Source organism: Polyodon spathula, chromosome 20 (genome assembly GCF_017654505.1).
Source record: "Polyodon spathula isolate WHYD16114869_AA chromosome 20, ASM1765450v1, whole genome shotgun sequence".
Classification (NCBI taxonomy): domain Eukaryota; kingdom Metazoa; phylum Chordata; class Actinopteri; order Acipenseriformes; family Polyodontidae; genus Polyodon; species Polyodon spathula.
In genome coordinates, this window is record NC_054553.1 from 23323979 (window position 1) to 23612336 (window position 288358).

Sequence of the window (288358 nt, forward strand, 5' to 3'; positions counted from 1 at the left end):
GAAGTCTTCAAGTTAGTGAGCATTTATTTTTGTTTGTTTCTATATTTAACCACAATGCAAAAACATAAGCATTCATCTCCCACTTTAGCTGTAAATTCAAAATTAGAGCTGTAACATGAAAAAGTAGATCCCTGTGACCTATATGCACTGCACGTATAACTGGATAATGGCTTCACTAGACATATGTAAAAGTGTGACGTACTGAGAGACAGACAGACTGTCGGATACTAAGCTTGGGTTAAAGCATGGCATTAGCAAGTGTAATCACTGTGAGGTTGCAAAACAGTTGCAGTAACGGTGAAAAAAAGACAAGGCAGGAAATCCGAAATGGAAGGTGTAATGTTTTAACTTTTATCAAAAAAAAAAAAAAAAAAAAAGGAACAAGGATAAATGTAGAAAAATAAACAGAGCTCTTCAAAAGTCCAAAAAAAAGTTAATTAATAGTCAGCCCAAATACAGGTTTGCTCTTGGCTTTAGCCTCTCCAAACATCAAAACGGTTATAGAGTGCCTCACTGCTGCTGCTGCTTCAGGCTATCAAACCACAATAACCAAACCTCCCCACTACTGCCTAGGTGAAACATTTAATTTGCATACTTCACATAAAATCAAATAAAGTACATTAGACTGACCATTAGACTTCTTTGTATTCTGTTTACTAATATTATTTCTAATATAGATATTTTCCTATATCACTTAAATTAGCATTCACCCCCCCTTAAATCTGAGTAGTGAGCTGACTCTCGCTAGCTACAATACATAGTCACTGGAGGCAGCCCAAACAAAACAAACCATGGCTGAATTCAAAAGGGAAGTTATTTTCTTTTTACTTTGTATTTTGTGTTTTAAAACAACACCCTCCTGCAATATTCTTCCAACAAAAGGGGGCACCCTTTCATTAAAAGAATATGAGCATTTCTCCTGGTTTACAACACCAATACCCCCTCCTACTGGTAAGTACAGTGATTTACATACTTTTGCCATACATAACGTATGGTTTACATGTACAAATACTAATTAAAAGTAGAAGCAGTTACAGTTAAAATGTTCTAGTCCTTGTAACACTGTTCAGTCCTTCTTAAACAGTGAAACGGCAATGTTAGCTCTCATGGTTTTTAGTGAGGGTTGGAATTAAAACCTCCCTCACAATCACAATAGGACAAGCAGTTCTGTAGATAAATTGCATACAGTACAGAAAGACTATGAGATGGACAGATTAACAGTCTCCCTGTACTTGATATTTTGATACACACACAGTTGTTGTAACGGATGCACTAAGCTAATTCTATGTCATTACTTACCATTGCTGACTGCTGTGAACGTATCAATTATATGTTGAAGCATGCTTGGTTAATGAGGAAAGATCTTTAGCACTAAGTGCATCTCTGCTATGAAAATCACATTCATTTTAACGGCTGTATTTTTCCTGTATAGATTTACTTTGTGTACATTTTCAGTTTCAATCATCATAGTCTGGTGGCTTTTTCAAAGTTTAAAGCACCCATTTAGCTTCAATAAAGGTGTGAAACATGTCTAATCTCTAAATACAGCTGGTAATCCTAAATGTAACTGTTAACCTGTCCACCTGCAACATTCTGCCCCTAGTGGATAAACTAAATGTATCGGTAAGAAATGCATTGCAGAACTGATGTGGCATTTCTTACATCCACTAGGAGGCAGAGTGTTGCAAAAGAGATGCAGTAGAATAGAAAAACATCTAAATTCTAGAGGACCCGTTTTCCTCCTTGTGATACTGGAGTCATTCTCAAATGTATGTTAAGAATAAACTGTTTGAACAACCGCTCAATTCCTTGTGTACCTTAATGGGTTAACAGAAAAATGTGAAACCTACAAAAGATTTGTTTTGTTAGCTCTGTGTACTTTATAGACTTTTATGTTGTTATAGCGTATTCCATTGAGTCACTGTGTGAATGGATTCTAGAATTGTGCCTGAGACATCCGGAGGGCGTTTCAAATAAACAAATAAGAAGCGCTTATGCCCAAAAGCACCAGACACACCTTGCTGTGAATAATTACGGCTTTAGAAATTTAAAATCATTGCTGGAGTCCATGGACACGTTCGAGGTGAATGGTAGTGTTGTTAAAGCAAAGACTGGAGGTGCAATGGCAGACAGTTTCTGTGGGGCAGAAGAATCTGTCTCCAAATGCACAGCTCGCAAGGCTGTTTCTCGGACAAAATTAAAATCATTCCCAGGTAAGAAATCACCACAGAAAACTGGTACTAAAAATAATATGAATTTTCATTTGTAGTTTAATTTCTTTACTTTGAAAACTGAGTTAAAGTAGTGCTAATCTTTTTTTTTTTTTGGTGCAAATATTCAAACAAACACTGTTTAAAATGTATATGAAACAGGATTTATAAATGCAAAAGACATCATGCAAAGAAAACCAATGTGGACCTTTGTGTGTAGACCTTTTTAAGTACTTGAGTTTCCTTCATCAGGTGACCAGTTGTCCCGACTTTGAGAGGAACTGACTGTCGTGTTCCTGTGTTTTCCCGATGGCATTGAATTATCCAAAATACGGAATTGTTACAAAAAAATATTCCATCGGAAGCTGACGTTATCAGAATACGGCTTTGCCTGTGTGAAGGATCTGCTTCTGTTGTTGGGGGACAGGGTCTGTGTGGAGCACCAGGGAGAGAAGAGCATTGTCAAGTCTTTAAGATCGACAGCAACACCTCCACGACCTGCGGCCAAGGGTCCTGCGGTAAAGGAATTGGCAGAAACTAAGTGACCAGAGGCCTTCTTCAGTGGAACAGTTTAAAGGTATTTCATTTTGTTTATTTAATTTATTTTTTTATTTTTTTTACAGTCACCTTCTCTTTTTATAACTTTTACTCTCAATCTACACAGACAAAAACAGGAACAAAGAAAAGGTTCACACAAAACAAAGCAATACAGGCTGGGCATTTGCCTTCACTATAAAGTTTACAATTCAAAAACATGCTTTTCTTAATGCTTTTATACATGTGGCAATTTTCCAATTAGCACTACATTGCTTAATAGGAGAATGACCAAACCTGTGATTATTGGCAGGGACAGCATTAGCCCCATCCCTGCCAACCATACATTCCCACACACACTATTTACACAAGCAGGGCCTTTGCCCTGCCACAAAGACGAACTCTGACACATTTACATGAACAGAAAAAGTGAGGATGCAAGTTGTCAGCGTTTCCGATTTGCTCAATACCCTGATGGAGGATGCCTTGCTTTTGTGGTTTAAATATGCCCCTTGATCAGAATGGGACATGCAGCTTTCAAGTTGCATATGTACTTTTAAAAAGTTCACTTACAACCCTATTTTCAGTAAAAAGCACAGTATGTTTAAATGTATAGTACTTTTCATTGTGCTGTAAATTAAATTTGAATTCAGGGTTACTGTCACTTCAATAAAAACTGACAGTATGCATTTGGACTTAGACTCCTAATAAGAAGAATTACTGATCAGACAAATTTGTTTGTCCAGTCCCTTGAAATTTGTGTTAATGAGAGTTGTCTGTATGAGTAGTAGCTGTATGAATCACTCAGATTTATTGCAAAGATCATGAAAAGGTAAAGGGGCAGTGGCAAGAAATCAAATTTGAAGCTCCTTACTGTTTTAATATAAATGCACTTGGAATGCATTTTAAATAATAATAATAAAGGAAATACAAACTACATATGAAAACTGGTATGAATAATTTGTTTCCCAGTTTCTTGCAGCTCACGTGCTTCTAAGCAAATTAGTTTTAACCTGTGATCCCATCAGTGATAAAGATCTCTTCATGACATTCCCACTGCAATTTGTCCCTGGGGATACTTTGTTTTTGTTCACAAAAACTTGGACATATATTTCCTCTTTATTTTCTAATGAGTAATCTAATTTATATAGGATACCCCGCAGCAATATATACAGTGATTTCTGTAGACACATTTCTATAGATGACTACACAGTTTATATAGAGAATACCATCATTTCAGAAGGATTTTGCAGTAAGGCATAGCAATCTAGCTTAAATAATAGAAGCAAAAGGCCATGTGTAATTTCAAAATGACATTTGTTTAATTTAAATACAATGATTGATTCTGCATTTCTTAAATGCAGTTATTTTAGTTGAAATGCAGCACACCATGTTCCCTTTAATACAGTGCAAATGTAATTGGTTGCTCTTGTGAGACAAGGACACGTGGGTCTGTTATGTAAAGTCTGCAGTGTAGCTAAGGGTGCTGAGTCACATGACCACTAATGAAAGCAGACAGAATCGAAACAGACCCAAAGCTTCTGGTGTGGGGAAAGTGAAACTTGCAGCAGTTTTTGTTTTCAGATGTCATTTCTGTTTGAGAGCAGTTTCTGTTTTGTTTAATTCCTTTTTCACCAAATGAAACTGATTTTTAAGAAATGTAATGCATATTCTATTGAACTGTATTCAACATTCTGTCAGTACAATTTGCTGTAATCAGGTAAAGCATGTAATTAAAGGACTACAAGCTTATAAATTGTTGAACAAATCTCAACTTAATGTAGAATGCTATTTGATATGCTGCACGCAAATTCTTGGTTAAGAAAGAACCATACTTCATGTAGATGATAGTTTATGTAGGAACTGATTTCAGCTTTGCCTTCATGATTTGCTGAGGTCGGTGATTATGGAAGAGACATATAATTAAGCTACTCGTAAAGTATGGATGCTTGATTATATGGCCGTTTACAGTTTTGTAAATGAAAAGACAGAGTAACCACAGAACAAATGAAGACCCTAATGAATGTGTAACTAATAATCAGGTACCAGCAATTGGGCATATTCTAAATGAGTCGCAGAACTGTCTAAGGGTAGTTCCAGCACAAATGGCTCATGCTGGGGAGGTCAATCAAAACTGTTTAACACCAGCCAAAACTTTCACTTTCATTTCTGCAGTATGAGTTGTTATTGGCTCCAAGCACCTTATTTTTGCAAAAAGGGGAGGGGCATCAATTTAGTAAGGAGTGAAATGGTACAAAAGAGAATGCTAACACAATTTAGCATCAACAGACTGCAACTCTTAGACTATCAACAGACTTATCTCTTCTTAGAGTTCAAAGCAATGTCTTGCATTCATTAGAAAAAGCTGTCCTGTGTATCAGGTAAGAGACATCTTTATTAGTTTAACTTGTGTAAGTGTGATGTTAAGATGATGAGGTTTATTTGAGTAATATAGCTAACTTGTATTAAAGAGATTATGACATCTTGAAAGAAGCAGTTGTAAGAAGTAAATGCAAAACTGTTTTAAATTGTTTTATGGTATTTTTCTAAAATTAGTATTTTTTTTAACAATCTGTTTCTGGGGTCAAAGCCAGAATTATAACAGTTACTTAGAATACAGAGAAGTGAAGACTATGTCATTTAAAAATTTAACTTAAAATGCTAAATGCGTGCTGGTAATAAAACACTGTTATATGAAGTTAGTGTATGTAAAAAGTAATGGTCTAATCATGAAGGTATGTTTTGTATTGTGGATATAGTACAAGGAAGGCTCTACGTTTCAATTACTTCATTATAAAAACGAGAAGCTTTGTTTTTGGTGCTTCACTGCAAACACTAGAACCAGGAAGTATGCTGTCATTAACATGATGGCAGAGGGAGTGGTATTGATAGAGGCAGTTTCACTGTGGCTTTTGGACCTTGTTGTTTAGGATAGCAAACAGTAAAATGTATTGAGCAAACTAACTGGGACCAGGAGACGTCATAAAGTATGCGTTATTGTATAATGTACTACAGTACACTATTTACTTACAATTTAATTTAGTTCTGGGAGTAATATTGAATATGTAAAGTAGTCAGAGAAACATTTTCTTAACTTATGAGATAAATGATATCCTTCAATAAATAGCACACATTACTACTTCAAGTGTTTCTCTCCCTTGTTTCAAAAGTATTTCTATGGTGTACTGGGTTTATTCTACTTTGAAGAGATGTATTTACTTTATTATGGTACTAATTATACTTCAGCTTATTCAGAATGAATTCAGTTGGTTGGAATTTTGAAAGAATATTTAAACTGGAGAAATGTTCACCTCAGAACTAAAATAGTTTTAATAGACCCCTGTACCTTTTTAAATATGTAACTTACTGCATTGTACTGTAAATACCAAAGAAAACTGGTTGACATTTTTTCCAATGGCAACAGATTAGCATTGTCCACAATCTAACATGTTATCCAATTGGCAGTTGGATAAATTATTCAGATAATCAAGAGATTACTGTGTTTTACAAGAAATGGACGCCTTTTGATTTTTAATTGATATTCTGATTTACAGCTGAGCATCTTGTTAATAGGCATTATTTTGAGTTCTGTAACTGGCGACAGACCATAATATAATTTAATATAATGTGCCTGCTGCTTTATTTTGCAGTTGTTTATCAGGTTTTTAATAAATACATATTTAGTTCTGCAATTAATTGTCCTGTCAGTAGACTGTGGGTACATAATGTTCCTTGATTATTGTGTCATTCGAGGGTGGGGTCCAGTTATTCTTTGAGTTTTGTTATTCCTGCTGAAAGCTGGTGAATAATTTTCCGTTCAGTTTTCTTGTATCTAGTAGGAGCACACACAGAAACAACAGTGTGCCTCCAATTCCAGAACCTTCTTGTTATGAAATTGTCAGTGTAATCTAGGAACATAATTTATGTTTTTTGTATGCAGATGTTTCATGCTCTGGATGTATTGACTGTGTAAACGATTAACTGGTGATGCCATTGCTCCCCCTTGTAAACAAGGCCTGTTGCTGAGCTCCACAGTGTAGTTCTTTTGATGTAGTGATGAAGGCTGTAGTTTTTGTTAGAAGTAAAAATGCAAAAGTGACCTTTTTTTTTTGCTTGTACACATGATGTTTATACAGTTGTTTTATTAACGTTCTCTATCAAAGCTCTTCTCTTTGTATAACATTTCATCCAGAACTATAAAGCACCTACTGAATTTATGAAGTTTATTTTAGTATTTCCTAGTTTTCTGCAAAGAAAGGGTGTGCATGTAACAGACCCACAGCCGTTTGATACCATTTCTTGTTTTCTAGTTAAGAAAATGGAGGCGGTTCACCGGGATGTCCTTGATCTCCTAAAACTAAACCCAGACGGCATTCACCTAAAGAAACTCGCAATGACCTACAATCAGAGATACAAAAGAAACCTGACAGTCTCCACTTTGGGGTTCCCTTCTTTAACTGCCTTTATAGAGTCAATGAAGGATGAACTGCACTTAGAAGGGGAACTTATCCTCCTCGGTGCAGACCACAGGCCTGAGAATGGGGGTCACACCAGTGCTGCAGCTGGAGTCAAACCCGAGCCTCCGATGGCAGCTGCTGTTGTGACAAAACAGCCAAGCCCTCAGCCAGCTGACACAACTGGGGCAAGAGGTAATTACAAGCAACATGTCACTCAGACACAGGGAATACTCCTAGCAAATTCAGAATGTCGGTTTCTTATGATATGCTGTTCTGTACAGACTGTGGACACAGTTGTCTAATTTTTCATAATTCTGCTCGCTGTAATTTTCCCTTTACATAAGCAGGGCTTACTGACAGATTTGTTATAGTTGTCTGTGGTTAGAGGCACAAGGTGATAACGCCCAAGTTGTAGCATATTGTACAGACCCAGCATATTGTACAAGTCTCTGAGCAAGGTGAAATTCTCTGAAAAATGTACTGTTTCTGGGGGTAGGGAGGGGATGGGACTTACCTATGAGTTTTCAAGACTATAAATATAGTTTGGGCCAAAATTTGCCCATGCTCTTGACCTGTGTGTCTCGCCTGTTAGATACACGACCACATGGTGTGCTGGGTGAGTCATGCAATCAAGAGAGCGCATGTGGCTCTTCTCTAGAGATTGGAGGTTGGACAGATTAGGGAGTATCAATTAGACCTGTTTCACCTCCCTGTGTTATAGGGACCCTACAGATAAGGTCAAATCAGTCTGCTGTAGGGCTAGCATTTGTCCTCCAGGGGCCGGTAACTTATTGACATCCTCTGTAGAGCGCTTGAGTGTAATGACACAGTTGGCTTGGTTGTGGGATCAGAGGACACCCACTGACCTTCGTTTCTCCTGAGCGGTCATGGAGATTACTGTGATGAGGGAGCATGGCTGCACATCCTAAATCGGAGTGAAATACAGTAGAACCTAAGAGATCAGATCCTCTAAGATGTGATATCCTCTACTAACTGAAGGACCGCAAGCATGTGTCATTTATACATGCTGGTACCAACTGAACGGTACAGATGGAAACTGATCAACACGCATCTTATCAGTAAATTCAGCTCTTGGCAGGACAAAATAGATGCAGTTGGATATAAAACCCAAGCACTAGAAAAGACGAGAGGGGTATTGCTGCAGACCTGGAGGCAGTCAAAAAGACAGTGTTTTTGGGAATGCAGTTTCACCTTTTAGATGGTAGCTGTCAGTAAGTTAATGTAAATAAAACAAGAAAGCAAGTGATTAATATATTTACGGTACCATCAAAAAGCTGAAACAAGATCTGTGTTTGAGTTAACATGCACTGGTGCAAAAAAAATAAAATGAATGCTGTCGGATTTCATTTTATAAATTGCTAAATACTATATTGCCGTGCTTTTATTTTTAATACTGCTTTTATTAATTTTCTTTGTATAGTATGCACGCATTACTGTACTGTATAACAACTCCCTCTGAGATGGGAGATTTTCACATATTCGGTGGCCCCTTGGAACAATTTAATTGGATACATCAGGTTCTACTGTGCAGGGATAATAATCAGATATGCTACTATTTTACTCTGAACAACAATACAAACCTCCTGAGGAAGCTCAGGCTTGAATTTTTGGGTGTTAGATGATGATGATGATGATGATGATGATGATAATATTGTAAATTAATGAAGAATTGACACAAAGCTTTCTTTTTATTCATCCAGCACCTCAACGTAAGACGCCAGCTGCCCCCAGTTCCAGCATATTGTCTTCTATAGTCTCTTTGAGTCCTAGTCCTCCTACAAAGAAAATGACTGAAGAACAGCTACTCCAGAATGTGACAGAGCTGATCAAAATAGACCCGTCTGCTTCTGTGTCTTTGTCTCAGCTTCAGAACGCTTACTATTTGCATTACAAGACTCCATTGCCTCTACAACTGTACATCTCTCTTTACAATGCAGTCACCTTCCAACAAATAAAAGAGGTGACTCCTGGTGTTCAAGCACAGCCAGCTGTGAATAGCCCTGCAGGTAAGATGGAACCAACAAATATTTTGTTCTTGTTTGTAACCTTGAATACTCAACAGTACTTAAAGTAAAGCTATATAAATGAATGCACCTCAAGTAATTTTTTTCATGCTTTTTGGGCTAGCACATTCACATTTCTTCTTAGCTAAGCCATATTTTCAAAGCCTAAGTGCTGTAGTTTCCAATGGCATTTCATTTGTCTTTTTACCCCCCTTACCATTGTATGGTGTTTTGCAGTCATTCCGAGTGGGTCTGGGTTCTGTTGCTCCACTGAGTTCTTGTCATGTTTCTCAACTTCACCAATGATGTTCAGTTAGTGGATCATCTGCTTTAGAAATAGTTTACCATTCACATAGCCTCATTGCAGTGTTAACACACAATTTGATAACAATATCCCCTATGGCTATACAACAATTACATTCCAATATAAGAACCAAGAGGCTGCTATTATAATGATAGGTCCTTCTTCAAAACACCATACAGTGCATTACCTGTTATCATTTAAAACAGATTATATTTTAAGTCTACAAATTGAGTCCATTAAATAAATATCTAAGCCTATGCAAATCGTTGGCCAGTCCAACAGATTTCGTCGACCACAATTGGAAATTGCACTTGTAGCTCACAAGAATATCATGCAAGTCTTTGTTAACCCTATGTGTTGTGTTTTATAATTATCTTGCAGTTTGCTGTACGATTGCACTGTGTACAAACATAGGGACCTGCCGTGAATGGTTGTTCCAATACACCATCAACGTGTAATGTGTAAAATGTCCAGTAGGTGGGCTCAGAACTTAAAATTGACTCCTAAAGTTCACATTTTTCTTGTTACAAGTAGGCTGCTTTGCCTGGTACACATAAGAATGCCTGGCACTGGACTGGCCCTTGTCACAGGAATGCAGCTCAAACACGTCTGAACAATATTCTTGTGCCTCATCCATCAGGCACATTGCCATCTATATTAATTTCTAATCAGCCCTGAGGAGTAGCTGAGTCATTGCTCACATTATAGTATAACTCAGTAAGACTGTATAATGTGCTTTGCACTTTGTAGTCTGCATACATAAAGTATATCTGGGCACATACTGTACACTGTTGGCACTGTTTTATGTCAATATTATTAAATTCATGTTTAAACTTGGTATTCTTTAGAACAGAATCTTTCCATATGTGTCTGTGGAAGGGGTGTGGGTAATTCACTGACTAGGAGACAGACAGGTGTACTTGAAAACACCACACAGGTGCCCAGTTTTATTTTAGATCGGTTCTTATTTTTCTCCGGCAGAGGGCACTGTTGACCGTGGGCTGCCTATCAACGATGATAGACAGCACCACGGAAATACCACAGCTGGTACACAAACAGCAAATGCACTCGCAGGTGCTCAAAGAAATAATAATGAAAACAGAAGGCGAAAAGAACAAGGGAAAACAAAACAGTAACAAAACTACAAATAAAAGGTGCTGCACTCGGCAGCGTTATCCCGGTCGCCGCTACCCGCACGACCTGGATCACCGTCCTACTCTATCGGCTATCTAGCCTGCTCTTTCACAATACGCCGGGGTCTGCCCAAGGATTCCCCGCTCTCTCTCTCTGTGAATCTTTATTTCTCTCCCGGCTGATTCCCGGTCCCGAATCAAAGCTTCCGCACTCTTAGCGCGTCTAAGTGGGCAGACCTGAGGAAACAACAGAGCGTTATTTTATAGGACCAACAATCACCCAAGACCCGCCTCTCAGCCATTCAGAGAGGGGGAAAGTCCACACACCCACTTTCCCACCTCCCCGTGTCACTGCCATGACTCACAGGCGGTTGTTGGGCGACTGCCGCCCTCTTCCTGCAGCCCGTGAACACGCCAGCAGAGTCAGCACAGATCTCTCCCTGTTACAGTGTCACATTTATATTTTTTAGTACCTCTTGTCTTGCTGGCAATGTGCACTTGACAGTGTTGTCGCTTACTAATATAAATTCCCTTTGGCTGATCTAGCCTGCATCATAGATGTCAACAACATGCTGCTAGAATTGAAGAGCAGCTCCATAACTCATAGTCAAAGCACCTTAACACAGACTTTAAAAGTACCATATTTGAGGAATTGCAAAAAGAACAACTCAGAATAATTTCAAACTTAAGAAGGTAAGGGTACAGTAAAATAAATTATCTAAACAGAAAGCCATCAAAATAGGACCCTCCCCCATACAGATGTACACTAAAGACACTTACATTGATATCAGCCAGTTTAGATGTATTGAATAGAACCCTCTAAGTTTTAAATAATGACATTACTTAACAATAATGATTCCAGAATTGGCGCAGTTGAAAGCAGTCACCCCTCAGACCACCACAGACGGTCCATCCCAGGTTTTCAAGTGGCAGCCCGTGGCTGTGTCCCCACCTCCCTCCTTGATGTCAGCAGACTTCCCTGTGCTGGGAGGAAAGCTGTCCAGATTGGAGCAGAAGCAGCTGAAGGAAGAAGCCATGAAAAAACAGAGGAGCAGCACCCCTGTGTTCAAAGAGGCGTACCACTCCCAGATGAGAGAAATGCACACGACCAACATGCAGGCCATAGAGGCTTTGCAAGCTGATATGCTTGGTGGAGGTCGGAGGAGAGTTAGCATGGAGGAAGCAAACGCCTTGGCAACAGAGTTCATCCGGGCCATTGCATCGGACGGAGAGCACGTCACCCTGGAGAAGGTGTGTGGTATTCCTGCATTATAGAGCTGCAGTACCCAGTTTGCCTGTTAATTAAGCTAATAAGATGTGGTTGTAAACCACTGATTCGAACTTCCTTTTAATGTGTTCCTTTTAGGTTATTTCCAGGATCTGCAGACATTTAAGAATCCCGGCACTGCAGCACTATGGAATCATACCACAACGAGATCTTCCTGCAGTTAAGGAACTTTCTCGTACCCTTAGGGAAATCAATATTTTCATCGAGGTATGTGTTGCTTTTATATATTTATTTTGGTTAAAAGATTATAATAGGAAACAGTATAAACCGAACGGAACTGGAAAAAAATGCTTTGGTTCTACAGTTATCATTATAGACTAGAGTAAACACTATGAACATAAAAATATGGGCATTTGTTTTAAATGGATCAATCGCCTTTTTTCACCTGCTGAACCTATGCAACAGATCTTACCAGGCTTCTGAATCTTGGAGGGACAGGTCCAGTCTGGGAAAGGGTACCTGATCAATAGGGGTTATTGAAGCCTGATTAGGCAAACTAGCCCGAACCATCTTTTCCTGCTGGAGTGCAAAGGTCAAAGAAGCCCACAGCCAAGATTGGTAACTTGAAGCAAGGGAGATTTAAAGCACTCTACCTGAGATGGTCCACTAGAGATCCTTTCCCTATGACTGTGTATCTGAATGTAATGGATGAGTGACAAAGTGTTGCTCGGTAACCATTTGCATTTCTTTTGAAAGGCTTTCGAAGCAGTTCGGACAGTATACACCCTACACGAGGTCGGACAGTGCTTGGCTGGACTGAAAAATAAGAAACACTTTGAAGAGCTAGAACTAGGCCCCTTGTGCAAGCTCCCCTTGATCTACAAGATGTTTAAAGTTCCCAGCACCATGAAGGATGAGGATATATATGAAATTGAAACAGTGGATATCTTAAAGGTAAAACATTTTCCAGTGATATTTTATTGTGTTCAGATTACAAGCAGTTGACTTCTCATGTAAGTTTGGTGGCTACCTCTAATCAAGTTGCAAGTCTATTTCTTGTGCACACTTTACTGTCCTAAAACAATGCAAGAGAAAATAAATACAAATTCTTTGAAATTGACATTGAGTGTGAGATCTACACACTCAACAAAATTCTAAGTGTAGGTTACTTCTAATAGGTTCCAATGTTGATGTATATATTCTATGACTGTCAGGTGTAATGCTTATTCTCCTAAAACCTCCTGTATTAAGTGCCATGAAAAAAATTAAAATAAAAACACTATCACAAAAATAAATTTTTGTTAAAGATATAAATTGAGACTTATTTATTTATGTGTTTTTTCTTAGTTTTTTCCATTATTGTTTTATATTCCTCCATTGTACTGGTCTTGGTTGTTTGCATGTGTTCTGTAGAGCCTGCGTGCCTATATGAGAGAACATCGAGCCTACAGAAGTAAAGTGGATCTGGCCGAGTTCATGCAGTTTGTGATGGATCAGTATAACTGTGACTCTCCCTACGAGCTGGGGATCAGAATCCAAAGTGTCGCTCTATCAGTCGCCGTAAGATCGATGTCTTTTTTTTCTCATTTTAAATTTTGAGGGAATGGAACTGAATACAACACATGCTTATCCAGTATAATTGTATACTTCTACAGCTGGTTTCACAATTCCCGATTAGCACAGCTCTCGGGCTACCTTATCTGTAGTAACACTGGGTACTAGATTAATGCTGACCGGGGTCTGAGGAAATAGCTGCTGCTGTTTTAAAGTAGTTGCATTTTTCTTTTTTTAACAGACGCTGAGGAAAGCACAAAATTCTGAGCATGCATCGATGGATAAAGCCCGGGCGATAATTGAGAAGGAAATCGAAGAAGAAGCTCAGAGCAAAATGAGAAAGATCAAGAAAAGTCTGTTGGACCCGCTTAATGGGCCCCAGCTGTTCTCCACCGGGGGCAGCATTGCGCTGCGGAAGAAATATGCCAGCCTGACCGCAGCCGAGGTTGTGCTGGAGGTCTTTAGCCACGCAGAGGGCATCTTCAACAAGAAGATGACCAAGGTACTGCAGTGAACCAAGACAATACACTGAAGTCTGCTCCATTTATAGCAGTATAAATCAATGTCTTCTTGCCTCTAACTGCAGTTATTAAATATATATTAAATATGCAGATATCTGAAAGAACGCTATTGAATAAGTAGTTGCTGCTGCTTCTTGGCACCAAACCGCTTCCTGAGCTGCAGCGCAGTTTCACTTCAGTGGTCTAACTGCAGCCATCAGACCGTGTGACCTTTATTTTTAGTGTAACATCTGTTTTTCCACTCATGTCGGGGACAGAAAAAAAGCCTTCCAAAGTAAACCTCCAAAGTGAAACAAAACAGGAAGGCCTTCAGGAATTATTCAAAAATATATGTACACTTTAGAACTGTATGTATATCTGAAGAATCTCTCGTTATTTTGTGTAACCTTCTGTACTGAACTGAGATTTGAAATACTCCCAAGACACTACAGTAAATACATTTAAAGTACTTTTCAGTGTCTTTAATGTTGAAATTAGACCCATAATTTTTTGATTCTATTAGAAAAGGGATTTTAATTTGATTCGCTGAGTCGTTAACAAAACTAATTTTGAAGTATACAGCATGTGCCACAATACTTGGTATATATATATATATGTATCTTTATTCTCTTTAGCATGTCCAGGACTTCTTGTTAAGGGTGGTGGGAGATCGCTTGGCTGTGGCATTGTTCCAGTTAGCCATTTGCTGTGGGTCCCTGGAGGTCCCTCAGGATTTGGTAGCCAAAGAGAAAAACTACAAGCCTTCTGAACCAAAGGAACAAAAAAGCAACGTTCAGCCACCTAGCGAGGGTAGGGGTTTTGGTCATATGAATGCGTGTTGGTTCCCAATTCTCAATGCAAAACAGCTACTACTGTGTTGTTGCTGGGGGTTTTAATTTAACAAAGCCTATTTGCATGCAAAGCAGATTGTATTGGCATGTGTTTTCCCATTTCCTTTATTAATTTGTGTTGAAAACACCCCATTTTAGGTAAACCACCTAGGTTAAGGGACACAATGAACAATAATGTAATCTGATAGTTAAAGTAACATTGAACAGGTGTAATTACACAGTGTGGTTTGTAGTCTTTTTCCCTTGTTGAATGATGTCATGTCTTATCATTACAGCATAGAGGGAAATTTGTTTTATAAATTGGTTTTGTAGTAGAACAGTTTGATATTCATATCATGGTTTCCATGACTTTCAGCTGAGGTGAAACAAAATCTACAGAAGCATCTGTCTAACTGCAACGGACTGCTCAACCTGCCCTATTTATCTAAAATTGAAAAGAAAATCCTGGAGCATTTTAAGTTTGAAGAGTTTGTCAACATGGAACAAGGCACCTTTCTTGAATTTCTGGTGAAGCACTCCCAGGTATGTTAAAGTCTCACCCCTCCACTGTTGTAATTTGATTTAAATTAGTCAGCCTGGCCTACAGTGCTAAAGCATTCCTGCTGGGCTAAAGTAGTGCATTTGGAATGGGTTGTTTCATTTAAAATACTTTTTGGGAATATAAATAAACTGGGTCAGAAATGACTTTGGGTCAATTTTAGAAGAAGGGGGCTACAACAAAATTGTCTGGTATAAAACAGAATTGCATTTTTTTTTTTTTTTTAAAAAAGCTTTTATTTTTTTATATTCAATGTGATTAACATTACACTTTATAATTCATTATGGGGGAAATACATATATTCTCCCGATTTGTGAAGACAGCATCTGTCTGCAGTTGTTCCTCAATACAGCGCTGTGAGCACGGTTTATATGTTCTGCATTTAAGATAGTTAATTCACTACAGGGTGGTCCGTCAGCCCCGTTGAGACTCACTCATAATGTGTTTGTGGGTTGCTTTGAGCTCCCTTTTGAGATATTCGGATACAAACAAGCCCAAGTTTGAAATAGGCGAATACACCGTACGTAACATCTAGGAACCTGTTAAAAACCTGTTAATTGAAAGATATTGCCTAACTTACTTTATTTTCAATGTACCCATTTTTTTCAGTACCAATCAATAATAAAGAGAAAGCATCTTTGAATTGAATTAGATAACTTCTCTGAGTGCTTTGTGATGGCTTTTTTGCTTATCAAAGCTTTTTTAATACGATTAATAAGGAAGATTTAATAGTATTCCTTTCTGAATGGACTCTTACAGACGTTTCGGATTGCATTTCACACGATTCTATAACAGTGTTTTTAACCTCAGACTTACAAGTATTGAGTGTTTATGAGGATCCTCTGTGTGTGCGTGCGCTGGTGTTTCACACGTTATCGACAGTCAAATTAATGCAAATTGAAATTATAATAACATTAATGTAACATTGCTAGTTTTCAATGTGAGAATTTTACCAAACCACACCACCAGGAATATGTCCTCATTTCAAGACTCCAGATAAAGTCACAAAAATGACTGTGCCTTAGTGTGCAAGCCCAAACAGTTGTGTTAGTGGAGGTGCATCAGGCTTTGGGAAAGTAGATTGGTAGCAACAAGTGGACTCGCTTCCTTGTCTTGTCCATAACAGGAAACAAGTCCAACAGTCGAAATTATAAGGTTAAAAGCATCTTTTATTAAATGACAAAATGCAAACGTTTCAGTCCTTTAGATTATCATCAGTGCTTCCAAGTGGAATGAATCACAGTGCTTAAATACCTAACACAGAGGTGGCAAATACCGCACACGCCTGGCCCCCCATTAAGGTAAAACAATTGGCAATTCTCAATGAACCATAATTCAAAACCTAAAATACAAGTACTGTGTATGATGAATATTAAAAATAAAGCAAAGAGCAAAACAGAAAAGAAAAAAACTAAAAACAAGATAACAACAAACAGGAAAGAAAAGCACATTCAATAAACAATTAGAATATTCATCCAAAAATACATTAATGGCAGATAACACAGAGCAAACAAATTATACTAGTACATATGTGTCAATATTAGTATATACACACACGTGTGCATATATGCATATATACATATGTACATCCACACAAACCTCAATCCATGCAAATAACAAATACTATAGACTATTTAAGGTAAAAGATCAATTTAGATTCACATTGTAGCAGTTTTTTTCTAAGTTGCCAGCTGTACGAGGCACTGATAATTGCTCAATAGCACAAAAGTTTATAGATGCGCAACACTATTTGAGACTTTGTGTCTCGCTATTGGGGATATAGCTAATTTAAATTACCTCTATGAATAGCATTCTTGTGTTCATCAGTACGTATACGAAGCTATCAATTCAGACAATATTTTGAATATCCTCTCACAAGAAATTGTGCATAGAACCTCTGGACTTCAAATTCAAAATCTTTTGTACAAATACGTTTCACACTGGATCTGACTATATTGAAGGCCTCTTTTCAGATGCACCGTATGATGACTCCATGTGCACCTTTGAGACTGAGATCCCTTCTTAATCTTCAGCTGTCCTCTTTTCCTCCAGATTTTGCAGGAGGTAGGTGGAGCTGCCTTAGTCCTTACCAGTCAAGACTCCAGGATTTGCGGCTACAGACCCAGTCAGCAGGACATCTACGAGCTGATCAGGCAGTGCGGCGTAGCAGACCAAGAGAGAGTGAGTTACTGTAAACTGGATTGAATGAGAGGGGGAAACAGACCACTAAACTGAGCATCTGTCGCCTGCCGTGTCTATACGCTAGGAGACTGAAATCGAATTGTCATCTTTCACTTTAAAAGTGATTGTATTTAACAATAATGCCATCAGCGTTCCCCTCAATGCACATCAGTCCACTGATTATAGGTCTCAAATGCACAGTTTGGAAAGGCATGTACTGCATTTTCATTTCAAACCATCCTGTCTGGAACTACACTAGGGTAAAGTAGCTCTCTGTTTGCAAGCCTTGCTTTCAGAGTGCCTTGCGCTCATGGTCACCCGGAGAGTATAATTGTCCCCACCCCTGGTAAATGTGATTAATACTAAACGGAGTGTGATTATAAGCAAAGTGACAGTATCAGGAGCTAGACCCCATTGACTCCCATTCTGGGAATGACATGGTGATAATAAGCAGAGGTTGGCATTATCAGAGGTGATTTTATGTGGGTAGGCTGACAAATGAGCAATTGAAGGCTATATCTTGGAAACAGTTTGCCTGATTTTTATGATCCTATGCATGGGCATTTTATACTTAAGGTCGTGTAGTTTTTTCTTGTCACTGATACCTATATAAGTGATGCTCTGGAGAAGAGACATCTCAGAGTTACTGAAATGTGGTGCCTTTGTTTGTTTTCTTTACTGATACATATTTTTTTCATATCCTAGTTCCATCACATTGAATCTGCTTTGCGCAGCCACTACAAAGTGAAAGACAGTCGAGAGCTAGGATATGGATCATTAGCAACTCTGGTGAACATAGTCCAGCGCCAGAACAAACTGCACGATGACAACCCCAGCAATCAAACAAGCCTGGTGCGTTACGAGACTGCACTGCTCATCAGAGACTCAAGGTCAGGCTCCTGTTTACTGCGCTATTGTTTTTCAGTGTTAATGACTTATTAAATTGCTTGAACTGTCAATAAACAACATTTTTATGAAATAACATGATACAGAAAATGTAGGTAATAATGTTGACAAATACTATCCTCTGAGAATCATTTTATTGTTTAATTTTAAAACATGATATCTGGTACTACTATAGGTTAAATAAATCTCTGTTTGCAAACTTTGTTTTCCAGGAAATCTGTTACAGTCTGTTTTACTTCCTTGGCCATTTCACCCCAGCTGTGTCTTCTGGGTTCAAAGCATATTACTGGCTGAAAGCATGTCAGTCAACAGGGGAAGCAGCTGATTGGTTATTGACAGGAAAGAAGCCAGTGAAGGAGTGGAAACAGTTTCACCCTCCTGGTGTAATGATCCAGGAAGTGCAAGACAGTTAAAAAGCAGGGCTTGCAAACAGATTTCTTTAACCTAGAGTAGTACCAGATATTACATGTTAGCTAAGGAAAAAATATTACAAGAATCATTTCTATATTTTAGCTAGTAGTAAATTGCTAGTTCAAAAATATGGTGACCATCACATTTTGGAGGTTATAAATACATAATATGGTGAGGTGTTTTATTGGGAACCACCCTGGATTGCTGGTACACTCCAGTGAACAAAGTCTTGGAGCAGCTTATCAACATAATTATCCTCACTACTATGACACCTGTTCAGTGTGCACCCACGCATGTAATTTTTCTCCATTTCTGGTAGACTGTTTTGCAATTGTGTTGCTCATACAGCTCTATAGGGCTGCAGGGATCACATGTCACATGATCAACCTAATTTGTACCTCTAATTTAGGGTGTGGCCAAATCGGGTAGGCGGGTCCTAATAAACTGTCCAGGCAGTGTACTTGCATACATACACAAACACATTCCTTTTTAATATATGGGCATGTGTTGTACTCAAAATCTTGTCAACATGTTGTGTATGAATGAACCCTATCCTATGCTATTGTTCAGGCACAGCTTGGCTGAGGCTAACGATGCAGTGGGTCTCCTCGGAGACGTGAGCAGAGCCACGGCCCTGGCCTGTTTACTGAACACCCCTCTGCTGGAGGACCTGGCAGACTGGTCTCAGTGGGAGCTGGTGTTCGAACCCCAATATGGAGACCTGAAGGATTTTATCGAGAGGAACTTCGGCAGAAAAGTGACCAGGCTCGGGGACGAAAGTGAGCAGTTGCCAATGCTCCCAATGCCAATACTGTGTTTTTGTTTGTATACAAGGATACCATATTTAATTTTAAACCTTAGTTGATGTTACATAAGTAAGACTTTTATTCAGTTTTTACAGCTATTTTTTACAGCTACCAATTTTCACCTCAAATTTTGGCCTCATGCATGTGAAAATACAGAATCCATCAAATTACATTCGGTAGATAAATATTAGTAAATAAATAAAAACAAAATGGTGCTAGTGTAGTATTGGTCTGTCTGCTTAGCATACTTTATAATAATAACAGATCTGTATTACACTCAATGCAGCCTCTAAATCTGTGCCATTACAATGCAAAACACATGAAGTACTTTCCATTTGCTGTCAAAATGAACGTTTGCTTGTTCCCAAGGCACGGCGGTGCTTGCTGACCTGGTTGCTCTGGAGGTGAAGCCGGGGGTATTGCTCCGACTCACGACCCACACCAGTGCAGAGCTGTTTGCTGAAGCAGCTATGGCCTTGGACCCAGTCGGCACTGCAGGGCATTTGGTCTCTCTGGTAATTGCCGACGGCATAGCCAATGCTCCTATTGCTCTTTTGGCCAATCACATGGAAACATCCCTTGCAGCTGCTGGAGGCCAGGAAGGTGGGTTAGACATGCGTGTCAGAATTATTGCACTCACAATGAGGTTCACTGCGTTCTCCTTCAAGAGGCTACAGGAACGCAGTCAACATTGCAAACATGTCGGTCATAAGGAGCGATTAGTACTGGGAAGGTGAATCGAGCGTGAACCTTCTGCCAGTCTGGGTTCTTGTAAAAGAAATAAAGCAACCACATTCCTTCATGATGAGGTACAGCACTGTAAAGAGTACAAAAGGCATCTGACTTTCACTAATTGCCATAAAAAATACTATTAAAAATGTAATACACATTTACCAAACCATGTGTGTCATTCATATAGGAAAATCTATGAAATGATGGCTATACACAATAGGAAAGATTTACTGTAAATATTTTGTCAGCTGTATAAACATCAAGTTGACAAACGTTGTACAGTCTGTTTTTTCAGTAATTGAGTGACTCATTTAACTGTTCTTTACTGCTGATTGTGAAGTACAGGCATCAATCAGTTTGTTTTCTTTAAACAGACCTTTTAGATTCCCAGTTTTACAGTGCAGTTTAATTAATTTAGATCCTTAAGAAGAAATCAGTAGCTAATTAAGTGTGCCTCTGAATGTTAGCTGCTTTGCTTCAGTGATTTCTTTAGTAGACTTGGTGTATCAGTGAATGCACATCTGAGGCACTCATTGAAATGCACAGGCCTTACCAAGTACTTAAGGATACTGTGTATTTTTTCATTGACAGTAACACATTCAGCTTTTTCCTTCAATATTCAAAGTGCTACAAAACACCCTGCACTGTTTACGAGACTCATTACTTTACACTTGCAGTGTCCTGTGCTGTATTGCATTGTTATATTTTGAATCATATTGCTGACTTAAGTCAACTGAGGAATATATTTCTGAGAATTGACTCATCAGGTGGAAAAAGAATTTCCTTTCTAAGCACAGCAGTGTATCCAGATCATGCTCCCTCCTGCAACAATGCTGTTCTTCTGTTCTGACAATACGCCACTCATTCCATCAGAGCAAAAGCATTGTTGCAGGAGGGAGCATGATCTGGATACGCTGCAGTGGTTAGATAAACTAAATCTTTCTCCTGGCATATGTTCCTGAGTAAATGTTGAAAAAAGGAGATCCTTAGTTGATTTACCTGTGCGTGAATAAATACATATAAAAATAGTCAGGATTCTTTTTTGCGATATGGACAACACGTGCTACATCAAAGGTAAAGTAAACACTGCAGGAGGTTCTGTAACACTTTAATGCATGCAGGAACTGTTAAATCTACACTTACATCTTGTGGACAGCCTGTAATTCTCTAATTCTGTTTCTTGGCAACAGAATTTTCACAGAGAAAGGAAGAAGCAGCATCACTGAACATATCTGCCAAGTTCATACTTGACTGTCTCGTCAGAATACCAACAAGACTTTGCAAATCCCTTCTGCAGCAGGTAATCTCTCGGTTCCTGGTGCAGGCCTTTGAAACAAGAGACTTAATTTTGTAAGGAAAGGATGGACTAATTAAAGAAGTCTTTCATTTATTTGCTGTTCAAAGATTTTCATTGACAAAGCAAGTTGAACAGCCTCTAGCTACTCACTGGGGTCTTGTGGAAACCAAGGGAGGTTTCTGAAAGAAACGTTGGTTTAGTGACAGTATTCCCTCTGGAACAGTCCCTATACGTAGTGTTAGAGTGACTGTACTGTTGGAGATGTCTTCTAATTTGAGAAGTATTTGGAGTCACAGTAATATTTTTTTCTTTTTCTTTTGGTATAATGACTTTAGTGCATGTTTAAAGTTAAACAAGACTGCTGTTAATCCAGTCCGTGTCCTCTAGGGGCCAGGTTGAGACCACCACCCATTTAACATGCGCCCTGAACCCAGAGGTTAAAAAATTAGACTTGGGTTGAAAAGCCTGCTCACATCCCCCTAGATTTCAGGTCCTCTTTGGAAGCCAATTGTTGCATTACAGTGGATCTTTCCTTCCTAAACATCTTACAGTAATAGTAATACCATGCAAACAGGTTTTCAGAGAGCAAAGTAGGCCATGAGACAGTTGTAGCTCATGTGGAGGCTACGGACTCCAGGGGGTTCATGAGATGGTTTTGGAGGAGGGTCTTTAGCAAAAACAGAAGCTTTGTTTTCAGAATGACACCAGACAAAGCAATGTGCACCAGATTGAACATCAAGAACGCTACTGTTCAGTACTTGAGGTTGTTATAATGTTTCTAACTTGACTTCCAGTGTGTCTTACATGTATAACTCCATGCTAACATTATGTACCGTTGTACTAGAAATATTTGTCAGCTTGCTTAAGTTCATGGGAGCCCATGAGTCCATTAATAGAAAAGTAGTATTGAAAACTGCTTTTATATATCTGTAAATATTGTATCTATTTTTTCAGGTCTTCCTTGATCCGTTTTCCAGAGTGGTCGGACAGGCAAACTCCAAGATTGTCCTTTTACAGGTGGCCAAGACCTGTACCCGATACCACAACCGGCTCCACCAGATGGCTATCTTACAGGGCGTGACTGAGTGGGTGAAAGACTTTCATATGAAGCTCAGCCCACCAAAGCTTCCTGTTGTGAAATCGAAGGTTTCCAAGGTTAGCATTGCTTGGTATTTTGTACAGTAAGGTCCGGCATCGTCACCCCGAAGAGGGATGTGCAGTAAGCTTCAGCTGATATGCAGAGTATAATACATGTATGTTTATGGTGTACTGTAGCACACAAGCAAGGATTGACAGATAACCGTCCAGCAGAAAGAGGGTGTTTATAGCCATCGTCTCGAGTGAGGTAAACTCAGCGTTCACGGAGTATTATAAAACAAGTACGCTGTATAAAGATGGTAGGTTAAAGCCTGAATTTAATAGCTGCCTGAACCTTGCTCTTGTATTATTAGAACAGGGTTCAATTCAGGGTTTTGAATTGTACATTGCTTAGTAACCACGCAGCAGCCTTGCTAAAAGACATCTGTCGGAACACACTTTTTTTTTTTCACAAGAACGCTGTGAAATTGGAAAGCGGATTTCACAGAAAGCCCAACACACAAGATAAGTATCCAAGAAATCCATAATAAACTAAAATTGGACAAAGTAGTAAAAAATTAACTTTTTATAAAAAAAAAAAAAAAAAAAATTAAAAAAAGGATTTGGTAAAAGAAAACATTAGTTTCTCAAAAATGAAATTGGAACAGAAGTACACATGTTAAAAAATGTAACAAATGTTATCCTTACAAAAGTTGACTACTGTAAAAGCATAGCAACATGTAGTAAAGTATAGTGAAAGCATGGTAAAGTATAGCTAAGCATTGTAAAGCCTGGAGAGAAATGGTAATGGTAGAATCATGGAGAAACTGCAAACATACCATGCTACATTTTATAAGGACAGTGTAGCTACAATGTACTTAATGTATACCCACAATGCTGTGCTTCTTATTCCTCAATGGGCCTGACACCCTTCCTCCTCACAGCCCAGACCTCAGGATTCAGTCTCGGAGAGCAGCAGGTCCTCAGTGGTGGCCCTCAGTGAAGACGAGGAGTTTGGTATTGAGTCTTCGGAATCAGAGTCTGAGTCTGACAGTGATGCTCCACTATCAAGCTCAGGTAAAGGAAACTTGTTTCAGTGCTGCTGTGGAATAAATATTACCTTGGCAGGTGGAGGCACCAGAGGATGAGCAACAACAGTCTAACACTAACTCGCTGATGCAATGTAGATTATTGGGTTAACTGCTTAAAGGGGAGGTCTTGTATGCTATTAAAACCTAGGCTTTCACTTTTTAAAGGCATGACAAGTGAATGGAGACACCCTGATTTCCCAGTTTTTGACTTGCGTCCTGCCTTGTAGCATAGTAAAAGCATAGCAAAGTGTGATGAACCATGCTGTAGTGAAGGCATGGGAAAATATTGTAAAGTTTTTATTGTTTAAAAGAAAAGAAAAGGCAAACCAAGGTAAATGCACAATGTAATCATAGGAAAAACTGGAAAATGACTGTGCAAATGTAGACTCTGATAAGGGTAATGGCTCTCCTTTTGAATTCCAGATGAAGATGAGGATGAGAAGTTTTGGTTAGCAAGCAAGGCTAAAGAGCCGTCCAGTGAGCAGCAATCCGAGAGCTTGGATCCCAGCTCTGTAGAAGGGGACCTGGCAGACGTGGACAGCGGTGGAGTCAACGAGCCCAAACTCAGTGACATTGAAAGAAAAGAGAAAGAATGCAGAGCTGTCATTGAGGATATCAGGTCAGTTTCTCATTTTCATTGATAAGTTCTGTTTTTGTCCTTCATTTTTCATTTATTTGAATGGCAGTGGTATTCAGATCTGCCACTGATTAGATCACTTCAACAGTCTGCACTGTTTCTTGGCTGCATGGGATTTGATGTCAGAGCTTTTACAAAAAAAAAAAAAATCAAACAAGTAAATATAGCCCTTACAAATGTATAAAAACACATTCAAGAAATCAATCCTTACAATATAATTTGCTGAAAGTTGGATTTGACAGTGCAGTTTATTGAACTGACCATATTCTCCAGCTGCTGCAGTCCTGTTTGAAATCTGTATTTGATCACTGCACAAAAGTGGTTTCTCTTAGATTATATCAATATATTTATGCTTGTAAAAATAACTTTTTAAACAAAAACTATACCAGAAAGTTGAATACCTTGGCATTTTAACACAGCAGCATCTTGGCAGTGAATAAATGGATGCAGTCCAATGCAGGCATGCTAAATTCTGTCTGGTCAAAATCCCAGTATGCGTAAAATATTGAGTAAACATTGTTATCTGTCTTAGAAAAAGCGAGTTTGGTTTTGGGGTTCTCTTGAATGAAGAAGGGAAAAAGCTGATGGAGGTTCATCAGAATCGACTCGGCAGGAGTCTGGAGAGACTGTCCACAGAGCTCTATAGCAAAGACACACACTTTGTGCTGGAGCTCATTCAGGTACGTGAATTTGTTTATGCTTTATGTATTAAAATTTGAGTGCTTATGAAAGGTGCTGGATTGACAGCGCTTAACCCTGAGGTCCTATATTTATCCAAACTGTTGGTCTATCTGGGCACCCATTAGTTTCCTGGTGACTTCTTGTTAGTTTTCCTTTTACACTTTCCTGCCTTTCATTAGCTTTAGTATCATACAAATTCTCCACAACTTTCTGTTATCTTAAATGTTGTGCGCCAAGTTTATTGCACAGCAGATAATGTACTTGAACTATGAACATTCAGAATAAAGATGGCTGAAGTTGTGTCTTTACCTCCTCAAATACAATTCAAAGAAAATGTATTGAATACTTATTGTTATCTCGAAATATTATAGTTATATATATATATATATATATATATATATATATTATAATATATTATATATATATATATATAATATTAAAAACATTAGCCTTTGTGTGATTCTTATTGCTATATCTGTTTTTCCAAGATGACTCCGTATTTCCTGAATGTCTGGTGTCTCTGTGAATATCATCAGTTATTGTCACTTGTAACGCGCGATTCAATGCATTGCTGTAGTACAGTTGCAAACTTGGTGTGCAAAGTACAATAGGAAATGTACTGTACACGTTAACTATAGGACTATAATTTAAAATCAGATGAAGAACGAGATCTGGTGTGCATTTGTCTGAAAGATAATGAAAGGTTCTAACATTTTTTCTAAATATAAATGGTAAATTTGCACAAGAGTTTTGCTTTTCACCATTACTGTAGAAAGTAAACCACTCCAGCCACAAGGTAACTTTACCACTGTGTACATTTATTACCAGACAAAATGACATTTGTAAAAGTATGTGCTGTTTCAAGCGTGTATCTTTTTTACTGAACATCATTCTCTCTGGGGTGTATAAACAAGCAATGCTCGAGCCTCTCTGCTTTGTGTTTAGAACGCTGATGATAACTGTTATCCCTCGGACGGCAGTGTGCACCCAGCCTTGGTTTTTGTGGTAGAGAAAGATTGTGTCACCATTCTGAACAATGAGTGTGGATTTGAAGAAAAAAATATCCGAGCTATCTGTGATGTTGGAAGAAGCACTAAAGGGAAGCACACATATGGTTATATAGGTAAGATACCAAGCCAAGGACCATAGTAAAAACAATTATATCCTCCTAGTAGGTGCAAATGGTACACTGAGAAGGGTCAGCCCTTCTGTTCCTTTGATAATGTTGCAGTCTTACAAAAGTTACTGAACACCCTGCAGTGTTTACAAGACACACATTACATTACCTTTGCTGTGTCCTGCACTGTCTGTATCACAGCATTGTGTTTTAAAACAAATTGCTGATTCTCTTGACATTTATCGCACATCATGCGTCATAAATTAAGTGGGCAATACATTTCTCAACCTGTACTATGGCGCGTTCATCAAGAGAGAAATCTTCTAAGGATTGCACTGTTTCCAGATCACACTCCCTCCTGCAACAATGCTGTTTCTCTCTTCCCACAATATGCCCATCACCAGAGTTGGCAGAAGCTGGATACACTGCAATCCCGTCATGTGTAAATCAAAATATCAAAACAATCAGGGTTATATTAAAAAGCATATTGTTATGACATGGACCACACAGGATACAGTAAAGGTAAAGTTACATGTTTTTTGCAAACATTGCAGGGGCTTCTGTAACACTTTAAGGTGCCTCTGAGTTTAGATTATAAGAAACACAGGCATTTGTGAAAGTGTCTGCTCAGTTTCTTCAAAGCTTTTTATGAATAGACAGTAGCTGTTATTTAGGCTTTACCTTTGCTATTGTAAACATGATGTATTTTTCCTCACAGGTCAGAAGGGCATCGGGTTCAAATCAGTTTTTAAAGTCACTGACATCCCTGAGATTCATTCCAATGGTTTCCACATCTGCTTTGACAAGAACAGCGGCCCCATGGGATACATCCTGCCTCACTGGATTGAGAGTGAGAGGCCCCTTGAATTGGACAGCACAGAATTGCAGTCAAGCAGGTATGTGTTTGAACTGAAGCTGCAATTTGCTTACTGTTAATGTGCCTGTGTTGTTGTTGCTGCTGTGTTTTCTTATCCTGCCTTTTGTACTGTTTTTCAGGCCGGGTGTTTGTGTCGTGACTTAATGTTTTGTTAGGGTTAGGGACTATAATAGCATGGTGCCCCTAAAAATGGAAGTGATAGAAAACTGGGAGTTTATCTCTTTTCGATACTTACTGTTGCTTTGCGTTTTTGTTTAGTGTTTTCGAATTTCTTGTTTGTATTCAAATGTTTAATATTCATTAATAAAAACAAGATAATACTTACCTTGTTTATGGTTCGTAACCATAGTTTAAAATTTGTATGTATCCTAATGAAATTCTATATTTTCTTTATGGTGTGTAGCTGTTTACTATATTTTGTTATTAGCCACTTAGTTTATCTTCCCAATAGATATTTTTAACAGCTAACTTGATTGAAAATAGAATATAGACGCTTAAAATTTGAGGTCTGTTATGAATACCAGAATAGTTTACAACCACCCACCTTTAACTGTATTCTAAAACATACAATATTCCGACTTTCTATTAATGCGTTATGACTTTTTCAGTACTGTATAAGACAATAAATTAATGTAATATACTGTGGAATGTATGGAAAAGTTTCATTATAGGTTCAGTGAAATCTGTTTCGTCTTTTTTCCAAACAGCTGGACAACGAAAATCATTCTTCCTCTGCGATCAGAGAGCCACCAGACACGAAACCTGTTTCACGATGTCCACCCTTCCCTGCTCCTGTTTCTTCACCGGCTGCGCTCCATTTCCATTGTCAATCAGGTAAACCATTGAAAACCAAACCTTGCCACTGTGACTCGGGCCCAGGTCTGCAAAGTCTTGTGTGAAATTAAGTTCCCTGGTCTTGGTCTCGTTCCACATGGAAAGTGTGTTCAAATCCCAAAAGTGGCATTTCAGTTATAATATGATATTCAAACCGATGAAGTAAATGTGTTTGTTTTATTGATACGCAACTCAAATTAAAATGTATTTGTATTGTATTTTACTCTTGGAAAGAATGTTTGAAAATAACTAGTGGTACTCATGAATCCATATCTTCTGTAATGTGTGAGCCTTCTGTGACCTTTAAAAAGGTGGCACAACCCCAAGAGAAAAAGAAAATATGGAATAACAAGGTAATGAATGACCTCCTTGAGAAACATAGACCTTTTTTTTTTTTTTTGAACGTTTCCCAAATTAAATTAAAGCTGAAAGCACCAGGTCATCTATGCTGGTTTACAGAGGCAAAGGAAATGATGATTGCTTTTTAACAGATTGATAACCGGTTCTTATCGATTACCCGGAAAGATTTAAGCAACAACGTGCTGGAGGTTCATCACACAGATGGAGTGGAGCGCTGGTTGGTAGTGAAGAGAAGTCTGTCAACAAAAAAGGCAAGTAACAAATTCTTTTAAGCATGGGGAATTGCACACAATCTGCCTGATTTAGTCTAGCCTCCGAAAAATGCAAATAAAGTCTTACAAACACAAGTGGAAGTGGCATATTTCAAATATTTGGGCTTCCAGCAGTATTTACTCTTTTCCAAACCAGTTTTGTTTATTTGTTGCTATACAAGTGTTCTACTATAGCATTGTGATAACTGAAAAAAAGCTATAATAGGACCTCATTTTAACACCAGAACTGCAGTCTTATTAGTAAGCTGTAGACTTACTATTCCTGCTCCCAGAACTGGAAAGTTCATACCAATACCATTTGTTGTAGAAGACTTGACAAACCAATATGACAGTGACGTACAACCCAGCCGCGGTCACAATTAGAGCGATCAGGATTATGGCAAGTTGGATGACCATGACCCATATCAACAGTATTACAGAATTATATAGCATAATAATTAGCAATGAAATGTTTATTCACAATTTGCAGTGCTCTAGATCTGTGCATAAATGCAAGTGCGATGTATTCTGATGCTGTCAATAACTTACTAAATAGCAGTACTGAGTGTCAGGCCAGTTGGATAAGCAGTTCTCCGAGATATGTATATGCAAAAAATATAAGTGCAACATACAGGTAGTCAGATGTATGGACAGGCAGACACCCGCTCTATATCCGTAGAATCTGTCATTCAAGAACGTATGCTAAACAATGTTGCTACCATGACAATTGGATAAGCGGTTCTTCAGATATATTCACAAATATGGTGGAGATTTTAGTAAATATGAGAGCAATTTCTACAAGTTGTGTTTGGTTTTGATCAAGTCTGTGCTTATTGCTACATGTGGGGTAAATGAAGAAGTCAGTTCAGGGCTGATACTTAAGTTTCTTCTACCTAAGCTAACAGCTACACAAAGCCAGATAAAGGCAGATTTAGAGAGAAATTGCTTTCGTATCTTAGTGGGTTTTAATGTAACTTTTAAATTTACTGGTTTTGTATTGCGTATAGTGTTATTTAAATGGTCTGATTTATGGCAGTTGTATGTGTGGCATGCTGTACAAATGTATTGTGGTTTATTATGTTAGTATGACCCTTTTTAGATGTGTTCTGACAAGTGTATCTCAAACTCACTTTTTGCAAGATCACCCTGTTACAAAATGCATGATCCAGGAATAAAATACAGGTTTCTCTTATCAGAACATGACACTAGACATCAAAGGGCTGTATCGATTTATTTATATTCAGTCTGCTAATTTCCATCGATTTTCAAAGTCTTGGATGAAGTTCCCCCCCAATTGTTTTAATTTATTGCTTCAGCCTGACTTTGGCATCAAAGGGAAATGTGACTTGGATGAAAAAAGGGTTTGCTTTGAAATTGTGCTTCCTGTCATGTAATGTTTTTTTTTTTTCTTTTGCAGATTAAAGAAAATGTCGAGTCTACTCAACTGGCACTTGCCTTCAAAATGAACAATGGAGAGAATCCTCTTGGCTTGAAACTTCAACCAGAGAAACAGCCTGTCTTCGCTTTCTTACCTTTGAGAAGTTTTGGGTTCCGCTTTATCATCCAAGGTAAGAGATTTTTGAGAATATCACTGCAGTTAATTTCACCCTCTACCTCTTATCATCACATTAAAAAGACCCTGCTAGAATATAATGGCTGTCAATGGGGACAAGCTCCTGATAATATCACTGTGGTTATTATGAGACTCTGTTAATCCTGCCCTGCCCTCTGACTCTTCTCTTGCTGTTTCTGCAGCGGACTTTGACATCCCTTCATCTCGTGAAGATGTTGACCGCGATAGCCCCTGGAACCAGTGGCTTCGCTCTGAAATCGCTTCGCTCTTTCTTCATGCGATGGACACCTTCACAGTAAGGGAACAGATAGTGTGATGAGTAGCAGAGCTTGTAAAGTACAGGATGTACAGTGGTGATGTTTGTGGGTTGTTTAGCATGTGATTTGGTAGTGGCAGTACAGTAGAAGATTCTGTTTTAAAATAAAAATCGCAGCAATAAACCATACAAATTATATTTTTAACTCCCAACACCACTGTGTACTGTATAGGAATGATAACTCTACTCCAAACTGCAGACAACTAATGAGTTCTCTTACTGAAAAGTTAATTTATACAAAGAGTTCTGATAGAATGGTATGTCTGGCAAACATGATGACGATAATGGACCACTTGGATAAATCAGTCTTGGCAAATACAGTATCTTTTACCGGTTAGTGACAATTATAAAACTTTTAACAGGAACATCCAGATTTCGAGGGTCTGCAGGGCCTCTGTGAGTTCTTGCAGTTCATTCCTCTTCCAGATGAGATCTTTGATTTCTTCAAGCCCGTTGCTGGACAGATCATTCAGCTTCTTAAAGGAAAGGCCTGCTTGCCCACTAAGGAAGATCAAGGTTGGTCAAAATGAGTTCCCGGGAAATCATTTTGCATACAAATCCCGCAGCTTGCTTTTCAGTAGGGTCGTTCCAGGTCAAGTGGACCCATCTGGGGTTCTAATTCTGTCTTGTTGGAAAGCGCTTGAAATATACTTCAAGGATGTTGTTTGTCTAGGCCAGTCCCTAGAAAAATTAGGTCAAAGTTGATCGAAATAGGCATTTATATTGCCTTCAGATACTTTCACACAAAGTGGGGCATGAGTTACACAGCTCTTCTTGTGCCTGTCCAGCATGACCCTGACACTATTCTTTCAATCACTGTGGTTTCTGTGTAATTGTCATCATCAATCACTATCACCATCAACCGCAGATGGAGGAAACACCTCCCCGAATTTGGTCCACTTGATATGGAATCCTGACAAACTGCTTGAAATATGGATAGTAATATATTTTAAATGCAGTGTACAAGATCTAAACCTTTTTAGAAGTCGAGACATTTGTCTCTGGGTTTACTCCACTTAAAAACATTTTTTAAATGTATTGCACCATCAAGCCATGTTATAGACTAAAACATATAATATGCAGCCCTGTAATATTTATTACTCGCATATAATAACATGAAACTTTTTTAGTACTGCTTCTATATTCTGCGGTTTTATTTAAGTATTCACGGACACTTCTTTACCAAATAATCAAGTGTGTACAGCACATGTGTACTGGTTACATTGATAAGGGTGTTTTTGTTTTTCAGATGGCGATATAGAGTTTAAATTGCCTTCACAAATCGCTGTTTCTCAAGATGTGCTGATCCAAGAGGTGATTTGTCCAGAGCTGCTTCACAGACACCTCAACCTCTCCTACCTGAACCCTGCTGTGCAGTCGGCACTCCCCTCCTCTCTGATTTCAGCGCTAGGCGTGCACAGGCTTACAGGAAGTGACATCACCACAGTCACCTTTGCCATGGCCAAAGAGATGATTGAGGATAACGGCACATACAATGGTAATGAATATATGATATCACATTAGAAGCTAAAGCTACTGTACAAGGAGAACAATTATCAGACATCGTATTTCTATATTAAACCTTATGTGGAAATTGAATATATCTGTCAATTTCCAATTCAAAATGTTGGATTAGGAAAGTTGGTTTCTGAACTTGTAGTACAAAATGCAGTATAAAATATGAATTCATTTGAATCCCTCTTTCAGAATAATTACGAGTTAAGTGGTTTTAAATATTTTTTAGGAGTAGGACAGGGTAATAACTCTGGGCTGTATGCAGTATCCGCTGCTATTATTACTTGTTTTCCTTTTCTTCTGTTGAAGAGCTTCAGGGTTTTGCTTGTAATTTGTAACATGCACATGTTTCAAAGACAGTGCCTAATGTCTATAAATTTGAAGTTGAAGCTGCTTCCTGGTACCTATTCATTGCGGGTATTGTTCAAACTCCTGTCTCAATCAGACTATGTGATCTACAGCAGTTATATGGAGTAGTTTATCATTTTATATTTAAAGTCTGAATGAAAACCCAGAAGATTCTCAGCACAGTAATGTTGTTTGTTAAAGGTAGTAAGAGGGAAGCAAATGGATTTTAATACATTGGTTGGCACTAACGGTCAATGACAAGAAGGCATCTGTTACTGCAGTATACAGTAGTAATTGTGTTCTTTCAGAGGACTCATTGAAAAAGATTGCAAAACTGCTGGTGTGCAACTTCCGAAGCCTTGAGCAGGACTATGGAGCTGTGGACTGCATGCTGCAGGTCCTGAAATCAATCCCAATCATCCCTCTGGCCGACGGGCGAATGGTGTCTCTGAACGGCCCGGGTGTGTTCTTCCCTCTCTGCGATTCTCAGAATGCTCAAACAGGTACTTCCAGGGTTCATGCCTAATAGCTACTGATTACTTTGTTAAAGTACAGTATTGGAGAAGCCAGAGAAATTGTTTTTGGACCTTTTTTCTATTTCATGAAAGAGTAAAGGAGCCAGAATCCTATTTTATATATAATGTTCCAACCCTATTGCTCCATGGACCAGTCCTAATGGTAAACCTAACAACTCGAGACAGGTTCATGCTGTGAAAAGGCAAATTTAACAGAGGCCTGATGCCCAAATACCTGGTCATTGCAACGCTATATCTAAACAAGGGCTCTGTTGAAACCCAGTACTGGACTATGTGTGCATTTCACACATGTATCAATATTAATCTTTGTTCGGTTGCATTGTTTGGCAACAAATTACAAGTCTTGTAAAAGTGTCAGTTTTCTAGGGATGCCGAACCACTGGGATTTGCATGTTTGTTGCCCATTTTGTCTCACTTCAGTAAAACAGAAGTGCAGTCCTCCATAGAAAACAATGAGTAATGTATGTAGAGTTGTAGGTGATGCAGTGGGTTGTCTGCACTCCTTTGTACAATGGGGTAATCTTTATCTAGTTATAGTGCTGCATAACACTTTTCAAAGTAATGTGATGGGCACATGTGTCATTAATATTGTCTACTTGTACTTAATAAGTAAAGCTCATAATGACATCCTGAGTAGGAATGAAATACTGCCTTTGAAAGAGGAAATCCTAGAATGGGATTTCAACAGAGCTTGTGTTTGTATTGTTGCAGGCTGCAGTTAATAATAATGCTACATAGCTCTGACTCACTGTTTTGGCTGAAAGTTGATTTGCATCCAACTGCGTGTGGCTCGTTTCACTTGAATGTTGCAGTCCCTTTATGGTTAGTGACAGAAAAATAGATGTGCCTTTTGTAAACATCGTTAAGCCTCTCAAAGAAAAGCTGGAAGGTGTTTTTTTTTTGTTATAAACATCTTTTTTGTTAAGACTTTTAATTGTGGTGGATGTTAAGTTCATGTTCTTTTTAGCCTTGTGTAAGCCAGCTAATGTTTTTTTTTTTTTTTTCATTATTTAGCAGAACATTTATTTATACCACTTAAATCTGGAGCAGTGAGACTTGACTGATTCTTTCCCAGAACACTAACTCATGCAGTGACACTACTTTGACTTTAAATTAACTGTAGCTAACAAAATTATTCGATAAAACATATTAGTCATGCACTTTCACTACATACGTCTCAAATGTGCAGTTTTACACATCTTGTAGCAAACATTTAGGTCATTTTACCGGCTGCGAAGCATGTCAATCAATAGGGTAAGCAGCTGACTGGTTTAATTACAGGAAAGAATTGGAAGAGTGGGGAAGAGTTGTAATAAGTCACCAAAACTGGGAGTCAAGTCTTTGACATTCCAAGCTTGAGTCGAGTCACCAATTTGGCTGTAGTCATTAGTTCAAGATATCATGATTTAATCAGATTAGCAATCTATACTATACAAAAAAAATCTACAAGTACAAAATTAGGATGCACAATAATGTGGTCATACTTGCCCCACTTATGTTCACCATAAAAGTTCCCGGTTTCTGCTTTGCTTTTGTCTTTCCATTTTAGTGAATGTTATTCCTTGATCTAGATATAAGCACATTTTGCCACTGTATAAAGACCCCTTTCTCTGTGCTCAATTGGGTTGGGTGTTTAGAACATATCTAAATATTTTCTCACTTCTCAACACTGACAATCCCCATTATAGTTTTGTTTCAGATACATTAACCAAATGAAAGGAAATTTGGTGGCATTCAATTTCATGTTGAGATGTTACTTCAATGTTTTAACACATAAGAGACAAATAGAAAAATAAAGAAACTGAGGCAACATTTTATATAATTCAGTTTTATATAAGTCACAGGTAACCTAGAATCTGTACTACATATCTCTCCTGTTAGTGTAAGCTAGTGTAAGCTGAGCTATTAATGTCTTTTTCCATTACATGTCAACTAGACATTTTTAAGTAACAGATACTGTTTCACAAAAAACATAATAAAAGGTGTCTGTTGGAGTCCTAATGCCATAACAAAACATAATACTGTACCAAAAAGTGCAAAAACAAATTCATATTTTAAACTTTCTCTCTGGTCACATCTTATACTTTTATATACTGTATACATATGCATACAACTTCAAATTAAACTTTTATGTGTATATATGTGTTAAAGTATAAGACGTGACCGGAAAAAAAAAGAAAAGGTTTTAAGACTTAGTTGAAGTCTTAGCTAAGACTTTAAACAAACCTCTAGTTTCAGATCCTGAATAACACTGACCTTGGACTACCTAGTTTAGGTAAACTTCCAAATGTTTGTAGTTTTTACTAGTTTGCATTAGCTTAACAAATGTGTATTGTAAACAGTGTTTTATTCTGAATTGGATTTAAAGGGAAATTAAAAAATATCGAACATCGATTACCTACTCATTTTGCATCCTGCCAGTGCAGTTGGCTTGTTTCTCTCCCGACTGTATAATTATTAAAAGTGAACTCCACCACCTCAGGTACTTTGGACTCTACTTGTTGTTGTTGTTGTTGTTATTTTCTTTTCCTCGTGATTTTCTGTGATCAGAAATCTGTCTTTGCTTCCCGCCTACACATTTTGATTCCATGGCTCCCTGCTGCTTGTGGCGTTATGAGCACAGAACAGTGCTATAGGCTAGAAAGGGGTTTTCTATTTCCTTAGCAATGGCCTTAAACCATGGCCGGAACCTGTTTTTGTGGAAAAATGACAAGATGACTGCATGTGTTGGAGAGGGGCTGCACGTATTGAAAATGAAATAAGTTTGTTATTGATTTTATTATAAGGACAATGACTTGAGTCAGATGACTTGAGTCAAGTCCAGTCATTTTCTCCCAGTTCCCCCCCCCCCCGGCATTCGGCCAATTGTGCACCGCTACCGTCCACGGTCGGCAGTGGAATGGTCTGGACTAGAAACGGCAACGTTCAGGCTGTAGGGCACATTCTGCACTCCACGTAGAGTGCCTTTACCAGATGCGCCACTCAGGAGCCCCTACATATGCACCTTTAACCAGCTAGAAGAATTGCTTATCCTCTAGAGAATCAGAGTTTTAGAATGACTGGAAGAGACAGAAGAGCAGGGAACATTAACATTGCTTGCAACATAGCTGGGTCTTTTTTTTTTTCTTTCTCTATTGAGGTGAAGGCTTGGAGGCAGTTTATAAAGATCTAAATACAGTGAATCCTAAATTGCTTGAGTGCCTGGATCCACTGAGCAACTCCCAAGTAAAAGAGCTTCTAAAGAAACTGGATGTGCATGACCTGGAGCCGGAGAAGGTCATCCTGGAGCACATACTGCCCATCCTCAAGAACGGATACTGGAAGGTAGCTGATCTCTCAAGGCATTACAGTTCAACCTGCTTAAAACACTCCTGTTAATGTTAAATAGGGGTCAATGGGAACAAGCTCCTGATAATTTGGTTGTCATGCTCCTGTTAATTTTACTCGCATTTAGCAGTCCTACAACTCATTCCCACCCCATTTGATATCACTTTGGATAATAAAAACATTAGACTAGAAGGTTTAAATGTACGTTGTTTAATTAATGTATTGTCTGTATTTAAGATTTTGATCCAGTACAAAGAATGCCTCACTTATTTTTTTTCAAAACGGAAAACCAAAAACAATCAATTTGTTATGGTGTATCTTTTTAAAGTTGAACTCCCTCCACATAAATACAGATGTCTTATTCCTGTTTTTGTTCTCATAGCTTTCAAAGCTTTAATTTGAACAAGCAAAAAAGCAAAGTGTTGTTCACCTTTTCATCGTGCTCGTGCGATTTATTATACTAAATAGAGTGGCGTTTTAGTTAAATTATTAACCACTCCTGTACGAGAAATACAACCAAGGTTGCTTTTGGTTATACCTTTTAATAGCATAAGCTAAATATGTATATACAATTCACAAGCTTTCAAAACCACAAATGTCTCTTTTTCATGCAAGAAACTAAGGTGTAATCCATACAACACCCTTATTATGAGGGACTTCATCTTTTAAACAGAATAAAAAATAGCATGTTTAATTAAAACAAGTTAGTATATTTATGCTTTGAATACTAGAGGAACTGAAAGGTATTTCTTACCTGGCTTTGAGTGTCTTCCAACACTTCTAATAGTAGAGGTGTAACAGATAAAAGTTAATTCAAGGAGTAGGTTATTTTTGTATTTGAATGATGGTGGTATAAAGATCCTCCAGTGTTCACAATGGACTCTATTGTGTTTTGTTTATCATACATAAGCATGCTCACAAACAATAACTACATTATTATTTTTTTCAGGAAAAGCCAAAAGACATTGTGATCAGCTATGTGGTGTTCATTAAACAGCATTCTAACACTCAGGGCCTCTCAAAACTGAAGGATTTCTTTCCAGTTCTCACAAACAAAGGCTTTGTCTGTCCGCATGAGCGCAAGGTCCAGTTTTCAAAGGAGTATGGGAACATCGACCTGTCATCAAAACTCCCAGGTAACTAAGGAGACCATTGATTTTCTGGCCTACCAAAATAAAAACTTCAACTGGCCTGTGATGCTGGGGGCTGTGATATTTGCTGCCTGTTTATATTAGAACCGCAATTGAGAAGACCTCTGGAGGTGGTTTTGAGTCTGGTTGTCAAATGCAGTTAGAAACTTGCTGTAGTATGGTGTAAACCAGTTTAAATCAGTAGTTTAAACTGCATAGCTTGACGCTCGCTTAGTAAATATATCAGTCTTAGTCCAGATGGGGTTTTCCCTCAGGGGTGATTTTATAGATCCACTTTAACATTGCTACATTACTTAATATAAATACTGTGCAATGATAAATCAGATCTCTTTATTTTTAGGTTTAAGATCCACCATTGTCTGGATCATTAAAATAGCCCCCTTTGGTGAAACAGAACCCTTGTGTACCAGCAGCAGTACAGTGTAGTAAAGCTGTGCTTCCCCGTTATTGTTTCAGGAGTTGACTGGGTGTTGCTGCACCCCTGCTATTTAAGAGCAGATGCAGATGTGAGTGGCTGGAGGGAACTCTTCAGTGTCCTAGGAGTGCAGGACTTGCTGATCTTCAAAAAGGAGAAACGATCCATTACGAAAAAGGAACTGGTAAGCCACCTGGCCCTCCTCTCTCTCTTATTACACTCATAGTTGCCTGAAACTGCTTTTTATACGTGTAACCTTCTCTGTTTAGATTACAACTAATAAACGTTTCAGAAATCCGCAATCTAAAACCAGCACCTCTATCGTAAGCCTGTACCATTTATTTCCGGTTTGTTTTGCTCACATACTGACTCCATGACTTTCTGCTCCATTATTAAACAGTATTTGCAGTCCTTTTTACCTATAGATGTGCAGAATGTCAGAAGGCTGAACGCTTTGTACTCCACCACAGGAACCACCTGTGTGAAAATAACCCATCTTCAAGTATCTGATTTAAATTCTCTGCCTGTCTGGGAAACTATTATGTTCTTCTCAGTATATGTGAGGTATTGTTTAATACCCAATTGTAACTTTGCTATTTACTTACCAGCGGGTACAAAATGTAAATGTGGCAGCTTTAATTGTGGAAGTTAAAGTTTTAGCCAGTTTTATGATTGCAGTGATAAAGCCCATATTTCCAGTTCAAGGTAACACTAAAGGTCCAACTGTGATGAAATCTGATACATTGCCTTAATGAAGGCAATATATCTTCAGGACTGCTTGTCCAGATTTGATAAGAGGCAATTGTTAGAATTAGACATTTTACATACTGCGAATGTAGCACACACTGTTTTACTTTAATGATTAGCTGAGCTCTTGATGGCTATATAATTTGATTAAAGCATGCTTGTGCATTTCTGATGACATCCTATTCTGCATGCTGTGGTTCTAGGACACGTTGACCTACATTTTCACGATTCTGACACGTGTAATGTGCTTTTCATATAGGGCTACAGTATGTGTTGCACAGAGAACAGGTTTGTAAATAAAATAGAAATATCTGCAGTAGCAAGGCAGCACATAGTGCACTGTGCATGACAGATTCACGGGGTCCATTGTTGAGTCTTGTTCATGATGAGCAAGAAAGTAAATCTAACAGGCTTTGATAAAGGGATGCTGTTAGGCGTTCATGTGGCATTTATATTCAGGCTTGCACAAATTACTGATATTTCACAAGGAACTGAAAAGACTGTGGTCCATTTGGGAGATGTCCACCTCGTGTTCCCTAAATAGTTATTCGATCCTATGTTGTATATTCTAATATTTGTTGAAATTTTGAAAGAATATTCTGACATGAAAAAACCTATGTTAGCCTCAGAATTACAATGTAACCATCACTCTACACCTCATTGACAGTGTTATTGTGTGTGTGTGTGTGTGTGTGTGTGTGTGTGTGTATGTGTGTGTGTGTGTGTGTATGAGTGAGGCGCTGTATATTGTTAGCAGTAGTGTAGATTGGAATTCCCCAGCCTCAATTGACTAATGAGTGCGGGACTGCCTGACTGGCTGCTTGCCTACAGGTCTACCTTGTTTGCTGGAGGAGAGTTACCAAAGGGACTGGCGTTTACCTCTGATCCCCATAGTGCTTGCAGTATAGGAGACAGGCACTGCAGTGTATTGGCCTTCTGAAACTCTCTACAAAATAATAATGAACTTCCACACCTGCAGCAATAATTAGACCAAATCTGCCTAATCCTGAATTCGCTGGCTGTTTCCAAGACTTCAGTAACTGTTACTTCAAACCAGTTATCAAAAGCTTCTGGTACCTTCTGTGAAATTGGGCTGTTCCTCAGCTGACATTGTGATCCAAATGGCATGCTCGAGATGTATCCTGTGTTATACATCGTTCAGGGGCATTTAGGCAGCAACAACACAAGCTACTGACAACCAAACAAGCAAGATGGGCCGAATGGCCTCCTCTCGTTTTGTAACCTTTCTTATGTTATGCAGTTGCACTGCTAAACGTGTAATTACGGCCATGTAGTTATAGTACAGGTGAAACTTCACAATTCAATCGGACGCACTTTACTATATGCTGGACTAGCCGTCACTGAGCTCACATAAGAGGTCCTTTCTTAAAACCGCACCGATAGAAGGAACAGCAAACTTTAATATCCAAAACGTCTCATACGTGAAAAAATTAAGCAGCGTCACCTGGTAACCTCGGGAATGGTTATGCTTGGCCAGAATTTGGCTTGTGTTTTCTAATGCTAGTCGAGAGTAAATATTCCCTCGGCAACCAGGCACCGTTAATTGATTATTCCATTAACATGCTGTGCTGTTTAATCGCTGCTTTATCCATTTGCAAGTCAGTTTCAGCTGGAGACTGGTTGCTGTAGTAGGGTCATACATTGCTGTGCTTATTATCCTCTGCTGATATACTATGTCATGCATATAGGTATCGCAGGAATGGCTAGGCATCCCCCAAGAACAATTTAAACACCTTGCAAATCCTTTACAACCATAGCTGGTTATGTACTTACACAAAATAATAGAGAAAGCGTGTGGTTAGGAAACATGAGAATCTGAGAGACCGGCAAATAAACAAGCAACACGTTTCAAATTGAGGCTTGTTATAACTGTATACTTCAATTAGATTTATTACAATGTTTCCAGCTCATTCCTCAAAACTAATACAGGTTAAAGCAGATTCAGTGTATATTTGAAGCCACGTTCTATAATCTGATTATGGCTGAAATCTTTGCAACTGTATAGAAAATATTCATCTTAATTTTTTTTCTTTAGCTTTTGAGATTTTGCCATTTAAAACAATTTGTATGGCTGGACAGCACAATGAAACTTTTCTGTTCTGAAAAACTGTAAGGGGTTTTAATTTTGCCTCAGCAGGGCTCATGGGAGAATCACTTTTAAAACTGGAATGAAAACTGGAATTAGTGTTTCGGAAGAGGCACAATGCATTAAGCAGCTGATGCTTTTGTCTAAGTCCTGCTATTTTACTCGCTCCACCTCCCCCCCCCCCCCCTTCTGCTGATAATTCAGTGCTGTGTCGCATCTGTGACCGATTAGGGCAGTTCGGAGGGCTGCTTGAGACAAACCCAGCTTGTATTTCACTCCGAGGATGTGCCAACAAGATAATCGTGGCTGGGATGTGCAGTGAAGGTTTATTAAATTAATTATGAGACGCAGATAATTCTTCATGCTTTTTTTGTATTTTTGCACACATCACAGAAAAAAGGGCTAAATATGACCTTTGATTTATGGCATTTTTCTTGTTTTTTTACACTGTTAAGAAAAGGTACATCTTACCTTGGGTATAGATGCCATCCCTTCGCTTTTTGGATCTCTCGTCAGAACTGAACAAGATCTTGTCATAATAAGAGACATCCTACACAACGTATTACTTTGTTATAGATTTGTAATTAACTGCTGTGCATGTGGTTGTGGCAGGGCAGAAGCGCTGCACGTGTAAATAATGTGCAAACATGTGAGTGTGTTAGATATGGCAGGGCTGGAAATTAAAATTCCATCCCTGGCAGTCTTGGGTGTGTTTGTGGTGGTTGGCAGGGATAGGGTTAATTCCCATTCCTGCCAAATGCATGCATAATGTATCCAGGTGTTGACGCAGTGACTGAGTTTATCGTGACAGATGTTTTATATTGTTCGCCAAAATATACATGTCTAGTTATCTTTGATTTGATTCTGTTTTAGGCTTCTAGTCCATGGGCACGCGATCATGAATTCTGGCAAAAGACCACAGACGATGTTTATGTGATCGAAGACTGTGAATGCGAGGAGTTTCATTCCCTCGTTACAGCGGACCGTCTTTCAGAAAAAGAGAAACTTGGACAAAGAGAAGAGCTTTTAAGTTTGCTCGATAAAAACTGGGATACTGGGTAAGCAAATAGTTAGGGTTTGAAGTTTTCAAGTTTCATTTTTGATCACATGAGAAAAAGCTGTTAATTACAAAAAATGTCACTTGTTTTTACCATCATATCTTGGCTGAGCTTGATTATGTTTCTCAATTTTTATTTCAAACAGACGTGGCAAATTACGTTAATTGCTCATTGCTGATCCTAATTGCTTTTCATTCTTGCAGTCGCCTAGTTTATCAGTGTGCTTTTGTTATTTTCACACATTTTACAGAGTTATCCTGACAAATTTTCCTATCAGCATAAAATAACCAGTACAGAGTGTACACAGATGGCAAGTGCATTATTTAAAATTGGATTGATTTTGTAGCAAAAAAAAATATGTTAAACCCAGTCTTTAATTAGTAGTTTTCTCTTTTACTAGGAGGCAGAGACAGCTTAACAACAGCTAATTAACATGTATAGGGAGAATTGGAAAATAAAAACCGAAAAATTCAAGCCCCAATAATAGTCAAATATACTTTGAAAAAAAATATTTGGGAGGGGATACAAAATAAGGTACAGTAAAACAAAAACTGAAAAATGAAGACACAGGCTCACCTATGCGATGCATAACTGTATACAATGTAGGGTGATTGGCTGGGGCTAATTCACCTCATTTTATTTCGGCGATCCCTATTGGTCAAGTGGCAGACGCTAGCCAGACGGAGCCTTGACTCCAGGTTCAGTGACTTGCCAACGCCAGCTGCTAAGGTTCAGCAGATGAAAAGCATGGGTTTTCTTGACAATCCTCCTGAGCAGTAAGTGCATTGTTACGTGGAGGTGGCATTCAAACTGGGTTTAAAAAGGGGGCAATATAATTAATCAACAAAGGGGCTCATCTGGTAAAGGCACGACGGCGGAGTGTGCAGGGCGAGTCCTACAGTCCAGGTTAGTGTATTGGCTGTGCAAAGTCATTTGTCTTTGGTGGGGATTCCAGATGAAGCGTCACATTTGACTCTGTTGCTCCTGCAGGTTAGATAGGTAGGGAAAATCATCTGGGACTGTTTCTCCTCGCCACATTACAGTTGACCCTACTGGCCATGCGACTAGTTAGCTCAAGCAGACACCTGCAAGGCAGCTCTTTGTCCTCCAGGCAACCGCTCTCCACCTCCTGGCTGTAAAGAGGCAGTTAGCTTGGTCTTGGGTTTGGGGGACGCCCACAGTTTTCCTGAGCTGTTGTGGGGAATTGCTGAAGTGAGGAAACATAATCAGAAAAACAGGGGTAATATTATTGGCCACTCATTATAAATTAAATATATATATATATATATATTATATATATATATATATATATATATATATATATATATATATATATATATATATATATATATATAATGAAAGCAACTGAAACATGCTATTATGTTGTGTTTGTCTTCCAGTGACAGATATTCTCAGTACCAAAGCGCTCAAGTATTTGACAGCCAAGGACGGAAGTTGAGAGACACCAAGTCATCTTTTGCCTTGTACCTCACAACATCGCCATGGGTGCCAGCTTACAAAATGGAGGCTGCAAACATCAGGCCTACAGTGGAGTTCCTGTGCCCCAACAATGTGTTCCTGAAATCTTCTGAACTTTACAAGTTGTTAGGAGATCATGTCAGCTATGTCTCAATCCAACTAAACCCAAGTGAATTTTGTGGTTCTATCGGTAAGTAATATTACAGGATGCTTGCTGGTACACTACAAACCACCAAGTGAATGTTAACCTGTCTCTCAGCAACACTCTGCCCCTAGTGGACTCTCTGATAATTCATACCTGTACCAAGTTGCTCCTTTAAGTAAATATTTTACAAATTCTATGCTGTGACCTCTAAGCCTGTCTTGTATTCTAGAATATCAATTTGTCTTTTCAGGCATCAAGTCTTCCATTTCTGTGGAAGAAGTTATCACTCTCTTCAAGTCTTGGTGCTCTAAAAACACAGAAGGGAATCCTGGAGAACTTGAAGGAGCTGATTTTGTAACCACTGTAGATCACATTTATAATGTGTATCTGTACCTCTATGAGAACTGCAACCCCCAGCAACTGAAAACGTTTTTCCAGCAAACGCCAGCTGTGTTTGTGGAGTATGAAAGGTATTTGAAAAGCAGGTTTTATTAAAACAATTTCCTACATTATTTCTAATAGTCTACTTGAGGGTAATTTTTTACTGTATTTTGTTATCCGGTAATTTTAAGTTGACCCAGGAAGTGCAAATGCAAACAGATAACCTGATAATAAGGCATAATTAGTACCAGGTACCACAAAAGATACGCACATTACAGCCTAGTTTTCCTATTAGTTATAGTTATTAGTTATATAGTTATTAGTGAACCAAAAATTGGCAAACACTCTTGTAATTGTCTTAATACCACTCATTTCACAAAAGGATGTAGTCAACAGTTGTAAAAAGGGAAAAACTGACTTTGGTGAGACTATATCTCTGCTTTTCTTTGACATTGTTTTCAATATCGAGTGCTTTCCTTCATGGATCCTTTTGAAGTGCTGTGAACCAGACACGTAACACTGAAATTTCTGCTGTAATAGCACTGAAAAAAATGTCCATTTAAAAAAAATCGAATTCACTTTTACCACATGTGTAAGTCTTCCATGTAGGAAAATGTGATACAGGTTTGCAGTATTGAAATACTTAATATAATAAAACTAACAATGTATTCATTAATCTTCTGCTGCTGTTATTGGCAGTTTTAGTAACATTGCATTGGCTCAAACCTGTCAACCCGCTGTGTTGATAGAATAATTGTGAATTAAACTTCACTTCATTTTACAGGAAGGAAGAATTTACCTCTGGCAGATTCTACTTCATGAAAGAAGTGTGCTGGACTGACCCGACAAGAATGTTCCAGAGGTACAGGGACCTGGTCAGGAAGGCTGAAGTATCGGTACAAGAGCCTCTTGTTCTTGCTCCATTCTACAAACAGTTGAATGGCATGAATGATTTGTTCTTAAAGGTGAGTTTCCCTATTAGAGAGCCATTACCAAGCTATCAGTTCAAGTACATGTATCACGGGGTATGGCTTCAACAAAAAAACAGAACTGATGTTTCATGAGGCCGAGCAGTATTACAGTTCTTGTCAGAAAACCTTGTTGACGCCAAATCAAAGCCTTATTTTGTCTTTGTTTTAAAAGGACATTGCGTTACCTAGCAACACAATCCATGGTTTGAAACAGACACTTCAAGATGGCGGTCACACTTGTTATACAATAGCATGTTTTGTACACCAGCTGTTACATTTATACATTTTCTGTTTTTGTAATGTTTTTAAACTCTACTTTCTCATTTAATTGCAGACTTTAAACATTGAATATATTCCCTCTATGAAGCAGTATGTAGACCTTCTCGAATTGGTTTGCAATGAGTGGTCTTTGCCCACCAGCGAACTTCTACAGGATGTTTCTGTCATTTATGCAATATTAGGTAAGTTACTTGTTGAAGGCAGGGTCTATTACACAAGCTGCTTCCTGTGTGTTAGCTTGTCATGTTCATTGTTAGGGTCCTTAAAAACTAGGAACCCTTATGCGGTGTGTGTCTGTCACTCTCTGTATGGTGAACAGAATAACTATGTTGATTTTTGCACAAGTCTTATCGCACAATCAAAGCCTCCTCTGGACATTTCAGATTGCATTTGGCTATAACCCGATATATTCTTAATTTTATACAAATATTTGTAACTTTTTTAGGTCATGTGCAATTATTATGTGATTGTGAGGACCCTCTGTATTTGTGGTCACTGGTTATATGCTTTAAAGAGAGAGGTTGTTTACAGTGGCTCACTGTATTCACCCCCCTTGGACTTTTCCACATTTTATTTTGTTACAACAGGAATCAAAATGGATTTAATTAGGAGTTTTTGCCACTGAAACACAAAGTCCATTATGTCAAAGTGAAAAATAAAATCTACAAATTGTTCTAAATTAATTACAAATATGCAATCAATTATTTTCTGTTTTATAAGTATTCACCCCCTTTGCTATGACACACCTAAATAAGCTTTGGTGCAATCAATTGTCTTGTGTCAAGAGTCCACCTGTGTGCAATTAAGGTATTTCACATGATTTTGGGTTAACACCTGTCTCTGGGATGTCCCACAGTTGGTTAGTACATTTCCTAGCAAGAACTACATTATGAAGACGAAGGAACATTCAAAGCAAATCCGGAATAAGGTTCTTCAAAAACAGCAATCAGGGGTAGGAATACAGTTACAGTCTTCCACAGCTGAGCTGGGAGACACTCTGCATACTGCAACAATAGCCCGGGTGCTTCACAAAACTGGCCTTTATAGGAGAGATGAAAAAAGCCATTGTTGAAAAAAACACATCAAATCTCAGCTAGAAGGCATGTGGGAGACTCTGAGACCGTGCAAAAAGATTCTATGGTCTGATGAGACCTTAATAGAGCTTTTCGGCCTATACGATAAGCGCTATGTTTGGCGCAAGTCTAACACCGCACATCATCCTGAGAACACCATCCCTACCTTGAAGCATGGTGGTGGAAGCATCATGCTATGGGGATGCTTCTCTGCGTCAGGGCCTGGAAAGCTTGTGAAGATAGAGGGCAAAATGGATGCAGCAAAGTACAGAGAAATCCTGGAGGAAAACGTGCTGAAGTCTGCAAGAGACCTGGGACTTGGGAGAAGATTCATCTTCCAGCAGGACAGTGACTCCAAACATACAGCTAAAGCCACACTGGAGTGGCTTAAAAACAAAAAGGTCAATGTCCTGGAGTGGCCCAGTCAAAGCCCGGACCTCAATCCAATTGAGAATATGTAGAAAGAGTTGAAAATTGCTGTTCACCAAAGGTCCATTGCTCCAGACCTTGAGCAATTTTGCAAAGAAGAATGGGCAAAAATTGCAGTGTCCAGATGTGCAATTGCTGCCAAAGGTGTCTCTACCAAATATTGACACAAGGGGGTGAATACTTATGCAATCAATTATTTTCTGTTTTGTATTTGTAATTAATTTAGAACAATTTGTAGATTTTATTTTTCACTTTGACATTATGGACTTTTTTTGTGTTAATCAGTGGCAAAAACTCCTAATTTTTAAATCTATTTTGATTCCATTTTGTAAAACAATAAAATGTGGAAAAGTCCAAGGGGGGTGAATACTTTGAGAGCCACTGTATGCAGTGTGCATGCATTGGGAAAGCGCTGTATTTTCAATTGCTTGTATAGTATATGTGTTACGTATGTATTTCTGAAGTATGTAAGAAAATTGTATTTGGCAGTAATTGGAATATCTGAACAACGGTTGGCATTGTTTTCTAAAATGATTTTGGTTGATATTTCTTCCAGCTGTGAAGTGCACAATCCCAGGTGAACATGAAATTGAGGATCAGTTGGACCACAACTATTGCAAATCATTGAAAGGTCAGAAACCTGAATTTCATTTCTGTGCAAATCCATTTCTCTTCAGTACAAACTGGTTTTCATCTCACTCAGCTCCACTCTGATCTCTTATGGAGCGGAGATCAGTTTTTACCCTCTATGATCTTCTATTATTCTTATTTAACTAATGTAGTTAAATAAGAATTCAACAGTTTACCTCAAAGTGATGTCATTTCCCTCTGATACAGAGGAATATCACATCTATTTCACGGTGCTTTTATGTTATTATATACTTTTTAATACAAGGAAAATATACAAATATGTTGAAATATATGCATGTATCTCAAATACTACAAAATTACCTACCTAACCACTCCAATTTAAACAGAAACACATGCTCCCTTAAGAAGGCTATGCTAAGCATACCAAAATATTGTGTGTGTGTGTGTGTGTGCTCTGGAAAAAATTAAGAGACCACTGCAGATTTTTCTTAAATCAGCATCTGTACATCTATGGCAGCCATTCCATTCCAGTGTCTGTTGAAATCCAACACAGGCACACCTCATTCTACTGAATGAGGTACTGATTAGGGGATCACCTGAACCAAATCTTATTTAATGAGGAAAAGTATAAAAACCACTCCTGTGGTCATCACTGTCCTCTTGCAATAGGACCAGCTGGATGGCAAAACAGTGCTAGTAGTACCTCAAAAGTAATTGGAATCAAAAAATAACTATTGACCATGCCCAAAGAGTTGAAAAGGAAAGTTTTGAGTGAGGAAAAGAAGGGTTCAATTCTGGCTTTACTGGCAGAGGGATACAGTGAGCGTTGGGTTGCTTCCATCCTTAAAATTTCAAAGACGGCGGTTCATAAGAACAAGGTCAAGCAGCACACATTGGGGACAACAAAGCTACAGACCGGCAGAGGGCAAAAACGACTCTCCACTGACCGGGATGACCACCAACTCATTCGAATGTCACTCAGCAACCGTAGGATGACATCAATTGACCTACAAAAAGAATGGCAAACGGCAGCTAGGGTGAAGTGCACGGCAAGGACGGTTCGAAACAGGCTCTTAGATTCAGGGCTGAAGTCGTGCAAAGCTAGAAAAAAGCCCTTCATCAATGAGAAGCAAAGAAGAGCCAGGCTGAGGTTTGCAAAAGACCATAAGGATTGGACCGTAGAGGACTGGAGTAAGGTCATCTTCTCTAATGAGTCCAATTTTCAGCTTTGCCCAACACCTGGTCGTCTAATGGTTAGACGGAGACCTGGAGAGGCCTACAAGCCACAGTGTCTCGCACCCACTGTGAAATGTGGTGGAGGATCGGTGATGATCTGGGGGTGCTTCAGCAAGGCTGGAATCGGGCAGATTTGTCTTTGTGAAGGACGCATGAATCAAGCCAAGTACAAGGTTGTCCTGGAAGTAAACCTGCTTCCTTCTGCTCTGACAATGTTCCCCAACTCTGAGGATTGGTTTTTCCAGCAGGACAATGCTCCATGCCACACAGCCAGGTCAATCAAGGTGTGGATGGAGGACAACCAGATCAAGACCCTGTCATGGCCAGCCCAATCTCCAGACCTGAACCCCATTGAAAACCTCTGGAATGTGATCAAGAGGAAGATGGATGGTCACAAGCCATCAAACAAAGCCAAGCTGCTTGAATTTTTGCGCCAGGAGTGGCATAAAGTCACCCAAACATCAGTGTGAAAGACTGGTGGAGAGCATGCCAAGACGCATGAAAGCTGTGCTTGAAAATCAGGGTTATTCCACCAAATATTGATTTCTGAACTCTTCCTAAGTTAAAACATTAGTATTGTGTTGTTTAAAAATGAATATGAACTTATTTTCTTTGCATTATTCGAGGTCTGACAACACTGCATCTTTTTTGTTATTTTGACCAGTTGTCATTTTCTGCAAATAAATGCTCTAAATGACAATATTTTAATTTGGAATTTGGGAGAAATGTTGTCAGTAGTTTATAGAATAAAACAAAAATGTTCATTTTACCCAAACACATACCTATAAATAGTAAAATCAGAGAAACTGATAATTTTTCAGTGGTCTCTTAATTTTTTCCAGAGCTGTGTATATATATATAATATTCTTTTCTCTCTCTCTGGTGCAGAAATGTTGAAAGACAGAAAGGTTTTCCCTTCGAAGGAAAATTCCTGGGTGACTCTGGCTCGGCAGCCTCTAATACCCGATAACAAGACCTTGGAACGATTTTTTAAGTCCTACAGCCAAGTGTGTCTGCTCAATCTCCCAACTGCTGATTTAAAGCCCATTTCCAAGCCCAGCAATAAACAAGGTAACTTAAAAAACGTTCTCATCAACTCTCCCTTTCTTACTCCGCTCTCTGGGATCAGGTTGCACAGCTTTACAACTTTTAATTGAGACTCTGTAAAAAAAAAAAATATTTTAAAAGTAGCTCAGCTGTGTGTTTACCTTTCTACTCTGATTTGTGCATGCATCCAGAAACCAAGCATTAATAATCCTCATATAGCTTCATCACGGTATCTCCTCCCTGTGATTGCACTGGCTTTTGTATGATAAACAGGGACACATTTATATTCTTTGAGTGTTTATCCCAAATGTAGTTTTTAAACCGTCATGCTTTTAACTGTTTGAGTTGCATGTTTAGGTTGTTTTTTATATACACTGCTGTAAAAGCAAGCAAAAATAACAGGGGGTACCTATTATTGCCTTCTAGTAAAAATTATTTTATATTCTGTATAATTCTGGAATTGAAAGGTGCCTGTCCTTCACCCAGTCCTGTTTTTGTAACTACCTTTTTGAGATTTCTGTGTCGCCAACCAACCCAGTCTATAGAACAAGACATATGCTGACAGTTTAGCTTATTGAATCCAGAATAGCATTAAAGTACAGCTTGCCTCGGAGTCTCAGCCTGTCTCGGCACTAATGTGATTGGCTGTAAATTGGCGCATGCTGCCTATCAAAAATGTCCTGGAAGCTTCTTGTCTTGTGATTAGATGCAGTAAAGGTGTTGAGGCGTGTGTGCGTCAGAAAACAAAAACAGTAGGTCAGGTGTCAGGTCGCAGTGTTCCAGATATTTTTTTTCTTTCTGTCAGCAGTAATCTCTCTCAGAATTGTCAGCAGGAGTCGTTTTAAATTTCATACAAACTAAGAGCAGTGCCGTTTTGTGATAATAAAATAAGTCAGGGTTACCTTGGCTTTTATATTTTTGTAGTTTTTCTTAGATTAATCCTTTTGAATAAAATTTAGTCAGTACTGGTATAGAATCCTCAAGGGGCTGTATACCCTGATTTTATTCTGTACCTTACATTACTATAAACAGATATATTGCACACTTAAGTAACATTCGAATCATGCATCATAACAAAATGTGTGAACTGCGCAGATCTGCTCTATAAGAACACACTCATTAATTTCTGTACTGCCGTTAAAGTGGCAGGGGTCGTATTTGTTTTTCCATGGCTGTAAAACAAATCCCCAATATTTTTGGGAGGTCGTAATGGGTTTTTAGTTGGGAATTACAACGGTACGCCCCTTATCTGGAGCACTGAGGTCAGGACGAATGACAGAATACAGTTGTAACTTCCTGATATCTCTGTTTTAAGGAAAAGCAGCTATATTTGGTTAAGTGCTCTACTTAAGTGCAGCTCTGCAATCTTCAGGGCTCCAGAGAGTCTCCTGTTCACTGTCTGTTTCTCAGAAAGAGGATCCTGCACACATCCTCGAAGCAGGCTTCAGAACCTTGGACAGCTCTGCCACTGTTGTCATCACCCCTTCATTTTCAGCTTTTATTCAACCTCTCCTGGTCTGTAATAGACTTCCGGGGGGTGGAGGCTTTTAGCAAAGAAGACCATGGGGTGGACTGAGTTGATCTACACAGCAGATCTAAACACAGTAATATAATATATACCTGAGTCTGTGTAAGATTTTCTTACCAAACAGCTAAAGAAAATCATTTGTTTAATTGTATCAGTACTGACTAGCTCCCAGTACTAGCAAATATTCCAAAATCAGTGTACAGCTCTGTTGTTACCAAAGGTTAGTCTTATCAGCATTGCCAACTGCCTCGAGCTCATGGGCACAGAGATCTCGACAGTATATACTGTGCAAAAGGAAGATGGGTGTATGTACAGCAGTTTTCCTGGAAACTTTACTGTCATTAGCTTACATTAAGCTGTGTTCAGTTGGTTATCTCTGTTTTGGCAAGGTGGTGTTAGTCTAGTTATCACATCGAGGATATGAATAAGAACTGTGCTATGGAGTTTCCCTCACCGATTTTATTTTCGGGTCCCAATATTCTGTAAGGTGTAAAAATGGCTTTCCCCTTCAAGTTTGTGTCATGATGGGCAACATTTGGAAAAATATCTGATATCCAAAACTGCACAAATTACTGATGTTTCACAATTGATTTCTGCGGATCTTTTTGGAGAAAATATTTCCACCCTAACTTTCCCCAAAGGAACTGAAGGCAATAGTAGCTGAACAGTAGTCACACAAAACCTTGCAGACTGAATCAGTGCTATCCTAGCTGCCTGACCTATAAACCAGAAGCAGTTTTATAGCACTGTACAGCACTGTTCAGTTATTGACTACAAGACAAATGTGTATTATACAGTTACATGCTGGGGCCACTATTTTTTTAACTTGTAATAATCTAAGCTATTAAACAGATTGTCTATTTGTCAGCATATACCTTGCAGAGATGAACCAAAGATGGATTTTGTGGTTGTTGATGACATCCAGGGGGGAGTTTACCGTGAATGTTTAGAATTTCTGGATAAATAATAATCTTGAAGCTGTTCTCCTGGAATTAACAGGGAAGCTTATCCTGAGAGAAAAGGTGTTTGACGAGGACCTCCGAGCGCGCTTCCTGAAGATCTGCGGGGTTCGGAGCCTGTCCCAGTGTATTAGTGTCGAGGCGCAAACGGAAAACTACAGGCCCTGCCCATCAGTGCAACGCTTGGTCCGCAAGGTTGTGCCAGATATCCAGAAGTTTATATACCAAGAATTCAGACACATTCACAAAGAACTTCAGGAGAATAACATTGCTGGACTCTTGAAGTCACTGTCTTTCGGTCAGGTAGGTAATCACATTTATTTTTAATAGTGAGGTCAGGTATATCACAGCAATGCTCAAAGTATTCGGTTTCAAATAGATTTTTAAAATGCATATTGAGTAATACATATTGTTATATTGTTAATCAGTTCCCAACATAAAATGCGTTGCCGGTTTTAATACTGTAGTTGGTATTCCAGAAAACAAAATTTGTAGGTAAAATTATGTGACTGTCGGTCGTCTAGAAGATTATACTTGACCTATACTTGATTATACTTGACCTTTGACCCATATTTGACTCCTGTGCACCCTGACCACTTTCAAACAAAATGTCTTGTTTTCAATCACTCGACAACACCCGCAGTTCATGTTTTTAGGCGCTTTTAACAAATCTGTCTCTGCAAAGATTTACAGTCATCCTCCACCTACAGGAACGCCAAACAAGCAAACGAGACAAAGCGACTACAAAATAAAAAATAAAAAGCATAGCCCATTGAAACACCTTTTCCTTAAACATACATTATTTTTGGCAGTTCAGTATCTACCAAGTTTAATTTATAGAAAATTATATTTATGATTCTTTAATATGGACTTAAATTACATTTATTATTATTATTATTATTATTATTATTATTATTATTATTATTATTATTATTATTATTATTATTCATTAAATTAACTTGCAATTTGAACCTTAACACCCGTTTTATTGTCTTTATTTTATCACAAATAATATCCATGTATTATAAAAAAAATAATAGATGGGCTCTCAATGAGTTACAGGAAAACAATTCCATCTCGGGTTTCTGTGACCCTTTTATAAACTTGCTCAACCTATGGTCTCGTAGTTTATGACGTCGCATAAACCCTAGATGGAATTATTTTCTTGTAACCCATCTATTATTCTATAAATATTATATAAGATTAAAATGGAAAACTGCTGTGCACCATAAGGTGCAAAATCTAAACGAAGAAGGTAATGTATGTACTTATACATACTATTAAATATTTTTTAGTTATATAGTCGACCCACCTTTTTCGTCAAAGCATTGTCACAAAACATAAAATATGTATATATATCTATATTATATATATATATATATATATATATATTATATATATATATTATATATCTGTATATATATATATATGAGAGAGAGAGAGAGATGCTGACTTCATGTTTTCACTGTTGTGGAAACCTAACTGTAGACTTTACTTTGCTCTATGATCCATCGTGTGACTTTAGTTTCCGCATGATAAATTCCTAAAGCTTTGAGATACTGGCTTCATACTCTGTACACAACTGTATTCTATGAACCAAAGCTGCTGTCACCCCACTATCAAAGCATCTCAGAAAACATGTGAGCTGGTGACTTCATATGTTGCCAGTTTATATATTTGGCATGCCATACTGAGATATGATTTTTGAATGTATCTGCTGTATATACACTTTAATGACTGTATGTATAATTGGTAAATGCTACAGTATATTGTATGATTTTCTCACATTCTGTTACTGGTGTTGTCCAGTGAAAATGTGCCTTTTTACTTACACATTGTTTTACCTTCTGGCCATATCAATAACGCAGGTGAAACACTGTCCGAGTTGGTACACATCTGTGTTCTATGAATCTCTCAAAGTTACGGTACAGGTGTTCATTAAATATTTCACTGCCATGTTGAGGATCACACTTTTCACAGATCCATTTTATTTCATGTTTGCAAACCATTTACTTTGAGATGCCATTCAATTTAAATGGGGCTGATGCTTTGTTTTTGTTTAAGCTTTACTGTGCGATCTGTGTGAAGAGAAATACAAGAAGACACCATATTTAAGTAAACAGACTGATGAACAGTTTTATCTAAGCATGTGTTTCACTAAACTTATTAACTGTAGATTTTCCATTGGCGTTGAAAGTTAAAGCTGTTCTATATCACATAAACGCACATTGTTTTTTCTGCCTGTGCTGTAGGTTGGCAAATTGTATATACAGTATCAGCTAACCCTGCCTGATATGGACCATTTGTTTGAGAAGGAGGATGTCATCTGCCTTTTAAAAGACAGACAGCTTTACATACAGAAAGACCACATCAGATCCCGCATAGACATCTGCAGGTAATGTATTCTAAGGAGCTTCAAACTAAAATAAGCCCAAAGCACAGGTCTTGTATTACAAAAACACAAGACATGTATACCTCTAAATGCACATTTGATTGAATTACTTCCTGCTACTTCTGTGTGTTTTATTTATTTAATACATAAGTATACAGACTTCTCTACCCTTCAGCAAGGTGCTGCAGAGCTGTGTATTCATTATACAGTCACATTTTAAAAATTATATTCAAATGAAAATGTCCAGGAGCCCACATTTTGTTTTAATGTTATATTAGAAATTAAATGAAGAGTTTCCATATACAGTTATTGGTATTTTTCATTTTGTGTATAATTTATACAAATCGACCTTAAAGGTTTTGGGCTTAGTTGACATAATGTCTACCTTTTAATATTTTATAAGAGAATGAGCTAACAAACCCTGCTTTACTGTTTAAACACACGTGCCATTTAGCATTGTTGTAGTTGGCACTGCTAGTGTAGAAAACATATGTTTGCTGTTTGTATTTCCAGAGAGGTTGTCAAGCTTTTCAGTATGGAAAACAAAGACTTTGGGAAGGAGCTGGAGCGCTTCCTGCAGGGGCTGATGTCCTGTCTCGATGTAAGTCGCAGAAATGGTTGAGTTTCTCGGAAGGTAAATGGCTGTGAACCATTATTATTGGGATGTATGTCAGGAATCAGAGCAGGACCGACCAGAGCAATTGGAGTCCTTATTTAATGCCGCATTTCTCCTCTGCATCAGTGTCTCCCTGACCTAGGAGGGATTGAGGGCAGTGGGGAACCCTGAGCCAAACTCAAATAAACAACCAGACCCCAACGCAGGCATTTCTTCAGCCCAGTGAATTCACTATCAACCTACTAAAGCTCACACGACAACCCAGTTCATCCTGATTTATTGAATACAACCAGGCCAGGGTTTAAGCCGAGAGGAGATAGATATTGAAGAGAAAGACAAGCTGTTTTGACTAAATGTGCCTATTTATCCTTACTGGCAGTCAGCAGGGATGTCCAATATTTAATTATTCTTTATCAGCTTTATTGTAATTAGAGGAGGGCAGGTGTATGTTGTTCAGGGAGCGATCTTTTATAATATGAATCGTGGAAGCAGACATAAGCTTCCATTGTGAAATAACCTTCTAATCCAGTTTTCTCTATAAAGTGAATTATTTATTTGAGCACCGAGGTCCCACTGTGTATTTTCTTGTTTTGGTTGGTTGGTTTTTTTTTGTTTATTCACCAGCTGTTTGTCAACCCACTTCCTTTTTTCTGTACAGCGGTGTTTAGTATTTACTTATATATATATATGGTATCTTGACAATAGAGGATTGTGGTGATTGTGACTCAATTCCTCTATTATCCACAGAGCAGGAATATCTTAACAGTACAAGTTTTTCCCTGCATTGCCCTGTGACCACCCTGTTAATGGACGGGGGGACAGTCTCAATGTATTTCCATGCCTGACCTCCTAGACTAGTGCCAATGGTGCTGAAATGTGTGCTGGTAATGTTTCATGAAATACTGTCCACTGTGGACTATGCTGAGTCCACCAAACACAGTGGCCAAAAGATAGTTTAGTTCATTGTGTCACAATAACTTAAAGTGATGGCCTAGTTGGTATTTAAACTTGGGTGCCGTTGTCCCTGTTTTTTTTTTTTTTTAATCTCTTTTATAAAACTGCAAAGCCTGAAGATGTATTTCTTTACAGTTGATTTTATGCAAGTTTGCTTCTCAACAGGGCGTGCATTTCTGGTTTATTCTTGTTGTTGTTCAGACAGGAAAGACCCATGGGACCTAATTATCATGTATCAATGTATCTAATAATATATTTAAATGAGTAAAACAACATCTGTTGTAACATGGATTGGGCTATATTCATCAAAGTAAAACAATGCATGACTCTTTTCTTAGTCAGTTGACTATTTACTGGATTATTTTGTAGCATACCCTTCTGTGCCCTCTGATTTGTTGACTTACCAGTTTGTTTACATTACCTAAGATAGTTTTAGCTCCAGGCACACTAGCCGCCTCCTTTTAAAGCTTTCTGTCGACTCTGAACTGGACAGCTGTCTGTTACTGCCTATAGCATATGTATGTCATATATACTGTAAACTGCTTTAGCTCCAGGAAACAAAACTATAAAAAAACTGATAAAACACCCCATATACAAAATTTAAAAAATGAATTGGTGTGTAGCCCATATCCACTGGATATACAGTGGAAATGGTTACTCAACTCATGTTGACCACCTCTCTCCCAGGGCAGCTGGGCAATGTCCCTCCTTCCTGACTTGCATCTACCTTTGGTTCGTTCTGAATACTTTAAACCAGCCCCAACTACTGAGTGGCAGCACATTCCTACATTTCTATTGGAGACTCAGCTTGCAAGATTTAAAACGAGATTAAAATTAGGAATGGAGGTTTGTTCGCAGGATTTAAAGTGGTATTATAGTTAAGATGCAGAGGGTTTAAAACAGAATTGCAATTGTGGGCAAATAATAAAAAATGCCTACACACAAAAACCCCAGAAGAATGTGCCCGTGACCAGGATTTAGGATATGGAAGACAGCAAAGGAAAGAAGGTACCAATTAAGTGTCCAGTTACTGTGGTGACAGAAAAAAACGTCCAAGCATTTTGAAAAGTATCAGAAAACAATTTCATACAGTATATAAAAAGCAAAAGCCCTGAAAAAAAAAAAAAAATTACATAAAACTTGTAAATAGCTCAAAATAAGTACCAAAAAAAGAAATTAATAAAATTCCCATTCCCTTTTAATTAATTCCAACACATTAATGAAAATTGCAAATAGCACTATTCAGTTAAAATGAACTTCTCGCAGTGGCAACCAGTTACTTCAATTGAAGGCCCTGCTAGTCAATTAAATTGGCTTCAAATGGAAGAAGTTGAACAATTAGGTCTAAAATATCAATTCCAGTTCCTTCTAAGGAATTTGGAATTGATTTAAAAAAAAGAATTGGAAATGGAATTGGAATTCAAAAACAGGAATTGGATCCAACTCTACTGCTAACATTTTACACCCCTAGAAAGCTAATGTTTTCAGTTTGGGCTTGTGAAGTAACTTATACATATGTTTTTAACAGTACGAGGCAATGTACGAGTAAAAAAGAACAGCTGGTGCTTCTGTATCCAAGCAGACTACTGAGGTTTCACAAGGAACACTTATGTAATGACTCGCAGCACCTTTGCTTAAAAAGGACATAAGAATAGTTTGGGAAGTTAGCACACCATTCGTTCCTGTCAGGAGGATCTAATTTAATAGGACAGAATCGAGATGTTTTTTGCAGTAGTGGTCATTAATGAATGTTCAGTTGTCCATCCAGAGGGGGCGGTTCGCACATGGTGAGAATCCACCTGGAGGTGGTAAATTTATTTATTTATTTTAAAATGACCTTGACAAATAACCTAGGTATCATTTTGAAGCTTGTTTCAGAGGCTAATTGATTGCCGCAAGTCAGGACAGGATAATATGAAGTGGTTGGCTGTTCGTTATATGTCAGGACCCCTGCCCATTACTGCCAATGCTTTCAAGTCGATGTGTGTAACAGGTGAGTATGTCTTTTTTAGGATGAAGCAGCATTGAAACGCTTCTTACGGAAAGAGGACATCAGTGATCTCCCAGAAAACGAAGAGAAGTGGGAGGTTCTGAAACCGCTAGAGATCGAACAGGAACCGAAAGGTACTGCTTTAAAAGCAACTGAAACCAGTTGTCCTGTCAATGTCTTTGTTGTGGCATAGGATCCTTGTGGGTTAACGGGTCTTAAAGAGATTAAACATCTTTGTTCTTGTCATATTCACATGTCATTTAGGTCACCTTGACCTTCACTCAGCAAAGCCAAGCCGTTGTTTTTTCAAGTTTCCCTGTCTGATTAGTGTATTCTCCGCACACATACACACACACCCAGGGGAAACAGTATATGCTAATTCACGTTAGTAATGCTACATTTTAACATGAAAGAGAAACCAGAAGTACATCTCAAATCAGAGCTGAATTCTTCATTACTGAAATCAAGCCAGGATTTGCAGCATCCTTTGTTTTCTGTGGCAGAAATGGAGATTGAAAACTACATCAACATAGTTATTTTATTCCACTTTAATTAAGGGGAAGCCATAAGTGCTCTAATACTTTAATTGCTGCAGTTATTAAACAAATGTCTAATCTTCAGCTATACATATCCATGTTACAAAATCACAGCTTGCAGAAAATTACACATTTGGTGCTTTATAATATATATATATATATATATATATATATATATATATATATATATATATATATATATATATATATATATATATATATATATATAAAACTGTATTTAAGTTTTTGGCAGGTGTGAAAAAATGCTGTAAAGTAAGAATGCTTTCAAAAATAGACATGTTAATAGATTATATTTATCAATTAACAAAATGCAAAGTGAGTGAACAGAAGAAAAATCTACATCAAATCAATATTTGGTGTGACCACCCTTTGCCTTCAAAACAGCATCAATTCTTCTAGGTACACTTGCACACAGTTTTTGAAGGAACTGGGCAGGTAGGTTGGCCCAAACATCTTGGAGAACTAACCACAGTTCTTCTGTGGATTTAGGCAGCCTCAGTTGCTTCTCTGTCTTCGTGTAATCCCAGACAGACTCGATGAAGTTGAGATCAGGGCTCTGTGGGGGCCATACCATCACTTCCAGGACTCCTTGTTCTTTACGCTGAAGATAGTTCTTAATGACTTTTGCTGTATGTTTGGGGTCGTTGTCATGCTGCAGAATAAGTTTGGGGCAAATCAGATTCCTCCCTGATGGTATTGCATGATGGATAAGTATCTGCCTGTACTTCTCAGCATTGAGGAGACCATTAATTCTGACCAAATCCCCAACTCCATTTGCAGAAATGCAGCCCCAGACTTGCAAGGAACTTCCACCGTGCTTCAAATTTTGACTCATACACCTGACTATATGCCTACAAAATCCCTGACTTTGCAAGTGTACCTAGAAGAATTGATGCTGTTTTGATGCGACAGTGAAGTATGGTGGAGGTATCTCGCAAGTTTGGGGCTGCATTTCTGCAAATGGAGAACTGTGGTTAGTTCTCCAAGATGTTTGGGCCAACGTACCTGCCGAGTTCCTTCAAAAACTGTGTGCAAGTGTACCTAGAAGAACTGATGCTGTTTTGAAGGCAAAGGGTGGTCACACCAAATATGGATTTGATTTAGATTTTTCTTCTGTTCACTCACTTTGCATTTAGTTAATTGATAAATATAATCTATTACCTTGTCTATTTTTGAAAGCATTCTTACTTTACAGCATTTTTTCACACCTGCCTAAAACTTTTGCACAGTACTATATATATATATATATATATATATATATATATATATATATATATATATATATATATATATATATATATATATTGCTTTACAATTACTTTCATTTCGACCACTGCATTCCATGACTTTTCAGGAAATATCCTGTTTATATAACCAGAAGATTGTATGGAAAATTAAAAAGCTGAATCTAGAGATTTACTTTCTTTAGATTAGGCTCTGGGTCTGCTTAGCAAAGTAATTTGGCGCAGTGCAATTTGTCTACTCTTCCTGTCATTGAGGACCAGTAATTTATGCCCCCTGTACAGCTGTGGCAACTCCGTGAATTAGTGAATGGAAAATGTCAGTATGCAGTGCCAGATTCAGAAGCAGTTGTTGAAAATAAAAGGACATTTTGTGCTCGAATTGTTAGTAAGAGATAATGACCTAAACAGAAACAGCAATAAAGAATGATAGGGAATGCACATGGGATAACCGGTAAGGAAATAAATGCTATTGTGAAATATCACTTTCACTCGAGTGGGGTACTGGCTATGAAATGATTGGGAGGAACACACTACATCTAACATGTGACTTTTTCAGGAAATTGTAATGGTTCCTTTTCTGTAACCGACTGCATTTTATGTGAAAAATTAAAGTAGCTATTTTTAGTTACATTAAAAAAAAAAAAAGGACCAGGGCTAATGCATAATGTGGTAATCAGAAAATGCTTCAACTGCCAAGTCAAAACATACATCTCACATGAATTAGAAAATGGCATCAGAAGAGGGAACGAGTGGGTTTGAGAGCTGGATCTTCAAAGAACATTTGGAGCTGCAGCCTGAACAAACTGGGGGAGAAAAAAAAAAATCTCTAAAATGCAAACTGCTTTTTCAGTAACTGTTTGTAACTGTAACAAAGTAAATTGTAACTAACCAATAACCTTTTAAAAGTAACTGCCCCAACACTGTGGCTGTGTTACACACTGGTGGCTGATTCAATACTGTCTGCTGTGATCTTCCTATAAAGGGCACCACATTGGAGATCAGCTCCATAGGGCTTTGAGCACCAATGAAGAAGAGCCGAAGGCGGCTGCAGAAGATGGAGAGAAGACACTGGCATGCTGGCCTCCCAAGTCTTCCATGAATGGAGTTTCATACAGCCCCTCTGGTAAGGTCAAAGCAGATTAAAAAACATTCCCCTGTAGCTAAAGGCTGCTGAGCTGTGTGATTAGCTGCTGGGCTTACAAATAGCTTCAAGGCAAAGGCTGTACACTGAATGATTTTGGCACGTAATCATGTTTGGTAAAGCAGCTTATCAAGTCTCCCGAGAAGCCTGGGAGAAGTAAATGATATATCAGCTCTGGTCGGGTTAAATACACCTGTGTATTTCAGCTTTAAAACCAACACCAAGAAACTATTATTATCAGCATTATTTTATGTTTTCACCAGCTGAACCCAGTGACAGAGATATAGTGGAGGCGCCTGCATGTAAGGTTTGTCACGCTTGCATTTTTAGCTTCCGTATTTCAGGTGGTTTTGGCAAGGAAATTCATTTGGTGATGTTGGCCGATAGTGATTGTTGTTAACGAAATAATTCCATCAGTTTTACCCATTTTGCACTTCCATTCGTATGTAGGTCTCAAATGTGCAGTTTAAAGAAATGTAAATGTGGGAATCATGAGTCAGTCATCCTAAGCATAATTGATACTGTTGGTTCTCTCTGCATTTCTTTCATTTGTAAATATCTTTAGGCAAAGAGGAAGAAATAGAGATCATTTTGAAAGAAGTTTTCTTAAACGTGATATCTGGGACTGGGGCTACATTCGGTTAAAGAAAGTTTTCAGGCTTCACGCAAGAAATCTGTTGCACTTCCAAGGTCATTTCACTTCAGCATTGTCTTCCAGTTCAAAGCATGAACTGGACTGCAACCATATCAGTCAATGGGAGTAGCAGCCGGTCAGGAGACGGTCACCCTCCAGGAGAAATGACCAAGAAGGTCCAACATTATCAGCATGACTTGTCCTAAGAAAGCAGCAAACACTTTTTTGCATCTTAATGAAAAGGGTTTTCCAAAATTCATTCCATAGGATTCACATTTTGATGATGTGCTGTTTGTGAGTCTCCATGTCTACGTTTTTTTCTTTCTTAATATACAGGACAGACAGCAGACATGGTGATGAAGATGTGGCCCCCCCCTGCTCAGCCATCCCCTTCAACAGACACTGAAGTGTATTTTAGTACTCCAAGGAATAGTGAAGGCACATCAGATATGAAAGTGCATTGTAGCCCTCAATTCAACAGCAATCAGAGCAGTGGTTTTATACCTCATCACACTCCAGGTTAGTTGCATGTGCCATGTTGTTGATAATGGTTACTTGAACTTTGGGGGGGGGGGGGGGGGGGTGCAATGCATTGACAGTCAATCATGTTTATTTCCAGTTTAGATTTGGAAGAGTGCAAGGAAAATAGTTTTGACAAATACGGGACCGTTGTTCACACTCACGTTACTTTTTAACTTTTAGCTCATGATACTGGAGTCCAAGCTCCAAAGCTACCTGACCCACAGCTACAAGACAGTCCCCAAGAGACAGGACAGAATCAGAAGCTGCCAGCAGAAAACACGGAGGCAGACAAACCTGTTCCTTCGAACGCTTCACTCAGGTAAAAAAAAAAAAAAAAAAAAGAATCTAGATTCACCTATATTTGCATGTAGATTTGTAATCTATATGAACATACTTCTGTGGGACGTAACCTTGTATCCTGAGGTCTCCGATTCCTATCGGTGTGGGGTAGGGATGAGAATAGTTTCTGCATTTGAATTGACAGTTGTCTTGAGCGCTTCTGAGTTGTTCTATCGTTGTTGTTATCATTTGTTTCCAATGAGCTACAATATATTATCCTCTTTAATTTTTCTATTTACTACTAGAGCAAACAGAAGTCTTTGGTGGATGCAAAGGTTAATGTTTTGTTTAAGCATGGCACAAAGCACATACTGCAGCGCTGTTTTTTATAAAATGCCTTTTTTTCTGTTAGTAATATAAACATACTTTTGGATCTTGTAGAAACCAACCTAAAAGGTTGCTCTACTATTTAAGAACCCCCTCCCCTTCACTTACCAATACATCATCTTTCCAATGCCTCCTTCTCCATTCTTCTCAGGGTGGAAAAAAGTGACTAATTGACCCTATATGTACACAACAATAGTGTAAAATAAATAGTCCAATAATGAAATGATGCTGCCCCCTTTATGGTCACCAAGGTCTTGATCCATTCGCCGCCCCCCCCACCCCCCACCCTGTGATGCCAGTATATATTTGAATGTTCCCCATGGTAGGGTAGCTCTTTATTTATGTGGGTTAATATTTACACTTGTCCCATTGTGTTTAGTAATCACCAGCCACCGGCAGGGCCAACAGTGTACTCGGTGTTCCAGGGGAGTGCCAATCTCCAGCGCCCACCCCTCCCTCTCGACTGTCCAGTCTGGGCACAGAGGCAGCCCCACGAAGCTCTTCTGGAGGATCTGACCATCGAGAGCAGCGTTTCCGGGCCACAGGCGGTGGTCTTCACGGAAGACACCCAAGACAACACAGCTATCGGGGAATGGGGAGAACGTCTGGTCTATGCTTTTCTGTTGGACTGGAAGGAAAATGGAATCGACAACAGGCCAAGGGAAATCGTGTGGAACAACAGGAACGGCGAGAGTGGACAGCCTTGCGATTTTAAGGTCACCTTCGCCACAGATGATGGAGTCCTGTCAGAAGTATTCATTGAAGTCAAGGCAACTGTGAAGGTCGAGAGAAGTTTTATACACTTGTCGGCGAATGAACTCCACCTCGCACTGAAAGAAAAGGAGAGGTACCATATATACAGGGTGTACAATGCTGGAGACATCCAGCATGTTCGACTTTGCAGAATCAAGAACCTAGCCCAGTGTCTACATGCAAAAGAGTTGGAATTATATCTGTTTGTTTGACATTTTAAACTTATTTAAAATGATGAGACCGCATTTTGTTTAAGGATTCATTAATAATGATTATATTAAGATATCATTTTATTGACAAGCCACAAGTGTAACACTGTCGTTTTAGAGCAATTGTTCATGTTTTCTAAAACTATTTATTTTAAATGTTGTATGTATAATAACAAGCTGTCTATTTTTAACGTCCTTTCATAAATGGTTTTACATTTTTTATAGATGTATTCATCATTTAAATGGTTCATTTTTAATACTTTAATTATAATTTGGATAAGTGTTTAAAATCAGTGTTAATTTTATACAATGGATTTTATGTTTTAAAAGGTGATGTAAAACTTATTTTATACAGCAAAACAAAATGAAGTTCTGCAAAAACTGTAAATTATGCAATACATTGAATAATAAAACTTCTGATGTCTGTAATTTAGCTGGTCAGTGTGGTGTCGACCTCTCATACTGTACATTACATTTAACATTTTCAGTGCCTGTGATGTCATTTTACTGCAATGATGAGGTGTAACAGTGGTCAGGTCACCTAGTGGCTCATCTGGTAAAAACAGATGAGGTGAGTCATGAAGTCAGAGGAGTGCAGGTCCACGCCGTGGCCGTGTGAAGAGACACTCTTGTTGGGGATTCCAGAGGGGTGTTGCATTGGCTCTGGTGCTCCTGCGGGTTAGAGTGGCAAAACCAGCAAGACCTTTCGCCTTATTGTACATTCCGTTTTATCTCACGGGAACTATCGCGAGATCCTTCTGCTATCCCATGATTGTTAACGAATAGGCGCACACAACTCCTGCATGGCGGAATAGTTGTGGAATGGACACTTCTACAAATTACCAGCAGAAAGTACAGCTAACCAATTATTCAATTATATATTTACCTTTCATGTAGAACCTATAAATGACAGTGCTGTTTTATTGTGTGTCCCTCCTTGTTGGTACCATTTTCCCAATGCGATCCTAGAGGGATTCCTGCATGTCTCTCTGACTCGAGGTGAACGTTAGGCAGGATCGATACCCAGCTTGTCTGCTTACCTGCTTTGATGTCTCTGCCCCTCCTACACCAGAGGCATGCTGTGTTTCAGCTGTTCAGGAAAAAGACATACATTGAATATTAATGCATGATGCAGCAAATCCTGTGCCAGGCTGTTACTGTGTTGTGCATAGACTGTATACAGAAAAGATAGACTGTGTATATAAAATAAATTGCATTATTAATATCCTACCTAGAATTTGAGTTCCACAGGAACACAGGCATATTGTTTGTATCAACACATCTTTTTAATGCTTATTTTGCCTGGTTCTTGGTGAATTCCTGCTGAAGTCAACACCGCTTATTGTCACTGTCAATGTTCAGATTCAAGTTGCAGGTTACCAAAGTAACTGCAGATAGTTAAGTGCTTCATTGCAAGCGAGACTCCTGTTCTTCTTTGCAGTGGCGAGCTCTCAAGAGTCCTCGCTGAAAAACTTTGATTGACTGACAGCTCTGTTGCTGTGAGACACGCACAAACAGGCAGGGCAGGAATCTGCCAGGCTGTCACAAGATGATGGAGGCCAGAACATCATTCTTCAAGCCACCCGCTTGTCAACCACCAGAACAGGCCCAGGCCCAGGTGCGACTATATGAAGCCTCAATTTAAGGGAAGGACTTGTTCGCTTCCCACAGCCGAATGAGTCAAACCCAAGCCAGGCTATTTATGATTCGTTAATTCATTTATTAAACCAAGCTTTTTAAAAAGCATTTTCATAAATAAAATACAAACAGCAAATCAAAAATCATCTTTAAACATGTTATACTAATGAAAGAACAAGATAGCAAATATTTGCTTATTCCCTCTATAACAATTGTATTTATATACCTTTTACACTAATTTAAAATATCGAGCTGTTTTATGCCTTTTATAAAGTGTACGTTTTGAAAAAGACCCGCTCTGTCATCATTTTGCTATAAACATTACAGAGAACAGAAAGCAGATACTTGAAGACCTCTCCCTGATTGGTAGTGCTAATCAAATTTGCCTCCTTGTACTTAAGTAGCTCATTGAACAAGCCTCATCTACGACATTAAAGCTGCATTTAGTTTTATTTCAATGAAAGTTAAAGGCTCAGGCACCTTGAACAAGCAACTGTAAATGTGCTGTTTACAAATGGAAAACCAAAACACAGCGCAGCAAGCATGTCATTATTTGCCTGGAGTAATATCTTCCTAGAGAAAAACTGAGTAACAAACAGGATTACGTTTTTGGTGGAATCTTGGGAGGATTGTGCCGCTGTATAGGACAAAAAATGTGTCCGCCTGACCAGATTCTTTACATTGAACTGGAATGCCAGTAAAACCTTGATTATCTCTGTTATCTGAACAGACACTGGTAACCTGTCGTGTGAGAAATGTTCTTCTGCCTTGCTGTTGTAGAAAATGAGCTATTTAGCTCCCAATCTCTGGTAGTGCTCTACACTGGTAAAGTGGTTGCATACTCTGTATTCTATGTTTTGTTTTTTGTTTCTTGATACTGTGTTAAGGTGCCTTGATTATGAGTTCAGGAGCTGTTCTTAAGACCTAGTCGCCTGCCGTAGATATATGTAACACAGGCTAGTTCAACCAAACTGTCTTTATATCGATAAGCACCAGCACCATCTAGTGCACTGCAGTATATTGCTAGCAAAACAATACAAAAGGAAACTTGATCCAAAAGTGGCAAACCACTGGATGGCACTAGTCACTGAAATGTCTTTGTTTAAGGTGGAATTGTCACATTTAAAATTAGCAATACTGTTTAACTATTTTAATTTAACTAATATATTGAAAATACAGATAATGTGCAGTGTTAATATAAAAAAAGACTTTTGCTTTCTCCAGATCGAAGCAGCCAGTAAGTATTTTGCTTTACTTTGTGAAATAACTATCGACCAAATCTCAGAGGGGATCGTTTTTCATGCAACACTGTGACCAGTGCCCATGTTAAATTATGACTCTTTGTCCTAGAAACCAGAATGCTTTCAATGAATACCATGGCCCTCTCCCTGCTTCTCTTATATAGTCAATACACCCCTCCCTTGTGAGAAGAAATCACAGTACTGTATATCCACAATTACAGTACCTCTGGCCACCAAAGCTCACCATCTGCTTTGTAAAATACAGAAATCTACTTTGCAGCAGTGTGTTCACTATACCAGTCTCCTGGTCTCCCCAGGGCAATTACCCACTTCCAGTAGATCTAGATGAAAAGACCGTGCTCACAAGTACTTAGCAGGCAGTATCACACAGTGGCTGTTTGTCTACATAAGGTATTGCTACTGGTTTGCATTCAGACAGGAACAATATACATTCATTCTGTTCTGAGTTCCTTCACCCAAAGGAACTCCATGCAATCATATGCTGACATTTCAAAGACAATGTTACAGATGAGAAATTGCATCTTGGTACTTTTCATTAGCTAGCAGACCGTGTGACCTACAACAAATGTACCAGAGTGCAACTGTTTATCTTTAGTGTTATATATTAAATATTTGCACATGAAATTGGCATAAATGAAAAAGAACCGCCAATCTCAACACAGTAAAAGAGGGATATTTTAGTTCATAAAGCATGCATGATTAATGAAGGCTAGGTCCATGCTGTGTGTTGCCAGCAAAACAAAAGGAAACCGATCACTACAAAGCTCCAACACTTCTATGAATGTGGCTGATCTAGCCTATATTACATGCATCTATGGCAGGCAACTGGAATTGAAGAGCAGCCTCTGAACTCTGGGAAATTGGGTCACTCTTCAAAGACTCAGTCGAAGTCAGAAATATGGACTGGTGCTGTATTGTGCTACAGAGCTCTGGCTTTTAAGATTGCATTCCTAAGCTGCCTATTATATTTTATTCTTGAATCCGAGGTCATGGCTTTATTGTGCAGTGTCTGTGCACAGTGCCTGCATAATTATCAACTGTTGTTTTGCATTCTCTGAGTTTATATTAACATGAACAGGTTATTATATATTTTTCCCACTGAAAGAGAAAAAAAAAAGTATAAACAATACTATAAATATAGTATAATGTGAATCTTTGAATAATTAGGGGGAAAAAAAACAACATTTGAGAAGTTTCCCAATCAAAAAGCTTCATCACAGAAGGTACCTTATGTATGTGTGTGTGTGTGTGTGTGTGTGTGTGTGTGTGTTTAACCATGGTAGCCTCTACAAAAATACATTACGTGTTCTGGGTTCAAAACGTCTTTCTAAAAAGCAACTTCTTTCTGTGTGAGCTTTCATCACCAAGGCACTTAAGAGTTTTTTGCCGTTTAAATCAGACTAAAATGACAATACGTTCATAGACAGTGAAACTGGTTAACAAATACACATTACAAATTACTTCCCCCACGATACACCATGAAAATAAAACATTAACTTTTTTTTAGAAATTACACCACCTGTAAATATGCATTCTGTAAGCAAATAAATGGAACGCGTTTCTAAGAATAGTACTACACACGCTATCAGTAAAACAGAATGCAATCTAACAATGTTTTTTCTTTACTGGTTTCGCATTCCTTCACATGTTCCTTCAGCTCATTCCTGCATTCTGAAATAATTACAGCGTCTAATCTGTGCTGAAACCGTCCGATACCAGCTGAATACCAAACCAGTGCAATGACGCAAATCCTTCGTATAGGGTTGAATGGAAAGATTTATAAGAAGTCGCGTTTTAGAGAACAATGTCTATATTTTCAGCTAGGACCCTTGAGCCACCTCTGTTAATGCGGCTGTAATTTAAGTACTGTTTAGGATTTGTTTGTAAAAAAAAAAAAAAAAAAAAAACACCTGCTATTTATTTAATTTTTTCTGTTGCACTTGTTTTCTGTGTCTCTTCGGGTACAGTGTGAAAAAGAAAAAATACAGAGACTTGTTATAGGGTTATTTTGTATTAATATGTCTCGTTATGTTTTAAAAATACACAGGGAGTCAACCAAACTAATTATTGCCTTATATGTTCGCTAATGTTAGCCTTGTCAGTTTTGAAGTGGCTTCAGGTCTGGTCACAGATGTAGCTGATACACAGCAATATAAGCAGTTACTCTATATTTTCTGCATCAACTCGTTTAAGGAACTCCTATGATCGGTATGACACATGTTTTGCCAGTGCTCCGACACGTGTAGTATTTAATTCAGTGTTTTGTAATTAGTTGTAACTACTATTGTAAATGTTTAAATTCATATTTAGATATATGTTGCAGTGAGTGACTAATATTACACAACGATGTTACATTTTTTATGGTCTGTAAGAACTACTATTAACTACTATAGAGATTGTTACACTCTACGGTTATATGCAGACCCTATATTTGCAAAAATTGATTACATCTGTTAAAAAGATAGTCATGCAATCGCCAAAAATAATTCAGAATATGTACAGACACATTTCAAGCTTCTTTTGTATGTAATTTAAACACTTTTGTCAAAAAAGTCAATAGAATATATGGGGGGGGGGGGGGGGGGGGGGGGGGGGGGGGTTTTAGGTATCTTGTCAATACCACCTTAAAAATATTCTTGACGACTTCTGACGCAAATGCAAGTCTGGTGGTCACAGTCCAGTACTTCAAAGACAAGAACACGAGGTGTCAATCAATAAGTCATTTGCAGCCCCGAACCGAAGGACTATTTCTTATTTATATTCAAGAACGGTGGTGGTATAATCGTTTTATTATTACTTTGAGCTCTCCTGATGCCTTGACATTGTATTGACAAATACAATGGAATTAGACGCGAAAACTATAGCTTTTCCCTGGTATTTAAATATTAACTGTCAGATATGTATTACATTGCTGGAGACTTGGTGCGACACATACGTTACATTTATTGTTGGTAATATCATAAATATTCACAGTGTATGTATGGAAACACATTTGTGATAGTGTTATTATTTATGATGTACACTGCATCGCAAACTCACCTTTTCCTGGTTTAGCTAGTGTTTGGACACCATATGAAAACAACGGAAATACTGTAAACATGTACTATTCCAAACAAATATTTTATGGATAAAATATACAAGCCAATACATTTACAGTCTTAGTCTGTTGTACATACTTTTGCATAGGGCATTCAACCGATAATGTTATACAGCGAGTTTATGGAACATTTGGCAGCTTCGTTTTGCACATTTAGTAATGTTCAAGTAATTTATGTTAAATTAAAGCTATTTAATTTAATGAGTAAATTGTATAAAATAAACAACAATAAATGTGCACAGCAAACACAATTAGCACACATCATATTTCCATGCTATATGATGTGTTGACGTTGTGCAGTATTATTCCTTGTTTTCATTGGTGCAGATTAGGAAGGGGGATACTATACGTACTGTCAATACATTACGGTAGGCGACTGAACGCACAGAATCTGTACAGAGACAGAAGACCATTTTCTCGCCAGGTTTCCAACCGAGGTCCGCTTTGTGATTGGACAGTACCAGCAGTGGGCTGGATTTTACAGCTGCTTAATTTTACGTTCTGCCTGCTGCGGAGACAATAGTGCAATTTAAGGCTGGATTTCAGCAGCCGGCTGTGTGAACTAGGTGAAATTGTACTATACACTACGCGACAGCCGAATCTGAAAATTGAGTGCACAGTCCCTCAGAACATTGAATTACTGCACAACGTTAATCTTGTTTTACCTGGATGGAATGAATGCAGACAACAGAAACCCAACTCGCATAGCATAAGGTGGTAAGTATAGGACCGACTGCACAATGGTGGGATTTTTACAAATTCTCCTTTTTACTATTCAGAAGTGTAATGTTGAAAGACCTTTTAATCCAGGGTTTATTTTGTCTTTGCATATTCATTCATTCATATGGAATGCTATATAGGCTACAGCGTATAATGTATTCGGGAATTCGGTAAACAACATTGCATAAAATATATTCTCTGAAACAGGCTGTCGTGAGTTACCCACATTGACTGCATTACTGCTTCATTTCTTGGTTAGTTTTGTGCGTTTTGACAACCTTTGCACTCTGCTAGATTGTCCACCCCTGGAAGAAAACTAGGATGCGGGGGATCGGACAATACAGTCAGTCTCTAAAAATAATTAATGAAGAAGAAAAGTGATTGATAAACTGAAAACTCACCATTTTCATAATTGGCTAAAATGTTTCGCCTTCAGCTTTATTCAGATAGCATGGTAGAAATAGCTAGGTAGTAGACAGAGGTTGTAGCTAGTTATTTAAAAAAAAAAAAAAAAAAGATTTTTGAGTTTTAATTAATGAAAAGAACACACACACATACATATTATATAGGATATATACTGTATATATATATATATATATATATATATATATATATATATATATATATATATATATATCTATATATATACATATGTATATATATATAACACACACACACACTGGTACACTGTGACACATTGTGTACATATGCAGACATAAACAAACACCTACACATTGCAAATGCACTGTGTAACACATAGCCTCTACATACAGCACATTTTATATTATGCTTAACAATATTATATTATTAGTGTCATATAATTTTTTTATTATTATTATTAGAATCAAGGACATTTCAGAATGTGTACTGCTTTATCAGTGGGTGTTGGCCCTTCTTTTGTATTTATATCTCCCATTGTATCAGCTAGGCTTTGGTAATACAATATGCCCATTTTTGCAATATATACAAACATAAAAAAGAATTGACTGAATTGAATTGAAGGAGTTCGGATGGATACAGTACAGTATGTTGTTTCTTGGCTCAAAGGCCAAATCTTTTACAGTTCTAGACAAGAGGTGCAGTCCATTCCTTGTGCCTTGAGAGCAGTAGCTGTAGACATAGCTGAGAATGTCAAACGAGAGGAGTGTTGCCCTCACTATAGCCCTCTTTGCACAGTAGGTAATCCACCTCACAAAACAAACCCCACACGATGAATACAGGATGTTTTTTTACTGGCTCAGCTAGGGTGTGTTGATGCTTTGGCTTGTGGGCCCCCCCCCCCTCCTTGAGTGAGGCTCAGCGCAGCCAGTTCTCCAAGGCAGGGTGGCAAGCTGCGCTAGCCCTCAGAGGGTAAGGATAATAGGTGGTGGAGGGGTGGATGGTGGTAGCAACAAAGAGACAATGTTTATTAATAGGGAATTAATTTAGTAGACGGGGACCCTCTCTTTGCCATCTGAACCACACCGAATCTAAAATTAATTGGGTAAGATGGAAGACTCAAATAAAATTAGTTAATTCATCCACAAAATCCAGCTATTCTACAACACTGTTCAGATGGCAAAAACCGAATGCTCAGCCAGTCCTTCATGTTAAAATGGAAAACACACACTGCTCGTCAGGAATTTCAGTTAGTACGGTATGCCGTTGACATACAGCAGGCTAATAACACAGTCACTGTGTTTTCTAACTATACCTTCTGATCAATAATTGAAAGTCTCACATGCTGTCCTTTTCTATGAAAGCAAATAAAAAAGGGACTGAATAACGGAAAGGCATTACTGCAGACTTGTGGTGTTTGAAAGCCATCCCTCTGCTTAGACCATGAAGATTGCAATCTGTTTGTTCTGTTACCTTCTATACAGTGCTGTGGATGTCGGTTCATTGGGAACATAGCTGCACGGTTGAGATGAAATAAAGGAATTGTGCCAGAGTCTGTCTTGCAAAATTTCATTTTCTTACTGTTCTACAGGATTGGCTAGGGGTTTTAACTGCAGTGCTATAAGTGTAGATAAAATGAACAGTCATTCAAACCCAAGACAAAGCAGGGTGTATTGCAGCTTGAAATTGGTTCTTTCCAGACTGCTTGTTCAGTTGAAGGTGAAAGCCAGGCTGTAGTCTGTCCTCTACACAGTCTGCCTAAGAAGCTTTACTCGTATTACAAAATGCGTAATTCAGAGGTGACTAGCTCAGCTTTCTACTGCCAGCTAGTACAATAGAATTAAAAAAAGCAAACAAGGTGCTGAAAGCGTTCATTTTTTCTCATTTTTTACACTAAGTCTCTCGTGTTTTTTGTTAGCCGAGACCCTAGAATACAATTACATGTTTGGATCTCATCACTATAGAGTTTTGTTGAGCCCGGCCTATAAATACTTCTTGAAGGAAAACCAGACAGGCTACCTGAAATGGTGCCAGTTGCTCATTAGGGGCGCTCATGCCTGGTGTTCTATGAGAAGGTCCAATCGTACTAGACTTGCTGTTGTGGTTCAGTGGGTACATGTTTCTTAAGAGTCTCAAACATAGTAATGTTCTATCTCTTCCCAGTAGCTAGAAGATAAAAGCATAAATAATAGGTGGCTTGCTCCATAGCTTTCCATTACCTTCATCCAGTACTTGGCCATTATTGTATAAGAACAATTCTACATACAGTGCTGAAATGGATCGTTTCAGGTAATATCCAGCTGCCTTTCCCTTCACCCTCCTCCAAAACAGAGCATTGAATGTCCTGGCTATACTCCCCTGGCAACAAAGATTAGTATCAAAATAATCCCTTAAATATTCAATATCTTAAAGTAAGAGAGTCAAGGGCAGGTTAGGGTACTGCTTTTTGCCTCGCCTTACAGACAACAGCAGCTTTTAATGGCGTAGGACGATGCAGCATAATGCCAATACAGTGCACTCTGTTTATAAGAATCACTGATATAAGAATCAACCTCATGTAGTGATCAAAACCACTGGGACAAAATCATTCCTATGCTAACCATACTAAAATATTCCGCTTGCAAGAATCAAGCAATCTGCTTATAAGAATAATTTCTGACTACATGTAATATGGTACTGTATCAAGTGCAATGATGTGTACAGCCAGTAAAGCGTTTTTGAAATAAGCAGTAAGGCATGAGAGGGCGTGGTTTGTGCTGGATATTGTCACTTATTTTGTGCGTTGTTAGGCACGAGAGGCACAAGACGCACGAGATGCAGTCTTATAAATGTTTTATAAAAAAGAAAGGAGAAATATATATTGTTTCTAAAGATTTAGTAACATTTGGGGTATAAAACCTTCCACAACAGAAAATAGTCCCAATGCACAATTTATTTATTTGTTTCAGTAAATGCAATTCTTTTATAAAATAAAGACTTTAAATAACTATAAAAAAAAACTTGCTTAGATGTGTTTGTTGATTTTTCTGACTTTAAATAACTCTAAAAAAAAACATGCTTATTCTTCCAGCATATTCTCAGTAATGTTGTTGCTAAGTAACTACCATTTTTGTACCTGTAAAGAGAGTCAGTGTGTGGTACAAAGGAGAAGAGAGATAGTGAAGAAAAGCGAGAGTCGGATGGTTGACATCGCGTGTACTAATGCAAATACTCTCGAAAAATATCCACAGTTAAAAATTAAGAGTCAGTTTCACAAGACGACTGATGACACCAACTAAAATGAAGGAAATAAAACATAATACCTTAACAACTGCATCCGACCAAAGAAACAAAAAATGACTGGTATGTACTACAAATAAAATACCAGAACAATGTCTTGTTTAAAATAGCAAACTGATTTGTAATGCAAATTAATATAAACTGGAAGATATGAAAAGACCTTGATGTCTTCAGTATCTTCCATGACAGCAGCTATTTTGACAGGTCTTTTCTTTGATTTTGGTGGCGCAGTAATACATGGTTAGTACAGGTGCTGTGATTTGTCTTTGTTCCTAAGTAGTTCCTAATCATGACATTGTGCTGGATATTTAGTGTTCCGCGTTTCCAGTTTATTCCGAATTTTACTGAAAAATTACAGGATTTTTATTTTTTTTTAACTGGATGTCGGTTCTTACTGATTTTTATACCCGATTTTTGTCTATTATTCAATATTTTCCCGGTAAAATTTTCTAGGAAATACACACTATTTTGATTAAAATGCTGTTTATTTTCACTCTGACATTGTAATAAGCAGCCCTACACTGTATCCTAGGATACAGCAGACGTTTAGACATCGGATGATTAAATAACATTCAAACGTGGTTCTGTGCCACTTCATAAACACATTATCACCTGATTATGTTGGCCAATCAAAGTCTGATTATTGTGGTAATTGCGTATAAACTACTAGCTTGATAAAAAACTAAATTGAAATACACAAAAAATATAATATTTTTAGTGGGGAGAATTGGAAACTTGTTATCTTTCCGAAAGGAGACTCCACCCATCAATCTCATACGTTACCATTTTGACCAGTTAAATAGGTCTCTCTGCCCACAGACCCGTTGTTTCTTTGATTGGTCCTCCTCCTCCCTACCTCCACCCTGCAGCGTGCCTTGTCTAGGGGGAAGTTGGCCCCAAGTGCCACTTGTCCTGCCCGCTGGCCGAGCCATTCTTAATCATTGTATTGCATTCATCTCGTCTCGGCCAGTATAGGAACAGCTATCGAGCGCCAATGGATAAGGCCATGGGCCATTGTAATGTGAATGTATTATGTATCTGTTGGTTATCATGTTCATGTCAGGCATAACTGTTTGCCATTTGTTCATGTGCCATCAGGCTTATCTTTCACAACCAATAAAGTGTTATTTTTACTACTAAGTGGATGTCTTCTTTCTGAAAACGTAAATCAGTTTATGAATATTCAAAAGAAAACAAATGTTTTGAAGTATACAAAAAGCAAAAATAGCAGAAGTGGATCAGATGAGGCAGATGATGCATAGCGCTACAGATATTGCTACATGTTCGCGCTGACAATAAAAGAACATATTGAAAAATAAGTGACACATTAAACTAAAACAAGAAAGTGAATGGAGAGACAAGCAATCCACTTATCCTGCTTTTACATGTGCTTTAATAAAAAGAACACACAGAATGACTGTTAATGAGTTTGTCAGCGCTGTGCTTTGCTGGACAGCCACTGTTTATTGCAGAGACTCTGTGCGACAGGCCTGTCTGTAGTAAAACATTGCCTAACACCGACAATCTTAATCGTAAATATTTGACAGAAAACGGTGATGCTTTAGTTGTCAATTTTCTTTTTTTTTTATGATTTCAAGGCGAATAAACCTGGCTTGTTTTGTGCTGATGTCATGTTCATACCTTCTGTAGATACTATTTCTGCCAGCACAGCGATTGCCCAAACGTTCACAAAATACCAGCTAAATGTGGCTTCGACCAGTGATTTGACGTGGCAGGTATTTTCTTTTGTTATCTGTTAGTGAAAATTTGTTTTAATAAAGTAAATACACATTTGTTGAACACATACTGAGCACAGCACTGTTATTGTGTGATATGCATGTACAGGGAGGGGGTTTGTGTAGTCCTGACAATAAAATACAGTGCTGTAATGTCATTTTAATTCAAACACTATTACACATAACACCGCACGACAGTTAAACTAGGCACCTTCACGAGACGATCGCTTCTCCAGTATACTGTAGTAAAATAGGATTCTGCAGCCTTGAGTAAACATAATCATGATCATATAACAAGCTGCTTATCCACAAGGACTTGTTTTGATTGTTTTGATGTACTGTCCTCAGTGACTGCACACCATTGACATCTGTATAGTGTATTTAAAGTGCTGATGCGTGGACGCACGCTCTTGCTAATTGTAATCATATCACTCTGCTTTTAAGAATCAGACACTTATAAGAATCAAATGATCCGGGATGGATGTGATTCTTATAAACGGAGTGCACTGTATTTTGATACAGTATATTTTTATATGTAGGTATTGGGTCTAAAACTGAACTGGGTTTAAAACAGTGTGTCAGGCATCACCAGGCAAATTCTCAGCTATAAATGTGCAGAATGTTTCTGGAAACGCTGTGATGCGTCTCAGTGGATCTTCAGATTGTTGAGGATATAGTTATAAATGTGCATTTCTAGTTTCCTGCCATTGACTGATCTAGCCTAGGTTACATATATCTAAAGCCCCATTCACACTGGCATGTTCTACTCGGGTCAGAACCTACCCGGGCCAGGACCCAGTGTCATGCGGGTCAGGTACATGATTTCACAATGCCTGATAAAGCCGGGTTGACCTGGGTGACAGACGCAAGTACACAACGCGAGTATCAATGCCCTGGAATCAACTTTTTACGGACTCTTCCATCCAAGCTTCTATCGATTGAACAGTCGGCCCAAACGTTGATAAGAGCAAATGTTTCTTCATCCCTGCTGCAATCTGGATCATGGTGCGTCTCAAGCAACAAAAATATGGCTAAACACAACAAACAGAAATGTTCCTTACGGAAGTGAAACCTTCATGCAGGCGTGGCTGTTTGTTATTTCGTCAGCTTACAAAAGACCGCCAAGCATTTTGTCTCGCTCAACCTGGGTCAAAGCGTGTCAACCCACATCCTGAGGTGGGTCACTGGGACCCGGGTCAACCCAGGTAATCGGTTTCACAGTACGTGGGATTGTGACCTGGGTAGCCAGAACCCGGGTCGGGACCCGGGTAGGAGTGCCAGTGTGAAAGGCGCTTTAGTGTCTATATAGAAGAAAGAGCCAGCGCCATCTAAAGAACCCGCAGAATGTTTTGTTTTGTTTTGACGGCAATGCACAGTAATGGTCAAAGTGGCGTTGGTACTTACTTTGAATTGCATTATTTTTATATACAACAGTCAGCCCAGGTTTCTAATATTTATAATACAAGTACAAATTGTAATAGCAGCTATCGTATGCGATGTGTATTCTTCTGAAGCCGAGCACAGTACTGTAGATGATTCACATAGACAGCTAGACCTATTTTTTGTGATGAGCCAGTGACAACATTGCATTGTGTAATAAACTGTTGAAATGGACAATGCAGCCCGAATGCTATTACAGTTGCTGTCAGGCTAAGCCGTTGATTGATTTGACCGAAGAATCTTTAACTTCTCATTATTAATTTTATTGGATATTGATCTTTAAACCTTTTTGAACTCATAATGGCGCTGTCGTCCCAGAAAGTCTTTTTTTTTACTGAAGAAAGCAGCAGATGCATTTACTTTTAAAATTATGTAAGATTATTTGATTATTGTTTTAAATGTTTGTTTCTCAATTTAATGGAACTGAACAGAAAATGCAGTAGAAAATGAATGGATTATAGTTTATTCTGTGAAAAAAACCAATTGCACGCACAATTACATAAGGTAATATACTGTAACTTATTACATCCTTTATTATTACACAATATGCAATAAATCCTCAATAGGACATGGGTCTATTTTAATAATCTAAACAATGGTCTAAATACCACCGCTCTTTTGTTATTTCAAGATTTTGCAGATGATATTGAAAGCATTTTTATAAACCCATAAACCTTATTCACAATTACAGTAGATTTAAGTGTAAAGGTTAAAAAATTTTAACATTTAAAGCATCGTTTAAGCTAGCATATTTATTAACAGGTCAGATTAATAAACTTCAAAATGAAGTGCATAGTGAAACACTATGAAAATATGCTAATGCGTAGCAGAGTAAATTTTAAATAGCATGCATTTATAAAAGGATTTGAAAGTGTAGCGAAACTGCTGTATTCACTATTTTAGCTTGTTCAAACAGTTTCTTCTTAAAATGTATTTGAGAGTGACTGAAGTATCACAAGGTGGAAACTGGCAATGTGGAGGCCTAGATCCAACCAGTGAGTCCATTTTAAACTCTGTTTCGTGCCCCTCATTGTAAAAATAAGCTTAATTTTATTTGTGCAACACAGGTGTCCCTTGTACCTTTTTAAAGGGTTAATCTAACATGTAGTTAGTTAGGACTACTGACTGCAAACATCACAGAACGTTAAGGGGCATTAAAAAAAAATGTAATTACTCTTTAATTTTTTTTATCAGGTCACCGTACCTTTCTGATTGGAGGAACAGTATATGGATTGCCCCCCCCTGGTTTCACTCAGTCATAAACGATAGAACTGTTTTGAACTTTAGGTGGTATTGGCAGATCAGAGATTGATTTTAGCTCACCAGAGACTGGCGCTTTCAAAAATGAAAAAGAAATCAAATACAGCAGGCTCTGTTTTCCACAATAAGCTTTTAATACTGTGTTTAATCTAACCCATGCAGTTATTGATGTGTGGAACTGATTGACATTAGAGCAATATAATTTTTAAACAAGACTAGCAGCCTCTGGGTCTGAACATATACATAGCTAATCTTTCACAAACAGTCCTTCATGAATATAAATGCATTTCTTCGTAAAAACAAATGCATACAAAATGCTGCTATCACTGTTCTGTACAAGGTAGCTGTAGTCTCTTACTTGGGGCAATGATTTACACAGACGCTATTTATTTAAAATGTGCTTGAAAAGGGTCACTGACAAAAAATGCTTTTCTTAAGAGAAAGTTCCTAGTTTCACAGACACAGATTAGCCATAACTAAATTATCATGTGAAACTAGCGGCAAAACTTCTCGAATAAGAAAAAATAAGAATAGTATTCAAATTTGAACCAAGTTATTATAAGAAACGTCTTCTAATTAAGAAAAACTTGGCTTTGTAGCCAAGTGTGTGTCTTCTTTTTAGTATATGGATGCATCTTTTAAATAGAAGCGGCTTTTTAAAAATCAATTTAAAGTGCTGGTTTTGAATTATGAAAATTAAAGGTTAGCTACTGCTGAAATTCAGTGGAGGATATCTACATCATCAGATGGAAGGAAACGCAAATGGATGGAGACGCAGATGGATCACATTATTTTACTGTAAAGCTAGTTGGTGCTTATCTTGGCGAGAGCCGCGTTCAAATCAGCATGAAGTTTTGTTTCATATTCTATATTTCTACGTCTTCCATATACAATTAAAGGCAATGTATTTTGAAAAATTGACAGAGGGCTACTTAATGTCTTTTCTGATTGATAACTAACATTCGCAATATGTTCAAGTTTAAGTGTTTAGACGTATTTAAACATATTTAACACTAACGTAAATTAACATCCCTAGCTGGATTCATTTCAGTTTTCTTATTGTAAACAGTTGCATTGTTTTTTTTGTTTTTGTTTTTTAATAAATCATTACAGGTGTTAATAAAATGCTTTCTAACCTTTTTTTTTTTTTTGGTGTATATTTCTGTTTTTAAGGAAGGAAACTGAGAAGTGAACCCTGCTTTCCTTTCCTCTGAGAAGCGCAATGAGTTTGTCACCGCTTGTGTCTCGAGCTCCGATGGACATTCTCGAGGAGCTGCAGCTCATTGCAGCCCAGAACCTGGAGAAACTAGAAGTTTCCAAGTACTACGAAGTCATGAGGGAACTGGGAAAGGGAACATATGGCAAGGTGGACCTGGTCATCCATAAAATTAGAGGTAAGCGCTACTGACTAGGGTTGTCAGTTAAGCCTCAACATAGCAATCGATTAATTGGGCACAATTCATAATCGTTCTAGTAATTATCGATGATTGTACCATACATTTCCAGAGCATTCCTCTTCCCGTGACGTTATTATTTTAATATTATTGCAGTTCAGTAAAAGCTTGTGCACAACAACTGAATGCGAGGGGTAATTATGCCAGGGTAGCAAGTTTAACATACTACAGGAGTGTTACTAAAATATTTATTCCAAACAGATTGCAATACTTTGAAATGTAATCTATATAAAGTATACACAAGTTTATGAAAACTGTTTTATTCAGTGACCGCTGCAGCATCACACATTGCATCTTGTTAATATATATTGAACAATTAACATGGTGGTTGGGAAGTGACTTTGTGTGTTACGCCTTTAGGGATCCTAAAACATAATAATAATAATAATAATAATAATAATAATAATAATAATAATAATAATAATAATAATTTTACTTACCCACAATATGCATACCTGCTAGCTGATCCTTACTCCAAAATTGCATTTAACATCACTATCGTTTGTTTATGTATTTATTTTTAATATTATTGAATATTGTTAAATATTCATTATATAACAGCTCATTTTCAAATTCCAAAGAAGCACAACCCTATATACAGTCAGTTTTCTTCAATGTGCAGTTTATTTAGAGCCTGTTTGCTGGGAGTACAAGCCTGTCGTCCTGCTCTGGACACAAGGTGGCGCGCTTTTTTTTTTGTTTGTTTGTTTATACAGTCAATACAGAGAGGTGCGTACTTACAAAGAAGGATGGGACCAGCAAATCAGATGCTAGTTAACACGAGCAGGAGAAGAAGAGCACGCCCACTGCCTGTGTGGCATAAATACTGTAAATAGCAAGGGTTTGTGCAGTTTTGTTGATAAACAAATAATGTTATTAACTGTACGCGTTAGAAAAATGTAATTATTGAATCAATTATCCAGTATTCATATCGATGTATATAATGAGGAATGAAATCGATCGAAAAATTGATTTTCGATTTAATCATAGCAGCCATACTACTGACATAGTGAGAAACCATAACTGTTTTATTATCCTCTGAATATGCAAATGACTAATCTGCTGGTTATTCTAACCGTAGTGAGATTAATTATGTCTAAGTATTGGTTTTCTTTGTTATTTTTCAACATTTTTACTGCAAGGTTTTTGTATCTGAATGCACAGTGTATGCTTTGGGTCTTGCAGTGCTATAGAAATGTAGGAGTATTATAAAACATAGGAGGAAAAACAAGGTGGTATGCAGAGAAACGTCAATGTTGTTTCAAAACCTACTTTACTAAAATGCTGCAATTACATTAATTATTGATTGCCATTTAGTGAGCCTACATTTTGCATTAATTTTGTGATGAATCCCTTTGATGTCCATTTGTTTCTTGATTGTGAATACTAAAGTGTCCTCAATGCATCAGTAGATCAGTACCTGTCCCATACTCAATTAGGAATCTGGCAGCTGGTTGCAACTCTGATGTTTGCGATAAGTACTCCGAACAAATCACTGATCCAGTCTATTGAACACCTTTGCCTGTTTAGTTTCTACCATTTCAACGGTAATCCAACAGCTCCTTGATTGTACAGGACATTCTGTTTGATCACTTCTGTACTTGAAAGACCCATCAGCTTCCAAAGCATTCTTAGCAGTGTTCCCCAGGATGTTTGAGTTTCTTTCCGCTTGTTAATGTTCTCCTCCACGGCATGTCCGCTGGCAGAAGGGGGGATGGGCTGGGAATTTTTTCTTTTGATTGCTTCCGCATGTTCCCTAGGGGGTTCTAAATCCATTTCATGTTGCTGGATCCTTTACATTATATATGAAGTCTAAAAGGTTATTGGCTTGCAATAGGGTTTTTAGGCTTTTCACAGTTGCTGGGCTGCAACATTTGTCGATCCGCATGCACTGCTTCAAACAAGTTACGGGAAAGATGACTAAGTAGAGAACTGGGTGGGGCATTTATTTCCTGATTTCCACCGAGATGCAATCAAAAAGTACTGCTATATGACCTAGTATGTCCCTGTTTTAATGCTGAAATTCGTTAACTTTCAGGCAGCTTGCTTGTTCTCCACATTTATTTTGATCCCTGTATCCTGGATATTATTTATCTTACAAGAATGACCAGGTGGTATGTTTGTTCTTCATTTTAATGGTGGCTGATAGGTTTAGACTGGCGCGGTAGATTAAATGCAACAATAAAACTGGCTTAAACAGTTTTGTTTTGTACTAGGCACAAAAATGGCACTGAAGTTCCTGAGGAAGAAAACGACAAAGCTCAAGAGTTTTCTTCGAGAGTACAGCATCTCCCTCTACCTGTCTCCCTGCCCCTTCATCATCAACATGTTCGGGATCGCCTTTGAGACGGACGAGTACTACGTCTTTGCCCAGGAGTATGCACTAGCAGGGGACCTGTTTGACATTATCCCACCTCAGGTATGGTGTTCATATTGGTTAGCACCTTTAATCTGGTAGATCAGTGACGTCTATATTTTATCTAAATACTAGGCTCCACCGTCATTTAGATTGGTCTGTGTTTGGGAGATTAGAGATGTTTGATCACATCATAATTAAAAGCCATATTCTAAATTGTCACAATCACTATATATAATTGGTATTTTTACCAATTTTGTTTTTTTATTGGTAGATCTTTCTTTTATATTTAAATATTTATATTTAAAAATGCACAACTTAACTGAGAACTTGTCTCAACTGTAGGTGGGTCTTCCAGAAACAGTTGCAAAGCGTTGTGTCCACCAAGTTGCCATTGCCCTAGACTATCTCCATTGTAAGAAACTGGTCCACCGGGACATTAAACCGGAAAACATTCTTATTTTTGACAAAGAGTGCAGGAAAGTCAAACTTTCCGATTTCGGAATGACCCGTAGGGCAGGCTCGCCCGTGAAAAGAGTCAGTGGAACTATCCCATACACTGCCCCGGAGCTCTGCGACACATCCAAGCACGACGGCTTCTGCGTGGATTACAGCACTGACGTCTGGGCTTTTGGGGTGCTCCTGTTCTGTATGCTAACTGGAAACTTTCCCTGGGAGAAGGCCCTTCCCTCTGACACTTTTTACGAGGAGTTTGTCAGGTGGCAGAGGCGGCGAGCGGGCACAGTGCCATCGCAGTGGCGCAGGTTCACGGACGAGGTGCTCTGCATGTTCCGCAAGCTGCTGTCCATTGAAGCAGAGAGGCGCTGCCCAGTCAAGGAGGTCTTCAGCTACTTCAGCCACTGCTGGATGTTGGACAATGAAAACAACAACCATCTTACCGATATCAGCTCCTTGTTGTCCGAAGAAGATTTAGTAGACCGCATGAAGCAGCAGACCTTGTCCCCCATGTGTGGGATCGGAAAAGGCAGCATCATAATGGAGGGTTCCCCAAACTTTTCCTCCATGTCAACAGCAAGCTCCCTTTCCTCCACCAGCAGCTACGAGAGGGCGTCTAGAGAGAGCACCAGCAGCCGGATCTTGGTGGCGACCCCAATTGAAATCTGCGTTTAAATGTTCGAGAGGCTTCCTCCTGAGAATCTCCTTTTGAAGGTTGTTTGGTTTTTTTCGCATCCACATCGCCAAAGTAGTACTAGCTAACCGTAGAACTAGAAATGATAGAAACGGGCTACATCTGATAGTTACACGATTAAGAGCTCCGATGACGATACAGACCTATGTATCACAACTTCCTCAGTTCAAACGTGTTAATTCTGGGGAAACATTTAATAAAATCTGTGTTGGAGTCCATACATTTCACCGTATCTGGTTTGACATTCTTTAAAAAAACCTAAAAGAAGCAAGTTTAGTCGTATTAGTAGCATGTATTGATACAGTCGACCAAAACTTAATTTCTTAAAGCAATACATTAAATGTTTTCCTGCAAAAAAAAAAAAAAAGAAGATAAAAGCAGCCTGTGGCAAGGACGTCAACCCTTCCATCTTGCGGTTCTCTCTTATGGAGTAAGCATAAGGAATGTGCACATTCCGAAGAAAAAAAAATAGCAAAAATGTCATTTTGACTGGTGTACGGTTTATTTTTAGTTGAGCTGTTTTCAAATGCAGCGCTAAGCAGATTATATTGTAGATATTGTAGCATGGGAAAGTGAACTTTGGTTTTGTTGATTACTGTAAATGCAATGTGAAATATTTAAGTATGTATAGACTGAATATGTTTTTAATTTAAGTGTAGAGCAAAATGTTTGCCTTCAATTTATTTGTTTATTTATTTAAATCCTGAATCCTTAGAGATATATATTTTTGCTATTTATTTTGTAAAGCATTGTTAGTGCTAGTTGTTTCTTCTTTTAAATTCTTGGGTTTGCTTATGTGCTACTGCCACACAGTATGACTACGTTCAACTAACTATGATGTCAAATAAATTTTGTTCCCATTCCATTGTAAGTACTCAGAAGAGTTACTTTTGTCTTTCAAATACAAGATTGAGAAAAGTGCCTTACATTCAGACAGAATGTAGGGTAAATATTCATACATATTATGGATCAGTTAAAGGAGTGAACAATTCGTAATAACTTGATTTACCTTTTGTTTATATTACCAACAATATCTTTGGTCATTTCCTGCTGAAATATTGTTATTTATTTGATGGACACTTTTATCCAAGAAGACTTGTAGGTGCTACAGGGCTTCTGTTCATTGTGTGTTGATTTATTTAAATTGGGGGCTTTGCAGATTCAAATTAAAAAATGTCAACGTTGTATACAGCTGCTTCAGCTTGCTGTGCGGTTGTAAAAGAAGTAAGCAAGATGCTAATGCTAAGTAAGGTTATTTATTTAGAAGCCTTGTCACTCCTTGAAGCAATAAAACCCTGTGATTTCAATGACACAGTCTAGAAACATTTAATTAGGCAGTTGAGCATCTTAAAGCAAAGCCAAGGAAAAGTGTTGTTCCTATTCATGTAATTTTGTTCTGTTCACATGAATATTTTGCAACTTGACTAGATGGTTAGTTAAACACAGAACGGGTATTTTGAGCCATTCTGTGTTACAGTTTGTATGTAATTAGCCTCTCTTTATTTCCAGGCTGAATTGCTGAAAAGAAAGATCATTTTTTTAGCTTTCTACGTACGTATTTAAATGGTGGTGTTTAACCAAATCCAGTTGAAATTGAAAAACAAGAAGAGACCCCAACCCTGCTTCACAGCTGTGTTGGTTCCCTCCGTTACAGTGCAGGCGTAGTTTGGATTGTTCTGGAATCATGAAGCACAGATAATTCGCCAACTTCAAAGTCATGTAGAGACATGTGAAGAGATAAAGGATTACAACAGCATTGGAAACGCCATAAAAGAGAAGGAGGGAGAAGAAACGAGGGTCAAACACTATTTAAAATGCTCTTTAAAGACAGTACTCATGGAATATCAGATTTTTTTTTGATATTGTACACGGTTTGCGTCACAATTTCTTAGGTAAACTTCTGAATCCAAACGGGTAGACCTGCAGTTTCCATTTTTATTGGTTTACTAGTTCATGGTAATGGCACACCCTTTATTCTGTGATTAATACTTTTGTTTTTATTTTTTTTTATTGAACTTTTATTATTGCAAATGATAATTTTTAAATGTTTAGTTAGAAATGATTTTGATGTCAGGAAGTCCGATAAAGAAATCCTAACTGGCATTTAAAAAAAAAAAACAACATATCTTTAAATTATAAAATTATAAAATGTGTATTTATATTGTACAAGATATGTGAAGTAGACAAAAATTATGCCATAGCACAAGTTCTTGCATACATTTTTTTGTGATAGTGAATACTTTCTCAAAAAACAAATAGGGCTAAAAAGGTTGGTTTAATTTCATGTGCTGTATTTGTATATAATGTCATATTTGTATAAAAAGTTCAACCAAATGACAGGATGGAAATATAGAAAATAGCTGCTGTTGATTGATAGTGACGTTTAATTAATTACATTTCATAAAATATACTGATAGTTTTCCCACTGCTGTGAGAAGGTATGAGATTCCTTGAAGAAACTCTATTTTTCTTTTTACTGATTAGAACTCTGACGGATTGCAAATAAAAAAAAAAAATACTTCAGTGGAACTAGAAGCAGAACTAATTATCTGCTACAAATATGTTTGCCTCATGAAAAAAAAAAAATTGGATGTGTATTGTGATTTCTAGGCGCATTGCATGAATTTTAAATATTGTTGTGGAAATAGATCGTGAAAAATCTCTTTCTGTGTCTGGTTGCGTTATCTCTTCTGCTTCCTTCAAATGGGGTTTATCCCTTTCTCAAGATAAGCATTTCCACAGAGACCACGTGAAAACCTGTTTGGAAAATAACTTTTTTTTTTTCCCCCCAGTTTGAATGAAAGACTTGTGTTTGCTACATTTCCCAGAGTCATAATTCGCACCACACTACAGACCTAAACTGGAACAGCAAAAGGGATACTGCATCAAATTTGTTCAACTTGATCTCAATGTTTTAAAAGTATTTACAACTGAAACTGCTGATTATATTTGTTGTAGATGAATAGGGCTGTGCAGTTCCCTCTGTTGTTACTTAAAAAAGGAAGTGTGGAATAGTGGTTAGCACACTGTCATAATGTAATGTGTAACCTGTATTGCAATGGCATATCTTTGTCTTTCTGTAGCGTGATGTATATTGATGCAACAATGTTTTTAGTGGAGTTTTAGCCGGTAGATACATGATTCTTCAGCCATTGCAATACAATTGTCTTCCTGTAATTCTTTTGAATTTAATTAAAAATAAAAAAATGTGAAACTACTCTGAATTTGTGTATTTGAAATGGATTGCTTTTCCAGCACAACCTACCTGGACTTTACCATGTAAAGTAGATGTTAGATAGACAACCACTCACCATATTCATTAAAGTACACATAGCTAACAATATAATTAAAACTTTGCAGAACTCACTTTTTACAATTATTAATGCACAAAATATACTGATCTCTTCCAGCAGAAATTGTTATCAATCTGGGCAAGCAGTTCTGTGGATACATACTATTATAAACAAATGCATATACCCTATGCCCTGCCATCACTTCGTTGGTCTCACTTTGTAAACTTTTGAAGGTCTCACGTTTAGCATCAGTTTTGTAAAACTACCGTTCGTGCTTTAGGAAACATCTTCATCATTTATGAACTGTGAAGAATACATAGCTCTTTCCAGATTTGAAATATATGAATGTCATCATTATCTCTTAACCCGGTTTACAGAAATTTTGTTCTCTAGTATGTTCGCCCTACTGAACTTAACTTTTATTTGCTATTTCTCTGAATCCTCTATCAAGGATTTATTAGGTTGTACAGATAAGATATTTGGGTCTTGGTGCACACGATTTAGGATAACACGTCTTAGCACATCACTGGACTTTGCTGTTTTCACCTGTGTCCATTACACACCTGTTTCTACTGTCTCTGAATGCTACGGATGTGAGCGGCAGTGTGCAGCAATCAGGAAAGCATGCTGGCAGGGATGTTTGTTTCTGTGTTATGTTATTTTATTAGTTAGTTTTGTATTGTAATTGTTTATAATTCTTAATTTGCTTTTATGTTTGCTGTCTTTCCTTCTACCATTTCTCTCTGTTTATTTTCAATTTAAGACATATATCGTTATATTTTGTTTATGTAAGTCGTCTTGGAAAAAAAGCATCTGGCAAATAAAATAATAATAATAATAATAATAATAATAATAATAATAACTAATATCGTATCGAAATAAAAAAAAATGCATTATAAAAATAATTACAGTTATCACAAATGCACTGATGATTTTTAATGACAGCTGAACTTTTATTCAACAGGTAATTCCAAGTAGTCCATCTGTTCTAGTAATATTTAATTAGTATGTCTTGCAGTGTATTAGTGCAGCTGGCACTTCCGCCCAGTGGTTGTGAGGCTTTTGCAAGATTTCATTGAGAAAAGGCGGTGAGTGAAAGCAGCAGTGAGCACTCTTTCAAACAGCTTAAATTTTTTTTAAAAAACATGCTATTTCGGTATCCTTGAGGTACCCTAGGTTCAAAATATGCTACACTAAGGGTATCATAACAACAGAACATTGGACTATTTAAATAAATAAATAAATAAAAACAGGTAGGCTATGGGCCTCATTTATGAAAGGGCACTGAATGTGGCTGTAAAGTGCACATTATGTAGTGAACTCGTGACCACCATAATATAAAACAATAGTGCTTTAAATAGTGCGCCTATCAGTGGGTAAAGCCTGGTTTCCAAACAAACTAATTATCGCTCACTTTAAGGTGCACTCATTATTCAGAGTGGGGTGCCTCATTTAAGTACATTATCATGCATTACCATAAAAATCACATATTCATTCTTTTTACCATAGTGTGGCACAATAAAATCAGTGTGTGCCATAATTTGCCCACTGTTTTGTCAAATAATGAGTAAAATTGCAACAGTAAATACGGAAATAATGAACGGGCACACTAATTGCAATTATGGTGTACCGTAATGTTTAGTGCCCTTATGTGTTTTTCTTTCAGCCATGCGTGCACTGTGAACTATTTTATGTATATTTAAAATTGATTTATTTCTTTATTGTGTGCATTATATGTAAGGTACTGTATGGTCTCATAACTTGTAAGTGTGGCAACATGAACTCTGTTGTTGTTTTGTGTACTACTAAGTAGTTGGGTAAAACAGTGTGCTAAATTCCTATAGTTTCAACTTAAAATAATATTTTATTATTTCAGAATTATACAGTAATGTGTGTAAAGAAGGCATAATTTATTTGGTGGTACCATTATTTACAGTAGTTTATAGGCTAAAGTAAAATAATGGACTGGGTATTCATTTGATTTGACTATCTGTATACTGTATAGTTATTCTCAATGTCATGTGTACAAAGAACACAACACAGAAATGGTATTTTAGCAGAAAGGGAAATACATTTTAAATAAATTGAGCAGTATAAATGTGCACGCGTTGTTTTACATTTATTTTTTAAACCAGACACTTAATTATCGCATGTAACCTGTCCTCAGTTTGATGAGGGAGTATTGTATTTTATATTTGTAGAAACATTTCAGATATTTTCTATTGTCCCAAATCTAGTTTGAATAAAGGTGTGTTTCAATTGATCCTTGATAATTTAAGCATATTCATTGCCTCTTGTATTGGTATTCTCATATCATTATTTTAATTCAGTAGGCAGAAGCATGGCCTAAACCACGTGTGTGTTGAAGAAATTATTAATTTGTTTTATATTTGTTTTACCAACAGATAGCAGTAGATTCATGAGTCAACGCTGCTTGGAAATCCTGAAATACTGAACACCAGCTTGTATCCGTAATCCGTTTTTTAAAGAATATACTACACAATATTGTATTATTAGATTTTATATTACTTTATATCATCAGTCAGGATTGCTCTAGTAGGCTGTGCATTGCAGGGTTTAGAATTAGCAGGTACACACACCCCGGTAATAACAATACGAGGCTGGGAAGGTCATGTGCTGGTACTGGATATGTTTGGTTCAAGTCCCACATGAGGCACAAGTGTTAATCCCTAATTTTCCAAAATATTGTTTAATTAAGGTTTGGCTTTGAATCCAGTTCAAGTCACAAATTAAACCAAGTAGAGAACCACAACTTATCCCCATCACAAACTGTAATAATGTTTTCATGCAGCAGGAAAGAGCATGGTATTCTGATTCCCAGGTTAGTGGTTTCAAACCCCATGTTAGGGGCATGTGTTTTCCTTTTATTTTCAGAGACTGTCCTTTTTGATAAGACTCAGTTTTACAAAACGGGACAAGATGTCAGTGGTTTTAAGCATACAAATAATAATATAAAGGTGTTGATATAAGATCTTATATGCAATGCTAGACACTTGCATGGAAGCAAATGATGTAGTGTGATAATTTGCTAGCATGCTGTGCTGTTCCTCTTTCAAGGACTGGGTTAAAATCTAGCTAAATCATAACTTTATTTTCAAATACTTGATTAATTTACTTTATAGTCAATGAAAAGCACATTCTCCTATGGAAGTGAGATGGCACAGTGGGCTAATTTGCTAGTATTTTATCCTGTTTTCCTTGGAGGACTGGCTTTTGATCCCACTGATTCCTTCCTTTAGTTTCAAATAATTTGTTAATTCAGCTTATAGCCAGTGTAAAACACAACATTCCTGTGGCAGCCGGTGATGTAGTGGGCTAATCCCACGGCCTTCACTCCCTGAAGACGGCAGTTTGAATCCAGCTCCCAGAGGGGAGTTCCAGAGGTAAGTAATGATGTTGGTTGTGTTTCCACAGATGGAGAAGACCTCCCCTGTGGAGGAAGATGAGTGGGAGAGGATGGAAGGAGGGGTCCACATCTGCAACTGGGGTGTTGCTGCCTGAGAGAAGAGGAAGGTGGCAAGTGTACTTTTCTCCACAAGATTCTTATTGTGTGTATTCAATAATAGAACGAAGAATTATTAAATGCACACAATAAGAATTTTTAAGAACCTTGTGCATACACAAGTGGAGGAAATTATACTTTGCCACCTTCTCTCAGGCAGCAACATCTCAGTTGCAGGTGGACCTGGTAGGAGACAAAGTGGATTAAGAAAGGGGTCTCAAGATTCAGGGAAGGAATGGAATATTATGAACTACCTCTATAGAAGAAAAGACAGCCCTTAGATCAAGAACTGGCAGAGGACCATGAAAAGGCAGCTTAACATGGCTTTTTAAAAAAATAAAAGTCATGTATGTTTCTGTATTTATACCTGCAATTATTGCTTGGTTAATTAGAATAGCTATATCTATATATAATATATATATATATATATATATATATATATATATACACACACACACACAACCCCAGTGGTTGGGCTTGTTATGTTTAACCCGAACAAATTGTTGTTTATATATATTACCTTGGAAAATGGATTATATATATATATATATATATATATATATATATATATATATATATATATATATATATATATACATACACACACATACATACAGTGCCTTGCAAAAGTATTCAGAGCCCTGACCAATCCTCTCATATTACTGAATTACAAATGGTACATTGAAATTTCGTTCTGTTTGATATTTTCTTTTAAAACACTTAAACTCCAAATCAATTATTGTAAGGTGACACTGGTTTTATGTTGGGAAATATTTTTAAGAAAAATAAAAAAACTGAAATATCTTGCTTGCATAAGTATTCAACCCCCACACATTAATATTTGGTAGAGCCACCTTTCACTGCAATAACAGCTTTAAGTCTTTTGGGGTAAGTATGTACCAGCTTTGCACACAGTGTCGGAGTGATTTTGGCCCATTCTTCTTGGCAGATTTGCTCCAGGTTGTTTAGGTTGGTTGGACGACGCTTGTGGACTGCAATTTTCAAATAGAGCCACAGATTCTCAATGGGATTGAGATCAGGGCTTTGACTGGGCCACTGTAGGACATTCACCTTTTTGTTCTTGAGCCACTCCAATGTTGCTTTGGCCTTGTGCTTGGGTTCATTGTCCTGCTGAAAGGTGAATTCCTCCCAAGCTTCAGTTTTTTAGCGGACTGAAGCAGATTCTCTTGCAGTATTTTCCTGTATTTTGCTCCATCCATTCTTCCTTCAATTGTAACAAGATGCTTATTCCCTGCTGATGAGAAGCATCCCCACAGCGTGATGCTGCCACCACCATACTTCACTGTAGGGATGGTGTGTCTTGAGGCATGGGCAGTGTTAGGTTTGCGCCACACATAGTGCTTTGAGTTTTGACCAAAAAGTTCTATCTTGGTCTCATATGACCACAAAACCTTTTCCCACATCGCAGCTGGGTCACTCTCATGCTTTCTGGAAAACTCCAGACGTGTTTTCAGATGGTACTTTTTGAGTAATGGCTTCTTTCTTGCCATCCTCCCATACAGGCCAGTGTTATGCAGAGCCCTTGATATGGTTGACTAGTGCACCATTACTCCACTCCCTGCCACTGAACTCTGTAGCTCCTTCAAAGAGATTGTTGGCCTCTCTGCGGCTTCTCTCACAAGTCTCCTTCTTGTTTGAGTGCTGAGTTTTGAGGGACGGCCTTTTCTTGGCAGTGCCTGGGTGGTGTGATGCAGCTTCCACTTCCTGATTATTGATCCAACTGTGCTCACTGGGATATCCAAACACTTGGATATTATTTTGTACTCTTTCCCTAATCTATGCATTTGTATTGCTTTATCTCTAACTTCTGTAGAATGCTCTTTGGTCTTCACTTTCCTTCACATTCACAGCCTTAGCAATGATCCTTCAACAGTGGGGTTTTTATCCAGAAAATGTGACAGCAACTTTAATGGTTCACAGGTGGAGGCCAATGGTAAGGTAATTGTGTCCTCGTTAGGGCAATTTCTTTCACTGGTGCAAACTGGGAGCTTCCACAGCACAGGGGTTGAATACTTATGCAAGCAAAATATTTCAGTTTTTTTATTTTTCTTAAAAATATTCCCCAACATAAAACCAATGTCACCTTACAATAATTGATTCTGAGTTTCAGTGTTTAAAAATAAAATATCAAACAGAATGAAATTTCAATGTACCATTTGTAATTCAGTAATATGAGAGAATTGGTCAGGGGTCTGAATACTTTTGCAAGGCACTGTGTGTGTATGTATATATATATATATATATATATATATATATATATATAGTTCTTAGTATTTGTTGAGAAAGGGTGTATCATGTGGTTTGTTTTACAAACATAATAATGCTCCAATCCAAACTATTGAAAAATAATCTGTAAATATTTAGCGTTAGTGTGAAATGGCGCCCCTAGTGGTCAGTACTTTGGGCTGCCAAATCCCTTGCTGAGTGGTTGTGGTGATGGTAACAGGAATGTGCAGACGTTTATTCTTTACTATTCAGAGAGAATGGGGAGAGTGGAGAGGGGAGAGGGCAGCAGTAGAAGGACAGCTCCTTACACACCACATCATCAGGGTGAAAGCCGCGGGTAGCTAGCCGGGCGATTTCATCCAAGCTCAGGCTTTGCTCGCAATCCTGAGAGGCAGAGGGAGAGACACTTCACAAATACACGCTGGTCTACACCTGCATGTCAGTGTCTGTGTGGTGGTTGCAGTTGATACTCTGTGTGTGTCTTTGTACTGTCTATGTGTGTATGTGTTGCAGTTGGTATTGTGTGTGTGTTTGTGCTCCAGCTGGTATTGCGGGCGTGTCTGTGTCGGATGCAAATTTGGCGGAACAGCGCTAGATTCTAGCGCAAGCAACATGTAAATTCTGGCAGCAGTAGACCTGTTTTAATTAAAAAAAAAAAAATAATCCCTTAGCAACCATACATGATTATACACACTCCTCCACATACACAGGAGAGGTTTGTGTCATGTGGGAGGCTTGATTAGGACGGGGGTTTGATAATTTAGCACAAGCATTCTGTCTGGTGCTAAACTTTCAAAACGGTTTGTACCCCAGAACAGCCTTTTAGTATAGTTATTCACAATAACTTTGACAGCATTTATGTCAGAAAGCCATGACAATTGTAACACTTCATATCACAAGAAGTGTTTGGGACAATACAAACACCCCGTGAAATGAACAAAAAACAACAACTGTATGACCTACACCTGATGTGGGTGCCATGACAGTTGTGGGTGGAGTGTTCTTGTTTACTAAAATCAGGATTAAATATACCGTATTGCTTCAATTTGACGCCGCCCTCAAATTAAAGACGCCCCCGTATTGACGCCGCAGTCATATATTAGGTTTTTAATAGACGCCGATATCAATAAAGACATTTTTTTCACCCCTATAAAAAAAAAAAAAACAACAACAAAAAAAAAAAAACACAGTAAACAAATAAAAGCGCAACACTGCCTATGTACATGTAACGCCCCCGAAGAGATGGGAGCCTTAATCTAGCACGTACCTTACAAACTAGTACAGTTCTGAAAGAAAATCCAAGATAAACTACGTACAGAACAGGAGTCCATCAGAAGTTCTTGCAGGTGGTTTTGTTGTTGTGTTTTTAGTTCAACTAATTCACATACTCAATCCCGTACAAATTAAAAACAATGTGCTTACTATCTATGAGAAGATTTAGTTTCGGTTTCTCTTAAAGAGAAATTACAAACAAGTAGTTTAAAACATCTACATAACACTGCCACACCAGCATTGTCCCGCCCTTTAACAACCAACACACACTCGCTGGTACAGTACTCCCCTGACCTTCCAAATCCGACATATAGGTTATGCTGTACTACATGACAATGTAGTAATAGAACAATACTCCAAACTCTTGTCAAAGAGCTGCACAGCTTCTGTTAGTATCATTACCTATTCTGCTATTGTGTACCTCTAAAATCTATCACTTCACTATCTTGAAACTCCCTTTAAACACAAGACTTTTCAAACAGCCTGATCGGTACAGTCCAAAATATAACCTAAAAAAAAAACCCCAAAACATTTAGAAAAATATCCTCATACAGAAAAACATTTATCGATTGTTTCTCAAAATTCTGCTGTTTGTGTTGTCCACAACAAGATGCATGTTTTCACACGTGTAACAAAAACTCATTAGAAACATCATAAAAAAAAGTTTTATTTAAGGCTTTTCTGGGTTTTTCATTTATTTTTATACCACCTCAAATGTAAATTGGTGGTAGGTTGCCACATTTAACCGGCCATAAACGGTATAATATTATATATATCTTATATATATATATATATATATATATATATATATATAACACACACACACACACACAGTACACCCTTGCTATAAAGGCCTTCATTATAACGAACCTTGCCCCTGAACCCCAAATAATAATTTAAAAAAAAGATATTACACACACACTGTGAACATCCTGGTCTGTACGGACATTTTTTTTTAAAAGGAGTAACGCAGGCATATCTCTGTCTTGAATATGGGTTCACAAAAAAAACACTCCGTTTTTTGGCTTCTTCAGCAGCCATGCGGCAAATTAAAATTGATTAAATGAAAAAAAAGTACTGTATATGAATCAGGTCTTAGAAATTCTGCCATGTAATTGGTTAAAACCACATCACACGACCAAAAATAGTTCCAATTATTGCCTGTGACGCTACTAACGATATATAATATTATATACTCCCTCAAATTATGTCCTCGCGATGAGAATCCTTCCTCACTTCACACAACAGAGCAAAATGGTGGACAAACATGCATCTCAACCTCCTGGGCAGTGATTTTGTGATGTAACAGAAAATCAATTAGAAAATATACTACAAAACAAAGACGCTGCGAACACTAAAATCGTAATAAAAACTTTGCTTTCACTGTTTTCTGACTTCCCAAAATTCAAACAAACCCACTGGAAAAATGTAAATAAATATGACGTTCTCAAACGCTCCGTGGATGCCAGAATCACAGTCAAATCCAATCCTCTGATTAAATGCAAAAGGAAATGAAAATTACATAGCTCAAGACAATTTCTGACCATCGAAGTGTGAAGAAACAAGACGCTAATCTCAACAGCAAATTGACAAATGCAACAGGACTGAGCATATTGATCCAGGCAGTAAGCAGACCGCTGCATGGCTATCATCCATTTTGTCTGCTTCCCTAATAAAGGGACCAATTGTAATTCTTATAGTAGCTGTTACTGTTGCACCATTTGGGAGTCCAATGAAAAATCAGACGAATGATGAATAAATGAATGAGTGATAAGGCAGCAGACTGACCATTTCACAGGAGCGCGACAAAATCAATAGCATTTTTAATGAAGAAATGTTATCCTACATTTACAAGGCCTATCAGTGTAATGAGAGATACTATTGAGACAGGAGCTTTAAGTTGCATTTATATGTAATTATGAGTTAATCACTAACTCAGTCCTTAATGGAATCTGATAAGACAATTGTTCATTCTTTTTAGCGTTCCTGTGGAAAAAAAAAAAATCAACTCATAACATCAGCTCTGTTTGTGTGCTGCTTGAACATCAGATGCATTTAGATGAAAATATTAATCTTGAATCATTCCAGCAATGTAAACAAAGTTGTTTTTGTGTAAATGGGAACAGTGCTTTGTGAATTTTAAAGACAATTTGCCACGTGTACATTCTGCAGTGCCTCGGCCACTTCATCAGATCCTGTTACCTCCACTTGTCAAAGCCCATCAGTTATTTAACCCAATATCCATCTCATTATTTTTAAAACAGCCAGACATGTGTGTTATTAACTATTGGAGTTAAATAATAATAAAAGCTTGGGGTTTCATGCCACTGTACTGTTTTATTACTAAAAAAGTTGGGATGATGATCACATTTTCAGTTGCTGGTTAAAATAGATCACAATAATTACGATTGCCCTGGTCGTAACCCTAACCCTGGTCCTGGAGAGCCCCAAATCCTCAGGTTTTAGAGGTGTCTATGTCTTCAATGGCTAAAGATCTGGAACACCTGTTAATCTTGACTAATTAAATCATTAATTGGTGCAATTAAGTAACCAAGAGCTAAGTGAAAATGAAAACCAGAAGACTCCAGTAGTGCACCAGAACCAGGGTTAGAGACCCCTGTCTTAGGTCAAGGGTGGCCAATCATGGTCCTGGAAGGTAATTCCACTTCTGGTCTTTGTTCCAACCCTGTTTTAACTCAATCTCTAGACCCTGATCTAGTTAATGATCTTATTTTACTTCTTAAACCTGGAGTAGAATAAATCTCCAGCACCGTGATTAAAAATGTTTTTAATTGAGACTTTCTCCATCGTTAGTCGTTCTTCCTAACTCACACACTCTGTTTTTACTCGGTCTACTCTTGTTGGTTTTGTAAAAAAAATAAATAAAAAAAAAATAAAAAAACAATACCATACTTCTCTCGACCCAGCCTCTCCTTATGGACGTATCAGTGATCGATGAGGTTAGAAACACAATTATCTTTAATAATATTTCAGTACAGCAAATAATGAAGACTAAAGAATTTCAATAGCATCATGATAATTTAATAGCATCATGATAATTTATTTTTGTTCTAATCCTAACAAAGTTATTTATGATCCTGTTCTATACATCAACAGTCCTCAGGTGGCATCAGTAGCAATTAACTAATTACTACAATTACAATTCAGGCATTACATAGTGCTGTTCATCAAGATCAGTGCACATGGATTAGAAGTGTGGCACTTGTTACCAATTTTACTCAGGAACAGTTGTCCAGTGACACTTCAAACATAATCTATTCATTTATGGGTATACCACTACTTTTTACTCCCGCAAAACAAGCAACACAATGGGAAGTTTTGTCCCAACTTTGTTTTGTGTAAATTAACCACTTCTCTGTTCTTACATTTATACAGGGCTAACCCTTTTTGTATATAACTTGGCCCCTTTTGTTGATATCCCATCATTATGTGGCTGGATTTGGCTGTTTTTGTACATTTTTGGACAGATAGCTTATTTTTTTCAAACAATAATTTATTATAATATATATGAAACAAACAACACTGGGATTCAAGCATGTATCCAGAGTATCGTCCTATGTAGCACCATAGTCATGTTATTCACTTCATATTAATTGCCCATGTAGCTCTTATCTAGTAAAACAGCAAGCAGATCAAAAAATAGATCGCTATCCATGATGAACTGAAGAAACCAATCTCACAGCAATGTGAAGATCCAATTTTCAATAGATGGAACACAGATTAAAAAAAAAAAAAAGAAATAGCTATCAGATATTCTGTGGCAAAACCAGTTACTAAGCAACACACTTAAAAAGAAAGAAAGAAATAAACTGCTGAAAGTTATTAGAACATGGTATTTTATTTTTCTGTGTATTTTCTTTTACTTAAAGTGGTACAAGCAGAGGGTTAAAAACAATAATTTTCTACGACCTTACATAAGACAAAGGCAAGTCTGTGAAAAGTGGCTGAGAAGGAGACTATTTATAAACAATCTTGTGTAAGATGTGCAAACTCACAGAACACTGATCACTTGACATGTTACCTAGTAGACATTAGTAATACATCTGAGAATGCTCTTAAAATAAGCTAAACATTAACTTTCACATTAACTTAATGAAGGACACATGGCTCAGGTAATAATATTACAAATTATATATATATATATTATATATATATATATATATATATATATATATATATATATATATATATATATATACATAAACGCTGTGTAACACAAAAACGCTGTAAGTATTTAATTGTCTGAGCAAAGCAACTCAAGCCCTGAAGGGCCATTCCACTACAGATGGGATGATTAGGATATGATTAAATGGGATACTTTAGAGTTGTTCACTGTAATGAATAAAGACATGGTGCCCACCTAATTATCATTTATCCCAGCATCAAGAAGATCTCCCATGAATCAAGATGCCTGTTTGAGCTGGTAAGATTAGAGGATTTTAAATGGTCCTTTGATTCTAGTCAATTGCAGCTTAGCTTAGTATCAATCTTCAACACAGACCTTTTCTGTAGACACTGAAACTTGATTTTTAAATCAAGGTGAGGCTAAATGTAGTTTTGAACTAAATTCACAAAAAATTAAACAAACGAAAAAAAGAAAATATTCTCAAACTTCATAAAATGTAAAGGACAGATGAAGAAAGTTTCCCTGTATTATATTCCCGGGTGATAGAATGACTGGCGGTATGTTTTTGTTTTATAAGAGCTACACACTGTAGTTCAATTTTTAACTGCAAATTGGAGTTATTGTAAACATTCTTCTTACATTTTTAATGAGGGCATAATGTAAGAGAAACAGCAGATTGAGTGATTTGTTGATCGGTGGCATTGAACAATGAACAATGTAATGGAACCATACTGAGAGAATCATTGAATACAGCTGTGGACCATCTGTATACACTAAGTTAAAAGGCTGTGGTCTGTATGATTGATATGGACAAAACACATGGCGCAGTGAAAAGTTTTTTTTGTTTGTTTGTTTGTTTGTTTGTTTACTGGACAACACAGATATTATAACTATCATAGAATACAGAAGCCATATTAGGTCAGAGGTCAATGTCCAAGTCACTATGCAGTCTGTATACCTGCAAGCCCAAACTCAGTGTGCATTTCTGTTCTTTCATGTCATCATATGTGAAACATTCTAATTATATATAATAATTATAATTGAGATTATCTTGTTTGCAGTGAAATCCAGTGAAAACAGTGGTGAAAGAGAATTAAAAGTAAAAATTGGATAAACACTTTATTTTACAGTACAGTAATAATAATAATAACAATAAAAGCATTTTATAATGCAATGCGTTGAACAACCTTCGAAGTGGTTTCAATTATACACAACTACAATAATAATAATAAAACGTGACCAATGCTTTTTACATTTAAATCCCAACAGGAATGTAGAGTTAAAAATAAATCACGAGAAAATGAAAAACATATGTACACACTCACTCCTCCTCCTCCTCTCTAAGAGGTGGGTAGTGTCTTCAAGATTAAAGGCGTAAATGAGACCTCAAATCTGACACATCCCTTTGACCCACTAATTCCCTGATGCTATCCACTGCAGTGAATGTCACGTTTTCTACTCACACTAAACAGGTCACATTTTCTCAACCAAAAAGAAAAGCTGTCTGCCTATCCGTGTAAGGGAAGATACATTTAAGAAGGAATTATTCTGCATCGTAAGCAAGCAATCTTCTCTCAAAAGTTCATCACATCATGACAAAACTGGAAGCAGTTTTTTTTTTTTTATTTTTTTTTTTTAAATATCTGATTACACTGGTGTTGGGTGAAAAAACTAAACAAAAACAAAAAAATAGTTTCAACAAAAGCACGGAATGGTTATAGAGAACTTACAATGCGTGTTTAAATTCCATGACTGGAAAATATTGTGGATTGAGCCCTGTACTGTAGTCCATTATGCAATAGAACAGGACAACAATTTTTTTTTTTTTTTTTTTTTTTTTTTTTTATATTCTTGCACATGCCGCATTATCCTAAATTTGACCCAGGTCTTACTACCAGTTAAGTCTTAACTAATATGAAGAGATAATAAAAAATGTACTCACTCCTTATTGTAATTACTATGGTTCCTCTTAAATTGACTTCATTCTTGGCATCTATTTTAAGTTAAGGATTCACTGGTCAACAGCTCATAAGATTCTGCTGGTTACTGTAGAAATTATCTTGATTTGGTCGAACACTTCATTTGTAAAGTTAGTGAATTAATTCTACAAAACCAAAATGTTACTTTTAATAAGGCAGTGGACCGTCCACAGTTGAATAGAAATATAGGGTTATTCTTATTCAACAAGCCTTGCTTGTGATTTTTATAAATTAGATATAATTCTAAATGAATCTTAAAAATCATGTATACACACACAATATTCTTTTAAAACAAAATCTAGATTTAAAGAGAGATGCACTTTTTATTATTGAAAACCTTCTCAAAAGGAAACATTTACACGAGTCAATCATCTTTAACAGATTAGGGCGAACATTGCACATACATATGCCATGAAATATCAAATAAAAAATTAACATTAGGAAATAAAATGTACATATACTAATTTTATGCCAAAACAAAATAAAAATCTTTCAATAAACAGCCGACTTATAAAACTGAAAATATGTATTTTATATGGTAAAACAGCTTCACATTTACATTGCCTTAGAATGTAAGTATAGCCTAGGTGCTAAATGTTCCAGTCAGATTTGATTGATGTATAACAGATATGTTATGCCAAAAGCCCTAAGGGAAGGAACCGGATTATAAGCATATGAACTGGGCAAATTCAACAACAAAAAGCACTAATTCTGTAATCCTGGATACCCTTGCTGTCAGTTGCACCCAGGTAAGTCCCCATCTACTATAGGACTGGGTGTATCACATTTAATATTGAAGCTATCAATTCTTAAAAGAATTAATTAAAAAAAAAAAGGTAATTACTGATGTTACTATTTTTCCATCCTTAAATTATTCTTGCTTTGGGGGAAAAAATGTATAGCCAATAAAGTTATCTATTTGGACCATTTTCAGTAATACCAAACCATGTAAAGCAACTGCTATAACACAAGAGGGCCTGATAATTATAACAGTCATTTTATATCATTAACAAAGGCTCTCTCTGCAGTTTTGCATAAAAACAAATGCACTGAAGAGACTATCCCTATTTGAATAATATGACCTGCAGAAACTCAACCCGGTATGCATTAATTTAGTAGACCTCAACAGTTGGCCAACCCGCTGTGTTAGTGTATCTTTATTTATTTATTTGCTGGTATTTTAAATTTTGCCCATTCTATTCTTTATTTTAATTCTGCTTGCAGTAAATGTGCACAGCCACAGCACAGTATGTTGAGAAAATATACCAAAATGTGAAATTGTACTTCTGATAAAAACAAGACAAAAGTGAATTAGATTTGTATGGCTTTTGAGGGATTGTAAAATAATAAATACATTTTTTTTAAAAAATGCTTTAACTTCTCTTTCCAGTGGCTATATATGGTACAACCACTTTCTACCAAAATGCAAATGTGTCCAATCCCTAAACGGACCAATCATTTTCATCCCCAATACTATTCATTCACCTGTCTACAGTATTCATAACAGCCAGCTATGGTAGGTTTTGTGAAGTGTACATCAGTTCATAAGAAAGTTAACCACTATATAATATCAACCCCCAAACGCAAAACATATTTCACCAGGGGGTATGTATACACATTCCTTCAGGTATAAAGACCAGACTACCCTGTTCAGCAATGGTAAATAAATAAAAACATACTACCTTTTCACAATTCAAATTTTAGGCATACATTTTTCAAACCAAAGTCCATCCTGCAGTAAAGGATTACAATCCCTTTGTTTTGTGTGAAAAAAAATACAAAAAAAAACTTTTGTACAACAAACATTTGCAGTGTTAAGCATTACATTTTATAAATGACACACACATTTGTTAATAAAGCTTGTGCCAGATTTTCTCTCCTCTAGAAATTCTAGAACATGTGATTCCTTGTTGTTTGTGATGAAGCAGATTGAAAGAATGTATTTGGAACTGGAAGTATATTAATTAGCACAAATGATAAATATTATAAAGGTTGAAATTCATATTGAGTTTCTTACTCAAGCAGTCATCCGTTACACTTTCATGTAATTAAAGCGATACAGAACATTCTATATTTGGTATAATAAACTCCTGTGTCCATTTCCTTGTGTGGTTTATTTTATATTCAGTACTCTAGAGGAAATGATTCAACAGAACCCCTTCATCAGAGTTCCTTTTTAAAGATGTAAAACTGTTTTAGAAGTTGCTGATAGTGCTGTCTTGGTTAGTTTCGTGGATATACATTGTTTTTTTTTTTTTCAGGCAGTTGGAAGAGTAACAGGCCACACCTGTTAGACCGCCCTGTGTTTAATTTTCTATAGCCTGTCTACAAACAAATTGTGACAATAGGGCTTTATTTTAGTTTTTTAACCAGATTCAAGGCAGCAGATATGAACGTCAAAGCGGTGTGGTATGGTCTACAAGCTCATTAAAGAAATCCTTGCAACAACTTGCTTAAAATAAGAGTCATTGTCTGCATTGATATAGTTTAAGAGTTTGGTTTGCTGAAACTCAATTTGTAGAGCATTCTTCTCAATATTGTTTTTGTGTCATGTTATTTTAATACTTTACTGCATGCTGCAATCTTCCAGGACCCCCTTAGCAATGAGATTTCAATGGGCAAACTTCAATGGTTTTACATTTTGTTTAAACAAAGAATTGAAATGAGCATGTGCCCTGGCTATTGTTACAACACTATGATATTGTTTTCTTTTAAAAATTGAAGATAAAATAGACCGCAGATTAAAGTAAAAATAAATAACATTTATTATTAAACAAAAATGTTCTGCATTACTTTAATGATCACAAGTAATTGACAGATTTTTTTATTATTATTTTTTTTTTTTAAACTGCAACCTGCTGAAACTAATGGGAGACACTGGATTATGAGGGAAGTAACAATTTACCAAATAAACAAAAAAAAAAAAAAAAAGAAAAACGACAGTACGGACTACATGTAGTACCAAGACTCCCACCTTCTCTATAGAAATATCTGACAATGTCTACCCGGTGTATTGTAGCTGCAGTTTCTTTTTAGGGCAGTGCAAAGCTCAGAATACATACTCCAGAAAGTCAGAATTTCATCCAACTAGTATGGGCCGTGTGTGTGGGGGGGGGGGGGGGGGGGGGGGGTATGTAGAAATACATGTGGTCATCAAATGCACTTGAATGACTTAAATTTAATAAATTAGGGAGGGCAAACATCAAGGCTTATTCTAGCATAATTGATTCCCAACTACTGAAAGGATATCCAGTTCTAGTGAGTTATTTACAAGGACCATATCCCCTTCCATAAAAAAATTTTGGCTATCAACCGTGGAGTAAAAAAATTCTCTGAAAGCTAAAGACAATTCATGGGACTGCACTTGGCTCGAGCTGTAGAAGAAAAATTTAAAATTAAGTTTTAGATTATTTCATTCAACAAAACCATCACAAGCAAACCAAAGCACATTCTCCCAGTATAGTTTTTGTCCATTGGTGTGAAGTCGCCAGAGGTGACACCTTGGAAAATCTTTCACTGCAATGGTTGAATACACCTGCAAAAAACAAACAAAAAATCTAAATCAGTAACTACAAACTAAAAATGTATTATCATAATGTGTTTAATTCTGCATGTACATTACATAAATAGCATGAATAAGCAGATGCCCGTGACCTAGATTCTAATACTCTCAAGAGCAAGTTAAATCTTACTCGAGTGTCAGATTGTATAGCTATTTTGTACAGACGGGCAGTTCAAGATTGAAGTGTGCTTGCAGAGCCATAGTGAAGGTTCTCGTGATGCCATACGCGACTGCAGCAATGCCATTCCTGACCATTACAAGCATTTACCAAAATTAAATGCTAAAAATTTGAGTTAGGAAGCATTTGGAAGAAAGTTAAGAAAAACAAAACACATGTGAAACCTTGCATACCTTCTCCCTTTGTTTTTTTCTGTCACCTGCTTTCTAATCTACTGGTTGCAGCAGACCCTTTAAACGATTTGTTCTGTAAAGCAAGCAGCAGACAACAAGGTTTTCCTATTATTTTGGGTGCATATAACTGAAATCCACCCATCCAGTAGCTGACAAAAGTAAAAGGTTTGTTTTTTATTTGTTGCAAAAGATGCATTTTACAGTACAAGTACAGATTTTTCAAACTGGTGCTATACAATAAGTAAGGTATAAACCACAACAGGCTGTGCGGTTCCCATGATATATACCACGCCTTGGTAGAACGCCAGAAGTGGTATATATCATTGAAACCGAATGGCCTGCAGTGGTTTATACCGCTAATAAAACACAGCTACCTGAGATTTCTGGGAATAAAAATAAATAACAAATAATTGAAACACATTTAAATTAAGTCAAAACCAGAAACTTTTATTGTGTATATTTCCGCAGTGTAATAGTCCCAAATTATTTAATTTAATTCACTGTTCGCTTATTAAAAATAAAATTGCACATGTTCGTTTATTGTGAACTTTTGCTTCGAAAGTGCCATCTCACTTTCTAGAGGGCTGAGCACAAACTGGATGATGGGCGGAGTTTCAAATTACAGTAAGGAAGTAAGGAGAGCAGCTGCGATAGAGAATGAAGTTGAATCTTGAAGTGAGTTTGTTAAGCATTTACTATACAGTTTACACATTCTAGTACAGTACTGTGCAAAAGTTTTAGGCAGGTGTGAAAAAATGCTGTAAAGTAAGAATGCTTTCAAAAATAGACATGTTAATAGATTATATTTATCAATTAACTAAATGCAAAGCGAGTGAACAGAAGAAAAATCTAAATCAAATCCATATTTGGTGTGACCACCCTTTGCCTTCAAAACAGCATCAATTCTTCTAGGTACACATGCACAAAGTCAGGGATTTTCTAGGCATATAGTCAGGTGTATGAGTAAACAATTATACCAAACAGGTGCTAATGATCATCAATTCAATACATAGGTTGAAACACAATCATTAACTGAAACAGAAACAGCTGTGTAGGAGGAATAAAACTGGGTGAGGAACAGCCAAACTCAGCTAACAAGTTGCGGTTGCTGAAGACAGTTTACTGTCAAACGTCATACACCATGGTAAGACTGAGCACAGCAACAAGACACAAGGTAGTTATACTGCATCAGCAAGGTCTCTCCCAGGCAGAAATTTCAAGGCAGACAGGGGTTTCCAGATATACTGTCCAAGCTCTTCTGAAGAAGCACAAAGAAACTGGCAGCGTTGAGGACCGTAGACGCAGTGGTCAGCCAAGGAAACTTACAAGTATACCTAGAAGAACTGATGCTGTTTTGAAGGCAAAGGGTGGTCACACCAAATATTGATTTGATGTAGATTTTTCTTCTGTTCACTCACTTTGCATTTTGTTAATTGATAAATATAATCTATTAACATGTCTATTTTTGAAAGCATTCTTACTTTACAGCATTGTTTTACACCTGCCTAAAACTTTTACGCAGTACTGTATGTTTTCATTCTTTTGGATCTCAAAATATGTTTTTGCTATTTGTCGGACACCCTCGCGTCCAAGTCGTGGCAGATTAAGCTGACGATCGAACCAGACTTTACGCATCAATCCGACCGCGGTGTCAGGGCACAGTACCTCCGTTTCCTGCAGATGTTTAAAATCCAGGCCCGTAATTCTGGGAGGCTGTCCTTATCGTTACCTGCTTTTCTAAGTTTTCCTGATTGACATGAATACATTACTACTGGTTTTAAACTCGCTGTCAGCGGAGATGTTAAAACTTATACTTTTAAAATATGTGAGTCCAGCTCAGCGTTATAAAACTGGAGACTGAATACTGGTCCTTAGTTTAACTTCTTTGACTGGCATAAAATTCCCTTATGTTGTTGAGATTTTTTTGGATTTATTTCCATAAAATGAATGTCTATATTTTTTTTCTTCAAGTACAATAATCAGCCCATTCTGTAGTTTGTGTTTTTTCAAACTTTGTTTTCTTCTGTTTCATTTAGCTGTTCCTCAACGACTGTTGTGTCTGTTGTTGCTTTTTTTTCAGATGGACTGCTGTCTTCACTCAGAAAGTTGGTGTTGTACCAGTTATGTGGATTTTCACCCGCAAATATATTAAAGGAAATAAGTGAAATGCCACTCATTTTTGGCAGTGGTTTTGTAACTAATAACAAATAAAATGGCATTTTGTCAAGGAATTTAGAATGTACCGGTGCGTAGTGATTTATTTAGTTTGAAGCGGCTCATTAGTATGCAAGCCATGGTATACGCTAAAAATATATATGCACGGTCATGTGATGCTGTTTAACTAAAGGTGGTTATTTTTTCAAGCTGCGTTATAAATTTAAATATATCATATATGCACTGTATACATGGATAGAAAGAAATACTTTTTCATACCTTAATAATTAGACCCCATACATAATCACCCAGACCCTTATAAATACATTTAAGATTATTTACATTATTAGGATCACAAGACTGCTGCATGTTTCTGTACTGTAAGTTACTGTGACTATATAGAACGACTCCTACCTTGTGCTTGGTACATCTCATTGAAAAGTTGTCTTCACTTAGAACACAATCTGGAAAGACAATGGTAAAGGAATAAGATCATTAAAAACTTCACATGCAGGGCACACAGGTTTCATTTCACTTTATGAAGCAAAAATAGTTCATTCTACAGGGTGATACTGTACAAAGATGCCTCCAGATCTTGAAATTTCAACTTGTGACAAAGACTTTCCAAACCACGGTTCATGAATGTACTTCTCTAGATATACAATTCCGATATCCTTAACTTGTATTAAAAAACATTTTTCAAACAAGTCAAGTACACCACTTATGTTTTACGGTATCCTGTCAATTTGTCACACACTTTTCATCACCAACAACTCATCACCAGCGATTAAGGCCACAATATATCATGAAAACTGTGCTAAAAACAAATAGCTATAATAAATCATAAATAACAGATACAGTACATTTTCACTTACAAATCACATAAATAAAACCTATGATGTACTAACTTTTACTAGTTTGTGACCACCCAACTAACAAACAAGCCAGCAAAACAACAAAAATAACAAGTTTGCTTTTCAAACCTTTATTTTAACACTAGAAGCGCTGAAATTTCAAACTACCTACAATCGCCGCACCGGTCATTTTCACCTGTAGCGTTTTAAACAGCTGTGATATGATAATGTACCCTCCATGATGAATTGTACCTGGTGATGATCTGCTGGTAATGAATTGTTGGTGATAAATTGTTTGTAGCGAATTATTGGTGATAAATTGTCATAATCCCATGTTTTCCATGTTCCTACTGTTGAAAGCTGGTCATGGTGGGTTTTTTTATTTTATTTATTTTTTTAATAATACGGAAAGCCACATTTTATTAAATAAATAAATATAAATAAATCCAAGAACAATGTGGCTTCAAAAACATCTAAAATCCAGTATGAGATTTTGGGGGTCTACACTTGTGCTGTCTTAGTCACTGAAGAAGGTTAAAACTATTTAGCAGTTAGTATGTACGAGTGTATGTAGAACACTATGTAGAAAAGACTATGTCCCCGAATATCATACAATTAATAACTTGTGGTCCTTAGCAAGTTGGTACGCATGTACTTAATACATATGCATGCCTGCTCCCATCGCCGAGGACAGAAAGCTATTTAATGTTAACAAGCACAACTTTGCAAGGTTAGAAGGAAAGGTTCAGGTCAGGCTGGGATCTCTACCAAGCAGGGCAAGGGCCTCACATTCTCAGACACAGTAGTAGCAGACTGGCACTACTGCAAACATTCCACAGCTTGATTTACTACAGAAATGACTTGAGAGCAACGTTAGATCGCAAATGTTTTGTAGACAGCACCATTAGTGGAAAGGTACAGCAAACAATGAGGGAAAAGTTTGCATCCTTAAAATACTGAATAAAAGGATAAAAAGAGCTCACCATATTAACCCAAACTGTATATAAATCTTACAAACTGTAACTCCATTGATATTCAGATAACATTCCCCAAAAATATGACTAGACTACTTCAGTGGAAGTTTTAATTTATATTAGGGTTAAAATCTGATATTTTATGTTTATTAGGAGTATACTGATAAAGACAAGGTAAGGACATCAGGAAGTTAATATCTTTATGATCCAGTATTTTAGTTGCCTTTTACCTACAAGATTAACATGAGGGTTCTGATATAGAAATATTTCAGTGGAACATATTCAGGTTTCATTCGGGTTAATTACATTTAACACTGGTCTGATAAAGCCAGCCAGCCTGTAAAGCTGCATTTTGGTAAAGCAAACAAAGAAAAACAATGTTCTTAGAGTTTCCTTTTTAAAGAAATACCACATTCTGGTACTCTAAAAGAAATATTTGTTTTTGTGGACTCCATGGTCGTGGCAACAAGAAAATATCTACAGTCTAGTAGTGTCTCGAAGTCATTCATGCATTTTGTAAATAGCCATACTATTCGGTAAAATGACCCAACTGGTATAAAAGACACTTTATACCATCACAAGAACTCAAAATATCTAAGTATTAGAAAGAATATTTATGTATTCATAAGCTGTCTCCACGACTTCTTGTTGCCACTCAACAATCTGTATTTTGTCTTTCATCAATATTAACCTTTGACATTTTATTAGGTTTACAATGATTGTAAATCATGTGAAATGAATCTGTTTTGAAAAATCACAAACAAGTATAAGTACTCCCATGATTTAGAAGTGTCAGTGTTTGCTAAATTAGGACTTACCAGACTGAATAGCACAAATATAGTGATATTTATTCGGACACCCTTTGAAATAGCAGCCTAATGTGGCACCAGTTGTACGACAAGTGGAACATACCTAGAATCAAAACAAAAGAATTACATTATTTTCTCTTAACATGGCCCACATGCTGTAGCATGAACTTTATCAGTACTTGTGTTACTGTTTCCCAGCAATATCTGCTGTAGATTATCCCATTACTTGTGTTCTCCATCATTCTTTATGGTTTCTGCTTAGACAATTACCAGGCTTACTAACCAATGTCCTTTTTCAACCAGTGACAATTTTAATTTGATGCTTTTAGAATTGACTACGAGGAATGTAATTGCAGCCCCCTCAGGAAATATGGCAAGTGAGCTATGAAAAAATCTTTATACAAAAATATTTTTGTAAAAAAGGTACAGAAACTACTATCCAACTTCTAGTGATTATTACTAACCCGGGTTAAAAAAAGTATATATATGAAAGAGATCATGTTGAAAAAAAATAATAGTGATGAATAATACCAAAATGTTCCAGAAAGGTACATGGAACAATGCATAGGTCCAAAAGAAAACAAACAAACAAAAAAAAAAACAGTAAGGTGACAGTCACATATTTTAATAAGTGACAGGAAAGCACAACGCTATTGCGTTGTAAAATGTGCCCTTTTCTGTAAAATACCACTGAAGCTGCAAATTTACCATGCACTATTTTAGTAGTTCTGGAAGGAACTGGGGGGAGAAGTTCTTAATACTCTAGAAGCACTTCACCCAGATGGCACCACTTCAGTGTGTTTTCAGTGAATACAATGTCATTTTTATTTTTGTAAGTGCAGAAGTACTGGGGCAGACAGACACAGTAATCCAAGGTATTAGCCAACCAGCACCACCTCTATTTGTGTTGAAGACTGAGGGCGATGCCTACAACTGAGAGTCTAGAAAACCAGGTACCAATCAGAAAGGGCGGGGAGTAAATAACAGATACTGGAACAAGGGTCAGCGAGTTCTGCACTTTCATTTCTGGTTGTGACTGTCATGTCAACGTCAAAGCAGTCACGATTTCATCCAATTTCAAATCAGGAAAATGTCACTGGTTCACGATCCCTCTCACTGACACAGTGTACACAGGATGTATTTGCATGACCAGCCTGGTTACTGATTGTGGTCAAAAAGCAGGAAACAAATATACTGTAAAAACTATATATATATTCTTTATCCTAGCTTTTTGGGTGTGACGTAAACCAACGAGTTAATTCCACCTGTTCAGCCACATTAGTCAATCAGCAGATATCGTGGCTTACATAAACAGCATTTTGAGACAAGTCGGATGCACTTCTAACTGTGCGAGGTCTGTGAAGTATAGATTAATTTGGCTACAAACAGCTGATGCTGTAATGTTGACCAGAAGTGTTCATATAAAAACCTGATGCTCATATGATGTTCACTGCTAAACAATGATTTATAAAACCAAGGATATCTGAATCAAAATTGTAAAACAATCGCGACAATGTTACAATGGATATTTAAAGCAGGTAAAAAGTAATTTGTTTTGTCAAACTGGTCATTTGTGGAGTGCTCAGACCCCAGTTATGTTACCTTTGGTCTTTAAATGAAAAATAATGTGAAACCATGTGAATGGTGACTGTAGACATGTCTTTAGAAGCAGATGTGATGCAATTAAAACAAGTATAGTCATTATCCAGAAGAATCTCCAATAAACAGGAAATAATTGCACGATGTGTCACAATGCAACAAAAGGCTATAGCCTAATATGAAGCTGGTATTTCCAGAAAGCACTTGTTCTCCCTGCCTCAGAAGTGTCTTCACTTTATGGCTTTTCAGAAGCATTTCTCCCAGGCATTACTTATTTATACCAGCTTGGTTAACCAGAGCCCAAATAAACATGGTTGACAAACTATCAGGAATATTAAACTTACAGGTGCCAGTATGATTAAGAAATGATGCCAGCATCGATAACATGTAGAATCAACAAATCCTTATGCATTATTTCATCAAAATTAAGCGAATAGTTTTAGCCAAACTTTAAATAGTTCAGACAATTAGATGCCAGAACCAAGACATACAGGCACAGTCTGTGGAAGGAATACTTGTAACAAATGTCCATGGAAAGTCTAATTAAATTTGGGTAAGCCATTATGAAGACAGTGCGATTAGCCTAACTAATCAAGAATCTAGTCATTTTGATCAAAAGATGTACCTATTTAAATGCCATAATGACATTGACCTTAGAGGTCAAATGGGTGTTGCATTTCATTTTTTCCAATTTTCTAATACAAGGACTGTCCCTTTAACAAAACCTACACTAGAAGCATAAGATGTATGGATGTTTAAGAAGTAAAATTCCCTGTTATTTAAATTAGTGAATTCCTTACCGTTTCTTGTGCAAGCTTTGTTGCCTCTTCTAACCCATGCAGTTTTCCTTTCACAAGGTATACCCCAGCACACCATATCGCACAGTCTTCATGAATCCAATATTCACTTCTGTCCAGCGGGACTACAGGGGGGCTGTACCAATCATCTGCGGTTGGGTCGGTCTTTGGCTTCTTAGGTACAGGACTTCCGGTGCCACTTCCACCACTACTCCACCTTTGTCTCTGCCCAATAAAACAGGCTTCTTCCATTGATGTGCAGCTGGGTTGAGAAGGCCTGCTAGGAGACTCTCCTGCTGTGACAGTCTGACTGTGTTTTTTTTCTTTGACACTGCATGATGAATCAGAATTGCTGTCATTGTCATTGTCTTTCAAAACCTGCACATTTGCATGCGTTTTGCCCAAAGGTTTAAAACCCTCAGGGTAATACGGTCCGTGCAGATCACCCAGATCCATTGCATTGGCAGACATGCCACAAAGACAACAGACTAGATGGCTTCTCCTTTTACTGTCACTGCTCAAACGGCCCAGCAGCAAGCAAGAGGTCATGGGAACTACACCAGGGGAGTAGCTCTGGGTTGCCTGGCTACTGTTTTTCCCTTTAAGCTTGGCCTTTTCTTCCTCTGGGTAGTTGATTATGGTACACATTGAATCTTTTAGCTCTAATCTGACGTAAGGTGAAAACGTATCAATTTTATTGTCTCTTTTCTCCTCTTTGTAGTTGACGTACTTCAATTTGATTTCTGGTTCTTTTGGAGAAAACATTGAGGACAGTCTAGCATTGTGTTTCTTCCTCTTTCTTTTATTCATACAGGGTTTCTTTGTTCCAGTATATTTATTGTTGCCAGGTGAGTCTTTTTGTGGTGATGCACGATTCTGGCACAACTTGGGGGTGGATGCTGGTCTAAGGTTTTTCTTCTCTGGTGGAGATAGGCCAATTAGTGTTTTGTCACAAAGCGTTTTTTCTTTTAAACGTTTAGGCGTACGGATGGCTGCCTCTAGAGATGTACTGCTTTGCACAGATGTAGATGCATCGCTTCTTCTCACATCTACGGTAGAATTTTTGTTTTTTAACCTTTCTTTACCTACTTTATCTGAATCTTCCTTAGAAATAACGGAATCCTTTAAACTACCCTCTTCCTTTTCTGAACTTGATGTCTTCTCAATGCAGTCTTTCACTTCTGAAGATACCAAGGCTTCCCGGCAACTAGCCTCAAGGGCCTGTGTTTTTGAGCCTGCAGATTTACCTCGGGTTCTAGATGGGGTGATGCACTGCACAATTTCCTCTAACCGTATTCCCCTTTTGGAGCGAGGAGGAAGAATTTTCCTTTCAATAGTTTTCTCACCTAGGCCTGCTTTACAGTTTGGCAGAGATTCATCAGAAGGTTTTGACTTGCTGTACTGAGTTATATCAGTCTTTGCATTGCTTTCTCTACTTGTTGGGGAAGGGCTATTGGAAGGTTTCAACATTTCTGTGGAATAATCCAACATATTTGCAGCGGCTGCTGGAACTGATTTGTTGACGTCACATCCTTCTTTTATGTCAGTGTGCTTGCTACAGTGCTCCTGAACTGAATCCCCCCCTTCAACACATACTGCAGTAGCTTCGGCAATAGCAGGAGCCTCACTAGGTTCCCCAGGCTTCAATTTTGTACCGCAAACTGACATTGTATTGGCATCTGCTTCTTGTAAATCATATTTGGAATAGGGATTATTTAGCATCTGCACAACAGACGTGTCTCCAGTTTTGTCTTGTGAGGTAGCAGGGGGTGCTAATGTATCCTCATGCAAAGGACCATTGCATTTTCCATTTTTTGGAATAAAAGATTTGTTGCTACAACTCGAACTGTTCAAGTCCAGCGGTTCTTCAATTCCTGAACACACTAGAAGCATCTGGGACCCAGTTAACTTAGTCTCTTTTTTAAAGTCCTCAGGGGTCCAAGTTGTCTTTTTTATACTACTACATAACCACTTATCAGCCAAACAGTTATCTGTACCATTTTGTATGCGAATGACCTCATTTCTGTCATGGAAGCATTTGGTCTCACTATTAACACCTTCATGCTGTAGGTTAAGTCCTGTCACATTCAACTGACTTGTGGTCTGTTTTCCGTTTGGTCCAAAACATTCTCTCTGATGAATTGACTGTGTACTCGACTGAGCTACCCCAGATGGCTTAATGATATTTTGTACTAAATGATTTTCATGATCCACCTCTTTCTCATACTGTGAAGACACCAACGTGTTACCCTCATAAAGAGGAGACTTGAGAGATAGTTTTTTGTTGACAGCTGGAACACAGAGAGGGGGAAGCTGCTCGTGTAAGGAATGTGGCATAGTCTGATGAGAAGAAAACATATGAGATCGACTCACATAGGACAGTGTGACAGTGGTATTTGAAAAGGCATCATCTGGCTGGATATGATCACTCTGATGAGCTGGGTGGTCAGAGTTGTTTTCCTGGAAGACTCCCTTGTTGTACCAGTTTGGTTTGTTCCTCACATGCAGGGCTTCCATTGAGTTGTTTTTAAGTGGTCCGTCTCTGTGTTTTATTGACAGGTCATAAACAACAGGCATACTGCATTGGGCAAGGTCTTGTTGAGGATGTAAACCATCACACTGATCTTGAGGTGGGGGTTCCATATCAACTCTGAAAACAGCATGGGAAAAAAAAAAAATATTGTATAATATTTAGATGCACTAATCAACTTCAGAAATCTGTGTAACAAGAAATGCCAATACGACCCCCATTGCATAGCAATTTAATTAACTCAGGGCTTTACTGTAACTTAGTTAGGCCCGAGCTTGTGCCAAATTAGGCTTACAGGGAAATTGTAAAGTTTAGTTGTTTAAAACATTAAACATCTTCACAAATAAGATAACTCCATGACACACCTTTCTCACATACTGTTATCTGAAGGTTGCAATATACCTTTGCACTACGGCTGATGAAGTTCATAGTAAAGGTTGAAATGGCTCAAATTGCTATACTTTGGTAGTCTTACTTTCATTCTTGCTACTGTCTCCATCCATAATAAACCCCAACAGAGCTAATAGCATAAACTCATAACTCAAAAAAACCCTCATCAGTTACTAAAACTATGAAAGCAACAAGGTAAAAAAAAACGGTTTTAGTTATAACAATTCCACACATTTTTCACATAGGGCCGCAGTAGAAATTTCAACCAAAAACACAGCAGTGTGGCTCAAACACATTAAAATGGACAACACGGGTTACTTGTGCTCGTACGTCATTAAAAAGGCAGTTTCTCCCTGCTTCAGACACACCAAGTGGGACATAAGATACACTGCTCTTCTGCATTCACGTGACACCCCCCCCCTCCCCTCCCCCCTTTTCTCAATCACACAATGTTCATGTATCAACCACAAACAGAGGAAAGGCATCTCCAGAATTTGTTCCAGGAGTATGGCTGTTGCAAGGGCTTTAAAATTAGACCATATTCCACTATTAATCTGGGTAGGATACCACCTGTGGTTTAGTCTTAAATTAAAAGGTTTTCTTCAAAGTAAAAACTGGTAGAGGTCTGGTGTTTTCTGGTATGTCATGTGTCTTAATAAAATGTAGCCATACAGCAGCAGTAACAAGAATCTAATTTTAAATTTTAGCTTAAGTTGCTTTATATGCAGCCCAACAGGTCACTGGGAAATATGATTTGAGAAATGAATGTACTTAAATATAGGTTATAAACAGCAATTTATTGAGGAATAGTAAAGTCTCACAATAATTTTAAATTACAAAGTGAACAAAGCACACAGCCATGCTCTGGAATAACATGAGGACTAAAGCAAGATTAATGTTATATGTATACGTTTAGAAAAAAAAAAAAAAAAAATAAATGATTGGTCATATTAAGAATGTGTTTTCAAAATATATATCATCATCATCGTCAATAACACTAATGCCATTGGTATTTGTATTACTGACAGTGGGGGAAGGGCCCTGTGCTCTACATACAGATTTCAGTTATATTTTAAATTATTATGGGTTAAATTTTAATATATTACATTGTTTGTCCAGATTGTTCACGGTCATATAGTCCATCTTACCGTACGAAACTGTATCTATCATACGTAGTAACTGTCTGAATGCACCAGTTAACAGAAAACGAGGTAACCAATGACGTACACGACAGTACTACTGTAAACTGGGCTGTCAACATCATTTTTATATTTGACCATTGCGTTTATAATCTTGCAACTATCCAGTTAAATATATTAAAATTACATTTGGTTTTCGTCCAAACTAAATAAAACAAAGTTTTGTAGACAACTGCCCCTACTGTATACAGAGAGTACCGAATAAACAACTCAGTACATCGACAACGCGTTCCAGTTTAGTTTTAGAATTATTTTTTCAACTATGCTTGATCAAATACATTTATACGACGCGTATTTAACAAATTACCATTAGCGTTACAGTAGTCGATCATTAAGAACACACTGTTTCTTTATGTCACGATAAAATGTGTATTTAGAGGCATGTGTATTTCAAAATTATTATAAAATTATTATTGACATGATATAATACATGTTGTCGATTAAAAACTGTACCATTGAGTCGCTTTTATGGGTAGATACGGAAATGAGGGAGCCAAGGCTTTCTTTCTAAAGTAGACAATTGAATGCCTGCCACCCCAGTCTGGTGCTGCTGGCTAGGCCAATGCTTCTTCGCTAGGCCCTGCGTTGTTGAAACAAAAGAAGCAGCTTCTGTTCTGTCAATGTTGTGTGAAATGAGAAACTTACCTAAACGAGGGGGGGGGGCTTTAAAATGCACGACTTACGCAAAAATCAATGGCAGCCCACATCTCGTTAAAGGATCAGTGCCCCTTGCCAGTCCAAGAACTATTACAGCCATTTGTTTACGGAATGACTGCAGTTGACATTATTTTAAAAAAAAAAAAAAAAAAAAAAAAAAAAAAAAAAAAAAAAAAAATAAAGCCGTACTTTCACATGTTAAATGCTACCCAAGCGTGAGCAGCCCTCCAGAAAAATTCAGTCAGCTGTGGTGGTACAGAGGCATCATGGGAGATGTATACAAAAGGGGAGGGGTTGCTGTTGAACAGATACAGCTTTTCATAACGATTTCACAATAGCGAAACTGTTTTAGCATTTATAGTGAAAGATTAATGTGTTTCACAATGATGTGCCTGCGGGTGGTTATGTACACGAATTGTAGTTAAAACTAGCAACACGTGAACCACTAGGTCGAGATGTACCCTATATATATATATATATATATATATATATATATATATATATATATATATATATATATATATATATATATATATATATAATAGTCTAAGCTTTCAGATCTATTTACGGCTCTATAAACAATTCTTTGCCTGTGAGTTAACACAGTAGTATTGGTCAATACGGCAGCGTGCAATAAAACAACACAGGGCCTAGATCTAATGTAACTTTTTGTAGACCTAATGTAAACGTTTTCCTGTTGTATTACTGAAGTAAGTTCTAATGGCAAAACAAAAAAGCTGTAATTATTTTCTAGCCTAGCAAAAAATGTAAATTGTAAAATGTGGAATAAACTACAATTCCCACAATGGTTAGCTGCTAACCACCTCGCACAAGGATTCTGGGAACTTTCTGTTAACCTACTGGTTAAAAAAATTAAATAAAGCATGTATGTATAGATTTTTAAAAATTATTTCAATGACCCCCAAATCTTGTTTTGCGCCTTTACTTTAAGCAATATCTTGTCAACAACCAATGCAACTTTAGCACACGTTCTTGAGCTGATCAGGGTATTTATTGGTTATGATGATCTGCTTTTGCAACAGATCTGGCCTCATGGTGTATGAATGGTGTGTGTGTGTGTGTGTGTGTGTGTGTGTGTGTGTGTATGTATGTATGTATGTATGTATATATATATATATATATATATATATATATATATATATATATATATATATATATGTGTGTGTGTGTGTGTGTGTGTGTGTGTGTATATATATATATATATATATATATATATATATATATATATATATACACACATTTGCAATTGTGTTATTCCACGTACTGTAAATGTAAATATTGTTAGCTGATTGGTTTACCTTTAGAAGGCCATATCTTGGGGACATGTATATCTTGAAACTACGCCCGGTTATGAAGGAGTTGCTGTTCCACATGCTGTGTTGATCTACTTTTACATGATACTTTATTTTGATACAATCAAATGCTTTCACATTATTTGTTCCGAGTTCTGTTGCTCCAATACTGAATTGTATTAATTTTGATATCAAAATCAGGCATTCTCGGAGCCTGTAGAATACTCGTTGCCGGCTCCTTTAATGGCTGGGAGATCTTGGTTAGGAGATGGTTCCAGGCCAGGAACAGAAACGCTTCTGTTTGGTGCTTTCAATAGAATTAACAAGGGGCCTTAAGCCAAGTAACTAGACACTAAAATACACCTAGATAATATTTCTGGCCCTAAACTACAGAGGATTCATATGAAGCAGGAGTTTCTCTGGTTAGCAAATATCAGACTGTAACTGAACATGCACACATGATAGGAGGAAAATATCACCATATGAAGAAATAAAAAATTCAGGACATTTACAATGTAATACTTCACTTAACACTATTTACAAAAAGGAAATGAATCTTCTCATTGCATGACAGTACCTGCTCCCCCAGTCTTGTATCATAAGAGACAGGGTCACCTGTGTTGTAAATAGTAACTTACATGCCATAGCAGGATTACTGTACAATAGCTGGATGGATGATTGGTAATTGTAAGCACAATAGGGTTATAGTATTATAACACTAAATCAGTTTAACAGTTTCTACATTCTAGTATCAGAACCAATCAAAGGCTTCAATGTGTGGGCTGTCGCCTATAGTGCTTTCAGATCATAATGGAATGTCACGCAACCCACTTTCACAGTATTCGCAGAGATTGCTCAAGTATTACAATTTTTGTATAAACTTCCACTTTTTGCAAATATTTGCTATACATTTTGATACTGCACAGAACAAAGGGTTGTGTGTTCAATCACAAGAGGGAAAAACAAATGAACAATTAACACTCAAAAGACTAATAGTATTTGTATTTGCAACATGCTTTTTCTGTTGGTGGAAGCCTAAACTAAAACCTTATCCATACACTTAAAATCAGTTTAAAATCTTCTTTTTTTAACTTTTGTTCTTTCTTTAAAAAAAGCAATATATTAAGCGATAGAACCCTTCTGTAAGTCACGTCCCCTCTGGACCCTATTAGCAGTAACTACACTTAGTTAGAATTTCTTTGAGACTATAGCTTTCACACTCAGAATGTCAATGACAAAGAATTCTAACAGAATATACATAAACTGATTAAACGCTTTTATCAGACTTTTGTCTTTTTAAATTAAAAAAGAAAAGTTTCACATTTTGTTGGCACCTGATGCTTTCAAATTAGACTTTAGAAGAATCTACACAAACTACTTCACCTTGATAAAATTAAAAAAATGCATATAGAATATCAATAAGACTTACAGGAAAAAACAGATTAATCTCAGTTGCATAAATATTCAACCCCTTTGCTACTGCATCCCTAAATCAGCTCAGGTTCAAATGATTTGTTTGAAAGGTCACAACATTAGTGAAATGATTTCAGCCTATGTGTACTCAAAGTGGTTTAACTTGTAGATAATTTCCCTCAGGTATATAAATACTTTCAAGCTACAACTCGCATAATGATCCAACAAAGCAACCTTGAAGACCAAGGAGCTTTTGAAACAAGTCATGGATAACGTGATAGAGAGGCACAGAGCAGGAGAAGGATTCAAGAACATTTCAAAGGTGCTGATTATCCCTCTCAGCACAGTGAAGTCCATCATTAAGAAATGGAAGAAGATAATACATCATACCACACAGACACTACCCAGATCAGGTCGCCCGCCCAAAATTAGCAGCCGGGAGAGCAGGAAACTGGTCATTCTCAAGCCAACCTTGAGAGATCTGCAAAGGTCTGTGTCTGAGATGGGAGTCAGTGTTCACACATCAACATTAAGCTGGTTCCTACACAAAGGTGGCCTGTATGGACAGGTGGCAAGAAAGAAGCCATTACTCAAAAAGTCTAATCTTAAGGCATGTAGATGATACTGCAGATATGTGGGAAAAGGTTTTGTAGTTAGACAAGACAAAAATTGAACTTTTAAATTCTAAATTCTAAATTCCAAACACAAGCCAATTACTGCGTATCACCCAGTCAACACCATCCCAACTGTCAAGCATGGTGGTGGCAGCATGTTATGGGGATGCTTCTCTTCAGCAGGAACTGGGAAGCTTATCATGATAGAGGGCAGAATAGATGGTGCAAAGTACAGGCGAATCCTTGAGGAAAACATGTTTGAGTCAGCAAAGACTCTGAAACTGGGGAGGAAATTCACATTTCAGCAGATAAGGACCTGAAGCACAAAGCCAAAGTCACACTGGAGTGGTTAAACAAGAAGAGAATTCATGTTCTTGAGTGGCCCAGTCAAAGTCCTCACTTGAATCCAATCGAAAATTTATGACGAGACTTGCAGTCCATCGACGATCCCCAACAAAAATATCAGAACTGGAGCAATTTTCCAAGTGAAGAATGGGCAAAAATTTCCCCATCCTACTGTGCAAAGCTAATAGAGACCTATCCAAAAAGACTCACAGCAGTAATTGCTGCAAAAGATGCTTCTACCAAGTACTGACTTAAGGGGCTGAATACTTATGCAACCAATACATTTCATTTTGTACATTTTCTTTGCAAGTTTTGCTGACATTTAACCTCCTCCTCATAAACAGTGTTCAGTTTAACCACTACAGCTTTGAAAAAAAAAAAGTTTATTTGAAAAACTGAGCACATTATTTGTAATTCAACAAAATGTGACATTATTGGTAAGGGGTGAATACTTCTGCAAACCACAGTATATACAGTGCTTATAGTAACTATACACCCCCTTGACCTTTTTTCTCATTTTGTTGTGTCAGTGCCTCAGAGTTTCATGAATTTAAATGAGGATTTTTTTCCACTTATCTACACACCATACTCCACACTGTTAAGTTTTTATTGCGAAAAAATTATATATTAAAAATACAAAACTGAAAAATCATAATTGGATAAGTCTCCACCCCTCTGTGGTAGATTTGACAATATTTGACCATTCTTCTTTACAAAAATATTCAAGCTCTGTCAAGTTCCTTGGGGAGCATTGATGAACAGCAATCTTCAAGTCATGCCACAAATTTTCAATTGGATTTAGGTCGGGGCTCTGACTGGGCCACTCAAGGACATTTACCTTTTTGTTCCTTAGCCACTCCAGTGTAGCTCTGGCTGTGTGCTTTGGGTCGTTGTCATGCTGAAAGGTGAACTTCCGTCCCAGTTTCATTTTTCTTGCAGAGGGCAGCAGGTTTTCCTCAAGGACTTTTTTGTACTTTGCTCCGTTCATTTTCCCTTCTATCCTGACAAGTGCCCCAGTCCCTGTCGAAGAGATACATCCCCATAATATGATGCTGCCACCACCATGCTTCACAGTAGGGATGGTGTTCTTTGGATGATGTGCTATGTTAGGTTAGCGCTAAACATAACGCTTTGCATTTAGGCCAAAAAGTTCCATTTTAGTTTTGTCAAACCACAAAACTTTTTGCCACATGGCTACAGAATCTCCAGTGTTTTTTTTTGCATATTTCAAACGGGATTCAAGGTGGGCTTTCTTGAGTAATGGCTTCCATCTTGCCACCATATTATACAGGCCAGGTTTGTGGAGTGCTATAAAAGGCCATAAAAGCCTGTAGCTCTTGCAAAGTTGCCATTGGTCTCCTTCTTGCTCGGTCATCCAGTTTTGAGGGACAGCCTGATCTTGGTGGTGCCATACACCTTCCACTTCTTAATAATCGTCTTGACCGTGCTCCAAGGGATATTCAAGGCCTTTGATATTTGTTTATACCCATCCCCTAATCTGTGCCTTTCAACAACTTTGTCCCGGAGTTCTTTTGAAGGCACCTTGGTGCTCATGCCTGAGTCTTTGCTTCGAAATGCACTACCTAGCAGAAGGAACCTACAAACTGCTGAATATATCCTGAAATCATGTGAAACACTACAATTTAACACAGGTGGAGGCCACTTAACTTGGTGTGTGATTTTAAAGGCGATTGGTTACACCTGAGCTAATTCAGGATTCTATTACAAGTAGGTGGACACTTATCCAACCAAGCTTTTTTAGTTTTTATTTTTAATTAATTTTCCACTAATTTCTAGAATATTTTTTTTTCACTTAGAAGTTGTGGGGTAGGATGTGTAGATAAATGTAAAAAACAATTTTAATTCCAGGCTGTAAGGCAACAAAAGGTGAAAATATTGACAGGGGTTGTAGACTTTCTCTCTCTCTCTCTCTCTCTCTCTCTCTCTCTCTCTATATATATATATATATATATATATATATATATATATATATATACACACACACATTACAAATCTCATGGAAGTAATGTTTGAATAGAAAACAGTGGTGTTTGACGGCATGACAACTACTTGTTAGTTTTTGTCAGTACTCTTAAGTTTGTATAAGCCAGTCTCATTCCTCCAATATTGGACAGAGTGGGAGGACCAACCATATTATGAGGAGGTGGAGAGTGAAGGAGGTAAGTAAAGGAAATATCCTACTACTATATTTAAATATATTGTGTATATATATATATATATATATATATATATATATATATATATATATATATATATATATACACACACACACACACACACACACACACCACATATATATATATATATATATAGACACGTGTGTGTGTATAAGAAATGTGAATCTATAACATATTGATCTAATTTAACTTCAGTGGTTATACATTGTTCTTCTCACTTAATCAGAATATGTTACCCTAGATTTGTATAATAACTGAATCTTTAACAATAACTAAAAATAATTAGAAACCAGGGGGCCTGCTAATCAGGGTTTTATTGCCAAACAGTGCCTCTGTTGCTGTTTCTAACATTTTGAATCAGATTTATTTACCCTTTTAAATGTTGCTTTCCTTCCAGTGTTGTTTTTTTTTTTTTTTTTTTTTTTTGATATATATTCTCAGAACATTCTAGTTATCTACCATGTGGTAGTGCCCTCAGATGGAGCTTCCTTATTGGTGGATAGATTTCATATGTAACAATAGTACCTGGTTGAGGACTGCGATGGCAGTGAAGACTGATTTACACTTCGCGCCCATTGGAAGACGTACCCAGCTACAGTTGAGAAAAACGACTCTCAGCAATGGTCACATGATTAAAGTGTGAATCAGGCTTTCTAGCACTGGAGTCAAAGCCCTTATCGTAAGGGCTCTATTGCTATTAGGAGATTATTTTAAAATGTTATTTGTTTAAAAAAAAAAAAAAAAAAAAAAATTGAACATTGAAACCTAACTTTGTTCTATGATTTGTCAGGTACCCTTTTGACAAATCTCACATATCAAAACCATGTTTTAATGCTTTTTTTGAGAGTTTATTCGTGAAACCCCTGATAATGTCAATTCTACTTCCTGTCACCATATGTGTTCATTCCCTTTGAAGTGTTATTAAAATGACTTGACTGTACTATCAAACTGCCAGCAGCGCTTTGAAATTGCGTGGGTTCAAGTCTAAAATATTCCAAAGACAAAAAAAACCAAAAACCAACCAGACATGGTGCAAAAATATTTATTGCTAATAAACCTGGAGTCTGTTGGTGTACACTTGTTGCATATTTACAATGACAGAGTACAGGGAAAACAAAATGTGAGACAAAAAAATTAAAAGCATTCAAATAAATACACAGGAAACTGCCACTGACCCGCACTACAAAAATAACCAACTTAAAACCTTTGAACTCCCATGTGGCTGAGCGAACCATTATTACAGAAGAGAAGACAAATATTTCAAAATGGCCCTGTAATCGTATGTATCTAGACATTGCCTTCATTGATCTTTAAAATTAAACATTTTAAAATACTTTGCGAGATGCTAAGGTTGAATCGGAGATAAACAGCCTAACAAACCAGGAAAAGTCAAGCTGGGTTTAGTTGTTAAAAAACAGCCAAGTGTTAAGCTTGTGTAGCGCTATGTAGCTGACAGACAACTCCACTGGCATGTGAATGACTAACGGGGGCTGTTGCATTAAAAGTTGTGCATACCTACCAAACCTACAGGCACAACAGCAAAGGAATGACATTTTCTACTGCGTTATAATGACATACTCAATTATGAACAGCAGTTACCCATCTTGGGGATGTTACACTTTATAAATTCAAACACTCCTCTGGTTATTTACAAGTAGTACATGGAATCTTTCTGTGAGTGAGTTTAAAGGGTAGCTTATACAGTAGTGTTTAGTGTAGCATTTTAGATGCTTCATAAAAAATAAAGAATATTTACACATTAAGACACGCTAGTCACAGTAACTATAGTGCATGGAATGCAATTTCTAGACAGAAAATGAAAACCTAATATTATGTCAAATATAAGATGTGTAGTAACCACTGTAGCGTTCTAAATTATTACATTCTGTGCTAAAATATAGCGCCCTCTAAACATGCAGCAAAGCTTATATACAAAACGGCATTAGAATTCTTTTGTGTCTTTGTTGTCAAACAGGTGAAGTCTCTGCTCAGCAGTCAAGCCTTCCTTGAGACTCTGCAAAGAAAGATAAAGTCATGTTAGTGGAACGCAAACTGCAAGAGGTAACACCGACATGTTTTAAACTTAAATGGAAGCGCTTTGAATAAATATTGTGTAAGGTATACCTTATAAAATCTGTTAAAATCAGACAAAACTACAGCCAAATTATACATTTCAAATCATCTTAAGCACCCTCAATGCGTTGTTCTGCAATTATTTTGGAACACTAACAGGATTCTTCTTTGTCGACTTTCAAAAAACAGGAGTTCATTAAAAAATGGACTAAACGCTTTGAAAATAATGCTCTTAACATCCAATCTGTTTAATATCATGTTTACATGATATACGGTTTATGCTTAGATCATTATTTACCATGCTTGCTAACTACTGCAGCCTAAATGTCCCTTTTACAACCCCTAAGGTCTGATGAGCCTGCAAGTGAATATATTTACTGTGGCAGTGTGGTAGGGTATCTTTAAAGAAATGAACTTGTCTACTGACACATTATTATTTCTGTCTTAATGCCTTCAGGTTTGTTGTTTAGCATGCAATAAATATTAAGATGATATTGTTTAAGTATGGCATTTACTATATATATATATATATATATATATATATATATATATATATATATATATATATAATTTGTAATATTATTACCTAAGCCATGTGTCCTTCATTAAGTTAATATGAAACTTAATGTTTAGCTTATTTTAATAGCTAACCCACCACCACACTAAGTGGGTTTACATAACATTCAACACACAAGAAACAATATGAAAGCGGCCAGGTAAGTAGTGATAGCATGCACAGAACAATAGTAAATACACAGAAGAGGATTTTAGACAGGTAAGGAATAATAAATCAGACATGACTATTTTCAAGACACATTCCTTCAATATTAATTTGTTTTTCCATTTATCAGTTGATACAACGTTAAATAAGCATGCTTGTTACACAGATGCAGTCTTCAGTACAAGTTAATAAATATGAGTTTTCTTTGAAAGACAATGCATACATTTCTTCTATCACACTCCCTATATTACACCCCAATAACAAGACAGACAAACTTCACAAAATGGTTCATCTGGAAGTTAGCTGCGAGTAAACACAGGGCTACTAAGAAGTCATAAACAATAGGGAATTTTCTTTTTTGTTTGTTATATCAAAAACAAATACGTAAAAATTACAACCTAAGAAAACATACTGAGTAACAGTGTAAACAAACTGATTTGTACCAACTTGTGCCTGTACAGGAAATAATTACTATGGGACTCTACACTTCTGACTCAGCCTGTATAATTGGTGGATTCATAAATTATTTGCAGACAAGCCCAGCACGTGACATCACCGGATCCTAGCACCTCTTAATTGGATAACCTGACTTGGACCTTGGTATTATTTCAGTCATTTAATATCCAAGAGAACAATTACTGTTATTATACCTGCCAAGAAGTCCACACATTACAAAAATATAGCAGTTCGGAAAATTGTACAAGGCAAATAGTTTACTGTTGGTTATAGCACTGTGTATGTATGTACATACAGTATGTATCAAACAAATCAAACTAAATCCCCTTAGCAGGGGCAAATGGCGTGCTAAGAAAGATAGTGCATTTAATTATACTATTTTATGTTTGTTTTTTAATGCTTATTTGCTTAAACTTCAATAATTAAAAAGTATACTACACATACACTTACAATGGACAAAAATCACAACTTTTGGGAAACACATTACTGAAAAGTTACCAGTTTCAGCACGTGTGCACTGTGTAAATTGACCTTTTAAAGGCATTTCCTGCCAGAAACAATGCAATCCAGGAGCTATTTGGTTTCCAGGCTATTCTTTATTATAACACCTAAAGGACTTGCACTTTGGCCCTTGTGTCTTTCAAGTAGCTGAAAACAAGCATAAAAACACAATCTCTGGGGAAGTCTGCAGTGCAAATTGGAGAAATGCTTCCATAAGCACTTTGCCTAATTACTTCCAGAACAGTGGGAACAATGCTTGGGGGAATATGGAAGACCACAAACATACAGTGTTTACAAGCGGCTGATGAGACCAAGCTTGGAATACAAAGTAGTATCCAGCAGCCTGAGGAATTGAGTGCAGGCACTGGCAGACCGAGCTGGATCAATGGGTAATACTGTACGTCAGTTTTGCTGTCTGCACGCTATACTGCTGCAAGCTTCTGCATTAATGAAAGCCTTTCGATCACTAGCTACGCAGTTGGCTTTTATGCACACCGAAGAGCAAGATGACTGCAAGCCTGCGAATTAGAGGTATTCTCCCTTTGAGTGGTGGAAAGTGAAATAACTTCAAGGAATCAATACCCCAGTTAATTAATGACAAGCGTGCATGGAATATATTTTACACAGGCGCTATAGGAGATTTAATTAAAATAAATAAATAAATAAATAAATAAATAATATTGTGAATGTTATTCATCTGTGGGAGGCAATCAATACATTTGATTGACATTTTCAAGATGCACAGCACACACTGCTGTTATAAAGAGTGTTCTTTAAGGTTCTGGATTTCAATACAAAAATCAGTGATGTGCTGCTTCCACTCGGAGTCTGACTTCAAATCAGTAATTTCAAAATACCAAAAAGGATTTAACTAGATATATGCACTAGCTGGGCTTAACCAGACTGTAGCATATTGTTTTATAACAGGATATCGTGATTTGGAATCGCAATGAAAGTGAATGGCAGAGTGCTTCCACTTATCATATGATCACGCTGGTGAGTTTCTGGTAGTTGATGCAGGAGTGTGTTTGAACATGTCCTCCTTTCATTAAACAGCTCACAAAAATAACGTCTCAGCTTGCAGAGAGCGAGAGCCCAACACAGAACACGCAGCTCATTGTATAGTAAGTGAAAACAGAGAATTATAAACTTTGAGATCATTTCTGTAATGTGGGAGGATTAGCTGGCAATTGCCACATCTTACAATTATTATTATTATATTTTTTTAATTGAAGAAACACATAGTGTAATAAGATTTTCAAACTGAGCAAAAATAACATTTGCGATTAAAGAACAGGATCTGTTACTGGATAAACCTAGGAGCAGAACGTGCAGCTTTTGTCTGCAATGTTTAATAAGACAAGCGCAGCAAGGCTTGGGCAAAACACACAGAAAACAAAACAAAACAAAAAACAACCTTGCGCATGTAAAGGAACCAACAATTATCCAGATAATTGAATAATATTTCAGACAATTTAGAAGGTATGTGTGTGCATTAATTTATATCCAGGACACAAAACTTAACTGTCAGAATACTAGTGCCACAGCTTACAATGCAGTGCCGCACGGACTTACAATCTGAGCAGAATGATATGTATCTATAGTGATTTATAAAAAAAAAACAGTCAAACCTGTATTAAAAGTCCACCATTCTATATCAAATCAGATATGTTGCATGGTAAAAGCTTTACAAGAGAACAGTGGCATTCCCCCCCCCCCCCCCCCCCAGTAAAAAAATCTACCACAAAAAAAAAAATGGTGTTTTTTTTTTTTGTAGTGTGTTCAATTACTCTATTTCGGGGGGGGGGGAGTTACTACAAGGGGAGTGGAGCTTTGTCACCGTTGTCGAGTCACAGCAACAGCTAGTGGCGTGAACGGGGAAATGTGGGATCGCCCCTTTACAGATAGCGCTGACAAACTGAGTCACTCGAGCTACCGGAGAACTCTTGTTTCTGGTCGGGACGTCCAGACGAGGTGAACCTTGACAAAGGGATGCCAACCTGCGCTCTCCTGACTGTATGACCCTGCCCACCACACAGCCTTACAAGCAGGTTTGACTGTAGATACTATGTATACAGTAGACTGTATAAAAAGTCTTTGGAAACACAATGATAAACACAATTAAGCAAATGCTGTTATGCATCACAAGGAGTTTTTGTTTTAAACCCAAGCTAAGAACAATCCCCATAGAAAGACAAGTGCATTGTTAGTGAATGGACGAAAACAACATCTTGGATAAAAGGCAGCTTTTCAGACAGTTTACCTAAAGGAAGTCACTAGGTATCAATCATCAGGCAGCTCTAGCTATCCCAGGGCATGTCTCGACTCACAGACTACAGAAGACAAAGGGAGGAAATGCACCAGCTACTGTTAAGTATCAAAAGAACAGTTCCTTCAAATACATACCAAGTCTCAATGAATGGTTACATCAGTAAGCAGGTACAGGGCACACGCTGTAACACGTTACGCTTACCACGCCTAGTATGTTTCTTTGCATTCTTAATGTATTCATATTGTAGTCTTTATGATTTATTTGCATTTTCTAAGACAAGTTTTACATTATGGTAGATTATTTTTGCATTCTGTTTAATTAACCATTTTGTATTAGACATTAATTCATTCATGCTAATCTGTGTCTACCCTGGCAAGCATGTAATAAAAAAACCCAAAAAACACTATACTGTACTGGCATCCATTTCGAATATAAAAACACGTAAACTTGGTTTTAAAATTTGAAGAACTTTGACTTGAAACTTGTAAACAACACAAAAAAATAGTGGACCAACACTGATAAAAACCTTGCTTTTCATTTAATTGATTTCAGTATTAAAGTGTTTGAAGTTACTGATGTATGTCTCACCCGTCGCGTATCCAATTGCGTTGGGATCACAGTAAGGGCGGATATGTAAAAGGGTGGATAAATGAATCCTGTTTTAAATACCATTATACACAGCTGTAACAATTACTGTATTCACACAATTATTGTTTTGAGATTCAGCTTTTATTAGGGATCTCCCCTAAATCCTCTGTTTAGAAAGATATAGGGTATTAATGCTTGTGATGTTGTTGAAGAGACCATGGCGGATAAGCTGATAGGGCGGAAATGCGATGGATTACTGTACCTCATGAACTTGTATCCCTTAGCAAAGATACAAAGCTTCTGACGTCTCAAATATCCTACAGGAATACACATTATGTACTGTACTGTTAATAATGCTGTTAAAGATTATTTAAATGTAACAAAAATGATTTAAGCCTTAAAATATTAATCAAAAGAATGCACTTTGCATATTTACTGCATTAAATGGGAACCTTTAGGGTTACTGTAGCTGTTTGAACATCCATAGATTCATGCTGATTGCTGATATATTAAAACGTAAAAGAAATTGGGTGTACAAGTTTTTCATTACATCTTTGAAATTCCTTTTTAAAACATCTGAACTCAGCATGGTTCACAGAAATACTACATAACTGATAAGTTGGAAAGAAATTGATTTCATTTTGTACACTCTATTCTACCTTTAAATTTGGGAGAAACTCAAAAATACAGTAGGGTCTATTGGAAAAACTAACATGAAACCTAACGATGTCCTCTATGAGAAACACATACCTTGTGTAGTGTTAGAGCAAGACTAAACAAACAACCTTTGTTGTCCATGGAACTCATTGTTAATTATGTCTGACTATGCAAACATATCAATATATAAAAAAGCCCTTTCAGATGCTTGTATGCTTATCTGTATAGTACTTGGCACTGTATAGATTTTGAACAGCGTCAATATAGTTAAAAACCCATAAAATGTGAAGCAGTGTGCAAATTACATTTACACAGGCTACTCTGTTAGGACCTGTACCTAAAAACGGTTTGGGTCACCTGATCACAGCCTTGACACAACATGGCAGGGACTCCACAAGTTGTTGGAAGGTGTTTTCAGGGGCCGGTTTTTCAAAAAGTAATCTGGATAACATTGATCCAGATTTTGTAATACTATATTTTGCGATCAAGATTTCTTTAATAAAAATAAATAATAACAATAATAAATAATTTTATAATCGTAATTTGCAATCTGGATAGCAGTGATATTTTCAGAAAAAAATGATCTAAACAATCCAGATAAAAGTAATCTCAATCACAGAATATAACACTACAAAATGCAGAACACTTTGATGCAGATTACAGGTTTTGAAACACCTTCTGCTGGGAATCAATTCAGTCATTAATATTTCAGACTTCACAATTCATATTTCAAGCTTTCAGACCAACAGATCTTTGCGTTTCCCCATTTCTGGTAGACTGTTTGCTACCGTGCTGTACATATCACATACCTCATTTGCAACTCTAATTCAGGTTAGATGCCAAATCCAAATTGAGTAGACAGGTCCTAATAAAGTGGCCAGCCAGTGTTTCAACAAAGCAATATAACTATCTGCAGGTATTTCATAAACAATAGATAAAATCACTTACTTTTGACCTCATTGTCCGGTCTGACCGTTTAGCTGCCGCTGCCATCTTCAGGATATCTGGATTGCTTTTCGACTTTATGATATCTGACAGAAAAAGAAGGATATTGTCATATATTTTTCCCCAAGGTACACCAATACGCTGAAAAAAACAAAACAGACTGTATGCAAAACAAAATGTTCGTTTTACTTGTAAAAGTGTAGCGTTCCCACAAAACCACATAAATATCCACACCTGTTAGCTGCTAAAGGATTTCCTTGAAGTCTTACCATAGCCACTGCATTTCATCTTCTCTAAGGACTGCTCCCCCAGTGCCTCGTGAGCCAGCTGTAGCTGCTCCTTCAAGCGATTCAGATCCCGCTCGGCTTTGGCTTTCACAATACTCAGCTCTGTGTAAATATCTTTATATTTATCTGTTGTGTATTTCTTGTCCTAAAATAAAGCAAACAAACAAAAACAGGTTTAGCTATTTATATACTATTATAAAATTACGCTTGACAAATCAACCAATCATTGTGAAGGATTTCTCAAATTCTCCTGTATGCAGATGTCATCACGGGCACAAACGTATGGTATGCAGAGTACAAGATCTGTTTTTGTGATTTATGTCAAGTTAATCATTCATGTCTAGGGTGCAGAAGATGACATCTCTTATATGTAAAGGGCAGTGTTGTGTGATGCACTGCCATTATGAATTCTGACCAGTCAACGAGATGAGATTAAAATCTCTATAACGACACATGACGTATTAACTTTTATAACATAACTGTGGGCTGTATTTATCGTTATGTATTAAAATTAGTGTGGTCTATTTGATTGATTTAAACACAAATTGGACCTCATGTTAGACAAAGGGTAAACAAGGCTGTATAAAACTTCTGCTGTTTAGATCCACCGATTAGGTGCAGGGTGTTTCTGCAAAAAGCCTTATTTGGAAACATTCTATTTTTTTTAGAAGAAAAAAATGATGCTAGTTGCTAAACAAATTTTATAAAAACTTGCTTTGCAAGTTATTTTTGTTCAGCGGGCATCAGTGGACTAAAAAGTTACACTGCTTTTGTAATTATTTAATACACTTACTCGTTGGGCTGCTTGTAGTTCATCTTTGAGGGAATTGATTTCCTGTTTCAGATATTGTACTTCTGATTCCTTCACCCGCAACATGACCTAAACAAAATGTCTCTGATTAAACACAGTATAAGACTAACATTCTACTACAAATATAGCGAACATACGTTTTATTTATATAATGAGCACAAGTTTAAAAACATACCACGTCTAGTGAATTTCTGAAGTTGGGAGGTTTGAGATATGATAGGGATATATGACTGGGGCAAATGCGAGTAAATTGAACATCCTGACACAATCACAGTTGCAGAATGGACAGAAACTACAGCTGCACATTATGTTTGCTTGTTTGTCAGCTTTGGGAGTCTTTTCAGAAGCAGACCCCAGTGGTTGAAAAGATATATATTTTTTCAGGAATAAACAGGGATAATAGGCTGTTATAGTTAAGAAAGTCATTATTATAAAATTGGTCCGAACATTACATTTTTATACATTTTCTAGTCAATATTTGGCGATTGTCCCATTGCATGGAAAATATCAACATTGGTCTGTCAGACTTTTAAGTAATGTATCAATGCTGACATCTAGTGGCCTAATTTGGTAAAAAAATAAAAATAAAAAAAATACTGTTGACACTGTCAATATGGGTTTCTGTAATTCTAAATCACAGGTATGCCACTGGATGCTGCACAAGTTGTGGCAATTGTCATTATAAAACGAAGATATCCCAGGCGGTTTCCCTTCTAAAAACAGTGTCTGAAGTCTTACCTCTAACTGGTACACCTCCGTGCCTTGTATTAATGCACAGGTATCTCCTCCATCCTCATTGACTACCCTTGATCTCAGCTGTGTTATTTCAGCAGCCAGGCGATTGTTCAATTCCTGTAAAATTAGCAAGGCTCTCGTTTACACTAGTGGTATTAAAAAAAACAAGCAGCAGGAACTAATACGTGCCGTCATATTCACAGTGACATCTCGGCTACAGTATTTACAGTATGTTACTAAATCATACAGTTATTTAGACATACAGAGACAGACATCATATACCCACAGCTTCTGATACAACAACATGTGACATATGTTCAGTATGGTTGAGAGTTGTGATCTTTACAGCTGCTGACTGGACTATATGGCACCCAATTGTACCAGTACTTGCATCAGCTTGTACTTGCACGGAACAATACTCCACATTTAATATGTTGTAGCTAACACAATAAACTCATCAGATCTTACCTGGTCGTGCATTTCAGTAACTATGCATGTCTTAAATGTGCAATTGAAAGAAAGTATATTTATATTTCAAAACATGACATCAAGAACTAAACTAGGTTAAAGAAAGTTCTCAGTTTGCTTGTTTTGCTTTCCAGGTATCTGTTACTGCTTCACTTGCTAGGTCATTTCAACCCAGCAGTTTTTTCGGGGGTCAAAGCATCTTACTGGCAATCATTAGGGGAAGCAGCTTGTTGGTTACTGACAGGAAAGAAGCCCCAAAAGGGGTGGGGCAAATTTCACTCTCCAGGCAAAATGATCAGGAAGATGGTGTAAAAGCATTATTCTAGTACATTATTAGATATTATGTTTCAAAATTAAACATTCTTTCACACCTACACATTTGAGAACTATATAATGAATGGATGTGCATAGTGGTGATAATGCATGTAACTGTTTTGCAAGCTATAATCACTTTAAGGTAACAAGAAACCAAATAAATATATTCATGTTTAGACAGTGGCATTAGTAGAAGACTGGGAGTTCCGATAAGAAATACGAAACATGAATTAAAGCAACCCATACCTGATTGTGTGCATTGAGCTCTTGGTTTTCTCGCTGACACTGTCTCAAGGCTTGCCTCTCTGCCTCCAAGGCCTGGGCGAGGTGTGCGTTCTCCAGACACTTCTGAGAGTACTGCTCTGACAACACCTCAATCTCCCGCTGGAACGAGGCCAGCTCCTCACTGTCAAACAATCACACACACACCAGCCTTTAAAACACACAGAGGCACATTTTCCATTTACTTTTTCAAAAATATTTTCCAGCACTGCCAGGATGATTAATCTTCCCGTATACACTCAACCAGAACATTATTACTGGTGTGCGTGCATAAATAAATTTCAGCAAATGAATGATAAACATTTTCAGTTGGAACGTGCTCTTCAATAACAGCACTTTGTTCGTCCTATGTACATTTTTCAACTTGTTTTGGTGCATCCTTTGACTGCAACACTTTCTTCCCACAAGGTTTTTAACTTAAACAACTGGCATCACAGACCCAGACTAGCACACTAACTAAACTAACATTAGATAGTCCATATTTAGTGCTAATCAGAGTATGTGCAACCAGCCAAAAAAGTTGAAACCACTGTCATTGTACTGTGCACATTTATTATGAAATCTAAAGTACAGCTCTTCTACAAATATACAGCTCTTGTCCTTACATGCACCAAAAAGCAGAATCTGCACTGGCTTGCTGTTTCCCATAGAATGAGACGCCTACTTAATCACCAGGGTTCTGATGTATCCTCATGTTTCTGGTTGTGTTCTACGCCCTTCAGATCTCCTCTGTACCCATCTATCGCTGATCAAGCCAAATACTCTGCCTCTTCAGTTGTTTCATTCTTCTACATTATGCAGATATTTTCCTTTTTTTTGTTGTTCTTTTCCTGCTGTAATTGCTTGATCAACTGCAACACTTTGCTTCTGAAGTTACTGGAAAGTTATGTCACCACACGCAAGGACAAACACATCACTGTACACTTTTCTGTAAGAGCGATCAATGCAGGAAAAACAGATTTGATAAAGCCGATAATACTCTTTGCCGGGACTTGGTCAGACTGTGGGAAACTGGATCGATATATTGTTTAGTGCAATAGAGTCCAGTACAAGTTAACTTCACCAGCTTTATGCAGCAAACAGACAGCCGTTAGCACTCACAGCAAACAGAAGCATATAAGCTGATTTTTTTTCCATTATTAACCTGGAAATTAATATTTTCCAATATTTTTAAATAAACACTGATAATTTCCAAGGAAATTTTATGTATAAAAAAATGACAATACAGCTTAACGGTTATAAACACCAAATGCTTATATAGTTTTCAAATGCACACAAAATTATAACACTTAGCTTCAATGCATTTTACTAAAGTATAGTACTGTACCACTAAACAAAGTCACTTTTGAGATGGTGTAGTCTCTTCAGTTACTTTCATAAATCAGTTATCCAATTTGCTTTTCATTATTTTGTAAGCTGTATCTTTTGCATTGTTAACCGGTCATACTGAACAAGTGTGATTAATGGTTCGATGCTAGGAAATTGTTTAACTTAATTGTTTAACTCTTGCTGTCAACTTGTATAGTAAAGGCATTGTCATTAATATGGACTTGCATTGTGGGGTTATAGCATTGTAGGTTAGACAGTTTGTTGTGGCAGTTTGACTTCTGATTGTGTTACAAGAAAATCAGAACATATTACATTTTAAACGTTTGAACATCTTTAATCCTATACGTTTAGGGAATTAAGCAGTCTTTTGAGGGCAGCATTTATAATTTCACAATAAATGTGTCATTGAATGAAGAAGCTGAGTGGGCAGAGTACTGGGGAGTCTTGTTATATAAACATCAGAAAATCAAGATAAACAAATGGAGTTATAGAGGCCCTGTACACAATACTCTTGAGACCCAAACTACCAAAGTTCATGGGGGGAGAGAGGGGGAGAGAGCGAGAGAGAGCGACAGAGCGAGAGAGAGCATGCATTGAAAGCAACTCACTCATGCTGTCTGCGGATTTCTTCAATGTCTGCGTTTTCTGTGCCGTTGTTTGCTTTCCGTGCTTTATCTAGCTCCTTCTCCAACTCCTCTCTGTGTGCATTTTTCATTGCTTCAATAGCTGAAATGAAAAACGGCTGCTTGAAAAGCAGAACATTTTGTTGTTCTAGACCACCTGCAGTATGTTCTCCTCTAAAAGTAGACAGATTGAAATCGAAAATAGCCAAAATGGTTTAATAGATAAATTAAAATAAATATTTAGCGAAAAAAGGCACTTTACAGAGTGTTTAAAAGGGACCAAAAACAAAGTACACAGAAAGAGTACTTGGAACTGCAAACACAAGTCAAAAAGGAAGTCAGAAAGGCCAAGAGAGAGATAGAAATGAGCATTGCTAAGGGGGCTAAAACCAATTCCAAAAAGTTTTTCCAATATTAATACAGCAAGAGAACATTCAAAGAGGAGTTTAAATGTCTAAGAGATACAAATGGCAAAATCACAGACGAAATAAAAAAACAACAAACAAAAACAAAACAGAAACTATATTAAATGATTACTTTTCAAGTTTTTACAAAGGTGGATATGGACAACATGCTCCACATGTCAACCTGTTCCTATCCTGTTTTAAATAATGTTAGCATAACTGAGGCAGAAGTGTTAAAGGGACTAGGAGCTCTTAGAATAAACAAATCCCCTGGGCCGGGTGATATCCTCCCAATAGTACTCAAAGAAATGAAAGAAGTTACTTACAAACCACTAACCAAGATCATGCAACAGTCTCTTGAACTGCAAACATAATACCGATCCACAAAAAGGGAAACAAAACCAAACCAAGTAACTACAGACCAATAAGCCTGATTTCTATTATATGTAAACTTATGGAAGCTATAAAAAGATCCAAAATGGCAAATTACCTATATGGTAACAGTATCCTGGGAGACAGTCAGCATACTTTTAGGAAAGGGGGATCATGTCTAACTAACCTGCTTGATTTTATTTGAGGATGCAACATCGACAATGGATAATTGCAAACCATATGACATGGTTTATTTAGATTTCCAGAAAGCTTTTGATAAAGTCCTGCACAATAGATTAATTCTTAAACTGAACGCAGCAGGGTTTAAAGAAATGAAACTAAACTGTCTTATGTTCTCTTTCTGACTGTACTTTAAACAGGTACATTACTATGCCTTAAGATTGCTTGTAGTGTGCTTTTTGGTAAAACATGTTTTAAGAAGGGAAAGTTTATGCAAGTAGAAAGTACACGGTGCTAACATCATTTTGTAGAACTCACATTTTCTACAGACTTTGTAAACAACAAAACTGTTGAACATTTCTTGCAGCCTTTTCCACGATGTGCTTCCAACTAAAGGAACACATCTGACACTGACGAGTTGCTTCTAGAAGTTTGAGTCCTTGTAGAAAAAACACTTCAGAATGTTTTGTTTTTATAGACAAATGACCCTTCCTAAGCGCACACACACTATATATATATATATATATATAACATTTCCATTTATTTTCAATTTCCCAGAAGCCAGACAGGTTGGCTTGCCTCTGAGTATGTATGAGTGACGTGTTTTCAATGTTGGCTGCACTGAAGTATCTGCAAAGAGCGTTTGATCATTTTTCTTCACCAATAGCTACACATAAATTACCATAAAAAATATCTAATTCATCTTTACCATAGTGTGTGTGTGTTTTTCATATAGGAAAATCTAATACCAAGAAAATTATGGCAATATATTTTAGGTATGATTTACTGGAATTATTTTGTTAGCACAACGTAAGAGGGTTTTAAACAGCATGGCAAGTTTCAGAAATAATAAACCACTTGTGTTCTTTGATTAAAAACAGCTAATGTTACAGAACTAGCAATAAACAACTTCAAGAGTAAGTAGCTGGGATCTGAAAAATATAGTGTTACACGTCCCCATGTGTTGCACAACTGTTTAAATAACTTTTTTTTTTCATTGTTAACATCCTGACACCTTTTTACACTTATAACTTCTGTTTCAAATCTCTCTTCAAAATGTGCGCTCTAGTGCACTAACAGTGTAAGGATTAATGCCCACATTGGCAAACAGACAGCACAGCAATAATGATCCGTGATATGGTATGGGAAAGAAAACCCAAAGCACTTCTTGTTATGTTTTTTAAATCGTTCTGGAGTGATTTAGAGGACAGATCTCAAACCCCAGTGCACTAGAGAGGATTTTGAAAAGAGCTTTGAAACATACTTTAGTTATACATGTAAGAAGTTGTCAGGATGTTAATGAAAAGAAAAATTACAGGTATGTCATTTAAACAGTTGTAGCAACATGTGGGGACGTGGAATGATATATTTGTCAGAACCCAGCTACTTATACTAAGGGCAGATAGGAGCTCTTCAATAGCGCTGAACCTATGTTTTGTGTAAATTTTAGATATCCGTTTGGTAAATGCTAATTGAATATGTTCTCAATAGGTTAGGTTATCAACTACCTTGTTTATATGCACATTCTATCAGTTCAATGAATCGATTCCCAAATCCTTTAAACACTGTGCATGCAAACCAGTTTAGAGCTGGAATCAGTTGGGTATTTGAACCAGTTTCCTTCGAAACCTGAGCGATTTTAAATATAAGCACAGTCATTGCTGATAACTGTTGCTTGAACCAGAAGCAACTGATTAAACCAATAACCCTCTGTGTTTTCATTTTCTATAACAAAGGTTATTCCTCAAGTCCCCACCAGAAATAGTGGCAGCCGTCTCCTCATTCAGTAGCCTCTCTTTCTCCTCGTGCAGTCTCTCCAGCTCTCGATGATGCTTCCTCTGCAGTTCCTCGACAACTTTCTGATGAGATTCTTCCATAGCAGCAAACCCACGCTCACACGTCGCCTAAAGTGATGATAAACACAATGCATCCGTTTATGTCTGCTTGTGTTGCTTTGAGTTTAAGATCAATGGGTATGGAGCACTACTGTATCTATGTATTAAAATGTAAAACACATTTTCTAAGGAATAACTTTCCATCACTTTATGTATCATACTGCAACCTATATTGACAAAGCTACAACTACATATTCCCCAAGAAAATACATTTTAAAAAATTAAATCAAAAATACAATATACTTCCTTTAGATCACTAAACACATATGCCAATTACTAAAAATGACTTTTTTTTTTTTTTTTTTTTTTAAACAAGTCAGGTCAGTTTCCTGAAAGCCTCCTAATGAGAGTATACGATAATGCCACTACTGACCTCATTCCTTTACTGAAGGCTTTCCCACTGTGTCATGCCAAACTGTGGTCTCTCAGAATAGTTTCGGATCACGCTTCATGTTTAATTTGCTGTTAACATTTTATTATTTTTTTTGCATAGTAAAATATACATAAGTACATATATTAATATATTTATGGTTTTAAAAAAAACCTAAAACATCCACGCAAAACAAACTCCAGACACCAATTACTGTTATTTCCATACTTTCAGAAAACTATAATCATTTTCAAAGTAACTATTTTACTTCCTACAAGCACCTTTAGATAAATTAAAATGAATAGAAATGTAAATAAAACATAATTCTATGATTCTGAGTTAATAAATACTACAAGGAACTGAAAAAGGATGTTGACACCTCCATAAAGCCACATGACGGACAGCCAAAAGAATTCTAGGTTTAATAGTTTCATAATATACAGAACATTCTTGAAAATTATTTCTTCCATTGCAACCTACTTCTTCATGAAAATAAAAATCTTCAAAAAAATAGTAAATAAATGAACTTAGGAACTTGTATAAATAATACTTTCCCTTAAGGAATTTTTTTTTTTAAATCACCCTGCAGCTGGTATAGTGGTCAGTAAAGTCTGACCACTTAGCCAGATCACAGTAATGCTGCCACAATGCTTCTGTGCATTGCTACTCAAATGTGTTTTTTATGGTTATTTACAACTTTTATCTAGCAGCAATAAGGTTTACTGAAAGAATGTTGGTGCCTAATACCGCAACAGCAGTCTATATGACGGGCGCTAAAGCAACATAATATTAAAAGTATTTACAGCAAACAAAATAATCCCACAACTCATCCATTTTCACTTCCATTAGCTTCTCAAATGTGCAGTTTTGAAAGAAACACAACTTAAAGGAACTGTGCATTTTTAAAACAGAAATCTGGTACTACAATAAAGACCTGTTTGCTCGACTTGCCTTACCTTCCAGTAAGTCTGTTACTGCTTTACTTCCTTGGTCATTTTATTCCAGCAGTGTCTTCTGGGTCAAAGCCTGTTCCCTTCCTATTGAAATTACTTAAGAAGTGCAAGACAGTCTAAAAGCATGGCTTGCAAACAGAGATTTCTTTAATCTGGAGTACTAGCTATCATGTTTCAAAACTGCACATCTGAGACCTATATAACGAATTGATTTGCATGGCAGAGAACATTTATGGAATGACTTTATTAGCTACAAGTACTTTAAATTTCTTTTTTTTTTTCACAATTGCTAAAATTGTTATATAGCATGAACGAAACAGAGAGGAAGTAAAAGTCAATTTTAAATGTCATGTATGATGTTGTCAAATTAGCATGACAAAGTTGGGAGGCTCTTTTGTGATTAAAAGAAAAAAAAAAAAAAAACTGAAAACAACTTCCAATATCCTAAAATTCCAGACCATCAAAACCTATTTGCCATTTTTGCTCAAAACACAACCTAAGGAAGCTATAGCCTATAGGCTTTAGAAATTCTAGCGATCTTAATAAGTTAACGATTAGTACCAGTTTAGTTTCTGCTGGATATTGTTTCTGTTAATCAAGTTTGGAGTGCAGTTATGCGTTAAATACATAAAGCACTAAGGAAGGGCAATGTACATTTATTTTAGTACAAGGTGCAGATACAAAAGATATACAGTAGACCCCAGTAACATCACAGCTAGAATGACCATGATTTGTTCAGTATCCATTTTATCTGCAGATTGTCATTGGAATTCTGTTTACCAAATATATAACACAGAAATCTAGTTCTACCAATGATGTTAATTAATTAGGGCTCGACTGTATATGCTTTCAAAGTGTCAACACAGCCAAGGGAAAACAGGTTAACAACAGGCTACAAAGCAAACGTAACTCTTCCTGTGGAACCCATTTCAGTTATAATGATGGGAGTCTACAAATTGTCAGTAACATACAGTACTATGATAAAAAGTATACTACAAAATAAAGCATGATTTATTCTTTATATGTATTTTTAGGTATAAAGAATATGTTGTTGCTGTTTTAAAATCTGACTTAAAGCTTAACACCCAGAGCCCTCCTAATGCATTAAGATTAATTATTACAGTGTAATAAACTGATGGTTGTATAAAAAAAAAAAATCCATATATTTTACTATAAAGGTCTCAAATGAGCAGCTCTGAAAGAAACACGTGCTATAGCACGATTGCATTTTCATTAAAAAATATCTGGCACAACATGAGATTAAAGACAGTTCTCAGTTTGCTTGCCTTAATTTCAAGTAGTCTGCAACTGTTTCACTTCCTAGGTCATTCTGTAGTGTCTTTTTGGTCAAAGCATGTTACTGGCTGAAAGCATGTCAGTAAAAAGGGGAATCAGCTGGTTGGTTAGTGACAGGAAATAAGGTGTTGAAGGGTTAAGGACAATTTCACTCTCCAGATGAAATGACCAAGGAAATGCAAGACCAACTGAAAGTACGGCTTGCAAACACAGATTTCTTTAGTATCGTACTTGATACCATTTTTAAAATGAAAATACATTTGACCTTTGAGACCTTTATAGGAAATTGAGTTTCCCAACAGGTAAGATTCAGGGATTTATTCTTTTTTTAAAACTATAACCACTGCTAACCTGGCTATTCATCTATCTATTTTCCCAAATAGATGTTTAAGTGCTGCAGACATCAAAGGAAGGAAAAAAGGCTTCTTCATAGACTAGCCAAGAAATGGGCTCCTCAGTACACATTGAACACACCAGGAGACTACGAAACTCATGCATAAAACGTGTTAACACCATGCAACACTACAGGAACATTGGGATCACATGAATTAACAAGGCAACATGTAGAAAGGGGAAATAATAACATGGCCACCTTCAGGTTTTCCAGGTCTTTTTCATATTTCTGCTGAATAGACGATAAATCTCCTTCACGTTCACGTTGCTTCATTGCGTCTCTCATGGTACTAATCTGAGATTCCAGCTCCTGAATCCTTTCTTTGAGCAGTGAAGTGGAATGCGTCTCGTTATCTTTAGTGGTAGTTCCTTCTTCTCCCATGAGCACCACTCCCTCAGGGAGTCCTAGCTTGGCCTGCTCAACCATTTCTTTTTGTAGCTTCTCGATTTCCCTTGTGTGTTTGGCTTCCAGGTTCTTCCTTTCTGCTGCGTATTTTTCCTGCTGTCTTATCATTTCCACCTTGTGCTTCTTTGCCAGGTTTTCCATACAGACGGTAAGGGAGTCGATTTCTTTAACATTCTCCTCTGATTTTAATTTCAGGATTTCTTCTGCCTTCGCTATCTCTTTCCTCAGTTTCTCAGCCTCAAGTTCATAGGCGTCCTTGACTTCTCGAAGTTCCTTCTTGTGCTTGGCTGCCATGTCCTGAATTTCTATAGCCTTATCCAGAGAATCAATTGGCTCTCCTTCAATGTGAATGTGCATCATTGTTACATTCTCCTCACCTTTTGAGCTTACCAGCCCTGCTATCTCGTCTTTCACGGTTTCTAACACTGCCTTGTATTCTTTGTTTTGCATTTTTAAATCGGCACACTGTTTATGGTCTGTTTCAGTTGCTTTCTGTTTAAACCCATCCTCTTTTAACTTTGTAAGCTCTTTTTTATGCTGAATGTCTAACCTGCAGATGATGTACGACAGTTGGGCCTGCGTTACTGCGTCCTGCAAAATGGATAGCCATGGTCCACTTAAGTCTTTTTTGCTGTTTGAGACCAAGTCCAAACTATTGAAAAGCTTTAAAGACAAAGACATTAGTTCCTTGTTGGTAGAAGCCTGTATGCTAGATGCAATTTGATTTAGCAGGCAAACTTTCTTCTGCAGATTCTGAACAAGTTCTGTCCTAACTTGGTGATCTGTTTCATGATCGAGCCAATTGTAAAAAGGAGAAACAACCTCCTCGTTTTTACCTTCTGTGCTCATTTCACTTTGAACACCCTCAATGACTTCAAACTTTAACATTCCCTTAGCCTCTGTTTGATCCTTCACAACTTCTTCAATTGCTTTGTCAGGATTTTTAACAAGCTCTAGCGGAGGCTGGCGTGCGTTAGATAGATGGAAAAGCCTGTGAGCTAAAAATAACATTTTATTTTTCACTAAAGCACTATCTGATGCTTTACTCAAGTAACTGTTCAGCTCATTCTCTTTCAACTCTGAAGAGCTGGTATCTGAAATGTTTGACATATTCACCCAGAACTCCCCTTCCAGTAATATCTTCTTGAGAAGTGACATTTCAGGGTTCTCTTCTTTGGAAGAATCTACTGTGGACCCAATACCCTTAACAGTACTCGTAAACACATCCAGTGCCTTTTCTACTTTAAAATCCACCTTCCCTAAAACCTCTGCTACTTTACTAAGTGCTGCCGACTCAAGTTTAATCTTTTCAACCACCTGCTTGACTCTCTCTTCATCTGAAAGTTCTTGCTTTATTTCAGAACCATGTCCTCCCTCCTCTACACTCGCTCCCTCAATCGTTTTTATTTTATTTTGGGCCTCCAACAGCTTTTGGCTATAGAATGTTTTGCATTCATCATTTTTTAACAGTAGTTCTCTGTACTGGCACTGAAGTTCCCTGTAAGACTGCTCTGTGGCTTTAAGCTGCTTCTCCTGTTCTGACAGCTTTTCCCCAGCAACGCCCAACTGCACACAAAGCTGTTCTTTCTCTTCCAGAAGCAGCTGAGTGTCATCTTCTGCAGACATCTGGAACCCCAGACCTTGCAAAGTTGCTTCCCTCAGTTGTAGCTTCCTTTCAGTCTCTCTCAAGCTGCTCCCCAGCACTTCTAACCTAATTATGGTTTCTTGTAACTTTTGAGATTTCTTCTTCAGTTCTTTCTCATTAACCTCTTTGTCTGCCTCTTTTTCTGCCAGCCTAGCTTTGGTCTTGTTGAGCTCTTCAACAACCTGCAGATGCTTCTGCCCGCCTTGGCCATTCAACAACTCTAATTTGAGTCTTTCTATTTCCCTATCCGCTTCTGTAAGCTGGTTCATTATTTCCTGGTAGCGCTGATGCAGGACTTCATTCTCGTTGGTTAAAATTTCAATATCTTGGGCTTGCCTCTTTACTGTCACCTCGCTCAACTCCACATGCTCTTCCATCTGTCTCAGAGCCACGCAGCTCTTTAAAGAATCTAACTTTTGGTTCTGCTCCCTACCCAGCATCCCCTCCAGATGAGCTTCATATTCTTTAACCCTTTCCTCAGCTTTCATTAGGTGGTGCATCAGAGACTCATGCTGTTGCTTTAAGATGTCATACAGCTTCTGACAGCACTTTCCAGTAATCTCTGGCTTGGGTTCTAAAATGGGCTTTTTAGCATCTTCTGAATGTACTAGGGCTGTACTGTGCAGTAATCTCACAAGGTGCTTTACAGACACCGGATTTCCCATTAGAAGACTCTCAATTTCCTTTAGCATGTCTGCACTGTCTTGTAGCACTATGGTCAATGCACTGGTGTTCCCTGGTAGCTCCTCAACCCTGTCCTTGTTTGTTTCCTCCAGCAAGAAGTTCTGATCTTCAGTTGGGGACAATTCTTTCCCAGATGTCTCCGAAAGGAAGAAGCCTAGCTGAGCTTGCAGGCTGCGCCTTTTGATTTCTTGCTGCTGTAGGAGCTCTTTAGTTTCTTGGTACTTCTTTGTAATGCTCTGGGCTTGAGAACTGAGCAGTTCCTGCCTCTGCTTCTGGTTCTCGAGTTCTGCCTCATGACCCAAAGTGGACTCCAGCTTAGAAAAGGGGGGCCAGACAGTGGTTAACATTCAGCACGACTAAAAAGTTTATAAATCGTAGCTTCATTTTTGCTTCTTATTTTGGAAAAATTACATAATTATTAAAACTTTTATTTTGTAAAATTCTAGCCAATAAAAAAAAGTTGTTGAAAATAAAGGGTTACGCTTTATTTTAAGGGCCGCCTATTAGCAATTAACAACCAGCTAATAAACATGTTAATATACATTATTTATTTTTCTGTTAATTGTTATAATTAACAGAAAATTGTTCCACAGGGAACAGAATCCGTAACTGCACAACTCTGCCTGTTACATTTGTTTATAAAGATCTTAATGTATAACCCTTAGCTCAAAATGAACAACGTTTGCTCACAGTTAATAAACTAAAAAAGCAGCCCTTAAAACAAAGCATGACCAAATAAAAGTTTTCCATTTCTCTACTGGATGGAAGTCAAAATTGAAAAGTATTGGAAAACAAAAACAGATTGAATGGACTGCTGTTAGTAAACCACAACAGAACATGCATATAAACAGGTTAGAGTTTTTTTTTATGGAGTAAGTAATGCAAAATTAGTATTCAGTGATTGTGATTGGAAGCATACTACCGTCACTATAGATTTCTGGGGCTTACTATTTAGTATACAGAACTAACTACAATAATAAGAAAAATCGGTATGCTGAGCTGAATAATCTTCAATGTGGCTTTTCTTAGATCAACATTTCCCAGGGTAGAAGCAAATAAAAAATATCTCTACGTATTTTCACAAAAACTTAACTTTTTTTTTTCTTTTTATTTAAAACAAAAACACCTGAGTTTTATGTTACTTGATTGTCACAGGAAGATAATCTGTTCAATTTCTTTGTAGGTAGGTAAGTCTTGTAACAACATGTCTGACCATTGTTTTTACTTACAAATATAATTCACTTGATTTCGGCTCAAATTCTGTACAAAATATCAGCAATACCAAAAGAAACCTGGAAAATATTAACTTAATCATAACAAAGTGTATTGTCTTTAATAAAAAAATAACCATGAAAGAAACCATGCACAAATATTTATCCATGAACATTATTGCTTTGTGGTTATGCTTTGTGGTTATGTCATATTGAAAATCGTTGCAAAAGCCTTACAAAAGTATATAGAAAAATCTGCACCAGAAACTTTCATTTGAACATTCTTTAAGGAGTCAGCGTTAATTTCTAACAAAACGTTGTTTAAATTGCCCCATTAAATATATAATATATCGCTATATATATTAAATTATATATATATATCGTATATATATATATATATATATATATATATATATATATATATATATATAGTAGCTCTCAAAAGTATTCACCCCCCTTGGACTTTTCTACATTTTATTGTGTTACAACATGGAATCAAAATTGAGTTAATTAGGAGTTTTTGCCACTGATCAACACAAAAAAGTCAAAGTGAAAAATAAAATCTACAAATTGTTCTAAATTAAATTACAAACACAAAACAAATCCATTTTGATTCCATGTTGGAAAAGTCCAAGGGGGGGTGAATACTTTTGAGAGCCACTGTATAATTTATGAAAATTGCAGTTATCTTTATAAAAACATTTATAAAATTAGTATTAAAACTAGCTAAAACAATTTAAAAACACAGCTCTTACTATCAGAAACCCAATTTAAAGAAAACATTTGCTATAAACGTGTATATCTTCGAATCATTCTGACAACCTTTAGCAAAACAACCCCTAATAACCCAAAACAATCCCTAACAATCCTAAATACTGATGCTTTTAGCGACTAATACACAATGGAAAAACTGGTATACAAGTGTGCTTTTCTTTGAAATATACAGAAAACTTCACCACAACATTTGGTTATATTTCTTCTGAACAGTGTGAGCAGTTCTACAATTAATGAAATGAAACTACTGCTAAATACTCATTTAGAAAATGGAAAATAAATGATATTATACATATGAATGTCTAGTTAATAGTTAATAAAACATGAACAGTTTTATCGGCATGCTGGCATTGACAGAAGAAAAACATGTTACAAATTGTACACCACATATTTATAAACTGTGTTTTGTATACTTGACAGCAACTCTAACATTGAAAAACAGCTACCAAGCGTTAAGAGTAACCATATTAAGCTAGAACTTGTTTAAATGTTAATATGTAACATCTAAATATACAGACGTTTGCACACAAATACTTTTGATTTGTTTTCTAGTTGCAGACTTTACAAAAGTCAGCAAAGAAAATGAACAAGAAGAAGCAAATGGAATGATTTTACTTCTTGTATGTCCTCATGCAGCTGTCCATGCAAGCTGGTTTTGGTAAGTTGTCAGTTTATAAATACGACATGCAAAGACGGTTTAAAAGGAAAGACGTCCTGTTTCTATGTTTGAGTTGCTGTGAGGTTGACTTACCGGTGAGATGTACCCCGCGAGGACTTGCTGCTCGCGTTCCAAAGCGCTTCTTAGCTGGGACTCCAGATGCATTTTACGCTGGTTCGAATCTGCTAGCTGCTGATGACAACTTTCCAACTGAGCTTTTAACTCTTCTATCTAAAAAAGTTTAAAAAAAAAAAAAAAAAAAGCACACACACACAACACAATGGGAGAGAACAATTCTTATGAAACCTACATAAAATTATCGCCATTAAAAAGGAAAACTACCTTCAGAGACTAAATCTGTATCTTACTTAAAACGGCAAATTTTTCAATGGACCCATTTTGCTTCAATGGTTTTCCTTTTCATGCACATTTTTAAACCAAATGCTAGAGCACGATAAAGAAAAACAGTCTCTGCAGTGTTTTGCCTCCATAACCTGCAGGAGCACCAGAACCAATGCGATGCTCCCATTGGAATCCCCAGTGAAGATCAGCTACTTCAGACAGGCAAGATGCTAAACTGCTCTCCCCTGACTATGAACACAAACATTTCTTTTAATCTGTTGACAAAAAACAAACTGCAAGAAAAGGTATAACAATGTGTTGCACTATGTGTTTTGCTCCAAACCTTACAGCCTGTTTAGCAGTTCAAATTTAGCAGTAAAGAGTTTTTGATATACTCACCCCTGTCTTATGACTTTCCAATAGCCGTTCCAGTTCTGTCGTCTCTTTGAATTGAAACGCTGTTGCTAGAAGAACGTGCCTTTCTTCTCTAATCGGGGTCTTTTCAACCTGCTGCCAGTGCTGTTCGATTTCCTCTTGTACTTTCTGCTGCCTATCCAGTGAGGATGAGGAGCTACAACTTTCAAAGTCTTTCATGTTAGCCTCTGGTGAGTTGGATGTCATTTCGTATCTTTTCCTGCGTTCCTCACGGCGCTTCGTCCGGTCAGAGTCCGTAAGGTCGCTCTGAAATGCATCAGTCTCGGAAGCTCGCTGCTGCGCCAAGGCCTGGGCGATTGGCCGGAACCCAGCCCAATCGAAAGTTTTAGATCGCCCTTCTCTCCTCCTCTCGTGGATGCGGCTCTTCTTCTGCCCGGCTTCTCGCTCTACAGATGAAGCTCCAGAAGATGGCGAGTCCTGGGTCACATCTGGTTTCAACAGCGCATCCAAGTGGGTGGGTGAACCATGTTCGTCTGGAAGGCTAGTAAATGGAAAAAATAAATGTATTTAAAAAAAAAAAAAAAAGACTATTTAGCATGTCACACTTTAATGGTTTAACAGTTATACTGACACATGTATGTATTTAAAAACCCTGCTTTTCCTGACCGATTCATTACTGATGAGACAACCAATAAGAGACCTCCATTCTTGCTGTTTCTTTTCAACCTCCAAACCTAAGCAATGAATCTTACCAAGCAACCGATCCCTGGAGATCAGGAACCAACCTGGCCAGCCACGGCCTGAACAATTTTACTAAAAGTTGTTAAATCTAAAATATAATAAACTAAAAATAATATTCAAACATTTTATATGTGTTAAATGTTTCAAATTGTGTGGCAATATGCAAGACGCCACTTTTGAAACAATTGTACTGTACGCAAGTGTTATAATACATCATTCAAATACCAGTCACCTCATTCGATCAACAACAATAAAAAAACATGCGCCATAATCTTTTTTCGAAAGCAGTACTGTTTATGATCACCTAGCAACATCAGGAGCAGTTGAGGGGAGGACATTTTTCATCACGGCTTGGATCCAATTCCGTCGTATTCCAGCAGTCATGGCTGACAACGTGTACACGTCTTCGTGCGTCTGAAAAGAAAGAGACCTTCTGTCAACTGTTCTTAGAAAAAGTTGCAACAACCATAGAGTTTATACTGACATACAATACTCACAATTTCTGAGACAGCATCGTACAGGTTATTTGACCCTTTGCCATTGTCAACATTTTTTTAAATGGGACCCTCTGCAGCGATTTCAACAGTTTTACAGACTAAATTAGACACCAGAGACCATACATTGTTATAGGTTTAATTTTAATAACCATCATTCACAATATAAACAGTGGCAGTATTTAGATATACCTGAGAGTATTCATTCAATTGGACTGACTTACATGAATTTGAAAGCCATAGTTTCTTTGAACCTGGTATTCAGTAACATTGTAGCATGCAGTTAAATCAATTTCACCATCCAGATCTGATGCCTGAAAAAGAAAACTGAATTATTAACAGAATGTTAAAGGCAATTACTGTTAAACCACAAACAAATACAATATTATATGAAAATTAGACAAAACTATTTGCATATCTTATTAAAAACACAACTCACCTCCTCAGCAATTGAATCCTTATAGTATCGTAGACTGTGGTCAGTAAGAACGAACCAGTATTTCTTCCACTTGAAAAGAAACACAAACAAGCAGAAATTACACATTTATATTTGTCTGAATATTGTAATATAAAAATACTAGTTTGATGACTGGGATTTTACAAAACCATTTTAAACTGTATGTAAGCAAAAGTACATCAAATCAAAAATAAAAAATACACTTTGGTTACTAGAAACAGACTCGTAAATCCAAGTGTAACCCATGAAAAAACAGCTAAGAAAATAATGAGTTGCGTTAAAAAAAACATTTCCTTTTTTAGTGCTAGTTTTTAGCCATTAGCCATATAAAGATACCTGTTAGTGGCTCCTTAAGCGGGTGAAAATTGAAAAGTATATGTATCTATTTGTTGTCATTATATGGAATTCTTGTTTAGGTTTAGTTCAGAAATCTATGGATTTCTAATGTGAAAATGCTAAGCAACTTCCTTCAATCACTTATATGGAATAGCTTAAACTAATGTAGAAAAACCATGTCGTCTTTCGTATATTAAGGAATGTTTTCCTCCAATGCCGACTGGCATTCGTCATAGAGTTTTAAATAAAGGTCACAGTGAAAGATCAAGTGTCATGCTTTCATCTCCCAATGTCCGCACGTATCAAAGAAAATCCTTTCGCTTTAAAGATATAGTGCACAAAGTGTCTTACAGTTTCTCACATTGATGAGCGACTCTCACATATTTCCTTTGATGCATGTAAATACCAGTCGTTTTACATTTTAAAAGAGATGGAGTCAGAATATTGTGGTAGACATGTCATGCTCAAACCATTTTGACTTGGTGGATGGGTGCCCTGCCATGTGGAAAATGCACTAGGCACAGGATCAGAAGGGATTTAAAATGAGTTAACCCATTGTAAAAAGCATAGCAAAGTGTAATGCCCAGACAGGTATCATAAAATAATTGAATCTGTTCAGTCTTGAACAAAGAAGACTACGTGGCGACCTAATTCAAGCATTCAAAATTCTAAAAGGTATTGACAGTGTCGACCCAAGGGACTTTTTCAGCCTGAAAAAAGAAACAAGGACCAGGGGTCACAAATGGAGATTAGACAAAGGGGCATTCAGAACAGAAAATAGGAGGCACTTGAGAATTGTGAGGGTCTGGAATCAACTCCCCAGTAATGTTGTTGAAGCTGACACCCTGGGATCCTTCAAGAAGCTGCTTGATGCGATTCTGGGATCAATAAGCTACTAACAACCAAACGAGCAAGATGGGCCGAATGGCCTCCTCTCGTTTGTAAACTTTCTTATGTTCTTATGTTCTTATCAATCATAGCAAACCACGGTAGATGCATAGTATAACAATGGGGAAAAAGTATGGGAAAACTGCTAAATTACTGTGGCAATCTTTTATAAGGGAATGTACTATAATAAAGAATATTACACAGATTGAAAATCAAAATAACTTACCTGTCCCTGCTCATCCAATTTAACCATCCAGCCTTTCTTGAAGTTCAATAGATCTGGCTGTAAAAAGAGTAAGAGATTGCATGAAAGACTGCAAGTGTTCTGCTTCAGGGTGGATTTTGAACCATTTATTAGTTGCCTCATTTTGTTATGAAATATAGGGTCCCCATTTACAAAGCTTTTAACTTCTGAAAATGTTCCAACCTTTATTTTTTTTTTTTTTATTCATAAGCAGACTTTTAAAAAAGATAACATCATTCAGCATTCAGATCTTGCAGCATCACATGCATTCAATCAAAGCATCTAGCTGGATGTAACATTTCAACGTAGCATGTCTTTTGTTATCCATATTACAGTATCTATTAAACCAATGTACTACAGTAGACTTTTACAGGCCTTCATATGCTGCCATTTACAGCGACATACTAACATTTGCTTAATGTGACTTGCCACAGGAACACACTGTCAAGCAACACATGCATTTAGTTGTATTTACAGTCTCCCAGTATGAAGTATACAACCTTTGTCTGACAATATGAGTTACTTAGTGAATATCTGTGTTCAAAACGACCCGTCCTGCTAATATGTATACTGGTAATATCTTGGCAACCAAATTCATAACCGTTGTCTCCCAGGACACTGGTAAAACAAGACAACATAATTTTGAAAGGCTTTATCCTGGTTAAAATACATCCATAAATAACAAAGAACCTCAAACTAAATATACTGGGCTGGAAATCATAAAATGGCATACTGTGGTCTTTACTCAGGTGGGCGATAAAACTATTACATTCAATTTCAAGGCTTAACTAGCTTTGAGTCTACTGAATATTACATGTACAATATATATGAGAACTACCAGAGTACTTAAGATTGTGGATAAATTGTAGTTTTGCCATTATAATATAACCAGGAAATCATTTACTTTTAGTTGATTTATTTTAAACTTCCCAAATTTTTCATTTCTGCCACTGTTTCTGTTTGAATTATAAAGCTGAAAACAAAGCCCCTTTTCCAGGAACAGCGGCTTGAAATCTGGTTCCAGGAGACGGGGAGACCTAGGCAACTTTACTGTATCAAATCCCCTGGTGTGCCATGCAGTAGTCTGAAACCTAGTTTCCTGAAACCAGCTCCAAGAAACAAAGTGGTTTTGTCTTCTGTTACAATGCCATTTCATCTTTCTTATCAGATGCTGCAGTGTTGGATCAGTTGCCTTGCTATTTGGTCATCCTGCATCTGGGGTATAAAACTAATATCTAGCCCCTTTGGAATTTCAACCAGAACACATTTGACCATTATCTTCATATATATGCACTGATTCTTGTTTACCCATGAATAACCTGCATCTAAGACAAGCACTTATATAGGAACACAGATTAAAACGAAGAAAAAAAAAAAGTTGCTGACGTTCTTTACACAGAGGACTTCACTCAACACATTGTGCTACTGTGGAAGTTGATTCTCACATAGTTATCCCCAGGGTATGTATATTTAATCTGACAAACACACTACAACCAGAGGTAAACAGTTACAGGTTGAGTTTATAATACTGCATTTCCTGACTTTAATTACTTGCTAGGTATTCTTCTAAAAAGTTCAAGTATATTTTGATGATAAATGTAAATATGTAGCTGAAACGCACATTTAAAAGCAGTGATAACCAAGGCTATTTCCCATCACCGTTGCTTTTAACATTTTAACAAAGGCCTTTGTTCTTTGTTCATTTTTTTTTTTTTTACTTTAATAAAGGATATTGAAATTTGTCAAGCATCCCTATAAACACATGGGACGTTTACACAGCTGTTTCCTGGTACCGTATCACTTTTGGTGTCAGTCAATGGTCCAGCAGTGAGGCTAGACCATGGAACAGGCCTGCACCACAGCCAGTGATAAGGTATCAGGAAACAGCTGTTTACACTTAGTAAGGCAAAATGGAAATGTTCATTATGGAAGTTTAATAACAAATGAAGAACAACGATATGGGGCATTATTATTGCTAAATATAATGCTCTTTTAAGAATAGCAATGTGTTATTTAAGTTAATTATTCTTTAAGAATGGAGTTAACACCACAGTGCAGTGCTCTTTTATAAAGCACCCCTTTTTACCACAGTTGCATGGCTCCCATTTTTCCCTATTTTCAACTAGCACTTTAATTCTCATTATATGATGCTACTGGTGACCACTGTATTAGTGAGAGCAGGCAACAACACTGAGAAACTGAACGCCACGAGCTTGCAAGAGCATGAACCAGGGACACACTGAGGAAACAAGCAGTTATCGAGCAGTTCAAAGTAAGGGAAATGACTGACGTACACAAGAGGGTGAACAGGCAACAACAACGTTCCCAATGACAGATGAGACAAGAGGAGGAGAAGAAGACGTGTGAAGGAAAATGGTTAGTCTTATATCCATGAAAAATAACTTGAGGAACCATGCATTTCAAAAGGCCATTTTGACAACTTCCCACTAGTTTTAATCCTCGTAAAGTTGAGTTTTGTGTTCAGAGGTGTCAGGTCTTTATTTGAGTCAACTCCTTTGTTCTCATAATTGGTTTTAGGGTTTCAGGTTTTGGAAAATCAAGTGGCAGCTGCATTTATTCCGAGTTACATGTTTCACAGTCTAGTGTGTCTAACCCAATCAATGTGTTTGGTTCAGTCTTATATTTTTGTATATGAATGGGGGTAAACTAAGTAACAACTAAGTGTACTTTCTATTGGTTTTCATCTCTTGTCTGATAAAGAGATAATGCTGGGAAGATTACTTTGGTTCAGCAAGTACTCTGAAGTTCTGTATTACTTCAATCTGCGCCGCGGAGCTTATTTTAAATTGATGAAAATTACTGCGACGCTTAAAAGAGGGCAGCCTTTATACGAGGGCAACCTTTATTAATAATACTACCATTTTCAAACGCTGCAATATTTTATTACATGATGTATGACATTTTAGAAGTATCGCGGTTGCTTATTTTCTGCAATACGGTAGCCTACCTGTATGTAGCACCATGTGTTGCTAACCTACTCTGACTACAGTACATTTGTCGGTAAAAGCAGTTAAATCCAAGATGTCCAATATATCCTACTTGGTTAATTTTTTTTTTATCACTGTAACTTGCTTGTTTATAATTTCTCTGCAAGAGAAACCAAAACTAAATACTTCACATTTATAAATATACTCACACCTGGATTAAACACTGTGAATATAGGTTTTTGAGTACACTGAAGAAACTGATTTTCCAGGCTTGCATCATTTAAATATTGAAAATATTAATTTATATAAACAGAATTCTTTTTTTTTTTTTAACCTTCATCCCCTGATGTTTAGAGCGACCACTGTTTAAATCACCCTATTTATGCATATGTTGCTTTAACAAATCCTGTGATGCTATTGCAATAACCTAAACCTACAATGATCACACTAACGTAAAATCTACAACCATACTGACAGTGTGTCCTGGATGAAAACCCCAACTGGTGCATTGGAAAATGCCACAGGGACTCCTGCTGGGTTTTGAAAGTCAAATGTCAAAAAAACAAGAGAATCGACCAGCTAGTCCACTGAATCTATGAGATCAACAGCACAAACACAGTCTGAACATGAAAGGGATTTTTTAGAAATAAAATAAATACTTCATAAAAAAGAAGCAAAAATGTATGATTAAATACACTGAAGCTGCTGTAAACCGACAGCGAAACATTGTATATTTTTGATACAGCTTTGTTTTTACACCTTATAACATGATATAGTTATTTACTATACTACTGTATTACTTACTGTTTTCAAAGCTAAGAAATGAGTTACCGTCATTACTGATTCTGTGGTTCTGCGGTCAAGTGATTTAGCTCTTCTCAGTGGTGGGATGGTAGAACAGTGAAACTCTCGCACTGTATCTCTCTTTAGCTCCTGGAAAACAAAGCACAAAAAATTAGGGACCCAAAAGTATGATGTTCAGAAAAGGGTTCACCATTACATTATTTATAAAAAGTTCCAATAAACAAATTAGAAATCACGCATGAGAAATCAACCACTTATGATTAGTCCAAATTCCGGTATATCTTACCCTATAGATCCCATTCATAGAACACACAGTGTTCTTGTGATTTACTGCAAGTTGATACTAAGCTATATAGTTCTCTAACCCACACTGCACACAACTGAATGAATTATACAATGAGACACCCTTCACACAACATTACTTTTTTATTATTATTACTTATTTCAAAATCTCAAAATGTAAATGACATTCAAATACAAACTTATCTAACAGCCCACAAGCAGAGAGAACAGACTGAAATGGTCCTCTACTACTCGATCAGTACTGCAGTATATTATGACATTTGGTCTCTTCTAGCACAGCCTTGCGCACCACTGAATAGACCATCCAGTGGTCCTTGAGTTGGGAAGCACTGCAATGCATTCCCCTATTATGGACAGAAATGTTCTTTTTCTGTTTCTCAAATTTAATCTCTCTGTTTAGATAACGAATTAAACATGAGGCTTTTTTCTTTTCTTTTTTTTTTAATGAATAAAGTTTCACTTAATGATGCAAAACAGTAGTACTGCGCCCAACTCCTCAAAGAAGGTCAGGTTCTGTGGAGGTCTGAGCTCAGAGATGAGGAAATGAATAAATTAGGACAATGGAGCAAGTCAATGGAAATCTTTTAAAAACAGAGAGCCGATAACATTATGGGTCAAAAGTCCGTGTCTGCCAACTTGAAATAGTCAAATTATCAAGATGAGATTGTTTTTAAAATGTTTTTCTTAAATACAAGCTATTTTTTCTTTTTTTCTAACAAAGAAAACAAACCCTAGACACATTTGAAACTTACTAAATTAGTTCTGGAGAAAAAAAAAAGCTGCCATTTGTATTGCCATTATTCCATGATGATATATTTTTTTGGCAATCTCTTTCTTATTATTTGTGTTGGTAATTATTATGTTGTAATATATCTGTCTCATTTTGCACAGTCAACATAACTCTCTTCTCATTACAAGCGAGTTGTAGGACGGAAAGACACGACACTAGCATGCACTTGCATTAAAAAAAACAAAAAAAAACAGTTTTGTTTTAAATTTGTTTGTAGACATTTTCCATTTTGAAGCATTCAAATTCATTCCCAAAAGTTGGTGTGGGTATAGGAAGTGAAGCCACTAGGGAAATGTGATCACAGAACGGATCCTGGAAAGTAATTTATATTCATCTCTGACATCCATTAAATTTAAAAACAAAACAAAACTTGAGGGTCTTTGGTAGTTTGGAGTGCCCTTGCTCTAGTATTGAATCAGAGGACAGAACTGGTTTTGAAAAAGCTCTTTACAGACGTTGCTGGAGGTTTTAATTTCTTTCTGACTTCCTGTGACCTCTGCCCCTGTGTTTATTTAGATTATTTTGTACTACAGTAATTCGTTGCGTATTCACCTGACACATATCCGCCCTAACTATTTATCCACCATGACCTATCTCTTCAGCAACGTTAGTTTATTATTGAACAGAGAAGATTAGTTCAGAGATTGTAGATCCTACCAAAGTTTTCGTGCACTATGTTGCATTGCTGGTAGTGTCACGTGAGCTGTTCACTGTGTTGATATGTAAATAGATGCTGTTCGCCTGCGGGGCGTATACATTTCAACCTCCGTCTTGATCTCCTGCCTGTCACTCAGCAGTGATGCACGCATATGGCAGACGGCTACTGTGTCATAAGCATTAATGCCTTGTATCTTTCTAAACAAGGGATTTAGGGGAGCTCCCTAATAAAAGTTAAATCTCAAAACAATAATTGTGTGAATACAGTAATTGTTACAGCTGTGTATAATGGTATTTAACAGGATTCATTTATCCCCCTTTTTTATATATCCGCCCTTACTCTGGTCCCACCGCAGTCAGATATGCGACGGACTGTATTATTATTATAATGTACTGGTTGGTGTTTGTTTTGTACTGGTTGTTTGTACTGGTTGTTTGTTAGTTATGGTTGTTTTACAGCATGGATGGGGTTTCAATTCCCCATCCAGCTAATCTTGTAAGAATGCATGGTCGGCAGCTAATGATTTATTGACAAATTGTCTGTCACCAGCACATACCAGAAATCCTGTGCAGAATGTGGTCGAGGAATAAACTAGGTCATTGCTAGCCTGTTAGTCCCTCGATTACGATATAAAAACAAGCAGCTTTTGCTGACTGGGGTGGGGGATGTTCAGAGGGGGAACTTAAAGAAAAGTGAGAACTCAAAAAATCAACACAATTGCTATTCGTGCTGGATTTCGACTAGCAGGGTACTTGTTTTTGTTTAATTATTGTGTCTGTCTGTTTTGTCCACTGTGCTGTTTTGTTTGTTCAATTATTTTGTTTTATTTAATAAAAGCGCGCTCAGTGCTTTAACACGTAGTATTGGTGCCTGTGTTTCTTCCTGGTCTGACGTCACCACCAAACCATCCTGCCACACTTTCTCATTCGGTGGAATTTCCTGTTACCAGTAGCGTCCTTTTTTAAACCCTCTCTGAACCCTACTTTGTTTTTAAAAAGTGGAGTCTGCAGTTCTTACTGCAGATTTATTAAAGTACTACCGAAGAGCGTCCATTTACCACGCATTCTCATAACACTGTGTTCATACAATGTAATTTACTGGCCAGTGCACACTGTACTTGTTAGATTAGATATGGGAATAACTGACAGAACACAGTTTTGGATTTTTAGAGCTATGTTACGGAAGGGCCTGCATAGAGAAGAGCAAGAGAAATTGGAAGTTCAAGGCTGGGTGTGTCAAAACAGTTCAAAGCACAAGTTAAATAGGGGAAAAAAAATCAATACATCACCCGGAACCATGCAATTTCAAATACCACAAAAAGGTAAGGGAAAACTGTGCAGATGACATCTGAAGAACTTGTGGGTTTGCTTAAACTTAACCTATAAGCTCCGCATTGACAACTTGTGGTCTAGCCAAATGTTTTTCTTTTTAAAACCTCAAAAAGAGGACTATGCTTCTGAGCCACCAGCACCCTCCCATAGTGGCCACTTAGACCCAGTGAAATAGGCACCTCTCTCTGGGATCGCCTGGTTTCACTCCTCCCCTGCCGGGCTGCTGGGAGGTCAGGCTCATTAGTCTCCATCCTCTCTGCATTCTCCAGTTCCAGGGCCTCAAACTTCTCAATCACTGTGGGGCGACTGTGAAAAGAAAGAAGCACACAAAGTAAATTTTGAATAATTAAATCAAGCTTGCAGTCCAAAACACGTTTTTAAAAAACGTTTTGGAGAGGGCTTGTTAGTCGATTCTTACTTTTCAAAGCACTAGGTTTAGCGAATGTTTATAAACATTGGAAAAAAAGAAAAAAACAAGTCCTTAAAAACATGTCTTTAACACGGTCCTTAAGGTTTTATGTACAGGGCCAAATATAATTCAAGATAACTATCGGCATTTAATTTCTGATATATTCAAGGTAGGGTATATTTTGTTGGCTCAGCTATAAAATGCAATATACAATATTTACAGTAGTCTCATCAATAAAATATTGATGATCATAGTTTGTTTATAATATATTTAAAATACATCACAGTAGGCAAAAAGATTAACTTGTAACATGGTCATTTGAGAAAACGTACTTCCAATACATTGGGTTGCTAATTGTGATTATTCTAAATAAGTTATATGCATTCCTCTTTGCTAATTCTACTTGTTAATTTGAAAAATTACAGGAAATGGAAATCTATAGGATGGTGGACTGTACAGTATTAAAAACTATAGTAACCCCATTTAAAATTATTATAATTTACTAATTACAAAATGATTGGCATTTTAATCAATTCCATAGTGATAATGAGCTGTTAGAATGTGGCAGCAATATAAGGGTTAAAAGCACCGTCTTTTAGAATACTTTAAAACAGTACGGCTGTTGCAGAAAAATAAATAAAAGGAATGACCCACTGGCTCTTTAAAAATATGTAATTAATATAAATCACATGTAGGACCAGGCTAGAGCTTGTTACACAGTCATTTTATAACTGTATGAATTACAATATAGTCTATAAATGATTAACAGGACGGTACATTTTTAAAGATATTACAGGTCACAGACAAAAGTGCTGGCACCCAACACTTAATATAAGATAATTCAAGAAAACATGTCAAATACAAGCATTTAATGAAAATTAGCCACCAATTCATTTGACAAAGACCAAAATACACAATTTCTGGTAATTTAACACACATAACAAATTTAAAAAAAGCACTTAAGCAATTTCAAATATTTGTTCATGGCAAAAGTGGTGGTACTTTAACATTTGAAGTCTTCAACAAAATTACCTGGTCCAATGAAACTAAAATATAACTTTTCCCCAACGATGGACCACGATATGTTTGTAGAAAAAAATGAAAGCCTTCAAATGAACAAAACCTTGTACCTACAGTTAAGCATGGAGGTGGTTTGATCATGATATGGGGGTGTTTTAGCAGTTCAGGGACTGGAGACATTTATGTGCTTCAAGACTGAACGAATGCAGCCATGTATCAAAGCACTCTACAAAGTACAAGGACACCATCTGCTCATAGGCTGATTGGCAGACAGTTTATTTTCAACAACCCAAAGCATAGACCTAAGTCATAGGGCTGGAGTTCTTGAAGAAAACGGAGATTAAAGTTCAGGAGAGGCCTTTGCAATCATCAGATCTCAATCCAATAGAAATGCTCTGGACCTGAAAAAAAGCTGCAGCCAAGCACTATGTATCCATGACAGAATTAGCTCAGATTTCACCAACAAGATTCAATGCACTGGTTAAGAATGAACTTAAACGTCTGAAAGTATTAAAACACACGATTTAGTACTTTGTGTGTCCTCCTTTTGCTTTTACCAAAGCAGGGTTGCCAATACTTCTGTCATGAACAAAAACTTTAAATGAAATGTTTTTTTTTTTTTTTTTTTTTTTATAAAGATTATTGGTTACATTACTAGAGATTGTGTATTTTGCTTTTTGTTTTATTAAAAAGTGGTTTACTTAATGCTTGTCGTTAATCTGTTACCTTGAAGTATGGTATAATAAATGTAGGGTGCCAATATTTTTGTCTGCGATTGTATGAACGTTATTACTTTAGTACTGTAATTAGCTCGAGTGCTGTAATGCTGATTCACATTTTAAAAGAATGAAACATGAAGTCATTATTTCAGAATATCTTTTAAAAGCCTTTATATGATGTAATTCATAATGCACTGTACAAGGTATTCCATGTTGTTTAACATTAGCCGGTTTAAAATATTGAATTGCTTTTTTTAAAATTTATGACCTTATTTGGGGAATGCACTGCAATGGCAGGTTCCCTTAAAAGGCTATAATTGAGACAGTCTGTCTAGTATTTATTTCAAACGACTGCCATTTTTTTTTCTTCTTGGCTGCTGGGCACAGAATGTCACTCTTTCACCGAGCTAAAATTAAATTATTAAACCAATTATTTTTCTACTGACTGTTTAATAAGTGTGCTGCCTTCTACAACAGTGACATTTCCTTTCTGATGCTGTTAAAGGGACACTAAGGGACACTGAGTTTGAAGGGCTACTAAAAAGAATTTATTTTATATGACCTTTCACAAAAGGCTAAAATGAATACCGAGATTATTAAGAAGAAAGTTTGTTCTACTGCTGACATAGCCTGGGCTACAGTTAAAGCACAAGGGTATCCGTTCATGGTGTACTATCGTGCACTGTACTGGCTATATATAACCGCCAAGCTGTGTTGTTTACAGCAACCCTTATGGGTGAAATAAACACAGCACTCATCATTTATCATACTGTAGTTTACCATTGTTAGCTAGGTTTTAAAATTTGCTTTGCCATACTTCTCTGTGAGAAGTATGGTAAAGCAAAGTTTACAATGCAAAGCAAAGTTTACAATGCATAACCATGCTTTACAGGGCTTTCACTGTGCTTTATTACTTCGCGGTGCATTTCCTTACCTTTTCTCCGTTACAAACACCTGGTCCTCCTCAGGTCTCTCCGGGCTCCTTGCTCGACTTCGTTTCTCTGCCTTCCTCACCTCAACCTCGTACCTCCTTGATTGAGGGGCGTCATGCAGCGTGGAGGCCCTTTGCGCCCGGATCTCAGCACAGTGGCTATCCGTACTCGTTACTGTGCTTCCACTAGTGTCTGAATCCAGTGAACTCATTGAGCCACTGATGTGAGACCCATTAGACAGCAGGCTGCTCCCAGAAGGGAAAGGATCGCTCTGGGCAGGGGACTGGCATCGAGGGATCCCTCCAAGGTCCATGCTGTGCTTGCTGGAAGAACTACCAGTCGGGGATAAAACCTGCATGTCGGGTCTTTGTGGGAGGAAGAAAGGGATGCCACCTCTATCCCTCTCATCCCCATTGACAGAGCTGTGATCAGAGGTTGCATCCAGAGGAACGTGTCCTGCAGAAAAAATCAAGAATACTGTATGTGTGAGAATATATTAGTTTTACCAGTTCAAAACTAATGACAGACATATATGGACGGTAAAAAAAAAAAAAAAACAGTGCAATGACATATAGAGGGTTTTCATAATCGGCTCATAATCGCAAAGTTGACAAATATTTGTATAAAAATCGAGTTTATCGGATGTCAGGCAAAATTTCACGACGTTCACAGGAGGACGCTAGGAGTACATGACATTATAACATAACAAATTAGTTAAAAAAAATAAAGATGCAAAATCAAGGCTGTTAACGCTTTCACCATGTAGCGTGGCAGAGAAACGGATGGACAGACTGGCACAATCAGCACATAAGGGCCCTCCTTTATTTTTAATGAGGACCCTGAAAAGAGATGTAAGCAAAAAAAAAAAAAGTCAATTCAAGTATTCATTATTTGGTCTTTATTTTGAATACATTTCTCTGTGCTTATTTCACTGAAATAAAAATGGTGACTATCTTTACGACTGTTCTTCCAATGTTGTAAGAATTTGTATATTACTGGATTTTTTTTTCTTCATGTTCCTACATTTAAACTTGCAAAATTCAAGGATATATTTGATCGATATAGTGTTTCATTTCTACGGTAATATAATCCAGTTCTCTGCTCTGTATAATGAGAACTGTGCCAAGTAAGGTATGCCACACCTGGTGTCCCCACCCTTGTGGGTGGCATTTATTCAATAAAAAAAAAAAGAACAAATACAATAGTGCTCGTTTACACAGTAAGAGTCAGGGAACAGATTTTCAAAGTTTACTCCGAATTGTCATTTACACATTGTCTTTTTCTGCCTTAAGACTACTTACAAACAACAATTCATATGAAGCCACTATTTCTGGTTTGGTGGTTTCTTAAAATAAAACTGTGCAAATGCCAACTGTACTGCACATATTAACTTGTATTGGAGTCTTGCCATTTCCATGAAAATGTAAAATGTTTATTAAGGTATCAACAGTAGATTACTGGCAAGCCCTTGGCTTTCTGATCATCAGACTTCAGTGTAATAGATAGAATAGCCCTTTCAAAGGAACTTGATTACCACTGTCATTGGGTACAACTAATAAGAAAGTCAAGTAGACAATTGTTCAGTTAGAGTCCACAAACCAAAACGTCTGTCTTTCTGACTTAGGGCTACATTCTTGGTAAACTGTACTTAAGAAAATAGATAAGAAAACCTTTTAGTAATTAAAGCAGCAGACTTTTGGCTGCAATACACTGCCATCTTAAAACATTTGTTTGAACTGCGTGACAATGAGCAATGCAAAATGAAATCTCCAGACATAAAAGCACTTGATATGAGACCATTTCCTGCTTACCCCCTTGAGCCAGCATTGTAGTGAATGTGCTGCTATCCGATGAAGGCCAAACCTGGGAGGCTTCCACCTCCCTGGCGTTTAGTTCTTCCTGCCACATGGTTGACCGGGAATCTGGGACCTTCTCTGCATCTGGAATACCAGAGCCAGTCACAGCAACCTTCGCTGGGCCCGGCTCCTACAAAAGACAAACACGACTTAATACGATACTAAAAGATATTAACTGTTGCTTAAAATAAAACAAACCAGCTATACATTAAAATGTTTAATTTGAACTGTAAATCTGAATTAAAAAAAGGACAAAATAATAAACAATTGTTGCAAAAAATATTTTAAAAAACTGATACAAAATAAAATACATTTTGAGGTAAAACTTCAAAAGGGTCCATTCTGTGCTTGCTGTATGGTCTTGTAATTAGCATAACATTTTATTATGGATCAATTTTAAATTTTTACCCATTTTGAAGTAACCCCTACAACCCATTTACTGACAAATGGACTGAAAAACATACTTTGTTTACCCGCAGAATTGAAGTTAGTCAGACAGGGGCCCAGCCTATGCGGTAAGGACCCCGTCTGGTAAACCACCCAGCCTTGGAATTCCCCACCAGGACTCCTGAGGTGCCCGACCAGTAGGGGTAACTAAAGCACAATGAGGTGAACAATATCCAGATGATTTTCTTCCCCAACTCACAAAAGTGTTAGTTCAGTGGGCTTGCAGTCAAAACTCAGCAAGACCAGGATTTGAACCAGTGAGCGCCTGATTGTATGTCTCCCCCTACACTCCAGAGTGCCATTACTAGGTATACCACCCCTTTGCATCAGCTTTTATGATTGGGCACTTAAAAGTTATGACTTAACTCAATTAATCCAGCCTAGAAACTAGAAATCCTTCAAAACGTGCTTCTACCAATCTGTCATTTTTCTGCGGAACCACAGCCTGGATTTGAACATGTGATCTCCAGGTTATAGGGAGCATCCTGCACTCCACATGGAGCGCCTTTACTGGATGCGCCACTCGGGAGCCCCCTCTGAATCAGGCCTCTTTAAACTGAAGGTATGTTTGAATTTTAAAGGGACAGGTTTACCTGTGAAGTTGTTGGTTCCACCTTGCGTTTTTTCTTCTGGTTCTGCTTATTTGTTTTCGGATAAACTACCAGCTGTTCAAGCCACCTGATAAATTGAAGATTCAAATGAACAATGTTTAATAAGAGATAAGCCAGCCATTAAACACAGTGCATTTCATTGGTGTATTTTGAGGTGATTGGCTTTATGTTTTACACAGTTTTAATGACAGGCCTTTGTAGAACAGAAGTTTAATTTCCAGAAAGGCTATTCATTATTTCAATAAACAGCTATTGAAAGCACTAATGCATAAAAATACAAATAGAAAATACCCACATAAAAAGGTATATTATCTACAAATATTTTTGTGCGAATAAAAACAAAGCATCCCTGAGGATGTAAGAGAGATAACAGGTAGCTCTAACGAAAATGAAGTACAATCGATATGTGAAAAGATCTGTATCACTGACAAGGAAACAAATTTTAACTGGAGCAGCTCTGGTAATTGAATTGAGAAAATGAATGTACTAAATATCAAGAACATAATTAAAAGTGTTAATTAAAGAATTAGGTGAACAACGCTTTCCCTACAGAATTAAAGCCCAGTTTGAAAATGCTAGAGGTGACTTTACAAAAACTTTAGTTCATGTGAAAATAATTTATATATAGTGGATACATAATAGGTTACACCTTACAGTAATTCTCCCATATGCAGGTATTTAAGTAATAGCACTTTTGAGTAAATAATTAACAAAGAGTGCTGATTATGTTATAAGTTCAACAGCATTTGTCATTCTGCTGCAGATTGTGCTGTGAATTAAGGGGGGCCTTTGTGATTTTTGTTATCCATTTTGTACAATGTTCACAGGATAACTGAATTTTAAATCCTGTCGAGAGTGAAAAGACAAAGACTGTCGAGTAATTGGGTATGTCTGGTTTTACAGCACAGATTCTAGTAACTACCGTAAGAGAATATTTCATGAAAATTCTCCTATCAGAATCGCTTATTACTTTGAGGCAGTAAGCGATTCTGTCTATCAGTGGAGGCAGCTTCCAAGAGGACTGCAAACTTGAAGGGATATGCTTAATCTTCGTAAAAATATGAGAATCCAGGGAGGGAGACCTGAGCCAGTTTAGGGTCTTGTTACGTGGAGAGCCTCAGACTGTTACATATATCACCCAGATTGTATGACTCTGAAGCTCTGTGGCTGGTAAACAAATTGCCAGTCAGTAAGTGTGAATCATGTCAGACAGGTGACATGTTGCAGTATTGGAGGGGACATCCCAATGCCTTCTCCGAGGAGTCTATTAACTCAAGTTAAATGGGTGTGAATAATAGACCAGGCCTGGAGAGAAAGGGTCCAGCTTTGTAACAGTAGTAAACCCACAGTGATGAAACATAAATCACAACTGAACATGTCTTAGTTTTGTCAAAGTGCAGATGTATTTTTGGGTTTAGTGATATACAAGTAATGAACAAAGCAGAGGTAGCAGAAGCCTCCCATGAAAGGTATTCAGACAAGTCAAAGCCAATTCACGCAACAAAAACATTTTCTGTGTAATATTGTAATAATGTGTTTTCACAATAAATTACTTAAGAAATGGTGGTAATTTGAGACAATTAGCACGGCACTCAAGGCAAATTTTATTGAATTAATAAATTTACAAATAGAACAGTTACAAGTAGAAAAAGAGACAGCCATTTGTGAAGTTAGTTTAAAACTAACATGGGCCATTCATTCAAGTAATCTTTTGTTTTGTTTTATTTTGTTTATAAAATGAGATACTGTCTCCTTAATTGTTCAAAACCCATTTTAGTTTGATGCAGCTCACTGCCTAAATATCCTTCTGTGCTCTCTGTAGGGTATACTGTATAAATATATTCTCTTTCATGTTCTTATTACAATCAAATACACAACCTTTGCAGATTTCTCCCAGTACAGTTTTCAATTCATGAACCAGAAAAAAAAGCCCTTCCAACCTACCCAATGTTTAAAACCCGAGTCTGGTTACAGCAAACCAACAGTTCTTTAACACCAAGATGTACGTTTCCACTTACCCATTAATGAGCTCTTTGTTTTCTCCGCGGATAAAATACTCTTGCTCAGGTGTCACAATGCACAGAGCATTCTTCTGTCCTGTTTTGGGCTCAGCGTCAATGACATCAGTACACTGGTTCATGTTAACAGTCCCCTGCGGCAAAGTGCTCGGCTAGGAAAGAAGACAGAGAAAAATGCTGGTTCATCAAAGTGTTTATATACTGGAGTTGGTATGAGCACATACAGTTAATTTATTTTTTTGTCTTGCAATGGACACTCAATCGACAGGTGTCTAAAAAGTAATTCCTGTACTCTGTCATTCTGGTGCATGCATTTGCTGTAATAATCATTGAGGAATAATAGGAATTATTCCTCAATGATTATTAAGGAATAATAATCTATCACTTCAGACAAATGTAAACATCATTTCCAGTTTGTACGTGGCGGGGGTTTTATATTTTTCTTGTTGTCTACAATAAATTAAGCCTTACCTTTTATACACGTTATAGTTTTAAAAATATATATTTAAAATGAAATGTTTAAAAAAAAAAGATGCACAATTACTTGTAATAAATATAATGACAAACAGATTTTTTTTAGTAAGAATCAGTAAAATACACAATGTGCTAGAATTCCTCGTCCATATTCATAGAAGAAAAATTGTGAGAAATACATAGCACATGTATCCAATTGTGTTTTTCCACCAAAGACCTACAAATGGTTACAGGCGAGGAATTGTGGTTTTTAAAAACCTGCCAACTCTAGGCCAACGTACCATAGAATTTGCACATTACAGAGTTTTTGTTGATATATTTGAACAGGACAAACCAAGCAAATGTGGCTTAATTCAACAGTTCTGCTTTTGTCTGACCTAGATAATCCCTGGTTGGGAGAGTTTATTGAGTCAACTACAAAGAGAGTGAGTAGTATGAATTGACAAGGCAACACACACACACACCCCAGACTTAGTAGAATACTACTGTAGCATCGTGTAGTACATTAACAGCATACCATACATTGAATTATACAGTAACTGTTTCATTTGCCAATGGACATACATAAACAAAATAAACACACCTCTACACTATATGTTGCCAGGGCTATCCAAGACCTGAGGCAGGAAAAAAAAAGGTAATTTTGGAAGAGATAACAGGGAGTATGGTTACAGTGGGGCCCACAGCACATTCTGAAATATTTTATCCTGAACCACACTGATAATGTACCTGCCAAACAATGGTTAGCCTCCATGAACGCTGCTGTTTGGTTGGCACTGTGGGACATTACATCTTTGTCATGCCTCTGCTTTCAGTATGAACAAAAAATCAAGACCCTTGCAGCACGATGTATCTACATTTGCATAGAGAATAGAGCCATTCCTTTACAGCCATGGGTGTTAGGGGGAGGAGGTGTCTCCAAGACATAAAAAAAACTAAGCAAAATGGATTTCAGGAGTTCATTATTCTGGATATATTTCATCCGCTTATATTAATAGTTTTTTAAAGAACAAACATTTTGGTGTTGCTGAACCCCAGGAGAAGATACTGTAACATGTCCCCAACCCACAGCCTCTGCAGTGTACTGCAGAACTGCTTAGACTAAATATATTCAAAACCTTATAATATCACTGTGCATAACAGATGACAAGGACTGTCAACTGTATCAAGAGGTCCCCTATAATTTACCAAAATAAGCACTAAAACACAGAACTGATGATACAACATTTGTATTTCTTGTGGAACTAGGCACTGCATTATTTACAATAATATTAATTAAAACATTTTTGATATATTATTATTCTGAACACATTTCAAGAATTAAAAGCGTACTGTAAGCTGTAACCTAAACATACAGTACACAAGGTATTGTTCCATAAATATTGTGCTGCCTCATTTCTGCAACACTTCAATACAGCACAGACACCGCCTTACATGTGTGTTGTAATAACCAAAGTGATATTATCTGGAGCTATATTCTGTCCTGGATATTTCATGAGGTGATAAGCTGAGGGTGGCATAAACTGGAGTGACATTGAGCTAGGTTGATTTTTGTTCAATTCACTTGGTCCCATTGGCCACCTGCAGTTAGAAGATCTAAAGTAAGACCAACATGCAACTGCTGCTCAGCCCCTAATGTACATAGACAAGTTGCACTACAATGGATAACAACCGTACAGCAGCCTGTTGTTCACTACTGCCTCATTTCATCTGCGGGCCAGCAATGGAATCAGCAATTTGCTCTTTACATTTTTGCTCTACATGTGATTTTACACATCTTTCAGAGTCAGCCGAGACTGTTAATTATTTTTGTTTCTTTGTTGTCTAATATGCATCCGCAATTATCTGGTCTGCAACTGGTCAATGCCGATGTGGGAAGTAGCGGAAAAGGGATATTGCATCTCAAAAGAATCTTCCTTACTGTATTACAATGCCCAGTATATACCAGTTTACACCTAGTATGTACCTGGTTTAACATCTATGGAATTCTGTAGTGACCACTGTATGCTTGCCAGTATTTATTCAACAATGAAGAAATGCTAGTTAACACTGTGCTGTACTGTACACAGAGCTAAAAATCAAGTAAAGAATTAATTTCATTCATACGAAACAATTATTTCGGCTTTTCTTCTCTGGCAGTTCAAAAAAATGTTTTCATTTAGATATGAAACAGGTGGGTTTTTCTGTATTCCTTTTATGGCATTATTTGGGATTCTGCTACTAAACGCAAAGAGGTTGCCAAATATGGCAATTCCAATCCGTCACAGTAGTGTAATAAACTGCACAGGCTTAAAGTCCATAAAACAGAAATGCTGGAGTTTATTTCTTCAAGCTCCTTCACATATACAGAGCTTGCTAGAAATAAAAAAGGTGGGTGGTTTCTGACCTTTTGGGACGTCTTTGATGATTCTCAATTTGGTCTTGTTTTTTACAACAAGTCAACATTCTGAGCACTAGAGTAAAAATTAACTTTTCACTTATAAGCATATTATTTAAAGACAAGTTATCATATATACAATGCAGAGAGAAAGTGAACCCCTTACGATTTCCACATATTTCAAACCTAAAATGTTATTAGATCTTAATCCAAGTCCTAATAATAGTTAAAGATAACATGATTAAACAAATGACACAAAAACATGATACTTTTTCAACATTTATTTATCCACAAATTATTCAACATTCAATATCCATGTGTGAAAAAGTATGTGAACCTTTAGATTCAGTTACTAGTGGCACCCCCTTGAGCAGTTTCCTGTAACTGTTGGGTCAGTCTCTCACATCGGTTTTGAGGAATTTTGGCCCATTCCTCCTTACAGAACTGCTTCAACTCGGCGACATTTGAGGGCTTCCTTGCATGGACAGCTCGCTTCAGGTCCTGCCACAACATTTCGATTTAGGTCCGGACTTTGACTAGGCCATTCTAAAACACGGAATTTATTCTGCAGCCATTCTTTTGTAGATCTGCTTGTATGTTTAGGATCATTGTCTTGCTGCATGACCCACTTTCGGTTCAGCTTCAGCTCACAGTCTAGATGGCCTGATATTCTCCTCCAGAATCTTCTGATACAATGCATAATTCACGGTTGTGTCAATGATGACAAGCCATCCAGGTCCTAAGGCAGCAAAGCAGTCGCAAACCATCACACTCCCATTACCATGCTTGATGGTTGGGATGAGGTTGTCCTGTTCGAATACAGTGTTTGGTTTTCGCCAAACACAACATTTCTCACTGAGGCCAAAAAGTTCTACCATTGACTCCTCTGTTCAGAAAACATTGTTCCAGAAGTCTTGTGGATCATCTATGTGCTCTTTGGCGAACTTCAGACAGGCAGCAATGTTCTTTTTAGAGAGCAGTGGTTTCCCCTTGGCTATCCTTCCATGAACACCATTCTGCTTCAGTCTTTTTCTGATAGTTGAGTCATGATCACTCATATTAGCCAAGGCGAGAGTGGCCGGCAGATCCTTGGATGTTACTCTGGGGTTCTTTGTGACTTCCTTGATGATTTTTCGGTTTGTCTTGGAGAAATTTTGGTAGGACGACCGCTCCTGGGTAGAGTGACTGTGGTCTTGAACTTTCTCCATTTGTAGACTTTCTGTCTGACAGTGGATCGGTGGAGCCCTAAATTCTTAGACATGGTTGTATAACCATTTCTAGATTGATGAGCATCAATAACTGTTTTTCTGAGGTCCTCAGAGATTTCTTTTGATCGTGGCATGACGTGTTTCCACACACCTGTATGGTGAAGACCAAACTCACAAAGTTTCTGATCTTTATATAGGGTGGGGCCTTCCAAACTCACCCCTGAAGATCTATCTAATTATTTAAACACTTGATTCTAATTATCCCCTTAATTGAGCTGATAAAACCAGGGGTTCACTTACTTTTTCACATACCCTGAATCTTAACTACTCATTGTTTGATTAATTCATACATCATTTTGTTTCAAAAGACATGGAATTCATTAATATAAACCCTATTGGATATTTAAGAAAAGACTGGGTTTGATATCATGGTAAAACTACGGAATTTCCACAATTAAGATTGGGGTTCACAAACTTTCTCGGCACTGTATATTTTCAACCACTCTTTTCCAGCTGTCATGCTAATACTGTAACATATTTGTCTTTATTTTACTGTACATAAAAAGGTACAATGTGTGGCTTGAGCATTATACATGTCAGAAAGAAATCACTGTCAATATTGAATGACTTCACTGTGAATCTCCCCACACATTTCCATATAAACTGAGCTCAGAACAGGTATGCCAATTATATGAACAGAAAAGCTAAAGAATTGTACAGGTAGGAAATACATTTCTCTTTTTTTGGTCTAGCAATGATAATGATTGCAGTCTTGTTCCAATGGTTGGTCTTGCATGCTCTATTGAAGCCTGAAACGCTGTCGCACCTTCTATGTTTGTTTATTCTTAACCAAGAAAACATAAGCTGACAACACTGACAGCTATGTGTGAGCATTGCAGGAATTTGCTTTCCTAAGCATTTCTTACCATCAGGGGACATGAGATGAAACATCTGACAATTGTGCCTCACGCAGCCTGGTCATGTTTGAATAGTGATCAGAGACAGTACACAGAAAGTCTGTATTTAGAAATCCATACTATTAAAGTTTAAGTGATGATTAAATGAGTGAGACATATCTGAATGCATACAATGTACACACATTTGGAGTCTGTCTGGCTTTTATGATGGTTATCTGTGTAGACTGTATCTACACCGAAAAACTGCAAATCAACTGTGACATCATCAACTGGCTCCAAGAATGCTCAGCTGTACTGGTCTACTTTGCAAGAGCGCACAGGGAGACTCTCAAAATATCTGTTTGTGTGGAAAGAGGATGAGACACATACCGAGGACACAGCTTTTTATTCTATGGTATGGGTGTCCAGTGACGTCAGACATCTTTGAATTCAGAGCTACCCACAGAAAGATCATAATAAGACAAACGGCTTCAACATCATAAATAAATAGGTCATTATGTGTGAGACTAATAGAAATCACAATGGTTTTAAATTGGGTAAAGCAAAATTATCACTGCCTAGGGGTCAAGATGTAAACAGATTCTCCCATAGTGTTTCTGCCTCCATTCACTCATTGATTATTTTTCAGAACCATCACGTATCCTCTCTATGTATAATCAGGCAATCAACACAATCAAAGAGCTGCGCATTAAATCTCAGATGTAAAATCCCTACTTGTCATAGACATGAGGGGTACTTCCAGCCACCATATCTGAAATATTTTCATTTATACAGTAAGCATCTCTCAACAACCAATTGTCATATCCCTTCAGCAGCTATGATGGTAGGCTTATTTACATTGAATTCAGCCAAAAACAGTGAAACAGAAAATGTATGTCAAGTTGTTTTGTTGTCGTGGATGACGAATAATGAAATTACAAGGAAGCTCGCCGTTTCATTCAACATTCTGCTCAAGCATCTGCACTCAAATTGCTTCCAACATAGCCAATTAGCAGCAATTAACCTACTGTATATTGCAGGTGTCAGCACTTTTACTTGCTGTGCAGTGCTCCAATTTCTAAATTAAGTTAATGTTAAAATAACTAAAAGCAACACAATGTAGTATATTCAACACATTTGGTAAGTGGTCTACGGTCTTAATGTTTGGTGTTAAATTTCAAACACTTTCCTACCAGAAGCTGCATCAGTCAGTAACTGAAGGCTCCAGTTACTTTAAAAATAAGAATTTGTCTCAACCACTGAAGTACAAAATCACATAACCAACAATCGTTTAGCACAACGTGAAACTACAACATTCCTTAGTTAAAAAATGCTTATGTTAAACAAACAAAGCCTGGGAAAATGTGCGGCTGTCGCCCCCTCCCCCTGCCTTCCATAGGCTGCCCCTCACTGTGAGTGGGGTCTCACTGATCAAACCCTATGGGAATATGCTGCATGGTGTGTGTTTCCGTACAGTACTTGGCATGCATATAAAGGTACCACTGCTGCCAAAATGTTGCCATTCTGAATCGTTAAAAGGAAACAGCAATTAATTTATATTTGAAAAAAATCCCTTCCCAAATACAGGATTTTGGGATTGTTCAATACTGTATGTGTTGCTATTTTTAAAGTCAGTAGGATTGTCATTTTTGTAGGCAGTGTTAGTGTGAATGAGTTCACTGGGGGGCAAAAAACACACACACACAGTATGCTGTGCAGAGTTTTCTATTATTATCTGATACTGTATCGCCTAGGCCATAGTTTGCAATCTGGGGGTTGACCCACATTTTCTCAAGGTCATAACTTGACCTAAGGTTAAGAGCTGCCTTTTCGAGATGTCCTGGCTTCTTATCAACCTCATTAGTAGGCTTCAACTTTAAGCTTGAGCTACAAGCCTTTTCAGAAGTGAAGAAACAGCTGCTTAGGTTTGTGATGGTAAATTAAGCCAATCAACACCATGACTTAACTGTGGAGAGGTTGATCCGAATAATCAAAAATCTGTTTGTGCAGCTATGCTCCTTATAGAAACTTGCTTATTGTGATGAAAGCCTTTTAACGTACATTTGATACACAGCTGCATTATTATTATACTGTAGCTGTATGGTATAAACTGCTGGTTTGGTGACAATCTTTCCTAGATGGTCTTAAGGTTGTAACCGTGTGCAAAACACACAGCCTCTATCACTACACACGTAATAGGTTCCATTTTGCTTGTTTGTAAAAAAGCTAAGATTATACTAGAATGATGTATAAGTGCAATTTGGTGTGGCAAAAGGTCAATACATAATACAGCAACACTGAAAAGAAACTACGCATCTGACCTTTCTGTGAAATGCAAACACACGTTAGCTAGACTCACTTTTAAATAATTACCTATGAAACAACAGAACCAACATAAAGTGACTAACACTAATGATGCAGTTCGGGTCTAAGAAACCAACCGCTTTTGTATATATCAAATTATCATTTTTTTAATGGAATTTGAACACAAAACATGAGCGGAAATTAAGGCCTGAAGCAGTCAGTCGCAAGTTTTATCACACGGTTGACCTGATTAGTCTACTCCTATGACAAAAACACACTAAACAACCCAGAAACTGACAGCAATTAGCCTTTAAACATTTTCAAAAGCACTTAGGCTGAACATAAATATTTAAATATAATGGGAAATGTGAATGTAATTGTGTGACTAGGCACTTGGCAATAAACTATCCTTTTTTTTTTTTTTTTTTTTAAAACAGGCCTGGCTCATGTCTGTATAACCTCAGAAGATTACATTCATTCATTCATACCATCAATAACATACAACATAAAACCTTTTAGAATCGTATCCACTTTATCAGAAATAGTTATTGTAGCAGACAGGCTGAGGAATGTAAATCACAAGCATATTTTACATTTCCATGCGGTTTTATGATTCAGGGCTAGCTTTGTTGAAGTATGCTCCAGTCTCTAACAGACACACTGCACTTTAACCAAATATGGGCATTTTGGAAAGTATGCCCTTTTAGAAGCAGGGAGAGGGTCTTTGCTTTTTAAAAACATTGAGGTAAAACTAGAAGAAACTGATGACAGCATTAGCTGACATTATTTGCAAACTTATGTGACTTAGTTATTTTACTTTTATGAACTTTAAAATATATTAGAAGCACAGGGATGTTTATTAAACAAAGTAAACCAGACCCTTATAAAACTTCACCTCAGTAAATTTCACAGCACGTTTTCCCATGCTTTTAAAAAACAGGGTTCTTATTTTCTATCTTGAACTGGGAACTGAAAAGGTACAGACCACCAAAACTACGCAGACTACAGTAAATAAGACATTCGATTTTTTTTTTTTTTAGTACACATTTCAGTAATTATTTTGTTTAGTTTTGGTGGTAATGTTAGTTTGAAATGTTACTTGTGATAAAATTCTTTAAATGTACTTTACATCAAAAACTACTGTATAATTTACCACCTAATTCATTATAAATGTGCTGAATGGCTGACGATGTCTCTTACTGTAAGACTCGTGTGCAGTATAATGAGTGGGTGAGAGATTGCAAAGCCAGAAAATTGAACTCAACTATATTTTATTACTGTGTAATTATAGATCATATTTGATTAAGAGACACAGATATTCACATTTTGCAAATAATCTAAACTTCTATTACTAAAGCGTTTTACAGCCCTCCTTTGGTTTGATTGGCCTAGTGGGAGTTTATGATTTACACAATAAGATACTGTGCTCAACTATTATGTGACAACAGATTATGATAACATTTACAAGTCGGTTGTAAACAAAACCAGCAATAAACATGTGACTCCCATTACTGTCATAATACTTTACAGAACAAAAGGCATAGTTTATTTAATTTAGTTAAGTTAAACGTTTTAACATATTTTCTCAGTCGAGTTACTATTCTTGGGGGCACAAAAGAATGACGTCCCTGCCCTAATTTCCCTGTTTTCCTTTGAGCATTCCCAGAACAGATGAGAAGACTATGAAAACAAAACTGCTGGCAAGCTTTAAAAGCAGTTCCAATCAGAGGAAAAGTTCTATTACACGAACAGGCAATAGTATTCTAAACACCCACCTAGGCTACAGTACATCTGTCCTTGTTCTTTTCCCAGGATAAGAAAGCTCTAACTTTATTAGATACTTGATTCGGTTTTCAATCTTCATAACGGTCTCTCTGTATTAAGTGTTTATAAACTAGGGCTGTGTTCAGTGGTTTGTTCGCTACACAGGAATTTGAAGGTAGTTCTAAACCATCGAAGGTTCGTTAGTCAGCATTCGCTCAATGTGTGTTTTTTTTATTTTGTTTTTCTCTTTGTTAACAGAAACCGTTTGACAATGTGTGAAATATTCTAAAAATCACATATGAAATGTCACTTGCATGCAAAATTCAATCTTTTGATTTGTATACTGCAGGGTTTATTATGCCAAAGCACTGGGCGTTGGGTGGTGGGGGGTGGGGGTACCTATAGCGGTTATATTGCTGCCAGACTTGGGGTCAAATGCATTTAAATGTATTTAAATGCAAAATTCTGAACTATTTTCATTTCACTTGGTATTTGACTATTCTGAAATACAAGTATTTCATGCAAAAACTTTGAAAACATTAAACATGCATTTAAATATTGTTCAATAAATTGCAAAAGTTGTTTTCACCTGTGTGCAAGCCCTATTCATCAAGATGAGACCTGCAAATCACACCTCTACAATTACCATGCATTCAGCTGCATCAGACTCACATGATCTTCTCAACCTTTGAAGTATGAAGGAATGACAAAGTTTGACAAGGTATATAATTTCAATTATTCAATTGTCATTTATTGGATGCTTTGTTGTTCTGAGTTAATCACCAGCTGTAACTATTAATGACTATAAATACCCTACATAGATGTTAGAAGGCTAGAAAACATACAAAAATACAACATAGCACTGTGGTATTACTCTGCTTAGGAAAGTCAACCCTATTGTAAAGATGTCAAGTACAGTTCAGTCTGTGATACAGCAGTACTATAAAGTGCTTGACAAGCCAGATGGCAACGGTAAATACTCTGTAAAATGTAATTATTGCTATGCAGAGCTTTCTGTCTCAACTTAAGCAACATCCAATCTTCTCAATCATCTTAAGGTAATCTCTTTCTTTTTATTTCCATATTAAGTGCAATATAAAACAATATCGTAATGTAAATAAATTGTTCATGTAGATTTACACATATTCTGGAGTGTGTTCTACCAATTATACAGCGTTTACATGCACGATTACTTCCTTACCAGCAGTTGTAAAATATTATATATGCAGGTGTACTCATTATTATTTTTTTGTTTGTTTCAGAAATAAACACAAGAAAGTCTACAGTATTCTTCAAAAATTGCCAGGAAAGCGTAAGCAGATTAACAGGAGCAAGTACAAGTCCACACACTGTCATAAAACTGACATAACCGATGCCCTTCACTGCAGGAGACTTGATCCCTCTCTGTAGTTGACAGTACATACTTTCGTTCATTCTTGAACAATCTGGACCCATGTTAGGAGGTTCCCAGCAGAACACATCTTGCCTCAACATTGATTCTTGAGAAGTGTACACAGCTCAAAGAAGATCTCACCCTTCGTATGCAGCTGTCCCAGAGTGTCTGTGTGACCCCTGACATCTGGTTTAGCAGGCAGATGCGCAGCTATATTGGGATTACTGCTTATTTCATTGAGGACTGGCCAACGAACTCTGTCATTGGATCTCACACAGTATAAAGCTGAACAGTATCATGAGACCATTGCTGGTTTTAATCTCGCAAGTCACCAACATAACCACAGATAATGCTGCCAGTATGACTAAGGCATTCTCTCTACCTGGCTTTAAAAATATAGATGTTAAGGATTCTTTCAGTGCTTTTTGTGATGATGAAGATCTTGTTGCCTACAAACTCTGACAGCAATACATGTGCACAGTTGGAACACCTTCCTTGCTTTGCTAACACATTACAGTTGGTCACCAAGGACGGTTTCAAGGTGATCAAATAAAAGCAAAACTGCCTCTATAGTCTTTTATGCCCACAGGTCCACCCATGCATCAGATAAAATACCATCATCATGTTAAATGCCGTTAGTGGCACGATAAAGGAGACGGTAAGTTTTATGAATATGGCCCAAACTGTACTAATGTTTGTATAGACTAATCAATCAATTAATGTCTGTTGTATGGAAAAGCATTTGAAATTTATTTGGTATAAGTCACACATTTGCATTTAGTTTTGGTATTGAAGGTATGACATTCGTAAATTCATGAAGTTATTTGCATTTAAATGGATTTGACCTAGCGTACAAGACATTTATAAGAAGAGATATGGCAGAATATGTTTGAAACATACAAAATATACGCTAATAATTTTTATTTTTTGTTAAATGTCCATACGACCAAAATGCAAAATGTGCAAGTGACTGTTGATGTATTATGGAAGCACAACAAATCTCCCAGATTACTTGACAAGTGTAAGTTCATATAATTATTAGTAGCAGTAGTAGTAGTAGTATTAAAATAAGTGAAATGTGACTGTTACTGATAACCTGCTTGTAACGGTGACTGTTAAATAAAGCCTTGTTTTGCACAAGTCAGCTGTAGTTCTTTTAACTGGCTGCAGTAAGATGCTGCTGAAATGCAAGCCTACTGTATATATCGCAAGCAGCATCAATTACATGTACATAAACAATGTGTATTTTTATTTAAATTATAAAAACATGATTACTGTTAAATAACATATTTTTAAACTAAATGTGAGTGCTTTATTCAATTTATATGGATTACCTATAAAACAATAGGATTTTCTATTAAATATAAAACTAGTAGCTATGGTGTACTATGTAAATTAGTACCATCGAAGGTTTGAACCTTTGTATGGTAATGTGTTCCGAACCTCCAAAGCTCAAAATGTGCCCTTTGTTACAGCCTTATTATAAGCCAATGGTTTCATCTTCCACATGATCAGTGAGCTAACTCACACTCCTTTTAAAACAAATGGTTTGAATCAGCTTCAATTATGCTGAAACACTCCATAGTGCAATTTTCCCATTCATTTCCTCACCAGCTTTTCCACAACATCAGCAGGGAAGCTGCTGTCATTGGGACAGACTGATTTCAAATGGGTCATTAGAATCTACTGGTCAAATCGTCTGGCAGAAGTAATGAAGATTGGCATGTTTATGTGGTTTATTAACATTATGGATCTATATTTAGAATGTACAAAGTGGACTAGGTGTTTTAACAGGGTAATTCTCTAGCCTTTGAGCTCTGGAGGCCTACTGTAGGGTTAAGAAGCCTAAGTTTGATGGTTAGAGGCCCAGGACTGAACAGCAGGACTAACGGTAGACTGTAGGAAACTTAAATAACACCAGCTGGCAGTGGGTCTGACTATTTAAGAAACATTCGGTCCATCAATGCTTGTCCGGTTTCTAGTAACTGAAAAAAGTTGTTAAGTTAAAGGATTCAAAAAGGAGTCAGCATTAACAAAGTGTCTCCCACGCTCTGTCCTTAGTCTATCAACACTTCATTTCTAACTGTGTCCTCTGGGCCTGGTTTAAGATTGTAAAGGCTTCATCCAAGTCCCCCTAATTTTTTGTTCTAGGCTAAGTAAATTCAGTTTCTTCAACATATCTTCGTAGCTCATTCCTTTAGGTCCTGAGATTAGTCTGGTTGATCTTGAGGGACACAATCTCCTTTTGATAATATGGTCACCGGAACTGAACACAGTATTTTAAGTGCGGTCTCGCCAGTGCGTTGTACAAGGTCAGCTCCTTTGATTTGGACTTAGTGCTCTTATCCCTCACCATGACCAAACAAATCACAATTCTATAAAATGTTTTGAATAGGTAATATAAACAACAACAAGAAATACAAAACAGGCATAAAACTGGTTACTAATATACACCAACCCAGCTAATCACAATCCAGAACATGTGTCGTCTTACTACAGTATATAAAAAAAAAAAATATGGGCATATGACTCTTCACTGCCCACAGGGATAATAATTAATTAATACAGACGCTGAGAGCCGGATGCAAGTTCTCCAATATGGAATTGCTCAGTAGGGAAACGAGGCAAGGCTGATTACACACTGAACATTCTGAAGAATGAATGTAGGACATTTCTAGGCTGTTCTTGAAGATGGTTATACAGTCGTAGCAACAATTAATAATGAGAACCCAATTTAAATTTTCAGGTTTTCAGCAGGGAACAGACTTTTAACCCCTGTCACTCACACACTGAAGCACCTTCCTTGTCATGTACTGTATTTTTTAATCTCAGAATATGCATAGAATCACAATCTCTGTATTCAAGCAAATGCTGCTTAAAATGTATTCAGTGGCAAAAATGGTCATGTTCGTATTCGTTCATAACAGAGTTTAGAAATGAATGTCTCAAAACGATGCAAGGAAACCAATGCACCAATGAGGTTCTACTGTACAGAAAAGTGTTTGTCTCATTTTTTATACAGGTAATTTTATAGGATACCAGATTCATTTTACTCCAGAGAAGTTTGTCCAGCTATATCAAAATGAAAGAATATTTAATTAGTAAAACATATGAACATGAAAAACCCAATTCAGATTGTGACAGGGAAGCGTCATGGCCCAGGCTGGCTACCGGCAGGAATTAGACCTAGAGACAGAGCTGCAGATTTAAGTGCGAATGCGCACACTTATTTAACAAAACAACACAAAACACAGGAACAAAATAAAAGGTTTAAAACAAACAATAACTGTGTAGGCTGAGCATTAGCCCTTACTATCACACTGATAAACAATACAAAAATCACAGCACAAACAAAGAATTTCTGGATATTTTAATACACCTAGCCACTCCCCAATAAGCATCAGTTAGCTACAGTAATTGGGTAATGCCCACACCTGCAATTGCTGGCAGGGACAGCAATCCCTGCCAACCCCATCCACCCCCCCACCACACACACACTATTTGCAACAGTAGGGTTTCTGCCCTGCCACACAGATACAGTGGCTCTCAAAAGTATTCACCCCCTTGGACTTTTCCATATTTTATTGTGTTACAACATGGAATCAAAATTGATTTAATTAGAAAAAAGTCCATAATTGCAAAGTGAAAAATAAAATCTACAAATTGTTCTAAATTAATTTAAAACAGAAAGTATTCACCCCCTTTGCTATGACAAACTTAAATAAGCTCTGGTGCAACAAATTGTCTTTAGAAGTCACATAACTAGTTGAATGGAATCCACCTGTGTGCAATTCAAGTGTTTCACATGATTTCAGGTTAAATACACCTGTCTCTGGGAGGTCCCACAGTTGGTTAGTACATTTCCTAACAAAAACTACATCATGAAGACGAAGGAACATTCAAAGCAAATCTGGAATAAGGTTCTTCAAAAGCACCAATCATGCGTAGGATATAAGAACATTTCCAAGGCACTGAATATCCCCCGGAGCACAGTTAAGTCCATTATTAAGAAATGAAGAGAATATGGCACAACTGTGAATCTGTCTAGAACATACCGTCCTCAAAAACTGAGTATCCGGACAAGAAGGGCACTAGTCAGGGAGGCCACCAAGAGGCCTAAGGAAACTCTAAAGGAGTTACAGTCTTCCACGGCTGAGCTGGGAGACACTGTGCATACGGCAACAATAGCCCGAGTGCTTCACAAAACTAGCCTTTATGGGAGAGTGGCAAAAAGAAAGCCATTGTTGAAAAAAAACAAAATAGAGCTTTTTGGCCACAATGCTAAGCGCTATGTTTTGCGCAAGCCTAACGCTGCACATTATCCTGAGAATACCATCCCTACCTTGAAGCATGGTGGTGGCCACATCATGCTATGGGGATGCTTCTCTGCATCAGGGCCTGGAAAGCTGGTGAAGATAGAAGGCAAAATGGATGCAGCAAAATACAGAGAAATCCTGGAGGAAAACCTGCTGAAGTCTGCAAGAGACTGGGACTTGGGAGAAGATTCATTTTCCAGTAGGGCAATGACCCCAAACACACAGCCAAAGCCACACTGGAGTGGCTTAAAAACAAAAAGGTCAATGTCCTGGAGTGGCCCAGTCAAAGCCTGGACCTCAATCCAATTGAGAATATGTGGAAGGAGTTGAAAATTGCTATTCCCCAAAGGTCCCCATCCAACTTGACGGAGCTTGAGCAATTTTGCAAAGAATGGGCAAAAATTGCAGTGTCCAGATGTACAAAGCTGGTAGAGACTTATCCAAATAGACTCACGGCTGTAATTGCTGCCAAAGGTGCCTCTACCAAATATTGACTCAAGGGGGTGAATACTTATGCAATCAATAATTTTCTGTTTTGTATTTGTAATTAATTTAGAACAATTTGTAGATTATATTTTTTACTTTGACATTATGGATTTTTTGTTTGTGTTGATCAGTTGCAAAAACTCCTAATTAAATCCATTTTGATTCCATGTTGTAACACAAAATGTGGAAAAGCCCAATAGGGGTGAATACTTTTGAGAGCCACTATATACATTTTAATGCCAACAAAGAACCAAACCTACATGTTCACATGTAGTCTTCATACTTCTATTAAAAGTATTTTTGACATTTTGGTTTCGAAATTGAAAAACCCCAAATGAACTTACCGACTCATCCAGAGCAAAGCGCAGGCAGCCATGTTCATACAGAACGAAGAATCGACGCTGCCATTTCTGTGTGTGAGAGAGAAAGGCAAATTGTATCAATTAATGTCACATTGTAATGAAATGTGCATGCAAATATTTTTATTTATTTACTTATTTATTTATTTATTTTAGGGCTGACTGTGTTATAATCACACATAGGTGTTTGGTTCAATCCAGGGTGATTCCCCAGTTCAGTAACATGCTCAAATAAAATCCAGCTGTGACATACCCTGGCAGGGTATTGGTATAGGCTGACCAAAAGCCACTTTTCTGACTAATTGTTTTAGAGGTTAAACCTCAAATGTTATAAAACCAGCCCTGGATTAAAAAACAATTATTACACCATCCTGCCTGTGAGAAATACGCCGTTTATGGTAAGATCTATACAGCTAAGTAATCATGAAGATAATGTGTGGCTAAATAGACTTTGGACACAATTCACAGACATTTACTCCAAATTCACATTAGCACATTATTTTGCAGATAGTAAAAAATCACTTCATAAATTACCAAAAAAGAAAATAAAACAACTCAGACATTTAAACATTGTATTTAGAAGAACAGACTAAATGTTGTGTCTTATTAATTTTAGAGTTCCACCAATAAGGACTTGTAAACAGTTTTGAGAATATGCTCCATTTTGTTACGTGCATTAAATTGTATTAGATTTATACAGTATTATTTAAATTATTATATATTTAGTAAAAAATTGTTATGCAGAAATTATACTGAACTTTTTCAGCTTTAAGTAACAAAAAAACTACCTTAGGATAACTAATTACATAGCTTTAGTGCCTTATATGGTTCCCTCTTTATTTAGGTGATTTACAATTAAAACAACATGCTGAAAACAGTGAATCAGTGAAGGGCCCAACCCACAGGAAAGACAGAAGACAGATTCAATGTAACGTTCCCCCTGGAATCCCCAGTGAAGACCGGCAATTTTGCACATCCAGACCGCGAACCAGCGCATCCGAGTATGTGGCTCACCCTGCACACCACACGGCCGCGCTTTTACCAGGATGACTCGGGCCCCCATATTTTGTAGTCTTAAATATTTCTTACCCTTGATCTCTGCATTGGATTGTCAAAATCCGTCCCTTCAGGTGCCAAACACAGCCAGCCTCCATAAATTGGTTTGGCCTACAAAGAGAAACAAAGGAAAATTAGCAGTGAAAATAAAAGATTTTTTTTACTAGACTACAAAATATGACAGCTTGGAACATCTTATTCGAGGTGATGTTAGGCGAGCACATTTAATGACCTTTCAGCTTGAATTGGTGCCAATTTCAAAACATGTTCTGCAGCTTGAATGAAAACCCAAATGAGTAAGTTTTAAAAATGTTGTTTACTGCCCCTTTACCTTTTCATGATGGTTTGACATCATTCATAGCGGTTCTTTTTGCCATTACTCAAAACCGCGTTCATTTTTCTTAACTCTGCGCAAAGGGACAGGCTACACATCCTGAACAGCAGCTTCTGAACTGAATAATTACCTTAACACAGAATTTAGAAAACACAATAGGTATTTCCCATGGTTTGTATTTACAGAATGTATGCAAGACAATTGTGATATTGCCTTGTATCCACCATTATAAAAGTTTACAATAGAAAATGCACAGCAAAGTGTAATAAAGCATAGTAAAACATTGTGAAGCCCATACAGGAATAATAAAGCATATTAAATAAACATTTCAACTCACAAGAAAACTGCAAAATTACAGCAGTAAACTTTTAAGGCAACTTGTAATTTTGACCAATAACCCTACAGTACCGACTAGGTTTTGTGTGCAGACACACATGCAATTGGGTTTCGTTTTTTCTCTCCTTTTTTTTCCTTAACCCTGAATTCCCTCGTTAGGCTTAACTTTCAATTTCCTCTTGGGCTAAACCCCAGTCTCCACTGGGTCATTACTGTGCCGACTCCCCCCTGCTAGACACTAGAAGCGGGATTAATAATGATGAATGAGCTCTGGAAACTAGCTCCTAATTTCCCAAACCAGACTTTCCTTCACAGAAAACAGCTACTGATTTCACTGCAAACCTATAGCTAGTAGTGAATGGGAAAGTCAACAGCTTAAAGGTATTCTGCCCTGTAAGGTTTTACAAATAGATTTTTTTATGTTTAGAAGGTTGATTTATAAGCCCATATAAACTCATACACATTTGTAAAATGTGAGTAAAAATCAACAGTTTTTAAAGAATTTGCCTGAATATATACACTGAAACCTGGATAATTGACTAAGGACAGAGGGTAGGAGATACTTCTTAACACAGTGCTGAGGTTACGGAATGGGTTACCTACTGTAGTTGTTTACACTGAATCATTGGAATTCTTTAGGACATGACTTGAAACAAGTTTTGAGTTTTGAAATAGGCCAGGAAGCTTGTTTGCAAATGTTCTTACAGTATGTTCTTATCACTTAAGTGTACTTGCTGAGACCTCTGTGAGTAATACCGACACACCTTCTAAATAAATGTGATTACACCCAAGCACCACCTAAAAAGTCTATAAGTCTATGTAACAAAGTGCCCGCCCCTGTGTATATTATCTGTTATGTGTTGCGTGTGGTGTGTTTAAATGTTGGTGTATAGACATTGGTACACGGGATATAAACGGGTCTGTGTAACACGAGTGTTTAAAAATGTATATGTGTATTTAGGCACGAGGATTGCACAGCACTTCACGTGCAAGTAAAATGTAGTAATATGTGAGCACGGGGAATTGCACTTTATTAATTCACGTGCTGGGATTCAAGTGAATAATTAATTGGTAATTGAATCCCAGCACAATAGTATATATAGATGCACGTTGTCACATACTGGCGGTTGGGTGTTCGGTGAGCGGAGAACGGGATTGGAGACGGAGGAAATAAGCAGTAGCAGTAGCAGTAGCAGTAGTAGTAATAGTAATAATAATAATAATAAGAAGAGAAAGTATCCGCTCACCGTGTTTGTCAGTGTCTGTCCGTGCACCGTTTTGTTAAGTTTAGTCTGTTTTTGTTTGTCTATTTATTTTGGCGTAGAGTGCCGTGTCCTGTGTTTTTCGTGTTTGTTAAACCTTTTATTTTGTATTAAACCGGCGCCAACAGGCGTCTTCATCATTTCATTTCATCCGTCCTGTGTTTTGTGTATTTCATTACTTTTCCTGGCTCTGACGCCGCCCACTTCGGCCGACTCTGTGACAATCTAGGATAAAAATTTGGATTCTAGAACCAGCTTTATTTTAAAATTGCATAAAACAGCAATCTGGGTACAAAACTAGTATTTGCTGTTAGGCAAAGATGACCAGGTGGTTTTTGATTCACAAACTTGTGACCAACTGCTTCCAAAAGGATTCAGCCTTGGTTCTTTCTGACTTTACACCAAGTGTCTGGTTGTTTTGTGAAAATATGTTATTGTGGTTAAGTCACTGTGGTAACTGATCTGACCCAATAAAAAAAACCTATCCAACTGCTTTTCAGTAAGGTTCTATGACTATATTACGACCTTCTAAGAGTGAATGACTATTAGGCTATGTACTGTAACGGGGTGATTGTCCAAGCTTATCCCCACCTATTACCAGTAAAGACTGAACATTAGCATTACCCCTTCTCTTGAAAGATTACCGAACATATGGCAGTAACAAAACACTTGTCCCACGTCAAGCTACAGCAACTTCATTAAGTGAAAAAGCACCCTAATCTAAATACAGCAATACACCATCATATATCAAATACACTTGCTCAACAGCAAGCACGATACCTAATATACCATGGTTCTACAGCTAGTAGAATAAGAACAATTATAAACAAATTAACAGGCGTTTAAATATTACAGCGAGGGTCCCATCCTCACAGGCTAATAGGCCGATCTTGTGGCAAGGGGGGTTGTAGGGTGGGCAGAGGGGGCAGATAAACTTGGGGTGGGCTCACAACAACACTGTTTTATGGCAACGCTGGCAGTACTGAAGGTACTTCGCTTCAAACACCAGTCAGTCTTGAATGTAAAATGTACCGTGATTGAATAGCAAATACACAATCAATACTGGGCAGATGCCAGCTTATATATCATATTTTACCAATCTCTCCACAATGTAGTCCTAATGCACTGGTGATCCCCATACTATTTCTTCACTGTACAGTACAGGAAGAAGCTAAATGAGTCAGTTGGCCTGAATCGCATTGATTTCTGCAAAGTGATAGAGGGTCAAAGGCTCTTTAGTCAATAATGTGCACTTAATGCATTGCACATCTGTCATCTGCTGGCTATTGCTCATCTGCAGTATCTATCTACTGACTAGGCTGAAATGACAAGAAAACTATTTCTGATGACCTGCGCAAGGGTTTCTGACAGGATCCGAGTATACTGCACACACTCAAACCTTTTTAATAAGAACCAATAGCACTGATATACTGAACACCACCACTAGGTTTTATTTGTAATATGAATTTAGAATTCAATAATTAGGCAGGACTTGATTAGTCTTTAAAATCTTAAAAAGGAACTGACAAAGTTAACCTTAGTCAATACATCAATTGCAGAACAGAAACTAGGGCCAGAGGACACAGTTGGTTTGGAGACAAACTTAGGAAAGAGGGTAAGACACTTCATTACACAGAGAGTGGTCAGGGTGTGGAATGGGTTACCTAACCATGTTGTTGATGCTGAAATATTGGGATCCCTCCAGATCCGACTTGAAGTTTTGAGACTAATCAGCTATCGGAAGAATTGTAGAACTACTGTATGTTTCTGTGTTAGCAGACCCAAACATTGTGCTTCTCCATTGCAAAAACAGACCACACTGTAGCAAACAAAATTAATATAAAAATGAAAACATAAAAACCTAGAAAATAATAAAACTATAACAATTGTACATTCAAATTGGCTAACACTCAGATTAACTTAAGTGGTAGATCCTCAAGGGGCTTGAGTTACAGGTGAGCTCAGCAAGAGCAATGCAGAGGCGCAAAGATATGCATCAATCAAAACAGAACACTAATATTAATAATATGAATAATGTTCATCTTAGAGAACGAATACAAACACACATATCGCTTAAATACTGTGTTACTCAGCTTGGAAAACCTACTTAACAAAAATGGGATTTGTAGTACTGGTACTCATTGGTCTATTCCCCATTTATTTTAAGACTATGCTAATATCAACACATCCACATGACTTAACTTCATAGAATCCCAAACTTAGGATCATATTAGGAAAAGGGCATGATGTGTTCCTGGCAGAAATCTGCAGGAATTTGGCTTTACGAGGGATTAACAGAAATGTTTGTACCTATAATGGTCGGATCAGTTACTTCGTGTCTTATGTGAACCCACGGCTCACTTTTTGCTCAGTGAAAAGACAGATATTTATATATTTATTTTGTATAAAGCCTTTCATTAAAATAAATCACAAAGTGCTTTACATTAAAAATACATAAATATACATAAAACAATAAAATAAAACTATGCATAGCAGTAAGACAATGTATAAAATGGAGTCTTGAGGCGCAATTTAAACACTCTGAGTCCCTGATACACCTTGGAATTACTATAAGTCTCTGAACATCTGCTTTAAAGATCTTAGCTGAAAGTACTGTGAAGAGAAACTAGGAGTACTGTACCTCAACTGATTTCTGTCTAATGGACAGCTACAACTGTAGATTATTTCAGTAATGCACATTCTAAAAGCCCTATATACAGGGGGTAGTCAAATCCACTGTAGTATAATGTGCTATATACATTCAATCATGAAGGCGTTGGATGAGCTTGGCTCCTAACCCATACTACAGCACCGCCCCTAAGCACGATAATTAAATGTTTGCATTCTCTCATATTAATTTATATTATATTTGAGATGTATTTCTTTTAGTAGTTTAGTAGTTTTATTCTCAATGCAATATAATAAAACAATCCGAAACCTATTTGACATAATAGAAAGTAGAGCACCAATCAGGTGAATACTGCAACTCAGATATTGCCAACTTGAAAACGTTCAGTCACTAAGGGAAAAGTTTTGCTTTGCTCGTCTTTCCTATAATTACCAACCCATTGCTTCGACTAATGATTCACCTGCTTTGCAGCCAGCAAGATGCTTGGACCTCAAAAATCCTGCAGAGGTGAAATACCGGTTTAGGATGTGAAGCCTTAACAGATTTCCTGGAAGGCAGGGCAAATTAACTGAGAACTTGCTTTCCCTCATCTAGAAGCAGATCTCATGCTGTAAAATGAAAATACTAGTTTACTATAACATGTGTTTCTTTCTCAAACTGCACATTTGAGACCTACAGTGCAGTATACAGTGAATGGAAATGCACAGCTGGTACTGTACAGTTCATAAAATTGTTTTGTTAGCTACAGTAGAACTATTTTAAAGGCCCTAGCGCCACAGGGGAATTTCATGCTGAAACAATGTCAATTCTGGCGACTCCTTATTTCAAGAACACAGGTCCAAATCCAATTTTTTTTTTCTTTATTGGACAGTATCAAAAAGTTGATTATTTTTTGACACATTGGAAGCATTTACTGTACATTCAATTTTAACATAAATACATGTCAATTATTCAGCTTTCTACTTGTTTTTTATTGAGCTGTACACTTTTGCACTGGATTACCCAAGAGTCACACTTGACTAAATGCGTTATATATTTCCTGTCAATCCAACTGATGATTGAACGTGTTTGAACACAATTCACTAAATTCACTACATCTGTCAGTTTTGATTTCATTATATAGATTTAGTAGTTGGTTTCGAATTAACTGGCATGAAGCCAGATGTAAACATAACAAGTTCTGTAGGCCTACAGTACAAAGTCAATCCCATCACTAAACTCTCAGAAAATAATGTAGGTTGAATAGTTCTGTGAAAGTACTCCAAACACTCAAACAAATGATTTTGAAATGGAGGATACTGAGATCAGGGACTCATTTAATTTAGTCTGGAATATTGCATATTCCACCAAAGCATAATGACTAAAATAAGAATGACACAAAGTTGAAATACCAAATTGGAAGCAATTACAAACTACTACAATAGTGTATTGTATAATCTTTCACATTGCAAAAACAATAAAGAGTAAGTAGCAGGGTTCTGAAAAATATAGCATCATATGCCTCCGCGTGTTGCTACAACTGTTTAAATAACGTACCTATAATTTTTCTTTCATTATTAACATAATGACACGTTATCTGTTTCAAAGCTCTTTTCAAAATGGCTGCTCTAGTGCACTGGGGTTTGTGATCTGTCCTCAATCACTGCAGAAGAGCGATTAAAAAAAATAAAAATAAACATAACAAGTGCTCTGGCTTTTCTGTTTCGTACCACATCACGGATCGTTATTGCTGTGTTACCTGTTTGACAATGTGGGCAATAATCCTGACACTATCAGTGCACTAGCGTGGCCATTTTGAAAACTGCTTTGAAATAGACTTTAAAGTTATGAGTGTATAAAGTTGTCAGGATGTTAACAATGAAAAGGAAAACTATTTAAATACTTATAGCAGCACGTGGGGACGTGCATCGCTCTATTTTTGAGAACCCAACTGCTTACTCTAAGGAACGTTATCAACATTATAATGTGTTTGCATTTCATACAAAAATGTACTCCGAAGATGCCAGAGTTAGTGTTCCACATGGCACAACAATGGCAAAAAAACCCCAAGGCACTTACTGTAGTAACCATGGTGACCAGTTAAGTGCACAGCTATTTTCATTGCACAGGTGCTGTGAAAATGGCACTGGGTAGCCATTCCAAAGCACTGTGTTTTCAGCTAAATAAACACAATGTACTGGGCACAAAGTACAGTGGGTGGAAACTTTGAGCCCCCATTTGTCAACACTTGACAATGTTCATAAAAGAGTTCAGGAATAGTGTGGTTCTTATAAATTAATGCGGTAGTTATCATGAATAATTCAAAAGAATAATTAAGATTCAGTGACCCTTTTAACCTGAAGCATAATTTGCCGTTTCACTTCCACAGTTCAGACTTATGTGCCGTCTATTTGAAAAGCTTGTTGAATTTGGCTGAGGCCCACTTTACGGTCTGCGTTTTTTCCCCGTTTAATGAAGATATTCAGAAATAGGAGGATATTCTCCAAACATACACTAGAACAAATACCAAACTCTAATGTTAGAATTTGAATTTAATTCAATGTTACCATGCCTCAGGTACATTTAATTTACATGTCACCACAGAACAGTTAACAATTTAAAAGTTCCTAAGGGGGGAGCATCTGGTTTACAGTATGTGTAGTAAAAATAAAAAACAAAAAATAGTATTCATAGTAGTTTATCTCTGAGTTACTCTGGAATCTGGATGGCTATTGCCAAACTCATTAACCCGATCTTCAGGGGTGATTTTTTATCTTTTTCGCATCATTAAAACAGGTTGTTCATTAGTAACAACGCGCTGGATATTGAAGTAAACTGCAGCTATGTTTCAGCATGAATGTGGCAGTGCCCCTCGTTCAACTTGACCTATGTTTATCTAAGTTTAAAACAAAATTGCCTGTGTTGGTGATTATATATGATAACCAAATCAATACACTTATCAAACAACCAAAAAAAGCATCGTTAAAACAAAAAATTCTACAACAGCATAGAAAATCTGTGTTTTTCCGCAGAAAACAGATTCCTAGGATCCTTGGTTATGACTAGTCAAGGCAGGAAAACCAATTCCCAAAAGATACAACTCCTGGGTATAATTAATGTATTACTGTCCATTTGTGACCTGAAACAAGAGCAGCAGATCTATTGTAATGTATTCACAGTCTGACCATTGTCAAAATACCAAACTATTAAATACAGCACTTGCAAGGACAGTGCAAACCTCTTCTCATGTTGTAAGCACCTGTTCAGACAGCATCTGTAAACATCATAACTTTCGACCATACTGGACTTGCATCAGCTTGTACTTGCACTGAACTGCTCCATACCTTGCTGCATTCAACTACAGTACTGCTCCTAACGATAACTACTTACTGTATCTTGTATTTGATTTTACTCTTATATGTAACCGTACTTTTTGTAATTGCTCTTATTTGAAATCATTCTCATCCATTTATCACACTTACTGCGTGTTCTTACTGGACTTTGCTTGTATAAGCAAATATTTACTATAAGTTAACTGCTCTTAGTCAAACTCGCCCTTATCATTGTACTGTATTCTTTATTTTGCTCTTACTTGAATATGACCTTATTGTACTTTCATAACTGCTTTTGTCTAATGTCTTATTTTATAATGCAACACGTTGTACTGTGATATTTTGTAACTATTGTAAGTCTCCCCATGCTAAGGGTTTGCTAAGAAATACATAATAATAATAATAATAATAATAATAATAATAATAATAATAATAATAATATCCTTTGGATATAAATCATTTTAATTAGCAACATTCAGGATGAAGCTCGGTACACACTGCCCGATGGGAATCGCATTGCAAAACAGTAAACATGTTTAAACTTACAAGTCAACTGAAGATTTGTATATAGGCTACCTAAAGTAAGTACAGTAGCAAGATCTTACAGTTGGTGTCTGTAGGCATTAGCTACAGTATTACATTGCACCTTGCACTGTAACCAAAATGTTGCCATTTTATTGAACTACAATTTACAGGTTGGGCCACTCAAAAGATCTAGAACCTAACTGACCATGAGAGCTGCAAGTGAGATTAATAACCACACCCATGCTCATATTTGAAATGGTCACTGTATTTTACACAGCAGGTACGGTTGAATATTCTAGTGCATTAGCCAACCTAGCCTATTCCAAGTGTAATGCAATGTAATCATATAATGAGACATAAATGCAAAAGCTTTATTTCTGCAGTGGCACCCATGACTGAAGCACCAACACTCAAGTCACAGCAAGTACAGTGCAGTGCATTTTGGAGAACGCACCTCAAATTGCAATGCATGCAGCATGATAACGCCTCTGCACAGAACAATCAATATTGTGGTCAAGCAGTTTTGGGGACTTGCTTCTAATATTACCCCAGGGTGGTTATCAGATGCTGTGATTTGATCACTCGACATACAGTATCCATGCATCTAATCTTCATTAACAAAGTCAAGCGGGTTTTCTTTGATTGAGGCTTATAGGTCATTTTGCTTGTGTTGTGGGTTTAATTACTAGGTTGAAGCAATTGCTGTAAATAGCCTATACCATCAACATGGTTTTCCACTTTTATTTATTTATTTAAGTGTTAATATTTGATTGCTGTCAAAACAGACTTTTTGTTTTCCAATGTACACAAAAATTACCGGGCAGCTCCACACCATGGAAAATCTCCATTTGTGTGTCTTTAATAAGCTTGGATAATGAGCCTCACACACTTAAAATGGCCACCACATTTTAAACCCGAAGCAGTTTTTCAAAACTCTGTTCTCTTATACAATACAGGTTACATTTTAATTGTCTCCCCAATAGGCCTGGGTACTGCCTAATGGAAAATGTTAGTTTAAAGTTTAAGGTCAATTAACTTCCGCCTGAGAGTATTAATTGCCAGCATCACTGAGTGACACACTAGATTTATACTGTTAAACAAAAGTAATTTTCAAACAAAATAAATGCTTCAGTCACTCCATTCAAACCTTGCTGCAGATTATTTCCCCTGTTCATTTCAAACTCCTCAGAAATCTTTGCTACATATCTTACAGCTAAATAAACCGACAACTGCCTCCAAAACGGTTTGAAGACGTCAGAGGTTTTATTGTATCTCTTGTCTGCCCAATGGTTCCAAACAAGATGACCACACGTTATACTGTAGATCTGTCTTTATTAGCAGAGTTACTGGATGAACTTGGGTGACCTCAAACAGCACTGCTTTCCAGGGTACTGTTTCTCAACTTTTTTATGGAAATGCAATCCTAACATTTGTAGACTTGGTTGAAATGGAAATACATGTATATTTTATCTCCAGTTATCTGTCTTGTAACAAAGTCGTTAAATATCTGAAATGCTGCAGATCACACACACGCACTGCGTTCATGACTACAATGAAGAACAACAATTGAGTTGGTTGCGATTCCCTTTTCTCAACCCTTTCCCATGCTTTCAGTGATAATTCCTCTGTGTTGCCCCACGGGTCAGTGGAATACAGAAAGTTTGTAGCAGTTTGGAATTAATATAGGGGCACATGACATACCAACAACACTCTTGTTTTCCAGTTAGGTAAATGTTCCTTTCCAATCTCTAGATTCTAAAGTAATTCAGTTTTCCTTTCAAAATGAGATTTTAAAGTATTGCCTGCATTGTACTTACTAAATTAAACCTTTAACACAAAAAAATGGATGGATTTTACTGTACTGCTACGGAAACTAAACAAAGCAAGAAAACAGATAGAACTCTGGTACTGTACTGTAGCCTACATACTGTATTGTACAAAATGTCACAAATCACTCACTGTCCTTTTGTAATTATGTAAATCTATATAATCCACAAAAAAAAAAAAATCACCCCTCTGCCTCATCATTTTCAGACATTCCAAGCCTGTACTAAGCAAAGTAAACACTTGGACATAATTTGCCAAAACCCAGAGGTTATGAAATCTAATCTAAACAAGAAACTACAGAATCATATATTTAAAATCCAGCCAGACAGCATCGCAAACATACGCTATAAGAACATTTCTTCATGTCTGATTGGAAGGATAAGAACACAAATTATCATTAGTAAATGGTGTAACATCCTTAGTAAGTGAACTTGAAGTGCCATACAGTAGTTTTCTACTAAATGGTTTAACCTACAGTAACAAAGTCAGTGTGCAGAGTAATGAATACTTGGTACTGCGTAGTACTGTAGAATTAAAACACAAGAGGTTCCCAAGATATAGCTAATAATAAGACCCCAGCTATTCAGGGAACAGCTGGTGCCTCAGTACAAGTGTAGACAGAAGGCACCTCAACTACAGTATCCCTGGTGCCAGGCTTTGCAACCCTGCTGTTAATTTGAGACTTGTAACATGGAATTAGTGATCTCCTCAAGGCATTCAAACAAGGAATCGGAAGAAAAATTAAACTAAACTACTGTACGAAATGTGGCATAACTGCCCAGACCAATGTTTTACCTGCTGTAGAGCAACCCCATAACTGTTAGACTCTACTGTAGCTAAGGGTTTTCATGGGCTTTGATGTTTCCTGTGGTACTGTTTCCATTTCACTTGAAATTTCTCTACAAAGTTATAATGCCATTTTGTGTTGCCAGATTTATCAATGGTCACTAATCGACCTGGGGTGTTCAATTCTGGTCCTGAAAAACAATCACATCAACAAAAAAAGGATGTGCGACGTGAGATTTCTTAAGAAGAATGTCCTTATCACGTTTCATCACAACAAAGCAGGTTTACCTCTGTGTTTAATAGGCAAACACTGGCTAGAGACTTAATTGGTTTAATTGGTTTTAATGGTATGCATTTGGATTGTTTAGCCCTGGTATAGAATGTGGTTCCTAAAGCAGGTCTGACTGTAGAAGCTATTCTGGAAAGACTTTTCAGTCACAGAAAATCTGAGGTTAAACAATTTCAGTAACACAGAGGCTCTCTCCTTGAACAAAGGAAAAACTGACAGGAAAGTGTAGAAGGTCAATGGAAACAGCAGATAACTTTCCTCTATCACTGTAGATGAGGACTGAATGACAATTAGATGGGAATTCAGCCCACAAGGGGTGAAAAAATGTATAGTATGGAACTGAGATAAATGAGACAAACTTTCCTATCTCAGAGGTGAAGACAGATTCTAGTACATGGGTTAAAAATCTCTTTATCTTAGTGTTATAAAATCACTAAATTACCAGGGTCAGAAAACTTTGAAAAGATGGTAAATTACAACCATAGACCTTTTTCATAGTAAGTCTACACCTTCCAACAAGGGGCTGATAAATGTATTACTACTGTAGGGGAGGGATGCTTTTTGCCTGTTTTATTTCTCGACCTTTTGTTCTAGATCTTGTGGTACGTTTCCATCTGCACCATGAAACCAGTCTGTAAAACCTCAGCTCGTCTTGCTCCAGTATTAGCAGCGTATACAATCTGTAACCAGACATCAGGCTACACAAAAGTCCACCAGCATTAATTTTGTTTTTGTACAATGGTAAATCAATTAGTCTAAAGTCCAATATTTCCCTGACAGTACAATTTAAACATGTAAAACCCTCCTCTCCATTCCTAAATAGGGCTGACCCATTTAAAGGTGATCCTAATCTGCTGAAATCGCTTTAAAAATCAGTCTAGAAATAAAAACGTAATAAATTCAATGACTACCTTTTTCACTAGAATCTTTTTTCAGTGCCACATGAATACATAACATATCAGTAATTGACCAAAGCCAATCATTAGTGCAATTACCTTGACCTTTTCTCTGCTCTGATCATAAACCCTTATTTTTTTAAAACAAATCTTAACCTATTAACTCAAGATCTTCCTTTAAACACTCCCACAACGAACATTTTTCATTATTTCTCTACTGTACAGCAATAACCCATATATTTCATCCGGTCACCCAGAAAACTGACCTACCCCCACAGTGTAAAGCCGAGATATGGAAACTTCAAGCTTGGTATGAAGCCAAGCCTGACAAACACATCTGAGATTTAAAAGCGTGATAGTGTTTTAAAAGCAATAAGGTTGACCCTGCACACAGTACTGTAAACACTCTGTGTGGCTTGGCCAGCTGCTTCTGGTGGCGTCTTATTCCTTTTACAGATGAGAGAGCGCGCAGATGTATAGCTAATATATACATTAAGGAATAGCGTGAAAGCTACTTTAACAAAGTACAGCTGTGGTTAAAAAAAAAAAAAAAAAAAAGATATTTAAAGCAATACCTAACCAATATTATAATACTAATCCTTGGTGCTCTATAACCCTACTGCGCATACAAAACAGACTGGGTGCCTTCACGCAGATCATTCTGCAAAGATTCTGTGCAGAATCTGACCAATTTAGCCAATAATCTTCCAAGAACGATCTCCGTGAACGCACCCATTGGCTAAATTGGTCAGATTCTGCAAAGAATCTTCGCAGAATTATCTCCGTGAACGCACCCACTGTTTAACAGTCCTGTTTGTTTACATGGTCCGCTGGGTAATAATTGTATATGTGGGCGGACAGTACCATCTCTTTTTTTTTCTCCAAAAAAAAAAAAAAAAAAAAAAATATATATATATATAATGGGAGTTCAATAGTCTTATTAAATAAACAAATATATAGTCCACAATGATATGGTGGATATATAAAATAATATACAAAATCTATTTAAATTTAAAAGTTGCCCGTTCAATGTCTTTACCGGAAAATGTGTAATATGAAATGTACTTTCTTTTTAACAAAAAATACGTTTATGCTATAGAAATATGTACCAAAACAGAAGGTACGCATTTAATTTAATCCCACAAACCCATGTCATTTCTTTATAATAATATTAAAAGGTTTAAGCAGACTTCAGTTAAGTACGCTCAACACAAAAACATATCCTTCCTACAGGCATCCGGAATCCTATCCTTTACGACCCATGACTCAGTATGCCTCAGGATTAAACGGACGCTGGGAATTAAAACATCTGTAGTGAATTAAACATAACACCCGGTCTTATCCAATGACCATATGAACCAGCACGAAATCTGTACTGCCCAGTTAACTAGGTACAGTACTTGGCTTGTTTCAATACATATATTATTACACCTGTATAATTTTTTTTTGTGTGTGTTTTAAATCACATAGATTGTATTACTACAGAATTGTTCAGCGTCTACATGCATACCTTTTGACAGGTTAGAACCGATCAACTTGCATGCTTTTAAATCGTTGCGCGTAGGTTTTTTTTTTGGGGGGGGGGGGGGGGGGGGGGGGGGGGGGGGGGGGTCGTAAAAATAAGTTAATTAATCAATCATAACTTAATTACCTACCTGATTTAAATCCTGGTCGGTCAAGAGGTGCAATTCTCTTGGTTTAAAGCAGTTCTGACATTTGCTTTTGTTAAAAATGTTCGCTTGAAATTTCCTGCAAGTGTTTTCCTTTGATCCAGACATTATTTACGTTTTTTTTGTTTTTTTTTGTTTTTTTTTAACTCCCCCAAAAATGTGAGTACAGAAACAGAATGAATGAAATAAAACGATATTCCGGTTTTTATCTTTAGTATTGTTCATCCAATTTGTAAAAACAGCTCAGCCATCAGGTTCATGGTCCAAATAACGTTTTCACCGCTGCAGCGTAGACAGACGAGTCCGTATATTGACAGCTTTCCCCAGTTTCCACTGTGGTTTGAAAAAAAAAAGATACGAAATAAGATTTTCTCACGGTTTGACTGAAGCTCAGCCTTTGGCCTGTGTAAGAAACAAACCACAGTTTACTCCGGTCTTCCGAACAATCCGGAATGTTTACTGTTAAAATCAAAAATCACAGCGTTTTACACTCAGTTCTGGTCCCATTAAAAAAATTAAGCCAGGGCATGAGGAAATATCCAGATTTTAGCAGTTGCTCTGTGATGAAGTTTCTGACTGTCTGATAGCCCTACTCCCGAATCGCCAGCTCTTTGGATTTGCACTGATTGTTTCATTTAGTTCTTGGGTATTTATCTTGCCCCTTTAACAACACATATAACACAGCCTCCCGCGGCCGGAATGTGAGCTGACGAGTAAACCCGACTGCTGTGTTGATTTTAATTGTGAGTGCTTGTTATTGTTTTCGTTATTACATCCAAGGGAACGATCTTCTCCTTTTTCTTTTTAATAATATTCAATCCATCCCAATGGAGGAGGATCGCAAACTCCCAGATTTGCTGTTGGTATTTCATGGAATCTCGCGAGACTTCACGTACCCCAGAACGCCATTTTGCTAATGACATAGGTCATGCAGATTTCATAACAGAGCTGGCGTTAACCATGTGACTTTCCCTGCCCCAGTACCACCGCGAGGCTGGCTGAATGTTGACTGTGGAATTTATACAGTAGGTAAGCCATTTGCAAAATGGCAAAGGATTACTAGTGCAAATCAAAACCGACAGCCAGACTGAAAAGGGGATGGTCATTTACAAGCATTTTGTCTGGAATTATTAACAGTGCAACATAGTAATAATAAAAAATACATTGCCCACTACAGCTAACAGTGACCCATTTTGGATTTCCTTGAGTTTAGGTGTGAAAAGTATAATTTTGCATTAGGCAGCTGTACCTGAACACAGGAGTTTGCATACCTGCATGTAAACCCCTCAATGCACTTGTATTAGGTCAAGTAGATGCAGAGGTGTTTTAAAGATGAACTCACCTATACATATATAAATCAATCACAAAAAACAGCTTATTTTAAAATAAAACAGTTAGCTTCATTCCTGTTGAAAAATTACTTACCGAAGATTGTGAAAATGTGTGAAAAATAAAACCCTCATGTTATCTTTTTTTTGTACAAAATATTGTTTGTAAACTTAAAAAAAAAAAAAAAAAAAAAAAAAGTACAATATTTAAATTGTGCACCTAAATCTTATAAATTTGCCCAGCACACAAGGGTCCAGACATCAAGTTAAAAGCAGGGCTTAGTTTTAATTTTTTTTAAAATTACAAAATACTATTAAGTTTTAACACAAACTTGTATAGGCTGAGAAAACAATTTATGACCATTCCAGTACTGTGGAATTCTACTTTCCCATATCTAACCATTGAGTTTTTCAGGAGGTTGCCTGTAGCACTGTACCTGTATTGTTTCAGAATACCGTGTGCCCTAAAATACCAATTTCATTATAGCCTTCGTGTTATGCATTGTATTTTACTTTTGTCTTTCATGCAAACATACGCAGGCTGTTATTAAGACAGACCCCCAGTATGTGTTTTATTAAACGTCATCCCAAAACAATTCTCAAAATAAAAGTAAAGTTATGTTGCAGGTCAACTTTCTTTTGTACTTTAATATAGAAAATACCATCAGCATGAACCACCAAGTACACTGATATGATCCTACTGTGAAGTCCAAAATAAAGACGACTACAACAGGAAATTAATTCAACTTTTAAAAGTAACCATGAACAGAATTTAATTTAAAATGTAAATGAAATAACAAACAAAAAGCTTCCAGCTGGCTATTTTGTTGATCAAAACTCAAACATTTATATAATAAAACTAAATATTGACAGATATCCATTCACTGTTTGGGAAACACTGTAAAACTGCCACATTGGATATAAGGTTCAAGGTCACCCCAACACAGTCTCAAAAGGGTGATACAAGTAAGTTTAAAGTTGGTGAAATGGAGACCCAGATACAGAAAATCATGAGGATGTGACAGTGAACACATACAGGAGCATTCAACATAAACAGCCCTCAAGAATAAGGCTTGACCCCTAGTTCCTAAAAAACAGCAAAATAAATACCACTTTGTTCACATTGCCAACTACGTCAAACCACCACTGCTGCAGCTTTTTACCATTTTGTAATTCTAAACTTTATAAAAGGTTTTAAACAAACATTCTCATGGCAAACCCTATGAAATCATTTTGTCTCGTCACTTCTATGATTTGAGAACAAATGGGTTAACAATATTTCACCATGTGTTGCAACAAAATAAATCGAAACCCTTAATTAACATTTTACATTGTGTGTTGCAATGGAAAACGATAACTCAAATCTTTGCTTACATTCCAGAAATGTTGATATAAATGTGTGATCATTTAACAGTGGCTTGGCAATTCCATGTTTTTTTTAAAGCTTGTCAAACCTGCACTCACAATCAAATATTGATATTATGTCACGAAATGATAAAGCCGCTGTACCATCCATTAATGGAAATTATTCATTCAAAATTATAAAAGGGCTTTCATTTTCCAGGCAGGATGTCTGAATGAGCATGCCTAATTACATAAAACAATGAATCCCATCCCAACGCCACTCCCTTTTTTAAATTCCTGAAAGTTGCTATGGGAGGGTTTGTGGTTATGCAGTGGCATCCCCATAATAATAGCATCTCAAATGAATTCTCCTCGTGATACATACATTCCCTTCAAGCTTAACTGTGTGCTCCGCACTCCTTTACACACAGCATGCAGCAAATCCTCACTCTCAGGCAATTGCTGGGTATGTTTCACTCTCCCTGTCAGCTTCATTCAAGGCTGTTCTGTTTGGTTGGAGGCTATACAGTCTTGTTTAAGTTATGCTTAAATTACCTAATCTAACTGTCAACCTCCTGCTTATTTGGTCTAATTATCCAACTGCCTTTTTATTTGGTCTAATGTACTATTATTATGACTTATCAAACGTCTCCTGATAAAAACGCTGCTAGAAAGTTATTATTAAGTCTCAAACAGAAGCTTGAACAAGGTCATCCTCTATATGATACACCAGTTATTGAAGGACCTAGACGATAAGAACTGAGGCCCAGTTTGAATGACTAAAGAGAACCGCCAACAGTGGAAATTAGGTACAGAGGAACTGTTTTTAAAAATAAATTAATAGTATTAATAAGAAGCTCTTTTATTGCATTCGTTTAACCGCATTTTTTAACCTTAAAGATTTTTTTTTCCGCCTCCTGGATAAAATTACTGTAATACATAAACAAGAAAACCAAAAAAATTAAACAATGAAATAGGTCATGACAAGGTTGAAGTCACTGAAGGGTTATATCCACACCCCTTGTCATGCTACATAGCTTAAATAGTCCTTTCATTTTGAGCGTAGCCACAATTTTAAGAAGCTTTAATTCCTGGCTGCCTGTGGTCAAATTTTGAAAGGTGTACAGATACATGTACAGTAGATGTAAAAAGAAAATCATATGGGCTATGCAAGTTGATGCCTTTAAAAGGAATAACGTGAACGCATTTCTTTACCAATCTGAGACGCATGATAAACCTATGACAGGTGGGGTAATGTTGCCACCAAAGTGTTGAATTAAAACCATTTCGTTACAAGTCACTCACAGCACATGAATGGATTCAATTATTATTACAATTTTTTTTATTTATTTTTTTTTTAAATAGTACTATCATGAAAGTACACTGTAGGAAGGTTCTAAACTTATTAAATTGTGTGCTTTAGTAAAGGATGGGGACCTACTGCACACCTAGCACAGCATTTAGAATTCACGTCTGTGATACATATCCGGATCGTAGTATTTTGTAACAACCACTCTGTTGGCAAATTTGCGGCCCGTGAGTGCTTGCATGGCTTTCTGGCATTCTGATGCTGAAACAAACTCCACAAAGATCTGCAAAACACAAAAAAAATAAAATCAGAATTGATATAAAATGCATCGCAGATCCTGATATTGATGTGACACAGTTTCTGTTTGTTGGTTTGTATCAGATTGAAACGATCATGTCACAGTTATTTATACTGTTTTATTGTTTTTTATTTAAAACTATATGTTATAGATAAAGAATTATTTGTAGAATTATTAGAATTATTAGTTGCAAAAATGATATAAAATGGACACATACTTTACCCTGTCTTCTAACTATCTAAACAAACAACACTACTGAGATACAAACTTTATTGCTGAAACTGCATCAAGAGATTACATGAAATGAGTCTAAAACTCACAGAAGCCAACTTAGAATCACAAACTTACTACACAATGGCATTTCATTTTTTGTGTTTTTCAAAATACTGCCCAAATTACAATAAAAGGGCAACTCCTGTACCACATAATAAGCAACTACCTAGTTCAAAGAGAGGCTATCCTTACCTTGCCGCATCCTGGCACTTCAAGACCATCGACAGGGCGTGGGATTTCGATAGACCGGACACTTCCATATTTGCAGCACTCTTCACGAATATCTTCTAAAATCTCTTCATATTCATCATCCTCCACCAGCTCCTCAGGCATTACCATATTTAACAGGCAGAGCACTTCCGTTGGCATTCCTGTGTTTTGGAAAGTCTGGAGGCCTGGTACTTGCAAAGTCACTAGGGTCTGAATGATTGCACTCTGAAGCAAAGAACACAAAGTTACTGGATCTAAATTTGTATAAATGATGGCTTTACAAATTCAAGTTAACAAAAATTAAGTGAAATTAATTATGTAAATATTTATTTATGTACCGGATTAGCATTCTTAGCTCCCACACTTGCCCGCTGTACTATTAGTTTTTTGTCTCCGAGCTGCATGCCATTCAGCCCTGCGACTGCCTGAAAAAAAAACAACACATAATTTACCTTGTTAAAACAGGACAGTAACGCAAACATGAAATCCTGCTAAAGGTGACATTGAATAAAGTGATAACCAAGGCTTAAAAATCAGTTACTGCAACATTATAACATTGCAACTTCCATTCTTTGAAATCTGTTGGCTCTTTTTTTTTTTTTTTAAACTTTAACATCTGAATTTTGCAGACAGTGCAATACATTCGAAGTTGCTGCAGTTTCCTAATTACTTCCTGTGTAGGGCAATATCAATCTAATGGTCTATGAACAATCAGACTATTTGACCCATAGCACAGGAAGTGGCTTTGTACCAGGCAACAGTGGAATCATTTTGATCTATAGCTTTGTGTTGGAAGCAAAGAACCAAAAGATTAACACCACAAAGATCGAGACCAGTAATGAGACAGATGAACCTATTAAGCAATTTTAGTGACTTTAGGGACTGAACCTAAGAATGGTGCATTGCGTTAAGGAACGACAACTAACACTGTTGCATCCGTGAAGGCAATTCACATTTTGAAGAACTGTTACTTACGGATTCTGAGTTTCATATGCAGCTTAAAACATCTTTCATTGATTTGAAAAAATGGACTGAAATTCATTAAAAAACACTTCAAATTACAGGGAATTAGGCAAATATGTATTGGTTTACCGAGGTTTGTTTCACTAACAAATTCAGTGTTTGGTTTAATTACACAATTTAATCAAATTGTAGGTCAAAAGGACAACATAAAAAAAATAATAATTTATGACCCTTAAAAATGAAAGTGTGAAACCTCCATATCTTTAAATCAATGGACTATGTCACCAATTACTTGTTAAAAAAATGTACAAAAGCAGAGTAATTTAAATTTTGCCGTTCATACCTGGTCAGTAACACTGACATCAACATATTCACAAAAGGAATAACCTTTAGACAATGATGTTGCGCTGTCCTTCACCAGGTTGAATGCTTTAAGAGGACCAAATGACGTCAGAAGTTCCTTTACCTGTACAGCAAAAATAGGGACACAAAAGATAGATTATAAAATTACAAGGCAAATAAATTATAATCCCCCAGCAACTTAAGCATCTTGTTCTTTATTGAGAACTAAAAAAACCAAATAATTTGGTATTTCCAACTAAACTGTAATTACATTATATTTATTGTATTTCCCAATGTTAAACAGGAGGGCAGCAAATCAGAGAAAACACTCCAGTCCAAGCAGATTGCAATAGAGTGGCAGTGTTTAAAAACAAACAACCATATAATTTCTTGCTAATATAATCATGAGCATAAAATGACAATCCTCTAAAAGATGCTTATGTTTTTGGTGAAGCTTATGTGCTGTGTGTCAAAATCAAAAGATTGAGAACATATAAAAGACATTTACCACTTAAGATAACTACACTGACTAATTATATTGTTACAATTGGGTAATTGTAAAACAAAATCACAAAATTGCCTGTTTTTACCCAAAAAAGACGCATCTTTCTGAACAGCACTATGTACTGACAAATCAATCTGAACAAACAAACTTCAGTGTGCAGTTTTGAAATCTTTGTACAATGGAATGTAGCTTTTAAGCGTATTACACGATCTATGGCTTGAACTGCAAATACGTTTCATCAGGTATGTTGAACATACTGGAACTACATTTTTTTTTTTTTTTTTTTTAACATAATAATTGTGGCTTGTGAACTAAAGAATTAATGTAATATGTTAGTCACTGTTCTCATCTGCTGGACATCAAAATTAAAAACAAAAAAAGAACTGTGTTAACCTCTATTTGAATCCCTCCTAAACATGAGTAACTCATGCTGGCATTTAGGTTTAAACAAAATAACAAAACTAATAACACAGTCGAACCCATATAATCACTTCTGTTACCGCCTCAGAATATAAAATGGGAGTCAATATGTATGTTCACACCCCTGGGTTGTATCACAGCAACATATTTTTCAACATATTCCGGATTGTTTTAACAACACATCATTGGTCATAAATTAGCTTGAACGTTTGACAAGGAGAAAGAGGAATTGTCTTATGAATGTCAGAATATATCCAAAAGGAGTTCAGAAATGTTCTTGGTTTTATTCCCCAACTGACCCATGATGTGGAAATACAAGTATCAAAACAATCAGTATTATGTTGAAAAACATATAGCAGCGATTTGTATGACACAGGAAACAGCAAAGGTAAGCCATGCACTTCCTGTAAACACTATAGGGTGTTCTGTAGCCTTTTAAATTACATTAAGTTGCCGTTTTATTGTTACACAGTAGTGAAAATTGCCGATATATACAGCATTACGTGGTGTTTTTTTTTTGATAATATTATTTGCTAGTATATTGGTTTATCAGTGTGGGAAGCCACGAGGATGGCGGTGCCATAATTAAATTCAGAGCAATGAGTTATATTTTTAAAAATGTTTGTTTTGACAGCTACAGTAGTAGGTTAATTCAATGTTTTAATTTTGTCCAACCTTAATACAGTCAGCACTCAAATATCCTACCCTACAAAATTTTGACTTCAGCGACGGTTAAGAGTGTGACGCATATCTGATTCCAACCCGTTTTTCAGGGAACACAAAAAAGATATAATGTCAAAAATACATAGTCTGAAAAGATGGGATTTTAAAGTAAGTAGGCTTCCATTTAGATGCACTACAGTTGGTTTTGTTGGCCAGGACTACATTTTTAACAGAAGTATTTTAATTCAGAACAATATTATTCTGAAAATATCACTTGCCAAAAGATACAAGTGTGGACACGTGGACTGTAACACAGTACATACTTTTAAATCCTGTATGTACTGTAGCAGTATGTAAAATTCTCCATTAACGACCCAACAGCAAAATGAAATAAACGTTAACCATGCACAAAACTGCATAAAACCTAAAAAGGTAATGCAATTTAGCAAAAGATTTAAAAAAAAAAACAAAAAACAAAAAACAAAAAAAACAGGTTTCCAGAATTAAAACATTATCCAAAGTCATGATTCAAAATTGCAGAATATAGTGCTCGATAAGGCCCTAATGTCACAGTTCACTTGCAAATGAAAATGCACGAAAGCAACTAAAGGTCACAGATACATTACAATATCTAAAACTGTTTAACGATTAACTGTTTTACATTACAGTAGCTGCTCTCGTTCGCTTTGCTGTTGCTGCATTTTCGTCACGTGAAACTGGAGGAAGCTGTGTAACTGTAAAATAAAGACAGACTGATTTGCGCTCGCAAGAAGAAAAAAGAATGCGGGCTGTGACGGATAATCAAATAAACTAACACTGATGAGATTGAAGGCTTTGTATCAGAAAACTGTCGGAAATTGCGTGTGGTGGGTAAATGCATTAATTATTTACACACACACATATATATATATATATATATATATATATATATACATACATATACATACACACATATATATATATATATATATATATATAGGGATTGATTTTATTCTTAATACAAGGACGGTAAAACGCGACTGACATGTACGTGGGTGTTGTATATCCGAGTGCTGACTGTATATGTTATTTAAACACATGGGTTTCACTTCTTACCTTTTTTTTCTTAAAACCCAAGAACACAACATTACTAGCTGGTTGTTTTTTTTTTTTGTGGGGGAGGGGGATGGGGGGTTTGAGGTTATTTTTACTTGACCAATACTGGTATTCCTTTAGTTTACCCTCAAGGCCATGGAATACTCCTATGGAGTATGAACACAGTGACAAGCACAGGAGAGCAGCTGGCTGTGAGGGTGCCCGCGTAAGGGACAGAAGCTCTTACTTGCCTTGTCTTACATGTTGGCATGGCAGCAGTAGATCAGTACTACTGAACAAATTATGTGCGAAGACTTAACGATCTTACAGGCCCCTAGCTGGGGACAAAGTGGGGGAACAAAAATGAAAGAGCTGTGATTATCAACCAGTATTGACTGCAGACACATACCAGGGTAAAAAAAAAAAAAAAAAAAAAAAAAAAAAAAAAAACACTGGATAACCATCCTGTTCTAGGTTCACTGTACTTCAGTTTTACTAATTACTGTAGTGCTGGCTTAAACCCAACACAGGACTCTTCGTAAACATCAATATTTCACAGCATTACACTGGGGCTACATTGTTCTGTAGCGCTTCATTTTCCAATCCAATCCAAGCACTGCCTTTAAATCACATAGCAATACACATAAATTATGCTTTTCAAATAAAATGTCCTTACCTTATTCTTATTTAACCAGCCCTAAGGTATTTACATACCAATAAAGTACTGTAACAACGGGTCTCCTTACAGTAGAACTGGTGCTATAATCTTTTGCAGCAGATGCTGTAAACCTCAATACAGCACGTTAATGATTTTCTATTTTTGTGTTTTCTATTTAGTGTGGCTTTCATTAAAAAATAACTTAAAACTAAAAGGTGCAGTGTCCCACATGATCCACGGCATTTACAGTTGATAACAGGCACATGTTTAAAATATATGATTAAATGGGGTTTCATGTTATTGGTGTAAGAAAATGCAATACAGTGTGGTGAAAGCAACAATATGGATGCCTGCATTTGACCTGCTTTATAAAGGTTTACCTTTAAATGAAATATCTAAAAAAAAAAAAAAAAAAAAAAAAAACACATTAATGCATGGAGGTTGGTTAATAATGATCAACATTTTACACAATGAGCAGTGTTGAAAGTAGACACCTTTAAATATAATAATTAAAGACGGTACCTTGCTATATGTATATATAAGCATTTTTGTATACCTACCACGTCCAATGATGATATACATTTTTATGAACTGTTAATTAAATTACACTATTTTGTAGCTAGTTCTGTATTAGTAGGGTCTTAGTACATGAGATGCAAGGCTTCTACATTAATAAATAGGTCAAAAGGTTTGAATGTTCTGGACTGTCATTGGTTTAAATTGTATGAGCTGGTTTCACAGATCTGAATTAGTTCGATTCGATTTAATAAGGTACAATAGTTCCAAGATTTCTGCTAATCAGGTGAGTGAAAGCTGACACGAATCTCAGTTTAGTTAAGAGCAGAAACTGTAGGTAACATACTGTAGTATTAAAGAACACATCACTTTTGTTGATTTGTGAAGTATAATAACGTGGAATGCATTACGTTTTCCCATCTCCTGTTATCCACGGGATACCTTCCTCTGATTTACTTTTATATAAAATGCTCCCACAGAAAAAACAAAACAAAACTTTCCTTTTTAATCATCAAAGCTGGGAACCAAAATCGAATTGCTTTGGACAAGGTACCCTTTAAAGCACACTTGTATATCTGCCCAGAGCCAAATCATAAAAAAAAAAAAAAAATAATAATAATAAAAGAACTTGAGGACAGGCAGACACTTGAACATATTGAAGACTGCGTGGAACCAAGGTTTAGAAACAGCAGTACCCCAATCCACTTGAATCGTGCAATTGTCTTACAGTGCATTTCTGTTGAATACCCCCACACAGTCTGAAGACCTTTTGAATATATTGCAAAATGATAATGTCAAGTCTAGACTGGTTGTGGTTTTTAATGAACTAAATGTCAATGGGCATGGAATACCACATTGAGACTTACAACATTTACATTTAAAAAGAAAGAAAATAAACTCAACAAGAGAAGGCTGACTGTTTATGAATGATTACATTTTCTTACACTGACCTAGCTCAGCTGAGAAAGAAAGAAAGAAAGAAAGAAAGAAAGAAAGAAAGAAAGAAAGAGCAAAAAGGTAACGTCAGCTTTCCCTTGTTGTGTTGCCCTCATAGGTACCTGATCGTCATTGAGGTAATTAGGTAAACCACCGATGAAAAGCTTGTTTGGAGAATCTGGAACAACTGTGGAGACAACACCTACAAATGTACATATAGAACATAAATGTATATATTGCAACCTAAACTGATTTCATATATCACCTTATTTGTATTAAACCTTTCTTTAATTAAACACAGGGATTTTCTGAGATTTGAAGTAGCTTCTTTTGTAGTTCTTCCAGCAGTGCCAATTAAATAATATTACACTACAATACCAACATACTATGGTTAAAAGAGAACTTCACACAGAAACACTGCACTTATACGCAACACGATTTTTTAGTATCACAAACTGAAATAGTTTTTTAAAACATATTTTTCAAAGCTTGTCTAAGTTCAATGTGCATCTAACTTTAAAAATCCTAACACTAGTCTCCCGGGACTAGCGACAAAATTATTTTTTCAGGCTGAAATAGTGGTGAAATGAATTTGTTTACAAAAATAACTAAATTAACAGAATAAATTCCAACTAAAGTAAAAGTACCATGTAGCTTACTTATTGAATGGATTATAATGTGGACTCAGTGTTACACACAAGGAGAAATGAACCAAGAATGAAGAAAGAAAAGAAGAAAATTCATACATACAGTACCTGGGACATGAAGAGAGGGTTGTTCTGAAATCCCTGGCAGAGGCTGGTAGTCATGAGGTCTCCGGATCTTTAAAGACTGAAGCTGGAATATTATCCCATCAAACGCCATGGCCTGTGTAGTTTCATCAACTGAACGGAACTGTAAAGCACAATTTGTGAATAAATGGCATTAGCATGTGCAGTGACTCAATATAACATTCAAGCAACTCCACTGTGCATATCTTTGTTTTAGAATGTACAGAATCTCTGTGTACCTTTTAATTACTGTTTTATTAATCTCCACATCTATCTGTCTATTCAGGCATGACAAGGTAGTCAGTGAACAAGATATATTGTTTATTAAATATCTTGTTATGCCTGAATAGACCCCTCCTCCTAAAAACAGTCACAAGATTTTAATAAGCAAAAAGTGTAGGACCAGCTGTGATTTGTTCTTCATTTTACCATAAAATGTATTTCTGTAACAGTATCTGCCATTCAATGTGTGAAATCAGTCTTTGCAGTCACCTTGCCCGTTACATCACTTGAAGAGTAGAGGTGGCAAATTACTTTATTTTTTTATTTTCTGAAATAGTTAAAAGACACTTACTTCAAGGAAAGCAAAGTTTTTATCCTGGTTAATCTGTACTGCAAGAACCGGGTTGCCGGGGGCCTGCGATAACCCAGCGAGACGCATTTGAGCATTAAAGAAATCAGCCATTAACTCCTAGGTAGAAAAATAACAATAAGAATACGTTAAAACTGTATTTGCAAGAGAAGTACAATTCCTGTAAAATACACAGTGTGTAATGCACCAGCACTGGAAACTACATTTAGGGGTTAAAAAAATAAAGCGTATGGTAGTGGGGGTTGCGATATACCCATGCCGATAACATGCCAATCTACCCGAAATGAGTACAGTGCATTGCAACCGGGTCTTGTAGAGAAAGTAGCTATCTTTCTCCATGTAAGTCTCTGTTGTATTTTTGGAAAAGCCATAAAGTTGAGTGTTTTTTTTTTTTTTAAATTTATTTTTATTATTATTTAAATACCACTGATATTCATATCTGCCACCATTTACTACTTTGCAATAACATACAGCAGTATTGTGTCCAGTTACCTGGGGAAAAAATATAAAATGTTACCGTGCGTTGGTCACATTGCTATTCAGTTTTTAGTACACATGAGTATGTTCTACTCACAGGCATATAATAAGTGTAACTCAGAATAAAAGTCAATGTCAGTTTAGGGCAGCCGGATCCAGACAAAGGAACCAGGTTGTTGAAGACTGGAATTGAAAGGCATACAAGATTTTTATTTATATACACACACACAAACACACTGATGCACAATGAAAACACAACTGTCTAAGTTTTACATCAATAGCTCATTGGGCACATACATGATGTTATTTACATTTTAAATAGTGAGCAGGTAGGTTTGTTGATTGTTTGAGTAGCATTGTTCTTTGAGATAACAAAATACTGAGCTCAAGTCATGCGATTTCATAAAAACGTCAGGTGCTCAGTGTTTGGTATTTGTGTTGAGTTAAAATTGCCAAAATTAATTGATTAAGAATCTGGATAGCTATTCGAAAAGACTTGATTTTAATTAACGCAAGAACAGTGAAAGATACAACCATCCCCCGCTTGAGTAATGAAGATCGCCTGGTTGCTATCGGCATGACTGAAGGCGGCCCGGCTGTGAGAGAAGTTGCCCGGAGAATGAGCTGTTTTGCTTCAACAATCAGCAGAGTAGTCCACAGAAACCAGGAAACCGGCTCTGTGAGGGAAGGCAGATGGTGACCACACTGGCCCAGGACCGTCACATCAGACTGATCCATCTGCACAATCGCGTAAAGACAACCGCAACCAGCCAACCTTTGCCAGCTGGCTGCAGCAGCACAGGAAGTACAGCAGTCTACCCAGAGGCTGATCAGGTCTATGCATCAACCTGCCAGGATTGTGTTATTGCTCAGGGAGGTCATACCCGATACTAACTTTGTAATGTTTTCGTTTTGACAGTGTGTCACGTTTCATACTGAAAACTTATGATTCTTTGATCTACATTTTTCACATTGTCTGTGATTGTTTGATATCTACATTTAAAATATTTGTTTAAATCCATTAGACCTGAGTGTTGTGTTTCTTTTGAACATCAATATATACATTTTTTTCAATTTGATGTCTCATCTGATCACCATACAAACCCTGAAACATTAGCGAAACAATATTAATCATTCCCTCTTCAGAAGCACCTGAGTCCATTTATACATACCTCTGTAACACCAAAAGGAATATTTCCCACATAGAGTCGTCTGGCCTGTCGAGTCATCTGACTGCCAACTGTCGGCACCTGGGTGGGGGTGACAGCTACTCCGCTAACTGTGGAGTTTGTCAGCAGAGCTGCACTGGGAATCTGCCCTGCAGCTGTAAGAAAACAAGGGACACTCAACAATCACTATGAAATCATTTTAAATACAAATAAAAACCCATGGTAAACAAGTACAATATATCCCGATCCACAGCAGTATCACGAAAAGCATGACATAGGTATGAATGGTAAACAGACAATTTTTTTTTATTTACATGTCCAGATTCTGATACTGTCAATGTGCTAAAGAAAGAGGTTCTCTTTTATAAGCAACAGGCACTTTACCGATCACATGGAAAATACATTAATAATGTATCCATACCTTGCATAGCCTTGTACTGCACCGGTGTGACGTGTTCAAAACCTGGTGGTGGAACATCCCAGTATTTACAAGATCTTTTCTTCTGGGATCTTTGTGGAGAGTAACTATTGAAGTTCAAATCAAAAAACGGTGAATTACTACATGTAATCTAAAATACAATTAAAGAGTTTTAGGTGTGGCTCTTAATATCGCTCTAAAACTTGTATTTTAATTGTATTCAGTGATGTCAACAAGGGACCAATAACTAAACTAACATACAAAACTGTTCGATCTTTAGCACCTGGGATATTGTCCTTCCATATTTACAGATTACAGAGTAGAGGCCAGAAACCCCACAGAATGTGAAATACTTGAGCACCTAATTAATTGCCTGAATTAACATCAAATGACACATGTTCACAATAACAGGCTGCATTTGGAGGTCTAAAGTATAGTTAGGGAGGAGGTTGTGTGGTCTGGTGGTCAAAGAAAAGGATTTTAACCACCAGGAGTTCCCCGGTTCAAATCTTGGCTAACTCACTGTGTGACTTTGAGCAAGTCACTTAACCTCCTTGTGCTCCATCTTTCAGGTGAGATGTAAGTAACTCTGAAGCTGATGCATAGTTCACACACCCAAAGTCTCTGTAAGTCGCCTTGGATAAAGGCATCTGGTAAATAAACAAATGATAAAATAATAATGCACATCAGTCCTGTTTCAGACAGAACAGTCTGGCTCATTTTAACTAGCCTTTCTGTTTCAAACAGCAGTGCTTCGAGGTTCTTACTTACAAGACATCAAATGAAATGTATTGCCACATGGACTGTGCTTGCATGTATACACATACCTGTGTTTCTTCTGCTCCTTTGACCTGCTCCGTATGTCTCTGCTCTTACTCTTCCGATCCCGACTGTGTCGTTTTTTGTCTCGGCTACGACTGCCCCTGTCCTTGCTCCAACTGCGATGCTTCTCGCTGCGGCTTTGCGATTTGCTCCGACTTCTTTTTCTGTGACGTTCATTTTCTCTTTCTAGTTGAAAGAGTAATAGTTAGGGCACCGGTTTACAGTAACCACCACTTCGGCAGCTCATTAAAGCATTAAAGTTTGACTAATTAAAAAATAAATTAAACATAGGCTAACTGGTTACATAAGATCAACAGAACATAATAGGTCAGCTTCCTGATGAAATACAATGCATACTTTTTTTCCCCTCATTAAAAAGTGTGTACTGTACCAGTGGCATACATTGATAGGTTGGTACTAATGTCCATGAAAGTATTGTCATATTAAGGCAAGCTGTTTACAAAATACAGCCTTCAGGGTTCAGTAGAGTACTGTCAAAGAGGGGATTGTCTACCATATGCACATCAAACTGTTTCTATTCCAGAACTACATAAAATATGGTGACAATGGCCTAGATTCTGACACCCTCAAGAACTAAGGGATGCTATTAAATACATTCTCTTCTTTGGACATTATAAAATACCAGAAATTGCACTTCCCTGTCACAAATATACAGCTCGGTGGCCAAACGATTCCAGATTTTTTGCAGCATTACCCCAGTCTGTGGTGGTTCAAACTGCAGGCACTTGGAATAAGCATCGGATGCTGTTCAGTGGTTTGTATTAGAATAGCAGTTAAGATGCAGGTACAAGTGTTGCAGCAGGGCAAAGGTGTCTAGGGCTCTATTTACTACCCATTACTAGCTTTCGAACCCTTTTAAATGCTGCATATTGTTCAGCAACTGACGTTTTCATTCCTAATACAGTTATTTGTCTTCATTCTAAACAATAAACATGCAATTTTTTTTTGTTTCTGTATTTTCAATTCTCTCATTCTAATTTGCTCGTATTTACTACAGATGTTATTGTATTTTATAACTGTTCCTATCTGTAATGATACTTTGCAACAACAGTAAGTCACCATGGATAAGGGCTTCTGTTAATAAATACATAAATAAATAAATAAATAAATAAATAATTATTAATAATACTACCGTGCTGCTATTATTGTTATGTAACAATACATGGTCCTCGTCCAAAAAAAATGTTGAGAAACAGCTGTACGTATCAGTGTATAAGGGTGTAAAACAACACAACACACACACAGTCTTTATATATATATATTATATATATAATATATATATATATATATCTATAATATGATAACATATATATACATACACATATATATATATATATATATATATATATATATATATACATATATATATATATATATATATATATATATATATATATATATATACACACATAATATATATATATATATATATATATATATAATATATATATAGTTATATATATTGTACAAACCACAGAATAATATATATGGCAATTTACAGTTTAATTGATTAAAATACGTAAGAATGTTCAAAATAATGGTTCATATTTTCTATGAGACTTCAAAATGATTACCGCAATTACAATTTTCTTTGCAGACACAGAATACGGACTGTGCACGGCGTCGGTAGCCATGCAGTGTTCTGGGTGCTGGTAATGCTAAGGTACCGGTAAGAAATCCATGAAGCCTACCGTATGGTTCTGCAGACCTTGTGATATTCGTTACGTTTTTACTAAATATCTGCTTTCTTTGTGATGTTGCTGTTTGAACAAAACAAATAAAGCTTTACTCACTTTGATGCCGTATATTGATATATTTTCAACTTACCCTGCCGATTTTCGCTTAGCTGCTTCTCAAACTCATCAAATTCTGACATTGTCGTGTATTTATTTATTTATTGATTGTGGTTTATTATATATTATATAAATATTTAACTCAAATTGTTGCTAATATTGTATCGTTACTAGCAGTTTCTTCTGTCTGCCAAGCAGGAACCAGACAGACATCCCAGCATCGAATGACAACTACATAGTCCAATCACAAAGCAGTTTAGAACAAAAAAGCCGATTTCAAACCTATGTCATTTCCTATGTCAATGTCATGCGGGCCTGCTGTGGTTGTTTGCGCTGAATGAAAATGAACACCAATTATAAAACGTGTAAATGAGCTTTTTACAAATTGATATGCATCTTAATGTATTTTAAAAGCGTTGTATGTTATCCAACACGGCAACTGTAAAAAATGACAAAACATATTATTATTATTATTATTATTATTATTATTATTATTATTATTATTATGAGACTACTGTAAGAAAGTTTACAGTTCATTATGTCCCCAGGCTATTAGCTATCAAAATATTGTAGCAGCTACGATATTCATAACCAAAGCTGACCAAGAGAACCATGTAATCTGTACCAAATGTAAACCAAAACGTCCCAAGCTCTTAGCTTACACCTTTTAGGCCAAAAATATAGCTTGACAACATTCCATTAGGTTTGAGGTCAAACAGGTAAATTGCATCCAAGGAGTTTCTATTACCCTCATATATGAAGTCTGTATCTGAAACGTTATTATAGGTGCTTTGTGGTGCAGCAGGCTAATCCATTGACATTTTGTGCCTTTAACCTCTATATGAAGAGGTTTGAATGTGGCTCAGGTTTTAGTGAAAGTAATTCTATTGCTAAATGTTTATGTTCTGAGTGGGAATTACAGTTTTTAATTCTCAGACATGTTGCAAACTGTAATTTGTTGTCCATTTCTACTGGTGACCATTAGAGGATCAGCTGCTACACAACTGAATTGTACTATTTGAGGCGCTGGTGTGTTTGAATGGCAAAAATACATTTACTGTAGTACCTAAATCTAAGTCATGTGATAGATTGGGGTAATAAAGGCTACAGCTATCTATTGATGCCAGAATGGCTGAGCAAATGTTGGTTCTATAAACATTTCTTAAACACTATGAATGAAGGTAACTTTTTTAGGTACTGACACCTGGCTAAAGAATGAAAAACCTACATTTACAGTATGGATTGTCATGTTAATTGTCACAGTGACCTACTTTGTCATGGTACAGAAACCAATAATTATATCCTCTGCTTATATACACACACACACACACACACACACACACACACACACACACACACACACACACACAATTATATTATTGACATGTTTTTAGTGCTTTGTTAGGGATCATATCTGTTTACCTCCTTAGTTCTCTTTCACCCCCACTCTCTTTCTTTAAACTGCCATACTATATAAAATGTGTGATGACTGGTGTATTTAACCAATCTTTTACAAGCATGCTCTAAGACACCGGACACCTGCCACGTGATATCTTTTACAATGAGCGCTATGTATCATGCTAAAGATACTGTAACACTACAGGCTTGAAAAATGACTGGCTCAGCTGAGTGTATAAAAAGCTTTCAAATCCCCTGGGCCCTGCTGTGACCGGCTAGTCCTCAGTGTGTGTCTGTGAATGGGAAGAGAGGAAAGCTCCTAGCTGATCAGTACATTAACCCAGAAAAACAACAGCCTTTGTCAGCCAGCACCTTAGCTCCTTATTGCGGAAGTGATCCTATAAATAAACAAGATTACAGGTATATGCAACTGCTACAAGGAAATTAAACAAAGAGCTTTGATTTTAAGATTGCAATGGTGTCAACCTTGTAACCCTCTCTTAAGGTTAGCATATAACACTAGCATGTTTTGTTTTTTTGTTTTTTTTTTCCAACATTAAAGTACTACTTATTGTTAGAATTGTTTTATTTTGCTTTTTAACATCCTTTTTTTTCTTTTGTCTGATTTGCAAGGTTAGGATTCTATTTGCATGCAAAGCTATTTTTGGAGTTAAATATAAATAGAACTTTATTTATGATGCAGTGCCACAATTGAAATGGGTGTACAAGTTTAACAGAGATTGGCTGGGTTTGATTTAAATTCCCAGAAACAGAAAATGTAAAATATAGAAGTGTATCCTCTGAAGTTAATAAAATTATGCAATAAGTAAACGGTTCCCAAAATAATGTGTTTACATTATCACGGTTTTCTGAAGTTAATCCAAAAACACAGAATGATTGGGTTTGTTTTCAATTCCCAGAAATAGAACATCTAAAATATTTATAATTTAACATTCCACAGGTACTAAACAACATGTTTATTTTGCACAGTAAGTCTGCAGTTTAACACACAATGTTATACTCCTATAAAAGCATTTCCTCCATTTTCCATGGTTACTGCATGTAATAATAATACCAAAAGAAACTTATTTCAATGTTTCAGCTATTCATTTTTCTGATTGTCTTCAATGATTCTTTTGATTTTTTGACTTTCCCTTGTGAATAACTTATTTCCCCCCAAAAATCATATTTTTTAAAAAATGTTCTGATGGTTTACAAATATTTTGTCAAAATGTTTATAGCTGAAAAGGACATGGTAGTGGACCCCTACTGTTTACTTTATCTCTGCTCTTTTGAAACATTCAAATTCCAATAAGAAGAAATCAATCTGCTTTATCTCCTTGAAAAAGATTTAGACGAGCAGCATTTTCCCTGGTGATAAAGATGTATTTCCCCCTAAACAACCTCTATTCACAGCATACAAATTACAAAAGAGCAGCGATGGAAAGGTAGATATTTATCACAACTTGAAGATTCATATCATGAGGGCCTCACAAACCTACTTTCGCCTGGGTTGTCTCACAAAATACTGCTTCAGTCAGTGCTGTCAAAATGGAGATGACAGACAGAAAGTATACATGTTGTGTACTAGATTGTTTTAGAAATGTATTTTTTTTTAATAACCACTTCAGGTATTAACATCTTGGTCTTTATCCTAATAAACTGTAGATATTTTGTGTTTTATTTTTTTTTTTTTTTTGCAACATTCTGCTTATTTTGTCTTTGAGAAACTCCTGCTTATTGTCACCATTTATTCTCAGTCCCTTTTAAGTGATATTAAAACGGTATGATATGTATAATATGTATAATATATGCATAATATAAGTCAGAATAATAACTTGTTACAATCACAGCCTATTAGAAACTTATTTTTCTCAATTGAAAAAAAGTGGAACTTATCAGGTACCTGCACCAATGTCTTCAGTTATTGTTTTGTAAAGCTCCCATTTTCATTTACTCTCCAGAACATGGGGTACACGGATGTTCTGGTATTGCCCATTCTCTTGGCGATAGCTGCTGGGCTGTACTACCTTTACACGGAGATCACCCAGTTGATGTCCAAGTCAGCTATACGGAACAAAGTGGTTGTGATAACTGATGCTGTGTCAGGAATGGGAAAGGGTAAGTGTGCTGCATTCTTTTGATGTGACAATGAATTGTTGATAAGCAAGTAGCTTGTTCACCTTTGCCTCCTGTTATGATGTTTCCAGTCATGGGTTCTCGTGCTGTAATTCTGAGCTTTGTAATTCTGGCCTAGCACTGAACAGACTTCATCATTCCATTCAAACCATGTGACAATGTGACCTCTCAACTCTGCTGTACATACTGTATATAGAGTGAGTGAGTAGGGAGGACCTGCCAAGCTAAAGGCCATTTTGTCATGTGATTTGAATGGAATGTGCAAGTCTGTTTAGAAAATTAGAATTTTCCAAACCCGCTCACACAGGCAAAGACAAATATAGTGAAAACAAGGATGGACTAATTATTTTAATGTTAGAATTGTTTTATAATGTTAAAAAAACTGATAATATTACAAAGTTTGTATATGATATTAGTAGGAAAAAAATTACAAAGGTTTTGAAATATTGTGTTTTATCTATGAGCTTTTGTAGAGATTATTTTTAAAAACAAATTAAATTACAGGTATATTAACTGTATACAGTTACACTTTATCTAAATTCACTAATATTTACTGCATGCACATACATATAAGTCTGTGATTGTAAAGACAGAATTCCATTTTTTAAAGCATTTAACAACAAGTTATTTTCATATCCTTTTCTTGTAAGTCCATGAATTACATTACGTAACGAAGGTGTAAGCACACGGTAGCTACAGTGTAGTTAATATACCTGTATTTTAATGTGTTTCCATTTAAGTTAATACAATAAGATGAGTGCACTCATGCTTCCACAAATGGCTTATTTCTATTATCCAGTACATTTTTTTTTAAAGAAAATTTATGAGAATATTATACATTGAAAATATTAAAAATTAAATTAAAATGACATGTGACGCTACTCTTTAAGTATTTAATTGGGAAAGTTGTGTAAAGAAAGTCCTTCATTTTACACATACACTAGAAGGCAAACTGTTATTTTGTAATCCTTTTATATTTTGTTTAAACTCTAGTCACCAGCACACTGAAAACAAACAACCCTACCCCAAAGGACTCTCTGTTCCACAACATGGAACGGTGCCAAACATTTGTATGCCAAAGATCATTATCAGTGCATGACCTTTGCATTTTCAGCAGTTGTTGAAGTTACATTGTATTAAATATTGGTAAAAAGGAGTATGGCGTTTAATATCATCACATTGAAATGTCCCTAGTCAATAGTAGCTCTTGTTAATACTGCTTTGGTTATTATCACACTGCAGTTTTAATATGACACACATTTTACAGTTGTACAACTGATCTTCAACCCACTTAGTAAAAGTATATTTCCATGAAGTATTTACTAGATGCTGTACATATAAAGATGCACAATATAGCATACAGAACCCTGTAATGTATGTTTCTTGTTTTTTTTTTATGTCATGACAGCAAACTGTAGAGTTTGAAATGCTATAAATCACTGTATATGTTGAGTTATACAGAAAACAAAAACAGGCCTGTGTGTTGTTTCGACACATTTGTGTGTTTTAATGCTTATGTTTGAATTGCTGAACTCCTGATGAAGCCAGCTCTGCTTATTGTCACCATAGTGATAATGATATTAAAAGGGTTTGACTATAAATAATAATGCCTCTCTGCAGAATGTTCCCGAGTGTTTCACGCAGGAGGAGCCAGGGTTATCCTATGTGGCAAAAGCTGGGAGAAGTTAGAAGCCCTCTATGACACCCTCAATAGTACAGCAGACCCCAGTGTGGTACGTATTGGGGAAAACAATGTGTGCCTGTATTTACCTATTATCAAACAGTAATAATAAACCAACACAATCACTGCCCTGGATGAGACTATTCAGCTTTAGGGTGCAAGTCACTTAGTTAATAAATGACCACATTCCTTATAAAAATGAGTTTTGAAAGATTTACTTGTGTGACTTGTTTATCTTTTTACTGATAAGTTGTAATTTTTATAGTTTATTTTTAGTTTATTTTAGAAGATTATTTCACAATTTGGTTATTCACGATTTCAAGTCTGGGCCATGGTGAATGTAAACACTATGGGCATTATTCTTAACGCTTTTTATAATTCTGCAACAAGACAGTGGATAGGACACTCTTTTTTTTACCAGGGAATGGTAAGTGCATGGAATTGGTTACCAAACCATGGTGTGGCACTAGGATACTTTCAGCAAGACGAAGTTCAGGGATCAATTAGCAACTAGGAACCAGGCAGGCACTGATGGTGCAAAATTGGCTTTTCTTGTTTGTAACTTATCTTTTTAAAGCTGTTCCCCAGTGAGACCAATCAAAGAGAAAGAAAGAAAACACTAAAAGGGCAACAGATCAGAGTGATTCTCATATTGGAGGAAATCTGTGTCAACCTCTGATTGGTCACAATACAAACCAGGCTGCTTTGGAGGTCTACAGCAAAATCACTTTTCTAGGCACTCTATTGTAGCAAATAAGGGTAACAAAACACTGCTTCGTGGCTCTAAATTCTAGTATTTCAAGTAAATTTAACTATTTAAACTCATCTACATACCACTTATTTTATATTTTACAGTACTGATGGATTATACCAGTGAAGCAGCACCCACTCAAAGGAAACCCAATAAAGTTGTACTGTAATGGATTAGCAATGTAAAAATAAGAACATTACGTAACATTCGTTCAATATTTATATTAGATTCAGTGATGTTATGTATTTTCATGTATTTAGTGTGACGATAAACCATCAGGATTAATTTGGAGTATGTTTCTTTTCACTGTTTAGACATTTACACCAAAGTTAGTTGTTCTGGATTTTAGTGACATTGATGCCATCCCTGATGTGACCAAAGAAATCTTAGAGTGCTATGGCTGTGTGGACGTGCTGATCAGCAACGCCAGTATGAAAGTGAAAGCTCCGGTTCAAAACGTGTCATTAGAAATGGACAGAAGGATCATGGATACTAATTACTTTGGACCAATTACATTAATTAAAGGTAAACTGATGATTTAGAAAGCTTAAATGTATACTGTAAAAATTCCCATAAACATTTGATCATTTGTGTTATGTAATTAAGGTCACTTTGGCTTAAATTCGTATACCCTCAATAATAAGAACTGTCCTTTCCAAGCTTAATCCCAATTGAAGTTAGTTCCCCAGTAGTTCTCGGAATCATTGACATCTTCCAGTTTTTCAATATGATTCTCTTAAACCACATGTAATTAACTGTAGATTTTGAGTAATGCTTCTGAAAACACTCCTAAAGTGGAAATGCTGAAGTAAGGTGGTCTTGGAAATTATCTCTGGTAGTTTCTTTGACAACTGAGAGTTAGTAAATAGACAAAATCTCAATACAAACCCACAGTTTCAGAAGGGATGGAAATTTTAACTGCACTCCCCTAGTGGTGATTTTTGTGGTAGTTGCAAAATGCAAATTAATTAGTAAACCTAGAGAAAGTTGAAGAACCTTTGTGTGTGCTAACCACAACAGATCTGTCTTGCACATCTCAAATAGCTATACAGTAACTAAGCAGAGAAATACATTTGTTTTAATATGAAAATTTCATTTTAATTTTTTTTTTAAGGCCTTCTTCCCTCGATGATATCAAGAAGATCAGGTCAACTTGTGTTGGTAAACAGTATCCAAGGAAGACTTGGAGTCCCATTTCGTACAGCTTGTAAGTTTAAGACTGTAAACAGACTTAAGACAGAGAGTAGGAGACACTTCTTTACACAGAGAGTATAGAATGAGTTTTCAAGACATGTTTTGATGCTGAATCATTGAGATTTTTTAAGACCCAACTAGTTTTTCAAAACTAGAAACTAAAGAACTGATGTAAATCTGATTAGTAAATCTTATGCTTGGAGTACCACCAGTTGCTCTAATAAAAAATTAAAAAACACTTTTGTTGTATGTGCTTTTCCTTAATAAAGTTATATTTATTACTGGAAAAAAAATTACAAAAATGTGATCTGAAGCTATTTTTCTAAGTTTTTTAGTTTTTGTTTTGTTTTTTAGATGCTGCCTCAAAGCATGCAGCCCAGGCCTTCTTTGACTGTCTCAGAGCTGAGGTTGAAGAGTTTGGTATCTCAGTGAGCACCGTAAGCCCCACCTTCATCCGATCCTATCACCAGCAACCTGAGCCTCGCAACGGGGAAAAATCCATCTGGAAATGTAAGAGTAATATAGATCAGCCTTTCAGGAAAAAATCAGAAATCATGCATTTATTTAGAATCCTTTACCAAGAGCAACAAGCAGATACTGCACAATGACATTACAGTGGATGATAAGGTTTAAGCATGTCAACTATGAAATTCCTTCAAAGATTTATTTTTACATTGTATTGAGTCAAACACGCAAACAGACACTAACATGGGTCCTTAATAAGAATGAACGCAAACTTTGATTTCTATGACTGCTCGGCCACGAATGTGCTACAAATATTAAATATTACAGTAGGACCTGCTGCCTTCTTCTGAGAATGTTAAATGTTCTTCCCAAACTTATGGCCATCAATGAAAACCTTTTGTGGTTGCTAGGTTACAGTTATTCATAATGGCTTTTTACAAAATAAACCAAATTAAATTAATTTAAATATATAAAATGCTCATGGTGCAAATAGGATAACGGATTCCACGGTATTAAGTACTAATTAATTCCGTTATCGCTGGCATGCATCTACTCTGTGCTTTGCTTGTTGTAGTGTATATGCTCTGACCTCACTTACTAGATAAATATTGTACCTAATAAACTGGAATCAGCTGTCCTATACTTACATTTTTATTGTAGGTGTGGACCCTCTTATATCTCCTGATATTATTTTGTGCTTCACATCACTTTTGCTAATCACTAAAGCAGCAGCAATCTTGGAAAGCGCCATGTGGAATTTACATGAAGTTGCTGGTAATATTGTCAGGCTACAGTAATTGTCATTAAAAGTTGCCAAGCGTGCAGTAGAGAAATTGCTGGGAAACATTGCCTAGTGTAAAAGGGCTCTAACAAGTGTATGGCTGTTGCAGTCTTTTTCAGGAAGCTTGCCCATGGAGTTCACCCAGAGGAGGTGGCCAATGAGGTTCTCCGAACAGTGAACAGGAAGAAGAAGGAGGTCCTCATGGCGAAACCCATTGCCAGGGCCGCTCTTTACATCAGATCCTTCCTTCCCGGGCTCTTCTTTGCAGTGGTAGCTGCCGGTGTCAAAGACGTCCCGCTTGTAGAGGAAGAAACACCGTAGATTTGGAGCTGTGAAAGAATTTGGAACACACGAACCAAATGTGTAAATTCACAACCTCAAGATAAAAAAAAATCTCCAAAATTGAACCTAAATGTGTTTTCTTTTTTATGTGTCCATGATCCAATTAACGCCAATAATCCTATAATTATATGGCGGTAGACCTGAGCCTCGCAACGGGGAAAAATCCATCTGGAAATGTAAGAGTAATATAGATCAGCCTTTCAGGAAAAAATCAGAAATCATGCATTTATTTAGAATCCTTTACCAAGAGCAACAAGCAGATACTGCACAATGACATTACAGTGGATGATAAGGTTTAAGCATGTCAACTATGAAATTCCTTCAAAGATTTATTTTTACATTGTATTGAGTCAAACACGCAAACAGACACTAACATGGGTCCTTAATAAGAATGAACGCAAACTTTGATTTCTATGACTGCTCGGCCACGAATGTGCTACAAATATTAAATATTACAGTAGGACCTGCTGCCTTCTTCTGAGAATGTTAAATGTTCTTCCCAAACTTATGGCCATCAATGAAAACCTTTTGTGGTTGCTAGGTTACAGTTACTCATAATGGCTTTTTACAAAATAAACCAAATTAAATTAATTTAAATATATAAAATGCTCATGGTGCAAATAGGATAACGGATTCCACGGTATTAAGTACTAATTAATTCCGTTATCGCTGGCATGCATCTACTCTGTGCTTTGCTTGTTGTAGTGTATATGCTCTGACCTCACTTACTAGATAAATATTGTACCTAATAAACTGGAATCAGCTGTCCTATACTTACATTTTTATTGTAGGTGTGGACCCTCTTATATCTCCTGATATTATTTTGTGCTTCACATCACTTTTGCTAATCACTAAAGCAGCAGCAATCTTGGAAAGCGCCATGTGGAATTTACATGAAGTTGCTGGTAATATTGTCAGGCTACAGTAATTGTCATTAAAAGTTGCCAAGCGTGCAGTAGAGAAATTGCTGGGAAACATTGCCTAGTGTAAAAGGGCTCTAACAAGTGTATGGCTGTTGCAGTCTTTTTCAGGAAGCTTGCCCATGGAGTTCACCCAGAGGAGGTGGCCAATGAGGTTCTCCGAACAGTGAACAGGAAGAAGAAGGAGGTCCTCATGGCGAAACCCATTGCCAGGGCCGCTCTTTACATCAGATCCTTCCTTCCCGGGCTCTTCTTTGCAGTGGTAGCTGCCGGTGTCAAAGACGTCCCGCTTGTAGAGGAAGAAACACCGTAGATTTGGAGCTGTGAAAGAATTTGGAACACACGAACCAAATGTGTAAATTCACAACCTCAAGATAAAAAAAAATCTCCAAAATTGAACCTAAATGTGTTTTCTTTTTTATGTGTCCATGATCCAATTAACGCCAATAATCCTATAATTATATGGCGGTAGACCTTGGCCCTTGAATTAAATCTCCAACCAGGAGCTTGCCTAATCCTGACTTACTGTAGTAGAAGCATTTCAGTTAGGTCATTAGCATGTGATACATCCCTATAATATACAGTAGAACATGATATTGATGTGATGAAGCCATCTATAATTATCAGTTTGTATTGGATGACTTGTATCGCATGCAAATAGCATCACATTAAAAGGAGCTATTCTGTTTAATTAAATGTATTTATCTAGATACAGTACTGTATTATATAAATAAGCATCAAGTTCTATAGGTATACAGTAGAACATTGTAAAGGGTGCTCATTTTAATTTCAATGTTAAATTGCACTGTTCCACATTGTGCTAGGCTTTGCTGAGTCTGATTTAAGGAAAGTGTACCAAACGAAATGGTTGTGTCAAGTTTGATATGCTCTTACTAAACAGAAACCTATTGTTTCTGTGATGCAAATGTTTGTAAATGCACTGAATGCATATATTTTAACTGTGCAATATGCTGTTAATGTAATGCATGCTCCTGATTGGTTGGAGGTTATAAATAAGGCAACATGTTCTTTTAGTGCCAGAATACTCCAGAACACAGAAAAGTGGAGCACCTACCGCTGGGAGAGTTAAGTGCCTAAAAAAATGTGGATTGCTGATTTCTATTTACCTTGATGACTGCTTTCTTATACAACTCTCAAACTGTTGGTAAATATACGGCAGGATGACCATATGACCATACGATCAAGTGAGGATATAAATGTTGTGGCCAAGGACCGTGAGTAGGGGCAGCTGTTGAGGATTAGTTGATTAGGCCAACGCCACCTTAGCTCTACTCTTCCTGCAGTTTCAGGGTTTACAAAAGACAATATGGTCTCTCTCTCTCAAACACACACACACACAACTTCTTCTTGTAGCTAAACATCAAGAATCTGCCACCTTGTGCCCAATCAAACACTTGAGCCTGGGATACATGCGAGACAGCTGCCCTGACGGGTGAAGCGGGATGCCACTCCTTTAAATCAGATCCACAATCTCTCACAAGCGTACTGCCAAGGAAGTGCACACCTACTACTGACTTTTCAAAGCCATGTTCAAACGGACACAATACTAACCCTAACCTTTTCAAGCTCTGCAAGCTAGTCTGGATACTCCACCTGTAAAATGTTATTTACTGTAAAACGTGACAAATTAAAAAAAAAAAAATAGGTGTAACCTTTTATCACCTGATTACCATTAAAACACATACTTCAGTCAAGCAGTCAAAAAGGAAATGCTGAATCTAAATTGCTACTGGTAAAAGAAAAATAACAAAAAAAAAAAAAAAAAAAAAAACTGTATTGTGCAAAATGGCCTTCCCTTTTCACATGCCCTTAATGTCTTTACATTTAGATTTACCTCCGTTATTTTTACCAGTAGTTCATAAAATGGTGTATTTCTTCAAGGCGTTTTTTTTTTTTCTTGAAATACATTTTTACATCAGAAATACAATGCATCATGTAGAGATGTTGAGTCACATTCATTTGGTGTCAGTTTTTAGCGGTCTCACACATGACCAAGGACAATGCATTTTAATCTCATTTTTATTTTATATGTTTTGACTAAGTCATCTGTAAATGTTTTCAGGTTTAGGTATTTACACACGATTTTTGCTTTTTTTTTTTCCTTTACATAATGAACTTTTTTTTGTGAATAAAATATCCTATTAAACTGTTGACCTACTTTTGGATAGGCACAAATGTATGATCACACAGGTATTGATAAATATCAAGTACAAATACAAAAATAAATATAGTAAATAGCCATGAGAAAGGTGCATAAATACCATTGCAACCGTTGTATAAGGAAAATTATTGTTTCTTTATGATAAAATAAAAACTGTGTATTGAATATAAAATATAAATATCTGTACTCTGCTCAACACTACACTGGCGGCCGTTTCGAGCACGACACCTGTGTACACAATAATATGTTTAGTAATCCGGAAACCAAATTCAGATTCAGCTGTGACGTTTTGTAAACATGGCTTTAAAGTCATTTTTGTCCAAAACAAAAATATTTAGAAAATTTGATTTTTTGAGCTGCCGTTCTTCTTGCAGTCCCAGTTCAAGTAGTATTTTTACAGTAAAACACGATCGGGAAAAACAGCGCTTCACTATCAAGCTGGAACATGGTAAGTCCAGATCTACTACCGCTTGTTTGCCGAGATAGCCCATGGCTCAAGCGGGGGTGTTTCCAACTTGAGTATGGGGCGGAAGCAAAAAGAGAAGGCCGTAGTAAACATTGGACACGTTAGTTATATCTCTGAATCAAAATAATACGTGTTTTAATGCACGAACAGTTCCTAATTTTCAACCAGTTTATTCTTTACAGCTTGCCAACGATCACTGAAGTCCTGCCCAGCCCACAAAGGCTTCTGGGCTAATATCATTAAACCGTAATGGAATGAAATTGTGTCTAAGCCTACCCAAAACCACAATGCAAACTGAGAAAAATTAACAAGAATTAACAAAGTTTAACGAACATTTTGAAGTTATTATATGGTACATTACATATCATATAGGTAAATTCAAATATACTTTGTTTTGTCAATTAGTCCATTACACTGTAAGCACCCATATCAGTTTCCTGGCTGATTTTCTTTTTTCTTTTTTCAGTTCATTGCTGAACCCTTGGAAGTGCATGTTTAAATGGTATAATAACTTGAGTTGGTTTTAATCAGTGGATCCATAGTTTCTCAGTTTAACTACAACAACATGTTGGGATGATTTTACATCAAAATAACTGTAATCTCAGTCTCCGAAAACATAATTACTAAAGCCCTGTATATTTCTGAATTGTATATTTGAGATGTTTAGTATATTCATATATCTGCTTACAGATACTTCAGAGCAGGCCGTGCTGTATTATGAGTACACTGGAAATAAAAAAGTAAACCTTCTGTCTACAGTAGTACCCACAGAATTCAGAGGAAAAGGAATTGGAAAACGTTTAGCTGAGGTACAGAAAGAAATACAGTCTTTATGTATTTAAGAAAGTTGAATGTGTGTAGCTTTCAGAGTACGTGTGCCTGTTGTTTAAACCCTTCTAATAAAACAAAGGCGTGTGCTTATGATTGTGAGTTCAGGAGCAGCTCTTCAGTTCTAGTTGCCCATAGACATATGTAACACAGGCTAGATCAGTGTGTCTTTATTTTAGTAAACACCAGTGCACCAGCAGTGTATTGCCAGCAGAAACAAAAGGTAAAAGGCAGACCACTATATGGCGCTGGATTTTACTTCGCTGATCTAGCCTATGTTAAATATCATATATCATATGTTGAATATCATATACTAAAGAGGTGAAAGCAGACTTCAAAAAAAAAAAAGTAATTGCAACAGAACCACTCTGAATGATTGCAAACATAAAAATGTAAGTGGGCAGTAAAGAAAAAAAAAGAAAGCTAAGAAAAGGAAAATCCGAAGCATTGGATTAGTGTGTGCTCAGTACTTACCTCTTCAAAATACTTTTAACTGATATAAACCTTTTAATACAACAGGCTGCCATGGATTTTGTTGTTGAAGAGAACCTAAAGGCAGATGTAAGTTGCTGGTATATAAAGCAATATGTTGAAGAAAACCCTCTCCCGAACTACAAGGATCACATTTCAAACTGAATGTCATCACTGCAACATGGAACAAGTTACTAAGAATAGCAGTCTCTGCTGGGAAGATCACTATCTATACACAGGTGTTAACAGTTAGAATGAGTTTCAAAGAACAGCTGCAGTTTAAATTGATTTTAAAAAAGGATTCCAGATTAAATAAATTACAAGTACTGTACTAACTAATGTCTAGGAAGAGGCTGATTTGTGTACCGTTTTAATTCATGTTCCATTTTATATCCTTTTTTAGCTAAGAAGAAAATGTGAAAAAGACTGCTGTGTCATACTGTACGTAATTCAAGCGCAGCAAGATAATTATAACTTTATTAAATGTACACTGTTTTCTAGCTCGATACAAAATACCGCTGGGGTGGCTCACTACAGAAGATAGAAATGTGGTTTAATTATAATCTAATTTATGATAAAAAAAAAAGTTTATAGTTTACAGATCACATATCCATTTTGGTTTTGTTTAACTTAATAAATCAAACTTTAGTATTGAAACTATATTAAATAGTATTGAGAATTACACACTGACAGAATACTATGTAAATACAGTACTCTGTATCATTAAAATTTATTATATTAAATTACTGGTTGAATAGCTGGGGTTAATTTTATTTATTGTAGATTTTAATCCAGCGTGCTAACAAATGTGTGTAATCCCAGGCAAGGGTTGTACTGTATATTCCCGTGTTTGGGTATAATCTGATAAACTGTTGATTTTATACAAGTGGTCACTTCAATATTGTGAATTTATTAAAGGAAATGCTGTAGCCAACATAAAGCAATGCTAAATATGTAGTGACATAAACAGACCATCTTTAGTGATAGGTAATTCTTTTACCACTAGGTGGCACCAGAGTACACTGTTTGCTGTTGTGGCACTATAATAGGGTTGTCAATATAGTTATGCAATATCCAGTTATCATTCATTAAAATATTTATCTATTACCATAGAAGATACAACTAAACAATGTGATAATGCATTAAACATAAATCAAGAAATTAGATTGTTGTGGAAAATTCAATATTACGCAACCATCACATTGACTGAATCCATGACATAAGATACCATAGTAGTAAGACATGTGTAATAATGCTGATGGTTACATTTTGAGCCTAATAATAATAGCTGTTTAAATCTGATTGAGTACCACATAAGTATAAATTATACTTTGCAAGAGAAAGATACTATTTGAATACAATTCAATTACTAATACAATACAATTCTTTGCCATCAATGGCAACACTTTAAAAAAAAAAAATTAACAAATACTGTTTTTAATGATATAATAGCAGCCTGCCATTTGTTCATACTATTGTGGCACTGCTTTAATAAAAATATGAAGTGGTCAGTGGAACAAAGTGCTAAAACTAGCAATTGCTTGTCCTGTACTGTTGCCTCTTTCAAAACCATTACATGTGGTGACCATCTTTTGATAAGGGCACTGTAGCAATCTAATGCATCTGCACTGACGAGAATGTCCAAGCTTGGCTGTATTATGTTTATCAAAGATGCCTAAATAATTAACTTCAATTAAATGACTCTCTCCAAAAGAGGGGAGAGATTGTATCTGCTAATTGTTTTAAGCTTGTACTTGATTTATTTCCAGGTTACAGTGATTTAAAAGCATTTGTGCTCAATATGTTACATTTGAAATGTTATAATGGTCCTCTTCATTGTTTTTGCTGTTCTTTTATGTCTTTTCCATGTCTCTTAGTAACTACCTTCTTGTGGATCCTGGTACAAAAAATACATGGCGGTCGAAATCCGGACAGGGTCAACACCCACTAACAAAGTCTAAAACCTTTACAGTAAAATACAAAAAAGCCCATAGGAATTATACCATTACAATACAGTATTATTCTGAGGGAACCATTATTAAAGTACAACATCACCAGAATGGCAACACAATGGAATTATAGAACTAATACACAGTTGTATTGATATGATAGTGTATTGATTAACACTGTTGTTTTACCATTTGTACATGTAAATAGGAAAATGTTCCCACTCTACAAATGTGGCATCATCCTACCAATGGTACTATAGAACTGTTGTCATTGCAGTGCCACGCTACAAGCTCATGTGGTAACCCGCCTTCTTTTTAAAAACGCTTTGGGGGTGTTGCTCAATAAGTGGTACAACCTCAGTACTTTCTAGAAATCCATATACACAGCACTGGTCATTACAGCTTACTCATCACCTGCATTTATGTTTTATTTTATACTGTACAAATGCACTGCTGCCGTCATCTTACATTATGAGTCACTTGCTTCTGTGTGCAATTTACTTTAATTAGTACAGTAGTTGATTTGCCATGTTTTAAAGAAATATGCCATAGTGGAATGTATACAGTGTGGAACGCCATGTTCCGACTACTCAGACTCTCACTACTAGACTGTTAAATCTTTGTATACTGCACTATTGTATGTGCTTCTGTTTCTTTGTATCACATTGCCTCTTAGTATAATTTTTTTCTCTCCAATTTATAATGTTCAATTATGTTTGAAATTAAACAATCTTTTTAAAATGTGGATCAATTCCAAAATGCTTAGCCAATAAAACAGTTTTAAATTGAAATATGTTAATGCACACTATTTCAAAGTCCTGTGTAGGGTGTGCCCTATTTAAATATATACACTGGCTTTGTGATCAAAATGTGGGCCAAAATTTATGTGTACATTTATATTTACCTAAAAAAGAATCTTTGCACAAAGAGAAAACAAGTTGATTATAAAAACCCCAAAACAACCAGAATCATCTTACTAATATTAATATGATATCTTGTCATGCCCATTCATAAAGTTGACAAAGAATTGAGTTAGAGGTTATGATATTAGATCTGAAAATAGACAAGCTAATCAGCTGCTACAAACATAAAATGACTTCTATGGGTCAATAAGATGTGATAAAGGATGTTCCAATGATATATTTATTTATAACGGCAGAAAAGTCACTTTAATTGGCCATCTCTAACCAGCAGGAGATTATGCCATTGGTTAACCTCTATTTCCATATGTTAACATAACAAAGCTGTCTTTTATCTGCGCTCTCAGCTTCCACTGACAGTGTATAAATAGGCCCTAAGATCTACTTGTCATAAAAAAAAACAAAAACAAAAAAAAACAAAGGTGCCATCGAGAGTCTAATTCTAGCAAATTAACATTTACCTCCAGGGCTTCCTTTAGATCAAATTCAAAATCTGATCACAGTTTTACCCACTGGCTTAAGGCTGATCCTGTGCTACCTGAGATCTGATTGAGTGTAAATACAGGAAATTAAAAATGCCTGCCATGTCAGCGCCGGGTGTTAAGCATTGATTCAATAAGAAAAATGACAAGTATGCCAATAACATACCCCCAGTATAACGAAAATGACAATGAAGTATATCAACAGTTTGCACAGAATATTTTAGAACAAGAAATGTCAGTTTTAGGTAAGTGGTATTTAGAACCAAAATTTAAATGGCATATTTACAGTACAAGTGGAATAACTTGTGACATACAGACAGATGGATGTACATACAGAGAGACACCTCCGTATACCCCCACAGCCTGATCCTCCCAATAACTTATCCAAAGTGAAGCTAATACCAAGTTTCACTACAAATAATTGGTTTTACAGATACATGCAAAAATGTATGTGAGGCATACATTTGGACAAATGTGCAGACAGACTGAAACCCCCATATATCCTCAAAATATTATACTATGCTAAATAATGTTAATGCCAAATTTCATCACAACTGGATAAGCGTTTCTTTAGATATATGGAAAAATGTAAAGTTTGACATGCGTATGTATGGCCAACTCTGCTATATCTCAGTTGGCAGGGATTTTGTCCCCTGCAGGGGATAATAAGGGACTTCTAAGAAGGTTGTTCTGCAAATGGGAGATAAGAAAAGATCTTACAAGGCCTTGGTTATTATCCTTTTAAGTGATTCCATGTACATATTGACAAGAGAACCTCAGACCTCCATACAGTTTCCACAAGACCAATGTAAAAAGCCAGATTAGCAGAACTCAACATAGTGTGTTGTGAAGATTAGGGGAGGAGGTTTCTTTGGCTTTAAAATGGCAGCTGGTTTCAGATACAAAATAATTCATCTCTTGACAACTGTTCACGGTGTTGGCAGGATGAAGATTCAACTACAGTGATGTATTGTAGCATGATTCTGACCCCCTCAATGAGATTAGATTGAAAACTAGAACCGCAAATGCAGTGGAGTTTGTTTTGTATAGTAGTTAAGGCGCTAGTGATGTGTGTGGTCGGCGGTTTGCTTTGGAGTCTCCCAATAACTTGTGCTAAAGGAAATCTAAATCAAGCCTCTTAAAAATTAAATTTATGTTTTTCTGGATTGATGTAAAAACTTAAGTGTTACACATATACTAGGAGATTTGGGGATTTTCAATACTCAGTTGTGCTATGGAAGATCCATACCAAGTTGCCTCACAATTGGATCAGCATACTCTTATGTAAAACTATAAGTGCACGAGACAATCAGAAAGCCAGACAGACGCACAGCCTCAAGATTACGATACCCTCAATAGCTTGTTCTAAATAAGGCCCTTAGCAAGTTTCATCACAATTGGATAAGCGGTTCTCTAGAAATATGCAAACTCTATAAAGTGTGACATACGTACAGAAAGATTGAGACAATGGGGTGGAGCTTTCTACTAGATTAGAAATGATCACATTATGTAATCGAATCAAATCAACTGAATCAAGAATCCCAGTTGACACAAAACTAATGCTCTACACTTTGAAGGGGATTGGAAAATCAATTCTCTTTGGATTCATATTGGAACCTGAACCATACTGTTCAATACCCCTTTGCTAATTCACTGCCCTCAATTTTTATTGTCAAATATTAAAATAAAATAAGATTATATTACAGTCGCTTTAATATGAATGAAAATGATGTACTGTATCAACAAGGGAAAACAATAAAGAATGTTCTTCTCTTTTAATTACAATTAAAGTGCAGTACAGCACACAAATAGGAGTGCTCTACTATTAATATTTAAAAACCTGTTGGATTGATAGATGTCATGATTTATGCAGATTTTGTAGAGTGCATAAGTGTATAAGTTAATTTTTTAAGGTTCTGCTAATTTGTAATTCAAGGGCACATTCCTGGACAGAAAAGCATACTGGTGCTAACAGCATGTCAATATTTATTTTTAATGATATTGTAGTGTGCTTTTTATTTATTTTAAAATTAAAAATGTGTATTACAAGTAAGATGAAAAAATAAACATCACATCACATACCACAAACACATCCTTATTAAAAAAATACATCATAACATTATTCATATCATTATGTAAAACAGGAACGGCTTCCCTATACTATATAATTATAATTATGTGTTGGAAATCATGACAAGATACCAAGGCACTGAGTTTGAACACTTTCTGAAGGGCGTTCCTGGATCGGGTAACAATGCAACTAAAAGCTTTTTGTTTGTTTGTTGGCTTGTTGTTTTACTCTGCAAACAAATTATTAAGATAATATAGAAGATTACTCAGAATGTCTTTGTATACAATCACATTCTACTAGGACAGCAATGAGCAGCAATCCAGTTTAAACATATTACGGTGATAGAATCATTTTTTTCTCAATTTTTTTAAATTGAGAATGTACAGTAGATAATGTCCCTGTAGGAGTTAGGGGCCTCTCTGGTTAATGAGCACACTTGTTTACAAGAAGTGTATGCACTGATTAGAGGAGGAAGTGAACTGGGTAAAACTGAAATAATAATAATAATAATAATAATAATAATAATAATAATAATAATAATAATGACTGATGGAGGAGCTGATTTGATCAAGCCATAGTCTGACAGAAGCTACAACTGGATTTTAAGAGCATTTTCCTGTGACGGCGAAACATCATCCACCTTTAAGGTTATCCCAGGATAAACCAGGACAGGGGTTTGATGCAAGCCAGGATTCTCCAGTGCTGTAAAAGAATAAAAAAATACAGCTGTGTCTTATCCCAAGAGGCTACAGGTTGAACACATATCACATATATAGACAGCACTGTTGTTTTCTCCTCTCCTACACATCTTTTGTTTGTTTGACTCAAGGAATATGCAGGCACTGCTGCCGTATGTGTCTTATGTGGACTTTACTCCTAATTGTGTTTTATTAATGGTCTTTTCCCAGATCAAGAATTATCACTTTAAACTTTAACCCCTTTAAAAGAATCCACTGTAATCCATAAAAAGAACTAGCCACATATGATAGACACTGTATTGTCAATTTCTGTATTCTGCAGTTCTTCGAATATTATTATTATTGCAATGCACTTCTGAAGTCAATATCCTCTCAATGATTAAAGATTGAATTTTTTTTTTTTTTGCAGATTACATTTTAATTTGGTGGCTACGGTTGGCTGTAATCCCATGTAAAACCTCTTTGAGTATTGAATAATCTTTCTGAAAAAGATCTTGCCACAGAATGAAAATGGTTTTAAAGGCTTTGGTTCTAATCAAGGGGAAATTGTCCCTGTGGGTTAAGGTATGGCAATGAATTAAGTCTTTACTAATGAAGTCTGTCGTGAGTCATACTAATCTTTGAGTTACTACTCATTCCAGATCGAAATAGCACTTGTCACTTACACATTGTAAAATCATAGTTTTTTCAGATTACAATAAAGCTATCACTGGTGTTAATAATGATATTGCTATTGTTATGAAATTAAAAAAGAAAATAGTTTTTCTTATTTTTCTTTTAGTGTTAGCTTTTAGAGAGCATTTAAATTATGCAGCAGCATCAACTGACGGAGAGATCTTGTGGTAGATGTATGACATGGAAAATGCAGGCTTTTGACAGGTTTGAATGAAAAGCTATTAAGCCTTTGAATATTAAGTACAGGCATTGCTTTCATAGAAAATACCCCAGAGCTTCAGTTACTGATAGTGGTTTACTCCCCAATGACTTCCTTTTGGGAAGCAGAACTATAACACATGCCCCTGGCTGTCTTACTACGACTCCCACAGCAGTGACCCAGATTGACCCTTCATGGAATGCTATATTTGGATGCAACCAATCTATGTAAAGTTATGTCACGTACAACACCTCAAGTCCCATCTCATTGAACCAACACTCAACGCCAGGTCAGCTGTCTTTGGTACTTCAAAAGTCAAACATGCCGCATACAGTATATATGAATATATACCAGAACTTCCAATTTCCATATTCTGACTAAAATGGGAAACAGAACCCCCTGGTGACTTTATACCTCCTCTTGAGGTGTGACAGGATTTGACCAGGAGGCCTATTTTGAAATACAGTGCTTAGGCATTACATATCCAGACAGGATCCCTGAGTTTCAATACCAATAGTTTTATATGTTAAAGTTCAATTGTATTGTGCCTACCACTTGCCTCATAATGCCATTCCACTCGCACTTGTTTTTGCATTATAGGAGGAAATGCTCACAGCACGGTCTACTAACTATGACTCCAGATTGTGCATTATGAAGGGGGGAGAAGAGCTAGTGAATGTAATTACGACTGAACAAGAATATACATTTTATAATTAAAAAATAATCCCCAGATATCCCGCTCACCAATATAAATGAATCATTAATAAGCACTTATTAAAAAAATATCAACAATGGTTTGTAGTGAATGTTTTCTGAATTGGTGCTAACGTCATCTAAATTAAATAGGAAATATGTTGGTAACACTTTGTTGGGCTAATGATAAACACACACACACATATGTAGCATATCTATTGGCTGCTTATTAACATGTAACTAAACTACGAAGTTTGATTGTCCCATGTTTGCAGTGCCTCTGAGTGTTTCCTGTAGCAGTTACTTGAATGCTGTGCTGTTGTGTTTTATTGTTTGATAAGTCTGAGTCTGAAATGCTTTGGCTCGAGTTTACTAGATTTCAGTCCTTGCTGACAGCCATAGTCGTGTAGTCTAGACCAGTCAGATAGTCTTTATGGCAGTGAGCACCAGCTCCAGTAAGTGAACTCAAACCAAGGATTGAGTTTCCCTTTGCAATGCTGGGAATACAGAGTATGGGCTTCACTGACTAGGTAGTGCTGGCACGTACTTCTATATAAGCGTCTGAGTAATTGATATAAGGACCACTCAGTGATTGCAAATACCATGCATTTGGAGCTACTTCCTGTGAAGTTGTGTGGTTAACAGTGGGGGTCAGAATCCATAACGGCAGTGCAACTCTCAACACTGCCCGCCACACTCTTTCCCCTCTTTAACCTTGACGACCGGCTACAGCATGTATGAGATCTGGATCACAGAATCAGTGTAGAGTAACAAGGGCACGAACCAGGGGCCTGGCACACTGCGAGCGAGCATCTTAACCACTATGCAAAAATAACCAGGCCTGTCTGCATGTTATAGGGCTTTTAACCTAATGTCCCCAATCAGCATTTATAATGTCTCAAACAACTGAAAAGGCTTTATTACAGTGGTATACCAATATGAATAAAAAAAAGACTGAAACAGCTATTATTTAGTGCTGCACATTTTAATGTAACTTTTCTAGGTTAATTGTTGGAGCAATGTGGCAGTTTCTAAGTAATGCCAATTCTAAAACTACCAGACACTGCCTGTTATAATGAACTTTGAATTACGTAGTTCTGGAGGTAGCACATTGTGCTACACAATTTTAGGTCCATTATCACTCAGTAATGGACTAGTTGATCAATGGAGAATGAGGTATGTAATGTACAATCTTTTTTTTTATTATTATCCATTACCATACATCCACCACTGAGGCTTGTCTCGTAAATTGCTTGACAGATTGTCCAGTGGAATCTAATTGGTTTAATTAGCATGATGTGTCATTTAACACTGGTTTAGGTCTGCCATCTAACAGAAAGATTTTTAGAAAGAAAGAATATGCTGTGTTTAATCTATTATGTATGTGTTAATTACAGAATAGAAATGTGATTAGAAGGCATTATCGCCAGCTTCAATAATAAGGCCACTTCTGTGGATCCCTGCCACACAGTTTATAATTTCAGCATTGGCTCCAATGTGTAAGAACTAGTTTTTTATAACAGTATGGGGAACTACATCCCAGAAATGAAACCTCCATTGACTGTGGATGTGGGAAATCGAAAAACATACACTGGCACCAGAAACAAATAACAGAATATTTATTGAATTCCTTCATATTAACATCCCAAAGCTGAAACAGAACAAATGCAAAGTACATGCAAATGTAAGACATTGTACGTGTAGTGATTTTGATGCATCATAGTCTTCTTCTATTGTCCTTCCTCTCAATTTGAATTAAAAACTTATTCAAACTACAAACAATGGAATTAGTTCCTAAATGATACAAAGGCAAGAGCTAGCATCACACAGAGAACATTATTTAAATTGTGTTTTATTCCCTAACCTACACTTGTGATATTTGCCACATTTTAATAGAAACATGATCCTACTTTTTCAGAACTGCTACTTCCAGTATCATGAACATTCATAGTAAAACTACATTATTAAATTAACATTTGCTTTTACAGATTTTTAAAAAAGGGATCAATAAAATAGACATATCCATGGCTTTCATAAATTAGAAAAAGCAACTGGTTTAACGACAGCGATAATACTATAATAGATAGTTGGGTCTTCCTATAACGAGGCGCATTGTACAGTATGTCTCCTTCATACCCCCCCCCCCCCCCCCCCCCCCACACACACACACACTTTTTAAAAATAGCTGCAACATCATATTGTGAGTTTATTTCAGAATTTCTTTGGAACGTGTGAATCAATTCATATTTTACAGCTTAATAGTTATGGAAAACATTCCAAATAATTGTACAAAACTAGCAAGAAACAATTTAGGCCTGGATTAAATGAAAATGATGGCGCTGCCAAAGCCATTATAAAGTATAGCTATGGCGCCGCCAAAGAGTTTCATATAATTCAGGTCTCATTTGCTTTTGCACTTCATTCAAAATAGAACACAGTTCAAAAAGAGTTTAATAAAGCCATGTTATTACCTCCTTAAATTAATGCAAATATTTTACTGATCCTAATTGCATCGGCTATTTAGAATCACCCAGTTGAGAATTGATTAAAAACATGTGTCCTTGGAAAAAATATATTGGACTGTATTCATAAAGCATTAGTACCTTGATGCTACAGTACATATTAATATTGTGGCTAAAATCACATCTCCTTTAAGTTATTTTTCCTTAATTCTAATGGGACTTTTTGCCAGAATTCAAATCAATTCATGGATTCAAAATTGAACTGCTTAAGTCTCTTCATGTAATGACCTTCATCTTCTATATAGTCTATATACAAAATATACATACTGTATAGTATTTAAGCAAAATGGATCAATACTTGCTGCCTACGTACATGTTGTCTATCCTCAACATTGTTCAAAGGATCTGTAATTTTGCGCAAAGGGTGACATGTGCTTTCCGGAAATGGAATTTGTCAATTTATCTGTAAGACATCAAGGAACAATAAGGATGGGGTCTTCTGAACCTTTCTGGATTACAGCACTTGGTACACAACTTTTAGATGGCCTGTTGGTAGTTTAAGTAAAGAAGACCAAAAGATCCCAATGCACTGCACATGTGTTTCTTCATAATAAATAATTTCAAGTGATGCTTTGCGGTTCTTTTCCTTAAAGAAAGTGTGTTTCTTATTTTGTGCCTGCCTCTTTCATGAATAGGCCCATGTCTAGTTTACTGCCAACCAAAGTCCTGCCCTGCCATTTGGTAGAATTTCAGATTATGAGGATGGTAGAAATCCTTCAGTTTTTTTATTACTTCTGTGTCGATTTTTGGGTGTGTCCTGCCTTTTGTCTTGCCTAGGCAATGAGGCTTACTGCTTCCTTCTGGTTTCTTCAGACAAGGAAACCCCTTTGTCTTGTTAAAGTAAAAGTGTTTGTCAGTAATGATTCTTTGGAGGCCAAGAAAATCCTGGACTTTTCCTAGTTCTCCTGCTGGGTCACTTATCAGTCTTTCCCCATGAACAAAGTGGATCTGTGACAGGGGAAAGTAGGTGAGCCATTTCTCCAAGTGTTGAGCATAAAGTCCAATCCAGATTGGACTCCAAAGGGAATCAATTTGTCCTGTAGTCCTGTTTTTAAAAGTGAGTGTTTCAAAACTGGGGATGTCGTGAGTTTTAGATATAATCTGCGTATAGTCTGAAATTGCCCTTGTAATTGGGTCCCGTACCACAACAATTAACTTGATGTCCTTTGACATGGAGTGGATGCGTGCAGGCGTCTCAGCTGTCACAAAATATCTTGGAGTCTTCTCCATTACAATCTGTCCATCAAGGGCTTTAGGCATCATGCTCCTGCAAAGAAACAGAGAAGACCATTTACATTCACGATACATCTTGATAGGTTGCTCTGCATGAAATGCATACATATGTATAAAGCATTGTTTCCATAGTTCCGTGAGTCATTCCCTTGTCAGTGAATTGACAGCTAACAGCCAGGTTGTTGTCAGCATGCTATAGAAGATTAATCATTCACTAAACCTTCATTTTCCAAAGGTCAGTGATTTTCTTATGCTTGGCCAGTCCTCTGCAGCTATTGGAGCTCTGACGGGCGAGATTTATCGTATCTCATAAAAATATGACGTATCCCAACGATTATACGTATATCTCATATATATATATATTATCCTACATGCTATATTATATATATATATATATTATATATATATATTTAGCTCAAAGAGCCAGCTGCCCAACGTTTCGATATGTTGTACATATCTTTCTCAAGGGAGCCTGTGTTTGAATCAAAACATTGGAGGTATTTATAGGTGTTTGACGGCATGACAACTACTTGTTATTGTTTATATTCAAATCCATGATTTATTCTTACATGATGTAATGGTGTTCTATATGTGACATCACCAGCGCTTCATCATTAAATCTATATTAATTCTAATTAACATTATTTTATATAAACTTATATTTATATTATCATAATGCTGGCTCTGATCAGCCTTGATATGGCGCATCATGCACAACTTTTGAATTAATTTTGTTTATTTAATTATTTTTAACCATTCTTTTCTGTTGAGTCATATAATCGTGTTCAGTCTATTTATCCATTTACTTAATTTTATTCTTCTATATGTCGCATTGTCTAATTTTAGTTGTTCTAATACTACAAACTTTATATCATTTATGTCATGTCCTTGACTGGTGAAGTGCTGTACTATTGGTTCATTCATTTTTTTATTTCTAATTAATGAAAGGTGGTTCTGAATTCTTTTATATAAAGTTGTTCCAGTCTCTCCAACATATTTTATTTCATCACATTTTTCACAGGCTATTCCATAAACAACATTGCTATTTTTACAGTAGGTATTAGTTTTTAGTGGATATGTGGTGTTCTTATGTTTAATTATATTTCTACTTTTGTCTATGTATTTACAAATTTTACATGTACTAGTGCAAGTATTTGTAGAACCTATTCTGTCAATTATTCTTTTATGTTTACTGTGAACTAGAATATCACCTAAATTAGCTTCTCTTTTGAATATATTTACTTTTTTGATTACAATATACTAGAAAATGCTATATGCAGTAAAGCATATAGGGGATATATAGGCGCTAAAATGAAAATAGCAGTTTGGGTATAAGGGGAACATTATTGTGCTTTGACACACGATTGGGAAAGGACATCAATTTGGACAGCCTTCCTAGTTACCACAGCAAGAGCTCTAGTAAGTAGTTTGTACAAAATGTGCCTGGCTGCATTCACTATTTGATTAATAGCCTATCACATGAGAATACACATGTTAAAACAATTGTGATTTTGTTGAAAAATGCTGCGATATATACAGCACAGGAATAGTAATCTATATTGTACGTTTTTATTAATTACATTTACACTCTATCACCATCTCACTTTTAATCGCCTTCAGATGAAATTCCCATTGAGAGTATTTTATTGACCTAAGAGAGATTAGTTTACACATTCCTATTGCCCTGTAATCACCTGACTTGATCTGAGGCCAGTGGGAGAATCATGAGCTTGGGAAGCTGTTGAAACTCATGCTGTTTTAAAGTATAGCAAACTCAAAGCCACCCCACACTGCTTACCAAATGGTCTTCAATGACAATGCAGTGGCACAATAATAGAAATACACTGCTTCTGTACTATGAGGAAATGTGAGCTCAAGCCACAGAGACAGATGTTTCAGTTAATACTTACAGTACATCGGTGTTCACTGATGACCGTATTCGGACCACAGTGACATAATGGATCCAAATCTGTAATTCGTCAGCGTACGCTTATGAAAAAACTAGCTAAAGCATGTGTTTACTTGACTTCTAACTTTTACTGTAGGAAACTATGATTTGAGTGTTTAAAGTTATAGATGAATAATTAAATGTATTTTAACACATTGGTATCACAATGGTATGAGCCAATGCTAATAAAAGTTACCAATAGTAAAAGCAAAGCACAATGAAATCACTGTACAGTAAAGCACAGGGAAGCTTTGTAAAGCACGGTCAAAAATGTAGCAAACCATGGTAAACTATAGTAAATGCACATTATAACGATGGGAAAACTGCAAAATGATTATGTTTATACCCAATGGTAATCTAGGAGCATATCAGCACCAGAGTGGAGTGGGATTCGGTAGAATCATACCACATTTTTTAAGGTAAAACTTAAAGAAAGTAGATAAAAATGTCAGCTAATACCTAGATTGATGTATGCTGATGAATACAATACTACTTTACCTGGGTCACTGTTTAACATTTGATCTGAATATGTTTTGCTGCAATCAAGCTAAAGCTAACGGGCCTATTAAGGGTTCTTGGGGGTAAAACGATGGTATTATAATAGCATCCCAATTGCATTATTATTATTCAAAGTTTGCTGTACGGGATGAAAAGATGTTGGCGAGATGTTGCCAGTTGCAGCCCAGGGACACCTCAGTCAAATGATACAGTTCATGACAGAAGATACCGTATTATTTGCAACGTCCCCCACATGACAATGCTATGAGGACTTCTTGAGGTTGCCTCTGCATGTAACACATTCTGTTCTTTAAACCCCATCACCCCTGTAATCAGCGCCAACACAACACAATCAGAACTGTATTATATTGTCTGCTGCCCATCTTCTGTCTGTCTGCCAATTCTTAATGCAGATCTGTCTGGAACGGACATTGCTCAAATCTTCTCTCTTACTGACGACACTTGACCCCTCATCCAAATGAATTATTACAAGCACAATTAAGCTAATGAAACAATGCAGGCCTATTGTATATGTCAGGGGTAATCGGACCGGAAATCATGTCTAAAACATTGTGTGAATCTATCGTAGAGACACCACTTTGTGTAGTCTAACACACAGGCTGAATAAAGGATTTGCTTTGCTCCCCTGAGGATGATGCTTATTAAATGATGATATGCATGTGATAGAAAGCAGTGTAGCATAGACCTATCTAGGATGCAGAAAGCATTCCTCAAAAATAGATTTTGGGGAGCCACTGTAACTATACTGAGTTTGACACGATTACCCATTCAGAGATGTATTTACGCTAAGTGATTGGTCTACTGACAACAGAAGTGGAGTCATCTGCATTTATTCCAGTTATATATATGAGGGTAGTATATCCTCTTTACAGTATATTATGAAAACACAAAATAAATACGCATTTCATTTCTACCAAGACTGGACAAATTAGATCCTTTAAAAGGCTCTAGAGTAGGTGTACCATGGGTATTATGTCACTTTTGGGCAGCAAATTAGTAGCGATCCCTCCTTCAGTCTAAGTGGTACTTTAAATGTGCATTAGTAATGAGGACTGCTGGGCAGATGTGCAGCCGGCATTAATCATTCAGGGTTACTGACATACAAGGGAAAACAAATGGACTGAGGTGCATTCTTGTCACCTCCAAGAGAAGAGTGGGCTGCAGATGCGACTAATCTACATTCCGTGGCTCACGTACATGCAAATCCAGTTGCATTTTTAATAAGATCTGAAGTACATCTGCTCTCCTCCAAACTGAGGACTCTCCTGGAGTTTCCTCTGACCTCGTTTAATTTGACTGTCATTCATTTTACAGCACCTGCTTGTCAAAGACCATATGAGTCTGTCTTGATTACTTTTTTCTGCTTACTGTTTCCTACCTGAGAGGGGTTTGTTACTGATCCCCTAACAGATGTAAGGTAAATATATAAGAAACTTCATAATTATATATAACTTCATAAATTATATATATATATATATATATATATATATATATATATATATATATATATATATATATATATATATATATATATGTATGTGTGTGTGCGCGCTGTATACTTGTAGAGTTGCAAATGGAACCAAAATTACTCCCTGCAGACACTTGTCCTATGCTAGGTAGTTAGAATTCCCCAGACAAGTTCAAAGCCAAGTAAAACCAGACCTACTGACTAATGTTGATATAACTTACTATTGGAGCAACCCTAACCCTTAATCACTCTCAATGATGGCAAAAATCATAAAAAGAACAAACAAATAAAGCTACTTGCCCTTCAAGAACAGTTGTATATTAATCAGACAAGCAATTCCCAAGCCCTTAACAGACTCTTTCTGTTGTGCTGAAGATTGTGTAGACTCTTTAAAGAGAACTGCTATGGATTCCTGCTACCTAATCACTTACTGTACTATCGATTTCAAGGTCTGACCTACAGCACAGGATAGGTCTAGTTACAAAGAAGCAACAGCAAAACTAAAAATTATAACACAAATAATTATATTTATAATTAGGTTATCTAATAACTAAAACATCCCATTTCTTTTCATTATCTGGTTTTAAATCCTATTGACCAAGAGGTAAAATAGATAATTATTTAAATAATTACACAAAGATGTTTACACGGCTGTAGCATGCATTTGTCGTGCATTCCAAGACATATAAGGTTTAAACCTATTGTACTAAAACTGCCTCCATCTTACAAAATAAGTGTTAAACAACCATTAACCAAGACATTATACTGGTAGATGTAGCTGGGTTATACGTGTTTAATAATTTAATTTTAAATCAAATGTCACCAACACATTGGACTAGTCATTTTGTGGAAGAACAACCACAAGGCAGACAAATTGAAAAAGAAGGAAATGTTAATGGGTTCAATGTCTTGATGCACTCTCTGCTCTCACCTTTCAGTGTGCCAAATGCAAGTGCAACATGACCTCATATCAATACTAAGTAATCAAGACTGAGGCTTTTGAAACTTCTAATGAGAAGAGATTCCTGCTAATCCCTTACGATAATACATTCTCAGTTACCTCACCCCGGCAAGCACTTACCCTAAACACTTCCCTGTTTACCCTTGCCCATTAGAAAGCCACAAAGTCTCTTCAAAAAGCTCATCAATAATTCACAAGTTTGTATTTTGCTGACCTATTAATCCCTGAAATGCTTTTTAAATCTTTTATGACCCCTTTCCCATACAAAGACAAACTCAGTTTATCTTGTACTTTGCCACATTACACTTATAATTAGACCATACTGAGGAGTCATTTCAGTTTAAGTAGTAATAAGGCTTTCAAATTAGGATTATATTTTTGGAACATCTAAATACATTGACTTTGGTACCAAAATGTGATTTGACTGAGTTGTATTTGAAATGCCTGCTTATCCAGAATTATAAAAAACAAAAGCCAAGCGTTGAAGTTCTAAAACAATTTTTTAATTGATCAATTATCCAATTAAACTGAAAACTGTGAAAAGAGTAAAGTAGATTTGTCAGAAATATGTGCATCCGTCAAAAATAAATAAATAAATAAATAAGAAAATCTCACAATCATAGCTAGTGGGACTCAAAAACAGTACATGATTTCCCCTGATTCACTATTTATCATTGTTTATCCTTACTGAAAATATATTCATGTAAAGAGTAACATTCAAAAATATACATTTCTCTGCATTAATATGCACTGTAGGTAAAACACAATATGTACAGCAAATTATGTATCTCAGAACTTTTGTCCTCTGCTGATTAAATAGACAGCTCCAGGACCATTAGTGGGTGATAATGAACCTCAAAACATAGTTGCCTAATGAACTATGTCATTTGAGATTAATTATCAGACAGGCAGAATCAATTAATTTTTTTTTCTCATAAGGACGTTTTAAAATTGTCAGTACAAAACCACCTTGGTACGATAGCCTGAAAAGTCTTGCCAATAGTTCCTACTAACAGCTGTTTCAGTCTTTTTTAATCTATGTCAATATATAATTGGAATAAAGCCCCCTGCCAGCCCCCTTACCTCAGGCAGCACAAAGTACCTAGCTGCCATTTGGTTCTTTATTTGGCCAAGGGTCAATGCTATAATACTGTGGGGAGAAAACAACACAGGATTCAGCATATTTAATTTATCTAAACTTTGCTGTCATTTAAAAATTCAAATATAAACCTATCCTGTGTTTTCTCATGTATTTACAAGCAGAAATGCATGAAATAGACTAATATGATCTGCTGGATGTTTGCTTTTTGTAACTCTTTTTAAACAATGTAAGTAGTAGCAGCATTTTGACCTACCACTGTTTAGATTAACCCAATTACCCCTTTGCTCCTAAAACACTTGGAAGTCATTGTGTTTTTGTGTTTTGTAAGGTCTTGTGCACTAAAATTAAAGGAAAGACGGCATGGGACCACTTAGGCAGGTTTTGAGATTCTTTAGACAGATTTGGGGCATTAGAGAGCGATACATATTGCCAGAAGGGGGGATGAATTCATATTTTACACTCCACATGGTATATATTAAATATATTTAATAAAAATGGCTATCATTACCTAGATTTGTTGAGGGATGCATTAGCTTGATGAATGTTTAATACATGCCTTTTACTGTTGAATGCATAATACAAAAGAATCTCCTATCAAAATAATGCACACAAAAAAGAACTAAAAAAGAAGGAACAATCCTGCCTAATCCACTGAATATGTTGTCCTTCTTTACTATCCATATTGTACTCCCTTTGTATTCTCTTTGTCCTGTATTCCCTTTCTCTTTTGTGTTTTGCAATCCCCTTTGGGCACTGAAATCCCAGTTAGCTTCCAGAGCCATGGTCCAGCTTGAATTGGTATTTACTTCCCGTTGTGAGTTCAGGACCATGGCTCCCCCAAATCCTCAGTGTAACAAAAATATTCACCTGCATACTTTTTGAAACTGATCATCCATTTCAAATTTGAAATGAAGGGTCCTCCATATGATCTCCTCCAGAACATACCACAGATGATAAAGCCACTACCATGCCGAAATTAGTTACAAATACAGTATATATACTATGCTGATTTGACTTTGATTTGAAATTGTGAAATGTTGAGTGATGGTAGGGAATTATGGCAGGGTCCTTTACAATAAACCATTTACTGTTAACATGACAGTTAATGAATGATCACATTGTTAAATAACAAGAAGTCACTGTATATATCTATTGGTTCAACTGGAGGGTCTAGCACTAAAATAGTCAGTGTCAATTGGTCTTGATTTAGAGAAAGGTACCGGAAAGATTCAGTTAATATAAAATTGCAAAATAAAGATGCATGGATGCATTGGAAGTATCAATGAACAACTTCTATATTTAAACGTTTTTTGGTCTATACTGTAAGCCATAAATATTTGCGACCAAAATATTTAGTGAATCACAACCATAAAACCTATTTTGTTCCATAAATGTTGGTGACCTGTTGCAATATATGAAGTATGTGTTGTTAGTGGAATTTGATTTTGTGCCAATGTTTGTTTCATTGGCAAAAAACGCATAATAAAAGGCTTGCAAATATTAATGACTGTACAGTATCTCCTTAAGAATGCAAATATGCCATTTTAAATCTAGGCAATGCAATTGGTTTCTAATTATTATAATTTGTTTTATTCTGTAAGCCCTGGTTATCCTGAGAGCAGGATAACTTGCCCTCATTGTGCTAAAGCTACCACTGATGGGCTGTTTTCTCCGAGGTATTTTGAATAAGCTAAATTGCCTCCTCCTCTAGCCTGAGTATTGATTACGATGGGGTATGCTAATGCAGGCCTCAGCTGGTTGAAAGGCAGCAGGTGGAGTTTGTACACAGAGCCTGCTGGAGCCCCATCAGTAGCTTGCTGTGCTGAAACAGATGTGTGGCAATTACTTCACCATCTTCTGAGCAGAGACACCAGCAACAACAGCAGAGGCTTTACATACACCTCCCCACACACACACGGGAGCCTTGGAGTGTTACTTCAATACTTATACAAGAGCAAGATATCTGGAATACCAGCATGGACAATGTTAAATAGCAATGGAGTTTATCCCTACGCCTATCTGATCCCACTATATATGTTGTGTATTTGAGAGCATTTTGTTTTATGAATCAAATCTAGCCATATGATACCAACAGTTCAGAAAAAGATACTATTTTTAGAGAGACTTTAATCAGATTGCTTTAAGACTAAACTTTACAAATGCTTTGACAAGCTAATGGTCATTTCTCAGTGTTAATAACATTTTTATATATTTATTTTTGTTAAATATTTAATAAAGCGATAATTGTATGAAATTATAATCATAATGCTTCCTTACGCAAGTCACATTACCTTTACGTAATATACTGCCAATATTTTTCTGCATACAAAAATGTTAAAATAAATCATTTTGAAAAACTATTTCACTGTCTATGCACTGATATTGATTTTAAGCAGCTTGCTACAGTGTTAGTTTGAGCAATAACAATGACATACACATGTATATAAAGAAGATGGGGTGTGTGTGCTTAGATCCAGCCATCCATTTCATTGCACAATAGCCATTAAAAAAACAGTCAATTGCAACAGTGCCCTGCCCACTTGCAGCCCACATCCATCACAGGAGCCCTGATGCTGCAGCCCCTCTTAATTCCCAAATGTACGTTAATGAGGACTGAATTAAAAACAGACTGTCTGGACCTTATGGTGATTTTATAAAGTGCAGAACAACACATGCAATGAGATGCACCTGTCTTTATCTTGTAATACCTTAGTTGAACCAACTACAGTAAATCTTTACTAATCAGCTAAATGAACTTAAAATGGGCTTACATTTTCAGTAATTGATGTACTTAAACCTATACTGTAGATAGATTTTTCTATTTATCATACTATGCAAATATATTAGCCAATATTTAATCATGGTAACATACAGTATCTGGTGTTAGTTAACATCTTGTTTAGCTGAGCAAAAAATATAATACGGTAGATAACCTAACATGGTTACCCTGGTGAGATCCTGAGGGTCATTTGAAAGTTTTTGCTCATTGAAAATAGTTTTGTTTTCAAATGAAGTCAATAAAAACTCCTATTTCATTATGATCCATTGATTACCACCGCATAGGTCCTTTAAGTACTATTGGGGAGTAAAAACTGTATAGCTTCTGTTTTATCACACAGCATAACACAAGCTTTTTAGATTATATACTGTAAAAGCAGTGGAAATTGCCTTTTTCTAACATCACCTTGGGTGGGCACTGTGTTGTTAAATTGTCATCTCATATACAATAATAACAGAAGGCCCTATTCAAAAAACTGAACAAGTAAAAACCTCCTAGTTACAACAACTGAGTTAATTCAAGGTTAGGCCATGTTTATAGTAAATTATCATATATATATATATATATATATATATATATATATATATATATATATAAATATATAAACAACATAGATATATATATATATATATATATATATATATACATATATGTAGCAAGCATTGTATTTACTGCATTGTATTTGTGGTGGTCCATATAGGAACCAACTGTAAATATTAACCCATATTCATAATTATGAATAACAAATATTAGATACTGTAAACACTGATGCTATTCCAGTAAACACCTCCCCCCAGCAAGATTCCTGGAAATAGATTGAACCTTGACAAAGGACCACTTAAACTGACTGGAAGTCGACCGTTTGACAGTTAAAAGCAATTGAGCTTTTATCGTCCGTCGGTCCCACGAAGGACTGCGTACACGACACTTCAACTTTACTCCCTTTTATCCTGTCACATGCTCCACTGACCAAGCAACTAATGCCATGTTTCTCTTTTAGATCTGAAAAGGAAAATAAAATATTGAATTGATCCCTTTCAAAAACAGACTGTACTTAAAAGTGAAACATGACCTCTATCCCCGTGCAAGGATTATAGCAGCACTGGATGAAACCCCTTGCTAATTGTAACTGAATCTGCACTGACCAAGACTAGCCACTCTAATACCGTATCAACTCAAGGTCAAACTAAGGGGCTATCGATTGAGGACACACTATTAGCACAAAATGTATTTTTCTCAGTTTGTCATAGATCTAATCTTTGCAGAGCAATTTATTATGCTTTCCTTTGATGAGCTCAGATAGATTTGTCCATCAACATCTGTTACACATTTTTTAAAGCTCATTTTTTGTTTTCCTTTCCAAAAATGTTTTAGTGTTTGGGATTTCTTATTCTAGAGCCCACTTATAACGATGTCCAGCAATATCCCTGATGGTGCACATGAACTGGCCAAGGAACATCATTAACTTCTATATAACAAATGACCTTGGGTAAAGGTCAACTGACAGGTCTCACAATAATGTCAAGTTATATGCAATGTTGTGGCTACCATATGGTACTGTGGTGCTGGCATGCCCCACAATACATGCATGCTCCTTGATACACTCAGATACAAACATTGAAGTGTTTCAGACCCAATAAAGAAACATAGTACAGTATATCTATACGTATGTCAATCAAGACTGATATAAAAGACAATACATACTTAAGTAGATATTAAAATATTAACCAAATGCTTTTAAATATTTAGACATTGTACACGTATTTGTTTAATAAAACAGATTTGTATGTATGTATGTGTGTATGTATGTATTTCTAATAAATTAATTTTTGTAATAAATTTTTATTTATTTAGGGTTCATATGTTTACAAAGAATAGGAATACTTATTTAAATGCTTTACAGAATATTGTGGGTGGATGGTAAATATTATCTTAACCTTTCCGAACCTAAAGTCTTAGATCACCAAAAATTCAGTTTATAAAAAAAATAAAAAAGAATATAGAAGTGTTAAAACAGTCTGTAATTGTTCTATGAACAGTCATCATTTTACATTTCTTGCTAAACAAATTCCTGTTTTTCCAAATTATAAATACATTTTGATTGATGCTATTTAGATGCATAAATCTTTTTAAAACTTACCAGAAATAACAATTTCATACATTTATTTCTATATGTCAATGGCCTGAACCTTTTATAAAAACTACACGATGTGACAAGCAAATATGCGCAATAATGCGACAAAATGAATAGAACGTATACTTTTGATAATTATTAATCACACCACAGGCGACGTGGAGGCGACACAGGAGCGACACGAAATAAACAGGAATCCTATTTTTTGAGATTTCTTCGCACGACAACTAGGACATTGAGCAATCAGAGAACAGCTTTAATGCGTGTGGTCCAGCAGGGTGAAGCAGTCTCCAAAATGATAGAAAAAAATAATATTCAGAGCTTTATCACAATTATAAAGATGCAGACGAATGATAATGAAAGGGAGTCCATTTTGAAGGAACTGGATATGACTGATATCTATGATTTATTGACATAGCTGTTGAAATACCATCAGAGAAGACATGATGTTGACGGATATGTATCAGTCTTGATCTTTGTCTTGTCAATAGCAATTTTTAATAGTTTTATATATGTTTTGCATCATCATACATCATTATGGATCTGACAGTTTTTCAATCTGTTACATTGTATCTATGTCTCATGAGGTGTGTATGGCCATGTGACTGCAAAAGCATCTTGTCGCCTGATGAAAATTTGTATCACGTCTGGTGTGTAGTGGCTTGAACTGAGGAGGTTCAAATAAGATTGTGTAAACTTAACGCAGAGATAAAAGCTTTGTGAATAGGGCTCTGTATAAAAGCAAGCTTCCTACACATAAATTACATTGAAACATCTGGAAAACACATCTAAACCAAGCTTAGCTTGCAACATGTAGGGGGTTCAAATATGAAGCATTGAATTATGGAATCCCTAAACCAATCTCTTATTCAGTATAAATAAAAAAGTTCATATAAAATACTCAAAGAAACCGAAAGATTTGCTGGTGTGCAGCATAGGAACAAAAACTACAATATCTTGATACACAATATCACAGGAAATAATAAAATATTGCTTGAAGGAAAAATAATTTGTCATCTTTCAAAGAATGCATTAACACATTTTTGTTCCACCTATTCTGCATTCCAATTTAAACCCCCAAATGATAAATGAAGCAGAACGTGAGTGTGAACAGCTTTATTTACGTAGCTGCAGAAACTTTTGGAGGCCATGTCATTTATCTTGCCCGTATAAGCATCATTGTTTTCTGGAGAAATTTACCAAGTATATTGACAGCGAATAATGCAGCATTTAAATGAGCGTTTTACAAACAGAAGAAAGAAAGCATCCATACATCAGTTTGTACAGCTTCAATATATCATTCTTCAATAGAAAACATGCCTGTCCTTGGTGGATTTGAAAGAGGTTGCTGGATCTACATAAAAACAACTAAAATCCAATTAATTGTTTTTGTATTCTACTAAAAATAAGATTTTATAATTTCTTGATCAAAGCAGAGTAAAAATGATTGGTATAAATACTACTAAAAAAAGAATGATGCTGTCTACATTCTGTTTCTATTATTTTGACTTATTCTAGAATTTAATCGGTGAATGTATTTTTATTTTTTTTTAAATCTTGTATTGAAAGCCCATCCATTACTGTAAAACGCTTCTTGTTAGTATTTGTATATTAAAACTCACCCCAACAAAGTACCAATTGGAAGACATTATGACGTAAACATTATATGCACATGCCGAAACACTTGTCTAATTCCCCTATATTTGACCACAGAAATTCAAGGACACATGTAAATTATGGTTCTAAAACTTGTCAAAGCACAGTTTGTTTTTTACAGTTTGGTTTTTCTAATGCACATTGAGGGACTACAATTCTTAATTTTGATTCTAAATGAGCACAAGAGAACCATATTTTGGTAAAAAGAAAACTTCAAATGGGACTTATTCACAAAACTTTACCTAAAGTTAAAGTACAGTATTGTTTGAAATTCATAAGAGGCCAACAGAAGTCTACAGTTTCATGAATATCAAACTGGATTTTATTCATAAAAAACACATATATTTAAAAAATAAAATAAAATAAAAAAACACTATTTAAATAACTTACAAGTTAACATTTTATGAATAGGGTCCAGTGTTAAAAAACAAGCACACCTCAGAAAGATTCACCTTCCAAACTGCTTTTCAACAGTTCAGTTTTATTATCATTTACGAAAGACTTAAAATATCGAATTGCATTATTTGAAGGATTTAAATGTACCATAAGGTTTACAATATATGTTTTTGTTGGTGTATTTTATTAAATACTAACTCTCATTGTTACACTGTGCTGGGATTAGGCAAGGAGCCAGCTGTCCTGTCAAGCTCTCTTCTGAGTAAAGATATTCTGCATATTGGTACGACTGTCAACACAAAACGAATGTTAAGATTCTCTCTATGTGTTTTACTGCCTTTATTTCTTCAGATATTCCAAACTGGACAGCAAACCCAATTAACCCTTTCTACAAGCCATGAAATTAGGTTTGTCTTGTAAAAATGACATTATCCAACAAAGTAAAGATGCTTTTTACTGTCATATTAACATAAGTGACTGATTACCCTAAATTATAAAATGCAATTACCACCAAACCATGCCAATGAGCGGCCACAGATGGGGTCTGCTTTTACCACAGCTGGCTTTCATAGTGCCTGGCAACACATATTGGCAATTGATGGTATATACAACATTATTTAATCTGTGTACTTTGCATAAACACCTTTTAGTTCAAAACTCCCCAAAATTTCAAAGTAAAAATAATAGTATATGGACAAATGGAATGGGAGAACATATTATTGAGTAAACTAGACAAGAACCATTAGAATACATAAGATATGTGGATGACCTATATGGACACATGGAGAAGAATCTCTTGTACGGTTTCATAAATTAACAAATGATATCCACTCTAACACCTCAGTGGATTTGAGGTGGACAAAATCTCAAATTGAATTCTTAGACACCTTGATTAAACTACATACAGTGTGTCATCTGCACATCCTATCTATACTAAAAGCGCAATTCCTAAAGGACTGGGTAATCTGTTCTGATGAAAGTTACTACAAATAACAGAGAAAGGAATTAAAAAGAAATCTTAAGAGGATATTTAAAGAACAATTTATTGAGAGAGAATTGGGAAAAGTTGACAAACTCAATAGGAATGAACTACTTGATTATAAGAACAGGGACGAGAGGGTTAAGAGAGTACCAATAATAATGACATATTCTACATTATTACCCAACATTTAAAAAGTTTTTAAGTATTTACATATACTTCATAATTCAGAAAAAAATAAAATTCTGAAAGCACTGATTGTAGCTTTTAGAAGGGGTGCAAATTTAACTGACGTTTTAGTCCACGGTAAACATAAAGGGGTCATACATACATTAAGGGGCATTGCAACCTGTAAAAGCACATGTAACGTGCGCAAATATAATGTAAAAATCTCAAATAAAGAAAATAAATATTCAGCTTAACAAATCTGTCATGTAAGGATATCAATCTTGTACATGGTATTTTGCATAAAATGTAATAAAATGCAATATGAGGAGAGACAGGTACATCATTATATAAAGGAATACAGTATATATGCATTTACAAAGATACAACCTCAATTATGTTGTAACTTACAAAACTAACCTGAAACAGTGTTGTTGTAGATTAACCACGGCACTCGTTTATTGTGCTACTATAGTACTTAAGATGATGTCTCTGTCATACACACACGCATCCCGGCAACAGCAAGCACAACACTCCACTACATCAGGCAACATGTAACCCAGCAACCACAACATTGATCGCATTACAAACACAACAGTCAGAACGGTATGCACAATACCAGCAGAACATAACATATGCACATGGAGATTATTCACGCCTGTTTTTCTCCCAATTTGTGAACTGTGGTATTGCTTGGCACGTCGAAAAATACGGGGGTCTGACTAGCATTTCTGATCTGTACAAGAAATTGTAAAAGCGTCTTTGAATTTCTCAGGAAGCTAATGACTCTTCTTTGAAAATGTCTGCCTGTATATCATGGATCGGGAAGTAATGTTTTAGTTCATCTTTTCTCGGCAGTAAGTCACGTTGCTGGTTGTGTATTTGGGCAGTGACATCTTTGTTCGTCTTTTCTTGGCAGTCAGTCATGTTGCTGTTTGTGTACTCTGGCAGTCAGGTCTTTTGTTGGAACAACCGCTATATAATATATATATATATATATATATATATATATATATATATATATATATATATATATATATATATATACTCACCTATATATATATATATATTATATATATATATATATATATATATATATATATATATATATATATATATATATATATATATATATATAGTTGTGTAGCATTATAATATAATAATGTTCAATAAAACAAAAACCAAATTTATTGTCTAAAATCCAAGAAGAAATGACATTTTAGCCAAAACCCTAGATTCAACATTAGTTTATTAACAGCATTTCTGGCTCCTCATAGAAGGCAAGTCTCTGTTATAAACTCCTATAGGCTATTAACCACAATACTAGCAGTAGCAGATCACGTGACCTGAGCACTGGTTTTAATTGGAGGAGCCCAGAAAGTTTTTTTCATCAGAGGAGACAAGCCTCCCTTACAAACTCCCATCTGTTGTAACCACACACAGTGCAGTACTAGCAGTGGCAGATGATGTAGTCTGATCCCTGGTTTAATTGGAGGAGATATAAATAAGCTGCATCAATGCTCAATAGCTTGGAAAATTAATTGACTGCTTAGCTCCATTAAACCAAAGTTAATCGAAGCCAGCGTTGTTGACATGCATGAATTACGGGAGTTGTACTTTTTATCTGCATTTCTGCTGATTGCACTACCAGAAGACATTGTGCACCCGTCTGCTCAATACATTGTGGGTGCGTTCACGCAGATCATTCTGCGCAGATTCTGTGCATCTGACCAATTTAGCCAATGGGTGCGTTCACGGAGATCATTCTTAGATCATTGGCTAAATTGGTCAGATTCTGCACAGGATCTTCACAGTATTATCTCCGTGAACGCACCCGGTGACACCGGTAGCTTCTGTTAGTGCTTATTGGAAGTTCACTCTCTTTTCGCCTGTGTGGAATATAATTATTTTGTTTGTCACTTATTTAAATTTAGCAAATTAAGTCGATAGTCGATAACTATTTAACATGTCTGTTTGCATTGCTTATACATTCAGTCATTTATATAATTTGATCAAATACCAACAGCAAGTCATCACAATCTCAAATAGTTTTTGGCTAACATCTTTTAATCTTGCCCATATACCATTTAACGTAACTCTTGCTTATGTCCTTAGTAATCGGTATGCCACTGTTGTTGTTAAAACGCTATTGTGTTGCCCTTATTCCAATACACGTTAGTTCATATGGTGTAACGCTCATAAAACGTGCGAATGCCCTGCAAACGTGCGAATGTCAAGCAAACGTGCGAATGCCATGTAAACGCGTGAATGCCATTGCCATGCTGCTCAAGGGACAATCAAGCACAAACACAGTAGTAAAACTGTTCTGAGTTGCACTTTACCCAAAGTATTTAACAAACAACACGGTTAATGGGCATATACAATAACAAGTCACTGGTACATCTAATAAAAAAGAAACCTTAACACAACTATATTACCTGCTTTTGTTTTTCTTGTAAGTACAGATTTGCGGCGTGCCAAAACATTTTAATTTTTCAGTCATTGTTAATATCAGGGGGTTACTTTTTGCACATATTTACCGTAGCATTTCATTGAATATTGGTTTGATTCATACATACTACATGACCTGCTACAGTCTATATTACCAGGTATGCGGGCTAACCAACGATATATATATATATATATATATCTTATATATATATAACTATATATATATATATATAGGCTATATATATCTATATATAAGGAAATTTACAATTACAATGTATTGAAATGCATTACGTATGTCAGAATTAAATTCACGGGAATCCTCATTTCATCAAGACATGTAAAATTTTACCACGCTTTATACTGAACCTTTTAAAACAGGTTACATCCCATCCGAAGGCTATTGAAAAAACAAAACAACAAAAAAATAAAAATAAAAAAAAAATAAAAACAGCGTTCAGTGGAGTAAGTTATACAAAACGTACTATTCTGAAATCTAAAAGCGCACAGCACATACTGTAGTTCTGTTCTTTGAATGAGGTGCGCCACACCCGTGATGAGTCTATGAAAATGTTGCTTATTTCTTACCTGTACCAGTTCATCCCTCTTGCGTAATGTCTATCGAAGAAATGCGGTTCGGATCCCAACGCTCGAATGTCGGGATGAAGTCGCAGAAATTCGAGGAGTGCCCGGGTTCCTCCTTTCTTAACGCCAAGGATCAGTGCTTGAGGTAGTCTCCGCACCGCTATCCAGTCCTTGCTAATATTGCTGTTTTCCGATCCAGAATCACTTGTACCTTCTAAAGATGTTATAACTGGAGCCGGGACCACAATACCGTTAGTGCAATTTGATACATTCTTTTCAAAGCTTTCCCCATACGTTTTGTAAAATAACTGGGTAGATTGCTTCACAGCAATGCTGTCCACAGTATCCAAAGGTAAAGAGTTGCAGCAGCCGGCCAATAAGTAAAACAGGAATGCGCACAGGGTGAACATTGAAAACATGACCAGCATTTTTTGCAGAACTCTTCTGATGTCCGAGTAGTGGTTACAGAGACTTACCATACCTCTAAGTAATGACAAATGGGAGACATTCTTTTAAAATCATAACTGTGTCAACTTTGAAATGCACATGCATTTTCGGCAACGGCGTTACTGAGAAACACGAAATAGGCACGCTATTTGGGGTGCTTTAAATTCCAGTGTCTCAGAAAGTGGGTAATACGTGTCAAGCTGTTTCATAACGAGTTTAATATTGGTTCACAGATTCGATTTCCTCCTAAAGACGCCTCCTGCTAGCAGCGTTCTGCATACAGCTCACACTCACAGTACAGAAGATGTTGCATTTAATTTCTGAGCGGGGTTATCGCAGCATCTCTGACTGCTCTTCGCCTCTTTATAGGTCTCCGGAGTACCCCTGTCCTGAAACGATGTCATTCATTCATTAAAATTAACTCATCAGCCCGTGTAACTTAAAAAACAATTTCATTGGAGGTAAATAGCTATAAATAGGCTACGAAAATATATTCTAGCCATGATTTGATATTGTTTTTTGTTTGTTTGTTTCTTTTTAAAACTGTAAATAGGTCATATAAACAAAGCACTGACTTACCACATACATTGTAACCATATGGGATACTATATTTATAAATACAATTTATTTGACTTCCTCCAATATACTGACAGAACATATTTTACATTGTTTTTAAATTTATATTGTACAATCTCTCTGTTAAACTACAATTAATATATTGCAATAGATGTACTCTACAAACCCAGAACATAATATCTTTTGAATATATTGTAATTTTTATGGGTAGGGTGACAACAGACAATACAGAAGTGGTTATAAGACATATCTAAAAAAAACAACAAACTACATAAAATACTCTATGCATTTAAACAGACAACCTTCCAAGATGGAAGTGGTATGACAATATTGAAATCCGAAACAAACATACTTAAACACTGATATGGGATTCATAAAGCTTTATGGTTCTCGCAAATGCATAGGACATCAGTGTAATTACTGGCAACCTACTTCATGAATAATGTGATTTATTGACAAAACTGTACATGATAAAAAGGATCACTTTGTATTGTTCTCCACTAAACGAGTCATAAAAACTCCAGCCTCTGTCATACACCATAACTTCCTGGGTCGTTGTCAAGATTTACGGTCCCCAACATAAATTGAATTAAGCAGGAATGGTTAGCCTATAGCATTGGCATTTAATCTTCCTACTGTATGAGTTGGCTTCAAGACAATGGAAAGACAACTCTACTGTACCATTGTTTATCATTTCTTAAACAAAAACTCCTTGAGATATAAGTAATTCAAAACACTTGTGATATAAAACCCATAATACCTGCATCTAAACAATATACATCAAGCATTCCTTTAAATATAAATGTTAAATAAATACTGAAGGAAATCCACTCCGCTGTCACAGCAATTCAATCTGAAGGACTTGATAGTATTATCTGGGGAAGAAAAAAAGATATAGCTACCAGTGAGACATTTTCTTTACAGTAGGTATAGAGCCTTATCACTGTTGAACGTATGCATATGCATGGGAGGGTTCTAGTTTAAAAGAGCTATGGAGTAATGTTTGAGAGGCCAGAAATCAAAACCAAGGGGAGACTCTTCCATGTTATAACAAAATAAAACTCTTTACCAGACCCTATCCAGACATGTTGCTAAATGAATGCCCAATTTATGACATGACAATTATATTTCCAGAGTACCCCTCTATTGTTTTCAAAGCAATAATATCAAGGTCAACTCTTTCACACATCTCATTTAACTGTGTATTTTTTAAATTTAGAGTGACCAATTATTATTTGTATTTATTTATTTCCCCCCAATTTGGAATGCCCAATTATGTTTTTATTGCTCACAGACGTTGTAAGGGCATGTGAGCATCCTCCGATCGCACAAGCCTAAAGCCAGAATCGCTTTTACGCCGAGCAATCCAGAGCAGAGGTGGCCGGGCTACCGATCCCGGAGAACAGAGATCAGCCCTGCTTTTTCTCCACTCTGAATGTGCTCAGTGTCTGGCCAGTAGGGTTCGCTGTTGTGCGATGAGGAGAAGAAATCCCTGCCAGTTTTCCATCCCACACCCCGGGAGCCTCAGAGCCAATGTGACGCCCCCTTCAGAGTCCCCAGCAAAGTTCGGCCTCTTTGCACAGCCAAGACGCGAACTGGCACTGTCCGAGCTGTATGACTCATCCTGCACGCCCAGCAGCAGCACTTTAATGGGAAAAGCTGCTCGGGGACCCCTCATTCAACTGCTTTTGAGTCCTGTGCCTCATTTCACTGTAGCTATTTGGTCCCTGCACAGTAATATATTTATTTAAACCAGAAGAAAGCATGCTCTGCGAAATCTCAAATATTACACATGTACTGTTTAAAGTTTGCGAGGCTTCCAGTAATATGAGCAGTTCATTTTGCGGCAGCAGGACAGTAATGATGGTGGATATAGAAATGATAATGACTCAAGTAAGCACCCCTCATGGGGATTCTTAATTAGCAGGATTCTTAACATCCTAATAAATCCTCAAGTAAATAATAGGAATTTAAAGGAATCAAGTCAAACATCACTTTGTCTTACTGTACTTGGCAAAAGAGAATCCTACAGAATACAAATGAAGGGCAGTTAATCAGTTAAGAAAATATATCCTATAGTTTTCTAATTATATTTCTGCTGACGTTAATGAGGGGGAGTTTAGATTCCTATTATATAATGAGTCCCAGGGCCCTCTTAGCTTGATGTCAATAAATTGATATCATTATGAAGAATTCAAACTATATGTCATATTTATCTAAAAACAAACAAACAAACAAACAAACAAACAAACAAACAAAAAAACCCACAAAAAACATATTCTAAAGCGCAACCACATACAGGTCAGAAATATTAAGTTGATCTTAACTAATAATCTTAACTGGCCCAGTCGTGACGTCATGAGGGCAATTGAAAACTCTGAATTTAAACGAATCCCTGTAAACTCACCAGAGCTCTCAAACATGTCTTCTCACTAAGTTTAGCTGGTACACCAGGCTTGATTTTCTTATGATTGCTGGTCAGCAAATCTGTGTGCGCTGAATATGCTTTTTCGGGCTTGTTTTTCACTTGAATTAGGGTTATACAGATATTCCATGTCCTACTCTATAGCTTGAAGCTCTTTGTACTTTTCTACTTGACCAGGAAAAGGTGTGACCATGGGAACAAGGCCTCAGGGCCAGTCCACGGAAATGTACCTTTATCACAGTAAGAAGACAGTGTAAACATTGTTTTACTATACTTTGTTGAATAGCAACCAATTCAAGTAAATACAGTATTTTCAGCACACAAGTGTGATTGGAAAATACCATTCATAGCAAATGCTTGTATTATATTCTATTAGAAAATGGATCAGAGATTTCTTTTGACCTGATTGGTTAATATGAGGTCCCTAATCTCTGGTGAAGGAACTTAAAGGGTATATAATGACCTTTTTATTTGTTACATATTCCCATGTGTTGCTACAACTGTTTACATAAGGTGTGTGTATTGTTTTAATTTTTTACATTTTGACCACTTTTTTAAACTTTTAAATTGCATTCTCTACCTCAAGGTGGTTTCACATGTACCCACGTGGACCTCTCAGAACTACATTTCCCATCATCCTCCTGCTCACTGTTAAATCCATCTCAGTTACATTTGTGGACAGGAGGATGATGGGAAATGTAGTTCTGAGAGGTCCATGCAGGTACATGTGAAGCCATCTTCTTCAGGCCCTATTACTTAATTGAATTCTGTGTACCATGCATAGAGAGAAAGAAAAATATATGCACTTTATGTTGGTTAGGTTGTCATTTACTCTAACCCTCATGGACCCACACAATATTCCAAATGCACCTTTTGTCTCAATATAATTGAACTGCCTGATTCTGAAAAGCTACTTCAATGGGTGCAAGTAATAAAGCTGGAGAGACCTATCTTGAACTACCAATACCTTTTGCCATTTAAACATGATGAATTACAGATGAAAACAATCCTAAGGATCCATTTCCAGTCATTTTTGAAATACATTATAAAACCAATTCCATCCTAGAGCTTCCAGGAATTCACTGAAGTCATAAAATTGATGTTTATGTAAAATTGTGTAACTGTGTGATGAAGGCACTTGATGAAACATCTGACTTAGTTTCTTTGACGTTTCTCATAAAATGTATGATTGGGTATTTGAAGTTATGGATTCAGTTGACTTTAAATTGACTTTGGAAGTCTAGCAAAAGAAGAAGTAAGCAAAAAAAAAAAAAAAAAACAACCAAACAAACACACAGATCGACAGTTTGTTTTATGAATCAAAATATACCTTTTTTCTACAAATCCTACTTCAGTGTAGTTTAAGCACCCGTGTAATCTATATTACAGGTTCACTTGTATGTAGTGTTTGTTCATTTTACCATTGCTGACATGTTCTCATGACTCTTGGAGCAGCCTTCCAACATGACTGTCCTTGCTATTGTGGTACCTGTTCATTATGCACCACTATCATTTCTCTTTCGAATGCTGTTAGCATCTTTGCCATTCCCCATTTCTGGCAGACTGTTTGCAACGGGGCTGCTCCCAGAGCTTTACAATGCAGCAGGGATCACATAGCACACCACAACATCAACCTAATTTGCATCTCTAATTGAGGGCCATGCCAAATCAAATCAGGTAGACTGATTATATCAAGGGTGTCCAATCCTGGTCCTGGAGGGCTGGTGTCCCTCCTGGTTTTTGTTCCAACTGTACCTTAAATTACTTAATTGGACCAATTAAGTGCTTAGTAGAAGTTTAATTGACACAATTAATTCATTTAGGGAACAGCTGGAACAAAAACCTGGAGGACACCAGCCCTCCAGGTCCAGGATTGGACACCCCTGGATTATATGAACAGGAAGTATATCTTTCTAGAACAATTTAAACATCTTCCAGACAGAGGCATCCTGTATAATGACAATACACATTATTGACAGCCTTATGGCTGTTGTTTCAGTAAATGCACTACATTGGATCAAATGGTTGCCTAATATCGAGCTCCCCTTGTCGAACTGCATGTTAAGGACAACTATGTGGAAGTGTTGAGTGCAGGAAAAGTTACTTAAATATTTATGAAATGAATAAATACCATGAAACAGGGACTGCCTTTAAATGACACTCACGTTCCATGCCGATGTTCAAGCCTGTTAAAATGATACCATGACAACAGCCTTCCATGAGTAGGATTCATCTCATATGTTTGGCTAGAGTGGCTGGCTGTCACCAAAAAGTCAATCATAGATTAGTGCTATGGGGTTTAATATAAACTATATGAAGTCAATATTGTGCCTTTATGGCTATTGCTGTAGTTATGTCATTAAGGTATAGTGTCTCTTGTAGTCTGAAGTAAAGAAGGATGCTACCTAAAATGTCCATATTGAGAATTCACCCTGCAGGTTGTAAGTATCTGTGGGTAGAAGGGTGAATAAGGAGCCCTGACAAGTTTCTGGCCAAAAACCCTTAGAAACCCCCAATTAAAAATGTGCAAATCATGAAATCAGAAACAGATATTATAAAGTTAACACAATCACTATCCAAGAAACGTTACTCAAACTCCTTTTTAGCATCCCAGCAATATAGACTGCTCGTGCAAGCAGACATCTATATATACAATTCTTAAATAACAAAACCAAACTAGAACCTCTGCTAAAGTCGAGTGCTGAGAAGAATGTAAGAATATATTGCATGTATGTAGGGTACTGAAATTTCACACAATATTACAAAATAGATATGTGTAATAAAACAATATCAGCATGTAGTGTTCATAGAAAGTATGGCTCAGGCTTGTTCTGCATTATAGGATCGACATGTATTTATATTTGAATTACACAATTATATTGAATTATACTGTTACTCTGAGAGTAAAAAATGACCTTTAAAACTGCATTGGGGTGGGGGGATACGAAAGACACACTTGAGACTGAGTTTGAGAGTCATTTCCCCTAATCTTTCATCTAGCTGTTGCAGCTCTATGATGGTGTTGATTTATGTTGCCTTTGTGCTTAATAGCTTAGAGCAGATGGGTTTCATGCCTCGGGGCAAATCTGTACTGGTCTGCATTGTAGAGGACCAATTTTTTTAAAAGCATCGTGATAATTGTATTTTCCGGAACTAATCACTTTACTTTGTCATTAATTTTAAGATCTGGTTGTGGAATACGCTGTTATCGTCCCACTTGAAATGAAGTTCTGTTGCTACAGGGTTGGGTCACATCTGTGTGCAGGTGATACTGTTGATAATGCAGCACACAATACAGCATTAATCTTTACAATGGATTTAGCATGTGTGACTTACCAATCTGAAGATTAAGCAGCAGAGCTCTTATAGTGTCTAGTAAATACTAGAAACTAAGTTGTAGCCTGAGAGTAATAGAAAATGTATACATTTCTTTCCCACTTTGTATAGATTTGGTAACAGTGCATAAAAGCTTTATTTCAACCCTGTTTAACAGAATATCTCATTGTGCTTTTAATAGTTGGTGAAGGAGTTTCTAAGGTTACAGTAATCAATTGAAAATCATGAAAATATATTTCAGGGAAATCAATGTTACTACAGGCACTTCAGAAAAAACAAACAAACAAACAAACAAACAAAAACAACAACTAAAAGGGGTCACAAATGGAGTTTAGAAAAAGGGGCATTCAGAACAGAAAATAGGAGACACTTTTTTACACAGAGAATTGTGAGGGTCTGGAATCAACTCCCCAGTAATGTTGTTGAAGCTGACACCCTGGGATCCTTCAAGAAGCTGCTTGATGAGATTTTGGGATCAATAAGCTACTAACAACCATACGAGCAAGATGGAAAGAATGGCCTCCTCTCGTGTCTTGCCATTTGCTCACTTAATGGTCTGTTGTTAATTTATTTTCTCGCATAATGCATAGATTTGATAGGGTTTCCCTATTAGACCATAAATGTGTTGTGCAAATCAAGTTTTAAATAAATATATCAAAATTATTAAACACAATTATGTGTATTAAAGTGGGTCACAATTTCTCATCAACTCACATCATTTCCCTTAGTGTTTGTGCCTCTAGCTGATTAAGTTTCAATACCCCTCTTTTATTCCATTAAGGATGATTATTTGCTGGTCAGCCTTGTCATATGCTAATAAGATAATATGGTACCCTTACATATTTATTCACTCTACAACGGTGTATAACATATTTCACCATGCTTTGCAGTGCTGCAGTGGACACTTTTATGTTGTATTCTGCTATTATTTTTACAGTGAAAGCTTTCATTGTCAAATTTGGCAGTTATTTTAAAATCAAATCACTGTACAGCTTGTTACCATAAGACAAACAACTGAAATACCCACATTTCGAATAACCCCATTTCGCTACCTCCAACCTGAGTTAAGACCCAACCAGGGCTGAAGTCAAGTTGCAATGGATCCCATTATGGCAAGTTTTTAAGATTAAATTCAGCAGTGCATAGACTGTAGAAAGCACATAGGCAACACAAACAAACCAAAAAACAAGGCGTCCCTTTGTAAATAAATGCTACAAGCTCTGCTGTTATGAAAAATCTTCAGTAGTCAGAATGAATGTTCAGACTTGAAATACAGTTGCGAGGAATCTACCCATTCTCTATCAAACTGCTAAATCTCAAATGTTCAGGCATTTACTACTGGCACTGCCCCCTTTATTTACCATAAAATAACCATTTGCCTTGGAAGACATTGAGAAAGATTTCTCATCAGAATTTTATTTGAGACGTTTCTTTATGTGTTATTACAATTAAGAGCATAAAGCTGTAAAGACACCATGTTGAATTACATGACCTTCAATATCAAAATGTTTACATAACATTTTACATTTTGAGTCATTAAATTGCACAGGTAACCTTTACTATTATAATCAATATCTACAGTAGCTGGTAAGCAGGATGTGCAGTTGCGCAAACACACTAGTCGCCATCTTATTGTAAAAACAGCTTTTCAATGCGTCCTGTTTGTTAGCCATGTTTTCAAAAGGAATAAAGCCAGACCTTGGGTCTGGTGTTATAGGTTGCTGTGAAATCAGCTCCAGACATATACATTTTACATTCATTTTTTTATTGTTTCAGCACTTTAGTGAAATGACTTGTTTCCTACCTTAGGATGGCAAGGTCGCTCCAGACAATGACATGTCAATTGTGTGGAGCCCTGAGGAGATTGCGGGATGATGAAGTGGGCTTCCATGACAGGGTGACCCCAAGGTCAGGGTCAACAAGAAACAGAGTGATTTATTAGGTGACAGAAAAAAAGGAAATAAACGTATTCACTGAAGACAAGGCCAAAGCGTAGTGTTCTGACGCCATCAGAATACAATTTCGGAGTTCTTCATTCTGTTCTAACACCCCCCTCCCTGTAGTTTCAATGGCACACAAAAATGTTGTTCCCAGGTTACCTCATCTTTTAACTTTACTTTGCAGGGATGCAGTGGTAATTAATTACTGAAATAACTGGAATGAACGATTGGAAAATTATTTAATTAGTAGGATAAAAAAAAAAAAATAATCATATACATGTTTTATCATAATGTGTTTGTTTTTTATATTGGAAAACATGTGACTTACAAAATGATAGCCCTATCTGATCAAAGCCACCTGGTTGACAGTACAGTTTGCTTCCATTCTCATTTATGGTAAAGCAGGTTAAATCAATGTCCTATTGTAAGTGACTCTGCATTATATCCATACAGTTCACAGACTACCTCTGTAAAGCTTTTTGTGATGGTGGTCCACTATGAAGGTGCTATATAAAGATATTATTATTATTATTATTATTATTATTATTATTATTATTATTATTATTATTATTATTATTATTATTATTATTAGCATCTATGCTACACGCAGGAAACTGTAGGATCTTATTATCTGTAACAAAGAAAGTAGTGTTGGTTACATGAAACCTGATTCAGTTAGAATCTTTCATTACTAAACTTTTATTGTTCCATAAAACCATATTTTTTAATATTATTTGGTGTCAGTGATGTCTTACCATGGGCAGCTCTAGGGAACTTTATTATATTACAAAAACTTGAGAGGAGTACAGATGCTACTGTTTGAAAACAAATCCATTAAATTTGGTTTTATTACTCTCCAGATCTCGTGGGTAAAATTTAAATAGAAAAAAAAACTAATGGGAAATGTGGCATGGACACAATTTTCACAATCCGTCATCCCAGCAGGTTGCCACTTCTGAGATGTATCCATGCTGCAGGAGAACAGCAAATGGATTTAGTCTGAACTGAATAGTTTTGATCAGTGTTACATTACTGCTCTTTATTGTTTGGAGTTACAATTTTTCTTACTAAAGACTGTACAGAATGGAGTCTATTCAATTTATCTAAATACATTGTGGGTCTAAATACCTCCACTTTTTTAATAGTAAATTAGCACTAAACCTGTCATTTTACTTATAGTACCTTTAAAGACAAAACTCCAGTGCTAAGCATCTTTCAAGAAGGCTGAGAGCTGGTGTTGTAATGCAGACTAAATCTAATCCAAGCTTCTAGAAATAGATGGCGTAAGAAGATTGTGAGTTACCCCACTGTGCCACCTGCCCCCCTTTTCCGAATAAAAAATGGGACAAGATGGATCTACATTGCATTAAGAAATGGAAATGCTGCCCTTATTCTCCATATATGCACCCCCTCCCACACACGCACACATCCAGAAACATCTGTATGCATTTGTCTCCTCAACGCTAACTACAGTATTCCATCAGAACAGAATATCTTTGAGCATATGTCACAGTGATTTGTGGACCCAACAGATTCACACCTTATGTTCATTCAAGTATTCATAGACAGTAATGTGTGTTGAACCTACACTGGAGCCAGATTCTACACAAGCCATCTTCGAGATGTCTAGCAGTCCTCCTGTGTTCCTAGGACTTCCACCATCCTCAAAGTGGATACAGCCACCATTGAATCACCCTACTCACTTCTGCACCTTATGTCTGGTTAGTCACTTATAACTATACAAAAACTTGACTTTTTGGTAAATTTCTGCACTAGATGTATATTCCATGTGGGTCTAGTGCAGAAATTTACCAAAAATATAAAAAACAAATATCACAATAATGTGCTCTGAAAATCTGCCCGCATGTGAGGAGTTGTGCTTGTCACTATGTGGCTGAATTTAAGCACACTGTCTGGAAAACTACTCTTTTTTTTCTATTTAATGCGATTAAGATTGTATTGCTTTATTCCTGATAGCTGATTGTTCTTTACCAACCACCAGTAATCACTTAACAAAAGGGTATGTTCTCAATGAGTACCTGGTGGGATATAAAATAATTAATTAAGCCACACAATATAACTTTGTGGTAATATTCTAAAACCTGGACAGCTGCACAGTCACAACTAGCCTTCTTGGAGTTGATCAATGGGTAAGGCAGTATATCAGAGATTTGCTCATAAGTTATTTCAAAGTTATTGTCAATTTTTGGTCTGCCAGTCAGCACAATATTGTTTGTACTCTATTTTCTTGGCAACATCCTTTTGTGGGAAGCCTTCTTGGTTCAATGTCTGTTGACAATTCCCAGTTTTGGTGTTTTTCTGCCTTGATCATGGTAGCATAGTGGACACTTGTGTTCGTTCAACTGCTCTTAATTGTCTGTAAATTGCTTTAAATTAGATTTTGAATAATAATCTTGGCTAAAAGGTATTCCTTCTAACAGAGTTAAAACAAGCTAGGTTAACATTTTGAATTAGACCCTAGTCACCCTAAAGTTTTGGAACATAATATGGAAGTAAACTTTGATTATCTCCTTATACATTCTTCCATAAACAAATTGCTATTCTGGCCTTATTTTAGCTTTTGTCACTGGACTTGAGAATTTTGAACTGTACTGTGCGTGCATTCTTTTACCCAAGAGGATATCAGAATGTGTTTCTGAATGTGTGGGTGATGTTTGGTTAGGACAATGAAGGCTGCATCTTGAAAACAACTTGGGTAAGGTAGATTGTATTATTTTGCTTCTGTATTTTGCTTCTACCTGGGGTAATGTCTGAAACATACATGTATCTGTGATTGTAACTTCACACTCTTTAATGAGGATCATAAGCAGTGCTTTGTTGTCAGTTGTGTTTATTGTGTTGGCTCCATGCCAGTCTCTCGGGGGTCTTCACATCAGCAGCACTCCCTGCAGCCTCAATGATTCATTGCTTGCCACACAAGATTATATACAGTATATTGCTGGATAATAATTTGATGTTCACAGTGAAAGTAAAACATTCTTATTAATCATTATAAAAGAGGTAATGAGAGCTCAAAGGATTTTATGGAAGATTTTAGTGCTTACTTTTAGAATCCTTAATGACTTGGCATCCAACTTAAACATTGACATTGACCATTTATTGAATGCTCAGTCAGAGACTAAAATTGAAACAACTGGAAGAGAGTTCACGCTGACTGCAGAAAAACAAAGTAGACAGATGCAAGACAGTTAGTCTGATTGAAAGCTGATTGTAGAAGCCTGTGCTAATCCCCACTAATACATACTTAATGTTAGTACATTGTGAGGGCAATTGTCTTACTCAAGTTGCTGTTTCAACTAAAATGGTGGATTAGCACTGGGATGATCCCTAAACTTCTTTCCAAGCAGCTTAAGGAAAGGTTATTACAGTCCTTAAGATGGAAAGATTTTTGATGTAAAAGTATTTATTTGACTATATTTTCTGTAGGAGTCTTTCTAGTTTGTCGGTGTTTTATTTTCAAGGCTACAACCAGTAACAGACATAGGCTTGTCTGCACAATGGAGGGATACATGACCATTCCTAAATGACTACTGCTGCTGTTCCTTCATGAACGTCTGTCAGATCGGTTGGTCTGCCCAACGTGACTAGACTATACCTGACAGCTCTGTGTAGGGTGATGCTTTTTTTGGATGCTGTGTTAATGTCAAATGAGACTGTCTGTGGCAAAGTGGCTTGCAGTGTGCAGGTGCAGGAGTGATGAGGTGATCAATGAAAGACAGACAACAAGAATTCAAAGTGCAAGGAAGTTTATTTATAATCCTGGTATAGTCAATATGTATTGCACTGCTCTAAATAAAGGGTTGCAATATGATCCACTCAGAATTATTGTAAACAGCATAACATAAGTCAACGGGCATCGTAAAAAGAAATATGAAAATCAATTTTTTTTTTAAAATTTGAAATCAGCAATTATTTTTTTTCATTTTCTCCCCAATTTGGAAAGCCCAATTATTTTCTTACTTCAACCCGGCTCACCGTTGCCACCCGGCGCTGACTTAGGAAACAGGAAGATGGACACACGTGTGCCTTTAGCTTCTTTTCGCTCTGTAGACCAGCTATGCAGCCACCGCAGAGCTACAGCATTGGAGGACCATGCAGCTCTGGGCAGCTTACAGGCAGGCCCACAAGCACCAGCCAGTCTACAGGGGTCACTGATGTGTGGTGAGACAAGGACAACCTGGCCGACCTAAGCCCTCCCAACTCGGGCGGTGTTCAGCCAATTGTGTGCCTCCCCCCTTGGAAACTCCCGTCCACAGTCGGCAGTGGAATAGCCTGGACTCTAACCAGTGATCTCCAGGCTATAGGGTGCATCCTGCACTCCACGCTGAGCCTTTACTGGATGTGCCAAAGGGGAATTTTCAGAACCCTAATAAGGGACAGTGGAAAAACCCATGACTGTATCACAGCCCAGCACTAATGTAGGAGAGAAACATTCCACTGGTCCATGTACTCTACCGGCAAGTTGAGGAACGAAGAGCCTTCGGGATTGTCCCTAAACCAACTAGCCTGTCTTCAATTCACATGTAGATGACATGAACGCAAAGAATATATTGGAATAATGTTGCCAAACTAGTCTGTGGTCCCTTGTGTGTTTGTTCCTGTGACAGAAATACAATGATTCTTGAGTGTAAATCTTCCTCCCGACCTGTGAAGGCGCTAAGCAGCGAGAACAGAGTTCCCTGGACGGGCTAGCCTGACAGTTCTTTCTCAGGGTTCAAGGGAAGTCGGCCAGCTAGAAAGGGGGCGGGACTCCTTTGCAATAACATATGACCCGGAAGGGAAACAATGTGGCAGCCGCAAATTGGAGAGGTGGTTGCACTTGTTTACCAAGGGGTCATGTGGACACCATAAAAGGAGACAGAGAATCGCAATCTGTACCTTCGCATTGGTTTGTGTTAATGAACTGAGAAGGATGGTGAGAGACCCCATAACCACTGTTTCGGTATCGTGAGTGTTTTGCTTGTTTGTCTGTGTGTAATTTGTCTTGTTTGTAAATCACTAGATGGCTATCAGAATTCCGGAGCTGTCGCTGAGGGCCAGCACTAAGCCGGAACAGCACTGCACTACTGTCACAAAGTAAACTGTATCACCCTCCACGAGCGCTACTGCATGCACCCAGGACTGGTGACTGTGCTGGTAATATTGTGGAGAGGATACATATTGTTTATTGTTTGGGTTTGCAAACCTGTTATTGTTTACCCGGTGCAGTACACATTGCTGTGTATTGCAGGGGCATTATTGTTATTGGATAAATAACAATCACTTTCCAAACTGGATTACAAGGCTCTGTCTGTTTCATGACCACACTGCATCATTCTTGCACCTCCACTCAGCCACAGTTCCTCATCTTTAATTTATCACTTTCTGATAAATATCCACAGAATGTAAAGCTTTCAAGGCAATTCTTCCAAAACAACTCATACATTTAATTTAGGGACATGCAAGTAGTCTGTGTTTCTTTTTAGTTATTAAAATAGGTGTTTTTTCCATTCAGAAAAAAAAAAACCCACAAAAAATGTTAAGATGACCTTGCTATTGCTATAAGATTACCAAGTAATTTTGTATCATTTCATTATTAACAAATCCTTATTAACGGTTATAACTTGGTAACATGAAAACTTACAGACTAATTATCAAATTAAATACCCTGTAACTACAGTAAAACTCTTGTTTTAAAGTGTGACCAAGAATTGTGTTCATACCAGTTTGGGTTAAAAAGCTGAAAGCATACCATTCAGACATCTATTTAAAAAGACTAAAACAGCTGCTTGTAGGTACCTGTAAAGATTGCAAGGTGACTTTTCAGAATTTGATGTCCTGATAACTAACAGATCATAAAGCCTTTCCGTGATATGGATCTTGAAATGCATAGTTCACAATACAACACACTTTACTATGTATTTTCTGGTCCATTATTACCATGATTCAGTAAATGACCTGGAGGTGGACATTTTATCAATGGAGCATAAAAGTTCTGAGGTATATAATGTTGCATGTACTCAGCAGAAGCTAAGAAATTGAAGTGAACATTATTGGTGCCTCTTAATATCTGGTTTGTGTGTTGACAGAGGTGTTGACAGATTGTTTTAAGTCAAACTGGACAGTTGATGTCAACTACATATATATATATAATATATATATATATATATATATATATATATATATATATATATATATATATATATATATCCCAGTAATGAATTTCCTAATGGCATCGATTGCAACTTATATTTTATTATTCAAGACAGAGATTTTGACCAAGTTCAGCCTTAATACAATAGCATGCGACTGAGTCCAAAATAATATAGAACATTACATTGTACAGAGACGCCTAACTAGGCTTGAAAAAACAAGTCTTTCTTAAGTGACTTTGTTTCAATACATCTAACCCTCTCTTTCACTATCACTTTTACCAATCCTTTTAAAAACAGTACATACAGATTTTACTATAAAATAAAGAAGTATCCATACAATGCTGTCCATGTAGGTCACTGAGAGTGGGGCTGTTTAATTGACGCACCTCAACCCAGTGGCTCTGACAACTGCAAATAGCTGAAGACCGATGACCCTTTTCATATGGTTAGTCCCCTAGGCCTTTACTTCATTGTTCTTAATAGGAACTGATCAACGCGTGGCCACTCAGCTGGATCAATCCACATCTCATTTGCTTTGTTTTACTCCTGATAATGAGTGAATGCAAAAGAAAAGAATGGATGATTCTGCACTTACAATTCTTTACACACAGTGTAATTGTGCCAAACATCTTCAGTCCCACTATTCTATTTGTCAAAATATCGCACAACCACCGCTTTTAGTTTATGACACCTTGTGACAGGGTGGAGAGTGGTTTATATTAAATAAAAAGGCGTTTGAATCACGTTTTTATACTGATCCCCAGCTGTGAATAACAGTGTTCTTGTTTTTATGCAGAGAATGTGAACCACCTGGCAATGCTGTGCCCTGTAACCCCAATGGAAACAATCCCTCAAAATGTTACTCCCTGGTCAGAGTGTATAATATCTGAATGTAGACCTTTTGCTGAAGACTGGGTCACTTTGGTTAGTTTGTTTGCATCAGGAGCTAGAAGTGAATAGTACTGCTGCATATTTGGTAATGTTGGTGTTTATTGACATAACAGATGCTTATGGCAAGACACTGCTAACATACTCAGTCTAGAAGCCACACTGTCACTGAAGAGCTGCAACTCGTGTTGTTTGGTACACTTGTTATATTTATATTCCCAAGAGAAGCCAATCATAGTCTGGAAGAGTTGAGTTAATTCTTAAAACCTTTTTAAATCTTTGTGAGTAGGGAAGGGCTGGTATTGTTTAGGCATACAGTTTTCAGGCACAGTGGTCACTTGTAATGTTGATTTGGTCTTTGAGTACTAAACTGCAATTACAACACTGGTACATCGTTATTTATACAGCACTAAAGGTCCAGGCTATCTCCAGATCTACTTGCTTTCTCTTCTTCAAACTACCAGCTAGGATCTGCTATGTTGATTAAGTTGGTAGTTTAATTAAGGTCTCATCTGCCCGATTGAATTTGTAGCAGATACAAAAGGAACTGAAATGAACCAGTTTAATCTCTTCTAATACTTTGTCATGACTTGTAATTGCTAAGTCTGCACTGAATGGGCTGCATTGTATTATTTTTCCTTATTTATGGTGTTGTTCTGTTTGTGATGTATTTATAACATTATTTTATTTGCTAACTGTATGTTTTTGCTGCAGATTGATCCTTTTTGACCATGTCACGCTTGTTTCACTGAGAAACAATTCACTACATGTATGCAAGGGCTATTTAATATTAAACATATATTGCAATATATTTATATTGTAAACCAGTTGCACTCTCTGCGGATCATCACCTTAAAATGCAGGACCCAAGACACAGAAATTGATTTTTACGCACTGACGGGCTATTTTTTTAATACACAAAAAGCAACAAAACGTAAAGAAGCTAGTTAGACACGAGCACTAACTAAAACAGAAACTAGAACATTAAACTAATAACCCAACAGCTAAGCTGTTTACCGGCTAAAAGCAAAACACACACAGTTTTTCACACTACCTGTGTTCAAATATTGCAGCTGCGCACCCGCAGCCGCACGCACACGCACACTCACACGCACACGCACACGCACACGCACGCATTCGGGCTTCTTCACACCCACAGCAGTCTCGAATCGCTTTCTTTAAATACCCTGCACCTGACTTCTATTTTCTAACAGCAGTCAGGTGCAGGGGATAATTAAACAATAATACAATTAAACAAATTAATTTTCTGGGAGGTGTAGTCCTTTGAGCCCCAGGACTCTACTTTCTCACAATATTTATGCAGCCTGCGTTGACTGTATGTCAGGCTAACTTATTTAAGTTTGAATGTTCCAGGTATGTGTCATGTTTTAGGTGGTAAGACCAAACTTTGCTGTTCACTCTGATGGCAGCCTGTGTTTTTAATGCCTCAGGGAAGCAATGCTCTCAATTATTAGTAGGTTTTGCTCTTTGCTGACATGCCTCAGTACTGGTTCTTTATGCAGACACTAACTGGATGTGGGTCAGTGGTCTGGAAAAGAATGTAAAGCAACTGTCATCTTTTCACAACCATAAAAAGTTGTACGGAATTCCATTTTCAGATTATAATATGACATGTGGACTTGTTTTCATATACTTCTATATTTGTATTGCTTATCTAGCATCCATTTCTTAAACTTAAATACACAGATATACAAAAATCAAGGTACAGTTCTATTGAATAGTTTGTGCTGCATATAACTGACTTAGTTATATTTGTAAGAATGCAACCAAGCAATATTCATTTGAGCAATATAAAACACTTGGATGTATTGGATTATCACAGATCTGGGGCTAACAAAAAAGATGGTCTCCTGTAATCAAAATGAAAATAAGACCAGATTTTTTTAACATAAAACAATAATCAACTGCATTGTTATGCTGGTACACACATGTTTTCGATTCATGTAGCTTTTGCTTTGTCGGTTAATATTCTGAGAATTTGAGAGGCGCTTTTGTTCCATTTGGATAACTACTCACTGAAGAAGCTCAAGAACTGGTTGAGAGAATTTCAGAATTGCAGCTATAGTCAATTCGTCCAGAGAAGTTAATTAAACCTACCTATGCAGCCAATCAGAGAGCAGGATTTAGCTATCTTGCCATTTTTATTAAGTACTTTGATGCACGACATGTGCAATGGTATATAGTATACAGCGAATCCCTACCAAAGCATTAGCTTCCTTTGTCCCCCTCACCCACTGTTTTTGGGATGGCAGCCAGGAGACCAACCTGCTCAATTTCTTTGTTGCTAATTTTATTCTGGGGGAACAACAACATACCATTAGCTTTTGGAATAGTGTAAACTAGCAAGAAAAAAGCTCAATAATCTAGCTACAGCCAAACAACCTTACTTTTTACTTTAAACCCCTGGCAATATAATTTTGAGTCATTACTAGTGTAAAGCTTAATAATGATGTTATTGAGTAAATAGAACATTTCTTATAAATGCCTTAGTTATAACTTATTTGAAACACTTACTATAGCTTTGAATAGTAAATATTTGCAAACGCTGCTGTGATCCTTTATAACACATTTATAGATACATTATTGATGGTTTAGATTGAAATTAAGTGTTATTATTTTATCTGGGTGCAGGCTGTTAAACGTAGACAGAAATATTGACTACAATTTGAAAACATCACCTAAAATAAGTACATTTTTAAGGCGTCTTAAAATACAACAAGTCAATCTCCCATTTAAGTTGCATGTTTTGGGTCAACACATTCAAATGAGAGGGCTCAGTATTAAACACCAGTATATTAATACACTGAAGGACTAAAAGGGAAGACATACTGTACATACTGATCTCCACTGATAACAGGGATGGACTGTTATGATTGTGAAATATCAAGGGAACTATGGAGATCAATGAGGGCAGAACTAAAGCCAACAGGGGGATAACCTCATCTATACAAAGAATGAATCAAGTTCTTAAACAGCAGAAGGTGAAGACCTTACATGTGTTCTGTATTGAGATGTCATGTGGAGTCCTCAGACTTGATTTTAATCAGGTAATCATCTCCTAGAGATTTCAAATCTCTTGGAAGACTGATGGAGATATGAATATTTTTTTAAAGATTGTCTACCTAAGCAGCAGCAGCAATGCTTTTTAATGATTTGTGTGTGTGTGTGTGTGTGTGTGTTTTATGTTGTGTGATGGATGCACTGCCATTACGGATTCTGACCCCTGTATGTGAGATAAGGTTAAAAGCTGTATAATCACACAGGCTTACAAGCATGGCTCTTTTTACTGGTCCCGCCCATCCTCCACCCTGCTACATTTGTAATAAAAAAATATAAAATAAAATTAAGCTGCATCTTCCTTATAGTAAGTCAATCTCGGTTTGAGAAAGACAGCAGATCTGACAGACTTTGATAATGTACGCTGATCGAATCCACTTTTCAAAGGTTTTTCCATATCCAAGACTGCAAGTCTGACATTGCACAAGGAAAAGAAACAACTGTAAGGCACACTGGAGACCACACATTGCTGCATAGTGGTCTTCGAGAAATAGTCATTTATACTGTACCTCTAGAAATTTATTTGAAATATCACAGTTTAACTAACATTTCCGCTCTCAAGCACATCTTCTCTCAAAGTACAGCTGATACACCAGATTGTAACCTCATGATATTACTTAAAAAATTATCTTCGCTAAATCATGTAGGTTATTAGTAAATTATTGACATTTATATAAATCACCAGGTAAAAAAAGGACATCAGCATCAAACAGTCGGCCAGATGAATAGTAATGTGGCAGTCGACCTCAGAAACTGGTGGTTGACCAATAGCAACTTAGCATGATTGAGAACTATGTGGTTTCAAATGGACAGAAGTCTATTTGCGATTGCAATTTAATAACATATAATTAACTTTTATAAAATTCAAAACAGTTTTAAAACAGTGCACAGATGCAAAGTGTTATGAAACAGAGAGAACCAGACATTATCAAATACTTGATTTATTCGTATGTTTTTTGAAAGTGGCAACTAGTTGTGTATTCAATTAGTTTTACCTCAACTATTCGTACCCATTCTACTCTTTGTCCACATTGGCTCAGCTAGTAAAAGCACCATGTTGAATGCAGTGTGAGTCATACCATTGGGAGATCTTTGGTTCAAATCCTGGCTGCATGGAGTTTCTGATATTGACTAGGAGAAAAAGAGGAAAGTCAGATGAGAATAGTTTGCCTCAAGCACAGGCAAGAGTGGGCCTTGCCTCATAGGTTCAGTTGCTTGGAAGCATCTGTTACTTCAGTGGGTTAAATGAGATGATTGCTTTGACATCTGGAACAGAGGTGGCCTGTGATATCTCGTAATAGATATATTTGCTTTCTGGGAGATAGCTTATTTTTTTTCTTCATCGCCTGGCTAATGTAATGCCATCTTTTATGGAACAACCCAGGGGAACAGAGGCATTCATTTTATCTTTCAGCTCTTGCCATATGGCTGGCAACCCAATAGCTATTGTTCATTATTCAATATATTCTCAATGAGGAGTGAATTTTCATAGGACTGAAAACAACAAATTTTCTTCTCTTTCTTGTTGTGAAGGCACTTGTTTTGAGTCCTGTGTATTGTAGTTGTTGTCTGCTTATGCCATCCTTTTCATTCTCTCTCCGATGACATTCACCAGGGAGTGCTTTCCTGATAATGTTATCAAAACACAGCTAATTCATGTGGATGGATGATAGTGTATGCAGATTCGATCACTGGATGACTATCGCTCCAGTTAATTAAACATAAAGCTTGATATCCATAGAAATGCAAAGGTGATTGTAATTGTTGTATCTGTTGACATTCCAGGTTGAGTCAACAATGATGCTCCAAACTTTTTAACACAAGACAAAAAGTAAGGCTGGTGAAACAAGTATTGCTCCCAGTCCTGGAATATGAAATCTAACGAAAATGACCAACCCAGTAAATGCCTTTTTATTGAGAAATAAAGGGGTGCCTGTATATTAGAATCCTGTTTTTACATTTTGAGGGAAGTGTTTACAGATGCCAAACTATGTTTAGCATAGTCTGGAGTTTTGTGATTTCTGGGTTGGCAATTTGACTCCGTTCCTCGTGAAACATCAAGTATGTGGATTCTTTAACACAGATGGACTGGCCAACAAAGAGCCTACTATAATCCCTCTATCAATGTCTGTCTTTAGTGTTGCTGCTCATCCTGATTAAAATTGACTTGCAAATTATTTTAAATATTACAATACACATCAGGTATACCTTTTGTTTTACAAATCAACCAGTCATGTAATAGACAACTAATTATACCTGCTTTTCATGTCATGCGAGGCCAGATGAGTACACTCCAACAATCAGTGCCATGTTAAAAATTATTATGTTGTCCATTAAAAAAGAAATCTGTTTGGAGCATTAACTGTATATTTTAGCATTTATAATTGAATGCATCATCAGCGCCAGAGATCATATGACATATAAAAATTGCCACTTCTGACTATTTTTTATTTTGTATGTTTTATGAAGAAAATATAGCACCACTCTACACAGATTCTAGTAAAACCATGGGTTAAACATAATCACATAATAACATAATGCATGTGAAGGATTTTTGGTTAAATTAAAGGAACACTAAACCTTTACCTTAGCTTTATTAACATTATTGGTCATCTTTTTGTGTTTCACTTCTTTTTTCCCTGTTTTTTTTTGGTTCAATTATGGTTATTTAAATCTTTCAAATACAATGCTACAGATAGACTTCTGCATCTTGTAGGTCACATTTCAGCTAGACCACTGGAGGGAATTACAACACACGGCTTTTCATTTTACAGCATTGTCTTTGAAATAGTGTAAACTGCAAGCACAAAGGAAAAATATATTAAACGCAGAAATGGGACGCGATTATGTGGAAAACTTAGCAAGACTGATCAAAACAAGATAAGGACTGTGTATAGACCTTCATGAAGTTAATTCAAATGGTTTATTCAGAATTAACTGCTTGGCTGTGAGTTTCTGGTCTATTGCTTTTTCAAGACAATCCTTATTGATTTCTACTTTGCTCTTCCTCCTGCTTTGGTTCTGCATTATAATTTAAATGTAATAATAATTTTATTCAGAATAATTAAAGCTATAGCAGTATTCAACAGACACAAAATGACTTTGTTTCAGTATGTATTAAAACACACACACACACACAAAACAAACAACACAGTTTATCTGATCAATACCTCACAGCAACAGCTTCAATTCTCATTTTAGCTTCATAAATAACAGTGGAAATTAGTAAAAAAAATTTAAAAAAATAAAGAAAAAAGGGCTGTAATTTTCTCAGCTTTATTGACTCATGCGTGCATTTGTCAAAGCTTGGTAGATAATTCAATCAATATTCTAGTTACCAGTATCTAATGACTGCAGCTTTGCCATGGGCTTTGGTCATTCATCAGAGTGCAGTAAAGGTATTTCCAATAGCAAGTGGCTGCAGTGAAATACTAGTCCCCATTTGTGGTCATTTTTTACTTTGCTCTTTCAATCTGGGATTGATAGCAATGTATCAATTTCACACTCTGTATTGATGTTTTAATACTGCTGTGAGAATATATGGAACACTTTTGTGTGGGGCTTGCTGATATGTCACGGAAGAATCATTGACTTTTGACCTGCTAAGAGTTTTTCAAAGTACCGTACATGCTTATTTCCCTAGTAAGCACTTCTTGCCTCAGCAGTAGAAGGTTATAGGTCTGTTATAGCTTAAGAAACAAACAGTTATTTTCCCTTAATGTAGGGTAACTATACAGGCTTGGGTTTTTATTTGATAATTTTATATAACAGAGCAGAGGCTTGGCGCAAACTGGAGACCTTGCACACCACAATTGAATGTCTTGAACACTACCCAAAAGAGCCAAGGTGGGTGCAGGTGTGCTTATAATGCTTTTAACCTGAAAGACAGGGTCAGGACCTGTAACTGCAGCGCATTGCACAACACTGCTACACATGCATGCAAGAAAACAAGTTCTGTTTATTTTTCTGGCTCTCATCTCTATTTCAATGACAACCAATTTGTGCCCAACCATTGCACAATAATGGTAGAAATGTTGGCTAAAATCACTTCCCTAGGCTTATCTGCTTGTCTAAAGCGGACGTTGATGATGGGCTATTGTTTTAACGATTTCATGATTAAATGTTATATTTAACAATGATTGTATGGTTTCCTATAGAGTTTTTGTACTTTTGAAAGCATGAAAGGCATTAATTACATTTGATTGATTTGGTTATTTGATTGACGAATAGTTAATTATGATAATTACCGGTAGCATTTAGCTCACAATCGGCTCATTTTAAGTAAAGATAATAAAGAAAACTTCTTTGTGGTGTACTGTCACAAAGATGGCCGGAGTGGGTGGTGTCAGACCAGAAACAGGAAAATAAACAGAGAGGTAGAGTTTGGTTGAGCTGAGCAAATGCTTTCGCTCAGCATTTAATAAATAAACAGAACAGAAAATAAACGGTTGGAACAAACAAAAACACAGGACACGGCACTCGTCGCCAAAACAAAAAGACAAACAAAACAGACTATACAGACAAACACGGTGAGCAGATATTTTACGATTATTATTATTATTATTATTATTCTCTTTACCTCCGTCTCCAATCCCATTCTCCACTCACAAAACACCCAACCCTGAGTGAATAAAACGTGCATCTATATATACTGTTGTGCTGGGATTCAATTACTAATTAATTATTCACTTGAACCCCAGCACGTGAATTAATTATGTGCAACCTCGTGCTCACATATTAACTACTTTAAATGCACGTGAAGTGATGTACAATCCCGTGCCTAAATACAATTATACATTTCTAAACACATGTGAAAAACAGACCCATTTATATCCCATGTACCAATGACTATATACCAACATTTAACACACCACACGCAACATATAACAGATAATATACACAGGGGCAGGCACTTTGTCACATGCACCTATTGACAATGCATACTATACTGCTCAGTTACAGCACATGAGCTTTGGTTGCAAAGTTAGAGCTCTCATCTGGATTGTTTTGTCTTCTCATAATGTACAAACTGTGGAGGTAAGTGTGATGAAGCACCAGGGAGACTTATGTTTACAGTGACGTGTTGACTCATTAAGACTAAGAAGAAGAGGATGGCTGTGTGCCACACACTGACTTGTCATGATCACTCATAATTAGATCTGGCTTCTCCCTGCCCAAAGTGATATGGTAGTGCCCCAGTCCCTAATAGAGTAGTCAGATGGATGCTTCCAGATAAACAGTGCACACATGAAAATATCTTTGACAGATTCGCACTGTGGTTAAGGCGCTTGCGTGTGGTACACAGGGTCAATGGTTTGCACCCAGCCTCCACCCTGTTACACTGGTGCTGTGACCTGGATCTCATAGATTGGCTGCAGCCGATTGCCAAGCTTAAAGGCTGGGAAGAGTATAAGGGGCAGTGTTGTGATACCCGTCCCCTGTCGTTGAGATGAGATAAGGTGAAAAGCTGTAAAACCAAGAATGCAGATGAGCCCGGCTCTTTAGCAAGGTGGTTACATGCTCGCTTGTAGTACAAAGGATTGCTGGTTCATGCCCAGCCTTGTGACACTCTTTATAACACCCCTGCACTGCACTTGCTAATTCAGGGCAGTGCATTGTCATTAAAAACACTCATTGATTACCTTTAAAGCCGGTCAATAACTGTTTTGCATAATAATGAACTCCAAGGCATGTAATTGAGTAGCTACACAATACAAAAAATAGGTTCATTTGTTTATTTGAGGTTTGCAGTGTCAGTAATGAAAAAGGAATTACATTAAACAGCTGAATATGTGGTACAGGGTCTTGGGATTTTTAGTCAATGCACAGTTTCTTTATATTTTATATTATATGCTATATAATGGAATTATATATATATATATTATATATATATATATATATATATTATATAATAATATATATAGAGAGAGAGAGAGAGAGAGAGAGAGAGAGAGTATATATTTGTAGGTCCTCTTATCCAATTGTGATGAAACTTGATAGGTTTAGTACAATTTGATGTTAGAATCTGTGGATACGTACGTACCAATCCGTCCATTCCAAGTTATGTAGAAATGCACATGTATCTTGCAAGATATTTTAGTTTCTTAGTATCAATAGGCGTTTTAGTTTTCTGTGTTTATTTCTGAGGAGCACGTTCAATACTGTAAAACAGCAGTCACCTTTAGAGTAAGTTATTGCTTTCAAGGTGACTTCATTAAAACATCCTTAAATCTGTCAGATTTTCAGTAAAGAAAGATATTGTTGTCACACTTAGTGGCAAGACCTGACACTATATGTATGAGCTTATGTTTCAATGAAGGACCTGTCAGATTAAAATGAATACTTTACTCCAAAAGTGATTTATTAAAGTATTTTGTGTGCTCCTTAAAAAATAATATAAAAGCAACATAAAAATGACATAAGGTTACCACATTAATTGTCAGTTGTGGAAGTAATGATTAAGTCTGTTGTAATGTAAACTACAGTCCAATACTGGGTGAAGGCATTTAAATATCGACTAGACTGAAATTGAAACTCTTCACAGTAACAACCCCTACCCTACAATATAAATGCTATACCATAAGCCAGACATGTTCAAACTCACCATGCTGCTAAATACTGTTATATTTATTTGAAATTAATTGAATGATTTTTACTTCAAAGCAATGAAAAAGCTGATCTGAGAAAATCTCAAGGGGCTGGCACTCTCTGGGGTGTCTTGCCATGCCAGGGGAGATTGATAAGGTCCCCAGTGGAACCACACAGATTGTTAACCAACGGATAACCGAACACCTGGACTCACAAAGCCTTAATTTATCTTCTCAGTCATTTCTCTGCAAACAAGCCCCCTTATAATATTGATTACACACATATTGACGGCCTAAAGCAGGTGCAGAGCTTCTGGAGTAATACTAAACACAGGGCCCCTGTAGATAAGTCTGAAGTAAATAGACACCCATAACACAGATGTGTGAATTGTTATTTTGCCTTAAACAGAATAAGACATGAAATATACTTTTGGTGCCAGGTAATACCTTGTGGATTGTCCTTTAGCCTTCTGTAAAGACACACCCAACTGGGCATCCTCCAGTCATCTCAAGAAGGGCAACTTTCAGAGCTGGTACGCTGCTTGTACTAGGTTTGTACTGAAATCTCTCACTTCTGTCTCCACTGGTGCACCATCATTCATAAACACAACGTTCTCCAGGGCCAGGTCTTGTCTATTTACTTTTGACATGTCTCATATATGCTCTGAAAATTAGAGAATGTCCTAAATAGCAGGGTGGACCACATTGCTCCCAGTGAATGTCTTGTCCAGGGTTGAAAGGTTCTATGATTTGGGCCACTGTAACAAGTCTGTTGCTTTATTTTGGAGAAATCTTCAGCTTGATCCATCATGACCAGCTTGTGACCTGTGTTGTGTTTTGTGCAATTGTTGCCACAGCTGGAAGACTGTCTTGAGTGACACTTTGGTCCATACAGCCACTGTGTTTGGGGACGCGATGGTTAAACAGGCACCCACTGTGGTTGCTGAATAGCTGGTAGAAATCTAACAGAGCTTTATTTGTTGGCCAGACAGTGTATATACAGCTGACCATGACTTAAAATCACCCTCACAGCCTTATACCATAAAAGTTCTACATATGAACTAACCCAATGCCCATTGTTTTACAGTTTTCTCGAAAATATACAGTAAGTGGCTTAGCAAATGGTTAGAACCGCTTGTCCAATGGCATTGAGCATTGAGTACTGGTCAGTAATATTGATCGATAATGACAAGGCTTATCAATAATATGAAGAACCTGGATCTTTATTACCATCTCCAATTAGGCAAATAGAGCAGGAAGTGATTTATTAGATGTTGCATGACATGACATCCTGACAATGCGAATGACACAAATCACAATGACACAAATTACAAACACGTACCTGACAGGACTAATATAACCAACCCTAAATAAACTGTATTAGCTGAATTCAGAATCACAGATGCATCCATGTTCTACAGTTTCAATTGTGCCAAGCTCTAGATTTGGTCTGATAACAACTGCTTCTTCATTTGAATTGCTAATTGGAATATGGAGACTTACTTATCAAACTTCACTTATATTTTAGTCCCTGTTCCTATTAGTTACATTTTGGACCATCTGCTGACTTTGAGATATCCACAAAGTCAAAAGCAGAACTAATGCAGTTTTGTTGTGCATGTTTGGCCTTTTTTTTTGCTTTCCAGATTTGTTGGTGCTGCAAGTAATCTTAAAACAGTTCACCCAACACCCTAAAGATCTGACTACACAGACACTTGCAGCATATCCATTGCAGCCTGCACAGCGCTGCTGTAGTGAGCGGAGTGGGTGGGCTTGTGTTGAAAAGCTATTTATAACTTATTCTGTATAGTGTTCTGGGTATAGGTTATTCTATATATCAGTTTTATATTCTAATTGAAGATAGATACCTGGCCTACATATCTCTTTTAAATTAAAATATAAGTTTTCTTAATCTCTATCAACTGAAGCCCCTACGCTTAATTTCAACAGGAGTAAGAAAAGGCAGGATGCTGCCAGTGTTTGATAATTCTCAGGGATATCTATAGTGCGAGAGCAAAGTTTTTTGTAGTCAATGCACACCCTCCAAAGAATAAGTCAGTGAAAGCTGAATGGACTTTTAAATCAACTTCATGTCAGGTTAATTCTTTTTTTATTTTCAAACTTAAAGCCAAATTAAAAACTCCTCAGCTACAATATGTGACAGACCTGTGTGGATCTAACTGCCTGAAGCTCTCGTAGCCCTTGCACAGGGGAAGAGGCAAATTGAGAAGCGTTAATAATGTAGATTGACTTAAAGGATTGTTCAAGTATTGGTATTATGCAACAGAAACCAGGTTGGTAAAAAGAACTAGTGCTTGAAGTTAGTCAGTGTTTTTGAAACACACATATAAACTTCAACATGCTCTAGAAAAGTTTATCTAACCTTCTCTAAACTTTTATGTTTTAAATAGTGCTTTTACATTATTCTATGAAAAATCTGAAACACTTTACATTGTGTCTCTAATTACTGTGCATTTACATAGTAGTAACTACATGTGTACTTACACATAATTACAATGTTGTTATGGACAGTTGTAATGTACTTAATGTGTAAATCTTTTGCATGTGTCTTTGGTACTCAAACCGCTCTGTAAATTGGAGCACAATACAATAAAGTAGTATTTATTACAAGCACATCAAGGTCTTTTATATAACCAGAAAAAACTGCTTAAAGTAAATGTAGTATTAGCATAATCAAACAAGGGAACAATATAGCTCTTAAAAATACAATTTCTACTTTAGAGGTTTGATTTTTTTCACTGGCTTTAAGCAGTTTTAAATGTTTAAAAAAAAAAAAAACTGTACATACAGAAATGCAGAAACAGACATTATCAAATACATAATTTATTAATATAGATTTTTAAAGCGGCAACTAGTGAAATAGTCGACTATTCTTACCTCGACTATTGAATTTTGACAAATAAAGTCATTCCATGCCTTTTCATAGCCCTACTGAGTTTTGATGGGCGTTCACTGAAACATAAAACTAATAGTGTTCTAAGCACTGTGCCAAATACTAATGACCTCAGTGTCCAGAGTTAGAATTAGAAATCAGTCATTCATCGCAGGCCCAGAGATAGGTTGACAGATGGATATCAATACAGCTTTGTACTGACAAAAACATTGAAGGATGCTACACAGACATGATACAACAGGATTATAACTATATTTAAGAAATCGATACGCATAAAGAAATACAAGTTAGAAATTTGAAGCTGTTTTTTATTTTACGCAGCAAAGCACCAATCATACTGAAATTCTTCTCAGGCATCGTTAAGGATAGATCCCTCTCTTTCAAATTTCAAATTATCGACCACAATACATCACCTAAAAGGGCAGTTTATAGGCTTGATATACATGATTATATGCTTCAATTGCTCCCAAATCTGCCATATTAAATGGCCCATTAACTTAACTACTCTGCAAGGAGTAATTTGGTGGACTTGAGGGTCCTATCGGACTGATTGAAATTTTGTTTAAAATTCAACACAAAGAATAAATCAATGTGATTTGAGAATGGGTCCAGTTCTTAATTTGTTAACCAGTCCACAGTGCAACATTTTAAAGCTACAGTAACACTGTTCAATATAACTACTTAGCATACTATTTCTTCTATAGACCCTGCTGACACTAACGAACGTTTGCGTTCCCTAAAGAAAGTTTTAACTGTAGGGATAAAGGTGGGCTCACTAAAATACAGACAATAGGAAATATTCATCACTAAAGAAACACAGACCTTCACAACCCGCCCCCAACCCCAACCCCCAATATCCTGTTACAGACAGATGTGTTGATCTCAAAATAAAGCTCTGCAGAATGAATAATATTATTGTTCTCCACACAGTGGTACTATATGTTAATATACAGCGTATAGGGTGTTACTTATAAGAGACGTCATTTTGTTCAGTTTGGATGAAGGGACCACAAAGCACAGCTGAGATGTTGTATCTGCTCAAACTGTGCACAACGTTGTCTATTATAATAAACAAAACCCAGAAAAAAAACTTATAACAATCTGAGATATCACATCCAGGGACTAGTATTAGACAGTAAAATCGTTGTTATTATTATTATTTTTATTTTTTTCAAATTGAGCCATATGTTTTATGCACAGGAGGACATCTGCACACAGGGGAGGTTTACTGGAGATGAACAGTGATTGGTTGAGGCATAAGTATCCCATGTTCTTAAATGTGTAAAGAAGATGTGTACAGTATTCCTGTAGCTCTTTCCATGGGGATGATCTGCCAATGAAGGTTTTAAGCTATCTGTTCATTTACGATTTTTCCAGTTTTAATTATACTGATAACATTTTCAAGAACCCGTCCCTACAGAGCTGATATTTTCAAAATAGACGTATTAGTGTAAAAATAATTTTTAAAATCCTATGGGACACTGCACATCAGTCTATTGTTAATACTCATAAGAGCTATAAATTGTAACCCATGGGGCAATGGAACAGACACTGGAACAAAGCGTGTACATGAACGACGAAAAAAGGTTTATTTATTAAACATATGGGGATTGGACTAAAAAAATATAATTGATAAAAGGTTAGTAGATTCCCTGAAGGAATTACAGTCACATTAAGAAATTGTCATGTAACTCTTCAGAAACTGAAACAGCAGTCAAGCTTGATTAACAGAAATTACAGAGAATTGAATTAAGTTATGTCTCAATTTCCCAGTAATAGCTGTAACTGATAATTTATTTAATAACATGAATGTATCTCACGTGGTCTAATTGAGTTTGAACTGTAATGTAACAATTGGTTAGATCCAAGAAAGCAGCACCGATTTTTGCATCTGCAGCATGTATCCACATTCCAAATTGAAAAATAAAATACAAAGGTTATTCAATAAAAGGGTAGTGCTAAGATTACTAGTGCGAATAAGGTGTGAAAATGGATTTAAAACCATAGTAAGCATTTCTATATGATTAGTGTTTGTCCAATTGAATGTTTCTAATGAAAGCATGAAATAACTTCTTTGAATGCTACAGAGGGATCTTATTTTGAAAGCCATCATAAATTCATTTAAATCCATCAACAATATGACCAAACCGCAGTGTTTGGATACACAGTATGCTGAGTTGCTAAGCAATTGCAGAACTTGATCCAGAGAATTCTCAGAATGTAGCTGTTTAAGACATGCATCCTTGTTTATACAGTGATCTTGTTTTATAAAGAAGCTCCATGGATGTTCATGGAGGGCTGTGTTTATTTCACGCATGAGGATCGTTGTAAACAACCCACTCACTCTTCAAAGCCTTACTGATTATTCTGCTGCCCTCATTCCTGGAATAATACAGTACTCACTGAATTCCATGAACTTCCTCAAAGACACTCAAAGAAGAACTAAATGCTGGGTGATAAAAGTGTAGAATACAAGCCTAGGGAATGCATACCAAAATGATATAATGCTTTACTTGAAGTCCAATGAGAATACTGTATATAGTTCTGGTCCCCTCCTAATGAAATACAGCATAGTGTAGAGCAGCTACACTTATTACCAAGACTAAAAGCCATGTTAGTCAAATGGTAAAGGCAAGGTTAGATGAGTAGCATAGGACTAGAGGGCCTGAATAAAAGTGGAATAAAGTCCATGTAGCTGAAGATGCAACAGCTAAAATACTGAGAACATTAAAAAGAAACAGCCCCCATACTGAAGATACAGCCCAGGGAAAATAGGGTACTTACAAGAACCTCAATGGGCCAAACAGCCGCTCCTTTGTATTTAGTACTTAGATTCATACAGTGTTACTGACGTTTTGAGCTCATTGGATACCTTCTTGTTGTGTGGAAGATGCTAGTGAGTATCCAGGAAAAGCATAGCTAGGGTAAGGATGAAGATGAGGAATGTGCAGAGAAATAGAAACAGACCTGCCCTATTTATACAATTGAGGCTTGGTAAGTGACCTGTTTTCCCTGAACTTCTCTGTAACTGTATGAATATATTTATCTTTATTTATATGTGACTCATTCACCAGTAAACCCCACTGGGATTCGATGCCCTAGAAACATAAATCTTACCTGTCATACACTTTCATTCTCTATACACGACAGATTTCAAATGTGCAGTTTCGAAAGAACCATGTGTTATTGCAAACATGTATTTGTAAAACAGGGCATCGGGTTTGCCTTGCTTTCAGGAAGTCTGTCGCTTTTTCACTTCCTAGGTCGTGTCAAACCAGCAGTGTCTCGGGCCAAAACCTGTTACTGGCAGTGTATAGGGGAAGCAGCAGGTTAGTAATGACAGAAAAGAAGGTGTTGAAGGAGCACACTTTTACCAGGGGAAATGATCAAGGAAACACAATCCTACCTGAATGCTGAAACAGATTTCTTTAACCTAGTGTAGCACCAGCTGTCATGTCTTAAAATGAAAATAAGTTTGCTATAACATGTGTTTCATGTGACTTACTGTAAAACTGTGAATTGCTCTGCACCACCCTTTGTCTCTCTGAAATGTCAATGTACTTAACAGAAAAAGGCAACTTCTTTAAATACTAATAATACAACTATGGTGCCCTCTCCTGGACAAAATTGCTCATGGACTGTGTGCAGAGTATAACGCATTTGTTTAAATATGTTCACTTGTTTGCAGTAATTTGTTCAGGGGTGCTGGCTTTGCATGGCTTCCACAAGGGTTACAGTTCTGTTCAATTGCTTTCAGCACTCCCACTTTAAAAAATGTTCCAGTGCCACTGAATTTGTGTGCTTAATATTTTGGTCTGCATCAGTAAGACTCATTTGCACGTAAAGTGTATTCGTTTTTTGATTAAACATACTGGTTTTTGTTTATATAATCATGGTCCTTTTTTATTTAATATAAGATTATTATTTATACATTTATTTTTTTTAAATCAGCCTGATGCTGAGACACTGATCTCTTGTATCCTCTAGTGTTGATAATTTTAATTACTTGTTCATGCAATAATACTTAAACACACTCAACTCAGTCTATTTGAATTATTTCCCAGTTTTAAGGTCACCACATAGACTTCCTGTGAAGCAGTGCATTGATCAGAACGCTGCTTCTCATTTATCAGACTAGCCATGATTGTCATGTGTCAAGGGCACCATCTGGTGGAATTATTTAGTAACACATGTATACTTAAAAAGTAGGGTAAATAAACATCACTTTAGGTCAGTGTTCTTCATTGCAAGACCCGGGGCCACTGACGGCCCCTGGTGGACTTTAGTGCTGCCCCTTGACGTGTGGCCCCTGACAATACACAAATGTGAAAAAGGCGGTGGCGGTCCTCACACTGATGTCTTATTGGCAAAAGTGGCCCCCCTCTGAAAATTAGTGAAGAACACTGATTTAGGTTAAATGGGAACTGCTGGCTAAGAGATTAAAAATATTGGAGACAATCCTTACCATTCTGAAAGATATTAAGTGGGAACACAAAAAACACTGTATTAAGTTTGTGTTGTTTATTAAAAAATATACAGCATACACCAAAACAGTAAAATATTTATTATTATCCATAAAACATTTGACAGGTGCAAAAACAATATTACGGTATTCGTCACAAAACATCTCGCAATTGATATAGGTATATTACAAAGATAGCTCTATTTCACAACACACACTGTTTTACGTTTGGCATTGTACTCAATCATTTTACAAAGCGTTTTCTCACTACACTGAGCATAATGGGCGCTGCTGGCCTGTACTCTCACACATAAAAACATCTTCACATTTCAAAATCTCTATTTTGTCTTCAAAATCTCTGACAATTAGAACTTCTAATGAGTCAAGGAAATTACACAGGCTTATGTAGCAAATTTAAGCAATAACGACAGGCCGCATCAAATGCCATTATAAGAGTATACCATAGTAAAAGCATAGAAAATGTAAAGCATAGTGAAATCATGGTAAAGCATTGTAAATACTTATTAGAACACTTGGGGAAACAGCAAAAACGCAGTGCAAATTTACTGTGGTAAACTTTTATAATGGGTGTACAAGGAGATAACAATATTTGAGTGAGTTAAATCTTAGACCGGGTATAAGTTTTTAAATGCTCGAGGAGGATTGTCTCCAAGTATACTTTATTCATAATTACAGTTATTATTGTTATATGACAAAAACCTTGGTCTTTCCTTTTGTAGGTCCCAGACTTTAATAAAAAAAAACAAAAAACAGTTATGTGCTGTTTCCTCTCTTAGTCTGACTTAACCAAATCAGTCATTTGGCATCTGTGCAGTCCTGTCAGTGGGAGCCTTTGTATGTCCCTCTTGAAACATACTCCCTTCAGAAACAAGACTGCTGCTTTTCTGTTCCCATAACAACCTTTTTATCTAATTAGACCAGTAGCAGAAGGGAGCATGATCTGGAAACACAATGGCACTCAAAGTTTGCAGTTTTATTCGTTATTTTGAAAAATATATTGCTTAATATCTACAAGACAGGCTAGAGAAACACAATAGTATATAGTAGAAGGCATATGGAAGATCTAGTCCATGGATTACACTAATTATATTTCTTACCTTATAAAATATAGTGAAAACATGGTAAAGCGAGGGCAAGCATTGTAAAATCCACAGAGGTATGATATACATGGCGGACAATGGTAAAATATGGTACGTTAATAATCATGAAAAGGCATGAGAAAACTGCAAAACAGCTGTGCAAATTTACCGTCATAGACCTTTAATAGGGGTTTTCCAACCATATTCTTGATTTTTAAACTGAAAAACTTAACATTCTTATTGACACTCATCCTTTTGCACTGGAGCTAGAATAGGAAAATATTGACAATACACTGTAACAGCCAGAGGATGCCCGCTGTGCTGTTCTAGAAGGTTGGCATATGTTTAAAATTG

At 36.7% G+C, this 288358-nt stretch overlaps 9 protein-coding genes across 20 annotated transcripts in view; 4 read left to right on the plus strand and 5 right to left on the minus strand.

Annotated features, from left to right (window-relative positions):
- Positions 1 to 2055: 2055 nt before the first annotated feature.
- LOC121295502 (protein NO VEIN-like) lies at positions 2056 to 63871 on the plus strand. 4 transcript variants are annotated; one of them, XM_041220192.1, is made up of 47 exons: positions 2056 to 2213; positions 2463 to 2787; positions 7055 to 7393; positions 8923 to 9228; positions 11525 to 11913; positions 12029 to 12157; positions 12647 to 12844; positions 13304 to 13450; positions 13686 to 13946; positions 14580 to 14754; positions 15151 to 15317; positions 17386 to 17514; positions 18220 to 18404; positions 19402 to 19610; positions 20007 to 20240; positions 21560 to 21669; positions 22621 to 22821; positions 23688 to 23820; positions 24258 to 24453; positions 25004 to 25151; positions 26098 to 26275; positions 26988 to 27165; positions 27854 to 27980; positions 28472 to 28591; positions 30009 to 30159; positions 30347 to 30459; positions 30843 to 30996; positions 31730 to 31978; positions 32652 to 32846; positions 36019 to 36203; positions 37156 to 37342; positions 37814 to 37956; positions 41500 to 41684; positions 43085 to 43353; positions 43559 to 43778; positions 44474 to 44654; positions 44995 to 45121; positions 46998 to 47072; positions 49157 to 49339; positions 51843 to 52105; positions 54055 to 54197; positions 54708 to 54795; positions 57777 to 57888; positions 60538 to 60678; positions 61667 to 61849; positions 62033 to 62171; positions 62898 to 63871. In XM_041220192.1, exons 3-47 carry the CDS (start codon positions 7063 to 7065, stop codon positions 63481 to 63483), a joined length of 8523 nt encoding a protein of 2840 aa, XP_041076126.1. In that variant the 5' UTR covers positions 2056 to 2213; positions 2463 to 2787; positions 7055 to 7062; the 3' UTR covers positions 63484 to 63871. The 4 variants fall into 4 exon arrangements, with proteins under 4 accessions (XP_041076126.1, XP_041076128.1, XP_041076125.1 ...); XM_041220191.1 differs by lacking the exons at positions 2056 to 2213; positions 2463 to 2787 and adding an exon at positions 5024 to 5125; XM_041220193.1 differs by lacking the exons at positions 2056 to 2213; positions 2463 to 2787 and adding an exon at positions 5024 to 5125 and having other exon boundaries at positions 36025 to 36203.
- A 6041-nt stretch (positions 63872 to 69912) lies between these two features.
- Positions 69913 to 86539, plus strand: LOC121295269 (serine/threonine-protein kinase SBK1-like). Its single transcript, XM_041219723.1, has 4 exons — positions 69913 to 70194; positions 79464 to 79684; positions 81961 to 82163; positions 82446 to 86539. Exons 2-4 carry the CDS (start codon positions 79513 to 79515, stop codon positions 83229 to 83231), a joined length of 1161 nt encoding a protein of 386 aa, XP_041075657.1. The 5' UTR covers positions 69913 to 70194; positions 79464 to 79512; the 3' UTR covers positions 83232 to 86539.
- Positions 86540 to 99422: 12883 nt separating this feature from the next.
- LOC121295417 (transcription factor 20-like) lies at positions 99423 to 115820 on the minus strand. Of its 3 annotated transcripts, none has more exons than XM_041219998.1 (6): positions 115576 to 115820; positions 110815 to 113461; positions 108425 to 108518; positions 106193 to 106242; positions 103625 to 103697; positions 99423 to 103246 (listed from the first exon to the last, which is right to left on the minus strand). In XM_041219998.1, exons 2-5 carry the CDS (start codon positions 113452 to 113454, stop codon positions 103647 to 103649), a joined length of 2835 nt encoding a protein of 944 aa, XP_041075932.1. In that variant the 5' UTR covers positions 113455 to 113461; positions 115576 to 115820; the 3' UTR covers positions 99423 to 103246; positions 103625 to 103646. The 3 variants fall into 3 exon arrangements, with proteins under 3 accessions (XP_041075932.1, XP_041075933.1, XP_041075934.1); XM_041219999.1 differs by lacking the exon at positions 115576 to 115820 and adding an exon at positions 115384 to 115560; XM_041220000.1 differs by lacking the exons at positions 99423 to 103246; positions 103625 to 103697; positions 108425 to 108518.
- A 6676-nt stretch (positions 115821 to 122496) lies between these two features.
- On the minus strand, positions 122497 to 195909 carry LOC121295905 (protein outspread-like). 4 transcript variants are annotated; one of them, XM_041221027.1, is made up of 25 exons: positions 194981 to 195905; positions 181164 to 181241; positions 180060 to 180125; positions 164498 to 164649; positions 162462 to 162546; positions 161377 to 161551; positions 159568 to 160021; positions 156665 to 156791; positions 153431 to 153532; positions 149634 to 149690; positions 148166 to 148234; positions 147951 to 148040; positions 147537 to 147646; positions 146516 to 147032; positions 145868 to 146005; positions 140596 to 143445; positions 137246 to 137393; positions 134519 to 134636; positions 132546 to 132705; positions 131520 to 131633; positions 130764 to 130850; positions 129953 to 130115; positions 129687 to 129769; positions 127485 to 127554; positions 123399 to 123484 (listed from the first exon to the last, which is right to left on the minus strand). In XM_041221027.1, exons 1-24 carry the CDS (start codon positions 195101 to 195103, stop codon positions 127522 to 127524), a joined length of 6099 nt encoding a protein of 2032 aa, XP_041076961.1. In that variant the 5' UTR covers positions 195104 to 195905; the 3' UTR covers positions 123399 to 123484; positions 127485 to 127521. The 4 variants fall into 4 exon arrangements, 3 of the variants coding, with proteins under 3 accessions (XP_041076960.1, XP_041076959.1, XP_041076961.1); XM_041221026.1 differs by lacking the exon at positions 127485 to 127554 and having other exon boundaries at positions 122497 to 123484; positions 161377 to 161548; positions 194981 to 195904; XM_041221025.1 differs by lacking the exon at positions 127485 to 127554 and having other exon boundaries at positions 122497 to 123484; positions 194981 to 195904.
- A 1155-nt stretch (positions 195910 to 197064) lies between these two features.
- LOC121295526 (splicing factor U2AF 65 kDa subunit-like) lies at positions 197065 to 212127 on the minus strand. 3 transcript variants are annotated; one of them, XM_041220253.1, is made up of 11 exons: positions 211931 to 212127; positions 210088 to 210268; positions 209264 to 209367; positions 208846 to 208997; positions 207179 to 207295; positions 206590 to 206728; positions 205957 to 206021; positions 201064 to 201186; positions 200096 to 200182; positions 199740 to 199982; positions 197065 to 199259 (listed from the first exon to the last, which is right to left on the minus strand). In XM_041220253.1, the coding sequence occupies exons 1-11, from the start codon at positions 211977 to 211979 to the stop codon at positions 199128 to 199130; spliced, it is 1392 nt and encodes a 463-aa protein (XP_041076187.1). In that variant the 5' UTR covers positions 211980 to 212127; the 3' UTR covers positions 197065 to 199127. The 3 variants fall into 3 exon arrangements, with proteins under 3 accessions (XP_041076187.1, XP_041076186.1, XP_041076188.1); XM_041220252.1 differs by having other exon boundaries at positions 205957 to 206036; XM_041220254.1 differs by lacking the exon at positions 211931 to 212127 and adding an exon at positions 209876 to 209910 and having other exon boundaries at positions 205957 to 206036; positions 210088 to 210166.
- A 1424-nt stretch (positions 212128 to 213551) lies between these two features.
- LOC121295674 (dehydrogenase/reductase SDR family member 7C-like) lies at positions 213552 to 220709 on the plus strand. Of its 2 annotated transcripts, none has more exons than XM_041220632.1 (7): positions 213552 to 213714; positions 215259 to 215415; positions 217054 to 217166; positions 218180 to 218390; positions 218980 to 219072; positions 219414 to 219569; positions 220415 to 220709. In XM_041220632.1, exons 2-7 carry the CDS (start codon positions 215262 to 215264, stop codon positions 220624 to 220626), a joined length of 939 nt encoding a protein of 312 aa, XP_041076566.1. In that variant the 5' UTR covers positions 213552 to 213714; positions 215259 to 215261; the 3' UTR covers positions 220627 to 220709. The 2 variants fall into 2 exon arrangements, with proteins under 2 accessions (XP_041076566.1, XP_041076567.1); XM_041220633.1 differs by lacking the exon at positions 213552 to 213714 and adding an exon at positions 213724 to 213799.
- A 3258-nt stretch (positions 220710 to 223967) lies between these two features.
- On the plus strand, positions 223968 to 228254 carry LOC121295675 (protein NATD1-like). The gene is made up of 3 exons (XM_041220634.1): positions 223968 to 224197; positions 224906 to 225024; positions 225563 to 228254. Exons 1-3 carry the CDS (start codon positions 224047 to 224049, stop codon positions 225677 to 225679), a joined length of 387 nt encoding a protein of 128 aa, XP_041076568.1. The 5' UTR covers positions 223968 to 224046; the 3' UTR covers positions 225680 to 228254.
- A 7777-nt stretch (positions 228255 to 236031) lies between these two features.
- Positions 236032 to 254575, minus strand: LOC121295920 (heparan sulfate glucosamine 3-O-sulfotransferase 3A1-like). The gene is made up of 2 exons (XM_041221048.1): positions 254100 to 254575; positions 236032 to 236990 (listed from the first exon to the last, which is right to left on the minus strand). The coding sequence occupies exons 1-2, from the start codon at positions 254573 to 254575 to the stop codon at positions 236372 to 236374; spliced, it is 1095 nt and encodes a 364-aa protein (XP_041076982.1). The 3' UTR covers positions 236032 to 236371.
- Positions 254576 to 287035: 32460 nt separating this feature from the next.
- The window catches only part of LOC121295752 (germ cell-specific gene 1-like protein), a 20371-nt gene continuing 19048 nt past the window's right edge, over positions 287036 to 288358 (minus strand). Inside the window, exon 5 of the mRNA XM_041220758.1 lies at positions 287036 to 288358. This exon is cut by the window's right edge and continues 1132 nt beyond it. The gene's annotated coding sequence lies outside the window, so the exon portion shown is untranslated.

Bases quoted from the DNA above. Each gene is read 5' to 3' on its own strand.
- LOC121295502 (XM_041220192.1), top strand. From the start codon at position 7,063: ATGGAGGCGGTTCACCGGGATGTCCTTGATCTCCTAAAACTAAACCCA. The intron at 11,914-12,028 runs GTGTGTGGTATT...TGTTCCTTTTAG, and splicing joins AGCACGTCACCCTGGAGAAG to GTTATTTCCAGGATCTGCAG. The intron at 45,122-46,997 runs GTAAGTTACTTG...TATTTCTTCCAG, and splicing joins TGTCATTTATGCAATATTAG to CTGTGAAGTGCACAATCCCA.
- LOC121295269 (XM_041219723.1), top strand. From the start codon at position 79,513: ATGAGTTTGTCACCGCTTGTGTCTCGAGCTCCGATGGACATTCTCGAG. The intron at 79,685-81,960 runs GTAAGCGCTACT...GTTTTGTACTAG, and splicing joins GGTCATCCATAAAATTAGAG to GCACAAAAATGGCACTGAAG. The intron at 82,164-82,445 runs GTATGGTGTTCA...TCTCAACTGTAG, and splicing joins TTGACATTATCCCACCTCAG to GTGGGTCTTCCAGAAACAGT.
- LOC121295417 (XM_041219998.1), bottom strand. From the start codon at position 113,454: ATGGAACCCCCACCTCAAGATCAGTGTGATGGTTTACATCCTCAACAA. The intron at 108,519-110,814 runs GTAAGGAATTCA...TTTTGATTCTAG, and splicing joins CAAAGCTTGCACAAGAAACG to GTATGTTCCACTTGTCGTAC. The intron at 103,698-106,192 runs GTAGGAGTCGTT...CTTGCTTTACAG, and splicing joins TGAGATGTACCAAGCACAAG to AACAAATCGTTTAAAGGGTC.
- LOC121295905 (XM_041221025.1), bottom strand. From the start codon at position 195,103: ATGTCTGGATCAAAGGAAAACACTTGCAGGAAATTTCAAGCGAACATT. The intron at 147,033-147,536 runs GTGATCATAAAC...TCCATTTACTAG, and splicing joins ACTGCTCCTGATGTTGCTAG to CCTTCCAGACGAACATGGTT. The intron at 143,446-145,867 runs GTAAGTCAACCT...CCCTTTTCTAAG, and splicing joins TCGCGGGGTACATCTCACCG to CTGGAGTCCACTTTGGGTCA.
- LOC121295526 (XM_041220252.1), bottom strand. From the start codon at position 211,979: ATGTCAGAATTTGATGAGTTTGAGAAGCAGCTAAGCGAAAATCGGCAG. The intron at 209,368-210,087 runs GTATGTGTATAC...GAACTTCAATAG, and splicing joins AAGGAGCAGAAGAAACACAG to TTACTCTCCACAAAGATCCC. The intron at 200,183-201,063 runs GTATGAACGGCA...TTTTTTTTTCAG, and splicing joins ATGTCAGTGTTACTGACCAG to GCAGTCGCAGGGCTGAATGG.
- LOC121295674 (XM_041220632.1), top strand. From the start codon at position 215,262: ATGGGGTACACGGATGTTCTGGTATTGCCCATTCTCTTGGCGATAGCT. The intron at 218,391-218,979 runs GTAAACTGATGA...TTTTTTTTTAAG, and splicing joins ACCAATTACATTAATTAAAG to GCCTTCTTCCCTCGATGATA. The intron at 219,570-220,414 runs GTAAGAGTAATA...TGGCTGTTGCAG, and splicing joins GGAAAAATCCATCTGGAAAT to TCTTTTTCAGGAAGCTTGCC.
- LOC121295675 (XM_041220634.1), top strand. From the start codon at position 224,047: ATGGCTTTAAAGTCATTTTTGTCCAAAACAAAAATATTTAGAAAATTT. The intron at 224,198-224,905 runs GTAAGTCCAGAT...ATCTGCTTACAG, and splicing joins CACTATCAAGCTGGAACATG to ATACTTCAGAGCAGGCCGTG. The intron at 225,025-225,562 runs GTACAGAAAGAA...TTAATACAACAG, and splicing joins TTGGAAAACGTTTAGCTGAG to GCTGCCATGGATTTTGTTGT.
- LOC121295920 (XM_041221048.1), bottom strand. From the start codon at position 254,575: ATGGTAAGTCTCTGTAACCACTACTCGGACATCAGAAGAGTTCTGCAA. The intron at 236,991-254,099 runs GTAAGAAATAAG...GTTTCTTTGCAG, and splicing joins AGAGGGATGAACTGGTACAG to GAGCATGATGCCTAAAGCCC.